We start from the raw sequence: 283,212 nt of genomic DNA, 5'->3' as shown, positions 1-283,212 counted from the left end.
ACTACAACTTACCTATACCAAATGTTGCTTCGAGAATGATGGCCAGAATGGTTAGTGTTAGAAACACAATGACCACTGTACTGAGCTTCCGACCTAAAGCATATGGAAAACTTTAACGATATAACATCGGAATGACCACTAGCTTACTTGATGTTAATCGTTCAGTAAATCTGTTCCTAATAAGCAGAGTTTCGTTTACGTGCACAGAAAATTCGAAATAGTAGATAGTATCAGAAAATATTCCAGTTATTTTGAATTGTGTATCGAGTGGAGAAACAATCATCATTGGATCCCTGTACATTGAGTCATTCGTATACAACACATTGCAACTGTCTGTATCCAGACTTCCATTTGAGAAGCATTCAAAAGTAAACAGACAATCGTTTGAGAGGAAAGTAGGTGTGAAGTAGAAGCTGCTTCGTTTCACTGAAAAAGTTTGTGCTAATAGTAAGATATAATTATGGCCTTAGAATAAATTATTTCATAGCTTTTATATGTATTAAATCGCCGGACCCTATAATAAATGTATTTTGACATAATTAATGTTGACATACCAATAATGGCTGGATATTCCACGAGTTCACTTGCCCCGATGGCATTAACAGCAAACAGTGACACCCTATACACTTCAGTAGTATCGGAAAAGTTCTGAAAGTTGACTATACACACTTCTCCACAGCTTGTGTGATTTACTGTGACAACACCGGAGTCCAACAGTGTGACTTGATAGATCAAGAAGGTCTGAAATTCTGGACATCGTGTTTCCTATGCGATATGTTTACAATTTTACATGAGCATTGATGTATAACTTACTCACCAACTTTTTCCAAGAGACAATGGCATCAGTCAAGGATCCAAATTCATAGAGAGCTGTCACATTCATTCCATTGGGACTCTCAGGCTCAGTTTGTTGGATAATCTCAACATCCACTGGAATCATTTTGAAAGTATTTGGATCCCCACATGTAATGTTTATTACACTCTCTGTTCTTAGATTTGACACGTTTACAACAAGCTCAGATGAAAAGTTAGCGAAACTCAGGAACGCTGGATCCTGTGCTACCGATAGCAGCTCCACTCTTATGAACGCTGGATCATTAGGATTAACAGAAGAAGGTGATGTGGTATCTGAGAGAAAGGCAGACACTATATCTATGTTCCCGTTGTACGTCCATCGTAAAAATGACAAATGAATTCCGTAACACAAAACCTTGGCAGTTCCAGGACAGTGTTCACCAACCAGACTCCCTCCTCCCTCAACAGTCAGTGTGACTGATGGATTTGCACCTTCAAAAACAAGCAGCAACGTAAATTACACTATACCATATAGTTATAAGAGTCCAAGGTCCCCGAGGGGTTCGAGGAGGTCTCTTATATAGTTACCGTTGTACAAGGCCTGTAACTGTTTTACTTAGTAGTTATTTCTGCACTAGAGTACTAGCTATTGGTAGCTGCTAGAGCAAGCTTAGTTTGTAATTATGCACTAGCTGTATCATTACTATAATTATGTGACTTCAACATAAATTGCTATAAGTACACATCGTACATAGTGGACCTCTGTATATATAATAAGACCTCGATCAGCATGCTGAGGTATATATAGGTCTCTAAGTGAAATAAGGAAACTAATCAGCTTGCACCATTTGTGAATAGCATTTTCTAATTATAACATACAGGAGGATCACCTTCAGACCGAGTTGTTAAAACTGAAGTGGCAGTTAGTACGATCCAGCCCAGGTGAAACATTAGTTTCTGTGTGCATGGTGTAAACAACATACTATAGTGGTTAAGACTGAAAGTTCCCTGGAATAACCCTTTACAGGATGCTTATCAATATTATGATTTTTAGGGAAATTCCCTGGGAATGACCCTCTACATGCAGCTGTCATTTAGCTTATTGTATAGAATTAGTCCACCAATGTCTATTTTTCGCATCAGTCGGTCAGTATTATACAATCATGCATGCCAGGATGAATCTTATAGCTATAGCTAGATATAATAATTATATATATACTGTCCCGTTAATCTGCATGCATGGTCACCCTTGGAACAGTGTAGTTTGGTCGGAATAGGCTGAATTTCAGAAAGTAGTTGCAGGTAAAAAGCGACTCTACCCCGACTAATTATTTTACGGCTCTTTCTCGAGGATAATGAATTATTATGCTCTCTATTTAAGTGTACAGTAAAAACTATCGCTATTTTGGCTCTCTAAAATATAGGGCCACCTCCGGCCATTTGGCGGTTTGCACGGATTGCTATAGCTAGATGTTTACGGCTGCACAAAACTCGCCCTGAAATGCGCTACTCCGTATACTAGCCAGTGCTGGCTGCCCGTACATTTTAACTTGTGACTTTAATTGAATATTATACGGTGGCCACATTTCAGGGCGAGTTTTGTGCAGAAAAGATCAAGCTAACAATCTGTGCCAAATGAAACTATACCGGTATTGAAGGTGACGCACTCAAAGACCAGATTTGCGAGACTATACTCTACTGTAGTCTATAGATCTACTTTTTGTCAAACTCCGTATATAGAGCTCGAGAGTTGTGTGTTTGACCATGCAGCTGGTTTTCATGGTGTCTGAGAAGACTACACAAACACCTAACTCACTAGCTTACTCAAAAAGTATCCTAGCGCTGTGTTAGGACGTACTATACTCGAGTTTACAACTTACATGATATGCCTATAATATCATGGTGCAGTGAGAATTCAATCAATGATCTTATCACATGCCGGGCCACTTGTTATGATAATAAATTAGTTTCAAATTGACCAGTCTACTTTTCGCGCCGTTCAAAAGCAACAGCTCGCGATTTAGTACTATAGCATGTACGTACATATATAGATATGATAATTATATATACAGAGCCTCGGCTCAAACTTTAATACAGTAGCTGAAATTCACAATGAATAATAGATCTATGATTATAATAGTCCCTGAATAGAGATCTACTATACATACAATTAAAACTCTACCTTCATTTTAGCCGTTTCCATTGTCTACTCATACATCCACCTCAGGACTACAAATATTTGCAGTGTCATCACTTTTGCCTTGGTGCGCATGCGCAAGCGAGGTTACGCCTACTACACTAGCCTCGGTCCCAGGCCGATTTTTTTTAATAGAACAAAGTTGAAGGCGACCTAGCGTTCAATTGGAGACGGATCGGCCGGGGGTCGAGGCTACCTCTACACAGGCTCTCCTTTTTCTGTTCTTTATCACAATCGTTCAATAAGATAAAATACTGTCTTAATCGTTCAATGAGATAAATTTAATATGGTATTAATTGGAGGAATAAAGAAAGAAATAGACGTAGAGTTAGAGAGCCAGTATATCGGGAAGTCGTGTGAGGGTAAAAGGGGGTGAAAATGAGCGTAGGCATGCTGAGCTAGAGATGTTGGACTGCCCACGCAGATATCTATGACCAATAAACTTTGCCTGCAGCAAGCTGGACATGGACTTGGAACTGGAAGTTTGCAAGCACTATAGCTATAGACCTTAGGCTTAGTTAGATGATCTACTAGTCTAGATTGTGTGTGTTCAGATTCTATCAGACTATTACCTTTTCTTGTGTCTTTCTACATGCTAGTATAGATCAAGTCATCATTATCATATAGCAGGTAGCTACTGCCACCAGAGCTGGCCACGCTGGTTCTCTGATCTGACTTGCAGCACAGCTTGGTGGTTGTGTCTCAGTACAGTACAGTCTTATTAACTCTGAATGCGTGGGAGAATCGTCATGATTGTGGGCTACATATCGCCCACATTCATAAAAATCCTTGTGGACCACGCGATTTCCCAAACCAGGCCTTAACCGTACGCCCATTTCTTTATTTTTTTCCATTTCACTAGCACTATGTCTTTCTTGTGATTTATGAATGAACAGTGACAACAACAAGAAAAAGTAAGGCCTGGGAACGAGGCTATGTAGACTGCTTATACAGCTGATTTTAATTCGTGGATTTGCAAAATAATGCCAGGCCGAGTTTTCGCTTTTATAACCAAAGGCGAACAAGGCATGATACTTGCGCATGCGTCAAATTTTCATTGTATTTGTGGTCGGCAAAATATTTAATAAATTGAAATTTGTACACAGAAAATGCACAGAATGAGTATACAAAAAATGCACATAGGGAGCTGCTTCACAAGGGCCTGGGGAGTTGCCAGCTGTGCTGCAGCACGATTATAGTGACCCAAGGCAACTTCAGGATGATTGAATGCCCTCAATTTACATTTCAAGAAGGTTTAGCAGGCTGCTGGACCTCTCTGATTCTAGGCCCCTACTCGAACTCGTAACTCAGGTAAATTTTGCTTGAGAAAACGTAGATTTTATTGATGCCTCTGAGCTACCCAGCAACCCTCAAACGAGCAGATCATACTCCAGTCCTGAATTAAAAAGAAACCAAAGACGGTTAAACCCTTACCTCAAACTGACCAGTCTCGTCGCTAGTATATAGCCAAGAGGCCAAGGAGCACTGTTGGGATAGCTGGATATTAATTAGCAAGGGCGTCTCTGTATATACGCCCTTGATATTAGGCATTGCTCCTGTGCAGAGAAGTAGACATTCTGAATACGTGTAGATCTTCATAAGGCCAAGCCAACTTAATAACATGTTTCACGGACTTTCATTAGCAATTTATAGACCAGCTAGATCTGTAAAAAAATGAATATGATTAAAAATGAAGGGAGAGTGGGTGTTTTTAGGCTGTTAGAGAAAATAATGGGTAGGCTTCCCAAACCACACTGGTAAGTAAGTTATGGTCACAAATAAGCCTTATAAGGGTATGGAGTGGGTGGTTGTGGGTTTTTTTAGATTTTCACAAAAAGAGACCCGCTTGCATCGGTGAAGCATGTAATTAAGTTGGCTTGGCCTGATTATTAAATGTCTCGTATTAAACAGGTTATAGTGTCATTGTCGACGAGCTGATGATGGCAGCACCAAGTTCTCTGGCTCATGCACACTCTTCACTTGATCCACCATATTAAAAGTAGATCAATGGTGAAACTATATATCTTGCCAAACATGAACAAATTTAACTTAATATGATAGCATAGGGCCCACACAAAAATATCTGACCTTAACAAGCTTGACAAAGCTTTATAGATCTACCTCTTCCCTAATTGTTGTTAAGTCTTCAGCCGTTTTCTAAGTTTCAGAGAAGATAGAAGCTTCAGCAGGCTAAGAGCCATGCATCCCAATTGATTCCAATAAAGATAAAACGGGAACTGACTTTTAGTACACAATATAGTACACGAATATAAATGCCATGAAAGTGAACGAGAATAGCCTCGAATCCACGCCGATTAAAATACGTATTTTAATCGGCGTGGATTCAAGGCTAGAACGAGAATATCCATTCGTCCAGGCCTAGCCTATAGTTGTTCGCCTAACCGTTATATAAGCGAAAACTTGGCCTAGGATCAAGGCTAGTAAAAGGCTTGCTGCTTTTATAAAGACACTTATGACTTTTTGCCTGCATGATCGAGGCAGCCAATGAAAAGTAGGATCTATAAATCAGTCAGTATAATTATACATGTGCATTCAGTATATCTATGGTTATAGTGTCAGTATTGGTGTATACATAATTAGCTACAATAAAAAAAAAAACTATGATTCTAAGAAATGCTGCTGATACCATTGTGTAGGTAGAGAATGATCCAAAATGATTTCCATGGTAACCAAACGTGGTGGGTATGTAGTGGTTAATTATAAAACAGCAACGGACTTTTCATATATAATTATAATATAATATTATAGTCATTGTGGAGAATCACTTAGCAATGGAAAAGACCAATCATTGTCGGCTAAGATCTGCACAACATTCCTGAATAATAAATTCTAATAGCATGATTTTGTATAGTTAACATAAGTACACACAGTGATTACTTCAGTTTTATTGGGTTTTTTGGGTGCCTTTTGTTTAGCGATGGATTTCAAGCAAACTTGTTGGCTAAGTTTTTCACACAATAAATTGTTATTAATATTCTGGTAGCAGAAGAGGTTAGATTGTGCTCTGTTCTGTGATGTCAAAGACAAACCATGATGGTAATGATGTTTTACACGTTTGTAATCTATGAGTTTTCTCGTGACTGCACACGACCAATACTTAAACCGCAACGTTGACGAAGCAAATTTTCAGACGTCGGTGAAACGTCACCCCAATTAAGATGGCCACTCTACACACAGTATAGATATAGGGAAAGTAGTGCTTAGCCATCCACAGCCTCATTGAAGTGTTTTCACATGCAAAGTGAAATTAATTTGCACAACAATTATTTGATAACATTTATTTATTGCGACAAGTTAACTTATGAAATGCGCATGCAATGAAAGTGAATGTCTCGTGCTATAAACAGCCTTGTGGAGGCTAAGAAGACCCAACATTTTGATTTGATTTTTACAAACTTATGACTTATTTTTTGTCAAGAGGGGGTTGCAACTGACTACTTTAGTTTACAAGACCACTTCCCTTTTAAACGATAAAGCTATAACGTTTAACAGATTGGGTTTAAGGGTGAGTACGAAACAGAACTTGAAACGAGTTTAATAGGTGGTATTATTAAAGTTGTTCCAGAGGAAATTGTGCATGCAGTCTACTTCAGGAGTGTTTCCTGTCGGTTGATGATGGATAATTTGGTGTTCCTTTTCACAGAACATACTCTAGGACCTGCTACACTAATCTATCCATGTGTATGTAGATGCATGTCAGTGACATTGAGCTACGTACTGTCGCATCATGACACACATCAAAATAATTATGATGTCTATCTATACACTGCATGCATGGGCCCTAAAATGTATACTGCGCCTTGGGCTTTGGTCAAAATGATCCATTGTGACCCTACTAGTTTCACATAATAATTATAGGCCTGATAGAAGTACTGATGGTTATACCAACCCCTATATATACTCAACCTTTATACAATCATTTCAGGTAAAAAAACTGATTTAATTGGTCAAACTCACTGTAAAAATGGCAAGGCTATAGAGATCACGTGCATGTCAGAACTATAAAACACAGTAGACAATATCACGTATAATTATTTAATGCTGGTGCACTCGGATGGCCTCTTGGTTACCTAGCTCGGCACACAGATTAAAACACTTAAGGCCACTGTTAGTTGCATACTTGTTTCAGATCAACCTCCCTCCTCGGTTTTGCTCACCTCCTCAATTAAGTCATTATTGCTGATGTCAGCCATTATTAATTTTGAGGTCAAAGTCCTTTTTTTGGGCTGACATTGCATTATTTTACCATGTGCCATGTTGCAAGTTGCATTGTGCACCAAAAAGCCATGGAGTGCGTAAAAAAATTATATATAATTATTGTTTAGACTCCGTCCTTTTGTGTATTTTCGTCAGTTAAAAAAACAGGATATGACGTCATCAAATAATGGGATAATGGGTAATGAAGGCCTCCCTCCCTCATCGGGGTTGAGCTAGTATTCTCATCTGAAACAAGCTAGTATGCAACTAACAATGGCCTAATTATATGGCTAGGTGGTGTTCTAGATATATTATGCTAAAATTATTCCGAGCATAATTTATCAGGGATTATACTTAGTCTATACTGGAATTTGATGGGCAAGCTAACGTATGACCTACTCTCCGGCAGGTGATCCTGATTATGAAATATGAAGAAAATGAGAGTTACTGAACACTATTTTTATAACCAGGTGCATAGAAAGCAATGTTTTGCAACTGACAACCTTGTTTTCAAATAGATCTAATCCACGTCAACATGTAAATTGAAGTATGAGAGACTGCACGTGAATTACGAGATAGCTACATGTAGTGATGTATATTTGTTTTTAGTAAAATAATTTGGGAGAATCATAGTAATAGCCATTATTGTTCTGCCTCAATTGCAAGTAGCTATTATATTAATAGGATGGCAGTATTTCACTTGGTAATGAGTGTTGTCTTACTGTGTTTCACTGTTGGACAAAGCGGAGCAATTAGTAAGATCCCTGCATGTTTTCATGATTTGCTATGCAACATTGAGTGCATGTAATCATGTTGCGGGTGTTTCTCTGACTGTCGAGGGAGGAGTGAGTCTGGTTGGTGAACACTGTCCTGGAACTGTCAGACTGTTTTGTGAGGGAGTGGACCTCACTAGTTTGCGTTGGAGTTACAATGTCACTAAGGAAGAAATTCATTCATTCTATCCTGACAGTATGATTTCTACTCAAACTGTATCAAATCCAGCCTTTATTTCTGTTGAGTTGAGCTCAGTTTTGCAGAGTGATCAACGAAATTTCGGGAACTTTTCTTCAACTCTTACCCTCAACATCTCAGAGCTTGAGGAGCAGCACATTAATGAAATCAGATGCGGCGATCCGGTAACGCACCAGACAATCACAATTGATGTTCAGGTAAGGCAACAGGCATTATCAGAAAACCCTCAACAAATCAATATTGTCAAATCCTTTAAATCTTCTGCTTCTGTTATGCTGACCGTTTCATGGGAACCACCAGTAAGCCATACCATTTTTACCATGCAATACTGGCCCAGGGGCTATACATTTATACCTTATCTGATCCATGCATGATTGTCAATCACAGGTTGCGGCATGCCCTGCTTCTAGACGACAAATACGCTATGAGGCCACCCTAACTGGGAATGATTATCATCACATCTCAACTACTAATAGTGGTACCTGTACAATGGTGTGCAGCGTCACATTCACTGTCCCGCTTTCCAGAGATGGTAACTACGTGTTGGAGCTCCAAGCTATCAACAACGTGGGGAGAAGTGATCCTGTCCTACATAATATTTTTTATAGGTGAGTTCTATGAATGCATGAGCCTTTACATCAGCAGCTGTGATTTCAGTGACAGACAGCAGTTCCAATGGTGTATCTATCGGAGTGACCGTAGCAACTACTGTTGTTGTATTTATATTCTCTTTGGTACTCAGTTTCGTCACGGGAGTTGGTACATATTATATTGTGCTGAAAAAATTACTCATCATAAAATTGAAAAGAGAAACGGAGACTAGAGTGCAACCGAGAGAGGATGCACCAGAAATACGAATACAAGAATCAAGGGAAATTGATCGGGAGGTTGTCTATTCAAATCCAGAAACAGCACAGCAAAATGAAGACTTGACTCACTCTTATTGTGAAGCCGATGATCCAATAATAGGCAGTAGTGTTTATACACAGTCGAGTGTAAGTTCAAAGGAACCAATTCCTAACGAGTCTTATGGAAAGCCAAAGAAGAAACGTTCCCGACCAGATAAAGAAATGAGATTAAAAGCTAACCTATCTTACTATAAAGTGGGAATTTTGAAAAGAAGTGGAGCTAGAAGAGGCAAGATGAACATGGAAGCGAATCAGTCGTATGGTTTGGCAAGAGTGGAGTACGATTACGTTGACAATGAACTGTTTCAATCTTGAAAATAGAGTCTCCCATTTAGATCTAGCACATGCAAGCATGTCAGTTTAGTGCAGTATCACAACGTTGAACCTTGTCGGATATTTTGTAACAGTATTGTGTATATCTCACACTTCCAATTATACAATCCTTCATGCACTCATACAATCAATGTAACGTAGTTGATTATCATAATTACACTCACTGCATACTATTAGTCTCTCAATAGCAAGGTGTGTGTATATAATTATAGTGTTCCAATTATGACAAACATGCACTAATTATAGTGAAGTGACAGCACATGCAAACAGTACATTGTGTCACAAGTACAGAATTTACAATCAGTATTATTATAGCTGCAATATATATATGTTTCTATCAATGGGAATACATACAACTCAACATTTCCAGCTTTATACTCTTGAATGGAAATTGACCGAGTTCTGGTGTGTACATGATATAATTATAGTATTACCTCTTCAAGTTTCCCATAAAGTCATCCTGTGTGCCACGTCTGTTTGATGGCCTTAATTAACCCCATTGACTCGATAGTCAAACATGCGTGACCTGCACTGCATCCATCAGATGTGGCATATGCAGATCGAGAGCTCACAAAGTTGCTAAATCATCACATGTATAGTAAAGTAATTTTTCTCCCACGTTTTGGCGCGCCCCTTCGCCCAAATGTGTATGGAGGAATTTTAAGAGGGCGCAAAGCCCCCCTTAACCGGGGTTCGGTTTCCTTGGTTCCACACTTTTAAGGTTTCCGGACTCCCTGGAACAATTCTGTTTGTGTGTGCAGTATAATATCGTAGAAAACGAGCATACACATGCAGTAAGATCTTGCCGATTGAAGTCGCTATTATCTTATTCCCGTATACCTCCTGATTCTATAACGTACTCAATTCTCTCTGTAATCAGTAAGGTATCATTCACCAACACTGAGAACTCAAAGTAGTACATAGCACCAGGTGTGATATATGGTAATAGGATTCATGATAGAATTTGATAGATCTCCATAATCCGGATCTGTATAAGTGTATCGAATGGTACACATTCGATTCTCTCTAAAATATCTATGAATAGGTAAACACTGAACATGAATTTGGCATCTTGACGACTGATTAACAGCAGGTCAGAAATATTGATTATAGTAATCTGTAAATAAATAAAAATGGTCGATAAATGTAATACTACTAAATTAAAGTTCCTACCTACAGATGTGGGATAGACTGCTTGCATGTTCACTCTCAATGTCATCGATCTTGGCTTTTATTTCTCTCACATACTCTGTGCAATTGCTGAAAACTGTCGAACAAATATTATCTTGACAGGTGCTTTGGTTGATCCACATCCACCCACAGCCAGTGACATTGATGAGGTATTCTTGGGAATTTTCATATTCAGGTCAATCTGGTTGCTATAGCAGCAATGCAGTGTACATGCAAACATATTGTGTCAAGTACAGTCTATATACGTACCTGGAATTTCCTCCATGATACAATATAATTGTAACATTGCAGATAAGCTTAGTAGTAGAACAGTACGAACCAGAAAGTGTGTCTTTCCATCATCCGTCATTACATTATTTTACTGACTGACATTCCTATTCCGATTGTTCACAAGTGGTATAACGTCTCTAGAATAATTATAGGTATCTAGAATTATCACATATACCTTGGCAGTAGTGTAACCAGAATAAAATCTTCCATAACATTGCATCATACCTCTTGTAAGTAATCCTCTTCTTTGCAGCAACAACTGTATGACTATTATAATCTAATGTTGTTCATTAATTTGTGCTGCAAGTTATTTTGTAGTACATGGATTCTTAAAGTAGAACAACATCTCAAGCATAAAACGGTGGCAGCTACATCATTAGGTATAGGTGCATGACCAGTCCACGTATATACCACCCGTTGACATTGCAGCCTCTCTTTTGTTTTGGGATATAATTGTTATGTTTGGGGGTACCACAAAAAGTTGAGGTGGTCGCGTCCCCAAGGTTTCTTTGCGAAATCCAAAGCACGTTAGTATGATGTGACCCTTGTGTCTAGTAATTTTTTAGGTTTGAAATCCCAATAGAAATTATTGAGCCTATTTAGGTACCCTAGGGCAGAGGTGATCTCAGCAGAAATTTTAGGATCGGTTAATTATTTTTAGTGATCTACAGGATCCACTTATAATGAACGGTTTACAAACCACCAATGTGTTCAAAGTCTCTACTGTAGCTGATTGTAGTTGGGAAGGGTCATTTGAACTTATGCTCAAATATCTCAAGTATGTATAATTGGAGATTCATATAATTATAGTCTATCGCTCTTGAGAAATGATGCTTTCAAACCTCTCAATACCTTAGTTAATAATCTTACCAGTATTTGACAAATTAGAAGAATAACTGAGTAAATTCTTAGTGCCCATCCTCTCAATGTGCACTATAACCCATGCAATAGACCGTATTTTAATCGGCCTGGTCTCGAGGCTAGGTTGAAACCTGACTAACCGGACTGGTGGCTACGGCCCTGTCTGGCATAACCATGTCAAAATGGTGAGGTCCACTCCGTGACAACAATCTGACAGTTCCAGGACAGTGTTCACCAACCAGACTCACTCCTCCCTCAACAGTCAGAGAAACACTTGTATACACTAGATCTAGCCCTAAGAATTTTGTCAGCTTATAGATTATAATAAGCTGTAACAGTATAAAAGTATAAAAATATAGTATTGCCTTAATTACCAGTATTTGAGTATTTGTGAAAATTAGAAGAAGAACGAAGTAAATTCTCAAATGTACAGTGCTCATCATCTCATAAATTTTTTGCAACCTGAGTATCTTATCAATGTTAGTGAAGTGCACACAGTTTTTTGGCAACAAAGATTCGCATAGTCAAATCTGGTGATTCATCAATTGAGTGAGTATGCTATATTAGTTTAAAAATCATCCTAAAACTGCATCACATGTAAATTTAGCCAGCCCTCTCATAGCAATGCATGTTTTCTATTGGGATACACCTCTGGCTATTGAAAGTTGGTGACAATTCTTGTAGTTGGTTGCAACAATTAGTTTCAGTGTATGTGATTGCACTGTAAACAGGTGATATTGAGATAATAGTCAATTCAGCTCACACCAGCTAGTGGATGGAACACTATCTGGCTCGTCAAAAAATACAATAACATTGGAATTTAACATGAACACTAACACAGTCATGTTTTTCACACTCTTACTGGTCCATAAGCCTGGTTAGTATTGAGTTCAATCTCTTCTTTAGGTAACACCTCCTCATAAACAGGACTAGCTGGTGCAATGTGTTCTATGTTAGCTTGTCCTTCAACTGCTGGGGAGTACACTGCCTTCTTACGAGAGCAAAGGTGCATCACAACGAGTCCAGCGAGGAATCCAAGGAGTGTTGCCATTAAGAACGTTATGCTGTAATCTCAGCAATTGATAAAGAGTCGCCATCTTTCTCTGATACACAAGAGGTATTGATATGAACTGATCCGTTAGTAATGGGTGCTTGTACATGGAGACAATTATTATATAATGTCATGTCAGAAGCTATCTTGTATAAGACACCTTCTTCACAAAGTAGGTCAGCAGGATTAGGCACCCACTCTCCTCTTCCTGAAACTTGTGAAAAACACAACGTCAATATAGGCCAAGATGTTTCACTTTGGTTCACACCTAAATAGGGGAGAACAACAATCAATCCTATTAGGAATGATATTTAATTTTACAATTGACCACTTACTTGTTTTTTCAGTGAGTAATATCGCTAGATTAACAGTATTTGCACTGAAGACAAAATCGTCGTCCATTCCTAGCACACCTACACAAGTGATACTTGGCAAAATTGAACTTATGTTTGGAATCGAAATGTCAATTATTAGCTCAAATGTTTGTGGTGTTGTATTATCCATGGTGCAACGCCGATTAGTAGTATTTGTTTGAATAAAATTTTGAATTCCATTGATATTGTAGATATTGTTACGATTAGATCTAGAATTTCCTATATTCCAAATAATCTTTGTGTAGGTACAGTTCACTGAACAATTCAATGTGAGAGATGAGTTGTTTAAGCGACTAGTCAATATAGGCCTGAAAGTTTCATCAGTGGATGAGCCTGAGAACAAATTAAAACCAATCTACAAATGCAAGCATGCATACACATTTAGTTATCATACCTGCTCAACAGAGCAAAGCAGCAAGCATAAATATTTTGGATGCAATGGGCATAATGTTCTTTTCAGACTCAGTCCTCCTTTCTTCCTTGATTGGTAAAAATTCATTTATAATAAACAGTCTGCCCTAAGACCCCAAATGTTGTAAGACAGGAAGTGCTACAAGTTGCCTCATGAATATATTAAGGAGAATTTAACAGTTTTACTTTGTTTCTGATAAAAATAAAGATTTTTAGAGCTAGAAGTTGAAATGTGTAATAAGAAGACAGTTTAACATACGATAAACACTTTAAATTATGAATTTGGGTCAAACAAGCATAGTTGTGTTAAATGATTGCAAATTTTTGAGCAAGCTGTTCACCATCGACGTAGCAAGCTAAAAATTGGTGAACAATTAATCTGAATAACAACATATTCAAGGTAAATGCCATACAAATGAATGGTATTTGCAAAGCAGTTACACAAACTTTGACATAAATACACAACTTGGCAATGGCATAGAACACATCATGAATGACTTCAAGCCTTCTAGCTTGCTGCTAAGCATGCACATGCATCAGATACACTAGTTGATACTTTAGGCAGTCACTGGTTCCTTTCACATCTGGAGATATGCAGCCATGAGTTCCACCAACCACAGAGACTATTCAGAATGAGCTACCTTTGAATTTTTACGCAAGCTGTTCACACTAGATATCTAGTCCAAACTTGCTGAGATAATTATTATCAAGATAGTTGTGAATACAGCTTAAATTGCTAGCCTCCTTCGCAGCCTCTCCTTTTTCTGTTCTTTGTCATAGTTCAATAAGATAAAATATGGGACTAATTGGAGGAACAAAGAAAGAAAGAAGGAAGAGACAAAGTTTCCTTCTTTCTTTCTTTGTTCCTCCTCTGTGACAAAGAACAGAAAAAGGAGAGGCTGCGAAGGAGGCTAGAATACAGCAATGGTATACCGTTGTCATATAGGCGCGAGTGACTCCCCCAAATAATGACTCCCGGTCACTCCTATATACCTATAGTTACCAGTGACCCCCGGTCACTCATACCTAGGAATAAATGACTCCCCCGGTCATTGACTCCTAGTCACGAATGACTCCCCCCTGAAAAAAATGACCCCCCCCCTAAATTTAACTTTGAGAGATTTCAGCGGAGGTCGAGGGCGGGGAGGTCGTGAGCTGGGAGGAGAAGATGAGCTGTGGGGTGGGGAGGTATAGGTGGGGGTTCCGTACAGAATGTCACTAAATGAAAAAAGTGCCCCAAGCATATAGGAGAGCTTTAATGCTCGTCGGCACTATATCTCTCCTATATACTATGAGGCATTTTTATAATGCATGTGCATTAAACAATTTCCCCAGGTATATAGGAGAGCTTTAATGTCCATTGGCATTAAATAGGAGAGCTTGCACACTTCGTAGGAGTGGGGATTGCCTCAACCCATTTTGTAAAATAATCACTAATGGTCAGTATAATTATATCTAGAGCCATCCTCAGAGATCGGGGTGATAGGTCCAACAAAATCTATGCTAATGTGGTAGAAAGGGCTTTTCACATGCACGAACAGGGTGCAGTTCAGGTGACGTAGTTGTCATCCTTTCGCTTGACCCGTTGACAAATGTCACATCCAGACAGCTTTGAAGTATTACTCAATAAACATTATGATAACAGTAATAAGTATAACACACACCATATGATTTCCTCTACATCCTTGGATGAGTCCATGCCATATGAACCTCTCATTGATACGATACAGGTTCTTTTGATTCCCATGTGACCAAACTGTTGGTTCGATATGTGATGCTCGAAGAATTCTTAGTTGTTCATTCCGATCTCTTATATATCTCACCTCAACTGTACTCTTATATATCTCACCTCAACTGTACTCTGTGCATAAAGTAGATACACGTGCATTGAAACATTCTAATTTACTTTCTTCAATTAGAATAGCTTTCCATTCTCTACAGCAAATTTCTTGGCCTTTCTGATCTCTTCTTGTCTGCACTTGCCTCCACTGGATACCTGACTTCATTTATGTAATTATATACTGCATCAAGCAGGTTGTCTTCAGCACTCATGCATACTCTGTGCTTCTGCATGATTCTGAACACTCTGCAGCTGCAATATCTTCCATCTTGGTCCAATGGGCTTCAGCAATCTTACTCTGTCAATCTGTGCTTCTTATATTCTGACTGTATATAGCTAGCACTCTGCAGCTGCATTATCTTCATCTCTTTGGCTACACAAATCAAGCGTGGCGGCCGGACCATTTTTGGTGCATGTGAACTAAATTTGGCAGCGGACCGATTTTGTCGTGACAGTCCAACAGTGCTTGGCTCCCCCATTGGAAAACCAGAATTTATCGTAAACTTTGTGAATAAAAAAGCGAAGGTATGGTGTGAAGAAATTGTGAAGCTTTCAGAAATTGCCGATAGCCAACCACATGCTCAATGACACATGGATTCACCAGCAAATGGGCGTACCTCACTAGAACAACTCCAAACATATCATGCTTTTAAACCCCCTAGAGCAAACCGTCAGGTGTCACCTAATCCCAAAACTCACTGGAAGAGAAGCCCCCAACGACACAGAAAGACAATTGTTCGCATTATTAACAAGACTTGGTGGGTTAAACCTCCCTGACCATGCCGCAACAGCCGGAGAACAGTTTATTATGTCTAAGTCAATTACAAAACCCCTTGTGGATCTTATAGTAGCAAAGAACATCACGTACCCGTACGACATTCTTGTGGAACAAATGGAGGAAAAAATAATTGTCAGAGAGAAAAGAGGTGAACATGCAAAACAATCTGCAATTATGGTTAGAGATTCCTTGCCTCAACCTCAACAACTAGCGATGGACCTTGGGAGCGAGAAAGGTGCCTCAAGCTGGCTATCTGCTTTACCATTGGAAGAGCATAAATTTACCCTACACAAAACTGCCTTTCGTGACGCAATAGCCCTGAGGTATGGTTGGCCCCCAGCAAACACACCATCCCACTGTGTTTGTGGACAGACGTTCTCCATTCAACACGCTCTCTCATGCCCCAGAGGAGGCTACCCCAGTATAAGGCACAATGAACTGAGAGCCTCTCTGCTGAAAGAAACCTGCCACGGTGTCGCAACAGAACCCACCCTACAACCAGTGACAAGTGAAACCTTTGAAGGCACCTCAACAAATAAACAGGATGGTGCCCGCCTTGACGTGGTGGTGGACGGATTCTGGGGAAGTACCTTTGAAACTTGAGAACGTACCTAGATGTGAGGGTATTCAACCCCCTGCCCCCCCCTCTAACCAAAAGCGCTCCATGTCCGCCACATACAGGAGCCACGAAAAAGAAAAGAAAAGGCAATACGAACAAAAAGTCCGTGAGATAGAACACTCCTCATTCTCCCCCCTCGTGTTTTCGTTGACCAGAGGACTGGCCCCAATCGCAACCACTTTCTATTAAAAGACTTGCCTCCCAATTATCAGAAAAGTGGAAACAACCCTATGGCCCCACGATGCGCTGGCTGAGATGCCGTATCTCCTTCTCCCTATTGAGATCATGCATCATGTGAGCAAGGTCATCCGCAAAGAGCTTCAACAGCCAGCTCGCAGCAACGATAGACCTGACAATTGCTGACACCAATCTTAACTAACTCCTCAAATCATTATCAACTAATCAAGGTGGCAAGGTTAATAAACTGGAGCCAAGTACTGAGCTGAAAATCGCCCAAATGTAGAAGCACACAATGGGTTGTTACTGTGACTGTCTGTGGGCTTTATTCAGCAGCAGAACAGTGGCAGCAACAGCTGTAGTTTATTTGCTATTGCCGCTGCATATACCTAGCCTCGATCCCGCACTTCACTCAGGGAAGTGGAATGAAGGCCAGTGAAGGAGGGTACTGCATACCACGAATTGCAAGGAGACAATTATTTGGATGACATCATCCCAAAATGAGGCACCACCTTGTACGTTGTTTTGATGAAGAAGATTTTTGAAGTCAAAAGAACTGAGTAGCCATGCACAAGAGATTTTCCAGCATTGTGAATACTATAATTATGCTGCCATTGTCTCCACCCAGACTCTTACGATGAAATGATACAGTGTGATACGTGCAACTTGTGCATGGTATCATTATACGTATTAAAGTATCTCCACTTGCAGAATATAATACTATAGCTAGTTGTAGATCTAAATTGAATCTAGGCTGTTTTCGTTATCTTCCACTGCTGTTTTTGTTTTTCGTGCACTGTAATAATTATTGTGATGGATGTTGTTGTTTCAAAATTATATTGCTTTACAGTGCAAGTGGATGTGAAAATGTTAACAGAGTGTTTGACTAAGTACGATAGTTAATTAAGGAACAGCTATAGCAAAAAAAAACTATCACTTGTAACAGGTCTCTCACAGATATATAACAGTCTTGAACTTGATTGTAGTGCAGTCTTTTGAGGTCTGGATGTATACTTAGTAGCCCCACAGCTCATCTCCTCCTCCCAGCTCATCTATACCTCCCCGCCCCACAGCTCATCTCCTCCTCCCAACCCACCTACCTCCCCGCCCCACAGCTCATCTCCTCCTCCCAACCCACCTACCTCCCCGCCCCACAGCTCATCTCCTCCCAACCCACCTACCTCCCCGCCACTGGAGCTATCGTATATTTCCCCATCATTGCAAACACTGAGATTGTTCCAGAGCCAAACTTAAGTTTTCTTGATGAAGATATTTTTATCTTAACGGCTCCAGCACCTGTTTTGAACTTATTATCAAGTATACAAGCAAGCAATACCCATTTCCAATATTGTCAAGCTCTCAAAAAATTGCACACTACATTTAAAACGAAGACATAATAATTATGACAAAGGAAACACCTGCTGTTCTTCCCCCATGCAAGAAATCTCGAAATGAACAAGCTTTGCTAGAGATTCAAAACGACGACAGAAAAGGAATGCTTTAAAGAGATGAAAAGCAATGCAAGATGACAAGAGCGAAGACAACTCTGAGTCAAGGCCTCTCAGTTTGGTCTCCATCACTGAAGCTAAATATTCAAGGCCGACAAAGACATCTTAGAACATCCACATCGATGCATGGCTCACTGATAATTTGATTGATGTCGGGCAACATCTACTACATTCTCAGTTTGGTCATCTAGTCTCAGTTTTACAGGATGTTTGATAAACTTGTACCCTCTCTATTGATATAGAAACTGCAGAGTTTGTGCAGGCTCTTAATGTTGCCGATAGCCACTGGATTCTGATTTCTACCATTAATTGTCTTCCTGGATTCGTGAAAGTGTATGATAGTGGTGGCAGATACACAACAAGTCGAAACAAAGAAGAAATTGTTGCTCTACTTCACACAAGCAAAGATACCATAACGATTCAGTATAATTATGAACGTACAGCATCAAATCGGTGCTTCAGATTGTGCATGGTCTGTTTGCTTTGGCTTTTGCAACTTCCTTATATGTCTCGCAATCAATCCTACTAGTATGGTTTATAACCATGCAGATACAGATGAGAAACCACTTGATCCAGTGTCTTGAGAGCGGGCAACTAGACCACTTTCCAATTAATCTCAAGAAGAGCTATTAGTCGCCCCAGCAAAACAGAGTCGTTCAATGTATGTTTTCACTGTCGTTTGACAGATTCAGGAGCTGCATGCGTCTGACAGGGTGGTATGGTGCAGTGGTATCACGACACTTGCGAGAAAATCGATGAAGAAGTACTAAACACCAATAAACGCTGGTACTGTAGAAACTGCAAAAAGTAATTTACAGTTGGCTAAGCCCTCATTTATACTGCATAGATGTAACTGATGCATTCATCTACTTTATTGTGAGTATACACTAGCCTGATTTTAATATTGCTGATGGCTCGCGATGTGTTGTTGATGAAAATTGAAATAAACAGTTGAGACACTATCTACAGTCCAAAAGAAGGAGGCTCAGAAGATTGCATCCTCACAGCATTCAGGCAGGGTATAGGACCAATTATGGCAATCCAATCAAGACCAGTCCGGGGGGACCACTTTTGCTGCCAAAATCGGTCCCCCTGGACTAATTTTAGGGGGGGACAGATTTTGCCGTGACAGGACTTCCGCCCAACTAGTATTAGGCGGTCACTTTCCTGCAACAGCACCTGAGCCACAACTATTTGCAGTGTCATCACCTTTTTTATTTTTCACAATAGTTTGTCTATAAAAAGGTTCACAAAATTTCTAACATAGTCATATACCAGGAGTGCTCTTGGTCATACCCAGTACAGAAGAGTTTATGGAAGAGTATTAGATTCCCAGCTTTTTCCCCTGGTGTTTGTCCCAGTATAAAATGTCCCTGCAAACATCCCGATAATCATATAACGTCTTTTTGTCTGTGGGCGAGGTCGACCAAGCCACCCATTTCCACTGATAATTACAGTGCCTTTAGTCTAGAGAGTAAAAAAACGCAATATTTGCTCCTCAGTATTGGTATATATAATTAATTATTAGCTACAATCACAAAATAATTTCTAAGTAATACTACTGATACCATTGTGTAAGTAGAGAACGATCCAAAAAAGATTTCCATGGTAATCAAAGGTGGTGGGTATAATTGTGTGGTGGTTAATTATAAAACAGCAACGGATTTTTCTATATAGTGGACAATCTCTTAGCAAAATGGAAAAGACCAATTGTTGTCCGCTAAGGTCTGCACAACATTCCTGAATAGTTTAGCTATTATAATTATATATGCATGAGTTCTTATAGTTTACATAAGTACACACATGCAGTGATTACTACTCGATTATCAGGTTTTTTGGGTGCCTTTTCGAGCCCTTTTCGTTTAGCGATGGATTTCAAGCGAACTTGTTGGCTAAGTTTTTGTTCACGCTCAATGCTAGGCCTGAGCTAATTATACACTTGAATAATAATTATTTTGAATAATAGGCAGCATCTTGAATAATAGGCAAAATTAACCGCAAAACACTATTGCGCATGTGCAGAATGCTCTAAATACTATAACAGCAAGATCATCTAATTTGATCGAAGTGTTCAAAGCTCCTCATGCTCATGCAAGCCTTGCCTCAAGCATCAAATCTCACAAGAGAAAGGTTGCAATCCACTGTAGGAAGAAAGAGGACAAATTTATACTGTTCATGCTATTACATTCCAGATTATTCCGAGCATAATAATTATTTATCAGGGCTTATACTTTGTCTACTGGAATCTGAAGGGCAAGCTAACGTAAGATCTATACTCTCCAGGTGACCTGATTATGAAATATGAAGTTAACTGAACACTATAACCAGGTACATAGAAAGCAATGTTTTGCAACTGATAACATTGTCTTCAAATATAGATCTAATCCACATCAACATGTGAATTGAAGTATGAGAGACTGCACGTGAACTACGAGATAGCTACATGTAGTGATGTATATTTGTTTTTAGTAAAATAATTTGGGAGAATCATAGTAATAGCCATTATTGTTCTGTCTCAAGTAGCTATTATATTAATAGGATGGCAGTATTTCACTTGGTAATGAGTGTTGTCTTACTGTGTTTCACTGTTGGACAAAGCGGAGCAATTAGTAAGATCCCTGCATGTTTTCATGATTTGCTATGCAACATTGAGTGCATGTAATCATGTTGCAGGTGTTTCTCTGACTGTAGAGGGAGGAGCGAGTCTGATTGGTGAACACTGTCCTGGAACTGTCAGACTGTTTTGTGAGGGAGTGGATCTCACTAGTTTGCGTTGGAGTTACAATGTCACTAAGGAAGAAATTCATTCATTCTATCCTGACAGTATGATTTCTACTCAAACTGTATCAAATCCAGCCTTTATTTCTGTTGAGTTGAGCTCAGTTTTGCAGAGTGATCAACGGAATTTCGGAAACTTTTCTTCAACTCTTACCCTCAACATCTCAGAGCTTGAGGAGCAGCACATTAATGAAATCAGATGCGGCGATCCGGTAACGCACCAGACAATCACAATTGATGTTCAGGTAAGGCAACAGGCATTATCAGAAGACCCTCAACAAATCAATATTGTCAAATCCTTTAAATCTTCTGCTTCTGTTATGCTGACCGTTTCATGGGAACCACCAGTAAGCCATACCATTTTTACCATGCAATACTGGCCCAGGGGCTATACATTTACACCTTATCTGATCCATGCATGATTGTCAATCACAGGTTGTGGCATGCCCTGCTTCTAGACAACAAATACGCTATGAGGCCACCCTAACTGGGAATGATTATCATCACATCTCAACTACTAATAGTGGTACCTGTACAATGGTGTGCAGCGTCACATTCACTGTCCCGCTTTCCAGAGATGGTAACTACGTGTTGGAGCTCCAAGCTATCAACAACGTGGGGAGAAGTGATCCTGTCCTACATAATATTTTTATAGGTGACTTCTATTAATGCATAAGCCTTTAACATCAGCTGTATAATTTCAGTGACAGGAAGCAGTTCCAATGGTGTATCTGTCGGAGTGACCGTAGCAACTACTGTTGGTGTATTCATATTCTCTTTGGTACTCGGTTTCGTCACGGGAGTTAGTACATACTATATTGTGCTAAAAAAATTAAAATTGAAAAGAGAAACGGAGACTAGAGTGCAACCGAGAGAGAATGCACCGGAAATACGAATACAAGAATCAAGGGAAATTGATCGGGAGGTTGTCTATTCGAATCCAGAAACAGCACAGCAAAATGAAGGCCTGACTCACTCCTATTGTGAAGCCGATGATCCAATAATAGGCAGTAGTGTTTATACAAAGTCGAGTGTAAGTTCAATTCCTAACGAGTCTTATGGAAAGCCAAAGAAAGAACGTTCCCGACCAGATGAAGAAATGAGATTAAAAGCTAACCTATCTTACGATAAAGTGGGAATTTTAAAAAGAAGTGGAGCTAGAAGAGGCAAGATGAACATGGAAGCGAATCAGTCGTATGGTTTGGCAAGAGTATCCACTGACCCAGAGGATAAAGTGGAGTACGATTACGTTGACAATGAACTGCTTCAATCTTGCAAATAGAGTCTTCCGTTTAGATCTAGCACATGCAAGCATGTCAGTTTAGTGCAGTATCACAACGTTGTACCTTATCGGATATTTTGTAACAGTATGTGTATATCACACTTCCAATTATACAACCCCTTCATGCACTCATGCATACAATCAATGTAACGTAAAATTGATTATCATAATTACTGCGTACTTTTAAATTGATCGCTAGTCTCAATAGCAAAGTGTAGATAAGTTGAGATATAATTATTATGGACAAACATGCACTAATAATAGTGAAGTGGCATCACGTACATGCACACAGCACATTGTGTCACAAGTATACTGAATTTACAATCAGTACACCCTTATAGCTGCATTGTTTCTATCAATGCGAATACATATACAACTCAACATTATCCAGCTTTATACTCTTGAAAGGAATTGACGGAGTTTTGGTGTGTACGTGATATAATAGTATTACCTCTTCAAGTTTCCCATAAAGTCATCCTGTGTGCCACATCTGTTTGATGGCCTTAATTAACCCCATTGCATGACTCGATGAGCCAAAAACGTGTGGCCCGCACTGCGTCCATCAGATGTGGCACATGCAGAGAGTGCACAAAGTTGCTAAAATCACCACGTGTAGTGAAGTGTAATTATTCTCCCGCGTTTTGTTGCCCAAACATGTATAGAGGAATTTTAAGAGGGCGCACAAAAGGCCTCCTTAACCGGGGTTCGATCTCCTTGGTTCCACACTCTTAAGGTTTCAGGACTCCCGAGACGTGATTTGGCAGGTAGCTGAGGGTGTACACTAGAGTCTGATACCAACCTCATAATGTCCTAATATATACGTGTCATCCTGCAGTTTCAAGAATACTTTGAGGACGCTGAAAACATCAAGAATCCCCTGCACATTCCGGCTATTATGTGGAAAAGGGAAGGGATTTCACTTGAGCGTTGGGTGTGGCTGGATTGGGTTACCAATAGGAAAAAAGTGACCTGAAAATTGAGGTCAGTGGGTGACAGCTAAGGCCCTGACAAATTATGCTCAATTTTTAGCATAATAGGTGTCTAGATAAAGAATAATTGGCATATGTTCATTTTTGGTAAAGATCATTACATGCATAACGACGTTTCATGGCGGCAAAAACAAGTCAGCAAGATAATTATAACACATTTAATTATGTTGTGTGTCAGTTGGGTGCTGTATTTATGTCTTTGTCTTAATTTTTATGTCACATTTTCAGAATTTTGTTATGCGGATTTTTTATGCCAAGAATAATAGGCAAGAATTAAGAAAAAAACATAATTTATCAGGGCCTAGTGACAGCTTGTTGTAGAAATCTACACATGAATCAGGCGAGGTATAGCATGCAGAGTTCGAATTTTTTCCACAATCATTCAGCTGGTAAAATTAATGGTTAAAGTCGGTGTGTGCTCCAGAGGCTATAATTAAATTATAAAAATTCCTGCCCTGGTACACATTAATGCATTTCTTTGTATCCTCGATAACACAATCTTCATGGCTAAGGCAAAAACCTCTGACGATTCTTGGATATTACATTTCTGTGATTTGCTGTTCTGATGATTGTTATATCGCAACCAGACCTATTGTATGTCACACAATTAACAGATAAACAACTGTAACCTTCCAATGTAAATGATTTACTTACCTTTTGTTTGCTCTAGTTGTTTTATAACTTTGTATCCCACTGAGACCCATTAAGATGCTACGAAGTTAATAACAGTGCATCAAGCTGTTGGGAACTTTTTAGTTTGTGAAACACACATCTATATCAAAAGAAAACATGTAAGTTGGTATATACCAATTCAACATACCAAGGTTGTCAACAGAGTGCCACATCCAATAAACAGGACCATGCAGGAGAATCAGTGTGATGATTGAGATTTGAATGCGTTTCATATAATGAACATGAAGTTAGAACACAGTATGCTCACCACCTTTATGGTGCCATTGCCAATACTGATCTGAGTGACAGAACTTAATTTGGTACATTATCATCGTATAATTATAGTGTGGACAGTAGAGTATCCTAAAATAATATTAGTGGCAAGGATGACACCTTCTCAACAGTAACGATTCTGTAGGTGTGTGGGAGTGACAATACATTTTAATACACGTCATGGATATTTGGATATAAAATAATCTTATTAACCTGAAGTAAAGTGTGGTCTGTAACGCTCACAGACATGCCCACTGTCTCGTATTTCAAAGGGAAGGAGTGTTAGAAATAGCCTTACCGATGAGATCGATCCGAGTCAATCTCTCGGTAATGGAGGGAATCTTTACCAGGAAGTTGAATGAGGGAGGCTCTTATATATAACATGCAATTGAGTCATTGCAGGTGATAAACTAAAAAACTGGTGCACTTCGATGTTTTCAACATCACCAGTTCCTGAGTCTATTCCAAACGTCCTTGCATTATGAATAGGTCTCAAGCATGCAAGCTCATGTGTCCTATAGTACGTGTGCATATACCTAAGGGCAAAAATGACCTCAAAATAGCAGGACCCTATATACATGCATTGTCAGTGAGTGGACTAACTGATACTTATGAAAGGCCAGGTCTCAACTTGCACTCGAATATCTCTCTTATTTATATAGTACTGAGAGTACAGCTCTACAGATATTTAACCAAGAATATACACAGTGCATGGGTCAATGGTATTATAGCCATAATGTGATTAGCCTCGATCCCAGGCCGCACTTCACTCAGGGAAGTGGGTAAAGCCTTCTCTGAAGAACCCATGCATGCATGCACATAGTCCAGCACAAAGTATGGCTTATAGTGCTCGTTTGAAAAAGTATATTAATTTTAGTCCTACTAGAAATGGGTGAGTCATGACATTTCTCTTGGGCATGATATGTTTCATCTTTGTTTTGCAGGACATTGGTGCCTCAGTTTCCTTGCATCCAACCCAATTAGACATGTGTGCATGCATGTTATCGTGTTCATGTGTGTGTGGTGAACGTATGACGAGGTGTGAGGGTGTGTGTACATGTGTGAGAGTGTCTGCAATGGACAAACAATGTTGGCTAAACATAGTACTGTACTGTGCATCTAAAGAATTCTAGGGGACTATTTTAAGCAGCTTAATTATTCCCAACAAATATAATTATGATAACACGCATGCAATACACTCAGATGTTACGATGACAGAATTATACTCAGTTTACTATACATTAATTGCAATTCTTTATGAAAATTAATAGTGTGTTAACTAGAGGTGCCGTCCGTATAATTATGTATGATATGCATTGTGCAGTGGTTCTTATCCCTCGTTATTAGGAGTCCACGTATATATAGTCGTACTCGTGCAGTGGTTCACATCCTCCTATCTGACCGACAGCACTTGTTAGCTGACAATACGACTGATTATACTTCAACTCTATCTGCTCCTGCTCAATAGCATTCAGCTCAGGATGCTCACTCTTCGGTTTCGCATTGATGTCACTGTACTGGTGACGTAATGACAAATCTTGCTGGATTTTGCTGGCTGGTGTTGAACATAATGGACAATCAGTCACGTTGCTCTTGGCAGTTGAAAACCTCTTGTCTGTGTGCCCGTAAGACTCGTTAGCTTTCAACTCGAATTCTGTCATATCCGAGACATTGCCTTTGACTTTTGCTAAACCAACCTCATCGTACAAAACAGTGTTGGAATGCTGACCTGACTTTCTTTGTTTGGGAAGTGTAGAGGGTGGACATTTCCTACTAGGTGTCATCATTAGCTGGCTGCCATTCAAAGGCTTATTCTGCATTGGAACCATTTCGTTAACACCTTCGGGATGCAATTGTTGGCACTCTTGAGAATCAGGTGTCTTCTGAATAGTAAAATAAATTGTCTTAATTTGAAACACAATTTAATTACCTCAGGTGACTCTTGAGCGTTATATTGAGCTCTTTGTGAAGAGGTGTTCGGACGAAGAGCATAGTCGCAATGAGACCTATATTAAAATATAATGAACTGTACTACATGTTAAAGGAAGAACATACGTCGTGTTTTCAAGCTTGTTTTTGGTTCCTATACACAAAATAAGATGCATGAAAAGATGTATACAATATTAATTACTCTCTCTAAGTTACCTTTAGTATGCTGCTTATATATTTTATATTGTCTGAAGACCCAATAGAGGAGAAGGATTCCTATCCCAACACATGAAAGTACTAACATTGCATCAAGCAATTTGTTGGGAACTTCTTCATTCAATAAACACACATCTGTATTAAAAACAATGTCACACAAAGTATTGCAAACGAGAGTTGGCACAAGTCCAATACGCACCATTTAAAATAATTGCAAAGGTTGTCAACAGAGTTCCACACGCAATAAACAACATGAAGAGGATCAGTGTCATCAAGAATTGAATGTGTTTGTTAGAAATGAACCTGGAAACTTTAGGATGACCCTCTGCAATAATTATCATAATACTATAATTATTATTATATACCAATACTGATATGAGTGACAAAAATTAACGTATATATATATACTTACTATTTAAGCACAATATGATTATAGTGTGCACAGTAAAGCATCCTAAGAAAACTGATGTAATGGCAATGATGACGCCTTAATTCTCTTGCACCCAACTGAAACAATTCTGTAGGTGCATGTGTGCAGTATAAAATGAGCATGCACACGTCTATGAGACAAGATCTTGCTGATTAAAGTGGCATTATCTCAAGAAAATTTCATTCCCGTACCTTCTGATTCTGTAATGTACTCAATTCTCTCTGTGATCAGTAAGGTATCATTCACCAACACTGAGAATTCAAAGTAGTACATAGTGCCAGGCGTGATGCGTGAAAGTAAGACAGGTGTTGTGGCAACAGAATTCATGATAGGATTTGATAGATTTCCATAATCGGGATCTGTAGTGTATCGAATGGTACACATTTAATGTATACTAACATCTCCTCTCATGGGTAAACACTGCACATGAATTTGGCACCTCGACGACTGATTAACAGCAGGTCGGAAATATTGATTATAGTAATCTGTAAATAAAAAAAACCGGTCGATAAATGTAATACTACCAAGTTAAAGCTCTCACCTACAGATGTGGGATAGGCTACTTTTTCACTCTCAATGTCAGCAACGTTGGCTTGTAGGGTAATTTCACTCAGGTTCTCCGTACAATTATTGAAAACGGACGAGCAAATAGTATCTTGACAGGTACTGTGGTTGAGCCACGTCCACCCACATCCAGTGACATTGATGAGGTATTCTTGGGAATTTTCATATTCAGGACAATCCGGTTGCTACAGGAACCATGGGTTTGCATTTGCATTTCTTTCTCTATAGTTATTATATTATATGTACCTGAAATGTTCTCCATGATACATCTACACTAGATATAAGTCCAGACTCATAACGCACCATCACAGCTGTATAAACTTGGGGGCTAACAGAAGGAAATGTTGGCTGCAAAATGCTGATATTCACTGGTACTGTCTTATCCACAAAAAAATAACCACAAGAAATAATTTCAATATTCTGTTTGTTCAGATCTGACAGATCAACAGTGAGAACTGTTGAAGCATTAATCCGAGTCCGATTCATATGATTTTTGTATACATTAAAATTTTAACTGGTAAAATGGAAATGCTGGGATTGGGTAGTGTTCTACACTATCCGAGAGAAAAATAACAATTATTTCTTTGCTGGTATTGTATGTCCATCGCAAATTAGGGAGATTCGGAACATTGCAGATAAGCTTAACAGTTGTTGGACAGTATGAACCAGAAAGTATGTCTTTTCCATCATCCGTTATTACACTTATTGAAGTTCCTATATTCATTGTCCATCCACAAGGGATTGTAATAATTTTTAGCTAACGTCTCTTGAATAATTATAATTGTTTCACAGTGGCAGTAGTGTAACCAGCTTAGAATAAAGAGTATATAGTAATATTTCACCATTATAAAGGCATCTGGATTCTGTGTGCATGCTTAACTTATGACTGTATATACTCTCGTTTTTCATAATTATGCATGTGCATGCTTTCTGTTGCATTATTTTAATAGCCATAAAATGATCATAATCTGCAGTACAAATACAAGACATTATAATAGTAAAACCAGTAGGTTTTACATAGGATTGGCAGTGGGTTTGCCTGTGTTTAGCAATATTTCAATTATTTTGACTCATGTTCAAACTGTTCTATCTCTGCAGGGAAAGGCCACATCAAGAAACTGGCTGAACAGATAGTTTATTTAGCCTTTTCTCTCTTTGTATCTCTCATTTCATAATCCATAAACATTTTAATGAATGAATATTTTCATTTTAAAAATTGCACTATTTCGACGTTTCACCGCTCTTTGTCTGACTGACTAAGTAAGTAAGTAAGTAAGTAAGTGAGTAAGTAAGTAAGTAAGTAAGTTTCTTGCCCAGCATTTACTCCAAGTACAGCCATCTCCAGGACATTCTGCACAGGGTTTCCAAACGACTACAACCTGGATTACAAAGCGCTTCTTCAGATTTGCGATTGCTTCCACAAGGCAGATGACCTCTCAGTCTCTATTTCTCTTACCTAGACAATTCCACCATCTTTAATGACTCAGCAATTGCGTTGTGGCCAATAATAATAGATAGGCGTGGCTAATAAACTGTGCGCCTAAAATCAGTGCAGCAGTGCTTTTCCAGAGCCTGAGGTGTTCCTTTTCTTCACACTGTTCAGCTCTAGCTCCCTTTCTCTGACAGGCATGCTATATGCACTGGCTAGATATCATGCTCTTAAAATGGCTGTCATTTAATACTGATTCGCAAATTCAACATAATTATCAAGTAATAAATTATTACTCATTATACTATAATTATTAGTCCAGAGATATTCTAGAAGATATCTGATTAGTCCTGTCTTCTCTTCTTGTACTGCCTCTTGACGTTCCACTTATGCATGTCATGATACGTAAACTGTACTGAAAAAGAAAGGGAATCCGACTAGAAAAACATTTGCAATGTGAAAAATTGCTAGGATTGGCCAGGGGAACCACAAAAAAGCGTGGGAACAAGAAATCAGACGAGAGCATAACTCCAATCCGTTACAACGTCATGAACATGTACAATACATAGTATATTAAATAATAGACTGTGTTCCAGATCCACCTATCAGCTTCCATCCACCACATCATTCCATGCAGTCACCAGTACGGTCCGTGCATGTTACTACGCATGGATGGACTGTGTGTACCTGTGCTCAACACTGCATGTATTAGGAACATCAATTCATCACAAATCATCATGATTATGTGCCCCACATTCTAAAATGGATGTATAATAAATATATATAGGGATTGGTCATCACTCCACCAGTAAAAATTGCGTGGCATATTGGCTGGGAAAACATGGGAAAACTACCAGTATACATGTGATTGACGTTGTAACGGATTGGAGTTATGCTCTCGTCTGATTTCTTGTTCCCACGCTTTTTTGTGGTTCCCCTGGCCAATCCTAGCAATTTTTCACATTGCAAATGTTTTTCTAGTCGGATATTATATATAATTATATAGATCAGTACATCACTATGTACATTACGTATAATAAATTATACTATAGATCATCATCTATAATTACTATACTACGTCTTGTAAAGCATGCAGTCGCTAGAACTGCTTGAATTTATATAAATATAATGTCACAATCAATAATGTACATACCGGTATAATATAAAAACAAACATGCACACACAGAGAGTCAAATTCTAGTTCATTTCCGGTGATAAATTATAACAAAAGTGTGATCTGTAGCGCTCACACACACGTCCCCTGTCTCGTGTTTCAAAGGGGAGAGTGCATCATAAATAGCCTTGGCGCGGTATAAAGGCGGAGCCAACCTCTCGGGTTCGAGTGCGCCCTCTGCTGGTAGGAGGTTAAGGAAACTCCAATAGCACTCATGGAACAAGCAGGTCATATAATTATACACACACACCCTCACCATGCCATAATTATAGGCTTTAACCCACACATGATATATGCATCACATGCAGCAGCACATGCACACATGCACCCTCAAAGGTCTACCTGAGTCGCCACAAGAACTGGTGGTTTCTATAATGCCATCAACATCCTTCAAAAGAAAACAATCGTCGAACACAACATGGTCAATTAAATTAGCATGTGCATGGCTGAGAAAAACATCGCTTATACCTTTCAGACGAGTACTATAATATAAGCTATAATTATTTTTTACTGTATTATAAATTATGTGAATGGTGGAGCGCTGTTCTTTCATTTGAAAAGAGAATATATATATATATAGGTCTTCGATTTGTCCAGAGCAAGGTAAGCTCATGACATAATCTCAGGGGAGTATAACTAGCAATGAGGAATCTTGCCTCCTGAACTTCAGGTATCCAGGGTGTCATACAGGGGGGGAATGGGGATATCCCCCTCTGGATCCGATCCCCCCCAGCAAATTTGCATTCAGGTACTAGTTGTATGACAGAGTGTCCATAGCCACATACTAACAGGGTATTGAAACAACAGTTGACCTTTTTTTACAAAAGTTTCTGGTTACTTTCAAAAGCATGCCTTATTTCCTTCCCCCTTCTACTTAAAAATCCTGCATGTAACAGTATGACACCCTGGTATCATGGACTCGCTAGCTTTTAATAACTCCAGCTACCTAGCTCTAGCTGTATATAGCCAACTAGGCGTTACTAAATACCCACTCTTTTACGCGATAATTGGCTTCCAGTGCATGACTGTGCATGTTTGTTCTGCGTATAATCATTCCTTTATCTATGTGTTAAATGAACCAAGTTGTGTGGCATGCCTTTCTATATACAGACCCAAAGCTGTATAAATAGCAGGGGCGTAGCCAGGATTTGAGATAGGGGGGTGCTTGATGAACGAATTACCAATGGGGGTGGGGGCACTCCCCCAGAAAATATTTGTTGTTACATGCTCTGAGATTAATTCTAACGCAATCTGGCTAAAGAAAAATGAGGGTACTGCTGCTTTGAGGGTACTGGTGGTTAAGCCACATCTTAATTTGAAGATGTCCTATAAAATGCATTGTTTTGAGTTGTGACAATTAAATCATGCAGCTGCTAACCAGGTTCTGCTTGTGAATTAGCAGGACAGGGTGGCAAGCCACTTGCAGTTGCAGTGCTGCTCTGTGAACTGGGCTCAACGGAAAAATACTCATGATGATGATGGTGATAGCTGCTGAACATTAACAGTCTGCAACTCTGTGGGGGACCTTGGTCTGCTCAGCATGTGGCTTTGCGCATGTGCACTGACTGGAATGAATATTTGGAGGTGGAGCTAGATAGTTAGAGGTGGAGTTTTGAGTTGATCGTGCAATTATAGAGCTCTAGTTTAACTTGTGGAGCAAAGTCTGAGGCCAGAGGGGGGTGCTGGAGCACCCTCTGCCCCCCTCTGGCTACGCCACTGAATAGCACTACAAATGGGAATGGGTGCATGGGGAATTGAAACGAAGGCGATTGAGAGTCTATAGAATAAACCTTCACCTCTTTTGACAACTTCAAAATACATCGTTTTAGTGACAGTATATAGGTCCACAAATTAAATGTACACATTAATGTATACGCGCATACATGCAATGCTTTACATCAAGGCTATAAGTTTGGGGCTATACTCAGGTGTACGCTTGTGGTAAAGTATTCTAGTCCTAATGATTTCCTAGTATAAATCTATAATAATAATTATGTATAATTTATATACCTTGTGTTTAGGAACTTGCATGCATGGTCGCCAATTTTTCAATATGACTATATATACCGTATAACTGGCGGATGAGACATTAATTTAATTTGGTGTCTCAAGCATGGTTACTGCAATGACGTTGTGTGAGCTTGTGTCCACCGGAAAACTTTAATTTGACGGTTTTTAAATTGGCGATCTTCAGTAAATCTTCCACAAATTAAAACACCCACCAAATGTTCTAGTATTATAATTATACATTAATCATTAATTTTAGCAGTATATAATTATATATACAATAATTGCTGCCTCCGATCGAGGTAAGTGGTGGCTCAGGCACTTGAATTGGTCAGTTACCAAGTAGGATTTCAGTCATGTTACTTTCCAAATACATGCATTAATGTATAATTATAATACTGATGCAAGGCTATTATGCTTCGTTCGTACTCTCTATTATAAATGCATGCATGTATACAGCTCAGTTAGGTAATAATAATAAAAAGTGATTATAGTCATTTACCAGATCTAGTTTTCTTGAAATGTCTAGTCTAGCTTCTTCAGTTCATGTTGTCTCTTTGGACTTTGTTCTTTAACATCCACATGGGAGTAGTTGGAATCAGTCATGTTTGGTACTGGCCTTGACTTCTCCCCTGGCCTTAGCTGACTATAGACACCATCACCATGGGGTTCAATGGAGGCCTATTAGATTGTGTGACAAAAATAGTCTCACTGAATGCGTGCTCGTATAGTTTTGAGTTGCATGGATATAATTTTTTATTATATAGACTTTTGCTTACCTCATCAAGATTGCCATACACCGATTCACATGGATCATGGATATCGGCACTGGTACACAAGGACATCTCATTTCTATCCAGAACATCGTAGTCATCCTGAGGTTCATCAAGGTTATATTATGCATAATTATGACATTACGTCTTACTCTCATGTTATGGATCTGCATGTTGCATAGAACGTGAGTATCAGCAGGTTCTGATTGTCTTCCAATATGGGAGTAACTTGCATTGGCTACGTTATGAACAGGTTGCGATTTTTCTCCAGCCCTCAGTGGCTCATACACACTGACGTTCATAGGGAGATACTCAAATGTCTAATTTAGGGGGGAAATTGACAGAGTAAATAATATTATTCTTCCGGCCCCCCCATTATATTCTATTTGTCTCCATACAAAATCCGAATTATTACATGCACATGCAAGTGACAAAACACATAATATGACTCTCAGTGTTATTTTGCCGACTATAAACTCTCCAGTCTCCAACCTTTATAGGATGTTGTTATGAATAATTATTTACCAAAGATGGACATTGATGCAATGCTTATTTTATTCCCTAATATTTATTCTAGAGTATATACATGATAGTAAAACCTCTTCAAGTTTCCCGTAAATTTCGTCCTGTATGTCATGTCTGTCTGATGGCCTTAAACTATGGGTGTGCTTCACAGTGTTATAGTTTTCCTGCATGTGGTATATATCCTTCGTAAATACAATCTACATCACAAACCATAAACAAATTACCTCTTGGATATTACATTCATGCGTTTTTGATTTGCTGTTCTTGTGAAGATTGTTGTTGCAACAAAACCTATAATTATTGTATGTCACATAAACAGAACATTGTTACTGGGGGAGAACATACATTGTTTGAAGCTTGGTTTTGTTTCCTGCATAAAAAAGATGAGTCTATATGTACAACTGTAATATCTTACCTTCTGTTGTACTCTGTTTATAAACTGTGTATCCCACTGAGACCCAATAAAGGAGAATGGATGCTATCCCAATGATTGAAATTACTAACAATGTATCAAGCAAACTGTTGGGAACTTGTTGGTTTGTGAAACACATATCTATATGAAGAGAAACACACTCAAACACAAAAGAAAACACTCTGATTCTTAATCAGATTAGCATACTACTCCAATATACCGTTTGAAATAATGGCAAAAGTTGTCAGCAGAGTGATACACCCAATAAACAGCACCAGGAGAATCAGTGTTATCGAGATTTTAATTTGTTTGTTAGTAATTAACTTTTTCAATCTGGAAACAGTATGATCATCACCTGTAATAATATTATCATTATATACCATCCCAGTGACAAGAATTGCTTACTGCTAAATGTTAATTGGCACAATATCATGATAGTAGTGTGCACAGTAAAACATCCTAAGAAAACTGATACAATGGCAATGATGACGCCTTCTCTTGCACCCAACTGGAATGATTCTGTAGGTGTATGGAATACGGTAAGAAAATGAACACAAGTGCATGAACTTCTTGTGCTAATTGAAGTGTATAAACCTCTTAATCACGTGCCGTACCTCCTGATTCTGTAATCATGTACTCTATTTGTTCCACAATCAACAGGGTATCATTCATCAACACGGAGAACTCAAAGTAGTATATGGTACCAGGAGTAGTAAGTGAAAGTGAGACAGGTGCTGTGCCAACTAGAGTTGTGATAGGATTTGATAGATTTCCATAATCCGGATCTGTAGTGTATCTAATGGTACACATTTGATGTATACTAACATCTCCTCTCATGGGTAAACACTGCACATGAATTTGGCACCTTGACGACTGGTTAAGAGCAGCTCTAAAGTAGCGATTATTGGAATCTGTAAAAAAAGTCGATAAATGTAAAATCTACTAGATTAATGCTCTCACCTACAGACGTGGGAAAAACTACTTGCTCACTCTCAGTGTCAGCGATCTTGGCTTGTAGGGTGATTTCACTCACGTTCTCCGTACAATTACAGAAAACAGACGAGCAAATAGTGTCTTGACAGGTGCTTTGGTTGAGCCATGTCCACCCACATCCAGTGACATTGATGAGGTATTCTTGGGAATTTTCATATTCAGGACAATCTGGTTGCTATAGCAAACATTTTGTGTTTAAGTACAGTGCTATATATAATTATACATATAACATACCTGAAATTTTCTCCATGATACATCTACACTTGATATAAGTCTAGACTCATAGCGTACAATCACAGCTGTATAAACTTGGGGGCTAACAGAAGGAAATGTTGGCTGCAAAATGCTGATATTCACTGGCACTGTCTTGTCCGTAAAAGAAGAACCACAAGAAATAATTTCAATATTCTGTTTGTTCAGATCTGACAGATCAACAGTGAGAATCGTTGAAGCATTAATCCGAGTCAGATTCATATGATTTTTGTATACATTAAACTGTGTTAACTGGTAAAATGGAAATGCTGGGATTGGGTAGTGTTGTACATCATCCGGGAGAAGAAGAACAATTATGTTTTTGCTGGCATTGTACGTCCATCGCAAATTAGGAAGATTTGTAACATTACAGATAAGCTTAACAGTAGTAGGACAGTATGAACCAGAAAGTGTGTCTTTTCCATCATCCGTAATTACACTTACTGATATTCCTATCATTGTTAACAAATATAGTGTATAACGTCTCTAGAATAATTATTTCTATCATACCTTGGCAGTAGTGTAACCAGCTTAGCAGAAAGAGTACAAAGCATCTTGCATAACATTGCATCATACCTCTTGTAAGTAATCCTCTTCTTTGCAGCAACAACTGTATGACTATTATAATCTCTCATTTTGTTCATTAATTGTTGTTGCATGTTTATAAAGTACATGCTTCCTGTTGCAATAATAATTGTTTATAATTATGTGTAACCAGATTTAATTGTTATTACTCTATTCAGAATTTAGTACATGCGAATAGATCACTTAAACACAATCATAATAACTATTACACCATCATGCAGTGAGCATTCTGAAACATAAAATTAAGTGGATAGAATTAGCTATTGACTTGTGTATAATAAATATTATAGGAACCTCAGTAAGTTTAATTACGGATTACCTATTATGCTATTCTTTTATGCTCAAGTTAATAGCCTCAAATTGCCTATTACCCTTTTCAAATCACCTATTATTATTTCTCCAAAGGCATATAGGCCCCATGTCGTTTCACAAGTAACATCAAACTATAAATAATAGCCACATGACCCTCATCTATATTAACACTAGAATGCCAAGAAGAATACTGATAATTAACCGACCAGTACTTTCGTCAGGCCTACTAATGTTTATACTATGACTTGTATTGACCTGCATGTATTTTCAAAACCTCATATTATTCTCATACATTTTATAAAGGTACCTATTATGCCAGCATAATTCTCACCAAAAAAATGTGCTTAGCTATTATGCTCAAAATTATGCCAGCATAATCTACCAACCCCTATTCACCGGCATACCTTATTCTAACGATATTATTCCCACCATAACATGCCTACAGGTGGGATAGGTTATGTCTACTACTCAGTAAGAAATTTGAGTTTTTCTGTGGACAGGAGCAAAATCAAGCATTTCCCTACTCTTGAAACCATTCCTTTCACGGCGCCCAGACCGCAGTGAAGGGAGTGGTTGTTTCCAGTCCAACCCCCGTGGTACTGACTCCTTTCTACTTATAGTTTTAGCTGATGGGAGCGAAAGTTTGAGTCTCTCTGGAATCTTTTGTTTGAGATCCTTTTGCTTCTAAAATCTGTCTTATTTATATAATTATGGACATAGTGCACTCCACAAAAACAGCCGGTGACACAGGAAATAATTTATAAGGTCCGGCCAGAATTTGGTCCGGGGGATGCGCACGCAGAAACGGTCGTGCCGGACAGGGTTTGCGTCGCATTTCCTGTTTGGTGTCGTGTATATTGTCAGGGGTTACACTGAGGTACTAAAACTGACCATAGTAGCATAATTGAGTTTGTGGGGTATGAGGACGTATTTAACTACCTTCTTTACTACACTCATGGTGGCAGTGGATCAGAGATGAGGGTACAACATAATTATTATATAGCTAGCTGCTTAAGGGTCATTCCATGTGAGATCCAACACGAAAATTGGATGACCCCCTTAGATTTCCCCGAAACTCGGTACATAGGTAGTAGTTGCTGAAATATTAAACCACAACAAAAATGTGTGGGTAAAGTTTCATGGCTTCGTGGTTATAGTGTGGTAAAAATGTGAAGTTTTTTTGCAAGTTTGATCTACACTGCATGCATCATGTAAATGCTCATTTCACATGAAGTGATTGCTGTTATAATTATGAGAAACTAATTGTACATGTATGTGGTTGTAGCATAAGTGTTAGTATAGGCTTTCATTTGATGTGCAAAAGTATGCTTTCTAGTGAGGTTGGGGTCAAAGATTAATTGGGGAATAATCGACTCCAGTTTGAGGCCTAATTCGGGATATTTTAGATTTTGATAATAATTATTCCTCTTTATCGCACTTAACTTTCGTATTGGGACGCCAATGGGTTTGGGAGATATACATAACTAGAGTAAAGAACCAATCATCGGACGTCATCATATGTCGGACACCGATATTGTCAAAACTACAAAAGATACAGACACCATTCAAAGACCATTTTAAAGCTAATGTCTTATGCTATCTATTCTCCAAATTGTGTAGCTATACTGTGAAAATTGTTTGTTTTACAGCTGAAAGAAAACGCTGTCCGGTGGTAGCGATTGCCGGACAAAAACAACGTAAGTTCGGACAGTGCTGATATTCTCACCAGTAAGGACTCCTGTGAAAATGTAAAAACTGAGGACTATAGCGGAACTCTTTAGCTAGCTGCAGACCAAAAATGAAGCTCAAACTCTTATCAGACTCTGCACTACGCTCAGTTGAACTGGTGAAGGTATCTCGATCAATAAATCGGACATTGCGGTTATGATCAATTAACCGGACAACCGTACAAAGGTCACCTTTGAATCGTTTCTCTTTACAGTGCAACAACCAAAGAGAGTAGATTTTTTTTTTTGGTACACATTTTTTACATTTTGTGGCATATCTTCTAAAGTAAAAGTGATATGATCTATTTGAGTGCAGGTACTGAAAGTTCAACTATTGGCGCTTCCATTGGACCACCACCTGTTACATCACATGACATCATCAGTATAAAATGGCTGTCTAAAGATGTGTACTTCTGAAAATATGTTAGGAATAGAAGTAGCTTATTTGTTTGAGTTAAGATCTGAAATTTGTTGTGTATGTACCTGAGTATATTGCTCATCTTTTGAGCTTCAACAGAAGTCTGGGCTACTAGTAAGTTCTGAGAAATACTGCATTTTGTTGTTTTTTGGTGGCAAATATGTTAGGAATACAACTTTCGATTTTATATTAGTTAAGGTCTGATTTTTGAGCAGCATGTACTACAATAGTGTACTTTTCATCTGTACTAACTTACAGGAGTTAGGCTAGCCTCTTCTTTGCTAGAGCGGCCCATCTTGTCAAAAACAGTGCTTTTTATGACTTTTAGGGCGATTTGGCTACGTAGTAAGCTCAATTACCACACCCCTGTGACACAGAATGACCAACACCAACTGTGTATTTGCAGGTAGACATCACATGACCTTTGGATGTAGCAAATAACAACAAGATGATTTGTGATGTCACAAATCAATGAATATCATTGCATACGTCAGCAAAAGTAGCAAAACAGAGCAAAATCACCATTTTTGACAAGAAGGGCCGCTCTAGCAAAGATGAGACTTGTCTAGCTCCTGTAAGTTAGTACAGATGAATTCTATGCTATTGTAGTACATGCTCCTCAAAAATCAGACCTTAACTAGCATAAAATCGAAAGTTGTATTCCTAACATATTTGCCACCAAAAAACAACAAAATTCAGTATTTCTCAGAACTTACTAGCAGCCCAGACTTCTGTTGAAGCTCAAAAGATGAGCAATATAGTCAGGTACATACACAATAAATTTCAGATCTTAACTCAAACAAATAAGCTACTTCTATTCCTAACATATTTTCGGAGGTACACATCTTCAGACAGCCATTTCATAGTGATGATGTCATATGATGTAACAGGTGGTGGTCCAATGGAAGCGCCAATAATTGAACTTTCAGTACCTGCACTCAAATAGATCATATCACTTTTACTTCAGAAGATATGCCACAAAATGTGAAAAAAAATAATATAAAAAAAAATCTACTCTCTTTGGTTGTTGCACTGTATACAGTACATGAAAATGGTAAGTTACTTGTATATCTAGTCTATTTATGGTTAAATTAACAGCCAAAGACGGTTGCCTATGAGCATACATATCATGTACTCACTGACAGGTAGAATCCACAACTTGCTGGTGCTCATGCATCATTTAAAACTTTTTATATAGTATACAAATAATAATCAGGACACAATGTAACAATAGCAAAATCTTTTTCCTAGGCTCGGATGATTGATTTGCACTGTAGAATATCTGGAGCAAGGTCACGTGATCACGATCTTCGTCGTGATCCAACTCCACCAGTACCCACAATACAACCACCACGTGTGTACCATGATTGGACGAACTCTAAAAGTATGGGGTTAGCATGTGAAGCTGTATCCAACCACACTCTCTCATTCAGACAAGCACAAGAGCGTTACGGAGTACCCAAGTCAACTCTCTATGATAGAGTCCGTAAGAATGTTTCCACAAATAGACCTGGCCCAGAGAAGTATCTTACGACGATGGAAGAAGAGGAACTTGCACATTTTTTGATTGGTTGTGCAGCCATTGGATATCCCAGAACTAGAACACAAGTTATCTGCATTGTACAGCAACATCTCTGGAGAAAAGGGATTGAGAAAGAGGTGTCAACTGGATGGTGGCAACGATTTAGGGAAAGACAGCCTCATATTACTCTCCGTACTCCCTCACCTTTGGCCCAACCACGAGCTCAAGCTATGAGTCGGGAAACGTTTAACAAATATTTCGATCTGCTCCGAGAAACTTTAACTCAGAATACTTTGCTTGATAAGCCAAGGTTGATTTTCAATTGTGATGAGAGCGGAATGCCTTTAGCACCCAAAGCACCCAAAGTTGTGGGCAGAAAAGGGCAGAAGAATCTATCATGTATCACCTCTGATACAAAATCTCAGGTAACTGTTATTGCCTGTGTCAATGCAACTGGTGACTGCATACCACCATTTGTGATCTTCAATCGAAAGATGAAAACTGAACTTGCTGTTGGTGAAGTTCCAAACACGTATTATGGGTATTCGAAAAATGGCTGGATGGATATGGAGCTGTTCCATGACTGGTTTGTTAACCATTTTCTATGTTACGCCCCTTCAGAGAGGCCTCTGCTACTACTCTTAGATGGGTGTTCATCACATTTTTGCCCGGACATGGTTAAACTTGCTGCCAGTGAACAAGTTGTCTTGTTTGTCCTCCCACCTCACACAACCCAGGTATCTCAGCCTTTGGACAAAGGAGTCTTCTCAGCTTTAAAGAGCAGTTGGAGAAAGGTATGCCATTCATTTCTCGTCAGAAATCCTGGGAGAGTGATTACGCTCTATGATTTCTCCTCTTTACTGTGTGAAGCGTGGGACGAGGCAATGACCATCAAAAACATAAAAAGTGGTTTTAGGGTGACCGGAGTATACCCCTTAAATGAAGCTGCATTTGTTCTTCCAGAGGAGCAATTTAAGGAATTTAAACCAGAGGCTCTTTGTTCTAACACTGGTCTTTCGTATATTCCTTTTTACAGTCCGCAGACTAAGAGAAAACCTGCCTATCGTTCTTCAATAGGTAGTGAGGATATCGAGAGTCCTATCTCCACACACATAGCAGATGGAAATCCTGTTCGTCTGCGTACCCAAGAGCCAATTATGAAACAGAAATTGAACCCAGCACACCTTGCTACACCAGCAAAGCCACTGCCCTATGTCTCACCGCTTGGGCACACGTTAGATTTTCCCAAGCCACCAAGTAACCTTCCTAAATCAAACAAATCAGGTGGTCGAGTGATTACAAGTAAGCAGTGGATTGAATCAGCAGAGAAAAAACAGAAGGAGAAAAAGGAGATTGAACGACAGAAAGAAGAGAGGAGGATTCAGCGTGAAGAGAAAAAGATTCAGCGGGAAGAACAAAAGAAAAAAACACCGATGAAGAAGAAGAAAACTACAGTGCCATCTCAGAAGACAGGTGAATATTTGTATTGTTTATTTTAAGTCTATATATCTGTCTCTCCACGGTACAATTAGATAATTCAGGCCCTTGCAATTCCACGAACTGTGGTTATGACCTCTTGAACTTGTCCCAGCTGAAAGTGATAGTAAGTATTTTAATTTAATTGATGCCTTTTACCATCTATATATTTCTCTTAGATCCATACTTGACTGAATGGATACACACATTATGTCTTACAAAGGATGATGAAGACACTCTAACGAATGGCAAATGGTTGTCTGCAAGTCATATCAGTGCAGCTCAGTACATGCTTAAGCAAAGGTACCCTCGACAAAACGGTCTTTTAGATACGTCATACCTAAGAGATAGGAAGACCTGGCTGTCAGTTCCAGATGAATTTGTGCAGATTTTATGTGTTAACGACTGTCACTGGGCTTGTGTTTCGAATGTATTTTCTGAACAAGGAAGTGTTGATTTATACGACTCCCTGCATACCATCCCCACCGCATCAGGATCAATAGCTCAGCAAGTTTGCACAATTCTGAAGTCTCAACAGCATTCTGTGACCATCAACGTGGTTAATGTTCAAAAACAGATAGGATGTAATGATTGTGGACTGTATGCGATCGCTATGGCTGCAGATTTGTGTTCAAGAATCGATCCTTTCAAAAGCAGTTATGATCAATCAAGTATGCGAATTCACCTGAAAGAATGTTTCGAGAGCGAACCACCAACTCTCACCGTATTTTCAACTAGAAGAGATAGCAAGGAGAAAAGGCGGCTTGTCCACAGAAAATCGGTTGAGTTGTTTTGCTTATGTCGAAGAACGGAGGTTTTGCCGATGGCTTCCTGCGACACGTGTAACATGTGGTATCATGAAGGCTGCGTTCCGATTCCTGATGATGTGCTGTTAGATGAAGATGATTCCATCCTCTGGATATGCTGCCAGTGTAAGTATACAAGTTTATTTTCGCACATACATAATTAAAAATTATTTGTAGGTTCTGGTTGTACTGTTTCAGATGAGCATACGACGTGTTCTAAGTCTGGTAAGTTTAGATATGCTCATGCATTTGGTATTTATATTGATAAGACTGCAGCTTCTCTGGGCTATCTCACTGAGCAGCAAGAAGCTAGCACCAGTCTAAGCGGTATAATTAACAATTAACTTTTACACCCTATGTTCAATTTGAGTCACTCGTTATGTAGCCACGACTATGTCTGATGGTGAGGATGACGTGTCTGGGATAGAAGTCAAAGGTATTTGATGTGCATATTTTTAAGCGAAATTCACACCCGGAATTTTCAGAGTCTAAGAGGACACCCAGAAGAGGGGATACACCAGCGCCCAAGATTGTAGGAGTCAAAGGTTAGTTTTTTGCCCAGTCCCTTCCCGTGTTGTGTTTATGTAGCAAATTTTCCAGCTACTGCTGACAAGACAAGATCTACCTCTACGTCTACACCAGCGCCCAAGATTGTAGGAGTCAATGGTTAGTTTTTTGCCCAGTCCCTTCCCGTGTTGTGTTTATGTAGCAAATTTTCCAGCTACTGCTGACAAGACAAGATCTACCTCTACGTCTACAAAGGGAATCACAGGTATCTGATTTCGAAATGTGCATTATTGTGTACATAATATATATATGTGGCATGAACGTCTTACAATTGTGCAGAGCCCAAGAGAACGCTAAGAAGAAGGTGTCAAGCAATGCCCAAGGCTGCAGGTACACTGGGAGTCAAAGGTTTGTTTAATGACTACCTAATACCTCTTAGTGTTACGTCTGCGAAGGGTATTACTATTAATGTCCCAATAATTATTTTACGTACATATATACGTGGCATACTGATACATGAAAGTCATACCATTTCCAGAGCCCAATATGACAATCGGAAGAGGGGGTACACCAGCGCCCAAGACTGTAGGAGTCAAAGGTTCATTGCCCAGTCCCATTCCAGCTACTCTTGACGAGACTAGAGGTGTTACGTCTGTTAAGAGCGTCAAAGGTATCAGTGACGTGTATGCCAATACACGTGGCATAAAAGTCTTACAAATTTTCAGAACCCAAGAGGACTCTCAGAAGAGCAGTGCCCAAGGCTGTAGGCACACTGGGAGTCAAATGTTTGTTTATGTTGCTCAATCACAGTATTGTGTTTTAATTAATGTATCTCATTATTCCAGCTACTCTTGACGAGACTAGAGGTGTTACGTCTGTTAAGAGCATCAAAGGTATCAGTGACGTGTATGCCAATACACGTGGCATAAAAGTCTTACAATTTTCAGAACCCAAGAGGACTCTCAGAAGAGCAGTGCCCAAGGCTGTAGGCACACTGGGAGTCAAATGTTTGTTTATGTTGCTCAATCACAGTGTTGTGTTTTAATTAATGTATCTCATTATTCCAGCTACTTCTGCCGAGACGACCACCAATGGCACAGATCTTACATCTGCAAAAGGTATCGAATATGCCCATACGTATTGGTGTGAAGGTCATACAAATGTTCAGGGTCTAAAAGGCCAGCGCCCAAGGTTGAAGACACTCTGGGAGTCAAAAGAGGTTAGTTAAATTTCCAGTCACGTGCAGTGTTGTGGTTTTAATTAATCTATTTTAGCTACTTCTGACGAGACTACCTCCGCTGTCCAAGGCATTAATGAATGTGCTTATAATTATGTGGCATAAAAATCATCCAATCTTTCAGGGTTCAAAATGAAACTCAGAGGAGAGAGTAAACCAGCGAGTAAACCAGTACCCAAGGCTGTAAGCACTCTGGAAGTCAAAGGTTATAGTTTAAATTCCAGTCACAGTGTTGTGTTTTAATTTATTTATTCTAGCTGCTTCTGACGAGACTATTTCCGCTGTCCACGGCATCAAAGGTATTATTGAACGTGGCTTGCACCCAGAACAGTTTCGGGGTATACAAAAAGACACTGATTTTTATTATACACTCTACTCCGTTCACAATTATACAAAATAATGGTACGTAACTAGAGTTACTTTGTATCGTACATGCAGAGCCAAAAAAGAGTGTGGATGAAGGAAAAAAGGTATTTCTGTCAATGTGTTATTCTCAGCAACATTTCTAGTATGATATATTTGTTTTTACAGTGTGGTTTCCGTTTGTATGAAGTCACAAGATCTGTTTGGTAGTCAGGTAGATCTAGATCAGAGTAAAACACAAAACATTGAACATTGGTCATCATGATTGGTGTATACATTTTGTTTTATATATATAGAGTTAGACAGTTGAAGAAAAGTATGATGTGCAAAGTCTGATAGTATCTAGACATCCCTTTGAGCCCAGCAGCACTGGAAAAGTACAGTGTCCGGTTAATTGATCATAACCACAATGTCCGATTTATTGATCGAGATACCTTTACCAGTTCAACTGAGCGTAGTGCAGAGCCTGATAGGAGTTTGAGCTTCATTTTTGGTCTGCAGCTAGCTAAAGAGTTCCGCTATAGTCCTCAATTTTTACATTTTCACAGGAGTCCTTACTGGTGAGAATATCAGCACTGTCCGAACTTACGTTGTTTTTGTCTGGCAATCGCTACCACCGGACAGCGTTTTCTTTCAGCTGTAAAACAAACAATTTTCACAGTATAGCTACACAATTTGGAGAATAGATAGCATAAGACATTAGCTTTAAAATAGTCTTTGAATGGTGTCTGTATCTTTTGTAGTTTTGACAATATCGGTGTCCGACATATGATGACGTCCGGTGATTGATACTTTACTCTAGTGGTTGCACTATAAGTACACACAATCCGAAGTTTTTTATAGCTTTTACTGGCATTTATTAATGAATATGTTAGAATGACTGATTGTTACACAGGGAAAATATTTAAATTTCCTGCTACAGTGCTGCTACAGTGCAGCCCATAAAATCTGCACATTTCCTGAAAAATGGCAGGTGTCCTGCAACCTACTTACAAAGGATAGTGCAACGTTTCCTGTATAGTTTCCTTTACTATTCCTGAAGAAGTTCAGGACATGTGTAAGATTCATACAGGAAAGTCTACAGGAAATTTTGTACTATCCTGAAAGTATAGGAAATTTCGATATTTTTCCTGTGTTAATTAAGAGGTAATTACACAAAAAAGAGTTTATTTTAGTCTCAAAATCATAATAATTGTGGCAGCTTTGTTCTTAAGTATACTGGCGACTAGTTGTGGTTCTGGGTCCTACAAGAGTTAAACATTTCAGTAATACTGGTATACAACAATGTCTGGTGGCAAGTGTACTTGAAAGATTGACTTGGGCCATGTAGGTGAAGCAACATTAGCTTTTTACAAATCTTGTATTTCTGGAATTATAATGCTTCCTTTCATGCCCGATTCCTGGAACTGTTGAGTTTCTCACTGTATGAACAAGAGTTAGTGCTCTACTCCAGGTAACGTAAGCTGAAAGAGTAAAAAAGAGATTCAATGATGTACAGTATCTATTTCAGTTAGCTTTATCTGCCAATAACTAATTGATAGGTTGTTTTAGACTGGTATAAGTCTAGAAACACTGAATACCTGGGTTATTTTATCCAGATAGACAATACGTTAATTTAAAATAACCACAAAGAACGTAATTATATTTACTATATATATAGCACAAATGTATCTTTAACCTGTTGTTTATTAAAACAATCGCAAGTAGTAATTTGGCTTAATGACATTTAATTTAACCCCACTTAGTTATTTCACCTTGGAATAAAATAATTATTACTTTAACAACACAGAAATATGACCGCTTGCAGTTATATTCACCACACATTATTTTTTTAACTAGTTCATTACATTAAAAGTGTCTTCAGCAATGCTCACACATGGCACACGCACTGTCCCGTGTTTCTGTGCGCCAGAAATAGCCTCGGCAATAAGCTCGGACCCAAAATGTCCAAGTTTGAGGGTATCCTTTACCGGAGGAGAGTTGAACGGAGGCTTCAATCGCTTACGGAACAGGGCATCCCAGTTGATGGACTTGAAAAATGAGTGAACCTTGATGTCGTTATGATCACCATTCTCTCCTAATCGATGATTTTTGTCTTTTTGCAGCAAACCTTCGAGTAGGCCTCGAGCACTGGGAGTGATGTTAGGCAGATTCCGAAGTTGTAATGACTTACGACAAATATTGTTGTGCCATTCAGTAACATCTTCAGAATAAAACGGTGGCAGCCCGTACATCATTTCATAGATTACCACGCCCAGACACCACCAGTCGACGCTGTAACCGTACTCTTGCTTTCTGAGCACCTCAGGGGCTAGGCATTTGGGGCTGCCAGAAGTTGTTACTGTCTCTCCAAATTTGACCTCTTCTTTGCAGAGTCCAAGGTCTGTTAGCATGATATGGCCGTTAGCGTCTAGTAGAATGTTTTCAAGTTTGAGATCCCAATAGATAATATTGAGACTGTGCAGGTACCCGAGGGCAGAGGTGATCTCGGCAGCATAGAATCTGTAACGGGTAAATAATAACACGTTTGAGCATGGCAGTAGTGCATGACCTTATTTTAATAGCTGCAATTGTATGAGTGTTTTTGTAAGAGTGTTTTTAAGGGCCTGTCGGCCACTTTAAAACTTATACAGCAAGTCGCCGAACTCCGTTAGACATCAAAGTGCGCCTGTTAAAAGGTCGTGTAATGCACGAACAAATTATGAAACTAATTTTCCTACTTTATAATGGTGGCCATGCATGTAACAATTAACAAGCGAACATTTGGATAGGCCAGGTCACTTCCAGTTGGAACAGTAATCATTTGAAAAATACTGTCCAATAATTCGATTTTTGCCATAACGAACCGATCACTGACCAAACGAACGAGTGGTGCAAGCTGTGCTGTGCTAATGCCTCTCGCTGTTGTTTTGCTTTCGCTCAAAAACTATTAGAAGAGGTGAAGAGATATATGTTACGTTGATTGCAATTGTTGATTGCAATTGTTGACAATTGTTGACAGAATTGAATTCCACACAGTCATTATAGGAGAGGAGCTGAATGGAAACAGAAGCCTATCTGATGGCTTAATGAATAATCTTAGAGGCCTTCAATGTGAGTCAAACTAGCCATAACTTGAGAAAGAAGCTTTAGTTTACTAATCCACGAATCAAAATCCAAGAGAACGTGGCTAGAAGCCTATAGAAGCTGTTTGTTTTCGTCGCATTGCAACCGTTGAGCAGTTACAGCTGGAACAGACACACACCCACCCACCCACCCACCCACAGACAGACACACACACACACTTTACCGTATCCCTCGTGCGGCTACACCTCGAGGCATAATTAACAAATACGCGGGCGTAAGGTCAGGAATTGATTACATTCCATTGGTCTGGCACATTCCATTGGGAAATGACCTCAAGACAAGAGTGCTCAGACCCCTTCTTAGGAGGGGGCTGATCCATGAGACTACCCCGCTGCTCAAGGATCAATGAAGTGCAAGTATATAGGCTTCTAGTCATGTTTTTTTGGATTTAATTCGTGGATTTGCAAAATAATGCTTTGTTCTCGAGTTATGCCTAGTTTTGCTTACTTGGAATGCCATTGTAGCCTTTTCAGAAGAGCACGTAGCCAAACTTGTTTACCGAGTATTGCTACTCTACTTAGTAGTTAGCTCTGCACTAGAACACTAGCTATTGATAGCTGCAAGAAAGAGTGAGAAGAGAGCTGCAAGGCTCTGATGATACAACCCGATTAATTATAGACTTGAACGTTTGGCATCGATCGTTTTTAACAACAATCATGTTCGATTATTACCCACACTTTGAGTTCATGCAGCAAAATTGCAAAAAATTAATGTGAATTGTGTATAAAAGCGGGTGCATGGAAAAGAAGGAAACGGAAAATGAAAACGGAAAAAACGGAAATATCTCAGCTGTGTAAAGTTAACGACCATTACCATTCTGTATTTTTTCACATGAATACTGCATGCTGATGAACATGGAAAGTTAGTTGAGAGCAGAGTTGTAGGAAGATGTATTTGTGAAGGGGTGCTGTGCATGGGGAAACCTATCTAGGTAAGGTAGCTTGAGACAAGGGGGTGCTCCAGAGCATGCTTCCCACGCTCCTGGTCGATCAGAGTGAATGAAGTGAACCTATTTGAATTTGAAAGTTGAGTACATGGAAAAGCAGGTATATATAGGAGAGAATCTGAGAACTTGAATACATCCAGCTTTAGCAAGTACTAAACAGATGACGTCAGGCAGCATTGTAATTATGTTGGAGAAGTAAGACCCTTGCAAACATCGACTGTGAGATAAAGCTGCAATGGCTGAACCTAGCCATCTAAACAGTACTGGTAGTCTTCATCGGACTTGTCCGGTTTTTGGTTTTACTCTTCTGCACGTTTATTTATTCATTGATTTATGTATCTATGGTTATAGTGTCCCTCATCCCTCGGGCTATGCCATTTTCGTTTTCGTTTCCTTCCCTTCTTTCCATACACCCTATACTAATAGCAAAGCTATTAGCAGGCTAGCTTTATGTTATGTAGCTTTGGCATCTCCACCGAGGCATCAGCACCTGCGGTACTTTCATTGCTATAATCGCTAGGCTTATTTGCTGATTCAGCATTTTTTAACCCTTTTGCCGTCAGATAAATTTTCACTTGCACGCCATTATGTACTAAGAATACTATAATGTTAGACGATGTGGCAAAAATTAAAGCCATTATTCATTCATGGTAAGGTTTTATATTGAACGTGTTTTGGTTGCCTAGGTTGCTAAATTGAAGTGAAGAGATGTTTCTAAAGCTGAGCAAAGAGATTCCAGACAAGAGCCATTTTACAATATCAAGGGCGTATAAAAGAAGAGAGGGCATGCAACTCCAAATGCATGAGCAGAGTTCAAACGTGGGCGGATGAATGTGCATGACTGTGCATGATTTGCTAAAAATAGAAATTTCTATTTTTAGCACTTCATGCAAATGCACACATTCCTCCGCACACGTTTGAACTCTGCTATATAGCTATACGTGTACTGATAGTGGAGTTGCATGCTCTCTCTTCTTTTATACGCCCTTGACAATATCTAGTAGTGTCTACAAAATATTCAGTATATGAATGAGTGCATGTGGTCAAATCAGAGTAGTGATGAAGAGTTTAAGTTCGACACATGGGATATCTTCCTCATGCAGCAGCCTCAACAAGATAATTTATGAAGCATGCAAGCATGGGTGCATGGAAAAGAAGGAAACGGAAAACAGAAACGGAAGTATCTCAGCTGTCTAAAGTTAACGACCATTATACTATTCTGACTGATGAATAAAATGAACATGAAAGCATGAGAGAAAATTTGTAGGCGCAGTCGTATTTGTAAAGCGATGCTGTGGGGAAGCCTATCTAATCTATCTAGCTTCAAGGAGCAACTATAGGTAAGGTAGCTTGAGACAAGGTGCTTTCATGTTTACTTCATTCACTTTCATGTTTATATTCATTGGTTTAATGAAAACACCGCAGGTGCTGATGCCTCGGTGGAGCTTTGCAACTACTAGAGAGTATTATTAAGCTCAGCATGATCCTCTACATATAACTGCGTCTATATGCAAGTGTATCAGACGGTGCGTATCCATCATACCACACCCCCTAATGCCCCACCCTCCTCTGCTACAGGGCTCCCAAATGAGCAACACTGTACTGGCACTGGCATCGATCGTTTTTAACAACAATCATGGTCGATCATGATTTCTTGTTCCCACGTTCGGGGCCCTAATTTGTTATTTTTTGGCCTTGGACCATATAATTATACGTCACAAAATTACAAGTTATTGTAAAATACAGAGTTCGCTTATGCGTGTTCGCCCCAAAATTAAACGTTACCTCCTCCTTCCGTAAGGCTCTTTCATCACGGGGCATTGACAGTTCACTGTACGCAGGCCACAGTTTTAGAACCAGTTCTTGACAATCGTTGACTGTGAAGTCAATGAGAAATCCTCGAGAAAGCTGGAAAAGCTCAGCCTGAGCCCAAGCCCTCTCCCAGAGTGTCTCTAAAGCAGCTCTTCATGTTTTCATTTATGACATTTTGTTTCTCATGCAAGATAGCAATTATAATATGAAATCCTAGGTGCCAAAGCTATACACACATTATAATTATCATAATGATGAATTTTTGCATTGCTGCATGCATGCAAACTCAAGGAGTGGGTAATGATCGACCATGATTGTTGTTAAAAACGATCGATGCCAAAAGTCCAAGTCTCTCAAATTAATGGCTGCACACACACACGCACGCACTCACACACACATACACACGCACCACGCGCACGCACACCTATAGGCATAATTACCATTCTGTGTTTTTTGCTCACCATGCATTACCATGAATTCTGTGTAAAAAAAAACACAGAATGGTGATGGTTGTTAACTTTAGACAGCTAAGATATTTCCGTTTCCGCTTTTCGTGTCCGCATTCCGCATTCCTTTTCCATGCACCCTACAAGCATTAACCCTTTCCCGGCTTTAGACGACATATGTCGTCCTTGCTACCGAGATTTTTCAAAATTTCGTTGTGCGGGCTGTGTTGGAGCTATGCGCACGCTGTAGGTACCGGCACATGCGCATTGAGCTGCTCTTTTACGTGGTATTTTCAATATCTTGCCTTGAGGTGCGCTTTGCCCAGTACTGTCAAAAGAAAAGTGACCGTTTGATGATGACTTAGTCTTCAAGATCTTCGTAGTACAACCTCAGTGAAGTTTTAGAGCTGCTAGACAGTGAAAATGTCAATGTTTATGTCCTTGTTGAGTGAGAGGACAGTGACTGGGATCATAGCTAGGTAGGAAGCTACCTCAAGCTAGAAAATAAAGAGCATGAGGAGCCTGCATGAAGGTGCATGTCGGACCAAGTTTATGGATCTGGTAAGTCTAAAGTAGCATCTGTACAACAGACTGTATTGTGATAGCTTCAGTATAGGTTTGCTTAGACTAGTTAGTACAGTAGTGGACATCATGAGCCACCATTGAACTTGTAAGCCTGTGTGTAGGCCGGTGAAGAAAACGTTTCCTGGGAAAAGGGCGTCTGCTGATACGACCTGGCAGAGAAGTTTCGGCAGATCCTGATCGAACCATGTCACCGTGAGAACATTGAGAACACTTACTTAGTGTCTATAGTCACTTTGTGCTTTCATACAATATTGTTTGTGTACATAATTGTGAATGTTTGGAAACAATTGCTAATTAGTTGGGGGTGGTCAGTTGCTAGGTAACGATGATGATGTCATGGTGTCTGGGCTACCTGTAGGAAATAGTTACGAGTCATTTCAATGTATGGTTCATGAGATATGGATTTTTAAAGAAAAACGTGTATTTATTCTGTATTTTCTTGTTTTAATTAAAGCCAGGAAAGGGTTTATCTATAATATTATATGTACTAGAGTACCTAAGAACAGTATATAGCTGAAGTAACAGTGTACATCTATGTTGTTTACTTTGTGTGATTACTTTGTGTGATTCAGAAGTTCAAGTCTTTGCTGACTTGCTATGAGTATCTATAGCACTTGCTACACATGCAGATCTCGTATACAAGCTGAAATCCGAAATATTCCATGAAATGTCGAACCAAATCTGTGAAATGAAATCTTATAGACACCACACCTTTTTAAAAGAAAAGGGTGTGGTTCTAGTGTTGCGTAGGTGCGTAAGAGACCACACCCTTTATTTGAACCAGCTCGAATCCAGGCCGCTTTTTGAGAAAAAGGAATCTGAGTTATGCTCTTGCTGAATTTCTTTGTCCATTCCTTAGCAACGTTTCAGACATGACACTGTACGACACTCAGGAATTCAAAAACCAACACATAATAGTAACTTGCTAGAAGGCTATATATACTACACTTCATGTATGTATAGAGTTGATCATTATTATGTCAGGAGCAGCAACAGACTGATCAAGCTGTAGTTTAAACTATGCAGCTAACTAAAATATTAATAAGCCGCTTAGCATTTAATAATAACTGGTGTCTGACTATACTCACCTTGCAATAGGCTCGTCGAACACATTATTTTTCTGCCTTTGCAGATGAAAGAACAACTTCACACCATTCACATAGTCCAACAAAAAGTATAGCTTGGTCCTCGTCTGAAAGGAGCACTGTAGGCCTACTAGAAATGGGTGGATTGCGACGCTTCTCCTGGCCATGATGAGTTTAAACTCGCTGCGTTCGACTGCTTCCTTTTGCAGGACTTTGATGGCATAGAAAGCACCAGTTTTCTTGTGTCGACCCAGGTAGACCTGTGAAAGCATGGGGAGGGTATGTGCATGTGGTTAGAGTGTGTGGTACGTGTGACAGGGTACACTATTATGTACAGTAAAAACACATTCGTTACAGTAACATAAAACATGTTAACATCTTTTGAAATTTAATGTAGAAATGACATATATTTCTGTCATTTTAGTGTTAAAATACGATGATGTATCTCATATAACATAATTCTGTGTTTTTGCTGTGTGATGCATGGTGATATAGCATTAAAGAGTACATAATACGATTATAAAGCAATCTGTTGAATAAATGTCCGGCACGACTTAATTATTCCGAGCGAAGCGAGGCTATATATCCGGGTTGAATCGAAAATCAATCATTTGATAGTGGTATATATATAGTGGTGTTGAATAGTCGATCACATACAGGTTTAAATTTGCTGTACGTCAACACAAGAATCTTTAAACCATCATGCATGCACTTATCATTCCACATGCAGCGAAGCCAAACTTTCTTTAACTATATGCCTCTTACTAGCCTTGATTCAAGGCCGATTAAAATACGGCCTGGTACTTATTGCAAGGGTGATAGTGCGCATGCGTTAGTTTATTCACCAGAATATGGGGAATCCCCTTTTTCTTTCTCTTCTTCTATGTACAGTGCAACAACCAAAGAGAGTAGATTTTTTTGGTACACATTTTTTACATTTTGTGGCATATCTTCCAAAGTAAAAGTGATAATTATGATCTATTTGAGTGCATGCAGGTACTGAAAGTTCAACAATTGCATGGCGCTTCCATTGGACCACCACCTGTTACAATACATGACATCATCAATATAAAATGGCTGTCTGAAGATGTGTACTTCCAAAAATATGTTAGGAATAGAAGTAGCTTATTTCTTTGAGTTAAGATCTGAAATTTGTTGAGCATGTACCTAATTGTTCAAACTTTTAAGCTTCAACGGAAGTCTGGGCTACTAGTAAGTTCTGAGAAATACTGCATTTTGTTGTTTTTTGGTGGAAAATAATTATGTTAGGAATACAACTTTCGATTTTATATTTGTTAAGTTCTGATTTTTGAGCAGCATGTACTAAGTGTACTTTTCATCTGTACTAACTTACAGGATCGAGTTAGGCTAGAGCGGCCCATCTTGTCACTTTTATGACTTTGCGCTATGTAGTAAGCTCAATTGCCATGCTGCCCCTGTGACACAGAATGACCCAACTGTGTAGTTGCAGGTAGACATCACATGACCTTTGGATGTAGCAAATAACAACAAGATGATTTGTGATGTCATAAATCAATTGCTACGTCAGTAAAAAGTAGCAAAACGGAGCAAAATCACCATTTTTGACAAGAAGGGCCGCTCTAGCAAAGAAGAAACTTGTCTAGCTCCTGTAAGTTAGTGCAAATGAATTTTACGCTATTGTAGTAAATGCTTCTCAAAAATCAGACCTTAACTAGCATAAAATGAAAGTTGCATGTATTCCTAACGTAATTATTTACCACTAAAAAGTGCAGAACTTACTACTAGCCCAGACTTCCGTTGAAGGAGCAATAATTATAATCAGGTATACATGCACAATAAACTCAAACAAATAAGCTACTTCTATTTCTAACATAATTATTTTCAGAGGTACACATCTTCAGACAGCCATTTTATATTAATGATGTCATAATAATTATGATGTAACAGATGGTGGTCCAATGGAAGCGCCAATAGTTGAACTTTCAGTACCTACACTCAAATAGATCATCACAGTAAAAACATGTTCGTTACAGTAACATAAAACATGTTAAATGAAACGCATCTTTTGAAATTTCGTGTAGAAATGACATAAATTTCTGTCATTTTAACACTAAAATACGATGATGCATCTCATATAACATAATTATGTGTTTTTGCTGTGTATCACCTAAACTTCAAAAGATATGCAGCAAACTGTGAAAAAGTTGTAAAAAAAATATATCTATACTCTAAATTAACTTTTCTTTGGTTGTTGCACTGTACATCAGCTTAGCTCTCTGTTGCGTTGTTCCAGAAGGCTTTCACACTAGTCTGAAGCCAGAAGAGGCTCTCGTCTACCTCTATGATGGCTGTATGGTCAGGATGTCTTTTAGCTTGGATGTGTACAGTCTATGGGAAGTGTATGGTGCCTCTTATAACTGCTATTTGCGAACAAAACCTGGCTATAGGACGATCGTAGACGTAGACGAGAGCCTCTTTTGTCTTTAGACTAGTGTTCAAGCCTTCTACACCAATGCAATAGATTGCATAAGTCACAGCTTCACGGAACTCAGTCATAGAGATAAAGTATTACGGTCTTAGTAAATGAACTAACTACGTTCGTAGTACGATTACCCATATTCTGGGTAATTTGAAGTGCATGCTCACTATCACCCTTGCAATGGTATACCAGGCCGTATTTTAATCGGCCTTGAATCGAGGCTAGCCTCTTACATGCAGTGACTATAAACCCGCCACAAGAACAATCATTTATTAAATAAGGCCTCCAGCTATTCGTAGCGTATACATCAACCCTTGCAAGACTCTCTGGACCGAGGGACACTATGACCAGGTATAGGACTCTGACCAGAAGGTCACGATTTTTAATTAATCTTCTAATTTTCTAATTCTAAGTGCAAACTTTATGTGTCTCTCTGGCTTCTTTGGATATAAATCTTTCATTAACCAACCCGATCCCCTCTATTCTGGCGAGTTAACAGTGCATACAGTGTTTACTAGATTCTTGCCAGTCACTATAGTGCAAGCTGCATACATGCAGCATCGCTAAACTATGCTCTACCCTATAATTATAGCTATATAATCTTGGTCCAGCCAATCTAAGACAGGAGGAAAAAAAACAAGGAAAGTGCAGCAACAACTGGAACTTTGTGACTAATAGTATTAGTTTCTGGCTCGAGTATGACTATGCTACTCACTTTCTAGGGTCACTGAGTATTGTTAGCATCATTTCCTACTGGTATAAAAGGCTATGATCGTTTGCAGCCTTTTAGCTTAGCTAGGATAGCTACTTTCTCTGCAAGTTTCCACGGAATTGGAGGTTACAAAGAAAATTAGAAGATTAATTAACAATCGTGACCAACCTCCTTTGGTCCCAGTCCTTAATATACCCGAGTATACTAGCCCACTTAATGGGCTAGAGATACATGTATATACCCTACAGTTACTGCAAATGATTTTTGTGAAACTATACATGCCGTGATAAAAGTTTGAAGCATATACATGATAAATATATTGGTGTATCATCCTGTATGACAAGTATTAGTCTTCAAAACATTTTCCAGTGGAAGCTCTGAGCAATCTTCAAGTTACTAGAAACAACACAAACTAGTAGCCATTTTAAGCTTCCAAAAACACTTCTAGCTCTGTGTTCTTTCTCTTATATGATGCTTCTTACCATTCTGGAGGGCGGGTCAAAGCGTTTTTTCTTTCCAGGCCAAGAAACTCTCACAAAAATTAATAATAATATGTAGACTAACTTCACTTAAAATTGCGGCCAGAGCCAAGGAAAACAGCCTCTTGTGAGCTTTCAGTAGCCTTTTTTCGAAATATCTCTTCGACCCGCCCTGCATATAGTGAAGCTACAGTAGACTGTACCTAAGTTTTATAGTAAAAATGTGTATTCGAACCATGAAATGACTACTGCATTTCAGCTGGACTTCCAGCTCATTCTAGCTGGAAAAGATCACTAGATCTAGCTCATGAATAATTAATGAGCAAAACGATTGACCGTAACCTTAAGAGTTTAACCTGTGCTATATATATATATATAATTATATGTGTGCCTGTACATCAAAGATCCGGGCTGGGCCAAAATATGCTAAACCTGACCGTGGCAATAGGCAGGGCTCGCAATTAAAATATTTGCATGCCTGTCAAATGTCAGTCCAATTAATGTTTTGATTTGACAACATGTTCAGACATGCATTCAACATAATAATTATTAAAGTTGGTCATACAATTTCTACAAAATCAGGCATACACACACAAAATCATTAGTTTTGTGTATGAGGCTGGTTGGACGCTCAAAGATTTCTTGAGCCATCAAAAAGTTTCTTAGGCGGGATAGCTTATCTTGAAACTTCGTATAGAGAGAAAACTCACCAGCCAGAAAGAGAGAGAGAGCAAACTACATTCTATGTACTTGAACCATGAGGCAGTTTGTAGTTCTTTACTGATGCATTTATCCACACTTAATATTTTCGTAGGTTCTTCTGAGCACTTTTGACAAGGCCTCTTAGAGCTAGACTGAACAGCTAGCTCTCTGGCTATAGCTAGCTTTACATGTATTCTATGTGTGACTAACACGTGAAATGATCGGTCACGTGCACATGATAACCGGGTTTGTCTGTTAATTGTCAGACTGTAATTTCGAGCCCTGATAGGTGATTTAAATTGTAGCAACATTTTGCATGGGAGGTCAGGCTTTAATAATTTCTGTAAACTAACTCTCACAAGCTATACTTACTTTCACGAAGGTTCCCTTCCCAATAACTTTGAGCAAGTCTAGGTCAGTGATCTTGGCAGTGGTGTCCTCTTTCTTACCAAGCTCCACCCTGTCCGCCTCTTTCACTTTCTGTTCGGCTGCCGGCATGTCGTTGATGGGGAGTGCTGAACGTGGGTCATCGATGGCCAAGAATTCACGAACCGGGAGATATTCTAGAATGTTGGGGATCTGCAGGTGTGTTTGATTAAAATTATACTTCATCACTGTCTATTTTACATTGAAGCATACATTCATAAGGTTGATAATGAAATCACGTAGCCCGATGCGACGTTCTTCGATAAAATTCGGATCGAATTTTTTCTTCAAGACTTTCTTCCCTGGAAATGTCAGTTTATCCAAGGATGGGTACTCCTTTTTAATTTCGCCAAAAAAGAATTCAAATTCACTGTATCTGCAATGCCGATATATCTAACATCATGATCTAACAAAGGACAGCATTAATCACCTTCTGAACACAAAGTATGACCTATCCTCAAGAGTGACTACAACTTTGTAGACAGTGAATTTCTTAGACGCAGATGATGGGCCTTTCTTTGGACTAGACTCCAGCTCTCCGTCTATATTCTCTGAAGGTGCTACTACATCTTTGGGCACTGAAGCGGTGTTCGTCTTCTTGGGATTTGCTTTGGAATTGCTAGTCAAATCCTATATATGCAACGCATGCACAATATGTTTGATAGAAAAGCAACTATATACTAACCTCAGCTGTTGTGTCTGCTTGTCCTGAGAATATGGTGTTACTGAGGAAATCAAAAATATTAATTGTACGGCTATATATACTATGATTATATACCTACCTATGCATGTTGATCTGGGAACCGTTTTGGCTACGCTGTAAATTCATCTGGCCAAACTCTGACAACAGGCACAGGCACGAATTAAATTTATTGCCATTAATTTAAAAATTAAAGATGCCTTACTTTTCTGTTGGTAAGAAGCAAGCAGGAAACAGACCAGAAGAGCATTTCCAAATAGAGCAAACAGAAAGGCCACAATGACCAATGCATCATGTGCTCTGATCCAATCCAGACTGCATGTGTCTACAGAGAGACGTCTTATAAAATAAAATCAACTCAGTAAAAACTTACCTTGTTGAACACCAGTGACAATAGAGAAAACAATAAGAAAAATCAAGCTCAACATTCCCAAGAGACATACCATAAACAAAACAATATTTGCTAGAACCCCTTGCAATTGCAATTGCTTAGCAACACAGATAACTGCAAAAATGTGCAAGGTAGTTTAGGCAACTTTACATTATAATGTACCTATAATACCAAATGCTGTTCCGACAGTGATAAGCAAAATAGTTAGAGCAAGGAAAACAATAGCCACTGCACTGAACCTCGGACCTGAAACAGTGAAGATTCAGTAGTTAACGTCTATAATTGTGTGTTACTCACTTGATATCGCTTTTTCAGTAAGTCTGTTCCTAACAAGCAGAGTGCCATTCACAGACACGGAGAATTCAAAATAATAGACTGTGTTAGAAGTTATTTCAGCTATTTCAAATTGTGTATCGAGTGGAGAAACAATTATCGTTGGATCCCTGTACATCGAGTCAGTCGTGTACAACACATTGCAACTGTCTGTATCAAGACTTCTATTTGAGAAGCACTCGCAAACAAACAGACAGTCGTTTGAGAGGAAGGTAGGTGTGAAGTAGAAGCTGCTTTGTTTCACTGAAATAGAATAGTAACCTGCTTAATTATATATGCACAAGGAAATGTGGGTCATACATGATTGAGTTTGTGTTAATGTATTTAGCGTTAAACACACCGATGAGGGTTGGATGTTCCACAACTTTACTGGCCCCGATTACATTCACAGCAGATAGTGATACCCTATACCCCTCAGAAGCATCAGAAAAATTCTGAAAATTGACGATACACACTTCTCCACAGCTTGTGTGATTTATTGCAACAACACTAGAGCCAAACTGAACTTGATAAACTAAATAAGACTGAAATACTGGACAACGTGCTTCCTGCAGCGAAAAAACATTATTTCATTTAAAACTTTTCTCTTGTTAATAGCTCACCAGTTTTTCCCAAGAAACAGTGACATCTGTCAATGATCCATCTTCATAGAGAATTTTCACATTAGTTCCATTGGGACTCTCAGGCTCAGTTTGTTGTATAATTTCAATATCCACTGGAATCATTTTGAAAGTATCTGGCTCACCGCAAGTAATACTTGTTATACTCTCCGTCTTTAGTTTTGACACATCTACAACAAGTTCTGAAGAAAAGTTAGCAAAGTTTGGATCTAGTTGATCTGGTGCTGTAGACAGTAGCTCGGCACTTATAAATGCTGGATTATTTGTGAATGGAGAACGTGCCACATTGTCGGAGAAAAATGTTACTACATCTGTGCTCCCATTGAATCTCCACCTTAAAATCGACAAGTCGACTCCAATGCATGAGATCTTGACAGTTCCAGGACAGTGTTCACCAACCAGACTCTCTCCTCCTTCAACAATCAGTGTGACTGATGGATTTGTACCTTCAAAAGGAAACAACAAGATCAACTATTCATGCACGAGTGACGCTTTGATTTCCCACCTTGAGACTGAGCTGTCAAGTGTGCAGTTACAACCAGGACAATGTAACCCAGATGAATAAGATGTTTCTGTGGTGATTAGTACGTAGTTACATGCGGGCCGGGGAATTTTCCTTAGGAAAACCCCTATCAGTCTGCCCTAAGACCCCAAATAGCCTCATGAAAATATAAATGAGAACACTTTTTCTGATAAAAGTAAAGGTTTTTAGAGCTATCTAAGTTGAAATATGTAAAAAGACAGTTTAACATACGATAAACACTTTAAATATGAATTTGGGTCAAACTGGCATAAATTTGTGTAAAACGATTGCGGAAAGTTTAAGTTTTTGAGCAAACTGTTCACCATCAACGTAGCAAGCTAAAAATTGGTCGAACAAATAAACTAAATAACAACATATTCAAGGTAAATGCCATACAAATGAATGGTGTTTGCAAAGCAGATACACAAACTTTTATATAAATACACAACTCGGCAATAGCATAGAACACTTCATGAATGGCTTCAAGCCTTCTTGTTTGGTGCAAAGCATGCACATGCATCAGATGCACTAGTTAGGCAGTCGCTGGTTCCATTAATATCTGGAGATATGCAGCCATGAGTTCCACCAACCACAGAGATTATTGAAAATGAGCTAACTTTGAGTTTTTGCCAAGCTGTTCTCACTATCTCAATCCAGTCCAAACTTGCTGAGTCAATACATTCCATATTGAACTAATTAATTTTATTTCCTAGTATAACAGGTTCTAGTTCAGTAAATGGTCTGTGTTATGAGCTTTGGAAATCCAGAAATATCACTAGAGTTTTTGGGTGTCATCATTATGAATCTCATTATATAATTAAAAAATTTTGTATGTCATCCTTATGAAACCATTAAAATACTTGTGGTATGTATTTCCTGTCTTGTCTTGCAAATCCTGAAAACTTGGGGGTCTGTATTGTAACACTACAATTAGCACCAGGAGTACATGAATAGAACTACTACCATACCCTCGCGAAAATAAGCCCATCTTGAATAAACGCCCAACTAGCCCATCCCCTCTTTTGCTTCGAAGTTCTTGCACGCGAGGGTATTTTCACTCGATTATAAGCCCACCCAGAATAAGAAGTTGAGCATGCGCAGTAGCTGAATGCCACATGTTCACTATTAATTTTAGTAGCTAGTGAGACTATACTCCTTGCTGGACCAAGATCAGACATGTAACTTTCTCTGTATGGATCTGTTTGCCCCTGAAGATGTATATGCAGGGAACAAGTAGTCCTATATGCTGAGAAAGGAAAACACAAAGTCCAAGAAAGTTATCACACAGGCTAATTTTGCAGATTATCTTGCCTTGGTTTTCTGAAACAAAGTACCTGATAGCTGCTCTGTAGGAGTATGACCTACCATCCTTCGAGCTACATCTAACATCAACAAGCAACGAATAGAGTCAGTGTCCACTTCTTCATGTTCATTCTCTTGTCATGCTTTAATCATACTCATGCATTAGTTTATAACATTGTTGTCAATAAAATGTTCATACTATGTATTAAAATGAAAATACAATAAATTTATTAATAAAGAATTGGCATAGAGCAAAGTGTAAACCTCGATTTGAGGCCGCGGGTGGGCGTATATTCGAATGAAAACTCGCTGTTCGCGATTAAACGCCCAGTCCCCTAATAAACCTAGACTTCTTGCAAAAAAAGGGTGGGCGTATTTTCGCGAGGGTACGGTATGTACACCATATAAATTCGTTATTATCTCACTACGTCACAAACACATGTAGTAGTGTAAATTGTGGTTACTTTGTGTACAGTACACATGACCATGTATGGCTGCATGGTAGGCTCACTTAGAACAAGAGTGAAAGTGCATGTGCAGGCTTAGCCTCCTTCACTGGCCTTTGAAAGAAGGCCTGCTATCGACTGCTTGCGCATGCGCCAAATTATTGGATTTTCTTCCCGTAAATATTCCTATAATACTGGATACATCAGAGAAAATATCTTAAAAGTCATACACAGAGCTATATAGCTAGCTAGCTAGAGACAGAGCTGTGTAGGTTTGTTGTACTGCTATTTTCTTCTGATAGAATCAGTAGCAGTATAGTAGACTTTCACCACAGTTAGTGTTAAATGGGCGTGGCCTGTCTGTCCATATAGGCTCTTATCAGCCGTCACTCCTTTCAGACGATCGTCATCCACACTGTTGCAGGCTGTGAGTCTTTTGTTAACATAGCAGGCTAAGGGTAGCTATCAGAGAATGCTATCCGATGGGCTAGAAACCTTCAATCGAACTTTCTATCTACTTCCTTCAATCCACTTCCTTTCGTTGTGATGTCATAGTTTTACTGAGCATAAACGATGTTATCCAAAGCCCCCAGATACCGGGGGGATATTAGCGCATGCGCAAGCAGTCGATACCAGGCCCACTTCCCTAGTGGGAAGTGCGGCCTGGGATTGAGGCTAGTGCAGGCTAGGCTGAAACTATATACAAGACTTAGAGAATAGCATAGATCTAGATCTACTCAGCATCTAGAGAATGCTTAACCTTAGAAAAAGACGGAATTGGCTGTTCACCATGAAATTGGTAACTAATCTTTGCTGAATAACATGTTTGATGCAATGCAAAGCAGTTAGCATTGTGTGTGGTGCCGGGTTACCGTGTATAGAGAGAACTAAACTAGAGGTGCGACAAGCTGCTAAAGTTGCTCCATCTCTTACTTGCAATGTCATGGAATATTGCAAGTTGTGTGTCTGAGGAAACAACGTCAACCTTGAGAGACACAGCAGTAACAAGGGATGCCCATGCACTAAAAGTAGGAGTTTCTTCATAGTCTGAGTCGATTACTTGTGAGTCTATGAGAGCTTTATTTCTACCCCAGATGCAATGCAACGTAGGAAATCGTACCACTGAATTTGAAAATTTAAGTATGCATTTAAATTTGCCTTTACACTTGATGTAAAATTAATTGCACAGGCAGCCTGCAAGCTTCACCAAGCCATCATCCTGTTCCTTAGAGATTATATTAAAAACCTGTTTTCTCTCAGGGTACATCTCTAGTTGTGGTAGCTTCTCTACTTCTTCAGTTAATTTTCTCACCAATGCTAGATTATTTTATTCAGTATAGCAAGCTTTTGGCAACTTCTATCACAGTTGCTTTGCTGTGTTCATGTTTCTTTGCTTTTCTTCCTTTTGTGCAAGAGCTAGCCACCTGGACCTATTCTACCAAGTGTGCTTGCACAATGCATGTATTAACCACACAGTGGTTGTACGTAGGCCACTTGAGATGTGGGCATTTTACACATGCATAGTATGACGTGGCATGACACAGTGAGATATTAACAACACGTTTGTATGGGCTGTATAGTAGTTGCTTACTCCTATTCATGTACTCCTGTTAGCACCTATAGACTATTAAGGCAAGCCCCACCTATACTCTAGTACGGGCTGACTTGACATAATTATTGCTCATGCATGTGCTGATCATTGCACTTGCAGTATGGACAGGGATTTGATATAGCAGTTGAATTATGTATGTTCAAATCCCCCCCATCTGGGCTACAAACTACAATCAACTTAAATTATTTATTTTACAAGGATATAATTATATACACAGTCATGTAATTATTATAACTAAAAATTATTATAAAAAACGTAATAGACAGCTTGCTTTGTTCGAGTAGGAGCCAGTCGTTTCTTGGGCAGTGTGCTGAGCTTGCTTGCATGTTTGCTGCAATACTAGGGGGTAGGAACTGGATGTAGCGCTGGGATTTTACTTTGGTTTCTTCTTTTCGTGAGTAAATAGAAGCCGCTCGTTAAAATCCCAGCACTTCCCTACATCCAGCTCCTCCCCCGTGCAGCCTTACAGCAAACAAGCACAGCAAGAAACAAACGGCTCTCGAATGAAGCCAAAAGAAGAAACTAGACCTTCTCTCTTCCAACCTAGTTAAGTTATTATGTTATTAGACTAAGCATCTAGCTATGTTTTACATGTGTATCTCCTTGTAAATGACAATACAACGGTCAAGGGCGTATGTATTTCTGTTCGTTTATCTATGTTATAGTTAGAACATCCATGGGCATGAGGTATCTATGTGTTATAGTGTCCCAAAGCTCGAGGGCTTTAGCCCGAGGGATGAGGGACACTATAACCATAGATACCGAATGCACATGTTCTAACTGATTTAGATCCCAAAACCTATTGGCTACTAGAAATGCAACCTATATAAACAGCCAACCTAGCAACTGCATTATTATTCTTTTGAAAACTAAAAATCTGAAGTTGGCATCTCTGTGTCTACTAAATCTGTGGTCTCTATTCAAGTCAACCCTGTTCCTCCACCTTAGTTTGATGGACAAAATTATAGTCTTAGCTCCACCCACAAAACGGAAACATCCAGCTCCTTCTCCAGTTTTGCAGCAAACAAGCCCAGCATACTTCCCAAGAAACGAGCGGCTCGTACTACTCTCACAAAGCGAAAGGAAGACACCTAAGCTATAATTTGCACCCAGCAAACGAGCAGCTCCTATACTATACTCTTGAACAAAGCGAAAGGAACTTTATATAGGAAGAAGCCAAAGCTAGAATCCCAGCACTTCCATACATCCAGCTCCTCCCCTATGCAGCCTTGCAGCAAAAAAGCACAGCACACTGCCCAAAAAATGAGCGTCTCCTACTACTCTCGAACAAAGCCAAAAAAAAGAAACTAGAGCTTCTCTCTTTCATTCTACTTCTGTTATTATAATTATTACTAGACAAAGCATCTAGCTACAATAATTTTTATGTGTATCTTCTTGTAAATCACAATACAATGTACAATGTTGTAGTTTGTAGCCCAGAGCAATCTATAGTACCGGTACTATAGCTCATAGTTCCCTGCTAAATACACTCAAATGCATGGGATCTAAGGTATTATAATGACTTCATATCACAATTTATATAGGCCCTTATGGGCGTTAATGATATTCATAGTCAACGGTAGTAACACAAAATGGTAGTCTCTTTATGAAGAATTACTATGCAACAATAATAATTATAACAAGAAGAAATGAATGATATAGAGTTGATGCTCAATAAATAAGCTACTGATCAGAAATCAAGCTCTAAAAATGATCATTATAGAATAGAGAGAAACAAAATAAATGATTTCTTTGTTTACAGCAACTTTGAGCAAAATAGTTCTGAGGGTGCTGGACAGGTATAGACAGGCTAGACTATAAGACAACACTTGCATAGCAACCATATATTGCACTGCAATAGCTAGCTATAATTATGGCATGGTGCACTGAGTACGTGTGTGTATAACTAGTATATAGAGCTCTTAAAAACATGCACCAATGACTCAGGCTTACATCAGATAAAACACAGTAAACATTGACATTGACAAAAATAAGTGACTTAAATTCTTGCCTGCCTGCCACTTGAGTATCCAAAGTTTCTTGAAAGTAAATAGATAGCTAATAGCATACTTGAAGTTAAGAACTAAGCAGCCAGCACTTGCTAATCCTTTTTCATAGATAGTCTTGTGCACTTACATCAGTACTTTTATGGGATATTGTCTGTTTGGTCCAACTTTGATTTCTGGGAAAATTAGTTGTCTGTTCTGGTTGCTGTGGTCAGCTCATGATCACTATAGCTACTAGTATACAGTGACTCTGGAACCTGGGATGCACTCTGGGTACATATGCTGAAAAACTTGCTTCTTTATCCAGTAAACAGTGACATCACATAAACCATAATTAAGTTTACGGAGCATTTCTGTACACTATAGTGAACAATCACAAACATGATTGTTACATAACAAGTACTCACTATAAAAATTATGACACATAACCACAAATACATGATTTTAAGCCAAATTTGGAGTCTTAGTGTAGACTGCGGTACTATAAGCTATAAATACATTCAAATGGGATCTAACTATAACATAGCGACCTGCACATGAATGAATAGCATTACTAACATGAACACCTGCATGCCAACAGTCACATGCATAATGAATATTTCGCAATAAACAAGCCAAAACTTATGAAAGCGCACCATAATAGTCAAGCAAAATAACTGAAATTCAACAGCTATATATATACACCCCACATAGAACTGCTCTAGGGTACAAAACGTAATTATTTAAAAGTGTCGCCTTAAATCGAGGTTTTACGGTACACATTTATAGATATAAGGTGACCAAAATTATACATGATCACGGGGTAATTAAAAAGACCAGAGATAAAGAAAAGAGAGGAATTGAAAACGGATGTACCCTCGAATGAACAACCGCTGTGCTGCCTTATCTGTAAAGGGCGTGGCTTGAAAGGTAGCCAAGCTAATGCCTATATTTCTACACACTGTGGAGAAGAAACCACTTAGTCTAGTAAATGTGCTCATATACCTATTTTAGAACCAGGACGCTTACATGTTAAAGACCAATAGCACTATGAAGCTTCTTTCATGTCATGGGTGTGGTCAGTTGAGCCACGTGTTATAACGTACTAGTCTCATGAATCAGCCGCACCTTTGGTGTCCGTCTGAGCACTCTTTACATGAACTCATGGGCCACGGTGGATTTCCAACGTGACCAATGAGATTGCTCACAAGCATCAGGTGGCTTGAATAGGAGGCAGCAAATAATAGTGAAACTTTACATGCGGTTGAGCAGCAAGCAGTGATGTGGCTGAGCAGAGATAGCGGATGTGGTTGCATTTTTATGGTTTTGTTAGCTTTTACAGTGACGTAATACATTCCATTGTGAAACGACTTCACGTAAAGAGTGCTCAGACTGATACCAAAGGTACGGCTGATTCATGAGACTATTAACATACTACACGTGGCTCATTGAATAAGCGTGTTAAAAATTGCTAAAAGATAATAATATCTACTTTCTTATTTCGAGTGAGTTTATTACTCGGCAAAAAATAGGACGAAAAGCAGATAGTTTTCGAGGCCTTTGTGTATAACTATTAATGTTAAATGGTCACGTGCACCAATTCCATTTCCAACCCCTTTCTTTCTTCATATATCTATGAAAGGACAAAGCTAGATTATTGTTCTTCATGTAACAAAATCTAGATCTCTAGACCAGGCACTTTGGACTTATTATTAGAGCCAAGCTAGCTAGCTACATTTAGACCTGGCATTATCATGTCTATGAGCCATCCTCTCAACTCACCTTCATTTTTAGACGGCCTGGCTCAGATCGAGGTACAATTATATCTGGGACAGTGCAACATATAGTGACTCTGATATAATTATCCACTCTACCAAGGGCGTATACAGCTAAGAGAAGAGGGCATGCAAATTACTATGTACCGTACGTACTCATCCGACTTTGTATCAAGAGACTAAAAATAGAATCCAGTATACGGAGATGAACAAGTGGGCGGTGTTATTTACGGAGTTATAATTATAGGCGTGTACATCAGAGCTGCCCCGCCTTTGTGGGGTGGTGATAAAACAGGGAATGAGAAAGGAAATCATTAGCACGGTAGTGCTAATAGTAGGGTTGGGTCGAAAACAGCAAAAAGGCCCCCTCTGGATGTCACCCAAGAAGCAAGACAAAGTTATTTTGAGTTTATATATCTGTTGCCAATATCATTTGTGACATTTGTGTGAAATATGAACTGAATTGAACATTGTATGAAAAAGTTATAAAAACAGCAAAAGTAAAAAAACAACAACTTTTTGTCATTCTTCTCCTCACGTTCTTCCGCGAGATAATCTAGAGAACTGTAGCTCCACAGCACAAACTAGACACATATTAGTGTCCTCTGTCGCCTTGGGTACGTCCAGAACTAATCGCTTTCCTTCGAAGTTAAATTTGCTAGGGTGTATGATATGGCTTCTTTATTAGGTGCAGAGGTCAGTTCGCCTATCGCTGGCTATACCTTAATTAATGCTCGCAAGTAAAGCTCTTCATTGCATTCTGAGCGCGCCTGCTCTGAGCTAGCTTGTGATAATAAATTATTGAAGACCAAAAAACTTCATGAAAATTATCATAACAGACACAAACTGCAACAGTGCAAATAAAAATTCAGTACAGTTAGCTAGATCTAGCTCTTTTTATCATAGTAAAGGTGGATTGCCACCTTCTGAAGATATTTGATCTAGCTAGCACCATAGATAAATGGTACCTGTGAAGAAAAAAGTGTAGATACAAACAAGTGTAAAAAAACATTTGTGAAAAAATAATGGTGAGAAGTAGGGTTGCATGTTGGATGAGCCGCTCAAAAGGATGTGAACAAGATGGGTAACCCTAAAAGGAACGCCCATTAGAATAGACACAACAAAACGTAATTACTTAAAATATTGTACGTGGTTTCCCAGGACTATTTATAAAATAACGCATGCATGCAGTGAACAAATTTTACAAACAAGTGCAAAAAACATTTTGTGAAAAAATGGGAAAGAGTAGGGTTGGAAGAGCATGTGCACTGAAATAACAAAAAGTTCGAAAACAAGATTGTGGGTTGGTATAGTCTTGCATGCTCCAACTAGTTGAGGGTGGGGCACGATCTTTAACAGTTGGGTCCAGCACTACTTTGAGTTTTGGGTGGGCAGGGCTCATCTGTAGAGTCTCAAATTTAATATTAATTTATTAATTTTACACCTAGTGTTTCGGTGCTGTAACAGAAAGAAACGTTAGTTTGAAAAAGCCTCATTCAAAGCGTCATTATGTAGAAACACATACAAGTTGATGGTAAAATAGGTGATCGAGCGTCTCAAATAAAGAAAGAGGTGTAACGAGAAGTAGTGCTGGACCCAACTGTTAAAGATCGTGCCCCACCCTCAACTAGTTGGAGCATGCAAGACTATACCAACCCACAATCTTGTTTTCGAACTTTTTGTTATTTCAGTGCACATGCTCTTCCAACCCTACTCTTCCCATTTTTTCACAAAATGTTTTTTGCACTTGTGAAATGAGGAAATGAAGAAATAGGAAATGAGGAAATGAATAATTTATGGTTATGATAATCACCATGGTAATTATGACATCGTTTAAATAATATTATATAGATGTACAAAAGTAATGACTGGTATCAGCCAAGAAGCTAGTAGGTGACTAAGTATTTAGTTATCAAGTATATAATTATAGTGGCACCTCCACACACTATACCGAGGGGTCCGACACTTAGGATTATGGTGTACAAGATCCGAAAATTTATCAAAGATCTAAGATTTAGCGGGATTTACCCAGATTTAGCAAGATTTACAGATTTACTGCGGATTTTGCCCAGATTTACCTAGATTTTGGAGATTTGCTCGAGATTTAGCAAGATTTGCAGAGATTTAGCAAGATTTACAGAGATTTAGCAAGATTTGCAGAGATTTACTCGAGATTTAGTGCTGTAAATCTAGCTAACTTGTAGTATAGTCTATACAAGGTTTACATAGCAAGTATAATAGACAACATACAGTCAAGCATAATCACTATAACTATATAACATTATTTTCATAAAAAACAGATACCTCTAGCTATATAATAATTATACATACTTCAGTGCACGATGCATCGTTTGCAATACCACAACTCGGGAATTTTAGTGTTCACTTCAAGGCATTTTCTGTGAAACCAACCCCCAAGTGGGCAACTTGTCCCATCACAAGCTATCATTTTGGTTCCATCATCTGGGCAGCGACAATAGCAATAGATCAATGTTAATAATAATTTGCTTTGAAGCCCCTCTCTTCCTCCTCTCAGGTCCCACTGGAAATGGTTTCATCTTTTCATCTTCAATGCAATGAAGAAAATGGTTTCTCATAGAAGGTTGTATGAATGTGACGCCACTTGGGTCCTTCCCAAATGCCAGGTGTGTGGCATAGGCTATCGAAAACAACCCACAATCTGATGCCCCCCACTGCTTTGGCATTTGTGGAACACACAGTCTAATGAAATGTTCACTTGATTTCAGCAACTTTGCAAGTAGAATCTTGGTGGTCAAACTAATCTCTGTATGAGAGTACAATGAGTCATATAGGAAGACGTCAGTGTCTTGCAGTTGTCCCACTCCTATCGTGGAGACTGTGGCCCAATGATTTCTATTAATGTGTACAACTTGGAGAGAATCTGGAGGTAGAGGCTCTAGAGGTTTGGTTTGGGTTAGTGTACTTCGTAGCCCTCCATATTGAGGGAATTGGCTATGAATTAGTTTTTGTGCACAGTTCAAGTGGTTGTCATTGAGCCACTTTTTACTGCTTAGGAGTACATCCTTATCAGCCTTGTACAAATGAAATTGCTCAATTTTTTTTCCAAATGCTTGTACCCTTTAAACAAGGTTCGGTGTCTTCATCATGCACTACTGCTGGATATCGTTATCTTAGTCGAGCCAGTTTTTAGGTTACTGCTGATGAATGATTCACTCTCAGCTTTAAGATGAAATTCCTGGGCCAAGGCGAGTCTGCGTTCATGAGAGTTACTCTCCCCGATAGTATGGCTTACTACATTCTGAAGTAAGGTAGGATCAGCTACGGACTGTTTAATATCAACACACTGCAATGTTATTGTGCACACATACTTTGAAAGGGGAATGTATGTGTGTGTTACACCTGGATTATGAAACAGTTTAAACACTCTCGTTGAGTCTTCTTGAGCCAGAAACCACGAGCAGAGAACACCCATCCCTTTAGCAAGAGACAAATCGATACACATATCTTTGTATGGGTGATGGGTGATTAGCTTAGCAAACTGCAATACTCTTCCAATGGACCACTTGCCTTCTTCCGTTTCAAACACACACAAATCTCCTACACTCACCATGTCAGTTATCCGTGGTAGTGTGCTCTCAGTTCCATCGATGGTGCTTTTAGGTTTTTTGATAAAAGAAGAAAAGGCTGCTTGTTTCTTACTCGAAACAGCCTGTCTGATGAAACACGTTCACCTTCTTGAAAAAGCCAAACTGCTGTTGTTTTTCTAATAAATACGGACTTGCCATCTTCACCTGATACTTTCAGAAATGGAGTAGCAGCATAAGTATATTTCTTGGGTCTTTTCTCTAAAGGTAGAGTAAAAGCATGGAAATTCAAGCTACATGAAAAATCCGGACGATTTAGCACGACGGCTAGCAAAATCAGAAAGAGCTATGCAGAAAACTAACTTGACACATAAAGAGAAACATACCTTGTAATCGATCTGGTGCGGTATCAGCTTCACAGCTTTCTTCATAATGAGGTAATGAGCATGCAAAATAAACGTGCGGATAATTGCATTTTCGGAGAATGTGATGCAATTTCGAGTTGAGCTACTTAGAGCATCAATTAGCTAAATCTGAGTTTGCCATCAGCTTTTTTCATGTCCACTTTTAGCCTCGATCCCAGGCCGATCCGTCTCTAATTGAACGCTAGGTCGCCTCCTCGGCCTGGTATTGATTGTATCTGGGCGTGTATCTGGGCATGTGCTGTGGTTGCTGTGGTTGCTCAGGTATTCGCTAAAAAAGAGCGAATACCTGAGCAAGGTGGAGCGAATAGAACACTAATAGTGTATGTAAGCATACTTACTCCGTAAAATCACCGTTAAATCACAAAGAACTCCGTGTCATAGGTCTATTCATTTAGTTTGTCATAGATATAGGCTTAGCTAGCTAGAGTGTGAGGAGCTGTCTTGTGCGAAGGAAGAAGGAGCATCACTCTTGTGAAAGAACAGACCTAGGTTCTCAAGTTTCTGCTATCAGTGGCTACCTTTGATTGACTACACAATTTAATACAAGCGCTTGATTAGACCATTGATTGCCAGATACACTTGGTAGAGTCTATCCTCAGACTCTGGCCATCGATCTCTTGTATACTATGCTCAGGGGTGTCCACAAGTGGCTGGGCCTGGGATGTATTGTCAAGGTGAGCGATATAAATCAATAATCCCCTTTCATCATTGGAAATTGTACACTATAGCCTATAGCCCAATCCTTGGTATCTGGATCAAGATATGACATTACGGCACTGACACTGGTGTTGTGTTAGCCTCCTTCACCGACCTTCAAGGAAGTGCGGCCTGGGATCGTGGCTAGTTTGTGTGGACCATCACTGTGAGTTACAAAATGTATAGTGGAATGGTGAATTTAAGTTCATACTAATTTGTATACAGGAGCAAAATGGAACCTTCCCCTCCAACCCCCGTCGTACTCCTCCTAGCTGATGGGTGTCAACTAATTGAAAGAGGATGCCCCAGTGCCACTCGTGTCCTTCCCAAGGGTCCGATCTTATAGAACTACCTGCACTAAAACTACGGACGTGGAATGGCTCTTTCAACACTTGTGGTTGCTATCCTGACCAGTGACGTCAGGATTCTACTGTCTCTTGATGCACTGTGAACACACAATCTTTGTTATGCCACCTGAAGGCTTAGCAGGCATATCCAACGCAGTATTTATTAAGTCTTTCTGGAAGCTCTTGTTTGAGATCTTCGCTTCTAAACATCTGCATTTTATTATGGACGCAGTACTGCTGTGCACAGTATTAATTTCTAGTGTCATTATGTCATTATATCATTATATCGCTGTATTTTTAGCCAACTGTGATAAACTGAAGATTTTACAGTCATAGCTGATACTTACCAGTTTCCGGTCACGCCCAGATACAATCAATACCAGGCCGAGGAGGCGACCTAGCGTTCAATTAGAGACGGATCGGCCTGGGATCGAGGCTAGTCCACTTTACTCTGGATCAACCTTTAGCTGAGCAGAAACAGCTGCACTGCTGCACAAAACTTGCTGAGAAGTATTCACACAAAACTGCTAGGTCAGCATTAATACCTACAAGTCAATTATCGAGGGCTAGCCGCACCCTTGCTGTTGCTATGGTATTAATGCTGACCTAGCACTTTTTGTGCGAATACTTCTCAGCAAGTTTTGTGCAGCAGTGCAGCTGTTTCTGCTCAGCTAAAGGTTGATCCAGAGTAAAGTGGACATGAAAAAGCTGATGGCAAACTCAGATTTAGCTAATTGATGTTCTAAGTAGCTCAACTCGAAATTGCATCGCATTCTCCGAAAATGCAATTATCCGCACGTTTATTTTGCATGCTCATTACCTCATTATGAAGAAAGCTGTGAAGCTGATACCGCACCAGATCGATTACAAGGTATGTTTCTCTTTATGTGTCAAGTTAGTTTCTGCATAGCTCTTTCTGTTTTTGCTAGCCGTCATGCTAAATCGTCCGGATTTTCATGTAGCTTGAATTTCCATGCTTTACTCTACCAAGCTGACAGGCTCATACACAGGCAATGAATCAGCTGTTGACACTTTTATCAGTCTTGGGAGGGACTGCTGTATATGGTTTAGTTTACATTCTAAATCTGTCGATATCAATTTGTTTTTGGACAGAATATCGATGTCTCTTGCAACGTCTACTTCCGATATATTTGTGTCTTCTTCTGGAATCAAAAAGTCAGTATTGTCTTCATAATCGCTGTCATCAGAGGAGTCTCCAAAAATATCTGTTTTATCACAGTCTATTGTTGGAATGTTTTCATCCCACTCATTTCTTGTCTTCAAAAGGTCAGCCATGCCCAGCTCCTTGACAGTTATTTGTGCCCTTTGTTTAGCTCTCTGTACAGCTAAAACAATAGCATCATCGGTCGTTTTTTCTAGCTCTGCAGGGACAAACAAATTGCTACCCTCTTTAGCTAGATGCTTCTGCAATTGCGGGAAGATTATGTTAGTCTTTGCTGACTCAGCCTGTAGTTGACTCTGAATTTGCAGTCGATGCACACGTCTCACCAGGCCTAGCCTCGATTCCAGGCCGATTAAAATACGGCCTGGTATATACCTATTGCAGGGGTGATAGTGCGCATGCGTTAGTTTATTCACCAAAATCTGGGGAATCCCCTTTTCTTCCCTCATCTATTTTCGTAAACATCAGGTTAGCTCTCTATTGCGTTGTTCCAGAAGGCTTTCACACTAGTCTGAAGCCAGGAGAGGCTCTCATCTACCTATATGACGGTTGTATGGTCAGGATGTCTTACCATGGATCTGTACAGGCTATGGGAAGTGTATGGTGCCTCAAACTGCTACTCGCGAAGACAACCCAGCTATAGGACAGTCCTAGACGTAGATGAGAGCATCTTTTATTTTAGTAAACGGACTAATTTCCGGTATAATTTACTAAGGTTTTACGTTCGTAGTACGATTACCCATATTCTGGGTAATTTGAAGCGCATGCGCACTATCACCCCTGCAATAGGTACCAGGCCGTATTTTAATCGGCCTTGAATCGAGGCTACACCAGGCCAAGCATGCCAAAGCTGATAACAGTAGAGAAAATACTAGTCATACTGCGAGCTGCTCTGAACAATCCTTCGCATGTTTGTGACCCAAAGACCCATGGTTGAAAGGCAGAGCTGTGCTTGTTTAACTTGTTTCGAATTGTTAGAATAAGAGTTATGAGTGAGTGTGCATTGAGTTCAATGCACATGTACGCATTTGATGTGATAAAGTTATTCGTGAGGTTATAGTGAGGGTGAAGTTGGATCCATTTGCGCCAATAGCGGACAAAAAATGTCGCATACCAAATGCACTCAATACGCTCAACAGGAGTTAGAGATTTGTTTAGATAGCTGTCTATAACGCATTGCATTACTTGAATGTAAATTCTTGTGCCTGTTGCATCAGGAAAACTGGCAAGTAGTTTCGCAGCCTTTATAAGGTTAAGCACAGCATCATAGTTTTGCTTATCCTTATGGTCCACATCCTTCTCCCTCAACCCATGTAAGTCTTTACCAACTGCAGCTTGCAATAGTCTAAAATGTTGAACACTTGCAACAAAGGAGCCCATAGGCAAAACAATTGATGGTTTTAGTAGCCTGCATTTCAATTTTACAGCGATATGGACAATATCCTGAATGTATGCTACTGAGCATGGTCTTTCTAAGCAAAACCATGTCCATTTTGACGGGATCTTTGGGCTGCTTAAAGGATACTTAGGAATCAGTTTAATCTCTTCCTTGTATCTAGAGTCACTCACATGTAGGCCTGCACATATCTGCATACCAGATAAGAGACGAGAATCGCCGTCTGAGCCAAAACTTAGCACTACAATACTCCTTTTGTGACATTCCGTTATAATATGTTGCCACCAAGTCATTATGGTAGATGTCTTAAACAAGTAATCGCTACCAAAACATGCCATGCAAGCAGAATGCAGGCACACCAAGTGCTAGAGGTTTAGCCATATACACGTAAGCGTACTTCGCCATTTTGTGTTTGCTGAACATTTTTTCAATTGCTTCAAACAAAACAGCTAGAAATGAGTCAACTTCAGGTAGACCAAAATCATTAAGAGGTAGTACAAAACCAACGCCACCTGTCAGTTTCATGGTCATATTCAACTCTTGAAATGACTCTTGTGGCATCTTCTCCTACAGATATCAATCTCGGTGCATTGTGAAGATCAATGTATTCAGCAAGTTCATCGAAACGAAATTGACCTTCATTGATAGTCTTGTATTCTGAGTGAACAATTCGCTGTACACTTCGCAGAGAAGGCATAACTTGGGAAAGGTTTTTCTGGAGGAAGTCATATGCTAAGGAACGCGCATATATAAACAGAGAAGTTGCAAACTTCTTCAACATTTCTGAGTGTCTCCTACCATGTGGTAACCTGGATACATTCCTTTCAGCATTTGCCACAATCTGTCGTAGAATAGGAGTACATGACTGCAGAGTAGATTGAGAGTCGCTGGTGTCACGTAGTCGAAGCATATCAAGTAGCTTCTTATTATCATTTGTCAATCTGTCAATCTCATCAATGACAAAGAAGAAATCAGTAATCGCTGTTTGATCAGGGTCACTTTGGGCTGCTTCAAGTTTGCGCTTTCGTCGAGCATCACGGGAATAGTCGAAGAGAGAAAAGTTAGCCCCTCTCCTATCTTGTTTCTGCTGATCACTGTGGAGAGGGACTCCTTGAAAACCCTGCTTAGTATTGGCCTGCTCAATTACTGGAGTTGGTTGCTCTGTGACAAAAGTTGGCTCTACAATTGACAATTCCTCCGACATACTCACTTCTTGTGTCATGTTATTTTCAGTCATATTGACTGCTTGTGCTTTGATCGAGTCGGGCTCAACTGCAGCAGTTACTGTCTCATTGTTATGGCTATCAGGTCCAGCCAAATCAATGTTGGGGTGATCTGTGAGAGTTTGCTCCTCATAGTTAGATACGCTTGGCGCAAGATCATTCGCATGCACATTAGCTCTAGAGAGTGTACCAGCTTCACATGAAGAAGATGAGGGAGGCGACAACATAATTATTTAGCATAGACGTTTGCTGTGATCTGCTACCAGACAGCTGGTTTGCGAGGAATGCACATGTTTTGGCATGTCTGGTCCAATTTGATACTGAATAAGTGGTGGATTTAGGATGAGTTTGTAGTTTAATTTTTACTTTGCATGCACGGCACTCAAGGAAAGCAGACAACAAGTGACTCTTTGCTACATGTGATACTTTTACAGAAAAATGGACGCTCTCTCTTATTTTGTGGTAAGGACAGGTCGACTGCTGCTTTCGTACCCACTTTGCAATGGCACGCCTAATTTAGCTGGAAGCATGATTTATGGAGTTGGTGCTGTCACTATCACTGCTGTCAGTCATGGCTGGTTTTCTTGCTGGTCGGGCAGGTACTACTAGTGCCTTAGTATTTTCAGCCTTAGATCGGACACTTTTAGCGCTGCCTTTTTGGTGGTTTCAACCTGCCTTTGTATATCTGACAAAAAAGTACATAATCGTATCCGGTGACCAGGTGGGAAAACAAAAGGTTTTAGAGATAGTGTGTACTCATTGTTACCAGAAAAATGTTGGTTTATAAATTTCTCAATTATGTTAATTGAATTCCCAGGCTTGTCACTGAGATCCATTGATGTAACCACCTCAACAACATCGAATCCAGCAGCAAGCATACACTTTACAACATACGGTGGAAGTTTATCATGCATGAGAGCGAGAAAATCTTCGTCGCTGAGTAAAGCTGGGTCCAGGTGAACATCACATGTAGCCATCTTTCCTATAGATCATATAATTATTATACATGTCATGTGGCTTTACACTATAAACTATTATTGGCAGCTACAATGACAGACTATGCAATGAGTATGATAAGACTTACTGCAGAGCCTATAGTATTAAGATAATAATATCTATGTCAGTAGCAATAGATCTGCCAGTCAGAATTCCACAATAGACACTTGTGAAATGATGAAATGTTACAGTATTATAAACAGTGCTATACAAGGCTCTAAAAGCAATGGTTCACCTTGATTCAGTCACTCAGTACAGTCTTTGTATAGCTATAAAGTGATGCACAATGCATAGATACTAGTATCTATGCATAATGTAATAGATAGTGCATGCAGATAGTGCATGCACCTCGATGCAAGGTTCATGGAGAAGGTTCATAGGTCAGATAAAGATTCATAGAGATTTAGAGATTTACCCAAGACTTAAAAGATTTAAAGAGATTTACCAAAGATTTAGGCGAAGGGTGTACAAGATTTAAAGGAGTGTCTGACCCCTCGACACACTACAGGTTGTCAAACACACAGATGGCACAGTGAGCTTTCTTCGTTAAAGGTAGCATCAGCTTTCACTAGGCATTGCTTGTGAGAATGGTAATGGGAATTGCTTTCTTCACCCTGTAGCAAGATTGGATATGATACCAGTACAGTGTACTAATGTCATTACTTCCTGCAGCTTTACGACAGGACTGGCAGATTAGAATTTGCTTGGTTTGACAAAACAGTTTTGGAAGTTTCTTTGCTGTTACTTACATGTAGATGTTGACACATTGAGTCCAGTCCATTGAGTCAATGACTATCACTTGCCCACCCGATTGTGAAATCGGTGAATGTATTGCCAGTGTAGCCACGCATGTTTGAGACCACTTTTCTCGCGTTCACTTATTTATTTGGTAACGGTCGTTAACATTAAAAATGAAAAATTAATCAGTTTGGTAATAATCGTTACTGACATAATAATAATAATAATAATCGTTATATAACAGCTTACTCTACAACAGCCCTAGCCTCGATTCCAAGCCGCTGAGAAAGGCGGCCTGGTATACTGTTAGTCTCATGAATCAGCCGCCGTTCTTTTGGAACCACCGTCTGAGCACTCTTGTCATGAAGTCATTTCAAAATGGAATGTTGATTGCTCACAAAACCAATGGAATGTAATTAAATCGTGATCTTACGCCCACACATATTTCCTAATTGTTATACAAATCGCCAAGCGAAGGCATCTCTCTCTACTTGTGTTTTGCTGTGGTGCTAAATCTGTGCCCAAGGACCCCTGCTTGCCTTGCTTATGCTTCGTAGCAGCTTCTATGTATGAAGTGTTTACCATGCGTAATGCATGCGTAATGATTATCCAAATGCGTTGAGCAAAGTGCAGTTCTTTGCTGCCTCCAAGTTCATCACCTGACTGGACTTCTGCAATTTTATTGGTCAAGACGGAATACCGTCTTGGCACATAAAACGATGACAAGAGTGCTCAGACGGTGGTTCCAAAAGAACGGCGGCTGATTCATGAGACTAGTATACCGTATAGCGGGTATATTTCGAGGGTATACATTTTCGCGGATGGACCATTACAAAGGATTTCGCGGATTTTATTTTCGTGGTCTGAGTTCCAGCCTTCTGGCGCATGCGCACATCAACATGCAGGTACCTCCACACCGTTAGCCTCGAATCCATCATAAATTTTCGTGGGTATAAATTTTCGCGGTACAGGCTCAATCCGCAAAAACCGCGAACATTTCTACCCTCGAAATATACCCGCTATACGGTACACTGTTTACGCATGCGCCAGAATTACCCAGAATCTGGGTAATCGTAAATTGCAGTATATTTATCAGTATCTTGTAAAACATTGATATCCGTTTCATTTATAATGATGTCATTGAAAAAAGAAATCTAGTCCAAGTTGTGTAATGGCTGCTACCATAGATACTGTACACTCCGTGGATGTGAAACGTAGGTAGTATACGGGTAGATTACGGAGTATTTGTGTTCACTCACTGCAACGGCACCCAGCTGCAGAAATGGCCACTTTTAGTGTTGTTTTTCTTGTACAGCTGCGCACTTGTGGCTTCAGTTGAGGAGAAGGTCTGCTGTACTCGTAGGTGGGAGGTAAGTCTATCATAGAGCATGTATATTGAGCCTGCATTAGTGGATAGCCTTTTGGAGCTCATTTTTTTCTGTAACTTACTAGGTGACAAGTTTGTGGTTAGGCAATCTTTGGTTGGGTTTATAGTTGGAACATTTCGCTTTGCTTTTCTGTTAGTCTATGAAGTGAAGTACCGGGAGAATGTGTTCAGCACTTAAGGAAATGTATACGGCTAGCAGTAAACTGAATGATAGGTCAAAATTAGGTGTTCAACAGTACCTATCTTGTGGTTAGGCGATCTTGCCAACAAAAAGCTCCATCACTTAAATGATGTGGTCATTCAATAATATAGATGTCCTTATACCGGGAGAATCTATTTTGACCCTCAGTAAATGTTTTGTTATTTCAGGAAAGCGTGTCTTTTTGTGGTGAACATGTTTATTCATACAAATATACTGTATGATGATAATGCATACATGATCGTACAGCGGCCGGAGTAAATTATTATGTGCATTCTAACATACTTTTTTAATTTAGGTAATGCTCTATCACCAAAGGAAGCGGAAAGGAGCATAATTATTCCCTGATGCAAGACTAACAAACAAGTGTACGAGCACAAGTAGCGATAAGACAAAGAAGAATCCTCCTTCAACTTTAAATCAGTTTTAGTTGTCCATTTAGTTGTCTATTAAAGGTCTATCTCCATGCATGGATGCCTGCCTATATAATATTCTGTGTGCATACATGCTGTGCTATATACAATGTCATCACAAAAATTAAGTCAGCAGTGTACATGTAGCTAGATCTAGAGTTGTCAGGTTCCAATATGATTTCTGCATTTCCACTTTCATTCATGAACATCTCTCTTGGCTCTCCCTGCGCAGAGAATCAGTTAGCACTGGAAGAACTTGGACTGGGAGCTTCAGTTATCCAATCACTCACACGTAGTTACTGTTATTATTGTATCCATGCAGTAGATTCCGTATACTATACGGAATTCCGGATACTTCGTCCGTGTCATCCGTTGCAATGAGTGTTTCAAGACTTTTGGTAGTGGGCGAAAGTGTTTCACATCCACGGAGTGTACAGTATCTATGCTGCTACCTTCTCTTCTGCTCTCGCGTACGCGTTATCCTGTGTTGGAAAACCAGGTCTAGTCTTGAAAGACAAGCAGCTGGAGGCGTTGAAGTGTCTGTACGCTGGTGTTTATGTGGGTACCGTACCGACCTGCTATGGCAAGTCCCAGAGAAAGTCCATCTGCTTTCCAGACGGCTCCCTTTCTTGATTGATGTGAAGCTTGACAGGACCAGTGCACCTCTCTCTGAAAGAAGTGTTGTGATGGTGATTTCTCCTCTTGTTTCTCTGAGTGAAGCCATCTTTAAAGTGTTGGTGTGTCTGTTCGACGTTCAGTGCCATTCTCTCTGGAAGGAAGTATTGTTGTGACATTTGCCGAAAATTGGTCACATGCAGAGTAAGTACGTGGTATCTGATCCGAGAACTGTGTGGCCTGAATGTGTTTACAATCCGAGGGACTTGTTGCTTGAGTGTGTATTAATGGATAGTGCTTTCAATGGTAAATCTATTGTGTAAATCAATAAGTAGTCCTCACATTATGTTACGTCACAGCCACTGTACTTATCCACATTTATTTTTTACCCACAGGTTTAACTAATTTCTTATGAGATTAACTTGTCGCCTGAGTGTGTATCCGATCCGAGCCTCAAGTTAATGAATAAATCTACAGAGCTGATGTTTTACTTAGCTGTCTCTGTCTACAGTATATACAGAGAGGTAGCCTATGGTGAGCCTTTTGTTTCAAAATGGCGATACAAAATACCATCTGTTGGTGTCCCAAACTGGAAGGATAAATCGACTCGATGTGTTTTATCAACTCGATTTTATCGACTTCATCTGGTAAGGATCGACTCGATGTGTTTTATCAACTCGATTTGGCGACTGCTTCTGGTAAGGATCGACTCGATTCCAGGTCGGGGAAAACGCGAGTTTCGAGGGCGGCCTGATATGGCTGTAGTCGCTGCACTCTAGTGTGCAACGAAGGCGCTAGGCTCAGACAAGACACTGAGACTCTTGAGGCCACAGGCACGCCTACAGCAGCTCAGAGTAGCTCAGATGGGGACCTTCTGAGCCTGAGATCACACAGCAGCTACTTGCTATGTGTCATGAACTCAAGAGTCAAGTAGACAAGCATTTAGTGATTTAATTTACTGTGATCCAGCACAAGTAAGCTGCTGTGACCTTCTGCAGGCGTGCCTGGAAGGTCAGCTACTCTGACCTGCTGTAGGCCTGCCTGTGGCCTCAAGAGTCTCAGTGCCTTGTCTGAGCTTAGCAGTAGCGCCTTTGTTGCAAGAGTACAGCCATAGATAGCCTCGATATCAAGCCGCCCTCGAAACTCGCCTTTTCCTCCAGCGGCCTGGAATCGAGTCGATCCTCTCACCAGAAGAAATCGAGTGGATAAAGCACATCGAGTCGATCCTTACCAGATGAAATGGATAAAATCTGAAATCGAGTTGATATAACACATCGAGTCGATCCCTACCAGATAAAGTCGATAAAATCGAGTTGATAAAACAAATCGAGTTGATTTTTGGGACACCAACACATGGTATTTTGTAGCCTCGATCCCAGGCAGAGTTTTCGCTTTTATAACGGTTAGGCGAAAAACTTGTATCGCCATTTTGAAACAAAAGGCTCACCATAGTAGCCTCTTCTTTTTCTTTTTTCTGTTCTTTATCACTTTAACGTTCAATGAGATAAAATACGGTAAATAATAAATTAATTTTCCACCCACGCGCCAACAGTAAATACCAGGCCCACTATTCAAGGGGCTGGAGTCGGGGCTATAACAGCCCTAGCACTATACTGTTCTGTCCTAACCAGTATGACCTAATGCCACGGTGGTTTGGCTTTTGGGAGCAAGCTGGCTCTGCAGACGCCCGCCCTAGCGTTCAAACCGATCTCTGCCTATAAATGTTTGATTTACAGGTGAAATAGTTGAGACGAGCCGAGGCGAAAGCCTAACCAGCTGCCCCCGTCACAGTGCCCTCCGCCAGGGAAGGGCACTGGAGAAAATTAAAGTAAAATGTTTAACGAAAAATATATTAAAAATAAGAGGTAAACTAAACATAAGAGATGGGCCAAGCTGTGGCGCTAATGCATGGGTGGGAGCTCATGGGTTGGGGAAAGAGATAGCACACTCGTCCTGGTTGCTGCTGACTTAAGCCACGAGGTAACGAATGTTACTGCGCATGTGTCTAAGTTCCCATGTGAGCGCAAGCCACAAGGTAACTGACTGCCCATTTCTGCGCATGTGCAAGCCCCTTTGACCTGCTCCGCCCTGTTAACCCCATTTAATATACCATTAAATTCCAGTAATAGCTAGATACAGTAATAGACGTAATAGACTAGTAGTACTGCAGGATCAGTGTCAGATCTAGCTGCAACCCAGAAGAAAATGTCTCTCTCCAAACTGCAATCGAGTTTCTTTCAGTGTCCTCACATTGATGCGCCTCTCCAAACCAGCAGAAGAACATCTCCTTCCCTAAGGTATCATTCACCGTCTCAGGAAAGTTTTAGGTGCAACCTCATATACCTGTACCAATATCAATTTTTGTGATTGTCTCAATTAAAATGTCAATTTTCAAATTCATTAAATAATTACTCAAAATGCACCAGAATGCACCAGCAAGCACCATTCAAAAAAATTTGAATTTTTGTTTGCCTTTTCCCTTTTGCAAGTGGACCAGGTCTGACGATTTGACGGCATAAATTTTTCTGCTACCCACCTTGATGTGAGTTCCAGAACTTGAGCCCTACATATTATCGAAAACAATACAGAAACCATTATTATAATTTCCACAAATATGGAGATTTGTGTATCAGTAATAATAATTGTATGATGTAATAATTAGTGCACTAGAATTGTACAGTGAAGCAGTGCAATTAATAACGTATGTTTTCAAATAATTAACGGCCACAGCTAAAAATACTAATAAAACTGTCGTAACAATTAGTATCATTACTCCTGCAACAAGAGATTAATAGTGCATGAGGCAAATTAAAAGCCTTGCCATTGCTTTTTGCTATTAATCCCATAATTATATTGAATGCACTCTTAACCATTAACGTTAACCAAAACCACCCGGTGCTGATGCCTCGGTGGAGGCGCCAAAGCTTTATGACAGGAAACAGGAGTCCACGCACGTGATTTTTCCATTGGGGGGCGGGTCCCTAAACAATAGATAGAAGAGAAAGGGATTGGCAACGGAGTGCACTTCCAGTACCATCCACGTGGGAGTCTAAACATGAATAATTCATGAGAATTGTTTTTGCCGGCTGTAAAAAATTCTACAAGCAGTTCTACTGCTAAACATCAACTTCACCTCATTTGTGTGGCGATTTGGGACATAGCACACTACTTAGTAACACAACCTTAGCTAATTATCATAATTATGTGCTATAGGAACACAAGCATGAAAAAGCCTCTGACAGAGGCTCAATCTGTGTACCTCTAGTAGCGATGTCAGACCGATTTTCATTTTTGCTATTTCTAACTCCTATGTATTACTATCTCTTTTGAACACTCAAGGCAAACCAGAAAAACTTTACTGCACTGGATTTGGTCAAGCGAATGCAGAGATACAGCGTTGTGAAGAACATTAGCCAGGGAAAAATTCGTACAAAAATTTACCGCATTTTAATGTACTTGGGCGGGACTTATGAAATTTGTTGTTAATACCGGAAATGGTCTTAAAGTTAGCATATCTGCTGAACCGCTTGGTCTATTCTCTTTTAAAAAAGTATGAAATGGACACTCAGGACTCAGGAGTTAACATTGTAACCATTTGATATCTATTATGAAGTTTATAATGTTTCTGTAATGTATATCTTTATGATGTCCCTATAATAGTATGATGTCTCCTGCTTCAGAGAGTTCTTTTGGATTTAAAGTAACAATGCTATCTTTTCAGTATATTATTGTATCATGTTTCAGAACTCTCATCAATGTCCACCTTACGCTATCTGTTTCTTGATCTTTATAAGCAACTTTTCTGTCAATTTCATTTGGTCTAAATAATTCGTTTTTAGTGTGATGTAGATTTAAGGCTATACAACTATAAATCTATGATATACAACTCTGTTGACAGCTTCTAATTAATACAGTAGATTACTCTTGTCTTTTTTTGTGTGCAAATTGAATCAGTTCTTGCAATTTAATAGTTTTGGTAGATTACATTGTTGTCCCTGGAATTCTCTCCAATCTTTCTTGTTTCTTTTCAACAGAGGCTTTCAGATTGCTTCAATAATTACTTTCAGTAACTTCTAAGAACTTCTAAGAAATAAATACAGCTATTGGTACACTTGGCTTGATTTTACTGCATTTCTATTCTCAGCTCCACCCATCTATCCATGCAATATGTGATTCCGCAAGAAATAAAAGCTTATTGTAGCAACTTTTTGCATAATCTGGAGAGAGTTAGAGATGAAAGACATGCTCACTTGTGTTTTTGTTCATTTTCATGTTTGGTTGCCAAAATGATGATCACCTTTGAGAAAAAATCACACACAAAACAAGCATCAAATGCTAAAATCATAAAAAACTGTTATAAAAATCAAATTCTACGCTATTTTTTACCCCTGGGAACAGCTGTTGTTTGCTAGACTCTTCCAGGGCTTGCGGAAAGCCCTTCTTGTTCACTCACTTTCTGGTCCCGTTTTTTACCATTGAATTACTGTACGAAAATACGCCCACGCACTACTTCCGGTCTGACATCTCTACCTCTAGCTACTTCACGAAAATCAAGATTATTTTTTAGTCATTTCTAAATGATATACCTACCATGAAGGGGAATGTGTTTAAGTGTTGGAGGGGTCTTTGAGAAGTAGGCATTAGACACAATAAGCTTGTTTGAGGCCTTATGCAGACCTTCCTGAGGTCCCCCAAAACTTGATTTCCATACCCCTTGATTGGTGGATCATGTGAAAAACACACACAAAAATTCTCAGTTGTTGGGAAAGAGCTAGAGGTACATAGCATTTTTTTCACCGTTTGAGATGGACTGCCATATAGGCTATGTACCAATAACATTTGTTACATATAGCTAACTGCCTAGCTAAGTAGACTCCTGGATCATATATGTCCTAAAGTATGGAAATAAAGTGTAAGTTTAGCATCAGTTTTTTTTTTTAATAGACAGTAAGACAATCGTTTGTCTCCTCAACCGTTTTCAGCCTGGATTTTCTTTCCACGTTGGAGTAGACAGCCTCGAGTAAGCAGACCTCTTTCTCTCTTCCCTCTGAGAAAAAGGTCTGGCCCCCAGTCTATGTGTTTCATGTTGCAAACTCTATAAGCATCATTATCTAATTATGTATAGCTAGACATGATTGTGTCAGAGGACCGTTGTCAGAGGAATGAATGACTCCCCGGTCATTCCTGCCTAAGGTGTGGCGGACTCCCCCAGGAGTGAATGACTCCCTACGCACATGCTTGTTTGTTCCGGCCAATGTGACCTGCATGTTTCTATCTAATAACAATTTAGTATTATTATAGGTCTAGTAGAATAAAGAGCCAGGATAAAGAGCAAGGTTATAATAGCAAGGTAGTAGAAGTAGTAGACAGCAAGTGACAGCTGGAATGTATACTAGACATATGCATGTGAATGAAGAGCAAGGTTGCAAGGTTAATATGGGAAAGAACTGGAGCTAAATGCTGAGCTGCAAATCGCCCAAATATAATATACAAGCACACAATGGGTTGTACTGTCTGTGGCCTGTATTCAGCAGCAGAACATGCAGTGGCAGCAACAACTGTGGTTTATTTGCTGTTGCCGCTGCAGTAGTAGGAACAGTTAAAAGGTTGGAGGGGCCACTTGGGTGGTGGTGCGGCGAAGCACTACCCAAGTGGCGCTCCCTGCGCTGGAAATTTTAAGACAGGAAACTACACCCTCATTATGACATCATAATTAGCTGCAGCCTAATAATAATACAGCAGAATTGCTAAAACATGTTACTGTAAAACAAGAGTATTATCATTCAGAAGCGTAAAAAAAGCGGTTCTTCATTTCTGCTTACAAATTCATGCTTTATCCTTGTCAATTGGTTGGTTAAAACACCTATCCAACTCAGGAAGGGTGGGCTGATTCAATGTTGTTGGGGGCCACTGGCCCCCTGGCCCCCCCCTGTTCCTACTCCACTGCGCTGCATACCACGAATTGCAAAGAGACAATTCGAATCACATCATCCTAAATGCAAAATGAGGCACCACCTTGTACGTTATTTTGAAATGAGAAACTGAAGAAGATTTTCGAAGTCAAAAGAACTGAATAGTCGCAAGAGAACAGAGAGATTTTCCAGCATTGTGATTAATATAATTATACTGCCCCTTGTCTCCACCCTGACTCCTACGATGAAATGATACAGTGTGATACGTGCAACTCGTGGTATCATTATAGTATCTCACTCAGTTGGAGAATATATATAGCTAGTTGTAGCATTTTTAGGTTTTCGTTATCTTCCACTACTGTTTTTGTTTTTCATGCACTATAATTATTTGCACTGTGTTATTTTTTGTTTTTCATGCTAATTATTGTGATGGATGTTGTTGTTTCAAAATTATATTGCTGACTAAGTGAAGTAACGATAGTTTAATAAGGAACAGCTATAGACAAAAAAACTACCACTTGTATAACAGGCCTCTCATAGATAACAGTGATGAACTTGATTGTATATAGACTAGTATATAGTCACTGCATGGGCAGCAGTCTTTTGAGGATATACTTAGTAGCCCTCGATCTGCTGAAATCTCAATTTGTGGGGGGAGTTAGGGGGAGTCATTCGTGACTAGGAGTCAGTGACCTAGGCATGAGCGACCGGGGGTCACTGGTGACTAGGTAGGAGTGACCGGTGTCATAAAATTTTGGGCCCCCCCATGTTAGGCCCCCCCAGGGCCTAGACTGAATTTTAAAATTTTGAGACCCCCGGGCCTAGAATGTTAACAGTTTAGGCCCCCCAGGGGGTCCAATCTGTTAAAATTCTAGGCCCCCCTCTTCTGCTATCCTTTTCTGCACGATGAACGAAGTCAAAGAGATATAATAATATGGTAAGGTTAGCTCTATTAGTTGACAAAGCATCAAAGAGACTGCATGCATGCAAAGACTCTGTATCAAAGTAGCAAAAATGTTTGCATTATTATTCTATCATGGAATTCAAAGTGAAGGAAGATTTACCTTTCAAGTTATACTCTAGCCTCGAGTTACTCATGCTTATAGCTATAAGAGTTAAATGCTTTGATGCAGCTCTGCAATTTTGGATCTGCCTGTAAGATAATCAATGTTGTGCATAGCTATCGCCATATTGGCAACTTCGTGCTTACTTTCTCTGCCAAATTTCAGGACAAAACATGGCGGCGTTATCCCCAAGCGGCTGGCCGCCAAAGGAGGCAAAATTTGTGAATTCATAATTATTATAAAGTATAAAGCACACAATTTTCAGTGCAAAGACAACAATTCATATCTTCCTCCATGTTTGCCTACATAGAAGATGTAAATTGTTGTGGGGATCCGATGCTCCAATAGCATCACTGGCTCAGATCTCAAGTATAATGTGGAATCATAGATAGAAGTCAAGAGAGAAACTGTTGTATCTATGGTAGAATCACAAGCAGTTTCCTTTCAAGACAAGGGTAATCTTGGACAGTCCAGACTTCTGACCAATTCGGGACAGTTGGCACCTATATGTGCTTTGTGCTGCATGAGGCCTGATTCATAGAATGACATGGTCCAGTGTGATGGCTGTGAGACCAGTGCCCTGTGGTATACTACTGTACATGCATGAAATGTGTGTGTGTGAGGAGAGCTGCATTCAGTAACTGGCACTGCATAGACTGTGAAGACCATAGAAGACTGTATTGTGTATTTTGAGAATGCACTGTCACATAATGTTACCGCTGTTGCGCTGTTAATTTGTCACATAATGTTGCGCCTAAAATTTTAAGAGGGGGCCTAAAATGTTAAAATTCTAGGCCCGGGGGGCCCAATCTCATGGGGGGCCTAAAATTTTATGACACCGGGAGTCATTTTTTTGGGGGAGTCACTCGCGCCTATGACACCGTGCGCCTGGAATTAATAATTATTTGCTGAATCAGCATTCAACTCAAAACTCCACCTCCAACTAGCTAGCTCCACCTCCAAATTTCATTCCAGCCAGTGCACATTTTTTTTTTTTTTCTTTATAAAATTTTATGCAGAGCATAGGTGCGTACCAACTAGCAACTGAGAGCTAATATTAAGGTAGCCCTAACAAAAACAGCAAAAGGCAAAACAAAAAAACAACAAAAAAACAAAACAAGTAACTAAAAAGTGCAGGCAGTGACAAGGACAGTGAAGTACAAATTAATTAACAGGCACAAGACTGTAAGTAAGGGCAAGCAGACAATTAGTTATAAGTAAGTAATTAATTGAAACAATTCCGCACATGAGCCTTAAAACTAATTAAACTACTTGCAGAGACAGCACTGCTTGGTAGGGAATTCCAGAGTGGAACCACATTTACGAAGAATGATGATTGATATGACAGTGTTTTGGCAAAGGGGATAAGTAGAGGTTGGTCATGATGGTAATGCCGAGGGTTAGGTTTCGGATTGAGAGTGTGAACCTTGACGAGTGGAGAATTGATTCCCCCCTGATGATCCTGCGGCACAGAGTTACTTTCTGTTGAGACCGTCTTGTGCTCAGAGAGGGCCAAGATAAACTAGCTAGCAGAGGTAAGTATTGATCTGACCAGCGTTTGGTACAGAGTCGCGCTCCAAACTTCTGAACCGACTCCAACTGATTGATGGCACAAGAAGAAGAGGGGTCCCACACACTGCTGCAGTAATCAAGGAGTGGGAGCACCAGTGATTTGTACAGGGAGGAAAGTGTGGACTGATCTGCTTGGTTGAAGTGCCTGTATAACAAGCCAAGTTTAGATTTTGCCTTAGCGCAGGTGTTGGAGATGTGGCTATTCCATTTTAGGTCTTTTGTGATGGTAACTCCAAGGTAGGACAAGGAGTCCACTTGTGTAATTTGACCTGAGTTTGTAGAGAGTATGATGGACGGGGGCTGTCTCTTTCTAGAGAGGAGTAGCAGTTTGGTTTTTGACTGATTGAGAGTGAGATCCGCAGTGTTGACCCAGTTGGCGATGGCATCAATATCTTCTTGAAGATCCAAGACGTCAAATTCATTTCTAATGGGGCTGTACAGGAGTATGTCATCCGCATACAATAACAGCTGAGAGCCCGGAGAAAGAGGAATTCTTGTTAGGGGATCAATGTATAGGCTGAACAGAAGGGGGCCTAAGTTGGACCCCTGTGGTACTCCAGAAGTGTCATTGGCGGTCGACGAAGAGTGACCATCTAGGACTACCTTCTGCTTCCTGTTTGTGAGGTAGCTAGTAAACCACTTATGTAGGCTGCCCGAGATGCCTGCTGACCAGAGAGTTTTCAGGAGGCCTTGGTGAGGGACTCTGTCGAAGGCTTTGCTCAGGTCAAAGAAAACAGCAGCTACACTAGAGCCATTGTCCAATGAGCGGTGCCAGCCATGAGTAGCATGGAGGATTGCCTCCTGGGTAAAACTGCCCCGCCTGAAGCCAAATTGAAGTGTTGAAAGAAGGTTGTTGGAAGTAAGATACTCCACTACCTCATTATGAACAATGCGTTCCAGCACCTTTGATAGTAACGATAGAAATGAGATCGGACGGTAGTTTGACGCTAGTTTGAAAAGAAATGAGGGTACATGCGCAAAGCCACGTGGGCTGAGCAGACCAAGGTCCCGGATCCCACAGAGTTGCAGACTGTTCAGCAGCTATCACCATCATCATCATGTCACTCTTTCAGTTGAGCCCAGTTCACAGAGCATGCAGCACTGCAAAACTGCAAGTGGCTTGCCACCCTGTCCTGCTAATTCACAAGCAGAACGTGGTTAGCAGCTGCATGATTTAATTGTCACAACTCAAAACAATGCATTTTATAGGACATATTCAGATGAAGATGTGGCTTAACCACCAGTACCCTCAAAGCAGCAGTACCCTCATTTCTTTAGCCAGATTGCTTTAGAATCAATCTCAGAGCATGTAACAACAAAAATTTTCTGGGGGGAGTGCCCCCAGACCCCCACCCCCCGTTGGGGCACATTTTGCATCGCCGGAGCGCACTGGTAATTCAGAAATCCATTCATCCAGCACCCCCCTCTCTCAAATCCTGGCTACGCCCCTGAGCTCCTATTACTAAAACTAGACCTAACAATACAATACAGAGGGTTGCAAGAACTCTACAAAGGTCTGTAGAGGGATAGGAAACGAAGTGGTGCACGTGATGATTTTACACAGTGGAGCCTCGAAAATTATCCGCATTACGAGGCTATTAAGCACATTTTTGCCGGCCAAAGCTGTGTTTCCTTGAGACATCATCTCTTTCAGCAATTTATAACACGCCTAGTCCATGAGCCACGTGTAATACTTGCTAAGACTGACCACACCCAGTAAAAAGATACTTTCCAATAAAGTTATATGTTCCCAAGGCTGTTTTAGAAGTATTGGAACATACAGTAGACTCTCGTTAATCCGGCCACCCTTGGGACCATGCAGCTTGGCCGGAATAGCGAGGTGGCCGTACTTCAGATAATTAGCCGCGGCTTAAAAACGACCTTACCTCGAATCTAATCACTGATTTCAGTTCTTGTCTTGAGGATAATGAATCATTCTGCTCTCTATTTAAGTGTAATCCAATTTTATTTACTAAACCACACCCAAAACATCATATCCGGCCGTAATACACATAAAATTACATTGAAAACGTTATTTGGGACAGCCAGCACTGGCCGGTAAACGGAATAGCGAATGGCCGTACTTCAGGGTGAGTTTTGTGCAGTAAACCATGAGTAAACATAGAGGTAGCATTCCGTGCCAAACCAAATGGCCGGTATATCGAGGTGGCCGTACTTCAGAGAGCCGGAATAGCGAGAGTCTACTGTATAACGTGTAAGCGTGCTGGTTATGACTACTACAATAGGTATAGACCTTGAAATATAAGTGAGTTGCACGGACTAAGCACAGTTACTTGTAGTTTATTATGCACTGAGTGTAGAAATAGATATTGTTGTGATGGCCTCGATTAAACCGCAGCGTAGCGCGGATGTTACTCGAGATACCAACCGTTTCCTATCCCTCTAACTCTTCAATCTATGCATGCATGCAGTGAATGAAATTTGAAAAAGGTTTCTGCCTATTCAATGCTAATATTTTATAACAGCATAATAAACTAAAACAAAATATAAAATATTATAATGAATTCAAGACAAATATTCAATATTCAATTTGCATGGTTACCGAATCAAACTATGTTTTTCTTTCAAAATTACTCCCTCAATATTGAAAGAAAAATGTTTGGCTAAAATGTACACTGACCAATGCCCCCTGATGGTGAGTATCATTTGGAAACGAAGAAAATACAATCTTGATTGTCGTGAAGTAGCTAGTCTAACACAGAGCGATTCTTCATGCTTGTGTTAGTTTAGCTGATATAGCTAAGGTTGTGTCACTAAGTAGTACACTGTGTCCCAAATGGCCACAAGTATTTGATGAAGTTGATGTTTAGCAGCAGAACTGCTCGTCATGGACTTTTTACAGACAGCAAAAACAATTCTCATGAATTATTCATGTTTAGACCCCACGTTGGAAGTAAGCCTCGATTAAAACCGCGGGGAAACACGGATGGTACTTCGAGGGTACCTCGTTTCCATCTACTTTAAAAACTGAAGGATTCAGCACCATCCGCATGAGAGATATAATTTGCACCGTGGTCAAGCGATAATATTACTAGGGTGACACAAGGTGTCATGGGGCGAGCGTGTTAGCAGTACAGGTGGTTCACATCTATGTGTTGTGAATATTATCTTGTTCCAAGCGTGCCTGTCTGGCCTCAGGAGTCTCTGTAGAAAAAAAACACTGGCTTATCATCATGAACGCCACTTGTCAGTGGCACTTACCCGAGGCTCTGCTGGTTTGAGTTAAAGCAGCCATTTGCTGTAGGCGTGCCTGTCTGGCCTCAGGAGTATCTGTAATGAAAATTACACTGACTTATATCACCTGTACGCGGCCTGTACTTACCTGAAGCTCTGCTGGTTTGGGTGGAAGCAGCCATTTGCTGTAGGCGTGCCTGCCTGGCCTCAGGAGTCTCTGTGTCCCGTCTCAGTTGCTGGGATGCTCTATTGGCATCCAGTGCAATGGTTACCTTGAATCTTGAGTGCCCTGTGCTTTTCTCTGCGTTTGGCTAGCCTGACTTCTTTCTCTTCAGGTGTTTCTTGGGCTCTTGCTTGTCTGTTTCGATCCCTCCTTATTCGAAGTCTTTCTTGTTTGCGTTCGTTGTCAGGATTCGCAACTTTTTCTTATGCCTCCAAGTTGTGCAAAATACACGAATACACGAAATTGGTAAGGACCGCGTGCATGTGTAAAAACCGGCTATCAGGCCGTACCGTACGTACCATTACACATACATACATACAGAGAAATTGTCTACCGAGGTCACTAAGATAGGGCTCGCTACGCTCGCCCCAATTATATCTAGCCATGAATCCTTGACTCCTGGTGTAAGAAGAGGAAAGTTTCAGGTAAGGGAGAGTGTGACACTGCAATATTGATTCTTGAATGACACTGCATACTTACATGTATAATTGCTATAATCGTTAATATAGATCTATTGATGGTCAAGTTCTACAAGTCTCCTCTTCACCAGCCACCACCGTCTGTCTTTCCACTGGAGACCACTACTATTCTCTCCTCCAGTCACAACCATCTCCTGTTTATAAATCATGAGGGAGAACTAGCCTCGATCCCAGGTCGAGTTTTCTCTTTTATAACGGTTAGGTGAACAACTGGGCCCGGTACTAGTTGCGTCAACCAATTAGCCCATTTCTGGCTATTAGTGTATTCTCGTTCACTTTTGTGACATTTATATTCGTGTACTATCGTGTACGAAGTCAGTTCCCGTTTTATCATTATTGGAATCGATTGGAATGGCTCTTAGCTGAAGCTTCTGTCTTCTCTGAAGCTTAGAAAACACATTATTCTGAAGACTGAACAACAAGGGAAGAGGTATAAAGCTTTGTCAAGCTTATTAAGGTCAGATATTTTTGTGTGCCCTATGCATGCTATCAAGTCTTGTTCATGTTTGGCAAGATCTAGGTAGACTATATATAGTTTAATTATTAATATGGTGGATCAAGTGAAGGGTGTGAGCTAGAGAACTTGGTGCTGCCATCATCAGCTTGTTGACAATGGCACTATAACCTGTTTAATACGAGAAATTTAATATGTATATAGATCTACACGTATTTAGAATGTCAACTTCTCTGTGCAGGAGCAATGGCTACTATCCAGCTATCCCAACGGTGCTCCTCTTGGCTATACTAACGGACGAGACTGGACAGTTTGAGGTAAGGGTTTAACCGTCTTTGGTTTCTTTTAATATTGTCCTATACTCACAGGACTGAGTATGACCTGCTCGTTCGAGCGTTACTGGGTATCTCAGAGGCATCAAGAGAATCTACGTTTTCTCAAGCAAAATTTAATTGAGTCACGAGTTGGCTAGAATCAGAGAAGTCCAGCAGCCTGCTAAATCTTTTTGAAACGTAATTTGAAGGCATTCAATCATCCTGAAGTTGCCCTGGGTCACTGTAATTGTGCTGCAGCACAACTGGCAACTGGCCTTTGTGAAGCAGCTCCCTATGTGCATCTTTTGTGTACTCACTCTGTGCATTTTCATTTCAAATATTTTTGCCGACCACAAATACAATTAAAATTTTGACGCATGCGCAGACAACTAGTACCAGGCCCAGTTGTTCGCCTAACCGCTATAAAAGCGAAAACTCGGCCTGGGATCGAGGCTAGAGGGAGAACATGAGGGTTAATTAGTGGGCGTGGTACTTTTAAAGGGGCGTGGCCAAAAATTCGGCGCTGCGCGCCAAGAAGTACTATAAGAACCCCCTTCCTTAAATCCTGGATCCGCCCCTGGTGTACAAGTAGTGTACAAATGTATACACTACACTATAGCTTCAAGCCTGTATGGATAAATTGAAGCCATGCATGTAAATATTAATCTTTATAGGTCATTGTCGATAGGAAAGTATTAAAACTCTGTCATTGGGGTCATGGAAGGCATTCTCTACAGTCATAGATTTTTCATTACATAATATTATAATGTCTGAAATGTCGTTCTTTGAACTTTTGTGATTCTTTATATACTCACTATTTCTGCAGCTATACCATTTTATCTATTCTCTTACCCCTGTATAGGACGACCAGTGTGGCATTCTTCTGTCGGCAGTGAAACAAAATAGAGGGTACACGTTGTTACACACTGTCAGTTTCCATCAAACATTTTCTTGTCGCGAATCGTACACTTGAGTTACCGCTCAACTTTATACTCGAAGTTGCATTTTTTGATTGTAATCTGTGCATAGCATGTACACGTATACCCTAATTCCTACTACCATGTAGTGTTTTTCTCTTTGTAGTATATGACCAAACTGACAATTCAACTGCCAAGTTTCAGCAATGCATAATAGTGATGTTATTCCGTTCCATCTGTCCACGATTCTAGTGGGCGACTGTCATCTGTATATATCTGTGTTATTGTGTACACAAATAACTAACTTCCCTCAACCCTTTTCTAAGGGTTCTATTTGATTTATAGTGCTCATAATTATTGTCTTGCTGCATTAATTGCACTTACCAGAAGCTTTTGAATATCTACGTGTACCAAGTAACAGTGCATGGCCTTTGACTTTGCTTGAGATGAGACTCTGATGATAGGAGACTATTAAGGTCTTCAACCTATCCCTCAAGTCATAGTAGATTTAATTCCTCTAGGCCTTGTGCTTGTCTATAATCCTTTGTCTGCCATGCATGCAACTCGGTCTCAGATGCAGAGTATAGCTTAGCTAATGGAGGGGTAGATAATTATCACAGCATGCATGTGCAAACATGATCACTGCACACGCAGAGACTAATGGTTGCATGCATGTGCAGACATGATCACTGTGATCATTGTATGTGCATGCTATCTCGGTATATTCACACCAGGACACGCCTATGTACATGCAGACATTGTTATTAAAACACACGGCACGCTATACGCATGCGCACTATCACCCTTGCAATAGGTACCAGGCCGTATTTTAATCTAGTCTCGAGGCCAGATTCCTCCCGCACATGTCAGATCTTCTTCTTTGTATTTCTTGCCTCCACTGATAGGAGAGTATTCTTGTTTGGCAACATGGTGGTTATGTCATTATTGCATAATCAGGTCTGCACAGGGGCTTTTCTGAGCCCGTGTATATGTAATTCACTGCGAATTTTTGGGTTGGGAGGTCATCAAGCCAGGATGTGCCGAGAAAGTAGCTTATTAGCAGGTTTGGAGAGGAGGTGTAGGCAGACAGCATGGGGCGGGGGGCCCTTGATAGTAGCATTTCCCTGGTACTCTGGAGAGCTGGGCAGACCCAGCAGACTAGTAGGAAGTCAGATCACGTGCATGGGAGTGGTCTGGGGCCAGACTAATTTTAATCGGCCTTGAATCATGGCTATATATTAGCCTAGATTCCAGGCCGCTTGAAAAAGGCGGCCTGGTATACCTTGTATGCGCATGCGTGTACATTACCCCAAAAAGGGGGTAATCCGTGTATTTGTGGATACTGTCAGTAAAATAAACCGTATACTATTTGTATTCTGATTTTACAGTCCGTTACATAGAAGTATTGTGCAAAGATGACTGAGTTCTTACGCCCTTTATTGTATCAAGCCAAGCTCTACTTAACGATACCCTACACTGTAAGGCTACAGATGTTATAGGAAAGGCATGATGTGTTCCTGTGGGTCCCCTGATGTATGGGGTGCCGTTTGTGTCCTGATGAGGCTGTGGTAATATAGACCAGGCAAGTGTTCTGTTACTAAATCTTGCCTTTATGTTCGACAAGAAGTCATTGCTGAAGATAAAGAAGCTAATGATTACTCCTGAAAGCTTTTAATAAGCTTTAACTCGACACTCAGGAAGTTATTCACTCAAGATCTACTGATGTATTAAAGAGTCCACCACTCTTCCTAGCTGGCAGCTCTAGCTGTCTGGGAGGCTTTCTTGAACTGTCTCTTTGATAAACAGAGCTAGAAGAAGCAACACTGCTGCAGCATAATTATTCTACTGTCTACTTTGATTAGTGTCTCTGAAACTGAGCTGCCAATGATCAGTGGTCACATTGTCATACGTATTATTCCTTTTTGTAACTTTGTCCGGTTTTTTACAATTTGTATGATGAAATTGTTGTCATTATTTCGCGCATGCGCATACAAGGTATACCGTGGAATCGAGGCTAGCTATATATAGATGGGCGGGCCACGCCCATCTAAGCTATATACCGTATAGCGCGAAATTTTCGAGGCACTTATATTTCGTGGATTGGCCTCTAAAAGCCATTTCGTTGCACAATGTTCGCGGAATGACTGCTTACCGGAAGCCACGCCTTTAGATCTTGCACGTTATAGCAGGTAAAGAACGATTTTCGTGGACTTAATTTTCGTGTAGGATTGCTAACCCACGAAATCCACGAAAATTAAGCCCCTCGAAAATTTCGCGCTATACGGTATACGATGTTTCTAGCTTGTAGATCTATATTATGTCTAGATTTAAAAAATGAAAAATCTGTACCTTTTTCTTTTCATTATTGAATGTAAGCTGTCTAGACTTAGCTCATGGCATGAGTGATCTCATGATTATGGAAACCCTCCAGGTGGCTGCAACATTTTGGCATTACAGAATTCATCAGTCTCTCTGACTGTTGAAGGAGGAGTGAGTCTGGTTGGTGAACACTGTCCTGGAACTGTCAGACTGTTCTGTGAAGGAGTGAACCTTGTCCAGCTTCGATGGATATACAACGGGAATAATTTTATTTGTAGTTTTGTATCTGATTCAGATATATCTTCTACACCTATCCAGTTATCATCCTACCCTGCATTTCTGTCTGTGCAGCTCACAAATGTTTCTTCTCAGTTTTTAGCTCGAGGGCAGACACATTTTTCTTCAGTCCTAACAGTAGATGTGGAGCAACTGCAGACACAAGGGATTATTGACATCTCATGCGGAGATGTTATCACCTTTGAGACTATACAAGTGGACCCTATAATTACCCAAGAAACAACTCCTGACAATCCTAAAGTATCTTCGATCAGTGCTTGCTACCATTCTGGTCTACTAAACAGCTTGCAAATATCATGGATCAAACTGGTAATTCAAAGTTGTATACATGCATGTAGATATCACTCATCAGCATTATTCGTGCCCCACAGCAACCTGCTTGTCCTGAACACATGCTAGAATCAATAGTATATATAGTTGGCTTAACAGGATCTCAATCCATTCAAGTCAATTACAGCACATGTGGGAGTCTGTTTTGCATAGGAATCTTTGAAAACATTGCACGTAATATTGAGGATCGTGAACACAACTTAACGCTCGTGCTCACAAATACACATCCATCAGGTGATTCACAAATCATAGATTCGTACAAAACAGTGAAATATATAGGTGAGTTTAAAATTTCATATGTAAATTGGTCATCACGCATGCACACTGTATATATAGCTCGTAACAGTGACTACTACTTCTCTATTACACATACATACGATGGTTGCAAATTGAGAGGATTTTGTACATCACCACTGAGCGCATCAACAATCGCCTTTTGTTCCGTTGTTTATCTAAACAGTTTATACGAAATTTTACTTCGGATAAATGCTAGTCTTGATGAGCAATACACCTTAACATCAACAAATATTAATTTTTACGAAGCCTGGGTAGAAATCAATGATTCAGAAGTTGATCAAGTTAGTAATAGGAGAAATTTCACTATTGGTAAGCCCATGCATGCATGCATGCAATTTAATTTGTGTCAACCTAACTCTACAGAACCTAGTTATCCCGAGATTTTGAGTGTTGTTGTCTTGTACTCAAACAGAGGAGAGTTGAAAGTAATTCAAGTTGATTGGGTGAGAGTTTTATAACCAGTGTAACTTAGCATTTATAACTAATAACACAATGCAGGTTAACGTTGCCTCTGTGTGTGGTTACAGCCCAATACAATATGATCTGAGTATCAGATACAATGAGATGGAAATACTATTGACAGCTGAAATCCAATCAAATGAGTGCATGTCAGCAATATGCACTGCAAAGATTGTTATTGCTACAGAATTCTTAACTACCAGTCTCAGGATTTTCCTAACAGCAACTAACAGTGGAGGCACAAGTACACATGAATTCATCAGTCCTATTCGTAAGTCCATAATTATTATGTATAATCATTGAAATTGTACACACTCATAGATCAATTCAGTGCACTGTACTATCGACCCAGTATTAAGTTTCTAAACTGTGCAGCTTTGCAAATTAACTGCTTTAGCTCAATAAGAGTACGAAATGATACACACTGTGTAAGCAACTACTATGGAGGAGATCCATTGTACCAGCAAATTCAGTCAACTCAGGACCTCATTTCTAATAATGTTTTAACATTGCAAGAGACCACCACATCACACTATTTCCTTCTGAAATGGAACGTTAGTGACACACTGCAGTTGCAAGAAGAATTCGTGTACAACACCCGTCATATATGCTCACAAGGTATACATATATAGGTACAATTATGGTGAATTGCTTATAACTATTTTTATATATTTTTAGGAATGGACGAATTTGTTACTACAACTATGAATGGAATTGTCTTTAGTAAAGAAATAATTATTGGTATTTCAATTGGGTTAACAAGCTTGGTCTGTCTTTTGTTGACAGCCATAATTGTGGTTATTGCTGTGGTACTTAAACGACAGAAGATAAGTGGAAACAAGACAATCAGCAACGATACTGGTATCTCCATGGTGATCAATAATTCAGAGAGGAGTCCGAGCCCTGTGTATGAAGAGATTGACGAGTTACGTTTCAAACAAATCGAAGTGAATAGAAATGAAGCATATGCACGCTATACTCAAGAGGCTGTGTACTACAATACTCGCTCCTAATTTAATTAGTGTAGTAACAGTAAACAATCAACTTATAACTCTCACTAACTTTCGATGCTATTATAATCAAATTATATTGACTGTGTGGATCCAGTTTACACAACATTATTTAGTCCCAAATTATCTGTGCTATAGCCCTCTGATTGTTTCCACAAACAGCTACATTTAACACCATGCATAGTTCAGCATTGTATATACAACTTATCTCACACAACGAGACAAAACTGAATTATTATACAATCCTAGAGATTGACACAGTATTTACTGTGGCCAGTCAGAATACAATACAAATTACGTTACAGTATTATGAGTATATATACACTATTATAAACAGGTACTACAGATCTGCGATTGTTTAACACTAAATTATGTCTGCGCTAATAATAAACTGCATTTAATTGCTTTGAGAGTTAAGCCGAGAAGTCTGCACTAGTGAATAATAGTGAATTAATACTGTATGCTCACATGCAGGCATGTGACAATTGTATATATTGTTCCCCTCCGAAACAGAAAATTTGTCCCAAATTATATAAACAATTCTCATGTGGTATATATATCCCATGAATCGATCAGGGAGCTGTCGTGATCGGTGAGGGTAACGTCGGTGATGAGCTATCGGCTATAGGCTGTAGCATCATATCGTCCTCAAGCAACTGTATAAGTGAGTGCCGGCAGGTGTATTGCTGGGAGGATTGGCTGGTCGATCTACTTTTACAGACATGTTCAAGTCAAATGGTTGGGGGACATCGTTTAAGTCGATCAAAGTGAATGATCGGACATTGACGAGGTAAACGTGCATGGGTTCTGCAATCGATGAGAACTGAGTCAGAAAGCTGTTTCGGAGGATACTGTACGGTCTTGCATGGTCCATGGAGTTTTCTGCTGACACCCTGAGGAATTACCTTGGACTGTACCCAGACAAGATCGTCCTGGGCATATACGGTTTCCATGTGCTTTCTCTTCGTAGAGTCTGTCCTGGAGGTTGGATTGTGATTTAGTTTCTGTAGTTGCACAATCCGGACACGTCTTGCACCATTTGCAAATATTGTTGGGATAGCCAGGCTAGTAGAAACGATCACGTACTCTTGAGAACATATTCTCCCCAGATGTCTACTTTGTACACCTGCGTGTGCTTCTTTGAGCTCGTTTGATGCTAGTTGGAATGACTAGGTGAACAATCCAAGGTCTCTTTTAGATATTGTTGCATCCATATCTAAAAAAAAAGTATTGTCGATTTGCTCAGTGACTTAATAGTTGATTTCTTGTTTAGCCCGTAATACAGGTCCAATATAATGGGGTCCTGAAGCTGCTCTTGGTTATAGGGCTTGGCAACTTATGCTTTTTAATTTCTTTCTCAAAAAGTCAGCCTATATTATTCCAGTTTGATGTACCCATTATATTCCAGTGTAAAGACATCAATTTATTTGTAGTTGTATTGATAGCACTATACACCTGACGGTTCCCAGCCTCGTTGTCTCTAGCTAGTATTTTTCAACTTCGTTCTATTAAAAAAAAAATCGGCCTAGGACCAAGGCTATACCTGAGGTAGCATTACAGAATTCAAAGTGAAATATAATCCTCTAGTGCCGAAAGATAAAATACTCCTCCATGCCTGCCTATAGTGGCTAGTGCTTACAGCACAGTAATAGATGTCTATCTAGCTATACATTATAATTATAAGATGTGAAATTAGGTCTATCAGACTCTGAGGGTCAAATAATGCTAATTTAGTGCCCTATTATTCTCAATTATTCTAGTTGCTAGAAGTCTCCCTATTATTCTTGATTATACTTGTTGCTAGAAGTCTCCCTATTATTCTTGATTATACTTGTTGCTAGAAGTCTCCCTATTATTCCAAAAATTATGCTAGCATAATTTGCCAAGCCCTACTCTTGGCTTACATCAATTAACAAGAGTGGCTCGAGATGTATAATAGTGTAACTGCAGTTCTCGTCATTAATTTCGCATGGCTTTCCTATTGCTTGTGGTTTTCCAAAGGAATTGCGTGCATGGGGTTGTTGACAGATGCCTTCTCAAAATCGATGCTTACCTTATACATTCTTGCAAAAATTGAGACCCAAAAATGGTTTCTGTGTTAGTAGACTTACCAAAACAACTCTTGTTGGATAACTGTGCCCGTGCCCATGCACTGTCAACGGGCTCCCATCGACTCCTACCTGTCGTACTTCAGCCCATGGCTCCAATTGTCCGTATTGCATGTCATCTCAGGCGTCCCGTGAATCAGGGTGACTGTTGTACCTGTGTCGATAAGAAAGAATATATAGTGCTTTTTCCTTCACCTCGCCTCCGACACAAAACCCGCCTGTAGGTGTTTATATAGTTTATCAATTGAGTGTTTTGTAAATGTACAACTCACATTTATGCATGTGAGTAGTATTTTCAGTACATCTACTCTCCTGCGTGCGAGCCATCACACAGGGGGTAGAAAATTTCCTGAGCTGTCTTTTGGGGGGGCACTACATACTCTATAGACACATGGCCTGTCTTTCCACAGTTCCAACTGACAATTTCACGATTAGGGACATCTCTTTGCTGTTCTCTCCCACCAAACATGGGAATCTTATGTGGTTCCAGAACCCTGCATCCGGCTATATTTGCTTCCAGTTTTTTCACTCAGTCAATAAGCTTTTCTACCAGAGTAATCAATTTTGGGTCAGACATAATTATTAGGACTCATATAGCTCCAACTTGACCCATGGTTGCTTCCTCCTCCAGCTCTGCTCCAGTGATCGCGGCCCTGGGACTCAGGTGGGACTCCAGCTCAAGGGTTGCAGAAACAGAGGCGTTCAGGTTTGCAGGTGTCCTCTGTTGCACGCCAAAAGCGATCTGCGGGTTGTCCAGCTGAGTCAAGTATAAGCATTCAGGGCAAGCGTCTCTCAGGTTGTTGTCCAGATCGAGGTAAGCCTTGTATGCTTCTCAAGGTTAGTAAATGGGGTTTATTTTATGGAGTCATGTACTCAAGTAAAGGAATACATCGACAACAAAATTATATAGGAATGTCTGTAAGTGCAATTACAGATGATGAAAAAGACACAATTCCTGGTCCATACTGTCCTACTGTTAAACTAATCTGCAATGTTACCAAAGTCTTTCTTTTTGTGATGAACGGTGCCGATCAGTGCATGTACATTTCGATTTGATCATGATATCTTTAATTAAGGCATTTTCACTTAATTTCCAGCTAACACAGGTCAATGCACACAAAAACAGTGGCGGATTAATGCTTCAACAATTCTCACTACTGATCTCTGTCCCTGGGCTGTCGACATAAATTATTTTTCGATGTCAAAAAAGCTTTTGACTCTGTCCCACATGTTGCTCTTTCGCCGGAAGCACCTTCAGTATCTGCACGTCAATGAGTACATTGTAAAGTGGATAAAAAGTTATCTACTGGGCAGAGAGCAATTGTTGGAATACACTAGTCTACGAGTCCTTTCTGGAGTTCCTCAGGGCTCGGTCTTAGGCCCCGGGCCCCTACTATTCATCTCTTATATCAACCAAGTAACAGAAGTTATTTCACAGGACAACATAATTATGTTTGCCGATGATATGGCCCTGTATAGAGTCATTAAGCCTAATAATGACTAGCTATATATATACATGCTATACTTCAGAACGATGAAAATGCTGTTTCAACCTTCATGAACTCTAGGCTCAATGAGCAAGTTTATATGTTCGTACATATAAATGTTCCAATACTATAATTTAAACTTGGCCTTCCTGGAGAGGGTGGGGTTCATCATAAGGGTATATTCACCACATACATCACTCCAGAAACTGGTCTCAGCTAGCTATAGTCACACTCAATAATTATAAGCAAGTAAAATGTTAGTACCAACACACACTAGCTATACTGTAAGCTGCTGTTTAGTTCATGCATTGTCCAGTCTTCTTCAAGGAAAACCTTTTAGGTTTCACTTGCGGCTCTTCTACTTCAGGTTCGATATGCCCATGTGAGTAGGTAGGATCGTCCATACTGGGCACTGGCTTTGACTTCTCACCATGGTACAGATGTAGGTAGAGTCCAGCTCCAAGAGGCTCAATGGATGCCTGTAAAAATTGTTAGCTATACTGCGCGATGATGCAACGTAGTTTTATTACTATATACCTCACTGATGTCTTCATAACAGGAGTGAAACCTGCTGCCATTTGTTGCATCTTGAAAGTTAATGCTCTGCTGACTAAGAACATCATAATTATCCTATATAAAAGAACACAAAACCCAATGGTACAACAGCACAAAGCCTATATTTACCCTCGTGTTTTCACTTTTACTTCTGAAAACAACATCAGGTACAGTTGAAATTGACTGTGAATTTCTCTTTGCAATATGAGTGTAACTGGGATCTGTCAGGTTTGGCACAGATCTTGATTCGTGTTTGTAGGGAGCATCTCTTAACTTCAGCTCTATCAATGTTCCCTATAAAATTATACAGCATGAATTAAGGTAGCAATAATGTCATTACCAGCACAAATGCATGCAAGCGTAACAATAAAATTACCTCATTAACGGTCGAATAACAATCATTCCGTACATCGCAACTATGTGAAAATCTAGTTGTCAATGGGCGCTCCAGCATATTATACTGACTTTTCTACAATGCAAAGGGATAGAAATGATATGGAGTCACTAAAAGTATAGTACTGTAGTTTGTTTCAATGATAATTATTATACCTTTTGACCATCTCTAGATCTCATATTCACCCCAGGAACTTCACTTGAAGAGTTGGCTGCCGTCTGTAAAATCACATGCAGGCTTGTATATCAATGATAAATATGAAATTTAACCTGACGGAGATGCACATTCTTGTGTTGTGTTTCGCAATAGGCGTCCTTAAGATCATGGTTGGGCTCAGTGTTCCTATAAAAACATAGAATTAGATGGCAAAATTAACTACCACATTAAGGCAAGTGAAAACATTTGCAAATTGAGCCAAATCAGTAGAAAATTAATTTTGACACTTGGTGATTTAACTTTGCGATCAGGCAAAGGATCATGATGCCATACAAGTACTGCATGGTATAGGTCTTTTCAATCTTATTTTGCAAAGCCATTATACCATGCACTCACTAGCTTGCAAAAACATTATACAGTGGAACCTTACCCCTCTATAACGGTCACCTTTGGGGAACAATGTTTTGGCCTTTATACAGAGGTGGCCTTTGTTGAGGGGTTGTTTTATACACAACCTGTTCATTTGGGACCTGGGTGCCCTGGCCGTTATATAGCAGCCTTTATTCGGAGATGGTTATTAACAGAGGTTCCACTGTAGTATTACGGTATAGGTATGTACAAAAGTTGCATTATTAAAGAATGCATGCATGCAGAATGCTAGCCTCGATCTCAGGCCGCATTTCTTCATTAGAGGCATGTGTGAAGGAGGCTAGCAGAATGCATATCTCAGGACTTACCTAATATCTGATCGCAATGTGAATTCTGAAGGGTAATACAAGGTGTGTATGTTCGGGATAATAAACATTTTCCAAGGCTATAATAAAAGTGAAACTTACTGCGATTTTTATACACTCCGTATCCGATAAAGCTCCAAATAGTAATCAAAATTGTTATTCCCAAACATGAAATGACCAACATTGTATCAAGCATACTGTCGTGAAGTGTCATCCTAACCTGACTGCATTGTGTACCTAAATAAAGAAGTTTGTAAGAATAACTTTACTATGAAAAGAATAAATTATCTGATCTGTTTACCATACGAAATGATCCCAAAGGCAAATAATGAAGAAATGCAAATGACAAGCAGTACGAGTAGAATCACCATAGAAACAACAAGAGATTTCTTTCTATAGACCAACACCTTCACCTTACAAAAAGCTGTATTTCCATTATTATCAGAGAAGAATTGGTCATTATTTTGAGTTGACGGTATATAACTTACCTCCTATAAGTAGTAGTAAGAAGTGAATGACCATAAAGATAAGGTACAGTGAAGTTGTGCTAAGAATAGCAGTTGACCTTAAACCAAAAAGAATTTCATCTGCATAAGAACGGATACAACATTATTGATTAGTGCATGAATCAAACCTAACCTGTAAATGAGGTATTGTCTCTGATATGGAAATTTCTATTTTCCATCGCTGAAAACTTAAATTTATGAACAGTACCAGGAATTGAATGTGGAATTTTTAGCATTTCCATGCCATTTATAGGCTGCTCACTAGGGACTGTATGTTGTATAGAGCATGTAGAATCTTCTTGTATGACTGTACAACCAACCGAGTAGACACAGTTAGTTGAATTAACTTGAGTAAAAATGTAGTTGTCACTTCTGAGACCTATAATAGTAGTAGTAGAATGGAATACCATGCATGTGTTAACTAGGGATCCTATATAATTATATACCTATTGGAAATGTGCGGGATATTATTTTATTTCCAGTGATAGTAGTAAGCAAAGTTAACTCAGTGTATTCTTTCGTAGAGATTCTTATGGAGGAAAATCTGGCTTCACAGAATGGACCGACACAATTCCTCATAGTTTTGACCTCTTCTAGTCCACTGATTATTAGTGTGTACATGATAATTGAAGAGCACGTCAGCTAAAAGAAAATACCATAGTGCTAATAATAAGGCATGGGTTTAAAAACTCACTAAATTCCTCAGTTGTACGTCTATGCTAGTCAGAGCCCCAATATGGTAATTGGCAGTGATCTTCGTGTTGACAAGATCCATTATTATATCAGTTACCTGTTTTTCTTCAAAGGTACTAACATAACCACATGTTATGCTAGTAATGCCTTGATTATCTAGCTCCAACAGATCAAAGGTGAGAATAGAGGAAAAATTTGCGGAATCATTTGAATCAGGGTAACGAGAAACAGCGATCAATTGAACAGTCAAGAAAGCAGGATTGTTATCAATGCTATAATGTTCTGGAGAATCATCTGCAAGGAACGACTTCAAATCCATATCTTTAGTAGAGTTGGGACTACTGTAACTCCACCGTAATACTTCGAGATCCACTCCTTCACAAACGAGCATCACACTGGAACTATCCGAGCAAACCGTGTTTGCTTCAGTTTTGACAGTGAGGTAAACTTCTGCTGCTACAAAAAATAGTATAGCTAGAGCTATAATCTGCAAAATACTCTTAATAAGACTAGCTTACCTTTAATATAAAGGGCAATGGATAATATATATATAAAAGTAGCAAACATTATTTAACTAGTCTAAAATAGAACATAATAAATCTCCAAAATATTGATCAAAACTGCAAATATATATAGCCCAGCAAAAGACAGGAAATTTGTGTTCAAATTGTTGTTACTGTTTTTTTGCCTCTATGTCATAAACGAAGTAAAGTTTTACATTCGCATGCAGGGTATAATTATAATTATGCTTGGAAACGATCAACCATGCATGCATGCATGATTGTTGCTAAAAAGGATTCAAAGTCTATGCGTGCATAATTAATGGGTGTGTTACAATACTATAGTCTTATAATTTGTGCTATGGATGTATAATATGCTCATTGTGAAAGCCACCAATAGGCTTTAACCAGAGGAGGAAAGCCAAGGTCAACAGGGCTACGAAAACATTAATCATCTTGTCCTGGTTTCTTGCCTTTGCTTGGATTATAGCAGCTATCGTTACCCTAGCTACAGAAGGCTAATTTTCCGTATAATTATTGTAGTTTCGAAGAATGCAATCAAAGGTCAAAGTAAATCTGGGATCTCTTCTCTCAAACTGGTTCGTCTGGGGCACGTGTGAATGATGTTGTAACGGATTGGAGTTATTCTCTCGCCGGATTTCTTGTTTCTACCCTTTTTGGCGTTTCCCCCAGACAATCCTAGCAACATTTCACATTGCATTACCATGCAGGTATCATCAAATTTTAGATGTGCATGACTCGAAGTATATTATTATTTACCTGGAAATATGTAATCTATACGTAATTATCTATAATTATAATCCAGTGCACCCCCCCTGCCCTAAATCATTTACAGTTTAATGGCTGCTATATAATGGATATAATTATTATTAGAAGGTCTACAATTTAAATATTATTTACACGGCACATTCGCTAGTGTCTCTACAAAAATAATTGTACAGAAAACACGAATAAGTCTTAATTGTCCTTTTCTCTTTAAAATTCCGTCTGTATAGGGGCAACATTATTTTGACAGTGAAAGTGAACATTGTCAATGACCGATATAATTACAATCTGGCCTATTATAATTATAAGACACTATAGCTGCTAGCAACATTTATATGCACGAAGTCAAGCCATGAATTAACTACGGCAGGTATATTCAATTTGTTCAGGCAAGAATTGTGCAATTCTGCATGATGGTAAATACTGAATTATCCACTGATTATGATCACGCAGAGCAAGTATATATGTAAGAAAATAATTATAACCATACCTCTTCCCTTGCTTCTTTTATAGTCATATCGTTTGCTAGGTTGTGATTTCTCGTAATACAACGTGTTACAAGCTGAAAATTAAAGGTATAATGAACGTCTTTCATTGGAAACAATGGTGTACAATTCAAGTTACTGCATGACTAAATTCATTATACCTGATCAGGTTCAAGGTCAACTTCTTCGGTATTACATGAACGACGAGCAGGGTCATCATTGAAGAGTACATCTGTACATTTCTGAGAAATTAAGATATACCAGCTAGTATATAGAAAGACACTTTTATCTGCAAATAGTCAGTGCACTATAATTATACTAACTTCAGATTCATCCTGCTGACTATCCTTGCATCTGCAGTTAAGAGAGAATGATATCATGAATATAATTATACGATCTATACCGTATAGTTGGCTACATACCCATTATTATTATCCGTAGAGTGTATGTTTCCTGTGTAAATTAACAAACTGCAGGAACTGATTTAAACAAGTATATACTCACCTTTACGTTTTTTTCTGACGGCATGGAGGACACATATTGAAAAGATTATGACAGTAGAAATGCCAAAAAAAATCACTACAATTGCAATGAGGGCGATTCCCCAGCCTGGTAGCCCAGTGCCTACAATAATGTAATAACAACAACACTATCGTAATTTACATACTTGTTTGAGCAATAAAGCTGATACGGTCCACGATTTGGAGGCTGCTATTGACCAGCAGAGAGAACTTAAAGTAGTATATAGTATCAGCACTAAGTCCTGGTATGCTAAATGGTGTGTCAAGCATTGATGTAATCTCATCCGACAATCCAGTAAATAGTGGGTTAGTTGTATAACGTACACTGCAGGACTGCCCACTAGCGCTTAGAACTGTAGATATGCACTCAACCTCGAACTGATCATTGGTAAAGGACACCTGAGGTGTGAAGTATTGTTGTGCCGAAGAATCTGTAGAATACAGATGAGCCATCAGAATTACAGTTGTTAGTAAACTTACCAATAGTATAGGGGTAACAAATGAGTGCACTAGATCCCAACTCATTTGCTGCCAAAACGGAAAGTTTTATTGTTCCAATTTCTCCGTCCATCTCCACAAAAGTTGCTTTGCAAAAATTGTTTGAACAGTTATCATGGTTTATTGAAATTGACCTTTCAGCCGTAAGGTTAACACGATAAACAAAGGTTAAACCGTAATCAGGGCAAAAGTTTTCCTGCAAGAAATTAATAATTGCAAATACGGCATCAAAATCAACTTACAGATTTTCTCCATTGTACTTGAACACTGTTTAATCTCTTAGATTGATATTCGGTTGTCACCATAGAGAATCTTGGATCCCTGGGTCTACTTCGATCAATAATTTGCACATTAACTGATTCGATTTGAAATATAGCCGCATCACCACATTCAATATTCATTACATTATCAGATTGGAGTCGAGACAAATCTGCAGTGAGAATTGAAGTGAAATTCGCTCGATCTGGATCCACCGTGTTCTGTGATATTGCAACCAATTCGACTGATAAAAATGTTTGTGAAGGCTGACTTTGGGATGGGGAACTATCAGAAGAGTACATGAAAATGTTAGTATCTCCATTGTATCTCCAGCGCAGTTGATTAATGTCCACCCCCTCACAGAACAGTGTTACAATTCCAGGGCAAATCTCATCCACTAGATCAACACCTCCCTCAACAGTTAGGTTGACACTGGCTCCTGTAATCATTTGGAAATCAGTGAAATTAATTGCTGACAAACCACTACAGTAAAGCGAATGCAATATTAGTAGTACTGCTCGAGTATGTAACGTACCTTGAGATAACTGCAACCAGAAGGTGACCACAATGAGCGAGGCCAGCTATCAGGATACAAGAAGAATGTATATTATACTTTAACCAAAAACCGCAACAATAAAATAAAAGCGTGTATACGTGCGTGTATAGCTATACCTACGTGTAAGTGTAGAAAACCCTGGGATAAGTCCCTGCATGGCTTCATAATTATAGTATAATACAGTGGCATATCTAAAATAAGAAAGGGGGTTTCAAAAATGTGTGGCATATCTAAAATAAGAAAGGGAGTTTAAAAAATGTGTTTACATCCACGCACAGTGGCAAGAACTTGAGTGTGTGTAAATCCTGTTTCTTTGCTAACTCAGCGTTTTAATATGTAGCACTGTCACAAGTGCTGTGTGGTTTTGACGCAGAGTGCTTGAGATTGTGGCAAAATGTGTGTTTTTTATTGATATTTGCCACAATAGTCACGCATCTGCGTTAAAACCACACATCAGCAGGCTATAGCAGTGACTAGTAAGTTGCTGATTAGATCTCTTAAGGGGGTTCATTTGAAACCACTGAAACTCCCCTGGATCCACCACTGGTATATTATAGTACATTTACTTTCAATATAAGTATTTACATAATTATGACTGTATACGTGCATGTGATCGATGGCAGGTAGACGCAGCTAGCTATATAAGAATCCACTTTCACTACCCAGTATATATAATTATCTATATTATTATAGCTCCATTAAAGTATATACATCAACCTAGAACAGTTACTTATAATTATGGTACACATTAATATTAGGTCTGTACGTGATGATCGCTCAGTTTCATCTATAATAGTTGGAGTATAAGTTTGTAAAGTAGAATACTCTGTAATTATAGCAGGAGAAGTGCATGACAACAGCCATGGAGTCAGCATATACATGCATGCATGCATGTATGATACTTACAATCCTTTTAGTGGGACATTGGTGGGACATAGGGCACTTGACCATCTTTTGAGCCAGTGACACAGTACAGAGGCACTATATGCAGTAGAGAGATCTACTAGATGGGTGTGTCATAATGATAGTATTGTGACTCTATAATTATGATTATGTATTCATGGGTGGGTAGGAGGATGCATGACTAGATCATATCTACTATATGTACTTCCATGCATTCATGAATATTCATAGCTAGCTAGCAGATTGTAGTCTATAACATCTGGTTGAGGGAAATGTTGCGTTTGCAATTGACTATTGAATTCATGAGTTCATGACTATTAATGTATAATGTGCTACAAACCTATAGCTACTGTCAAGAGTAAAATGTTGTAAACGATAATAATTACTTGTTTGATTTGCATGCCTGCATGCACATTAAATCTCGAAAGTGTATAATTATTATCCATCCAGTTACCGTATAGCGCGAAATTTTCGAGGGGCTTAATTTTCGCGGATTTCGTGGGTTAGAATTCTACATGAAAATAAGTCCACGAAAATTGTTAAATTACCTGCTATAACGTGCAAAGATTTAAGGCGTGGCTTCCGGTTATAGCAGTCATTCCGCGAACATTGTGCAACGAAATGGCTTTTAGAGGCCAATCCACGAAATATAAGTGCCTCGAAAATTTCGCGCTATACGGTATTACTTTTGCTACACTTTTATAGTCCCAAAAAGATTCATGGTCATCACACCAAGGAGGGTGTTGTATTGTTAGGATGGGTTAACCATTAATTTTATCTGCCGAATGATTCTGGCAAAAATTTCAATATCTGCTACCTCGCCCGATTAATTCATGTGCAGATATTCACTTTTTCCCATTGGTAACCCAATCCAGCCACATCAAATGCCCCCGTGAAACCTATCCCCTTTTCCCACATAATGGCCGGAATGTGCTGCTGTGCAGGGGATTCTTGGTGTTTTCGGTGGCCTCAAAGTACTCCTGGAACTGCAGGATGACATTTATACAGCAGAACATGATGAGGTTCGTATACCAACGTGTACAGTAGCATACACCCTGGCCTCGGCTACCCACCAAATGACGTCTCGAGCTGCTTAAAAGGACCGAATCAATTAAGGCGAGGGGCCCGTGAACCCCGGTTAAGGGGGCTTTTGTTCCATGCATATACGTATACTTGGGCGAGGGAGGGGGAACGCCCCAAATAATTATGCTTACTATACATGGGTCGATTATAGTTGTTGACAGTGTGCTCTCTCTGTGACATTATTTTCTGGTGTATGTAGTGCAGGGCACCGTGTTTGACCCAATATTAGTCAATGGCAGATAAAAAGTTAAAGGCCAGTGACATCTATAGATCAATATTGTGTGGTGCATATAATTATAGCACCATTACAACTGTATATTAACTCGTACACAATAATGCTAATTATCAAATATTGTGTTAGTATAATAATCCAACCATGATCCAACACTTCAAACTCAATCGTTAAGCAGTTATACCGACCGTATAGCGCGAAACTTTCGAGGGGCTTAATTTTTCGCGGATTTCGTGGGTTAGCAATCCTACACGAAAATAAAGTCTACGAAAATTGTTCTTTAATTAGAATTACCTGCTATAACGTGCAAAGATTTTAATTTAAAGGCGTGGCTTCCGGTAAGCAGTCATTCCGCGAACATTGTGCAACAAAATGCTTTTAGAGGCTAATCCACGAAATATAAGTGCCTCGAAAATTTCGCGCTATACGGTATGTAATAATTTATTTCTAATTTACGAACTTGGAAATGAAAGTTTCTATAGCTATTTCAAATGATGTAAGCTGTGTTTTCAAAGAATTATGACAATTTTGGAAGCACTGCATGGAGCTCAAAGCAAAAATGCCAGCCCCCACACCACACCCACCTAACAAAGAGAATATGCAAGTTCAGTGTATAAGCATCAGAGTTCCGTAGTTACTGTAACAGTGTTTTACCCCTTAGTACACAATCATGCATGTGAAAGCAATTATTAATATTCACCTATATAATTATAGAAGTATAGCAAACTAATTCACATCATTCAATGCCGTAATTGTTTGTAGATATAATATATGGATAGATGTACATGACATTGGATGCCCATGCATGAAACACACGTACAAAGCACATGCAAGTGACAACGATATTCACCTATAGCAGTATAGCTCTAGGGAATTTTGATGAGCTCAAACACATGATTTGTTTTCCTAGAAAAGGGTGGTACTCATATGAATTCATGAGGGTTCACCAGAATCCCCACAAGAATGATCCACGCATGCAAGACCCATTATGAAAGTCATTACTCAACTATGCATGCAGCAAAATTCTACATGGGGTTGATCATTTCATCGCAGCAGGGTCATGGGTTATTTGACAGACTAAGTATAACTATATACAAGACATAATAGCTATACATAACGAAAACTATACACTGTGAGTACAATAATAGTCTTAACAAAACTAATGTTGTGCAGTCTTTGTTGTCTTGGATCTCTTAATTAGGTTTCGCTTGCGACCCTTCTACTTCAGGTTCGATATGCACATGTGAGTAGGTAGGATCGTCCATATTGGGCACTGGCTTTGACTTCTCACCATGGCGCAGCTGGAGATAGAGTCCAGCTCCAGAAGGCTCAATGGATGCCTGTAATTGTTACAGCGCATGCATGATGATGCGATTGAAATTTACAACACAATGTTTGTGCTTACCTGACTGAGCTCTCCATAAAAGGAGTGAAGTCTGCTGCCGTTGGTTGCATCTTGAAAGTTAATGCTTTGCCGACTAAGAACATCATATTCATCCTAAAAGAAAGAAATTTCACAAAACCCAATGGCACAATAAGACTAACTATTTACCTCACTTCTACTTCTGAAAACAACATCAGGTGCTGCAGTTAAAATTTGTTTGGACTTTCTCTTTGGATTGTGGGAGTAGCTAGTGTCTGTCAGGTTTGGCACGGGTCTTGACTTTTCACCAGGTCTCAGCTGTTCATAGGGATCACCTCCCAACTTCAGCTCAATCAATGCTTCCTGCAAATATATAAAGCTATATATAGCAATAATGCACATTAACAACACAAGTGCATGCATGCCATGCTCAATTGCTTACGCATGCAATAATTACCTCATTTAGGGTCCCATAAAAGTCGTTCTTTACATCACAACTATAGGATGAAAATCTGTTTGTCAACGGGTGCTCCAGCATATCATACTGACTTTTCTATAACACAAAGGAATTAAAACATTAGTAGCAGTTTGAGTATTTTACCTTTTGACAGTCTCTAGACTTCACATCCCTTCCAGGGTATTTAGAGCTGGCTGCCGTCTGTTAAATCACAAGCTTGTATAAAAAATGGCGTAAAATATCAGTAAGACATTGAACCTGATTAAGATAGGCATTCCTGCCTTGTGTTGTGCAATAAGCATCCGTTTTAGAGTCATGATCCAGCTGTGTGTTCCTATACAAGTTTGGTATATACAATTACTAAGTAGTTTTGAAAAAATAATGAAGCACCAAAACGTTTCCTTTGAGCATACCTAAGATCTCTGTTTTCTGATCGTAATGTGGATTCTGAATAAGAAATCACATACATGGGATAAAGTTATACCATGATATCCAGTCGTAATAGGTATTATAGTCAAGTTAGGAAAAAGAAAGTGAAACTTACTGCAATGTTTGTACACCCCGTGTCCAATAAAACTCCAAATAGTAATCAAAATTGTTATTCCCAAACACGATATTATCAGCATTGTAACAAGCATACTGTTGTGAAGTGTCAACCTAATCTGACTGCATTGTGTACCTATGGGAAAATGTGTAAGGACAACTGGCTATATAGCATAAAAGTATTCTACATAATAGTTAGACACTGTTTAGGAAGTTTCCATATGATTTAGAAGCCCAAAGGGCTGGTTGTAGTATCCCGAACGCAGTGAGGGTTCTACTAGCCCTGAGGACTTCCAAATCATGTGGAAACTTCCTAAACAGTGTCTAAGCATTTTAGACCATAGCAACTGTGAGTATTTAGCCAATCAGATTTGAAAGTTCTTATCTAATCTTTGCTACATGATTTTCTAAGTGGAGTACATGATTTTCTATTGAAGTACATGATTTTCTAAATTGGATAGAACATTTCCTCTAACCAATCAGATTGCAGTATTTATGACAAACATGATCTAATAAGACGTATTCTACTAAGACTATCTACATTTACCATACGAAATGATTCCAAAGGCAAATAATGAAGAAATGCAAATGAAAAGCAGCACAAGTAGGATCACCAAGGAAGCAACAAGATATTTCTTCCTATAGACAAATGCCTTCACCTTACAACAAGCTGCACGGGCAATTATATTAGAGATGAATTGGTCATGTGTAGTCAATGGTAACTCACCTCCTATAAGTAGTAACAAGAAATGAATGGCTGTCAAAAGGAGGAACAGTGAAGTTGTGATAACAATGGCAATTGGTTTTGTCCCAAAAGGGATTCCATCTGTAAATAACATGATAATTATAGAACAATTAAATGAACCAAACCTATAATTATACCTGTAACAGATATGTTTTCTTTGATACGTAAATTTTTGTTTGCCTCCATTGAAAACGCAAATGTGTGGACTGTACCAGGATTTGAATGTGGAATTTTCAACATTCCCGTGCTATTAATAGGCTGATTACTCAGTGTTGTGTGTCGTATAGTACAAGTAGAGTCGTTTTGAATAACTGCACAACTGACTGAATAGAGACAGTTAGTTGAATTAACTTGATTATGAAAGTAATCTGCACTTTTGAGCCCTATATATAAATAGCTGTATTATAAGAGAGTACGATGTAATAATAATTTATGTCTCACCTATTAGAAATGTGTACAGGTTTGTATTATTCCTAGACAATCTAGTAGTAAACAAACTCAGTTCAATGTTGTACTCTCTCACAATGGTTCTTATGGAGGAAAATCTGACCTCACAGAACGGACCGACACAACTCTTCACAATTTTGATCTCATCTGATCCATTAATCGACATGGTGTACACAAGAACTGAAGAACACATTAACTAAAGAGATTACATAAATTGTATGCATTCAGTATTTATGAACAACTTACTAAACTCCTCAGATGTACTTCTACACTAGTCAGAGCCCCTAGCCAGTACATGGCAGTAATCTTCGTATTAACAAGATCCCACACTATAATATCAGATACCAACTTTTCCTCATAGGTACTAACATCACCACATATTATGCTAGTAATTTCCTGATTTTCTAGTTTCAACAGATCAACAAAAAGAAGGGATGAAAAATTTGCACGTGATTGATCAGCATATTTAGAAACAGTGACTAGTTGAACTGCCAAAACAGCAGGATTATTGATAGCCTCAACAGCAGTAATATTAGCACGATAATCAGGAAGGAACGGAATACCGAGTTTAATCATTTCAGGAGAATTAGAGCTCCTATAGCTCCATTGCAATTGTGCAAGATTCACTCCTTCACAAATCAGCATCACACTGACATTAACCGAACAAGCCATGTTCACTTTATTGTTGACAAATAGGCTCACGTTAGCCCCTGAAAATAACTAGCTGTACATAAGCATGTCTATATAGAGCCTCACAGAAAAATTACACAACTTACCTTTAACAGGAAGACTGTAAACAGCAGAACAAATGAAGAAAAGACAGATAAGAATCATAGCTATATAGTTATTAGTATTTTGCAGGCTGCTTTTTTCCTTTGCAATAATTATATAATACTAACAACATGCATGCAGTTAGGCCACTCCAAGTTATACTCTGGTTTCTGGTCCACCGCCCGCATCATATTTATTCTTGGATTTCTATTGGATTTCTATTGGATTTCTATCTACTACACATGCGCAGAATGTTCCATGTGGCACAAAATAGTGTGATAATGATATTCATTTCCAAAAATTAATAATGAGATTCATAAGGTGAAATGATAATGACATAAATAAAAAAAGCCGCCCACCCGCATGCAATTAGAAAAACTTCAGGACCAGAAACCAGAGTGTCACTTGGAGTGGCCTTATAATAATGTATTGCTGATCATGTGAGCTATGTACAGTCATCAATCATCAAAATTAATGCATGCAGTCACTTGACTACTTCACCATAGATAGTAGAGGGGAGGGATTGGAAACATCGATCTCAGGTGACCAATGTATTGCCCTAGAGAATTCTGACACCATCTCTAAGAATCTGTCCTGATCTCAGCACATTACCAACACTGTGAGGACATCCAAACAACAATTGGGATTGCTCCACAGGAAGTTAAAAGATGCATCACATGCAGCAATCAAAGCATACAATTTACAGGTCCTGGAGCACTTTACTGCCCAAACTTGAATACTGCGCTGCAGTATGGGACCCCCATCAATCAACACTCACCAAGAAACTGGAGAACACCCAATCATTTGCCTGCAAAATCATAACCAAAGAATGGAAATCTGACTAGACTTCTCTACTTTACAAACTCCAACTCAAATCACTTAAAGACCGCAGGAATATCCAAAAACTTAAAGTATGATTCAAAATCATCAACAACAAATCCTGTATTCCTCCCACTGTCTTCTAAAACTTAAAGTATGATTTAAAATCATCAACAACAAATCCTGTATTCCTCCCACTGTCTTCTCACCCCACCCATCCCCTTCCCCCCGTCATCCGCACAGCCAAATACTCTTTATACTACATGTGGGCACCTCATCCCACAAACATTCCTTTTTCCTGGATGTAATACCAAAATGGAATTCTTTACCACCAGAAGTTATCAACAGCTCCTCTGATTCATCATTTAAATCGAACCTCAGTAGCTTTTTGTGTAATAATTATTATAATTAGCCGTAGCTCCTGTTTTATTTCTCTGTTTTTGTGTTGTCCAGGGGAAGTCTTCACACTAGCCATCTGAGCTACCTGACCTACCCTTATGCATACCCTGGTTTTGCATAAAAATTTCTTAAATAAAAAATAAAATAAAAAAAAATCATGCGTGTTGCATTCCGCAAGTATTGATTGCGATTGATTGCGAGCCAGATGCAAAAACAAAAGAGAAGAAAGTGAAGAAAACTGCAGTAAGCACTGGCAGAGCTAGTCTGTATGTACATTATCCATAGTAAATGTATGGTTTACATCATTTACCTAAATTTATTTGATCATCAGAGCTCCATGTTACACTGTTTTACATGTATTTAGCTAAGAATTGGTAAGTAAGAAACTTTGTGGGGGGATATCTTGAGCTAGGAAGTAGTCATGGTTGCTTGAGAGTGATCAGAGTGTAGAGGGAGCATTGAAATATGCAGTAGGCATAGCCAAGTTGAGCATTATGCTGTTTAATGTTCAATATTAAATTTTGCTTTTAAGTGTGAAAACAAGGATTCAAAAGTAACTTGTTTTGCGGGGGAGCTACTGGTTAACAATAAATTGTACATCACTATTGTTTAGTTCTACATGTTGCTTAATGATCCCGATGTGCAGTAAGAAAAGATTTTCCTTGCTAACGTTTATCGTTTTGGAAATAATTATACTAATTCAAACTTACCCATACTTTTTCCCAGGGGTACTCAGAAAATCTGAAAATCTGCCAAGACCCTTTTGTATTTTGTATGCCAACGGCAGAGGGGAGGGACACATGATAACCCCACTGTTATGTATTATGATTAGTAAATTCTTTTGCAAGAGCTAAACATGCAGTGACCGATGACAAGAATACACCATTGCCTAAAAGGGCGTCAGGCTCATAAAAATTATGTTTTGTGTTTGTAAACATTTTTATGTAAACATCAAAATTGTGTGATTGTGTGAAAGCCATAATGTTATGAAGCAGTCTATAATAATAAACAGTGCCTAGTACTAGTACCATAAGTATAAATAATTATCGAGTTCCTAGATTTAATTTCTTTTGTAAATGCATGCCTTGTTATTTTCAAGGTTTGTTGAGAATGTGTAATCTCCACTCAAGTATTTGCAAAGAGAAAAGTGTCAGTCATTCGGATGTACAACCAGAGCAACTACAGTAGCTATAAGTAGTTGATCAGCATCCAGCTTTTCCCCCAATCTCTTCCCATTAAATTAACTTCCTGTCAATTTCCGGTGCGACACGCATGGGCCGCGTGAAATCCCTGTGTTTCCAATCCCTCCCCTCTACTATCTATGACTTCACTGTACGTACAGTGGAACCTCTGTTAACAACCACCTCTGAATAAAGGCGGGTTGCTATATAATGGCCAGACACCCAGGTCTCAAATGAACAGTTTGTGTACAAAACAACCTCTCAACAAAGGCCACCTCTGTATAAAGACCAAAACATTGTTCCCCAAAGGTGTCCGTTATATAGAGGGGTTCCACTGTAATAGGCACTGTGAAAATTGTTTAATTACCTATAGTCTAGTTCTTAGACTACAGCTTTAGCTCTTCCGTATGAAGTTTACAAGCTGATTCATCGTGTCGCCCTCTGAAAGGTATATTTATCTACATCTCCAAGCCTAGAAAGAGAGCTGCAAGACCGCACACAAAATACCGACTACCGTAGGTAGGTCTATAGCGGGTAATTTTCGTGGGGTAAAATATTCGTTATTTTCGTGGGCAGGCTGACCTCCACGAAATTTTATCGTAGGCGTGGCTTATCTGAACGTAGGAATGCCGTGCAGCCACGAGACTAAACGAAATTTTTACACACGAAAACTACAATTTCTCGAGTTGAACGAATTTTTTACCCCACGAAACTTACCCGCTATACGGTAGTGTACTGTAGCGGGCACTATTTCTCTTTGTGTCGCCCTACCCATTCATTCGTATAAATAGATAGAAATTTCAGTTTAACATTTTCCTGGCCCATGCACTGACGCTAAAATTTGCCGACAGAGCTAGCTTTGTGATTTTTAACTGCATGTACACAATATGCCAATATGCACAAAATAATGATATTCATGCATAGAGCATTTAATGAGTGGGTGGAAACACTATATCGTAACCATAAAACACTTGTATCTAGCGTGAGTGTGATTATTTTATAATTATGCAGCAATTAAGATTATTTATGGCAATAATAAAAATAAAAATAGGTCATTCGATACAGGTATTTTCTTTTTTACGTCTATATAGGGGAAAATTAACTTATTAAAAGCCCGATCATAATGATAACATGCAGGCAACGTAAGTTTTGCAGTTCATCTGCTGATCTAACAACAAACTTAAAATTCTCAAATGTATATATAATTATATAATTATAACAATTAACAGGAACAAGTTTTTTGGATATGCATGTATATCTGTAATACCTGAGGCTTATATCAATTACTTTGTACGTCTTCATTAGATTTAATTTCATCCAGGGAGTGTCCTGTGAAGATAGCTTATAATTATCAGTGTACAAACATTCGGTTTTTGATCGATACATTGTCATTACACAAGTGAAAACCACCAAAAGCAAGGCTACATATTTAATTTACCTTCAGAATAGTAGTACTATATAAGGTATCGTGAATATCTACATACCTTTCTGATCAGGTAGCCTGCACAAATAAAAGCAATACAGTGCTTGTATATATACAGAAAGTAAGTATAGCATGCATGGTTATAGCAAAATTACCTCATATGTAAATTGCCAAAATCTGTTGTACCTGAAATGTTATTACAAAGCAGTATAATTATACAGTTATTTCACTCACCTTTTTTTGTCTTAATCAAAAGCACAACAACAACAACGATTATTATAATAACTAAAGCAACCAGAAATATCGCAAATAGCACAATCAGTGCGATCCCCCAGTCTGGTAGTCCAGTGCCTGAAAAAAATACGTAAACAATGTGAGGACATAAATTTTTAATTACTTGTTTGAGCAGTGAAACCGATACGGTCCACAACTTGCAGGCTACCATTAACCAGCAGTGTAAACTCAAAGAAGTACGTGGTATCAGCACTAAGTCCTGGTAGGTGGAATGGTTTGTCCAACATTGGTGTAATCTCATCTGACAGTTCTCTAAAAAGTGGATCAGTCGTATAACGCACCCCGCAGTTCTGACTACTAGTGGTTAGAGCTGTAGATATGCACTGGACTTGGAACTGATTATTAATAAAGGAAACCTGGGGTACAAAATACTGTTGAGCCGAAGAATCTGTGAAAATAGATGAGACATCGATCAGAATTACAGTTGTTATAATTATAGACAGTAGAATGAACTTACCAATACTATAGGGGTAACAAATAAGTTCACTAGGCCCCAGCTCGCTTGTTGCCAAAATAGAAACTTTTATTGTTCTATTATCTTCGGTAATACCCTCACTGAAAGTAACATTGCAGAAATTGTTTGGGCAGTCATTGTGATTTACTGACTCAGAAATTGACCTCTCAGCCGTAAGGTTAACTTGATAAAAAAAGATCAAACCGTAATCAGGACAAAAGTTTTCCTGGAAGAACATAATTTATGAGCAGTAAGACCTTAACAGTTACTGCATGCATCAAAATCGAGTCAACTTACAGATTTTCTCCATTGTACTTGCACACTGTTTAATCTCTCAGATTGATATTCTGTTGTCACCATAGAGAATCTTGGATCCCTGGGTCTGCTTCGATCAATAATTTGCACATTAACTGGTTCGATTTGAAATGTAGCCGCATCACCACATTCAATATTCATTACATTATCAGATTGGAGTCGAGATAAATTTGCAGTGAGAATGGAAGTGAAATTCGCTCGATTTGTATCCACTGTGTTCTGTGATATTGCAACCAATTCGACAGATAAAAATGCAGTTTGTGAAGGCTGACTTTGAGACGGGGAACTGTCGGAAGAATATATGACGATATTAATAACTTCATTGTATCTCCAGCGCAGTTGATTAATATCCACCCCCTCACAGAACAGTGTGACAATTCCAGGACAGTTCTCATCCAGTAGATTGATACCTCCCTCAACAGTTAGGTTGACACTGGCTTCTAAAATAAATTATGTTGGAAATCAGTGAAAAACAATTATAGCAATAAATTATTGTGAAAATGTGTCTGTTATTACACGTATACTCTGTATACGTTATACTTTATTGCCAGTAGGCACAACAATTAAAGATAATTATTGCTTATTAGTGTAATTTATGTATCTTGTCTTTTTCTATACAGATAACGTGCCTTGAGATAGGTGCAACCAGAAGATGGCAATTATGAGTGAGGGCAGCTATAGGAAACAAGAACACACATAAATTATACAGATTTGTATAGCGAATATCATGCATGCATGCATATGGGATTAATAGCGCGAGTAACAAGCAATGGCAAGGATACTAATTGCACGAGGCGTAGCCGAGTGCTATTAACCTTGCCAGTGCTTGTTATGATTATACTAATTATAGCTAAGTGGGGAAATACTACACTGGTAGGAAGCTACAACAACATTAACTTTCACCATTTGTCAAGTTACATAATAATACATGTACATGTATAATAATTATAATTATATGTACTAAGTATCAAGCAGATTTTGAATTGTTAATCAATGACTCCTGTATATAATTATATATGTTCGATTCATATAGGGCTAGGATTGAGTTTCATGTTGGGACAAATTAATGTTGAATTTTCTTGAGCAAGCTAGTAGGTCTATGGAACATAAACAGCCCAATATTCTTTTGCATACAGTACACTAGCTGCCATCACACTGTGATTTATATCTCATCTCAAAAAGAAATATTGTTTATAAAAACAGTTAGATTTATAATACCCTTAGACTATTATAAATTACATGCAGCTCATTAATCAATGTAGATCTATCATAATTATAGCACACACAACAGAATGAATGCATGAGACTTACAATCCTTCTCTTGGGACATTGGTGGTACTTGACCATCTTCAGAGACAGTGTCAGTTATAGTAGTTATAGATCTAGCTACACAGCTACAGTTTCACAACGATTCACTTGTGTGTGGCCTATTAAGCATTGACTGTCTATTATTCGATATTCATGGTGTGGGAGGATGTACATACATGTGCACACAAATATTATGTTACCACTGGCTGCCAAAGATAATCATGCATGCTAGAAATGCAAGTAGTCTGTTTGTAATTGTATGGATCATCTGCATGGTATATATGATGTGCTGCAAAAAAATTAGCAGTTCTTCCAGTAAGTGCATAAGCATGCAACTTTAAGAATTAACCTAATGGAATTCCACAAGTGGAAAAAATTATTTTCGTGTCACACTATAAGAGATGTAATAATCTAATCTGCATGTATGTCTGTAGTATAAACAGTCTTAGAAGCGTAAGCTTTCAGCTTTAGTTTTTACTTCAGTCTTTTAGTCCCAAATAGATTAAGATCAACACCAAGGTCAGAGGAGAATCGTCAGGGTCAAAAGGTCTTATAAAGCTGCTTCAATTGAATTCCACTCATCTACTCTTCCTTTAGTATCTCCAATTCACATGCATGCAGCTATATATAGCTTCGTGGAATTCAATTAATAATTAGAAGAAAACACGCCACACTAAGTGCCACCAGCAGACAACACAATGCATAGAAAATGAAACTCCTTAATAATTATAATCATAACCTTATCAACTTCGTGATATTTATATAATACATCAACACTTCAAAATGCATGCACTCAGTGTAGTACTTGCTATTTTCGAGCGCTTGGTTACTCAATTGCAAGACCTATAATCCGGAAAGAATATGTACTCTACTACAAATTATACTAACTATACTAACTGCATTTGTGGAGAGACTTTTGGAAGCACAGAGGTTGCAATTACTGCCGTCACCTGCTTCGTAGTGACATTGATACTCTCATGTCCGCTCGGAATGATAATAGGAGCATGTCTGCATCAAAAGAAATGCTGCAAAGAACATCCGAAGCAGTCATCTCCAGAGAGTAATGAAAAAGCGAGAGCTGATACAATTCAGCAACAACTCAAACATCGAGCGAGCAAGAATTTAAAACCAGCACTCTCTGAAACATTTGCTGAAACAGCTCAAATGCAAAATTTAATACAGATTGAGAAAAACTTATCCCACGGCGGTCAGCTAACGAGAACGCACAGCAGAAAGAGTCTACCACCTACACCCACTAAACGAACGGAACCAGTTCAGCGCAGCAACAGTGTCTCCTATGATGTGGTGGATCTAGCGAAAGTCAAAGGCAATGTCTCGGGTATGACAGAAGTTGAGTTGAAAGCTAACGAGTCTTACGGGCACACAGACAAGAGGTCTTCAACTGCCAAGAGCAATATGACTGCTTGCCCGCTATATTCTACTCCAGAGAGCAAAAGCCAACAAGATTTGTTAACTCGTCAGTACAGTAACATCAAACTGAAACCGAAAGCAAAGAGAATGAGCGAGCACCCTGCTATCGACCATGATAAAGTACTGCTAGAGTCTAACCAGTCGTATGGTCAGCTAACGGCTAGTATGGGTCAGCTAGGGGCACAAGAACCACTACACGAATATGACTACGTCGACACTCAAAAATTATAAACTTATCACGTAACAATTAATCCCTTAGGGACTGCAGTTTACAAAAAAACTTAGTATCAGCGTAAAATCTCGAAGTGTATCACAGTACCAATTTTTCCCAGTAGTTTTCTATTTGTGCATGTATACGTATACTTTCATTATATCATCACATTAATTATTATCACAAGTTTTATTGAAAGCATTTTTTACTTTGCCTAAGACGAAAGTACTCGTTTGCACAAAACACCACACAGAAACAGGACAGAGGTCCTAACAGAGAAAAAAATGATATTGTCCTCAAGAAAAATCCCACTGCGAATACAAATAGCCCCAATACAATATAGCTTAGACTAATAAAACGAGTTACGCTAACACAACAGGATCTGCATGTTCTGTTTGTCTCACTTAGTTCTCTCTTACTGGCGTTGATTTGGTGGTCAAGCATCATATCCGATACTCTGTCTTTGAGAAGTTTGGTGCTTTCATCGGTGGACGATTCACCACTCGTTTTAACAGAGGTGAGTGGGTGATTGGAAAACCAGCTGTCTTGACCGTACCATACCACCTGTAAATATTATGAAACGTTACCATGGTGGCATCAAAACATGTGTAGTTGACCACAGGCTAATGAGTACAGTGCACAGTACATACCCCAGTACATGTACACACCATGAAAGCTTTCATAGCTACCCACGGTGAAATCATACATCTAACCAGATACCGTATAGCGGGTAATTTTCGTGGGGCAAAATATTCGTGGTTTTCGTGGTTGGAGGTCTGACCACGAATATTTTACCCACGAATGAAGCGACCTTGCCATACCTTTACCTACAATCCAAGCAACAACCACGAAAATATTACCCACGAAATGTCTCAATATTGCTGAACCACGAATATTTTGTCCCCGAAAATTACCCGCTATACGGTATGATTTTTACGTAAACAACTTTACCTTGTGTTTTCCTAGGCAACGTTATCAAAAGATAGTCACCAAAGGTCTAGCTATAGATTACCATGGCAAACCATTAAGGTAGCAAACATAAGGTGAGGCACATGTACACATCTTCACATATCTTAGAGCCACTCCTTTTGTAAAGTTCTGGTGAGATTATCCCGATTAAAATGTAGAAAATGCTCCAGTACTCAAATCACTGATTCAATTTTACGGCTCATTTGCTTACTTGGAATCCGTTAATGAAAGCAACAGAGCTAGAATAGTAGCGCATGACAACGTAAGGAAGAGGCATGTTGAGTCCATACGTAACCAGAAAGTCTGTCGTCTTCCCAAAAACTGTGATAATGACCGAAATCGTCGACTGGCCTTCGGTTGACTGCAATTTCATGTTCAGTATCACCTATAGATTGGATGACAGCTAGTATACATGCAGTGTCATAGTGAGTAGTGATTACCTACTAGGTGAGTGTATAGTTGGTTCACTCAATTCCCATCTTATATTGGGAATCAACATCCTTATCAACATTCAATGTTACAAGTAATAATTATTACTGTTACAGTGGAACCTCCATAAAATGTACACCACAATGTGGGAACAGCTGTTTGGAGTAGTGATGGTCTGAGGTTTCAGCCAACCCACATGCATGCTCTAATCACATGCAGTCAATTCTAAAAGCTTTCCAAACCGAGGTATTCAAAAGCTTTTAGTGATCAAATGAGGCAGAACCACAGAATCTTTATGTATACATATGTACCTGAGGAAACGTCTCAATAGACCACAGGGAGATAGCTATCCATTGAATCTTTTCTTTAGACTCAGGTAGGTTCAACTCCAGCTCGATAATCCCTCCCCATATCAATAAACACACCAACAATGCAAGCAACCTCGTCGTGAAAGGTTTCTGGGAATACATCATGAACTGCCCGAGGATAATCAACTCTAGTACAGGCATGTACACAGCAGACACCCTGACATAGAGAGGCAGCTCAATGGAGAAAGCAAAGAATATGTTCACAAGAGAAGCGGTGAAGTTAGCGACTGCCCAAAGAAAGCTCAGACCCGACACAGAGCGACGGACAAAGTTTTTGAGTACTTGTGGAAGGAGTACCGTAAACCAGAGAACTGTGCTGACAAGACCGGCAATGTTGGCTATAACACACTCCCACACAGGCCAGGACACCCAGCAATTAACCTCCAACCATTCGAGCTCATTGTTTGTCGTGTTACTGCTCATTATGGCTTCTTGTTCAACAGAGATCTAGATCTAGTGGAGTCAAACCAGGCCGCATAGTCGAGCTTGTCTACAGGTCTACAAGTCTAGCAGTCACCGAGAAAACATACTGTATGTGGTGTGTGAGGGGAGGGTATATATATTCTACATTGAAACACACAGTAGTTACGTTACCTAGATGAAGATGCCAAAATCAAAACACTCTTTAGCTCTTTTCGGTCATGTGTTAGAAAAAGGGGAGGGGCTAGGCTTAAAATTGCATTGTCTGCAGAGCTCATTCACAAGCCGCGGTGTGCATTGTCAGCTCTCAAAAGCAGCATGGCTACCTCAAGCTCAGAGGAGAGCAGGCAAGAATGGACCGTCCTTCTGTCCAGCAAGAGAAGACTAGACAGAGAGAAAGGCCTAACAGCCCTAAAGACTCTACTAGCTTCTTCAAACCTCCAGCCAGAAGACAAGGAAAAGATAGAAGCACATGTTCTCACACTCATCACCTCCCTTGTGGGGCCATGGGAGGACAGACACGGTGGACTAATGGCGACTGGGCTTATACTAGAGAGTGGAGTGGCTACGAGTAGTTTCAGTCGACAGGTGACAAGTTCCGTACCGCTACTGCTGGAGGAGACAGAGTCGAGGGTGCGCATTGCCACTGGTATGTACATGTACTAACATTGTACATGTGGGGGAGGGAATGTATAGTCATTGATAATAGATAGCGTTTCTGTGGCAAAATAAGATACAGTATAGTATGAAGCTATTTAATATGTCCAGGTAATAGTAGTATCAATTTATTTATTGAAATTGATCCTCACTTGCCATTGGTTTGTGGATTTGTTTCAATGACTTCTTCTTTTCCTCAATACTGTTATCCCCCCCCCCCACCACATATTCGATTGAACTCAATGTGAATACAGTGTATTGTATCCTCCAGTACAATTAATTAATGTACCGTATCACCACAGTATTGTACATGTACCTCTCCCTCACACACACACAGGAGAGGTTATCGGCAAGCTGTGTGAGGTGTGTGGTGTGAGTGTGTACCGTGAGCTGGAGGGTATCCTAGTGACGGGGGTGAGGGTGAATCTGGACAGAGACAGAGAGGTGGTCAATGAGCAGCAGACAGAGATGGTCGGTGGTGATGGACGACTAAGCTCTCCACCAGCCTTCACCGAGGGCAGCAGAGTAAGTGTTGTGCATGGAGTAAGAGAGTAGTCCACTAAATGGAGGAGAGGAGTGCTGGTTTAATTAATTATTCGTATCGGCAGACACTATTTTCCCAGGAAATTTGTTCTTGACCTACACACGGTTTACAAGTCAACGGTGGCTTATGATGCCCACTGCTGAAGTAAGTAGCCTAAAAAAACTGATACTGAAGCTACAAATGTAAAGACTACAGATGCTACTCTATAGCTACTTACCAGGTCTAGGAACTTGGTCCATCTCAACAGCTTCTTCCTCTGGTTCTTCAGGCTCTTTATATTTTAGCTTGAACTCTGAATGGTAGCTTTCTATCTGGCTATGATCCCAGTCACTATCCTCTGACTCAACAAGGCCATAGGCATCGATATCCTCACTGTCGAGCTGCACTAGAACCTTGCTAAGATTATCGTACGAATATCTTCAAGCATTATCAAACGGTCACTTTTATTTCGACAATACTGTACGAAGCGTACCTCAAGGCAGCACAATAAATATACCACGTGAAAGAGCAGCTCAATGCGCATATGCTGGTACCTATAGCGTCTGCATAACTCTAACACATCGTGCACAATAATTTGTCAGTAGCCACTAACCTTTGCTTTAGTGGGGAAAGAGTTTTGTAGTCGGACTTGTAGTTATTAAGGATGTACTTGTGGCCTTACTTTGTACACATTCTTAAGTTGGCTAGGACCTCACACAAAACTTATTTGCAGCTGAAGTGATCCCATACCAAGAAGAATGGAAAAGGGTCACTAAAGTAGAAAGCTATAATTGTGATTGTAGTTTGTTGTTGATCCCTCCCAGACAGTCAAGTTTTTTGCTGTGATATCCCACATGCATGTCTATTAATGATGTCAACAAACAACGAAGAGTGTAGACTCTTAGTTGTCTTGGAAGTATTTTTTGCTGTGATCCTACATGGACAGTGCACGTCTCATACACCACTAAAGTTAATGTTTAGCTCCTGCTATAAATCATTGTAGCCATGACATACTGCATTTGAGATAATTATAGTATAGATCTATAGTCTATATTTAATTCATGTCAACAGCCGAGGGTTAGTACTTCAGTGCTCTAGTTTGTGTGTTGTCTGTGTATTTAGGAATCTGCTCACCTGGCTGCCATATGTATGTATTACTGTATTTACAGCATAGATACAGGTACAATGTAGCCTCCACACAATGTGACAGATGTTCACGTTAAAGCTTCTTTGCAAAAGATACGTTGCCTGGCTAGCTAGCTATATGCATCCTTTATTCGATACGTATTTGCAGCTAGAATTACTGTATGAATCGGGTTTGTTGCTTCTTTGCTGATCCTAGCCCCAGAACATATCAGGAGCCATATTTCTAAGACTCCCGACTTTTTTTGCTGTGATCCTAGGCACAGTGCATGTCTCATACACTACTAAAACTCTGTTGTCACGAGTTTCAGCAATCCTCGATCTAGTCTTTCACTGCTCCTAGCTGTCACTGGCTGCTTAGCCAGCTTCCATGCTCATGCGTATATACATGTGCTACTTCGTTAATATTGCTGTATACACTCCCATGGTTTCTATAGATCTACGTGTATATCATGTCAACAGTCGGCCGGGTTTTTAGCACTTCAGTGCTCTAGTTGTAAGTAGATTCAGGATTGGTGTGAAGTATGGTGGTGTAGTATACAGTGGAACCCCTCTATAACAGACAACTTTGGGGAACAATGTTTTGGCCTTTATACAGAGGTGGCCAAGTTGCTTTGTACACAAACTGTTCATTTGGGACCTGGGTTCCTGACCGTTATGGCTTTTGTTGAGAGGTTGTTTTGTACACAAACTGTTCATTTGGGACCTGGGTGCCTGGCCGTTATGGCCTTTATTCGGAGGTTGTTGTTAACAGAGGTTCCACTGTAATAACAAATTGTAAATGTGTGAGTGATGTTACATGTACTAGTCAGTAAGGCAATAAGACTTGTTCAATGAATTGTGATGGTGTTGTTGAAATATCCCCAACCCACACACACACACACAGCCGAGCTCCCCCAGTGCTGCTCAGATCTTCCATGACACTGCTGGATGGAAGGCCCTCGAGACTTACATGCTGTGAGTTCAATTATACAGAGAACAATGCTCCTTAGGTGCTAGTTGAATTTCTGTGAACTAAACTGAAACCTGAAGTGCGTTGAAAATGATGACCTTTACCGTACCGTTTTTTTTTGTAATGACCTTAATATGTAGTCTGACATTCCCTCTTACTCCAGGGCGCTGAAGCATGCAGTGCGTGGGTGTGGTCCATCGTTCCAACCGTTCATCACCAGCGAGCTTCTGGAGCTCATCTTCACCACACTGGAACACACCAACAGGTTTGTGAGGGAGACTGCCTTCAAACTCATAGCAGCCATCGTCAAAGTACCAGGTTAGTAGAAATCACGGAAATGTTGTATCCTAAATATCTTAAGTAACTTTTCCATTGTTAAACTTTAAGTCCTCAAGAATCCTTCTCCATTGAACGAATATCTCGACAACAATTTTAACTAAATAATTTTCCGTGCAGATTTGCAATATTTTCATTTCAATGAGATACAGTCCGTCCATGTTGACCAAATTCAATAGCACACCTGTATACTTATGTGTACAGTATTATTGTGAGCGTATTTCTTCAGATCTCTCTCCCTCCACTACTGCAACTCACTGGCCAATGGTGGCCCAAGCTCTGGCAAGTGGACTGGCAGACAATTGGAGTCAGGTCAGCTACAACATGTACCGTATTTACTTGATTAAACGCCCATGGTAAAAGCTCTGTCTTTATCAATAAACGCCCATCTTAAATAATCGCCCATGTATGGGCGTGGCACTGTGGGTGGAGCTGAACTAGCACGTGGAACCAGTTGCAAGCACGGTAGCATAGAATATAGATACTTTTTATGATGGCAGAGAGCTATAGAGAGAGAGATACCAGCACAGGGGGAGAAGCACCACTCCTATGACTTAAGATTGAAGCTGAGAGCTGTTGCAGCAGCCAAAAAGAGCATGACAACTGCTGCTGTGCAAGAGTTTGGAGTAGACATGACCAATAAACGCCTGTTTCAAATAAAGCACCCATCTCGTTTAAATGCCCCCTTTACAGATTTCGATATGAAATAAACACCCGGGTGTTTAATGAAGTAAATACGGTATGTCTCTCCTTTATCCTAGCTAGTATCTGCCTATCACACAAAGTGAGCAAGTCACCCTCTATAATATTTATAACCCTCTATATTTAATTCTACCGTAACCTGTAGAGCACAATTATTTTTCACTTGTGTTAGTAGGCCACCTCTTTATATAACCATTGTTGGTCTGCCCAATGGACACTGCTATAAGCATGTTCATGAACTCGATATCTGTCTTAACTCCTCCCCTCCAGGTGCGTATGTCAGCCTCCGTGGCTACGAGGGAGTTCCTGGTCCACCTCCCCCCAGAGGAGAGACAACCACACCTACCCACACTGCTGCCAGCCATGTGTCTTAACCGGTAATAATGGTGTCTGTTACATGTACATTAGTACCCACCTCACTTAATGTTTATTGTGTAGTGGATCTTTACCGGCTGTGTTTTAGCTGAGTGTGATTATTACTTATCTATTAGAAGGTCTTTACCAACTTTCCCACCCCAGTGTAAGTTGAGTGTATTGGTTGGCTGATGCTTACCATCTACCAGCCATTGTATGTTTTTTGCTTCAGAAAGTATTGATCTTTACCACATACTCTTTTAAATTACATGTAGGTGTTGTTAGATATCACTTGACGTGAATTATGAGCCATATAATTATACAGATTTATACAATGGGAAGATTATTGACCAACTCTTAATTCTTAATTATATTGAGGATACAAATGACGTAATATTGGTCAGTGAAAGTTAGGATCTAGGTTAGTTAGGTCACGTGTTTTCGGTTTATTTTTCCGCTATGGATTATTTGGAGCTAAAATTATGTTTATATTGTATGTGTGGCCACAGTAAATAGGGATCCTGTGTATATAACTCTGTGATGTTTGTCCTTTTGTGGAGAGTTAGAATACATTTGGTGGTGGAAGCCTTTATTCATTCGTTGTGGAAGCTTCACTATTTCTCCTTCTCTCTCTCCCAGGTACTATGTGGCTGAGGGTGTGAGGATATACTCTCAGGAGACCTGGAGGGTGGTCACACAGACCAGAGGAGTGCAGCTGGTCGAGCAGCACATTGATAAAGTGGTGAGTGGGTGCTGTCTCCCTAGTACAGTACATGTGCAGTGACACTTCAGGATAAATATGCAATTCTTTAGCTACTTTTGAGTGCCTATAATTTTATCTATAAGAATGTATATTTCCTGTAGATAGTGTGATGCACATGTACAGTGTGATGCACATGTATATATACCGTATTACTAGAATATTTTGCGTGTGAAAACCCTTTGCAAATGAGCCAAATCAGCAGAACATTTTTTTTTGCGATCTACCTAGTGCGTTCTGGCAAGCATCGTGTGTATTACTTACAGTGTAGGTTTTGCGATTTTATTGTTGCAAATTGATCAACCCTCGCAAAGTTCGCATAATTAATTTATTATGTTTGATGCTCGCAAAACATTCTAGTAATGCGATACATGTAATTTACAGTTTCGTAACCTATTATTAGCAGACTCAATTGTTGTGATGTGTGTGTGTGTGCAGGTGGACTTCTACATCTCCCAGAGCCAGGCGGCCAACCATGCAGTGAGAGAGGCAGCCTGCATCTGTACGGCAGAGCTGGGCACTAAGGTGGGTAACCTACTGGCTGGATAACAAGCTGTTTGATTGATTGGAGATTTGCATATCCAGGGTTTCATAGGATTAAGTGTTTTAGGGGGGAGGGAAGGTTTGGGCGCACGTAAACACGTTGCAAAATGTTTGATCACACTCCCTATTACATGCTAGTGCATCTAGTTACATATTGCACATCATAGACAGTACTAATGTGATGATGTCAAACATTTTGTCGGGGAAGGCCCCCCCTCCCATTCGATGAAACCCTGATATCCCCTGAACTCGAACTACCTCATCATAAATTATTTCTTCACTTAATTATACACATATTCAAAACCCCCCTTCCCCCTCACACACACAGGTGAACAAGGATTGTCTGAGACCGTATGTTGGGCGACTGGTGAGTGTACTGTTGGAGTGTTTCCATGACGATAGCTGGCCCGTGAGAGATGGTGAGTGTTAGTCTACTTAATCATCTAATCTACTCACTCCTTTAGCCGCTTGCCTGGCCTGTGGTAACTTCTTGGGATGCTTCCCAGATGAGTGCAGGTGAGAATTACGTACCTTAACTAATTTGCAGTTTCATTAAGTACAGTGACAGTGAGCATATACAATATCATCTGTTTTAATTGGATTAAGTACTTAGCCCTCCTCTGCAAGTACCCATTAGAATGTTTGTTTTATAAGTACGTACATATTCAATGATTCGGAAGTGTACATAAATTGTGACAATCTGGCTAGAATATGGTAATTGGATTAGGCACTCCCGTGTTTACAGGTCACTATTGCATAGTTTGTTAAGTACATGTTATCAATGAACTGGACATAAGTTGTGACAACTACATGTACCATCAGTTGTAATTGGATTATAAGCACTCCCTCTCACTCCCTCTGTTTACAAATGGAATTTTCTGAATTCTGATCAGTTGTACTTTGCTTCCCCTCTCCTCAGATCGTGGCTGGATGAACTGTTCCTACTGTTCCTTACCAATCTTGAGGACAGCATACCCTCAGTTAGACAAGGGGCGGCTGCTGCTCTCACCAGCGTCACCAAGGCCTATGGTGAGACCGTGGGATACACATACATGTACATACATCATATACATTGTACAGTAGAGCGTAGTAGTAACCTATTATGACTTTTAATCTGACCTGTGCAGGATATCTTGCCACATTAGCCTTTCTTTGATTCACTGCCACAGCAGGGCGTTAATCTCGCGTGCAATGTCTCACTAAATAATGATTACACCGTAACGCGCCTGGATTCAACCACGCCTATTGTTTCCAATCCTTTCTCTGCCTTAATCTATGGTTTGTCTGTTGCATATATTCAGCCTCTGGAACCAAGGGGTCCATAAAAAGGACGTTCTGCTGTACCATACATGTACATGCACCACAGATGTAAACTGATAGTTTAAGTACCCCATAATTATAAGTGGATTATCAAGGTAGCCCACAGTTCCACTAGTCCAAACTTCAAAATGCTTCAGATGAGATCACAGTTGATGTTGGTGACTGATAGGTCTAGACTGATAGTACTGTAAGTACAAAAATGTACCTCATAAGTGGATTAGCAAGGTAGCCCACAGTTCCACTTGTACTTGTCCAAACTTCAAAATGCCAGCAGATGAGATCACAGGTGATGTTGCATGACTGATAGGTCTAGAGTAGACTGATAGTAAGTACAAAAATGTACCTCATAAGTGGATTAGCAAGGTAGCCCACAGTTCCACTTGTACTTGTCCAAACTTCAAAATGCCCCAGGTGAGATCACAGGTTATGTTGTGTGACTGACAGATCTAGACTGATAGTTTAAGTACAAAACTGTACCCCATAAGTGGATTAGCGAGGTAGCCCACCCAGTTCAAGCTTCAAATGCCTCATGCCCACACAACCAAAGCAGATCCTATGTACACTATATACTTGTTCCCTACTATTCATCCAATGTGTGCCCCATCAATTTTCCTCCAGGCTCAGAGGTCGAGGAGAGGGTGTTTGTTGTGATCAAAGAGAGACTGCCTCTAGCAGCTCAACAACCAGCCTCTCAGAGGTGAGACTCACCAACTAACCTGTGTAGTAGTAGACCTTTCTATTACCAGGCTGCAATATTCAATTTGTATGTTATATTCAAACTGTGTGCGAGGGTTGATCAATTCGCAACAATAAAATCGCAAAACCTAAATAATTATTACTAGTAAATCCTTGCCAGAACGCAATACATGTACATGTAGTTAGATCACAAAGGGTCATATTTTTTGCTGATTTTGCTGATTCGCAAAGGTTTTTCACCAGCATATACGTAATCACGAACATTGGATCAGTCAATGTTCAATAGCACAGGCAGCTATAAAATAGCCCAGTGCTTGTGTATGGCAGGTAACACGCAATTGAACTTTGACCTGGATATAATAAGGAATGTGAGTCTCAAACACTTCCTACGACTCGCGGATGTCGTACCTCCTCTGGTGATGTAATGCACTTTTTGATACATCAAAGTGCATTACATACAACACAATCCGTTTGCTGTTAATGTTAATTCTTTCCTCTTTCCTCAGTTCCTCTGGTATTGATCCAAGACCGGCTGTATTTGGGGTGGTGCATCGTATCCATGACGACCCGACTCACACAGACCAGCAGATGTACTCATGTGGTTCACTGGCTCCCAAAATGAGGAGGGGAGGATGTATGGACTCACACTATCACAAGCCAGGAGAGCCGTGGGAGAAGAGTGAGGGGTGAGGGTGTGTGCATGGATATGCTATGTGATTGAGGGTGTAGTGGCATGGGGTATGGGATAAAGGTATATACCAGGGTGTCATACAAGGGGGGAAAGGGGACCAAAAACATGCATTCAGGTACTAGTGAGTACCCATAAATGTAGCTGGCAATGTTACATATACTAACAGGGCATTGAAAACAGTTGACCCCCTTTTTTAGTAAAATTGTTTCCCCCCCTAAAATTTGCATTTACATGTAAGTACTAGTACTAACAGGGTATTGATATAACAGTTGACCTTTTTAGCAAAATGTTTTTACTTTATTTCCCCCCTCTACTTCCAGATCCTGTATGACACCCTGATATACATGTAGAAACTCTTACTTCATGCACACACGTACTATACTGATTACCTCGCTTGCGCATGTGCTAATTATTGAATTATTGTGTGGAAAACTACCAGTAAATAAAACATTCGTGAAAATGTACATGTGTATGACGTTGTAGCGGATTGGAGTTATGCTCTCGCCGGATTCCTTGTTTTCACGCTTTTTGGTGTTTTTCCCGGCCAACCTTTCATTCCATTCTAGTATTAACTTTCTCTCCAATAGAGTGGGTCTTGTGAGCTCTCTTAGTTTTCTTTTCAGTGCATGGCCATTGTACTGACAGCACGTTTAATATATTGAGTGCGCGCATGCACCAGTAGTCATCTTCTTTTTTATTGCCTCCTATTCTACTGACATGCCCCGGCCTCCTCTTTTCATTTTACCACTTTGTCCAGATTTGCGATGTTTCAGACTCAAGGGGTTCGGATTAGGTCTACTGTGTAAGCCATTAATGATGGTTGGATTAATAACTATAATTATAATTATTGATCGTGTTGTGTTCCGGGTCCATCTAACAGCTAAGTTGTAATGCTGTTGTAACAGATTACGTATGGCTCTCTTCTGTTTGCTTTTTTGGAATTCCCAGCCAATCCTAACAAATTTTCACATTGCATTTTGAAATTGCAAAATTAACGGTTTTGAAAAGTCCTTCTACATGTAGTCTTTAATGGTTGTGGTGTGTAAAATTGTATAGACACAGTACATTTTAATCCTGCTGCCTTCCCTCCAGTGCCCTTCTCCTGCTCGGAGAGCTGAGTGGTGTGAGTGGGTGTGGTGACCGAGTGTCCTCCCTCCTCCCCCTCTGTGCTGAGACACTACGACACAGACACTACCCTCAACACCTCAACCTCCTGGAGACACTGCTCAAACTGGTGAGATGGGTAATGGCATGATCGAGGTATGAAAGTACCAGTATAATTATTAGTACATGTTATGTATATACGACTGTACATGTATACATATTATAATTTGGTAGTTAGGTATACAGTACAGGTCAACTGAAAATTATAATGTTTAACTTTCAAGACATTTTGAAAGTAGAGATTACACACAGTGTGGTACGTGTACATGTATACTATACTACGCTATCTTGAAGGTGTTGAATGTTCTCTCTCTCTCTGTGTCTACAGTTGCCAGTGTTTGCCAAGTCTCTGGGTAAAAGAGTGTTCAAGAGGCACCTCGAGCTGTTCCTAGACTCCATCTTCTATGGACTGGTGAGTTATCAGTGGGAATGCCATTCTTTATAATAATTAATGGAGTGTTTGCTTCAAAACACTTGATCAATATTTACCCATTAAGTATAGGTATATACACTGCATGTACGTGTAATTGAGAGGACAGTGACTGGGATCATACCCTATAATGATTGTGCACACTCCATGCAGTTAGTTAATTACATGTACATGTATACCCCCATCTCTCAGAGCAGTGACAATGCCCTGGTGCAGTCTGCTGGAGTGGACTGTCTCACCTCACTCTGTCAGCTGCTGGGGAGAATGATCCTCAGAGGGAGAATAGAACAACACAATCCAACGTGAGTCAGTGTGTAATGTCTAGTTTCTGTTTCTAGCATTGCATAAACTATATAATTATATTACCATACACATAAACTCGCAGCCAAACCCATTTTAAATTTAGGCCAAGCTTCCTTAGGACGACTGTACCCATTGTGTCACTTTATCACTCGTTACAATTATATGTAGCCCCATAATAATTGTAAAGTCATGAACCTCCATAAACCGACACTATTGGGGAATAGCTTTTTGGCCGTTATAGAGAGGTGGTCTTCGTTGAGAGGTTTCGATTTCCCAATCACAATCATGTATGCTCTATATAGGAGTCAATCCCTGCTGCAAATGAATCTTGGAGCTTTGCTAACTGCTTCTCTAGCTCACGAGCTACAGTTAGGTTTCTCGATAGTGCAACAAATGCTATCTCAGCAATAGTGTTCTGCTAGTTCTAGGTGTGGCTGTTTGTTTTGGGAAGTTATTTTCCATTGCTAAAGCTGATTGGGGACTAGAAAGCTGCTGATTATGTGGAGTATAGACAGGTGACTGGCCGTTCCTAAGAAATTGCTTTACATTAAAGTCGTTCAGATTGACTGTATATAGTTTCAATCCGAACCTGCCGTTTTATATAGCGTGTGGTTGCTCTTATATAGAGGTGGTCGTTAATGGAGGTTCCACTGTATGATGCTTTCATAATTTTACATGCTGTGAATGTATTACCTTTATGGTTGCAGGTATCTGGACAAGTTTGACAGAACAGTAACTGTTGCATAGCTTCTAGCTCTTAATGGTTATTTTGTAGCGGATATATAAAATTCGCTACATTGTATTTCAATATAATAATTATAACTCAATATATATATATATATAGATTCCACTTCAGTGTGTTTAGCAGAGAACTATAAGCTGTTCCCATGAATAACTAATATAGATTGCTTGAGGATACAAATAACGTAATGTTGCTATATCGCTAAGCATTGACCAAATTTGCTTTTTGTTACCTATTTTGCTTCCTATAATTATTGTACCTATATATATTTTGCTTCTTATAAATAGCCAGGCAGTGTTAATCGTTAGTACGTACAACTCGATGAATTTACAAGTACGTGCATGCATAGATACCACAGACACGATAAACTAATATCATCAGCACATCATTATCATCTAGCTATACTGCCGCCAGAGCTAACCACGGCTGGTTTCCTGACTTACAGTAGCTTGGTACCTAGCTGGGCTTGGCGGCCAGGCAAAGTAAATTAGTAAAATAGCCAGGCCTGGTAATTTCGGGAAAAATGGGTGACAACAAAAGAATACTAGTAGACTCTCTTAGCATAAAATAATAATTGTTCTATGGGAAAGGCCTACTGGTCGATCCACCATAGCAAGTTACTGTAATCGTATTACCCGAGGCGCGTGGGCGGCCACGGGTATAGTAGTCTGTTGGTTTGTTACCCGAGGCGCGCGTGGGCGGCCACGGGTATAGTAGTCTGTTGGTTTGTTAACCCGAGGCGCGTGGGCGGCCACGGGCTATAGTAGTCTGTCTGTTTGTCTGTTTGTTACCCGAGGCGCGCGTGGGCGGCCACGGGTATAGTAGTCTGTTGGTTTGTTACCCGAGGCGTGTGGGCGGCCACGGGTATAGTAGTCTGTTGGTTTGTTACCCGAGGCGCGTGGGCGGCCACGGGTATAGTAGTCTGTTGTTACCCGAGGCGCGTGGGCGGCCACGGGTATAGTAGTCTGTTGGTTTGTTACCCGAGGCGCGCGTGGGCGGCCACGGGTATAGTAGTATGTTGGTCTGTTTGTTTGTTTGTTTGTCACAGGTATATCTACTCACCTGGATGCCACATCACTGCGTTTACAGCATGGATAGCCTTCACACAACAATATCTTGATTTAAATAGTGGCAGATTTTGCTGTTAAAGCTTCTTTGTCGAGCAAAAGCTAAGAAGCTTGAATAAGCTTGTGACTAGGTCTGCTTACCTGGATGCTCTAGCACTGCGTTTACAGCATGAGTAGCCTCCACACAACAAGTTAGTACTTTTGATAGTGACATCTTTCGGTGTTAAAGCTCCTTTGTCTAATAAAAGCGAGCAAAATGTAGCTTGAACAGAACTTGCACATGCGTTACTTATAACTGAAGTGATCCTGTACCAAGAAAACGATGGAACAGGGTCACTAAAGTAGAAAGCTGTATTATACCAGGAACAATGGAACAGGGTCACTAAAGTAGAAGCTTGAAATATAGCTCCTGCTGCTGACTGGGATCCTACTCCATGCAGAACCTGGAGCCATACTTCTCTGAGACTCTAGGCTTCTTTACTGTGATCCTAATCCATAGTGCATATATCTATAGTACCAGTACCACTACCTGTTCTCAAATGTTTCAGCATGCCTCCAGTCTGGTTTAGTTTTATTGCTCCTGAGTTGCTGTGCAAGTCATACATGAATACAACATCACTATATGCACTGCATTATATTTCTGGTTTCTTTTTAATCATGTCACCATGTACCAGCCGAGGGTTTGCACTTTAGTGCTCTAGTTACCCTAGGCGCGCGTGGGCGGCCACGGGTATAGTAGTCCGTTGGTCTGTTTGTTTGTTTGTTTGTAATGTGTGAGTCTACTCACCTGCATGCCATGGCACTGCGTTTACAGCATGGATAGCCTTCATACAACAAGTTATTAATTTTAATAGTGGCAGAATTTCATGTTAAACCTTCGTTGTCAAATAAAAACGAGCAAAAGCTAAGAAGCTTGTGACTGGGTCTGCTTACCTGGATGCTCTAGCACTGCGTTTACTGCATGGGTAGCCTCCACACAACAAGTCCGTACTTCTAATAGTGGCAGCTTTCGGTGTTAAAGCTTCGTTGTCTAATAAAAGCGAGCAAAATGTAGCTTGAACAGAACTTGCACATGCGTTACTTATAACTGAAGTGATCCTGTACCAGGTCCAGAAACAATGGAACAGGGTCACTAAAGTAGAAAGCTGTATATACCAGGAACAATATTGGAACAGGGTCACTAAACCAGAAAGCTTGCTTTAGCTGACTGGGATCCATGCAGGACCTGGAGCCATACTTCTCTGAGACTTCATGCTTCTTTGCTGTGATCCTAATCCACAGTGCATATATTTATAGTACTACTACCTGTTCTCAAATGTTTCAGCATGCCTCCAGTCTGGTTTAGTTTTATTGCTATTTGAGTTGCTGTGCAAGTCATGCATGATGATGATAACAACATCACTATATGCACTGCATTATATCAGTCTTCTGGTTTCTTTATAATCATGTCACCAGCCGAGGGTTTGCACTTTAGTGCTCTAGTTTGTTACCCGAGGCGCGCGTGGGCGGCCACGGGTATAGTAGTATGTTGGTCTGTTTGTTTGTTTGTTTGTTTGTTTGTCACAGGTATATCTACTCACCTGGATGCCACAGCGCTGCGTTTACAGCATAGATAGCCTTCACAGAACAATATCTTGATTTAAATAGTGGCAGATTTTGATGTTAAAGCTTCTTTGTCGAGCAAAAGCTAAGAAGCTTGAATAAGCTTGTGACTAGGTCTGCTTACCTGGATGTTCTAGCACTGCGTTTACAGCATAAGTAGCCTCCACACAACAAGTTAGTACTTTTGATAGTGGCAGCTTTCGGTGTTAAAGCTTCTTTGTCTAATAAAAGCGAGCAAAATGTAGCTTGAACAGAACTTGCACATGCGTTACTTATAACTGAAGTGATCCTGTACCAAGAACGATGGAACAGGGTCACTAAAGTAGAAAGCTGTATATACCAGGAACAATGGAACAGGGTCACTAAAGTAGAGAAGCTTCTCCTGCTGCTGACTGGGATCCTACTCCATGCAGAACCTGGAGCCATACTTCTCTGAGACTCCAGGCTTCTTTACTGTGATCCTAATCCACAGTGCATATATCTATAGTACCACTACCTGTTCTCAAATGTTTCAGCATGCCTCCAGTCTGGTTTAGTTTTATTGCTCCTGAGTTGCTGTGCAAGTCATACATGATAACAACATCACTATATGCACTGCATTATATTTCTGGTTTCTTTTTAATCATGTCACCATGTACCAGCCGAGGGTTTGCACTTTAGTGCTCTAGTTTGTTTGTTTGTCTGTTTGTGATGGGATTTTCTACTCACCTGGATGCCACAGCACTGCGTTTACAGCATGGATAGCCTTCACACAACAGTATCTTGATTTAAATAGTGGCAGATTTTGATGTTAAAGCTTCTTTGTCGAGCAAAAGCTAAGAAGCTTGAACAAGCTTGTGACTAGGTCTGCTTACCTGGATGTTCTAGCACTGCGTTTACAGCATGAGTAGCCTCCACACAACAAGTTAGTACTTTGGATAGTGGCAGCTTTCGGTGCTAAAGCTTCGTTGTCTAATAAAAGCGAGCAAAATGTAGCTTGAACAGAACTTGCACATGCGTTACTTATAACTGAAGTGATCCTGTACCAAGAACGATGGAACAGGGTCACTAAAGTAGAAAGCTGTATATACCAAGAACAATGGAACAGGGTCACTAAAGCAGAAAGCTTGAATTATAGCTCCTGCTTTTAGCTCTGGGATCTAGGACCTGGAGCCATACTTCTCTGAGACTCTAGGCTTCTTTGCTGTGATCCTAATCCACAGTGCATATAGTACCACTACCTGTTCTCAAATGTTTCAGCATGCCTCCAGTCTGGTTTAGTTTTATTGTTCCTTAGTTGCTGTGCAAGTCATATGTGATAACAACATCACTATATGCACTGCATTATATTTCTGGTTTCTTTATAATCATGTCACCAGCCGAGGGTTTGCACTTTAGTGCTCTAGGTTTGTTTGTTTGTTTGTTTGTTTGTTTGTCTGTTTGTCACGAGTATATCTACTCACCTGGATGCCATAGCGCTGCGTTTGCAGCATAGGTAGCCTTCACATAACAATATCTTGGTTTAAATAGTGGCAGATTTTGATGTTAAAGCTTCTTTGTCGAGCAAAAGCTAAGAAGCTTAAATAAGCTTGTGACTAGGTCTGCTTACCTGGATGTTCTAGCACTGCGTTTACAGCATGAGTAGCCTCCACACAACAAGTTAGTACTTTTGATAGTGGCAGCTTTCGGTGTTAAAGCTTCTTTGTCTAATAAAAGCGAGCAAAATGTAGCTTGAACAGAACTTGCACATGCGTTACTTATAACTGAAGTGATCCTGTACCAAGAACGATGGAACAGGGTCACTAAAGTAGAAAGCTGTATTATACCAGGAACAATGGAACAGGGTCACTAAAGTAGAAGCTTAAATTATAGCTCCTGCTGCTGACTGGGATCCTACTCCACAGTGAATATATCTATAGTACCACTACCTGTTCTCAAATGTTTCAGCATGCCTCCAGTCTGGTTTAGTTTTATTGCTCCTGAGTTGCTGTGCAAGTAATACATGATAACAACATCACTATAATTATGCACTGCATTATATTTTTAGTTTCTTTATAATCATGTCACCAGCCGAGGGTTTGCACTTTAGTGCTCTAGTTTGTTTGTTTGTTTGTTTGTCTGTTTGTCACGAGTATATCTACTCACCTTGATGCCATAGCGCTGCGTTTGCAGCATAGGTAGCCTTCACAGAACAATATCTTGATTTAAATAGTGGCAGATTTTGATGTTAAAGCTTCTTTGTCGAGCAAAAGCTAAGAAGCTTGAATAAGCTTGTGACTAGGTCTGCTTACCTGGATGTTCTAGCACTGCGTTTACAGCATGAGTAGCCTCCACACAACAAGTTAGTACTTTTGATAGTGGCAGCTTTCGGTGTTAAAGCTCCTTTGTCTAATAAAAGCGAGCAAAATGTAGCTTGAACAGAACTTGCACATGCGTTACTTATAACTGAAGTGATCCTGTACCAAGAACGATGGAACAGGGTCACTAAAGTAGAAAACTGTATATACCAGGAACATGAAGCTTGAATTATAGCTCCTGCTGCTGACTAGGATCCTACTCCATGCAGAACCTGGAGCCATACTTCTCTGAGACTCCAGGCTTCTTTACTGTGATCCTAATCCACAGTGCATATATCTCAAATGTTTCAGCATGCCTCCAGTCTGGTTTAGTTTTATTGCTCCTGAGTTGCTGTGCAAGTCATACATGATAACAACATCACTACATGCACTGCATTATATTTCTGGTTTCTTTATAATCATGTCACCAGCCGAGGGTTTGCACTTTAGTGCTCTAGTTTGTTTGTTTGTTTGTTTGTCTGTTTGTCACTAGTATATCTACTCACCTGGATGCCATAGCGCTGCGTTTGCAGCATAGGTAGCCTTCACATAACAATATCCAGGGGCGGATCCAGGAAAAACAAAAGGGGGGGGCTAGCTAGAAAGTGGCGAAGCCCCGTACGAGGGCAGCCTCGCCAGAGGCGAATTTTTTTGCAAGATTTGACCTTTGAACTTTTATATTAATACGTTGACCTCTGCACTTACTTTTAATACTATGGTGATACTGTACTGATCAGATGTACGTACGTACAGCTAGCTAGCTAGCTAGGTACGTCCAGCTAGCTACCCTAGATCCTTTATACTCCTAGTAGCTGTTGTCTAGCATCTCTCAAGTGATTTCAAGTGAGTCTACAGATGCATAATTGGTGGCAAAATTGTTGTAGAGTCAGACTACAACACATGGTAGTTTTTTCAAAAGGGGGGGGCTTCAGCCCCTCAAAATCACCCCTGGATCCGCCCCTGATATCTTGGTTTAAATAGTGGCAGATTTTGATGTTAAAGCTTCTTTGTCGAGCAAAAGCTAAGAAGCTTGAATAAGCTTGTGACTAGGTCTGCTTACCTGGATGTTCTAGCACTGCGTTTACAGCATGAGTAGCCTCCACACAACAAGTTAGTACTTTTGATAGTGGCAGCTTTCGGTGTTAAAGCTTCTTTGTCTAATAAAAGCGAGCAAAATGTAGCTTGAACAGAACTTGCACATGCGTTACTTATAACTGAAGTGATCCTGTACCAAGAACGATGGAACAGGGTCACTACAGTAGAAAGCTGTATATACCAGGAACAATGGAACAGGGTCACTAAAGTAGAAGCTTGAATATAGCTGCTGCTGACTGGGATCCTGCTCCATGCAGAACCTGGAGCCATACTTCTCTGAGACTCCAGGCTTCTTTACTGTGATCCTAATCCACAGTGCATATATCTATAGTACCACTACCTGTTCTCAAATGTTTCAGCATGCCTCCAGTCTGGTTTAGTTTTATTGCTCCTGAGTTGCTGTGCAAGTCATACATGATAACAACATCACTATATGCACTGCATTATATTTCTGGTTTCTTTATAATCATGTCACCAGCCGAGGGTTTGCACTTTAGTGCTCTAGTTCTTGGATTCTATCTCATTATTTGCAAAATAATGAGATTCATAAGGTGAAATTGATAATGACATAATGAGAAAAACCGCCCGCCCGCATGTAATTAGAAAAACTTCAGGACCAGAAACCAGAGTGTCACTTGGAGTGGCCTTATAAGGAAGGGCCACCTGCAAATCTTCATTACTTCTGTGCAAACCAGACTGAGTTCTAGCGAGTAAAGAGCTTCTGTTGTATTGCATTTTAGGTGAGTATACATGCATAGACAAAGCATAATTATAGCCACATGTATAAGTTACTGTATTTACAGTAGGAAGTGTAGATCTAGCTCTCTCAATTTAAATGTGTTTTGGTGAAAAATGTTCCTATCTTTGCTCTTTCCTTTGCAGATTGATCTCAATAGCCTGTTGTGAGAATGAAGCTGCTTATCTGTGTCTCCTTGGTGATGTCCTCCATAGGACTGCTTGTGGAGGGTAACATGATTGGTGCACCTGCTGGTGCCTGTGATACCCTCTCCCCCAACCCAACTGCACATGGAGCCCAGCCACAGACCAGTGATGTCCCCTACACCATTAGTCTCATGCCCTTCTATAATGCTAGTGACAGCTCTTTTACGTTCTACCCTGGAAGGACCTACACCTGTAAGTTGAGAATTATATATATGCACTGAAAGTTTTGTTCTACTTGTGAAGTGCATGTATTAAATAAGTTTGTATTGCAGTATTGTGCAACGCTGCATGTTCTGCTTAATCAATTCTGCCTGTAGGCTCTTGTTAGGTACCTGGAAAAAGCTTCCACTTTTGCTTTTTTTTGTAGTGGGGATCGCTAACGCTACTAATGGAACAGCCGCTTTCAGAGGATTTTTTGTGCAAGCAAGGCTGGTGAGCGATGATACCACTCGTGTTGGAATCTTCGGTCCAACAGGGCCAGTGGCAAACCTAAGCAGACTCAGCAGCTGTCCTATTGTGACGGTAAGTGGATCAGCAGTTTAGCTAACCGCTGATGCATGGCCTAGCTTATATCGGTAGGAGCTTTGTTCTAATAAGCTGTAAGTTTCATTATTATGATCCTTGGATCTGAGACCAAATGTATTTTGCACTCTTCAGGATGGAATCACCCACAACTCACCTGTTGATAAAGACGCCATGTATTTCACTTGGACAGCTCCTATGGGTTACACTGGAGATATCAGATTTGGGTGAGTTTGGAACCTATTACGCTTGAGAAAACTTTAAATATGCATAGTACCGTACAGCAGCTGATTATTTTTGAGGCACTAAGGTTTGACCTCAAACCTCGAAAATTGGTTTACTTCCGGTTGAAAAACTTCTCTACTGTAGGGGTGTGGTCATTTGAACCTCTACCCTCGCTATAATTATGGCTATAGTCCCCCTACACCTAAAACACCTTCAATATAGTGTGTTAGTTTTCAGTAGCTGTTATCTGTTATTTATTATGTCACATTGTTTACACACTGCAGATTTGCTATAGTTCAAACACAGAATAACTACTGGGCCAATCAGCGAACGGGAGTAGTTCAGCAGGCTCCAAGTACAATAGTTACTACTACTGCTGCTGCTACTACTGGAAATAGTTCAGGTGAGATACTTCTTACTTGTACTATGGTAGGAGTAGATAGAACCGTATAGCAGGTAATTTCGTGGGGTAAATATTCGTTAATTTCGTGGCGCAAGCTGACCTCCACGAAAACGTAGGCGTGGTATACTGGAATGCTTGCAATGCAGTCAAACGAACATTTGTTTCGAGAAAATCACCGTGTGTGTTCGACTTGAACGAATTTTTTACCTCACGAGAATTACCCGCTATACGGTAACTCTTATCTACTCTTGCATGGCTGCATGATGTGCCTATAGTTAATTTATAGTGCATTTACTCCAAGACAATCACTCATAAAAATGTTAACATATACGGTAGCAAGAGTTCATTAGGAAGAGTATGCAACTCCACTTACCAGTCACAACCACGTGCTGTTGTATAAACTGTGAAATCCAATTTGCAATGAATGAACATAGTGACGATTGTGATAATTATCGCTAATGTTGTTCGTTTACAATGCCAGTAGGAAAGGCAATGAATAACATAGTTATCATTGCCTTTCCTGCGTTGCGGTTACAACAGCTAGTATCTGTGGGTCTGGAGGAATGCCTTTTGTGCACAGTCTATTGGAGTTGCGTACTCTTCCTAATGAACTCTTGACAGTAGATATTTTGCTCTCAATTAAGTACTACACCTGGAAAGAGATATGTGGTTTGTCAAGTGCGAGCACACGCACACAAAATGTGCACAGCATGCACGGCAGGGAGCAAAGAGTACCGTATAGCGCGAAATTTTCGAGGGGCTTAATTTTCGTGGATTTCGTGGGTTAGCAATCCTACACGAAAATTAAGTCCACGAAAATCGTTCTTTACCTGCTATAACGTGCAAGATTTAAAGGCGTGGCTTCCGGTAAGCAGTCATTCCGCGAACATTGTGCAACGAAAATACTTTTAGAGGCCAATCCACGAAATATAAGTGCCTCGAAAATTTCGCGCTATACGGTATTTACTACTCTGGTCTCAGTTGTAAATGGGTTGGATAACAGCTTCTAATTGCTTCTAGGTGTTCATGTACCGTGGATATCTGCGTGTGTCCTTGTTATTGTACTACCGAGGGCAGTTCTATGTATTTCCTCGGGGAATACATAGAACTGCCCTCGGTAGTACAAATCCAATACCGTACCCTCGCGAAAATACGCTCACCCTTTTCTGCAAGAAGAGAAGTTTAGGCTTATTAGGGGACTGGACGTTTAATCGTGAACCGCGAGTTTTTACCTCCCCACACCCACACCCACACACAGCTGGCCTCACTGCTTCAGTGACCATCTGGGCCATTGGACTCGCACTCATTGCTGCACTCAAGCCGTTCTGAACTGGAGTAGTACGTATACTGCAACTGAGTAGTTGAACATTCCATTAGTGTGATCATTATGTATATATACTGAAGCTAAGTATAGTTGAACATTCAAATTAGTTGATCATTATTGTGTATATAGTCGTGCAATCATGTAATGTACGCCATGTTGTAATTATTCCCAACAAATTTTAAAACTTTTATTCACATTGTACGCTATGTATACGGTAAATTAATGATAGCTATATATAGTTATGTAGATTCTACCATCTTTCTGAACACCCTTACTGCCTCTTCCGAATGAGTAGCAACTTTATAATATTTGGCCTTCTGTTTTTCAAATGCATTTTATTGCCCTTATATAACCTGGCATGTCTTCATGCACAGAGTTCTGTATATATTCGTACAGCTGACGACGTTGAACCTATTGCGATAGAATTTTCATATGATGCTCGCGCTCTACAATACGAAATAATTATACAAAAATTTCCAATACATGTATATACCCAGCTCCAGGTCCCTGTGGTAACAACTCAGCCAAGTAAATGTTGGATTCTTCTTGCAACAAGGCTAGACTGACTACAATTATTATATAAACTCAGAATGATTGACAATTACTTCGATAGTACCGAGGGATATGGATAGTATACAATACATTCAGCAAATTAAAGAACTGCAAACTAGAACTACAGAAAACAATTAATTAAGGTTATACATGGTGGAAACTTAGTAGGCCATTGAAGTTTAGCATCAGAGTTCTGTTGTTTCTCCATGTAACCAATAGATATGTAATGTCAATTTTTGGTAAAGATCATTACATTAAGTTATGCATAACATGTGTTCCTGCATGGTGATCAGTTCAAGTCAGCAAGAGAATCATGATTATGTACATGTCTTGTGTCAGTTGTGTGCTTTAAATAATTATTGTCTGTTATGTCACATTTTGGGGGAAACGAGAATAATATAATTTTTCAAAGAATTAGAATAGTGAATTCAGAACAAATTCCACCATACAAAAATAACCTGCTGTATACGGTATAGCCTATACATGTAGACCTATAGCACGTTGTCACAGCAGTACATGCCGCCAACACGTTTTCATTTTATCACACTTCAGTATGAAGTTATCCAGCGATCTCAAAGTGTATTGAAGCTGGTGCTTTTTTCTAATCTGGCTTGAACAGGGTTTTCAGCTTCATGATCAGCAATAAAACCTTTATAACACACTTAGCTAGCTAATGTGTTTTAATTCTGTAATAGAGGCACACATTAAAGCACTTAGTGCATATATACAGCTCCGGGTTCCTGTGGTAACAATATTTCAGACACATACTGTACCCAAACCGTTCAAGGTAATATATTGAAGGGTCATTGAATAAAAAGTGCATAATATGATTAGTTTGTGCTCAATAATGCTCAGTTCAAATCACAACAAATTGACAATCACATTGCTTATTATATTTACAAATATACACACAAATATCGTGGTTGCTGTGGCAATAATGGCAACACCTGTAACTAATTCAGGTAAATGTTATGTTGCAAAGATGTTGGTCAATGAAGTGAGTCATTGCTATAATTATATAGAGAGCTAGTTTTTGATGGCATGCCCACGAGGGTTGTTTAACTTGTTTTATATAGGTTGAAACTTACTTGTGTGAACAGGTTCACTTGATAGTTGTAGATAAATGATATTGGAATACAAGACTGCTATGCACAACTAGTGTTCAAGCTGGCGCTGTGCTAATGCCTCTCGCCATGATTTGCTTTCGCTCAAAAGTATAGAAGAAAAAGTATAGAAGAGGAAAAAGTGTATAAAATAATCTGTCTAAAACTGACTTGCAATTGTATAATTATGGTATCATTGTTGTGTTTTGTGGCTGCTTATACCAGGACCTCAAGGATCTAGGAAGCAACAAAGAAGAAGATTTTGTTTTCAATTAATTATAAGCGGAAGTGCATAATTATTTCATAAAGTTAGCTTATCTATATAAAGTCACTGAGAAGAAAAGACTTATTACATGCATCTATTGTTGTATTATGTGGCTTTAATACCAGGACCTCAAGAAAGAAGAAAATTGGATCTGTAGTTCATGCAGTGTATAATTATAATATTTAAGAAGAAAAGACTTGTGTACATGCATATTGTTATCTATAGTAGTGTTTTGTGGCTTACCAGGCCCTCAAGAAAAATATGATTCTGCCAGGAGGATCTGGATCTGGGGAATGAGCGCGCATGCGCATTACATCCATAGGAATAATTAAAGGGTGTGTCCAAAGAGATCAATTTCACAAATGGCTACTGCTAGCTAGCTGTTTTAACAGGTATTTTCTGAGTCTTGTAGCTAACAAAAAGCTAGCGCTTTAGTGCAAGGCTAACTCATATGTTGAATAGAAAGTTTGTGCGGACAGATGATGCTATGAAAGATTCTGAAGAGACTGCAACAGCCTTCAATGTGAGTCAAACTAGCCATAACTCGAGAAAGAAGCTTTAGTTTGCTAATCCACGAATCAAAATCCAAGAGAACGTGGCTAGAAGCCTATAGAAGCTGTTAGTTTTCGTCGCATTGCAACCGTTGAGCAGTTACAGCTGGAACAGACACACAGACACACACACACACACAGTCAGCTTTACCGTATCCCTCGTGCGGCTACGCCTCGAGGCATAATTAACAACCAGTTTATATACTAATGCCTGCACTAATTGCATTCTATGGTTAGTCCTGATGAGTCTTGGTGGATCTTGAAGAGGCATGCTCGATCTTGAAGATGCATGATGATCTTGAAGATGCATGATGAGAGGCATGCTCATCTTGCCAGGTCTATGTGTGTGTTCTACTAAGAGTAACAATAATGTGCTAACATAATAATAAACAACATCCATTATTACATTATTACACTTGGTGCAAAAAGGCGTATACGTTCATCATATAATCCTTCTATATATAGATCGACCAATACGGAGTGCAGACTCTGCAGAGTTGCTCATGAAAATGGCGGAGACAAAGGCAAAAGAAGATCAGTTAGGAAATGTGTCTATAATTATAGACCAAAATGGCGAGCATTAATTTTGTAGCCTTGTTCCCAGGCCGAGTTGTCTCTAATAACGATAGGTCGCCTTCGTTAATTCTTTAAAGAAAAATCGGCCTGGGAATGAGGCTAGCATGTTTTTTAACTGGCTGTGCTGATTATATTAACGCACAGATTGCTTTAATTTGCAGATGGAGTGGAGTGCACTTAATTGCATTTGTTTCAAGGGCAAGAAGCACCCACATTGTGCGTGGGATCTAACTGTCGAGTTAGTGTATACAATGGTTTGAGGGGTGGTGGTTGGTGTAGTGTATTGGAGGGGCGTTCCGTAATCAATAAACTATGAACTATGAACATGTATGAGTAGTGTGTTAGTACATCCGGTACGGTAGCTTCAGTTGTAGTCGTTTGGTTTGTCTGTTTGTCTGTTTGCAATTTCTGGGTCTGCTCACCTGGCTGCCACAGCACTGCGTTTATAGCATGGATAGCCTTCACACAGTAAGTTATTAGTTTTAACAATGGTAGATTTCTATGTTAGAGCTTTGTTGTCGAATAAAAGCGAGCATAAACTAAGAAGCTTGAACTTGCACGTTTGCAGCTAGCTAGCTAACACTATACACGCGGCCTTTATTCGAGGCACCCTCCTTATTTACAGCTGAAGTGATCCCGTACCAAAAACAGTGGAAAAGGGTCACTACAATAGAAAGCTAGAATTGTGACTCGTTTGTTGCTCTTCTGTTAGCCTAGACTATACTAGGAGACCTAGTTCACCTCATGTACCACTAAAACTCTGTTCTCAATGTTTCAGCATGTCTCCAGTCTGGTTTAGTTTTATTGCTCCTGAGTTGCTGTGCTAGACAGCTCAGTCTGATACATCACTACATGCACTGCATTATAATTATCACTCTTTTGGTTTCATGTCACCAGCCGAGGGTTTGCACTTCAGTGCTCTAGTTTGTTTGTTTGTTTGTAACGAGTATATCTACTCACCTGGATGCCATAGCACTGCGTTTGCAGCATAGGTAGTCTTCACACAACAATATCTTGGTTTAAATAGTGGCAGATTTTGATGTTAAAGCTTCTTTGTCGAGTAAAAGCGAGCAAAAGCTAAGAAGCTTAAACTTGCCATGTGGCATTGAGTCAAGGTACGGGATCGCTTCAGCTGAAAATACGTAGTCAAGGCTTGATTATGTATTTTCAGCTGAAGTGATCCCGTACCAGGAACAATTGTCAAGAAAGTAGAATTGTGACTGGTGGCTGACTCTGGATCCTATACTTACTCCAGCCTGGAAGGAGCCATACTTCTCTTAGTTTAAGACTCCAGGCTTCTTTGCTGTGATCCCAGTCCATAGTGCATGTCTCATGCATGTATGTTGTTAGTTTAGTTTTATTGCTCTTGAGTTGCTGTGCTAGCGCATTGTACATGCACTGCATTATTACTCTTCTGGTTTCTTTATTATCACGTCACCAGCCGAGGGTTTGCACTTTAGTGCTCTAGTTTGTTTGTTTGTCTGTTTGTTTGTCACAGGTATATCTACTCACCTGGATGCCACAGCACTGCGTTTACAGCATGGATAGCCTTCACACAACAGTATCTTGATTTAATTAAGTAGTGGCAGATTTTGATGTTAAAGCTTCTTTGTCGAGAAAAAGCTAAGAAGCTTGAACAAGCTTGTGACTAGGTCTGCTTACCTGGATGTTCTAGCACTGCGTTTACAGCATGAGTAGCCTCCACACAACAAGTTAGTACTTTGGATAGTGGCAGCTTTCGGTGTTAAAGCTTCGTTGTCTAATAAAAGCGAGCAAAATGTAGCTTGAACAGAACTTGCACATGCGTTACTTATAACTGAAGTGATCCTGTACCAAGAACGATGGAACAGGGTCAATAAAGTAGAAAGCTGAATGTACCAAGAACAATGGAACAGGGTCACTAAAGCAGAAAGCTTGAATTATAGCTCCTGCTTTTAGCTCTGGGATCTAGGACCTGGAGCCATACTTCTCTGAGACTCCAGGCTTCTTTACTGTGATCCTAATCCACAGTGCATATAGTACCACTACCTGTTCTCAAATGTTTCAGCATGCCTCCAGTCTGGTTTGTTCCTTAGTTGCTGTGCAAGTCATACGTGATAACAACATCACTATATGCACTGCATTATATTTCTGGTTTCTTTATAATCATGTCACCAGCCGAGGGTTTGCACTTTAGTGCTCTAGTTTGTTTGTCTGTTTGTTTGTTTGTCACAGGTATATCTACTCACCTGGATGTCACAGCACTGCGTTTACAGCATGGATAGCCTTCACAGAACAATATCTTGATTTAAATAGTGGCAGATTTTGCTGTTAAAGCTTCTTTGTCGAGCAAAAGCTAAGAAGCTTGAATAAGCTTGTGACTAGGTCTGCTTACCTGGATGCTCTAGCACTGCGTTTACAGCATGAGTAGCCTCCACACAACAAGTTAGTACTTTTGAAAGTGGCAGCTTTTGGTGTTAAAGCTCCTTTGTCTAATAAAAGCGAGCAAAATGTAGCTTGAACAGAACTTGCACATGTGTTACTTATAACTGAAGTGATCCTGTACCAAGAACGATGGAACAGGGTCACTAAAGTAGAAAGCTGTATTATACCAGGAACAATGGAACAGGGTCACTAAAGTAGAAGCTTGAATTATAGCTCCTGCTGCTGACTGGGATCCTACTCCATGCAGAACCTGTGGAGCCATACTTCTCTGAGACTCCAGGCTTCTTTACTGTGATCCTAATCCACAGTGCATATATCTATAGTACCACTACCTGTTCTCAAATGTTTCAGCATGCCTCCAGTCTGGTTTAGTTTTATTGCTCCTGAGTTGCTGTGCAAGTCATACATGATAACAACATCACTATATGCACTGCATTATATTTCTGGTTTCTTTTTAATCATGTTACCATGTACCAGCCGAGGGTTTGCACTTTAGTGCTCTAGTTTGTCTGTTTGTTAGTGGCAGATTTTGCTGTTAAAGCTTCTTTGTTGAGCAAAAGCTAAGAAGCTTGAATAAGCTTGTGACTAGGTCTGCTTACCTGGATGCTCTAGCACTGCGTTTACAGCATGAGTAGCCTCCACACAACAAGTTAGTACTTTTGATAGTGGCAGCTTTCGGTGTTAAAGCTCCTTTGTCTAATAAAAGCGAGCAAAATGTAGCTTGAACAGAACTTGCACATGTGTTACTTATAACTGAAGTGATCCTGTACCAAGAACGATGGAACAGGGTCACTAAACTCTGCGCACTTAAGGTCCGGTGTCATAAAATTTTAGGCCCCCCATGAGATTGGGCCCCCCCGGGCCTAGAATTTTAAAATTCTGGGCCCCCTCTTAAAAGTTTAGGCCCCCCTATTAAAAGTATCTCAGCGGTTATTATGATGCATCTCAAAACTTGAACAAGTACAACAACAGAAAAACTAGCTATCTATTTGCAGTCTATTTTCAGTCTTTACAGTGCCAGTCACTGAATGGAGCTTTCTTTATACGTGCACACTTCATGTGGTACCACCTGTCGCAGCCATCACACTGCACCATGTCGTTCCACGAGTCAGGCCTTATGCACTGGTAGCACGAAGCTACTACAGATACCCACACTATCTCACTTCGAGGGGTCTCCTGCCTTGATTTTGGGAACCTTGATAGTTTCTTCTTTTCAAAGCACCTTACCAAATGCCGTCTGAGTTTTTGCTGGTACAGTGTCAGCGTGTTTAAAGAGTCTCCAACTAAGAGGTGGTATGCCCATGCAATAGCAAATAAGCCACAGTCATATGACTTTGTTGTTGTTGGACAGGCGGACACTCTGCCAGTAAACCAATTTCTTGACGTTGTGGTGGACTAAGTGTGGGATGGTAGAGCTGTAGTAGTTGATTTTCTACAGATCTAGGAAATTCCTTAGGTGCCTGTCTGCAGGCTGTCATACACATAGACACTGCCTTCAATACAACTTGTCAGGATCCAGTGATGACGTTCTGGCACAAACAGTATCTGCACTCCTAATATATAATAAAAAGAATTGTTTCATAATCTTGAGACAGTTACATAACTCACCTTGAACCCTCGTGCGCTTGTCCAAATCAATTGGGCGAAAACCAAGACGAAACTGCACTTTAAGTGACGATTGCAACCCAGATGTTTTGAAGAATTGGCCACTTAAAAGCATCATTGCAGCATCCACATGCTTGTCAGACAGCATGCCTGTTGGGGCGAGTAGTATTTGTTTGACCAGGCCAGTAATACTTGGCTGTGATCATGCCCAATGTTCTGTTGACTCCCATATGACTTGGATCATGGATTGCTCCTATAATCCTTTTCCTCTGCTCCTTGTCTTCCACAACAAGCCTCTTCTCATCACCTTTTTTGAAAATGTAATACTGCATGTAACAGTATGTAGACACAAATATATAGTGATAACTATATGTATAATATCTAGGTAATTTATGGCTGGCAACTGTCTCTTATGGGTAGATCCAACATAGTACAATTCTCCATCCACTGCATCAAAGCATTTAACTCTCCGCCTCAGGGAACGCTTGTCTTCTTTACTAAAGGATGAAGGGTACTCGTTCCTGCTTATGAGAGCATGAATAACTTCAAAGGTAAATCTTCCTTCACTTTTGGATTCCATGGTAGATTTAGTAACATGCCTGCTAACATATTTGCTACTTTTATACACTCTCTGACAGGATCTGAGGTGAGGGTTCACAGATAACTAATAGCTAGAAGTCATAGTGTCATAACACTCCCTTTGCTTTGTCCATTAGTATCATGCATAGATAAGTCAGCTAATAGCCAGAAGTCCTAGTGTCATAGCACTCCCTTTGCTTTGTCCATTAGTATCATGCAGCATAGATAAGTCAGCTAATAAGCGCTTTTTGTTCCTGCAGAAAAGAGGGGGGCCTAATCTCACAGTGGGGGGCCTAGAATGTTAAAAGTTTGGACCCCTGGGGGGCCTAAACTGTTAACATTCTAGGCCCGGGGGGCCCAAAATTTTAAAATTCTAGGCCCGGGGGGGGCCTAAACATGGGGGGGCCCAAAATTTTATGACACCGGGTCCAGATTTCAACACCAAAATGTACACTATGTTCATACTGCTGTATTATTTGCAATATACAGTGTATGCTGCATCAAAATGATCCAAAATGAAGCTCAATGTTTTCTTTTTCCAAAAAACTAATTAGCTTAATTCAATTATGCTAATTAGTCCCATAAATGGTGATGACGTCATGCCACTTTCAGAAAGAGAAGTGCAAATACGGCGTTGAAGATGCCAAGATCAAGCTTCAAAAACAAGGCTAGATGAACATCTCATAGCTAGGTACTAGTATCCTTGATGGGAAGAGTAGGAGTTATTGTATTCTTGATATACACAAAATAGCCTACCTCTAGGGTGGCTGTCAGAGCTAAAGAAGCTAGCATAGCTAAGAAAGTTTTGGACATTTTTACTTCCCATCAAGGAAACATAATCATAACAACATACTCTATCTTTTGAGAGCCTAAACAGCTACTCTTACCTTGTTTAAGTCCGCCGTATTTGTTGCCAAAGATAATCTATAATAGTTCTAGCAGCTAGCTAAGCAAATACATTGACCTTATGACGTCACATGCAATGAATAACATTAATAAACATTATGAATCTCATTAACACTACATGATCTACATGATCTACATAAAATGTTGGCAATGAATAAAATTAATCTTATCAGTGCCTGACCCAGGCCTTAACTGCGCAGAGAAGTAGAAAGCTGTATATACCAGGAACAATGGAACAGGGTCACTAAAGTAGAAGCTTGAATTATAGCTCCTGCTGCTGACTGGGATCCTACTCCATGCAGAACCTGGAGCCATACTTCTCTGAGACTCCAGGCTTCTTTACTGTGATCCTAATCCACTAATCCACAGTGCATATATCTATAGTACCACTACCTGTTCTCAAATGTTTCAGCATGCCTCCAGTCTGGTTTAGTTTTATTGCTCCTGAGTTGCTGTGCAAGTCATACGTACAACATCACTATATGCACTGCATTATATTTTTGGTTTCTTTTTAATCATGTCACCAGCCGAGGGTTTGCACTTTAGTGCTCTAGTAATTATAGAACCATGCATAATAATATTATAAAACCATAGTTAAGATACAGTAGAACCTGGCTAATCCGGACCCCTTTAATCCGAAACCTCGCAAATTCGGATAAAATTGCAAACTGAAAAGAGGAGGGGCAGTCAGTAGAATAGACTATACTGCGCATGCCTCCTGCTCTATAGATGGACTCACTTAGTCATTTTTAATTCTTAATTTATTTTTATCTACATGTAATTTTTATTCTGCCCCCACTTTGCCCTCACTCACTTTGTCATCACTTGTTTCAAAAAAAAACTTGCTTTGCTGAATCAGCAATAATTTTATCGCCCAAAACATTAACACAATGGCCACTTCAAAGAAAACGAAGAGAGAGCTCACAAGACTCACTGTATTGGAGAAAGTTGAGATAAAAGACTATTCTAGCTAGATCTAGCAGCTTCCCTTCTGGCCACAGTAATATCATAATACATGTACAAAAGTGTCTTCGTTAATGATCATAATCAATTACGGAAATTTCATCTTCGAAACATTTAGTATAGCCGCGGCTCCTGATTAAGCATAATATTATACGGTATTCGGATGGGGTCTGGTTTGGCTTTATTCGGATTAGCGAGGTTCTACTGTAATATAACTATATAGTGTTCAAGCTGGCGCTGTGCTAATGCCTCTCGCCATATTTTTGCTTTCGCTCAAAAGTATTAGAGTGTTATCTATAATGAATTTTATATTAAAGTTAGCTTATCTATATAAATTCACTGAGAAGAAAAGACTTATTTACATGCATCTATTGTTGTTATTTATTGTATTATGTGGCTTACCAGGACCTCAAGAAAGAAGAAAATTGATTCTTCCAGAATCTGTAGTCCAGTGTATATAATATCTAAGAAGAAAAGACCTGTGTACATGCATATTGTTATCTATAATTATGGTAGTGTTTTGTGGCTTACCAGGCCCTCCAAGACAAAGATGATTCTGCCGGCCAGGAGGATCTGGATCTTGGATATTATTTTCTCACACATGGGGAATGAGCGCGCATGCGCATTACATCCACAGGAATAATTAAAGGGTGTGTCCAAAGAGATCAATTTCACAAATGGCTACTGTACTGCTAGCTAGCTAGCTATAGCTGTTTTAACAGATATTTTCTGAGTCTTGTAGCTAACAAAAAGCTAGCGCTTTAGTGCAAGGCTAACTCATATGTTGAATAGAAAGTTTGTGCGAACAGATGATGCTATGAAAGATTCTGAAGAGACTGCAACAGCCTTCAATGTGAGTCAAACTAGCCATAACTCGAGAAAGAAGCTTTAGTTTGCTAATCCACGAATCAAAATCCAAGAGAACGTGGCTAGAAGCTGTTAGTTTTCGTCGCATTGCAACCGTTGAGCAGTTACTGCTGGAATACACACCAGTCAGCTTTACCATATCCCTCCTGCGGCTACGCCTCAAGGCATAATTATTATTATAAATTATACGGTTAGGCCATAGATGTAGGAGAGAGGGATTGGAAACGGAAGTAGATTTCAATGTACTTCACATATGACCTCGATAAACATCCTTGCCTCGCTTAATGAGGGCTAATTTATTCCCCAGTAACCTCGCGGGTAACTGAGATTATTGCAAATCTTGGATTTTATGAGTTGTCACTAGTATTCTGTCAAGTTTTCCAGTATCCAGTGCAACTGTGCTTTATATAGATAGTGAATAACCATTATTCAAGCTCTATTTACCGTTGCAACTATCTTCTTCATTGAATTTAGGTAAGTTTAATCTTGTATTGTACACATTTATCCCTTTTTCTCTGAAATGATTAATGTTTAGGTCATATACTTCAATATGCTTGTTGGTAAATCATGTGGTATCACCCCAAGCCAAAGAAAATTAGTCATACATCAGCTGGTAGAATTTAGTGCTAGAAAAAAGTTGAATTAAAGAGCACCACTAAAGATCCCTTTTTTGGGAATATGCTAAGCGTTACAGAAATTTTAATTTTAGGCATACATTCCCTTATGATTGGTGATCACCCCAAGAGCATTAGTTTTGGATCAGGTGGATGTATAGCTTTTGTGTGCATGAATGTGTAGTCACCTATTTTTACCTCACAATTGTTATTGGCCCGGTAGTAGATTGTGGTGAAGGGCCTGTATTTAACTACTACAAATGCTGTTTCATCTATATTTTATATAGCAATACCTCGCAAGCCAAAACTTACTGAGTACGCTGAAGAAAAGAAGACAGAAGAATACCGAAGAATACCCCTCCTCTCTACACCCCTACACGTCACCGCCCTCGTAAATGTTATTGGCTGTTCCGGCTATATATACACTCTTGTATGCCTCACCAGCTTCTCTCCATCTAAGACTGTCTGATTAGAGTGCTAAACTAATCATAATTATAGCTGTAATAATCATTTTTATCGTGTAAGTTTTTGTTAATGTTGTTCGGTTTGATCCCACTCGTTTTACACTTAGAAAGCAACTGGCAGTGCTGTGGAGTGTTTTGCTGTCTCCAAGTGTATGTAATTATACTTAATGAATTGGAAATTGAAATGTATACACGCTCACCAGCCTAGTATATATAGAAACTTCGTACAACTGATTCATCAAAAGTGAAAACAATTAAGAAAGTTACATGGTGTATTATGTATCTTGTCGTGTGAATGATCATGGTTATTGCCTCAAACTAGTGGACTTCTTGATGGTTTTCTTTTTCATTTAATTTTAAGTTGGCAGCAAAAGAGAAGCCTCTGACAGTCACAAATACATTCACAATTTCAGGGAACTAAGCATCCTCTGATGATTTTATATCTACTGTGAAACAAGTATCCAATACCACTATAGCTCTGCACATTCTCCTTACTATTACCATGTACCAATGCACTGTTGATTGTGTCTCTTTCCCTCTTCTTTCACCGCTTACAATGAGTTTTCCTCATTTGAGGCAAGAAAAGAAGACAAGAAAGCGAGGCGCGGATGTTTTCCGAGGCCCACTTCCGTTTCCAATCCCTCTCTCCTACATCAGTTTCTCAGCAAGTTCCAGTCGATTAAAGTAACCTCAGAATTGTAAACTTGAGTATATATCAACATACTGGCTGATATCTGAGAAACTTTTCTGAATTTCTGAGAGCAGTGGTTCGTTAACGGGAACCCAGAAAAATAATATATTCAGTGCTGGTCTAGACATGCATGCAGATATCAGCCAGTATGTTGATATATACTCAAGTTTACAATTCTGAGGTTACTTTAATCGACTGGAACTTGCTGAGAAACTTTTCTGACTTTTCGAGAGCAGTGGTTCGTTAACGGGAACCCAGAAAAATAACATATTCAGTGCTGGTCTAGACATGCATGCAGATATCAGCCAGTATGTTGATATATATACTCAAGTTTACAATTCTGAGGTTACTTTAATCGACTGGAACTTGCATGTCTAGACCAGCACTGAATATGTTATTTTTCTGGGTTCCCGTTAACGAACCACTGCTCTCGGAAAGTCAGAAAAGTTTCTCAGCAAGTTCCAGTCGATTAAAGTAACCTCAGAATTGTAAACTTGAGTATAATTATATCAACATACTGGCTGATATCTGCATGCATGTCTAGACCAGCACTGAATATATTATTTTTCTGGGTTCCCGTTAACGAACCACTGCTCTCGGAAAGTCAGAAAAGTTTCTCAGCAAGTTCCAGTCGATTAAAGTAACCTCAGAATTGTAAACTTGAGTATATATCAACATATACTGGCTGATATATCTGCATGCATGTCTAGACCAGCACTGAATATATTATTTTTCTGGATTCCCGTTAACGAACCACTGCTCTCGGAAAGTCAGAAAAGTTTCTCAGCAAGTTCCAGTCGATTGAGTATATCAACATAACTTATTGGCTGATATACTTAATTGCTTGTATATAGACCAGGATTGAACATAATTATTCCAGTTCCCGTTCTATAATCATGGCTCTCAGAAAGTCAGAAAAGTGGCTCGGCGTGTTTCAGTATAGAGCCAAATAACCTCTGGACAATAAATTGGGGAGTATAAGTAGGAGTATAGTAAGTTAATTTCACTGGCACAACTGCCTGAGCAAAAACTCTGAAGTTGTATATCATTGTAGACTCTTTGTTCTCGAGCTCGTAGCTAATGCATGGTAATATAAATGTAAAAGGTTAATGCTATATATTCTAGCTATAATTATATGCTGTGTGACTCACCGGGAGGACGTCACTGAAGTTCTGCCTACAGGCCTCGGTGAATTGGCCCCGCACCTCGAATAAGAAACAAGAGAATTGGGATGCAGGCTGACCCATAGCACCTGCCAAGCATAGTCCCAGGGCGAGAACAATTCCAATCACCTTCATCTTAAATTTGCATGTAAAATAAAATTTACAGGATAAAACTGATTCACAACCTAGAAGTCAGAGCAGTTAAATAGTTTTGAATTGTGTCGTTAAAGAATTTGGTCCCAGGAGGTAGAGGCCCCCCCCCACATTCCTTATTATATCCAGGTCAAAGTTCAATAGCACACAGTTGGCAAAACTATGCCAGTAGGCAATGGCTAACTTAAATTCCTGTATACATCAACTAAAAATGTTATTTCAAGTACAGAGAATCTTTAAAATCTCACTAAATCTGTATAGGAGTAGAGATAATAGCCAGCCAGTTTTAGCATCGTCACCACGCCCATTTCCGACACGCCCACTTTTGACTGTCTGAAAACCAAGAAAATGACTCTGACCCTCTCCCCGGGAGGAGTCTGGCCTCGAGACTAGAGCTGTACCGCGCCTGTCGTACCTCCTTAGTTGGGCGGAGCCCGACCGTCCCTGGCAGGAGGTAGGGTTTCAAGCCTATGTCTAGCCTCCGTCACCGGCCTTTGAAACCTAGTGCTTGCATTGTATAATTATAGGTTTGTATACCTGTATACCGTACGGGTAAAAAATTTTGAGGTGTTTTTAATTTCGCGTTTTTCGTGGGTGGCTGCAGAACACGAAAATTAAAACCCGCGAAAGGCTTTGTTTACGCATGCGAGATAGTGACACACCCTAATCCACGAAATTTACTACCTGCGAAATTTTCCAAATAAGACAAAATATTGAATTGTACGAAAATTTACACCCTCGAAATTTTCTACCCGTACGGTAGCATGAAATTTCACTGTCTTCGAGGGTATAATTAGCACGCAGTCCTCCATGGGCTAACAGAAGACATAACGTCATTTGACCAAACGACAACAAAATACTGTTAGAGGCCATTCCACAATTATATAAATGCCTCGAACAGTCTTTTATTAATAACTCATTCATTTAATGCAGATATCGTGCTGTCTCAATGGCCTGTCACTAGTCTCTGAGTTTGTTGATTATTTTGATTTTGAATTAAACTATGGCGGTGTAGTGTTGCCCTCCGGATGTACGTCTGCAGTGTGTGATACCACAGTGGGAGGAGCTGCCCTAATAATTGCCATGCCTCTGGCTGTTGTGATGTCTCTGTTCCTAGCACTAGTTGCTGTCCTGTAGAAACAGTGAACAACTGTACTGTTCATGAAACTATAATTATGAAGAACAATACGTCAATATAGCTTGCAATTGAATAATAATATTATTATATAGAACCTGTGAAACTTTAGTAGTGTATAATTATATATTAATTTGTGATCTTGCATTTCAATCTCTGCATGTATACTCTCGCTATTCCGGTGTCATAAAATTTTGGGCCCCCCCTATGATTCATAGAATGACATGGTGCAGTGTGATGGCCAGTGGTATACTACTGTACATGCATGCATGAAATGTGTGGTGTGAGGAGAGCTGCATTCAGTAACTGGCACTGCATAGACTGTGAAGACCATAGAAGACTGTATTGGTGTATTTTGAGAATGCACTGTCACATAATGTTAGCGCTGTTGCGCTGTTAATGGGGGGCCAAAAATTTTAAGAGGGGGCCTAAAATGTTAAAATTCTAGGCCCGGGGGGGCCCAATCTCATGGGGGGCCTAAAATTTTATGACACCGGCTCTCTGAAGTACGACCACCTCGATATACCGGCCATTTGGTTTGGCACAGATTGCTAGCTATTATGAAAGCACCGCGGGTGCATGCTGATGCCTCGGTGGAGGTGCCAAGGCTACATAACATAAAGCTACTATAATAGCTTTTATACACACATTATTAATGAAAGCACCGCAGGTGCTGATGCCTCGGTGGAGATGCCAAAGCTACATAACATAAAGCTACTAATAACTGCAATAATTATTTTGCTGCATGCAAACTCAAAGAGTGGGTAATGATCGACCATGATTGTTGTTACAAACGATCGATGCCAAAAATTCAAGTCTAAAATTAATGGCTGCCATCAGCAGAGCCTTGCAGCTCTTTTCTCACTCTTGCAGCTACCAATAGTTAGCGTTCTAGTGCAGAGCTAACTACTAAGTAGTAACACTCGGTAAACAAGTTTGGCTACGTGCTCTTCTGAAAAGGCTGCAATGGCATTCCAAGTAAGCAAAACTAGGCATAACTCGAGAACGAAGCATTATTTTGCAAATCCACGAATTAAAATCCAAGAAAACATGACTAGAAGCTTATAGAAACTCTTACTTGCACTTGATTCATCCTTGAGCAGCTGTAGCAGTCTACACACACAGACAGACAGACACACACAAACACACTACCGTATACCTCGCTTGCGCATGCGCACCGAGGCATAATTATCATGGTGAACAACATTAATGCATTCACTCGAAGAGTGGGTAATCATCGACCATGATTAATTGTTGTTAAAAACGATCGATTCCAATGGCATTCGACAAGTAAGCAAAACTGTGTCGAAAACGAAGCATTATTTTTGCAAATCTACGAATTAAAATCCAAGAAAACATGACTAGAAGCCTATATGCTATTCTTTTATGCTCAAGTTAACAGCCTATTATTCTTACCTACAAATATATATGCACTGCTGCGAATCAATGCACTCGATTCGATTTGATAACCAAGAAGTATCAAAATTGCTCCCTTTTGCCCAAAGATATCCGTGTATGCCGACGGACTCAAGTTCCAAGATATTTAAAGCTAGCTTGCTACTGTTCCTGCTCATTTCCCTCTTCATGCTGGTACTCTAAGATTACTTATCAACTGCATAATTATGTGAAAATAGCCTCGATCCCAGGCCGAGTTTTCGCTTTTATAACGGTTAGTACTTCGCCTAACCGTTATAAAAGCGAAAACTCGGCCTGGGATCGAGGCTAGTGTGAACACACTGAGAACCCCCCAAAAGTGTATTACCTGTCACCTTTTTGTTCCTTGTCTATATAGAGTTAGCACTATAATTATTATATGCAGTGCTATATACCAACATTTATAGTTAAGTAGATTTGCTTATTCCATATGTTTTGTTTGCATGTATGATGTGTCTTCCCCTATAGCTATCCTGCATGAGCCTCGATCCATCAAATATCCGGCCTTCTAATTACCGTATAATAGCAGTGGGTTATTTTGAGGCACAAAATTTCTGCGGATTTTATTTTCAAAATTACCACATCCCTACAATAGAGAAGTCTTTCACTACTGGAAGTAAACCATGATCCCCAAATTTTCGAGATTCGAGGGTTAATCCGCAAAAACCGCGAAAATTTAGTGCCTTGAACATAATTATTGGTAGGCCCTGATAAATTATGCTCGGAATAATTTTAGCATAATAGGTGACGGTGTCTAAAGAATAAAATAATAGGCATCAATGTCCATTTTTGGTAAAGATCATTACATTAAGTTTTGCATAAAGATGTTTTCATGGCAAAAAAATGCTAAAGTTGGACCAGTCAAGTCAGCAAGATAACACTGAGAGAATCTTGATTATATTATTATGTCGTGTGTCAGTTGTGTGCTATATTTATGTCTAAATTTTGTCTATAATTTAGCATTTTTTGGACTTTTTATGACGTATTTTTAGAAGAATAATGGGTGAAAAAAATAGCATAATTATAATCAGGGCCTAATTATTGGGCGTGTTCTTTAATTACAATGTGCCAGGCATGTTTATCTTCTGCATGCGCAGACGCCCACATACACTGCATGCTGTTTATTGGATCGAGGTGTGGTTTATCCATTCACATACCGTAATAATTATAGCGGTAATTTTCATAGGAAAATGTTTGTATAAACTGCATATATATTTTTTAAATACATGAAGTGATGGATATGATGTAAATTTGTAATCAGGCATGGTTAACATAATAATGTCCAATAACATTATGCATGCAGCTACAGCATACAGTAGAACATAATTTTTTTTATATATATACCATAATTATAACTGTTCACCTCGTTGTGACAGATCGATCACGGTATTATTATATCTGTATAGTACAGCCATGCAGGAGCACCTATATGCCCCATGCAACAAAACTGTGCACAAATCAAGCAGTGTGCATGTCTATCAATATAAAGTTTGTGCTGGAAAGAATGGCTGCTTGAAAATGCATTAATTTTTGGAAATGTGGTTGAATTAATTGCAGACATGAGGATTAATTGCGGACATAACTTTGAAAAAATTGATAGAAGAAATAAGCACATTCTACAATCGTAAACAAACACAAAAACTCAAATTATGATACATGAGCTAAAAGAATTAAGAGATCAAGCATTACATTTTATATAATTGCTACAATTAAACTTTGCCTGCAACAATCCATTTCATTATGGTGCAGTTAGTACTACAATTATATAAGTAAAGTGAAGCTAAATTGCTTATAATTATACTTTGTATTGACTAATGTGGCGAGTATAATAGCAATATTTATTATTATTAATGTGTTGCTTGTTTAGCCATGCAGCTGCTGTGATCATATAGGATATAGCTACATTGTTTGAAAGCAAACTGTTGGCATTTATAAATACACATGTCAATCGTATATACCATCATAAGGGCTTGACAAATAGCATAATTGAGAATAATTAGGGCACTAAACTTGACCCTCATGCAGAGGTAATTTCGCGTGTTCCTATATCTGAATGTACATTGTAGCTATAGACATGACGGTATTACAGTAACTGTAGATCTGTACTGTACTGTAAGCACTGCCACTATAGGCAGGCATGCACTTTGCCCTCTGCATGACCTGTTAAACAGAATAGCTCTTAGTATCTTTTGTTGGTTTTGTGGCCATTTGTGGGATTTTAGCTTTCTGTAATGCTACGTATTACAACTTTCAGAATGAGAGTGATGTCTTTAAACTGGAATAATGGCCTGGGTATACACCAAACTGGAATAATAGGCAAAAAAAAGCATAATTTGTCAATGCCTATTGATAAAGCAAACAGCAGTATAAAAGCAGCTATCAACTTATGCATGTGTTTGATTTCTTGTTCGACTGGGTAGGATAATCATACTAAAAGGATAGATTTGGTAGCAGATAGACTTATCTGCATGATCTATATTAATGACTTGGCTTGACACAAGAAAGGGCGTAAGCCAAAGCAGGACTGAGTCGTCTTTGCACAATACTTAGAACATGCGGAGTACTTATTAATTTTATTACAACTTTAGAATACAAAGTAAAATACCAGCTGCTTTAAACCATTTATTACAATATCTGGCCTACTTTTAATGTAATCATAGGCTTCAATAAGCCACTGTGCATGTATAGGTTTGATAATACTGAGACGAAGATCAATAGGAGAGATGGATTTACTAGGATTTTGTCGAATCTGGTTTTCAACCTGATGAGCATACCACGTTTGAAACAAACGCTTAAGGTGATCTTTCACAGGCTTATTCACTGACAAATCCATTGGTTGAAACCTATCTGTGCATGTCCTGGACGTAGAAAATGTGATGTTTCTCCAGCAAATCGAAGTTGATCAAATAGGACTACGGCCGGATAATCAGAGGGAATATTCAATTTTTTTCTTTTAGTATCAATAAATGGAACAATCACTTTATCGATATAATGTTTCATTGTCTCTTCGTTTGACCAATGGGTAGATGCTGTTGTTAGATGCCAATCACTTGGAAATTTCACATTTTTGGGTAGGCTTTTTGACGTTAAGCCAGAGTAAATTAATTGAGGGGGAAGAAATTCTCCACTAGCAGTTCCTGCCAATACCATTGTCATTTGACCCTTATCATTCAAACCAGCTATTTCTACCCTACGAGCTCCTTTCACATCCATTGTCCGTTGAGAAACTGGAACAAAGTGAGTCGCAGTTTGGTCCCAGTTGATTATCAATGAAGAGAGATTTCTTCCATAACAACAATGGACGAAACGTAAATTTCCTGAACTTTATCAAAAGTAGATTTTGTAGTGGCCTTACGCTTACTAAAACCCATTCGTTTCATCAAGTATTTAGCCCAATCTTTTGTTATGTCAAGAGAACCACCATTACTCGACAAAAGACTAGCATCATGACCCTAGCTATGCCTTCTCCAGCAGAAATAACTATTGCTGTGTTAACGGCAGCATGGCTTTTCCTTAAATCTTTTATATATGCTTGTACCTTTATCGAGGTCGTCTCCAATCAACAGTGGCCTTTCTTTTCTTGCTTATTTCTCTCAAATACAAATCTTTCCAGTCGCATATAGTGTTGTTCCAGTTTTCGGAAGCTTTTGAAACCATATCTTGAAATTTGTTAACTGCGGCTTTTATCCCATTTTCAACAGCAAATTTCAATATTTTAGTCGTCATCTCCACCATAATTCTCTTAGCGTTTTGTTTTGCAATAACTTTACTTACAGCATCGTTAGCCTCTTTAATGGAAGATGTATAGCACTACCTTCGTCAGGTCTCCATGTGGGTCAGGTAGATCTATTCCATCTTTGATTCCATGGACCATCTCTGTGCAGTTAAGGCCTGGGTCAGGCACTGATAAGATTAATTTTATTCATTGCCTACATTTTATGTAGATGATGTAGATCGTGTAGTGTTAATGAGATTCATAATGTTTATTAATGTTATTCATTGCACATGACGTCATAAGGTCAATGTATTTGCTTAGCTAGCTACTAGAACTATTATAGATTATCTTTGGCAACAAATACGGCGGACTTAAACAAGGTAAGAGTAGCTGTTTAGGCCCTCAAAAGATAGAGTATGTTGTTATGATTATGTTTCCTTGATGGGAAGTAAAAATGTCCAAAACTTTCTTAGCTATGCTAGCTTCTTTAGCTCTGACAGCCAACCTAGAGGTAGGCTATTTTGTGTATCTCAAGAATACAATAACTCTTACTCTTCCCATCAAGGATACTAGTACCTAGCTATGAGATGTTCATCTAGCCTTGTTTTTGAAGCTTAATCTTGGCATCTTCAACGCCGTATTTGCAGTTCTCTTTCTGAAAGTGGCATGACGTCATCACCATTTATGGGACTAATTAGCATAATTGAATTAAGCTAATTAGTTTTTTGGAAAAAGAAAACATTGAGCTTCATTTTGGATCATTTTGATGCAGCATACACTGTATATTGCAAATAATACATCAGTATAAACATAGTGTAAATTTTGGTGTTGAAATCTGGACCCGGGCCTTAAGTGCGCAGAGATGGTATGGTTGAGAGGTTTAAAATAACGTTCCATGTCAGCAGTAGCAGTCTCTAGCCCTAGTTAGCTGTTACTCGAGCAATGGCACAGCTGTTCTGGTCTCTCTGTACTTTAATAGTAGCGCTGCGTATATCGCGCATGCGTTTTGGGAAACCACGCCCACTGAGGCTGATTTTTTGTGGGGGTAAATTTTCGTGGAGGTCAGCTATAGCTCACGAAAATAACGAAATTTATACCCCACGAAAATTACCCTCTATATACGGTACCAGGTTACTTTTCCGAGTTTCGAAGGCTGCCTGGAATCTTCCTATACGCCTCTATAATTATAGTTATAATTATAATACTATTAATGTAGAAGTCAAGCTTAAGCATATCTATATATAGGTCACTCAAACTATAAAATTAAAACACTAAGCGATATAGGTTCAATATAGGTCTTTAAAAGCTATAATGATTTCATTTGTCTTGCCACTTACTTGTTTAATAATAATGGATAATGTTAACGAGTTTCACAATGCTAATGGTCCATATGCCTTGTTAGTGTTTAGCTCAATCTCCTCTTTGGGTGACACCTCCTCATAAACTGGACCAGCTGGTACAGTGGGTGTTAAGTTAGCTTGTCCTTCAGCTGCCGGGGAGTACACTGCCTTCTTACGACAGCAAAAGTGGGTCACTAGGAGCCGAGCGAGGAATTCAATGACGATAGTCACAATGAAAGTGATGACCACGCTGATAGATATTGCTGCACCAGTAGATAGGGGGACGGCAGGAGACACTATGAGATGGAAGAGTATATGCATTAGATCCCATTCGAGCAAGGAACTATCAGCTGCAAACTGATTGCTTGATTATACTGATGTAATGTTGCTAGCTTTAGAAATGTGGGATCGATCATAGTGCATTTGGTGTGTCATACTATGGTAAAGCCCTTCACCTTCATTCATTCTAAGTACACACATGATGGTGTCAGGCTCAGTGCTCCAGACTCCAGCATTAGTGCAAGTGATGTTGTTGGGTCCAGTCAGTGAGAGTCTATTGTCACACTGGTAAGTCAGCACTGTTCCCTCCAACACTGTCTCATTCAACAACTCATAGTCCACTATAGCACCATTGCAGGGCTCAACAGGTAGAGCGCAGTTAACTAATAATATATATATAGGAACGGTCAGACAGTGATTCAGTGTACACGACTGTATATATAACAATTATTTTTGCACCCAGTGAAAAGTAAATCCTTGATAATCCATGCAATAGAATTGTGTATACAAGAAGTCCTTCATTTTGCGTACATTCACAGAAAATAATCAACAGCTACATTTCACCTGGCCTCTCCCTGCACACCAAGCTCCCAGGATTCTCCACCCACTCTCCCCTACCCCGCACATCAGTGCATGTGCTGGTCCTCACATCAAGGGGGAACAGTGCCTCATCACAACGGTAGGTGACCTCTGAACCCAGTGAGAAGGGTGGTGTCCCAACACGGACGTCCACACTGCCTCTAGACGGTGCAGCAGGAGAACCACAAGCGACTTGGGGAGGTCAGCCATAAAATTATAGAAACAATAATTATAATTAACTCACTTGTAATCAGACTGCCACAGTCAAAGGTCCCAGGGTCAGGAGACCACCCACTACTGCCACAGGTTGAGGTCCTCACTTCATTGTCTCCACTACAAGTGAAGGTGAGCACGGATCTACCAATAGTGACTGAAGGTGTGTTGGTGATGGTCACCATAGCAGCAGTAGATGGTGTGGGGCACACCACTGTGTTAAAGAGAAGGACATGACTATCTGTGTGTTGTATGTACAACCACAAAATAGCTTACTCAAATGTACAATTTGACTTTCTTGACTCATTCCAATACAGTTGTCAGCTCTGATGGTCACATTGTAGGGAGTGTTATAGGAGACAGTTATCTGTACTGAGGTGGTCTCCACGGTGGCTGGTGACCCGGAGAGAGGTGTTGGGGAGATGGTGAGGACATAGCTAACAGACACACCACCAGTAGAGGAGGGAGGGTCCCAGTCCAGAGTGATATTAGAGGAGCTGAGTTGGTTAGAGTGGAGGATACTCTTGGGTTCAGTGGAGGGGAGGGTGGATCTGTTTTTTGAGAAATACTACCCCTGTTAGTATTAGTTTTGTTCTGACAATTCTGTATTACTCACCAGCCACGCTGATGGGTATTTGATCTTCCCCTGCTCCTCCTAACACTCTACAGCCTACCATAGCTCCAGCCAGCGCTGTCACCATGGTGAGAGTGGTAAGGGTAGATGTTACCATACCTCCATTGAATCCGGAGTAATCAGCCCGGAACATAAACCCATCAGAGCCAATAGTAAATGTTCCAACATTGTTACTCACTAATCCAGATGCACTACCCACATTCAGTCCAGGTGGTGGAGTTACTGTCCAGCGAATGGATACACCCATAGTACCAGGCAGAGTGCAGGTGAAGGTAACAGTTTCATCAGGACAGGCCACAGTGGGAGTGGATGTCAGAGTGGCTGAAACAAATATAATATTGATTGATCTAGACCTATAGGAGTACATAATTATAGCTAGATATTTTAGGCTATAGTGATGGTTCCAGTGAACACTGATAGACCTTACCTGCAGCAAGAGTAAACAACTGAATGATGATAATAACTGCTTGTATTTGCATTGCTGGAGGAGTTTTGCTCAAACAAAGGTCAATCCATACAGGAAGTCAGAAAAAAACACATTTATGTGTGATAATAATTATGGATCTACATTATACTTAATGGTGAAAGTAAAGTGTTGACGATAATTATAAAGGATATCTAATGTTTACACATTTGTGATTATAATTCTGACAGAGCTGTTTGGACTGTCTTATCAAAGTGTTGCCGAGAATCTTCAAATTGACCCATCAACCGGTTGACATGATGCTGTCTAGATCTACACTTTATGGTTGACCACAGATAACCATATAAGGAACGCCCAACGCTCGACGCTTTTTGTGGGATATTGCTGAAAACCCAGTATCATAGTAAGGTGTAGCCTCGATTCCAGGCCGCTCTTCAGGGGAAGCTAGTGAAGGAGGTGTAGTATATCCTATACATAATTATAGCTGCAAATAGAGCTAATCATAAGTTATATTATAATGGAATCTCAAGCCAATTAGGACAGTGGATATATTATCACCTTACGTATATAATAATACCAGCCGGTTCTCATTAAAGTGCACGTGTGCATGTAAAGATCGTGAAATAGTTACTAAATTGCTATACTATATACCTCTCCTCACATATAATTTGCATGTGCAAGGAGAATGCAAATGAAAGTAGAAGCATGTCTGGAAATGAAATGTGCTTGGAAACACACACTTGCATGGTCATTGTCTTATTGTCTTTTAATGAGTGTGGGTGTTTGTTTAGCCAGCTGCTGTGATCATGCATAAAGGAATTGAAAGTGATGAATAAAATTGAATATTTCAGAACCATTATGAAAAGCAAACAAACATTTCAGTGTAATCAATTCTCAACCATGCAGTTTCGACTGTAACTCAACGTTTGTTTTGACCTCTATAGGGTATGATCATGCACCTTCATTTTCTCGGTTATCCATTAAGTGACAAAATGCAAGATATGAAGTGTCACAACAAACAGACTGCCACCAAAAAACATCAGCTATAGGCACAAAAGCAGCAGCACCTGCATGCCACCTAACAGTATAGTGAATCAAGGTCCCAGGGTCAGGGGACCACTTGCTACTGCTACATACTTCCTGTCAGGCTCAGTGAGCCTGGATCGATTAGTAGATATGTATAGAGGAGATGTATATTGCATGTTGATGGTAACACTGGCATCAGTATAGATGGTGTGAGGCACACAACAGCATTAAAGAGGAAGAATACTGTATATAATTATGTTGTATAAAATGGCTTACTCAGATCCAAAATTTGCTTCCATCATTCCAGCACAATTGAGCTCTGATATCGATAGTAATTATGTTGTAGGGAGTGTTGTAGGAGATGGTTATCTGTACCGAGGTAGTCTCCACGGTGACTGGTGACCCGGAGAGAGGTGTTGGGGACAGATGGTAAGGACATAGCTAGGTGACACACACCACCAGACTGAGTATATAGAGTGTGGAGTCAAATAATTATACATGTAGAAGTTATGCAGAGTATGCATGGCTATATAGGCCAAGAAACAAAAAGACAGGCCTAATAGACTGTTCCCACTGTTCACTGCTGTTAGACAAGGGGCAACTACTGCTCTCACTAGCGTCATCAAGGTCTGGTGAGAGAATGTAATTATATACAGACTGATTTTGTTTTTGTATAATTATATAGATGTGCACTATAATATTATGCATGCATTCCTTGTCTTATCTATACCCATACAATAACAGTAAGCAGATTTTACCTGTGTATACACTCTACTCCCCATCTCAATGTGCCCCATCAAGCTCGGAGAGAGCATTTTGTGGTGATCAAGGAGACTGTTTCTAGCAGCTCAGCCTCTCAGAGGTGAGGCTCACAAACTAACCTGTGTACGTAGATCTATATAGTATAGTAGACCACTAAGTCCTTTTACTTCAATAATGTATACCACATCAAATAAAACTATAATATAATTATACCTCCTCTCAAATCAGTGAAATTTTGTTAAGAGAAGCCTGCATGTGGAAAGGCCATATTTCCGTAGAATACACAAGGCGTTTCTGATTTTTGTGTCACTTTCCATATTACTTAGAACATCATCCCACACACACTATTATCATTATATAAATGACTTAACGTATTTTACTACAGGTATATATCTCCATGCATGGAAAACTTCACCAGAACATTCATCATAATCTTTGTTGTTTGGTATACAAGGTAAAACATGCATGTACTCCATGCAGCTATAACTGATAATATAATACTGGCTGGAACGTATACATAGTTATAGTGCAACAGGTCCGTACGCCTGGTTAGTATTCAGTTCAATCTCATCTTTGGGTGACACCTCCTCATAAACAGGACCAACTGGTGCAGTGGGTCCTATATTAGCTTGTTCTTTAGTTGCTGGAGAGTATACTGCCTTCTTACAAGAGCCTGAGCACAAGTGCATCACTAGGAGTCCAAGAATTGCAGCCACAATGAAAGTTATGACAAAACTTATAGCGATAGCTTCACCAGTAGATAGGATGGCGACTGTAGAACCTGTAAAACAGATAGTCATAATTATTCATTATGGAATAAATAACTCCTAAACCTTCAGTCCTAAGTACACACTTGATTGCCTCAGGCTCAATGCTCCAGAGTCCAGCATTAGTACAATTGATGTTGTTGGGTCCAGTCAATGAGAATTCATTGTCACACTGGTAAGTCAGCACTGTTCCCTCCACCACTGTCTCGTTCAACCTATCATAGTCCACTATAGCACCATTGCACAGCTCAGGAGGAAGAGAGCAGTGCACTATAAAATATGGAAGGCCAAAAAGTACGATCTCAATCAGCGCTGCACATGCACGAGCATTCAACTAATTGGCTACTGAATACTATAGGAATCGTGGAAGGAGACTATAGTCTCATGCATGATATACATGCACCTTACCTGAGGGACAGTCATATGTGGTGGGGTCATGTGACCATCGTCCATCACTCTCACAGGTTGCTAGTAGCGTCTGTCCATTGCAAGTGAAACTAAGAGTTGATCCTACTAGTGCAGGCAGTGGAGGAGCACCATTGATGGTCACTCGGTTGGCAGGTGGTGGGTTAGAGGGGCATGTAACTGCAGTAGACAAAAGTTAGGGTTAAGGTTAGTACAAAGAATTATATACCAATAGCATGAATCATTGGCATGACATCACTGCTCGATCCAGCACAGTTGACAGCTCTGATGGTCACATTGTAGGGAGTGTTATAGGAGATGATTATCTGTGCCGAGGTGGTCTCCACAGTGACTGGTGATCCGGAGAGAGGTGTTGGGGAGATGATGAGGACATAGCTGACAGACACACCACCAGTAGAGGAGGGAGGGTCCCAGTCCAGAGTGATAATGGAGGAGCTGAGTTGGTTTTGAATGAAGGATATGCTTGGATTGAGTGGACGTGTTGGGATAACTGAAAGTTCAATATATAAAATATCAACAGGCTTAGCTATGAAGTATAAATACTCACCAGCAACCATGATGGTTTGCTGTTGCTGTGACGCAGAACTATTGTTAGTAATAGTACAGGTGACATTGCTATCATCCAGTACAGACACTTCACTGAGGTTGATGAGAGTGGACGTCAGAGTTCCACCATCATTGCTTACAAGAACAGCCTCAAACATGATCACTCCAAATTCAAGTGTCCTTGGAACACCAACAACTTGTGAGGGAAGGAAGAAACTTTGCAGTGACGTCCCTGCTGGTGATCGTAGATCCACTTGCCATATCAATGTACCAGGCGAAGAGCATGTGAACAAAACAGCCTCACCAGGACACGCTACACTCGTGTTGGACATTAGAGACGCCTCTTTTTTTGGTAGAGAAAATGACAGCAAATTAAATTTAATAGCTAATGTATAGCAGTACTATCCCCACATAAAAATGATGCGTTAACTTTACCTGCAACAACTAGAGCTGATATTGTGGAGAGACAAAGCAGGAGACGTCTTTGGGCAGGAAATTTCATCCATAGACTAGACGACATGGCCTATCGCCTATATGGTGGAGTGAATACCATAGTCATTCAGTAATGCCTTTTACATAGGATGTATTATAGTGGAACTGACGACTCGACTACTGTTGCTATAAAGTGGTAGATTTAGTGCCTCGAAAATACCACGCCTATGGTGGGTGGTAGAGTAAGCAACCAATTTCCGAACGACACCAGTTTTCGTGTGCCCGTTTGAAGAGACAGTAAGAGCTATCTTCTAGTTTTTTGCATGCACTAATAGACAATGATCAGATCTCGTGCCTACCACAATTAGAAGTAATCCGGTTACTTTACTCTTGCACAGCAGCAGCTCAAAGTCGGTGGTTCGAACATTCAATAAGCGACGTTTGCAACCTATTGGCGACTATAGACTCTTGCGATAGTTTCAAAGCTATGCTACGACTTCAAGAACGACAGAGACTTCTGGTACCTGCCAGGCCTCATACAAACGATCAAAACTCGATCAGAACTGATAAAACCGTGCATGGCAAGGGCAAAAAAACCCTTTTAAGGCTGAGTCAGCATAATTATAGTTTACTTGCGCATGCGCGTGATAGGGTAATATTACAGCCAAAATAATAATCAACACATAAAAATAATCATCAACACTTTATAATTTTCCACATCCACGTTTTGTTCTGCCGCGGGAAGAACCTGTCTTATTCCTGAAGACCTTGTTTGTAACACCTGTACATCGTGAATAAATTTAGTATAATATGTATGTCTGTTCTTTTTTGGCATACTGTGCGACATTACCTTTATCCTCTTCAACATCCGTGCTTGCTGAACTTGCTGAATCAGCTGTGGTGTAGTAAGCACACAAGCACACAACCACACATACATACATTTCAACTGACCTGGGGAGGAAACTGTGTAGGCCTCATGACCATCCCTAGTGTTTAGGTCCGGTGGGTTTGTCACACGAGCTAAATAAGGAAATATCCACTCACATAATTACATTCATTACCATAATTAACAGATCCATGCAAATCGCGCTCAAAATATATACCTCTTGTGGTCGCACCACTACTACCACCACGTCCACGTCCACGCTTCGCTCTGCCGCGGGAAGAACCTGTCTTATTCCTGAGGGCCTTGTTTGTAACACCACCTGTACAATATTATGACATGCAGTACGTTTTTTGCATACTGTGCGACGTTACCTTTATTCTGTTCAACATCCATGCTTGCTGAATCAGCTGTGGGGTAAAGATAATACTGGTGAGCACATACGGAACACAATCACACATACATGTACATGTGCAGACGTTTCAACTGACCTGGGGAGGAAACTGTGTAGGCCTCAAGACCATCCCTAGTGTTTAGGTCCGGTGGGTTTGTCACACGAGCTAAATAAGGAAATATCCACTCACATAATTACAACACAAATATTCATTATCATAATTAACAGATCCATGCAAATAGCGCTCAAAATGTGTACCTCTTGTGGTCGCACCACTACTACGTCCACGTCTACGTTTTGCTCTGCCGCGGGAAGAACCTGTCTTATTCCTGAGGGCCTTGTTTGTAGCACCACCTGTACAATATCGTTGTTTACGGATAAATTTAGTATTATTTTTTGGGGCATACTGTGCGACATTACCCTTATCGTCTTCAACATCCGTGCTTGCTGAACTTGCTGAATCAGCTGTGGTGTAAAGATAATACATGTAGTGAGCACACAACCACACATACATACATTTCAACTGACCTGGGGAGGAAACTGTGTAGGCCTCAAGACCATCCCTAGTGTTTAGGTCGGGTGGGTTTGTCACACGAGCTAAATAAGGAAACACCACAACGATTAACAGATCCATGCAAATAAAAATTATAGCGCTCAAAATGTGTACCTCTTGTGTTTACACCACTACTACGTCCACGTCCACGTTTCGCTTTGCCGCGGGAAGAACCTGTCTTATTCCTGAGGGCCTTGTTTGTAGCACCACCTGTACAATAGTGATATGTAGTACGTTTTTTGCATACTGTACGACGTTACCTTTATTCTGTTCAACATCCATGCTTGCTAAATCAGCTGTGGGGTAAAGATAATACTAGTGAGCACATACGGAACACAATCACACATACATGTACATGTGCAGACGTTTCAACTGACCTGGGAAGGAAACTGTGTAGGCCTCAAGACCATCCCTAGTGTTTAGGTCCGATGGGTTTGTCACACGAGCTAAATAAGGAAATATCCACTCACATAATTACATTCATTACCATAATTAACAGATCCATGCAAATAGCACTCAAAATATATACCTCTTGTGGTCGCACCACTACCACGTCCACGTTTCGCTCTGCCGCAGAAAGAACCTGCCTTATTCCTGAGGGCCTTGTTTGTAGCACCACCTGTACAATATCGTTGTTTACAGGTAAATTATTTTTTGGGGCATACTGTGTGACATTACCCTTATCCCCTTCAACATCCGTGCTTGCTGAATCAGCTGTGGTGTAAAGATAATACATGTAGTAAGCACACAAGCACACAACCACACATACATACATTTCAACTGACCTGGGGAGGAAACTGTGTAGGCCTCATGACCATCCCTAGTGTTTAGGTCCGGTGGGTTTGTCACACGAGCTAAATAAGGAAACACCACAACGATTAACAGATCCATGCAAATAAAAATTATAGCGCTCAAAATGTGTACCTCTTGTGTTCACACCACTACCACCACCACGTTTCACTCTGCCGCGGGAAGAACCTGTCTTATTTCTGAGGGCCTTGTTTGTAGCACCACCTATACAATATTGTGACATGTAGTACGTTTTTTGCATAGTGTGTGACGTTACCAAAAGTACAAAAATATTCGGAGAGTGTCTCAGCGGAAGATGCCTTGACTCTAGCCACTGACAGACAAGAGGATGTCTTTAAAGAGACTTCAGGATGTCGCTTACAAAATCTAGCCCACCAACCATGCGTAACAGAAGAGGCACCAGTCTTTTCTTTGTTTTTTCGGATCAACATTGTTTCAACTAGAGACAAAACCTGTAATCTGGTGAAAGGATACCCAATTTCGGCTGACTTGATGAGGAAACACACTAACAGAGCCTCTTCTTCGACCGTGAAATATGTCTTTGGTCCACTCCTGCTCCCTGGCAAAACTCTTCCTGTGGCATTGTCATATAGAGTTGTCTTTGGTATACCATAGTCAGCGGCAGCTCTGGAGACAGCAACCCCTTTGTGAATAACCGCATCGAGAGCTCGTTCCATGCTTCGCTTGCTCCAGGGGCGATATTTTTCCGGCCTGCATGCTCGTACTTTCTTATACTGAGGCGTACGCATGGGATCAGAATCAAACGAAAACACTCTATCGCGGAGAGGGGAACATCTCTTTCCGAGGCCAGGTAAACAGAACCTAGATATATAAAGGAAAAATGTATGCACCCTTGCAGATCTTGATATCTCACAGTCACTGACCTATTTAGGCTATTAGTTTCCATTCTCAAGCATCTCAAGTGCAGTGAAGGTGAGCTTCTTCTTCCTGTGAGCACGTGGCTGGATCTCATGTGCAGGCATGCTGACTCAGCACTATACTAGTCCTTACGAGGCCTGGCAGGTACCAGAAGTCTCTCTGTCGTTCTAGAAGTCGTAGCATAGCTTTGAAACTATCGCAAGAGTCTATAGTCGCCAATAGGTTGCAAACGTCGCTTATTGAATGTTCGAACCACCGACTTTGAGCTGCTGCTGTGCAAGAGTAAAGTAACCGGATTACTTCTAATTGTGGTAGGCACGAGATCTGATCATTGTCTATTAGTGCATGCAAAAAACTAGAAGATAGCTCTTACTGTCTCTTCAAACGGGCACACGAAAACTGGTGTCGTTCGGAAATTGGTTGCTTACTCTACTCCGTGGATCCATTCCGTACGCCGTACGTACGTATACTGGCAGTGGCGGATCCAGAGGAGGGTCCATGGGGTCCCTTGACCCCCCCTTTTGAAGTTAACTTTAGAAGGCTTAATGACACCAGCTAGCTATTTATCAGTTTTTTGTAGCTATTGTAATTTGATTCAATGATTGTACCTGTTGTTTTGATGTATCAACTTCCAAATGAGTGTTCAGGTTAGCCTAGGCTAGCTAGTTGACTGTTTGTGGCAGCTAGCTAGCTAGCTAGCTCTATGCAAGTCTATTATGGGACTTCCCCTGGCTGAGTATGGGATTTCCCTAGTCACGTGTGACCGGAAGTGGGCGTAACCCTAACAAATTCGTGCTGCGCGCGACTTTCACTACTCGCGCTGCGAGCTAGTTAGTTTGGAACCCCCCCTTTCATTTTTCCTTGATCCGCCACTGACTGGATACTGGATTCCTGGATTAAATAATTATCTGCTGCGTGGTCTGTTACGTTTAGCATGGCTGTGTTCTTCATCTTTTGTGTAAGTCAATATATCTAATGACCACTGCTCTTTATGAGATGAATGGTGAAATTGAAATTAATTACACATTATATACATGGCATGACAGTAAATGTGTTTATACTGCAATTACAGCGCCACTCAAAATTCGGCCATAATCATAGCACCATTTAAATTTATAATCATGTTTCGCAATTATAATAATTTTTTCTTGCGCTGTAATTACACCAATTACGGTATGTGCCTATAGTCTTTATGAGTTTCTACAGATTTCTGCAATCGCTAACTTGGTAACAAACAGTGATGGTAAGAGTGCATACAGTATACATTATTATTCAAGCAACACTTCTGGTTCAACTGCAGGTCAGTTAGTCACACTAACGCCACCTCCTGGATCATTCTATTGTGATCAGGTACTCCTCCCCTTCTTACTTAGAAATTGATATCTCTGAGGTGAATGTGACGTGCCAAACTGATGTCCCTGGCTCTCTTAATGAAGAAACATTGATCCGTTCTGGTAAGTTGTATACCACATGTATAAGTACTGTATTTACTTGATTAAACGCCCGGGCGTTTATTTCCTAGCAACATCTGTATCAACATCCCATCTCGTTTAAACGAGATGGGCGTTTATTCGAAACGGGCATTTATTGTTATGTCTACTTCAAACTTCAAGCAATTATTATGCTATTCTTGGCTGCTGCCACAGCTCTCAGCTTAAATCTTAAGTCGTAGGAGTGTTTTCCCTCTGTGTTGGTATCTCTCTCTTAACTATTATCAGGTGCTGCCATGCTTGCAACTGGGTCCACGTGCTACTTCAGTGAGGATTATAACGGTCGGACATCGGTCAAAACTGATCAGTATATAGCTAGATGACAGACCAGAGACTCCAATGTTCGGTCACAAATTGACCAGGCAGAATTATCACGTGGCTTATGTTCAATAAGAAAAAAACGGAAAATGTCATGTTCAATAAGATAAAAATGGAAAATATCACGTGATTGATTGAAATACCGTATACTGTATTAATTTATCGGATAGCAAAAAATAATCATTTTGGAAATATCGTCCGGGTATAATTGGAACAGATTTTTATAGAGCATGCATGCGAAGTGTCCGGAATAATTAGAACAAGCAAGCAGCTGCATGCGAGCTAGCTAAGTTTAATAGAACAGGGTATATATAGGACTGAATAGTTGCACTAGCTATCTAAAACTAGCTACTCAAAGCTATCTAACTGCAGCACTCTAAGTCTTACTTGCCGTCTATGAATGGTAACTCAACTTTTCAAGGTAGATGTCCGGATATTTAGAACAAATGTAATATTAAAGTAGTGGAGTGTCCGTTGTATTAGAACAACGAAAATTTCCCAAAAGAGTGTTCGGGGTAATTAGAAGTGTCCGATAAATTAGAAGATATACGGTAATTATGTTCTATTTATCGGACAGCAAAAAAATACTTATTTTGGAAATTGTCTAGAACAGAGCATGCATGCCGTAGTGTCCGGAATCATTAGAACAAGCAAGCAGCTACATGCAACACTATAGCTATTTAAAACTAGCTACTCAAAGCTACAGCACTCAAAGTTTTGCTTGCCGTCTATGAATGTAACTCAACTTTTCAAGGTATTGTCCGGATATTTAGAGCACTGGAGTGTCCGCTGTATTAGAACAACGAAAATTACCAAAAGAGTGTCCCATGCATGATATACAGTAGCCATTTTTTTTGCTATTTTTTTATTTTATGTACATGCTATGATATAGCTAGCTGTGCATGGCTACTTTTAGAAACAGCCTCAAACATGATCACTCCTGATCCAAATGTGTCCCTTCGACCAACTTGAAAACCAAGGAAGATTGTACTTTGTACTGACATCAACCCAGACTCTGCTGGATGATCCACTTGCCATCTCACTATAGTACCAGACACAGAGCATGTGAACAGAACTGCCTCTCCAGGACACGCCACACTCGTGTTGGACACTAAAGAGCCTCTGTTTAAATGGTACAGGTTCAATCACACATGTAGCACAATCCTTACTCTCATTTTATACCTCCTGTCTGAGAGTTAATCATAAATGCTATTAACAGAAGATACTTGATCTGAATTGAATTGTGTATGAAGAAAATTGACATCAGTGTGTCTCTCAGCATCACTTTCTCTATAAATCCTTTGTTACCACCATAAAGTTCACCACTTTTTTTTATAAAGCCCAAAAGCAAAATGTATTGTCTTGTGTATAGATCTAGATATCTAGTTTCAGATAGAGCTAATCATGAGCTAATATGGACTCGCAAGCAATCGCCTTCTAGTCTCGTGATACCACCAGCCAGTTCTCATTAGTGTGGTAGGAAGCTAGTGTATGTAAAGATCATTAATGAAACAGTTGCTAAATTGCTATATGTTGAGTACATAATGTTATAATTGTACATTATACTTTTATGTACCTCTCCTAGCATAATTATGCATGTAGTAAAGAGAATGCAAATGGAGTAGAAGCATGTCTGGAAATGAAATGTGCTTGGAAACACACTGTCTTGTCTTTTAATGAGTGTGGGTGTTTGTTTAGCCAGCTGCTGTGATCATGCATAAAGGAATTGAAAGCAATTAATACAATCGTAACCATTTTGATAAACAAACAAACACTTAATTCAGTGCAATCAATTCAATATAGCTACTCATGTTTTGGCCTCTAAGATAATTATGATAGTCATTTAATCACCTTGATTTTCTCAGTTGTGTCCATAAGCCAAAATTAATTAATGTGACAAAATTCAAGGAATTATTTAAGTTGTTCATGCACTTTTTCTTTTTGGTGATATATTATAACACTATAAACTATGACTCTATACGACAAATCAGTGTCACCATAAACAGACTGCCAACAAAAGTTTCAGCTATATACCGTATATAGCGGAAAATTTTTGTGGGGTGCAAAATTTTGCGTTTTTCGAGGGCAGAGTAGTTAATGCGAAAATTAAAACTAGGATAAACTCCCACGCACCGGTATTTCACATGCAAAGCTATTGGTGGGTGTGGTTTCCTGGCATTGAAACGCGAATATTAGAACCCACACACATTTCTGCTGAGGGCTCTGGAGCCAAATAACGAAAATTTGCACCCGCGAAAATTTCTCGCTATACGGTATATAGGTCCAAAACCAGCAGTACCTGCTACCTATACAGTAGTCTGTAGATGTAGTAGTGAATCAAAGGTCCCAGCTAGGGTCAGGGGACTGAGCTTGGGTCCGATACAGGAGATGTATAATTGCATAGTGATGGTAACACCGGCAGCAGTATATTATAGATCGATTGTGTGGGGCATGCACACAACAGCATTAGGAGGAGGAATACATTTATAATTATGTTGTCTTACCCGATACAAAATTTGCATCATCTTTCAATTAGCACGGATGTCAGCTCTGATAGTCACATTCATTGCAGAGAGTGTTGTATATATAGGAGATAATTATCTCTGCCAAGGTAATCAGGTTCCACAGGGACAATAACTTGGAGATATATATAGATGGTAAATAATGACATAGCTATAGCTGATAGAAACACTATACTATAAACTTAGTCTTGTGAAGCCACTATCGGAGTTGATGGAGAAGTTGGAGACTCTATTATACAGCATTATTAATTTTGTTTTGGCTCACTCACCAGCAACTGTGATTGATTGTGACTCAGGCTGCTAATGTTCCTCTGCTAGAAAAGGTGACAACACTGCCATTCAGAAAGGGCACCTCAGTGATGGTGGTGAAGGTGGAGGTATATATACGAGTACCATTACTGGTGTCAGCCACTGCAGCTTGAAATGGAGATGACAGATAAAATATAGATAAAGAAGACCTATTCTGAACCGTTCTATCCTGTATGCTGTCCATGGTACCCACCCAGGGCTTTGTCTAAGAGAGTGCAGACCCTAAGAACAGAAAATGGAGATGTTTTCGTCGAAAAGAGCCTATTAGAAGCTGATCTGAGATGACCAGGAGAGCAGATATTATGATCAAACTGAACGATTCGTTTGGTACGTATACGTATGGCTGTGCCATGTAAATGGTATAGCTGAGGGCACTTAAAAAAAATGCTTGGTAGATCTCCTACCGACAAACTGCCGACAAGTGAATCGTCAGCAAGCATTGAGTAGCTATATAGGACTTTGATTTTATCCAATCAAGTTAATTTTTTCACGTTGAACTGTATAATTATAATGTTAAAGTTGCTGACTCACAAGTAATAACCTTCATATTGCCAGGGCTTAATTGCAATTGGGCACACTCCCTTTTGATATTGTCAAACAAAAACGTCATCCCCCAAGATGTGAAGCCTGATGAGGATCTAATATCACAAAAAAATTCCGGCATAACTTACATGGCTTCCATTCCAAACCCTGTTTTGTTATCGTTACTTAGAACGCAACCTGAATCAGCCGACTTTAAAAATTCCTCTCCAAATTCAGAATCCTTTTGAATTGTGGAAGGCTGCTTTGGTTATGATCCGGATGATAAGACAAAGCATTAGACGGTATAATGGCTCACCTGCGGCTTGCTCCGGCATTGGATTAGGTGATGCGTGGTGAAGGAACATATTGACTTCAGAGTCTGTCTCAAATGCAAGTCTTTCACTGGCGGAGAATACAGGGAATATTGGGGGGCCTTCTGCAGCACAATTATTTTGTCAGCTCTATCGATTTCGTCAGTGCCGTCGACTTCTTCAATAAGTTTTTTCAGCCAATGTTCGCTTCAGTTTAGGTAGATAGACAATTTACTAACATACTATAACTGCTGATTCATTAGCCCCTTTCTAGGGAGGTAATGACTTCGCCTGCATGCACTGAATGCAACTCAAGATTTGATGTTGCGGCCAATGTTTTTTGGGGTGGTCGATTTGAAAGAGCATTTTTTAATGTAAGGGTTTTCAACCCATGCGCTCGATCAAATACAGGCCACTCTGCAAGCAACCTATACAGGCGCCACAAACAAAAGAACGGGAATAATACGACCAGAGAATGAAAGAAATTGAACACTCAACATTCACTCCGGCGGTCCCCTGGTATTATCAGTCTCGGGAGGAAAGGGAAGATCGGCTACTATACCTTCTACAAGTGATTAGCAGGACACCCCCTACATGCAAAGCGTTATTAAGATGTAAGCTAAGTTCTCTCTGTTAAGATCCACCATCTTGGCGATCAGGTGGGCCAGGTCCATTAAACACGGAGCACTCCATGAGCCCATTTTTTTCCAGTCCGCAGAAAGACACCTACAAGCTACTGATGTTTAGGTCTAGTAGCATATCCATGCATAGCCTCGATCCCAGGCCGAGTTTTCGCTTTTATAACGGTTAGGCGAACAACTAGAACCAGAGGATGGATCACAATGATCTGAGATAATAATTTCCGAGAAAGAATTTCTGTGTCCGGAGGTTGTGTCTATAATTTATAGTAGCTGCATTAATATAATAGTACCCTGAAGTGGAGTAAATGTAACATACTGGTTATTTGAATGACTATAATAACCGTATATAGTTGTAGTATAAACCATGTTTTGATACAAGTATAATTATGTCATACTACATCACATTTTAAGTGGGTGCATAGGTGTAGTGGTCAATTATGCTATTAGCACACACTGACACAGCATGTGTTGTGGTTTGTACTGATACCTATAACAGTGCACAACTAGTGCTAGTGACGTTTTTAGTAGAATGGAATGTGCGTGGGAGTTGGTGTACTCCTCTTTATGAACTCTGCCTTGATAAGAATCTATAGGGGGTGTATTGGGTTTCTTGTCTCACGCATCCCACTAAGGAATGAAGGAAAAGAAGCATACTGATCCACCATAACAGCAAGTGACAATTAAGTGGAAATTGCGATTATTTTTCCCGTATACTCCTTCCCATGCATTGGCATGCAATCAGCTCCAAATCTGATATTTGGCAGGATTTATATTTTCGAGGGCAGCCTGGAATCGAGGCAAGACATCACTATAGCCCACTCAATTTCACAGGATGTTGACAGTGCATGAGAGTTAATAGCTAACTTGCAAAGGTGCATTAATAACTATCATAGAATATCTAGTCCCAGATGAACTTGGTTAGAGTTCTCCTCCTGGCTGGCTTTAGCACTGCCAGTGCCACTGGTAAGAACGACTCCATCATTAGAATGTCCGCATTGAATGCTTTGTAAAGCCCAATATTCAGTGAGTGTGGAGAGACCATGTCCAATGGATACAGTCACTTTCACCTGCACTGCTGCTGGAGATGCCTTGAGATGGGAGCCGTCAGATGTGACTAGCATCACTATCCTCTCCACCTCTGATCTCAATGTACCCATCGGTGTATCAGGTTACACTGTGACACTGATTGCAGCTGATGACACTATATTAACATCTAATCTGTCAAGAACAGCAAAGAATGGGATCACTGTGTCCTGTGTGGGGTTTGTGCCTACTCTAACTACCATAGGATCTTCAACAATTAATTTGGTTGGTGAGTTGCATGCATACATGTAGTTATAAATAATGAATTGGCCGCACTTTAGCCCGGAGGTCTTTGCGCAATGGGTCATCCCCCTTATAGATTTTCCAGTACCACCTTCCACCATAAGACACTCCACTCTGAGCAGCTCAGCCAATGAAGTTAGTGTTCCTGTACAGTGGGACCCTACTGATACTGGTGATAGAGATGACCTCACCTACACAGTGACCGTCTCACCTCCGGCCCAACTCTCTGCTACTGTCCTCACATCCACCTCTGTTACTGTGACTGCTCAATACAATGTGGACTACACTGTCAGTTTAATGGCTATCAATTGTGCTGGGAACAGTACAACTGTTGAGTACAACTTCAGGATTGGTACTATATAATGTAATCTTTTCCCTATCAATTAGTACGCACCATTTTCCTCTCAGAAATCTGTCCTGTGTTAACTACTGACCCCATGAACGGAGCCTTTGAAACAGTCACTAGCAGATTGCCAGGATCTGAAGTAATTGTCCAATGTGATGCTGGGTTTGGGTCTCCTAATACTATGGTGACATGTAATGGTCAAACACTGATGTGGAGTCCTGACCCTGAAGCTATTGTGTGTTCACCAATAATCCAGCCTCCTCCTTCAACTCGTGAGTTATAAGAATCTTCTAAGAAGCTAATCTAGCTAGCTCTCTCTTCGCTTATAATTTCATGCAGGTCCTCCAATGAGGTGCACTGTTCAACTAGGCCCACCACAGAACGGTACCATTAGTGATCATTCTGTACCAGCTGTTCCCGCTACACAAGTTACATTCCAGTGTGACAATGGACTGTTCCCTGAAGGGATACTGACTGCCACCTGTCTAGCTACAGGAGAATGGGACAAGAATCCGGGGGAGATTATCTGCAGAGGCAAGTTTATATTCATCACTTGTATTCATGTATCTACATTGATCTGGATCCACTTACACAGCTCAACCTCTCACCTTATTCACTCGTACTGACCTTGGTACTGCTGTTTCCGTTAGTGTGGTTGTCACGACAGCTCTGTTCACGATCATTGGATTTGGTCTTGGACTCCTGATAATGTATTTGTTCATGCGGAAGAAAATTGTGTATCTCCTAGCTAAGAAGCAAACTAACGTTGGACCCACTGTACCAGCTGGTCCTATTTATGAGGAGGTGTTACCCAAAGAGGAGATTAAACTGAACTCTAATCAAGCATATGGACCAGTGGGACTGTGAACAGTCAGTTTGATCATGTGACTTAAGGTAGCTATAACTGTGCATTAATTGCTATTCGCTGCAGTTATTTTGAGAATAATAATTATTACAAGCAATAGAACATGCATGCAGCATTGGAAACTCTGGTCATTAGAAAAACCAGCACGTGTTTTGTGGTATATCTATAGATATTATCAAGAGTTGTAGTGAACTCTTGATATTATTAAATAATTGGAAGCCATGAACTAAAACTAATTGAACCATGGTCTAATTGCATAGCAGATAGGAAAAGTGTATGGTGTAGTAATCAGGCCACAAGGTATTTGCAATGTGAGAAATTGGTAGAATTGGGGGAAACACCAAAAATGCTGAAACAAAAACTTGGGCTTACAAATCATTCACATGTATTTTTTGTGATGATTTTCCCCAGAGTATGGCATTTCAAACTTGTGATAATGTTCTTATGGAATTTCAAGCAACATGGATTTTCAAACGATTTAGCACGCAACGGCTAGCAAAACGGACAGGGCCAGAAACTATACATATAACTTGCACACAAAAAGAGTATATATACTATCAGGAGCACATAAAGGGAAGGAGCATCTAACTCCCTATATACAGTTACTCATAGCTGTTGTCTAAGCAGTGTATATAGTACAAGCTGACAAAACCACAACACAGCAACATTTCTCTTACAAGTGCTGCATGGTAATGATATTCACATATTTCACAACTACCGTAGTGCTCCTTCCCTTTATGTACTCCTGATACTATGCAGCGGAATCGCGCCTCTGTATTGGAAGTAATAAAGAGAACTGAATGTTGAAAAAATTACGAAGAGAATAAATTTGTCAATAATTGGAACTAATTAACTATAAACTCAGCTTAGTCAGCTACCTTGAGTTCAGACTTTTCCAGCTCTCATCTCAACATCTCTAAAAGAGAAAGTACGTACCCAAAAGCAAACATCGCCTCGATACGAAATACACCGCCCGTGCACTTTTCTCCTAATGCTGAGAAACATCAATATAAGCACTGGCTCTGGCCTTTCTACAAACATTATTAAACTATCAGGCGTACGGTGTTTCTGATAACAGAATAAATTGAGGAATCAAACCCGTGGTCACAAGTTGTGGTGGTGTTAGTGCATGCATGTGATCTGGAAGAAATCGCTTCAAATAAATCAAACAGTCCACGACTATCATGAACTGAATTTCTCTGACCATCTTCCAAACTCGATGGTATATAATTATACTTAAAGTATAGATCACCTGTCCGAGACCATGACTCAGTACTGCGGGCCCAAAGTTAATTGGAATCTAACAATTAAGGCAGTAGCTATAGGACTACCAATATTACCCCTGTACTTCCAGAAAGCATCCATGCAATGCTGTCCTTCCTCTACTCACCTTTCAATCTGCAAGGAACTAAACAATGAAATTATCACTGTATGCATCATTCACAAACTCTGCCTCTCGAAAGGTTAAACCTTTATCAAGGTCCAAGGATCCCAAATTAATTTGAGTAAACGTATAGTTGAACAACCTGGGAGCAATGGAAACTCATGCATCGTCAACTGCACGTGTGAGGATTGAGGAAGAATGTGAAGCAAAGAAAGCTGTCCATCCATGATCACTTCCAAGTGAGCATGATTGGAAAGAGCAAAAATCCAATCTCGTGATCTGCTTTTCAAAGAAATCATCATCCTCCAAAGCATGTGGCAGAGATCTTAAATTGACAATAACAGTCATGTGCATGCACATGCAGATTTTCTCAAATTACTTCAGTGTTAACTTCACAATTTTGCAATGTCATCCTGCATATCTAACATATCACACATTGAAGTACTAAGCTGTGATGACGACATGATGATGTCATCTTATACACCGAAATCCTGGTGGAAGATATTGACTACAACTCTCAGACTTGGAAAATCAAGGGCATCAACTCGCTGAATCCAGGTTAATGGTGATGAAATCTTCAAGCTATGCAATCTGTCTCCCTAATTCCCTATAGAGAATATGGCCACACCAAATTGATCTTATGTTTCACGGACTTTTTTAATCCCCAAAAACAGACCAGGGTGGCAGGCAAAAAAAGAAAAAATGCATTATAAACCACAAACGGAGTCACAAAACACCACAAAAAGTCACTTTAGTTACAACGTTTTGCTAGATCACGTGGCTATTCTGACCTCTGACCTGGACCACTAATTTGTTTATTTTTGCAAAAATATAGCCCGGAAAATCCGTGAAACATAATTGGTGTGGCCTATATAGAGGAAATTCCTAAATGAAGGGCTATATAAATTATCCCAATTCCCAAAGGAAAGAGTATGAAGATCCTTAATTTCTTGCCCAGAAGCAGGTGTTCCTCAGACAGTTTTTATTAACTGGAACATTTAGAGCCTTTCCAATAAATCTCTCTCCATTCCTTTGCAACTGCACCAAGACTCGATGATCAATTATATAGATTATAGCTGAGCAGATGGTTTTGGCATTGTTCGCCAGCAGTTGAAAAGCCACTAAGGCAAAAGGGATACTTCACTATTTTGTGGTCAAGCGAATAAGCGTTGTTGTGACTGACTGCAATGGGAAATGGTAACTTTAGCATAAACTGGACCTTGTTCCCTATGCAATGTTTCCATGCAGTGACACATTGACTAAAACACTAAAACTGCTGGTTGATGATTTGCTCTGTAAGAACAACTGGTAAAAGATTCCCTATCATTTATCCGAATCATAACTGAGAAATTGACTCCGAGTTTATCGCTACAGCTAACCCTGACATCTAAACACGGGACAATGAGCATTTCTATGCACCACAATAATTATATAGCTTTTGCTGGTTTCTCATAATTATTTGCCTCACCACCAAGTTACTAAACTCCCTGCATGTGTGTTCGTTCTGATAGAGTAAATTATTTGTGTGTATAATTTGATTGTGATTGATGAGAATCAGTTCTAACGAAAATGTAGACTATAGCTATCCGCTTAATTTTGTTTTTCAGAATTCTCACTGTTGGTGTAATATCTAGTACCAAAAAGGCTGAATAGAGTTGGTTACACTATACATAAGCAATACCAATAATTATTGCAACAGGAAGCATGTACTTATATAAACATGCACCAACAATTAATGAGAGATTATGATAGTCATACAGTTGTTGCTGTAAAGAAGAGGATTACTTACAAGAGATATGATGCAATGTTATGCAAGATGCTTTGTACTCTTTCTGCTAAGCTGGTTACACTACTGCCAAGGTATGTGATAGAGATATTCTAGAGACGTTATACCATTTGTGAACAATGATATAGGAACCTCAGTAAGTGTAATTACAGATGATGGAAAAGACACACTTTCTGGTTCGTACTGTCCTACTACTGTTAAACTTATCTGCAATGTTACAAATGCTCCTTATTTGCGATGGACGTACAATACCAGCAAAAACATAATTATTGTTCTTCCCTCGGATAGTGTAGTACACTACGTATACCAACCAATCCCAGCATTTCCATTTTACCAGTTAACAAACTTTAATGTATACAAAAATCATATGAATTGGACTCTGATTAATGCTTCAACGATTCTCACTGTTGATCTGTCAGATCTGAAAAAACAGAATATTGAAATTATTTCTTGCGATTCTCTTTTTACGAATAAGATAGTGCCAGTGAATATCAGCATTTTGCAGCCAACATTTCCATCTGTTAGCCCCCAAGTTTATTCAGCTGTGATTGTACGTTATGAGTCTGGACTTGTATCTAGTGTAGATGTATCATGGAGAACATTTCAGGTACGTATAAATATATATAGTACTGTACTTGACCCAAAATGTTTGAATGCACACTGCATTGCTGCTATAGCAACCAGATTGTCCTGAATATGAAAATTCCCAAGAATACCTCATCAATGTCACTGGATGTGGATGGACATGGCTCAACCAAAGTACCTGTCAAGATACTATTTGCTCGTCCGTTTTCAGTAATTGTACAGAAAAAGTGAGTGAAATTACCCTACAAGCCAAGATCGCTGACATTGAGAGTGAACAAGTAGAGTATCCCACATCTGTAGGTGAGGGAATTAATCTGGTATAGTTATTATATTTATCGACTTTTTTTTACAGATTACAATAATCACTATACTTTAGAGTTGCTGTTAATCAGTCATCGAGATGCCAAATTTATGTGCAGTGTTTACCCATGAGAGGAGATGTTAGTGAGCATCAAATGTGTACCATTCGATACACTACAGATCCGGATTATGGAAATCTATCAAATCCTATCACAACTCCTGTCTCACTTTCACTTACTACTCTTGATACCATGTACTACTTTGAGTTCTCTGTGTTGATGAATGATACCTTGTTGATTGTGGAACGAATAGAGTACATGATTACAGAATCAGGAGGTATGTGAATATAAAGTAACAACTGCTTTTGTGAGCAAGAGTCGTATAATTATAATGAACTCATATACACTAAACTTGGATTACTATTGAGAATTCTCACCTACAGAGTTGTTCCAGCTGGGTGTAAGAGAGGGCGCTATCCTTATTATTGTATCATCATTCTTAGGATGCTTTATTGTGCACACTACAATGATACTGTGCCTGTTAATAGCTTGGAATGCTAACGGTGAGTATATTATCGTCACTACATGAAGCTAAGGCCACCCACTTCATGCATGCACAGGTGTTCATACAATATCCCGATTGAATGTGTTCATCGTTACTAACAAATGCATTCAAATCTCGATAACACTGATCCTCTTCATGCTGTTTATTGGATGTAGCACTCTGTTGACAACCTTTGCGATTATTTCAAATGGTTTGAAGATTTAACTCTTATTTGCGATACTTTCTGTGGCATTGTTTATTTCATTACAGATGTGTGTTTCACAAACCAACAAGTTCCCAACAGTTTGCTTGATGCAATGTTAGTACTTTCATGCGTTGGGATAGGAATCCTTCTCCTCTATTGGGTATTCATAATATACAAAGTATATAAACAGCGCACTAAAGGTAATTTTAAGAGTGAACAAATCAAGATTTCCTTTTTCAAACTTTCTTATTTTGTATAGGAACCAAAAACAAGCTTGATATCAATTCAAAAACAGTTCAATATGACGCTCAAGAGTCATCTGAGGTGATAAATTGTTTTAAGAATTATACATTTGCATTTGCTATTCAAAAGCCACCCAATTCTCAAGAATGCCAGCATTTGGAAGATATGCATCCTGATGGCGTTGAGGAAATGGTTCCAATGCATAAGAAGCTATCGAACGGCAGCCAGCTAATGACAACACCTAGTAGGAAATGTCCACCCTCTACAATTCCCAAACAAAGAAAGTCAGGTCAGCATTCCAACACTGTTTTGTACGATGAGGTTGGTTTAGCGAAAATCAAAGGCAATGTCTCGGATATGACAGAAGTTGAGTTGAAAGCTAACGAGTCTTACAGACACACAGACAAGAGGTGTTCAACTGCCAGGAGCAATGTGGCTGCTTGTTCACTATGTTTGTCTCCAGGCAGCAAAATCCGTCATCAGTACAGCGAGATCAAAGTGACACCAAAGAACGAGCATCCTGAACTAAATACAATTGAGCAAGAGCAGATTGAGTTGAAGTCTAATCAGTCATATGGTCAGCTAACAAGTGTTGTTGGTCAGATAGGGGGATGTGAACCACTGCACGAGTACGACTATATATACGTGGACCCCTAGTATAACGAGTTCATCACAAGACATTCCCTAAAGAACTGCAATGTAGCAAACTGTAACATTTGAGTGTATTGCGTTTCATCATTATTATAGGTATTATAGTTCCGATCATGCATGTTGGTACAAGTTTTAGAATAAGAATACGCCACATAAAATAACCCCTTAGAATAGAATTCTCTAGATATACAGTATACTGTTGTATTACCTTACCATTGCATTATTTGTTGGTTTCAGACACCTAAATGCACCATATACCCTCACCCCCGTCATACGTCAAAGTTTTGCGAAAGAAAGGTCAAATACATCATGGACATGCAACTTCAGGCAAGAGAAATGTCACACCCCATCATTTCCCACTCTTTTGCCATTCCCTGCGTAAAAGTAAAAAATATTATAATTGTCTGCTAGTTAGTCTGAGTATAAAGCTTATCAATATTCAGCCCTCAGTTGCTCACATTGCAGCTGGGCCCTGATAAATATTATGCCATTTTATCTATGAAAAATGTGCCTATTATTCTCATAACAAAAATCCGATTATTCTCGTAAAATCTGATAATTCCCCAAAAATGTGAAATAACAAAATTAAGACATGCATGCATGGAGTGGAGTCATAGACACAAGAACTGACACAATAATTATATAAATGCAGATGGTGCATCTGTAAAAATGCATATAGCAAATGAAGTGGTTGCATATACAAATGCAGCACATACACTTGTATATATGTTAGTACCTGATATATTAATGCAGCAGTCTCATAATAAATTATAATAAATACTGCATTTACGTATCATTATGATTGGGACATCTGCATATCATATGCACCATCTGCATTTAATATATATATTATGTATTCTGATGTACGTGCAATTTGTATTAATTTTGATACCATGGCACCCCATATACTTGAATTGATCCCCTTTAGCCATTTTTTGCCAGAGAATTAACCTCGTTATGCAAAACTTAATGTAATGATCTTTACCAAAAATGGAGATAGTTGCCCTTTAAACACCTATTACGCTAAAATTATTCCGAGCATAATTTATCAGGGCCTAGCTGCAGAAAGAGGTTTGACCAATAATCTGGAATGTCGGCCATTTACCTTGACTCAATAATTATTGATGAAGGGTCACTTTTCTGCTACCAGCTAGAGCGATATAATTATACTGCATGCATGGCGTCTATATGATTGTCCGATGTCTGTCTGACAATTGAGGTAAATGGCCGACATTCTGCATTACCGTTAAACATCGTTTAGTATATAGCTGTATATATCTCTGTTGCAGCTGGGTTTTTTTGTGTGTATAGCTGTAGGAGAAATATATAAGGCAATTTTGCAGCGCATTCTATGCGTATTAAGCTCAGATCACTCAACTGTAATTAAAGGTAATCCTAGAAAAACTGCAAACCTCTCTAGCTGTATAATTATATCATTAATCCACTGTAGGCTTAGGGAACTACCATGCATGCATGCATGTAAATTTCTAAATCACCTCTTCCCTCGGGTATATCTACATGCACAGGCTCAATTGGGATCTCGAACTAGAAAATCTGCTGGACGCTAACCGGTCACATCATACTTTTGGGTATTTCAAGGCTTCATAAAAATAACAGGGAGCATAATTTTGCTTTTTCTTTATTTTTATTTCTTCTGTGAATAATAATGATGCTGGAATTTCAAAGTGTGTCTGCGACCAATTCAAGAGCTGGCATTGAAGAAGATTGACTTATTGTTTACTGAATTAAACCATTAAAAGAGAAGTGTGACTATAACTTTGTGTATGAGATTTGCATTCAGTGAATCTAGCGTTGTTACTATTAGCAAATCATTAATGTATACATGTGTATCGTAATCAAAACTGACAAAGCGTGAGATATTTTTACTGTTAACTTGGAGAGTTTGTGATACTGCATGTGCTGATACGTGTAAAAAAGTTTAATTATGAGACTCTATTTGCAATATCCGAACAGCTAGTTCATTGTCAACGTAATCATACTCCACTCTCTTATCCAAGTCAATGGTTTCTCTTAATTACCAAACCATACGAATGATTCGCTTCCATGTTCACTTTTGTAGCTCCACTACTTCTCACTTCACCATACGACAAGTTAGCTTTCAATCTCATTTCCTCATCTGGTCATGAACATTGCTTCTTTGACTCTCCGTAAGACTCGTTAGGAATCATGGTTCTTTTGAGTTTCCACTGGCTTTGTATAGTTCCTTTATTTTTGGGCATACCAAAACCTACAAGGAAATATATAAATGCATGTGTATAGTGCCCTGCAAGGCATTTCCTGAGCTGATATAATTTTTGCCATACAAGAAGCTTTGCTATAATTATAACTCATGTTTTTGACTGGGAAAGCTTTTCTTGTGTAGAAAAGTTTGCCCCCGTCAAAAACATTGAGTTGACTCAGTTGAGTTGCCCATTCTGCTTTAACAGTTTCGCATGCGCATAAATAAAAAATTCTAGGGCTTGTTGAAACACTAGTACTAGTGTAATTATATACTCTACATCTGTCAGAGTAAACGGTCGTTCGACATCTTTGGGGTGTTAATAGGGCTCTGTCCTTTTACCAACACTATAATATCTAAGACTCGACTATAATATATAAGACTATAATCTGATTGTAATGGATCAAATGACTCCATGCAGATAGGGCCATTATAATTATGGGTGCGATGATCTCCACACCACTGCACCTTCTGCAGAAGCTGTTTAACAACAAAATGCATGCAGTCAAATCTGTTCGCTAAAGACTCCTGTTTAGGGTTGGACTCACCAAAACAGAAGATATCTCCATTTTCCCAACAGGAAACGTATTCAGCATGAAATTGACTGTCGTATTTTATGGTGTACCAAAGTTCTATTCAAAAGCATTTGTTACATTCACTCTCCACTGGCCTAATGTCGCCCACTATTACCCTCATCAGGAAATTGAACAAATTTCTCTATAATCAGCCGGAGCTAAGCCTGAGCTAATTATTCAATCAATTTTGCCTATAATTATAATTATTCAAGTCTTTTATTTTCACTTTCATCCCCTGTTATTCAATTAGAAGCTCTCACCTATTATTCAAGCATTGTTTGACAAATTAATGATCAGTTGGAATATGAACGATATAAAACTGCAGTATAAACAGTATAAGTTTGTCCTCTAGATCTCTTTCTTCCTACAGCTCCCGGGCTATAGGTGGGTGCAACTCCAGTATAGATTTGATGCTTTACAGTTTAAGGACTTTCAAAATCTTTTTTAGATGATGTGTGTGTCCACTTCGCTCATGTGCAAAAGTGTCTTGGATTTGAAATTTTCCATAATTATTTTCAGATGCTGCCTATTATAAAAATATACCAAATAATTAGCTCAGGCCTAGCTGGATAGGTTTTTCTCATCACTCGCTATATAGAATAATTTATGAGTACATTTTTAGATGTAATTATGAAAATCTGCTGATACCATGCATTGTGTAGGTGAATGCAACATATCCAAATATTTTGAAAATTGAAGTGGTGGGTTTGTGGTGATTAATAAAACAGTAAAAAATCGGAACATTCATTATCTAACAGGTACATTGTAGTCTAGTGTAGAATGTTTGAATCTATGCTGGACACGTGTGTCCTAGCTATATCATTGTCTCTCAGACCCTGAAATTACTATTGTCATTGTCAAAAAGAAGTAAAAAGAATAATTATGATGATCTTAATAATTATCTTATCCTTTAACCTCTATAACCGTACGACATCTGCAGCTAGGGGTTGGTAGATTATGCTAGCATAATTTTGAGTATAATAGGTAAATTTTTTTGGTGAGAATTATGCTGGCATAATAGGCACATTTATAACAATTACGAGAATAATAGGCAGATTTCACAGAAATACAGGTCAGTACGACATTTTGGAAGTATATTATACTGGTGGTTAATTATCTCCTGACCTTGCAATTCTATTATAGTGTTAATAATTTTTATAGATAGAGTCTCGGCAATTATTTATAGTTTGATGTTACTTGTGCAACGACATGGGATCTATGTTGTGCTTTGGAGGAATGATGTGGGAATAATAGGCGATTTGAAATGAATAATAGGCTGTTTACTTGAGCATAAAAGAATAGCATAATAGGAAATATCTCGAGCATAATCTACCAACCCCTATCTACAGGCTGAGCTAGGCCTGTGCCAAATATTCCGGAATAATTTTTTGAATAATAGGCAGCCTTTTTTACAACTTGAATAATAGGCACTGTGAAAATAGTTCATTGAGTTGCACATGTGCAGTAGCTCAGAACACACCCACATTTTACGTGCAGTAAATCTAATTTTTATGATTGTCAATGTTGAAACCACATTTTTTGTGCTAAAGTTTGTTATTTCGCTGCTGAAATTAGAAAATAATGACGTAATCCCATTTTTTAGTGCTACATAATTTATAGGTGTTTTATTTCGCTGCTGTGTGTGTTGAATAATTTGAATAATAGGTGTCATCAATTTGAATAATAGGCTGATGAAGTTGAATATATAATAGGCTGTTCAAGTGCAAATAAATAATTTGAATAATAGGTGAACAAATTTGAATATTTGGCACAGGCCTATGATTGCAGCCCCATTCATGCATGCAGCTGCACTAATTGCATCCGTAATAATTATCATGACATTCATTGGCTATAGGATGTTGCCTTAGATAAAGCATTCAAATGATGCCTTCAATGAGTGCATGAGCTCTGTCGTCCGAGCTCATGTTTCAAGTGCTCTCTATATTATTTATGTGATCAAGAAATCCCCTCTAACATCTCATGTCCACAACTAGCTCGGCATGCCTGTGAAATCCACCCAAACTTACTATCCCTCCTTGTTGCCTGACTCTATTCTCAACTCCAGTAAAACTTTTGAAGGCCTTCCATATTACCTTTAAATGCAAAATATACACCACATAATCCGGACATTGTCACACATTTGTGGTATTCTTGTTATTCTTGGATGCACTGTAACGTATAGAGAGTATATTTCGAGGGTAGAAATTTTAGCGGATTTAATTTTCACGGAATAATAGCCTTTTTCTGCAATCGGCCTGGAATCGAGGCTACATGCATGCATGCATGTGATATTGGGTATAAATGCTCATGGTACATGCTTGATCAGCGAAAACCGCTATAGTAATACCACCCTCGAAATATACACGCTAACGTTACGTATGTATATACCGTGTTGTTGTGCGCATGCGCATTAATTCCCGTAGAAGTTGATGAGTACAAAAACAAAATTTACATAATTTTTTTAATCTAGCGATGTCCAAGATTCTATGTGTTCGACAGCTATAATTATTAGAATCACAGAAATTTAGTTCCTGTATAAAAAACATCAGTGAATTTATTAACAGCTATAGTACAATAATTTTTCTACACTAAAAGTATTATAGTCTCTTAATAGCATACATTCAAATTTTGGTTCACAGCAAAGTGCAGGCATAATAATACACCTAGATTATTGTTAGGACAATTGTTGCAGCTGAAAGGAGTACCCAGAACACGTATGCTGTCTTTATACCTGCAAAATAGAATTGATAGCATTAATAATAATTATTATGGTTCAAGATTTTTTAAAAAAGATACGAATGTTCCTTGGAAAATTTTAGGATAATCTTGACTAGAAATCAAGAAATTTATGAAAACGAAGAATGCATGCCATCATTGCCATATAACTGCATGGAATTGTACAAGTTACATTATTATATGTATATTGATTTCCGGGTAATAATTATTACACCATTGGACTTTAGTTGCGAGGGTTTGCCTAAACACTTCCTATAGGAATTCGTGTCTGAATGCATGGTATATTCGACAGAAAAGTTAGTTATTACTCTATTATATATATATAGCCACTAACTTTCATTTATCTGAATAGTGTTGGTAATAACTCCATTGGTTGTCTGGCTACACTTGGACGTCACTGTTATACGTGCATAGACTTTCATGGGAGCACTGAAGGGTACAGCAAGTATTGCTTCGAAACTATTGCTTTCTGCAGAAATAGCGATGGATTTAATTGCAGTGTTAGTATCACTCTCAAACACCTGGATTGTGAAGTGACTAGGGTCATAATTTCCATCGTTATGTGTCCAATTAACTCGCACACCAGCCGTGTTAACCTCGTTTGGTGGAAAAAAAGATCTGATCATAGGAGAAGTCACTTCTAAAGGAGGACCTATATAATAAAAATAATAAAATGATTTGTGTGACCATGGTATAATTACATGTATTACCACATTTATCAATGTAGGTCTATGTCATATATTCCGTGACTGAGTGCATGGATGGTGAGTAATTTTACCAGGAGCAGATTACTCCAAAGACTGTATTTACTGACTGCATCTTACAGTACCTGAAGGTTTGTGCTGATGGGGTACAGCATCTGATGTAGAATTCTGAGGTATAAGAACAGTGCAACGAACAGAAAACTCCGGCAGTGAAGAATTTTGCACTATCAAGTCTGCTACCATCAATGATGAATCAGTTGATATAAGATTTGATGCAATAGGGCCATCTCCTAGATATCCTCTTCCGGGAGTGTCTTCACGCACATACGTCAAAGGAACGTCCGAAGGAATGTGTGGTGGTGCTGATAGCCTAATTTGGGTTCCAACTCCACTGCAGACATAGGTAACAATCTCTCCTGGACAAACATACGTTCTGTTTGTTGATTGCAGAGAAGATACAATGGTCGTCTGACCAGACACATCCACTCCTAGAAGCATAACTACACCCTGTATACCATGCATGCAGAGAGTTGGAAGTAAGTATAATTATAATTACAACTATAATTATATAGGACACACAATTATTATACTTACCAGTACCACTGGAATTAATATTGGAGTCATGCTTTTTAGATTATAGAAGATCTGTGAAATATAGTGTCTTTCTATACTGCATGCACTACAAAATAGCCTTGCAAATGGGCTTTATAAAAAGGGGCAACAATTTTGTCTGGATCCGTGCAGTGGCTATATACATGTACGTGTAGATCGATGACGTGACATTTTTGAAACTCTCTAGAGAGCAGTCTATGAATCTTGTATATACATTCATACTATGGTCTCGCAATATGAAGGGGCGTGGCTTGCAAGACTAACAATCAAGTGATAACCATAATAATATTAATGATATCTCAAGACGTCGTTTACATTCGGTTCACGTTGCTTTACATTGAAGCCTATATACGTATATTAATTATAGTGGCTCTGAAGCCATCCGTGTTTTGCTCCAGTGAAAACCCGAGAAACTTGTTGGGTGGTCCAATTAATATGCTTCTCTAATAACTTAACCATAATAATAATAATTATGATCACTTGTAATGAAGATGGTCCAATGCTGCATGCTTCTCAACCATATAATAATAATAATTATGATTACTTGTATCATTTTGAAATGAATAATCAGGAGTAGATAAAGTGTCGAACTATATACCACACAAAAACTGTGCACAATTAAAGTAACGTGACATCCTGTGAATGTCCATTGGCACGTGAGCAACTGCACAGAATTGAAAATAGTGGAAGCGAAGAGGATCAACCCGATTGTCTCTATAATTATGATTATTGTGAAGAGATTGAAGCATAATCTTCTCTCAGTGTGAGCAGCTCTGAGTGTTGATATATATACTGTTGAATGCAAACAATTAGCTAGTCTAAGAATCTGCATGCATTTCCATTTGCATGGTTTCCTGTTTCATATTATTTGCTATGAACTTTCCAGCACATTTCTAACCAACACTTCAGCACTTCGTGGAAAAAAACTTGTAATTATAATGTATATACTAACTGGTGAAGTATAGGTTTGAGTGCAGGAGTATTGATCTGTGAATGTTGGCCCTAATAATTAGTATAGCTATAGTATAGTATATCTAGTATATAATATAGTGACATGACTAAAGGCCTGCATGGAGTTGAGGCTAATAATTATTTGTGCACACATGCATCTCTATAATTTTATAGTACATTGAAATGTTCATGTCTTGTTAATTTAGCTGCATGGAAAATGGGAAGATAATTATTGTGTGTGTATAAATTCAGTGAATTAACAGTGCAACAAAAGGGCATATGCATACGCCCTTTTGCAGTTTTGCAGTAAACACTTTAAATATATTTATTGGCCCTTGAGACTGGGGGGGGAGTAACTTGTATATGTAATGACATTCATATAATAGTATAATTAGGCTATGTCACAATCATGCAGTACTGCATGATTATTGAAAAACACTGTGATTGTAATGAAGTACTTATAGGTTTGAGCTCAGGAGCTGCATGGCCGCAAAGAAGTATAAATTATATAAACGGCCTGCAAAGCACTCACTCTGTGCATGCGTCGTTATTATTATAATATATAATTATATACCGCCACGAATCTGGGAAGTTGAGATTATACTGTCTTTACTTTGTATTTGGTTTTGTATAAATTATGAACACTTACATTGTGTCAATCTGCTTCCAGACGCTGCCCTTCTTGTTTTGATGCCAAGATCAGTAGATCGAATTAGTGCTTCCTGTATGAGTGTAGTGTTAATTGTGATAGTGATTTCCCACTCTTGACCATTATATGAGTTGACTGTGTATACTACATGCATGGCTGTATATACCAGCTCCGTATATAGCTCATTCCCGTGTAAGTACGAGTGTAATTGATTGCAAAGAGTTTTACCAACATATTCAATCCACCCATGCACGTACAAACATTGAACACCAAGCATGCATGGCAGTGCCCTAAAGGCCTTGCTAGTATTATAATAATTATGTGCTAATTAGGATTTTCCCAATTATGCTGGCATAATTTTGGAATAATAGGGACCATTTTGAGCTCCATTAGCATTGAGCATTATTCCAGAATGATAGGTGAACAAAATAAATTTGGAGGTGTGGTTTTACTTAAAGAGGCGTGGTTTAACATAAAGGGCCGTTAAGTGCAAAGACCAAATGGCCAAAACCAGAGGAGTGAAGTCTGGGCCAAAAAACTAGTCAGTGTATACAGTTAGCCTCGATCCCAGGCCGAGTTTTCGCTTTTATAACGGTTAGGCGAACAACTAGGCCTGGTACTAGTTGTCTGCGCATGCGTCAGTCGTTTAACTTACTATATGTTTGTTCTTCATATCTTTACCTTACTTAGATTTCGATTTATATCTGTCTACCCGTTTGTACTTACCCCCGTACTACTCGTTTCATAAAGGCTAAAAAAAAAAAAAAATTTGTCAGATTCTGACAAATGGATATTCTCGTTCACTTTTGTGACATTTATATTCGTGTACTATCGTGTACTAGAAGTCAGTTCCCTTTTTATCATTATTGGAATGGCTCTTTATAGCTGAAGCTTCTCTCTTCTCTGAAGCTTAGAAAACATTATTCTGAAGACTGAACAACAAGGGAAGAGGTATAAAGCTTTGTCAGATATTTTTGTGTGGGCCCTATGCTATCAAGTCTTGTTCATGTTTGGTATTAAAGATCTAGGTAGACTATAGTATCATCATTAATGTGTTGGATCAAGTGAAGAGTGTGAGCTATAGAGAACTTGGTGCTGCCATCATCAGCTCGTCGACAATGACACTATAACCTGTTTAATACGAGAAATTTAATATGTATAGATCTACATGTATTTTGAATGTCTACTTCTCTGTACAGGAGCAATGGCTACTATCCAGCTATCCCAACATTGTTCCTCTTGGCTATACTAACGGACGAGACTGGACAGTTTAAGGTAAGGGTTTAACCGTGTTTGGTTTCTTTAATATTGTCCTATACTTACAGGACTGGAGTATGACCTGAGCGTTGCTGGGTAGCTCAGAGGCATCAAGAGAATCTACGTTTTCTCAAGCAAAGTTTAACTGAGTTATGAGTTGGGGCCTAGAATCAGAGAAGTCCAGCAGCCTGCTAAATCGTTGAAACGTAATTTGAAGGCATTCAATCATCTTGAAGTTGCCCTGGATCACTGTAATCGTGCTGCAGCACAACTGGCAACTCCCCAGGCCCTTGTGAAGCAGCTCCCTATGTGCATCTTTTGTGTACTCACACTCTGTGCATTTTCTGTGTACAAATTTCGATTATTGATTTATTAAATATCTTTGCCGACCACAAATACAATGAAAATTTGACGCATGCGCAGACAACTAGTACCTAGTTGTTTGCCTAACCGTTATAAAAGCGAAAACTCGGCCTAGGATCGAGGCTACGTATACAGTATGGCTGCCTGTTTATCACCCGATCAATCTGGAAGTGGAGAAGAGTGTAGAACTATAATAACAGAAAATAGCTTTTTCTTTTTGTAAACACTGTCTCACACACTTTTTTAATGATTCATTTTCCGAAAAATCTATTGGAATAATAGGTGACAGTCAAAGAATAATAGGTAACATACTAACAGTCGAAGAATAATAGGTGGACCTTCCTGGCATAAAAGAATAGCATAATAGGCAAATTTTTTAGCATAATTGGGAAAAGCCTACTCCTAATATCTGAATTAGTCATTGAAATGTTGATGTGTATAGTTGTTTCCGTTTCTCTGCGATAGTATTATAGGAAGATACATGTCTAATAATTGTGCAGAGGTCAACAGAAAATGTAAGCTAATACTAATCTGAGACCTGATACTATAATATACATGAATATGCTAAACTGAGTGTTTATACATGCAGGCACTCCTTAGTTACACTGTTATTATTAGAAACTTAACACTATACTAACCCTATAACTATACGGGTAATGTATATACGACAAACAATCCATATTGTACATGCATCTTGTCCTAATAACTGCAGAGAAACGGAACATCAACATTTCAATGACTGATTTAGATATTATAGGGGTCAGTGAATTATGTGTGTCAGTGCATGCACATAATTATACTAGTCTAGCGTAGACTCTATAATTATATAATTATAGGCCCTTTGTATATTAGGGCACTGGTATTCACTGTTTGCATGTTTGAATTCGGGTCTGTGCGGGTATATTGGTGGTATACTTGCTCGAATGGTGGAGATTCAAAGAGCACATGCATCCCCTGAAATTATCTTAAAGAGTATTATATTAAAAAGATGCATGTATATAGTATATGGATTGTTTGTCGTATATACATTACCCGTATAGTTATAGGGTTAGTGTATAAAGTTTCTACAGTGCAACTAAGGAGTGCCTGCATGCTTATAAACACTTCATTGGCCCGTGAAAGGGGGAGTAATTAACTCACATAATAATAATGACATACGTAAGGAAAAATATTGGTTTCCTACTTTCTTTCACATTTCTAATCGGCACTGCATGGTTATGAACTCTTTGTGTATTGAAGTAGCATTAATTAGGCCGGCCAGCTCCGTGATGTTCCTAATGAATAATGATGCACATGTGCATACGCTGCATGGAGGCACACAATATTGTGTATGTGATGTGTGTAACTGTAATGCAAGTGCAAGAATAGCTTCTATATAATTATACTAACAGTTTTTGGCTCTATATCAATAGTCTTGTTTACTACCGTCGTGCGTTATACATGCATGTCTAAACAAAGCTATATAAAAGCTAACAAAACTAAGTATGCATATACGTGTCTTATTACAAACGCAACGTGACATGTATAATTATGTAAGAGAGGCTGAAGAGGAATTACCTAAAACACACACTTTGTCTTGACCACCACTGCAGTAAGATAATTAAATTTTGGAGCTTGTGATTGTTGCTTGTGATTGTAGCTATTTCGTTGGAAAGTCTTTACCAAATCTATATCACCATGTACAGGATGTGTTTATTAGTCGACTGATGTTTACTATTTACAAACCTTGATTGTTTGCTGTCCGATCATCTATACCTGTTTCACCTCATTTTTGGGCAAAATGTGGCGATGGAGCACTATAGTCCTTAATTTTTCATTGTCTTTTTTCTCTGAAGGTTGTTCCATGTACAGTATAACTAGACTGATCTAGTATTGCATATTGGGGGTAATTTTCGTTGGTGCACATTTGTGTGAACTAGTATTCATTAAATATTCGTACAGCTCAGGATAGTGACGTATAGAACCTATTATTAAGATCAATACAAACATTTTCACCATACTATATATAATTATCGTATGAGAATAACCTGCTATACGGTGCGTGGCTGAGGGTGTGCATGATGGGCTCTATACTCTCACCAGAGTTAATCGGGAATCCTTATTTTCTAGGAGTCAGTCCATCAATTCATTATACTGATATAGCTGCCCAGAATAAACTAAAACATGTACTAATGGACTCTTGTCAGTGTATATATATGGCTTTTTAAATGGTGCTATGAAATTCTACAGAAATTGCGTTGTGTTTATACCTGCAGCACGTAAAGATTGTTAATGAAACAGTTGCTAATTATTATTGCTCACTAGTTGTGAATAGTGTATAGTGTTGTTGATGTTTATTTATCTAGCTGCTGTGATCCGTGACCATAAAGGATATAGACATTCAATTGTTCACAATATAGAGATGAATGCAATCGTGCATGTTAAGCAAACAAACAGTTCAAATAGCGGCTAATGTATGATAACAAGCCACGGCCATGCAACTCAATGTTTGTTTTGGCTTCTACATAGGGTATGATAGTCATTACCACAATCTCGATCACTTTCATAACCTTTGCCCTTGTAACCTGTTAAAAATTAATGCTATTGCAATGAGTAACAGTTCTATAATGGTCCATACGCTTGGTTAGTGTTCAGTTCAATCTCTTCTTTGGGAGACACCTCCTCATACACAGGGCCAACGGGTGCAGTGGATCTTGCATTACCTTGTCCTTCAGCTGCCGGAAAATGCGCTGCTTTCTTATGATAGCGAAGATATATCACTAAGAGTCCAGTGAGGAATCCAATGATTATAAACAGAGCTGCCGTGATAATCACACTAACGGAAACAGCAATACCAAGGTCAGTACCAGTGAAAATACTTGGGGATTGAACTGCATATAATAGGTGGCTGCTCAATTGAATACAGTATACAGGTAATGTAGCACTTGCCTCTACAGACAATCTCTCCTGGGTTCCTGTCCCAATCTCCTGTAGCGAGACAGGTGGAAGTCGATATCCCCTCGGGGAACAGTCCATTATCACACTGAAAGGACACTTGTGTACCGGGAATAGCTGGTAAAAAATGATCACTGATAATGGTACCATTCCGTGGTGGGTCCAGTTGAGCAGTGCATCTCATTAGAAGAGCTAAAGTTACGTAAATTAAGCAAAGGTATAGCTATATATAATTATACCAACAGCTGATTCGTAAAACTCACCAGTTGTTGGAGGAGCCTGGGTTTGTTGCAATTGACCACACATGATAGTTTCAGAGCTTGGGCTCCACAATAGTGTACCGTCATCACATGTCACCATCGTAACAGGAGACACATACCCTTTATCACACTGGATTGTTACAGTGGATCCTGGCAATCTGCTGGACACTGGTCCAAATGTTCTATTTGTGGGATTGGTCAACTCAGGACAGCCGCCTGCAAAGGAATCGGAAATGTGACTGCGTAATGCTGCCAGCTTACCAATCCTAAAGCTGTACTCAGCAGTTGTACTGTTCCCAGCACAGTTGGTATCCACAACACTGACAGTGTAGTTCACATTGTATTGAGCAGTCATAGTGACAGAGGTGGATGTGAGGACAGTAGCAGAGAGCTGGGCCGGAGGTGAGATAGTCACTGTGTAGGTAAGGTCATCTCTACCACCAGTCTCAGTAGGAGGGTCCCACTGTACAGTCACACTGACTCCATCGGCTGAACTGTTATCAACAGAGTGACCGACTCTTTGAGGAGGAGAAGGAGGAACTGTGTTGGAAGTGTGGCCCGGGCATGAGTTACTCAATAAGTGATGGAGTATACCGATTTAATGTCGCGTCCTAAATAGAAGTCAATTAAACCATTATGGCCTTAATTCCAGGCCGCTAGTAATTTAAGCGGCCTGTATTCGAAGATAGTAGAGTAACCTCCAATTAGATGCGACCCTCTAAATTAAATCAGGACTTCAACATAATTTTTCAACCTCCAAAAGAAACGACCTTTGGCTTCGTAATTATTTTAAGTGTCGCCTTAAATCGAGTAAGTACGGTACCTCACCAGCCAACTGAATGGTCGCTGATCCAATCTCATTTGAAGGGTTTGGGTTTAGACAAGTCACCATGACTCCATCCTCGGCTATTCTTGAGAGGGTGGATGCTATGCCAGCATTGTTGAGAGCAATCCGTGTCACAGTGTAACCTTGTACTGGCATCAGAGGTGTGTTGAGGGGAGTGAACTCAGAGTGAACATCGATATTTGAAGCAACATCAGATAGTGACCATCTCAGGTTAGCTCCAGGAGCAGTGCAGGTGAATGTGACTCTCTCCATTGGACACGGCCTCTCATCACTCACCAGGAAGGTTGCTGATAGAACTAGAAGTGCAAACAAAAAAGTAAAATTAATGCTAGCTAGCTGCCAAATATACATGTATACCATTTATCTGAAGAGTTAAACTTAATGCCAACCAGTAAATAGCAGCTCCTAATCTTGTCATGATTAAATTTTAATACTAGCTAGCTGCTGCAACTAGTGCTTGTTGTGCCACAAATCCTAAAAAATAGGAAATGAAGAGCATTATGGGTGTGGCCATACATTCCATAGTTAAAATGCGCAAAGGTAAAATTATTGCGCACTTGCACAAAAACTGTAGTAGTACAACCAGAGATACAAAAGAAAGGGGATTGGAAACGAAATTTTTACGAAATTTTTGCGTGAAGCATTCCGCGTTATAGGGCGTGGCTAACTACAAAGGATTATATTTATAGTCAGCATGCTCATTACCTGTCTTGACTGCTCTACAATGTGCTGTACATAGAAACAGTGAAATTGATCATTTTTAATGTTGATTTTTCTAAAAAGTAAAGAGAATTTAGCTCTAAAAAGTCGACTAAGCAACGCAGCCACTATATTACTAGACAAATAAATGCTATGCAAGAAGAAATAGCCTTTACTATGAAGTCGTAGGAGGGACAGGCCCGTGGTGTGTCTAAAAGTATACTAAAGCAGTTTAAAGGACTATACTGCAAACGTTTATGAACAGTACAGCTTATTTATAGCATAAAGCCATTCTATGTAGCACTTAGATACATAATAACCAAGTCAAGCAATGTCCTTTGCTGTTTTGACTTCACAGGAGGGACAGAGAAAAGTTGACATAGAGTAATTCAAGCTAAACTCAAAAAAATTGGAAGCAGAGTAAAGACAACGGACTTAGAGCTTGTCAGTGGTATAAGCTTACTTCTCTCAAGTATCTCCCAGGCCCTGAGTGATCTCTAGTGGATAGGAGAGCTAGAAACCAGGGATACAAAACCGTAGCGCAGTCCTCCATGTAATTATTTGCGAGCGCAATAATTACACGGAGTGCTTCACCGGATGTCAGTCCTTTTACATAGGGCGTGGGCGGTCGTTTCCAATCCCCTTTCTTTTGTATCTCTGTAGCCTCGACTCCAGCCCCTTGAATAGTGGGCCTGGTATTTACTGTTGGCGCGTGGGTGGACAATTAATTTATTATTTACCGTATTTTATCTCATTGAACGTTAAAACAGTATTTTATCTTATTGTGATAAAGAACAGAAAAAAGAAAAAGGAGAGGCTACCTCTCTTAGCTAGCTGTATATACTGTAGACAGAGACAGCTAAGTAAAATATCAGCTCTGTAGATTTATTCATTAACTTGAGGCTCGGATCGGATACACACTCAGGCGACAAGTTAATCTCATAAGAAATTAGTTAAACCTGTGGGTAAAAAATAAATGTGGATAAGTACAGTGGCTGTGACGTAACATAATGTCAGGACTACTTATTGATTTACAAAATAGATTTACCATTGAAAGCACTATCCATTAATACACACTCAAGCAACAAGTCCGGATACACACTCAAGCAACAAGTCCCTCGGATCGGATACACACAAGTCCCTCGGATTGTAAACACATTCAGGCCACACAGTTCTCGGATCAGATACCACGTACTTACTCTGTGACCAATTTTCGGCAAATGTCACAACAATACTTCCTTCCAGGGAGAATGGTACTGAACGTCAAACAGACACACCAACACTTTGAAGATGGCTTCACTCAGAGAAACAAGAGGAGAAATCACTATCACAACACTTCTTTCAGAGAGAGGTGCACTGGTCCTGTCAAGCTTCACATCAATCCAAGAAAGGGAGTGTCTGGAAAGCAGATGGACTTGCTCTGGGACTTGCCATAGCCGGTCGGTACGGTACCCACATAAACACCAGTGTACAGACACTTCAACGCCTCCAGCTGCTTGTCTTTCAAGACTAGACCTGGTTTTCCAACACAGGATAACGCGTACGCGAGAGCAGAAGAGAAGGTAGCAGCCATTACACAACTTGGACTAGATTTCTTTTTTCAATGACATCATTATAAATGAAACTGGATATCAATGTTTTACAAACTAATGCGGAATAAGAATACTGATAAATATACTGCAATTTACGATTACCCAGATTCTGGGTAATTCTGGCGCATGCGTAAACAGTGTATACCAGGCCGTCTTTCTCAGCGGCTTGGAATCGAGGCTAGTATCTCTGGTACAACCTAGCCTCGATCCCAGGCCGAGTTTTCGCTTTTATAACGGTTAGGCGAACAACTGGGCCTGGTACTAGTTGTCTGCGCATGTGTCAAATTTTCATTGTATATTTGTGGTCGGCAAAAATATTTAATAAATCAATAATGGAAATTTGTACACAGAAAATGCACAGAGTGAGTACACAAAAGATGCACATAGGGAGCTGCTTCACAAAGGCCTGGGGAGTTGCCAGTTGTGCTGCAGCACAATTACAGTGACCCAGGGCAACTTCAGGATGATTGAATGCCTTCAAATTACGTTTCAAAAAGATTTAGCAGGCTGCTGGACTTCTCTGATTCTAGGCCCCAACTCGTAACTCATTGCTTGAGAAAACGTAGATTCTCTTGATGTCTCTGAGCTACCCAGCAACGCTCGAATGAGCAGGTCATACTCCAGTCCTGTGTCTGTGAGTATAGGTCAATATTAAAAGAAACCAAAGACGGTTAAACCCTTACCTCAAACTGTCCAGTCTCGTCCGTTAGTATAGCCAAGAGGAGCACTGTTGGGATAGCTGGATATTAGCCATTGCTCATGTACAGAGAAGTAGACATTTTAAATACGTGTAGATCTATACATATTAAATTTCTCGGTTATAGTGTCATTGTCGACGAGCTGATGATGGCAGCACCAAGTTCTCTAGCTCACACTCTTCACTTGATCCACCATATTAATGATGAAACTATAGTCTACCTACATTCTTGCCAAACATGAACAAGACTTGATAGCATAGCCGGCCATAGGGCCCACACAAAAATATCTGACCTTAACAAGCTTGACAAAGCTTTATACCTCTTCCCTTGTTGTTCAGTCTTCAGAATAAGCTTCAGAGAAGAGAGAAGCTTCAGCTAAGAGCCATTCCAATCGATTCCAATAATGATAAAACGGGAACTGACTTCTAGTACACGATAGTACACGAATATAAATGTCACGAAAGTGAACGAGAATATCCATTCGTCAGAATCTGACGAACGACTGACGCATGCGCAGACAACTAGTACCAGGCCCAGTTGTTCGCCTAACCGTTATAAAAGCGAAAACTCGGCCTGGGATCGAGGCTATAGTACAACCATAGATAGTAAAGGAAAGGGATTGGAAACGCATCACGTGCACCAATGTTTTCAACAGAAGTTGGATGGTACAATCCTACTTACGATTTTTTATGTTATTCATTGTTAGTCAAAAGATCATTTGTTGTTTTTTGAGCTATATTTTTGGACTTCAAGATCATTCTTTCAGCTTTCAAGCCAATCAAGTAAGCTGTTTGGGTACATAAAAACATAAGCTTTCCAATGGTAGTGGTCCCATAAAGTTTGGATGGTGTATTGCACCCCAAAAAGTGTTTTTAAACTGATATTTCAAGTGAGGTGAAAAAGGTTGTACACTCTGTTTTAAGTAAAAAAATGTGTACTATAGTGATAATTTTGTGGAAGCTATTTCTCAAATAAACTTTTGCAGATTAGCTGTATTGTTTTATATTATTGTAGTACTCATGCTAGAATGTAGTATGCAACTTATTTTGGAGTGATCAGGGCTTCCAATCGTGATTTACAACAACTTTTATATCATGTTTTTTAAAGTGATTAATTAATTATTGTCTTTTTAGGATGTGAAGCAAAAAGCTCGTAAGAAAAGGTGCAAGTCCTCCTCAACCAGATCCCACTCTCTCTCAACAAAACAAAAGCATCTAGGAAGACATGAATTCAACAATGTCATCCATAAGACACGTAGTAACCTCACCTCATATTAAGTACAATAATTATATAAATCTACATGTTTATTTTTGCTTGTGTACGTGTGTATACACTGCTGTTTTTGTTTTTAAATCTCTCTGCAACCACTCTAAACATTACATGCAATATATAACAACATTTGGCATCCCTTAGAGTACAGTACACTAGTGTCAAGACTCACAAAGAGATTTCAGTAAGACATTTTTGTCGTGTTTATGGTAAATAAAATAATTATGATAGATCTCTAGCTTTTTTTACTGATATGGATGCCACCATGAAGACCTTATCCTTTAACTACACTGTCATAATCTTCGTTGTTTGGTATACAAGGTAAAACATGCATGTACTCCATGCAGCTATAACTGATAATATAATACTGGCTGGAACGTATACATAGTTATAGTGCAACAGGTCCGTACGCCTGGTTAGTATTCAGTTCAATCTCATCTTTGGGTGACACCTCCTCATAAACAGGACCAACTGGTGCAGTGGGTCCTATATTAGCTTGTTCTTTAGTTGCTGGAGAGTATACTGCCTTCTTACAAGAGCCTGAGCACAAGTGCATCACTAGGAGTCCAGCAAGGAATCCAAGAATTGCAGCCACAATGAAAGTTATGACAAAACTTATAGCGATAGCTTCACCAGTAGATAGGATGGCGACTGTAGAACCTGTAAAACAGATAGTCATAATTATTCATTATGGAATAAATAACTCCTAAACCTTCAGTCCTAAGTACACACTTGATTGCCTCAGGCTCAATGCTCCAGAGTCCAGCATTAGTACAATTGATGTTGTTGGGTCCAGTCAATGAGAATTCATTGTCACACTGGTAAGTCAGCACTGTTCCCTCCAACACTGTCTCGTTCAACCTCTCATAGTCCACTATACCACCATTGCACAGCTCAGGAGGAAGAGAGCAGTGCACTATAAAATATGGAAGGCCAAAAAGTACGATCTCAATCAGCGCTGCACATGCATGCACGAGCATTCAACTAATTGACTACTGAATACTATAGGAATCGTGGAAGGAGACTAGTATAGTCTCATGATAATATACATGCATCTTACCTGAGGGACAGTCGTATGTGGTGGGGTCATGTGACCATCGTCCATTACTCTCACAGGTTGCTAGTACCGTCTGTCCATTGCAAGTGAAACTAAGAGTTGATCCTACTAGTGCAGGCAGTGGAGGAGCACCATTGATGGTCACTCGGTTGGTAGGCGTTGGGTTAGAGGGGCATGTAACTGTAGTAGACAAAAGTTAGGGTTAAAGTTAGTACCAAATAATTATACCAATAGCAGGAATCATTGGCATCATATCACTGCTCGATCCAACACAGTTGATAGCTCTGATGTTCACATTGTAGGGAGTGTTATAGGAGATGATTATCTGTGCCGAGGTGGTCTCCACGGTGACTGGTGACCCGGAGAGAGGTGTTGGGGAGATGATGAGGACATAGCTGACAGACACACCACCAGTAGAGGAGGGAGAATCCCATAATACAGTGACAATGGACGAACTGATTTGATTTTGAGCGGCAGACAGTCTTGGGTTGAGTGGAGCGGTTGGAGCAACTGCAAGTTCAAGATTTGTCTCAACAGAATATTGGATAAGTACTTACCAGCAACTATGACTGTCTGTTGTAACTCTATTACACCACCATCAGTAACAGTACTAGTACAGGTGACATTGCTACCATCCAGTACAGACACTTCACTGAGGTTGATGAGAGTGGACGTTACAGTTCCACCATCACTGCTCACAAGAACAGCCTCAAACATGATCACTCCTGATCCAAATGTGTCCCTTTGACCAACATTAGAACCAAGGAAAATTGCACTTTGTACTGACGTCAACCCAAACTCTGCTGGAAGATCCACTTGCCATCTTAATGCAGTGGCAGGCTTAGAGCATGTGAACAGAACTGCCTCTCCAGGACACGCCACACTCGTGTTGGACACTAAAGAGGCCTCTGTTTAAATGGTACAGGTTCAATCACACATGTAGCACAATCCTTACTCTCATTTTATACCTCCTGTCTGAGAGTTAATCATAAATGCTATTAACAGAAGATACTTGATCTGAATTGAATTGTGTAAGAAGAAAATTGACATCAGTGTGTCTCTCAGCATCGCTTTCTCTATAAATCCTTTGTTACCACCATGAAGTTCACTACTTTTTTTTATAAAGCCCAAAAAAGCAAAATGTATTGTCTTGTGTAGATCTAGATATCTATAGTTGCAGATAGAGCTAATCATGAGCTAATGGACTTGCAAGCCAGGACAGTAGGTTTATTATCGCCTTATAGTCTTGTGATACCAGTCAGTTCACGTGTAGGAAGCTAGTGCAGGTAAAGATTGTTAATGAAACAGTTGCTAAATTGCTACACATGTTCATTAATTATGTACCTCTCCTAACATAATTATGCATGTAGTAAAGGAGAATGTAAATGGAAGTAGAAGCATGTCTGGAAAGGAATGGAAACACACTGCCTTGTCTTTTAATGAGTGTGGGTGTTTGTTTAGCCAGCTGCTGTGATCATGCATAAAGGAATTGAAAGTGATGAATACAATCGTAACCATTTTGATAAACAAACAAACACTTCTGAATCAGTGCAATCAATATATAGCTACTCATGTTTTGGCCTCGATGATAGTCATATAATCATCTTGATTTTCTCAGTTGTCCATAAGCCAAAATTAATTTGACAAAATTCTAGGTATAAATAATTATTTAAGTCGTTTACTTTTATTGTTATAATTATAACACTATAAACTATACGATAAATCAGTGTCACCACAAACAGACTGCCAACAAAACTTTCAGCTACTGTATACAGCGGGAAATTTTCGTGGGGTGCAACATTTAGCATTTTTTTATGGCAGAGTATATTATAGTTAACGCAAAAATTAAAACTCAGTCCCATGCACCGGTATTTCACATGCAAAGCTATTGGTGGGTGTGGTTTCCTGGCATTGAACCGCAAATACTAGAACCCACAACAATTTCTGCTGAGGGCTCTGGAGCCAAAGAGAGAAAATTTGCACCTGCAAAAATTTCCTGCTATACGATATATAGATCCAAAACCAGCAGCACCTGCTACCTATAATCTATACAGATGTATTATATTTATAGTAATTATAGTGAATTAAAAGTCCTAGGGTCAGGGGACTGAGCTTGGATCCATTTTAGTAGATACCGGATATGTATATTGCATGGTGATGGTAACACGTATAGATCGATGGTGTGAGATTAAGAGGAGGAATACATGATTGTATATAATTATGTTGTCTTACTCAATACAAAATTTGCTTCATCATTCCAGCACTGATGTCAGCTCTGATAGTCACATTCAATGTAGAGCGTGTTGTATAGAAGATGCATGGTTATCTCTGCCTATAATAGAGGTAAAAATCAGGTTCCACAGGGACAGTAACTTAGAGAGAAGTGTTTGGGATTATAGATGGTAAATAATGACATAGCTAGCTGGTAGAAACACTATATACTATTTAGTATAGAGTGTTGTAAAGCCACTATCGGAGTTGATGGAGAAGTTGGAGACTCGATCTATTAATTTTGTTTTGGCTCACTCACCAGCAATTAACTGTGATTGATTGTGACTCAAGTTGTTCCTCTGCTAGAAAAGGTGACAACACTGCCATTCAGAAAGGGCACCTCAGTGATGGTGGTGAAGGTGGAGGTATATAAGAGTACCATTACTGGTGTCAGCCACTGCTGAGCTTGAAATGGAGATGACGTAGATAAAGAAGGCCTATTCTGGACCGTGTGTTCTATCCTGTATGCTGTCCATGGTATCCACCCAGGGCTTTGTCTAAAACAAAAAGAGAGTGCCCTAAAAATAGAAAATGGAGATGTTTTCGTCGAAAAGAGCCTATTAGAAGCTGATCTGAGACGACCAGGAGAGCAGATATTATGATCAAACTGAACGATTCGTTTGGTATACGTACGTGCATGGCTGTGCCATGCCATAGATGGTAGCTGAGGGCGCTTAAAAAATGCTTAGTATATAGACCTCCTACCGACAAACTTCCGATAAGTGAATCGTCAGCAAGCATTGAGTAGGACTTTGATTTTATCCAAGTTCGTTTTTTCACGTTGAATGTTAAAGTTGCTGACTCACAAGCAATGACCTTCATATCGCCAGGGCTTGCAATTGGGCACACTCCCTTTCGATATTGTCATACAAAAAGTCATCCCAATTAAGATGTGAAACCTGATGAGGATCTAATATCACAAAGAATTCCGACATAACTAACATGGTTTCCATTCCAAACCCTGTTTTGTTATCGTTCCTTAGAATGCAACCTGAATCAGCCGACTTTAAAAATTTCCCCTGCAAATTCAGAATCATTTTGAATTGTGGAAGGCTGCTTTGGTCATGATCCGGATGGTAAGACGAAACATTAGACGGTATAATGCCTCACCTGCATGCGGCTTGCTCATTGGATCAGGTGATTTAAATGGAACCTAAGCAAGCATATGCGTAGTGAAGGAACATAATATTATTGACTTCAGAGTTTGTCAAGTCTTTCACTGCATGGTGGATAATACAGGGAATTGGGAGGCCTTCTGCAGCATAATTATTTTGTCAGCTCTATTGATTTCGTCAGTGCCGTCGACTTCTTCTTCAGCCAATGTTTGCTTCAGTTTAGGAAGATAGATAATTTTCTATAACTGTTGATTCATTATTGAATCACACTTACAGCCCTTTTCTAGGAGGTAATGACTTCGCTCTGCACTGAATGCAACTCAAGACTTGATGTTGCGCGCGGCCAATGGTTTTTGGGGTGGTCGATTTGAAAGAGCATTCTTTGGATAAGGGTTTTCAACCCATGCACTCAATCAAATAGACAGGCCACTCTGCAAGCAACCTACAGGCGCCACGAATAGGAGAACGAGAATAATATGACCAGAGAATGAAAGAAATTAAACACTCAACATTTACTTCGGCAGTCACAGGGCCAGAAGTGGTAGTTTACAGCTTGTAAACTATGTTTGTACTTGTGAGTGTACATCATAGTTTACAATGTTGTTGAATTTTAGTTCATCTACAATAGTTTCCTTCATAGTTTACAAAGAAAGTTGATAGTGTACAACGTTGTATACTTCTGTAAATGAACTGTTTTGGCCCTGTGAGTCCCCTGGTATTATCATGCAGTCTCAGGAGGAATAGGAAGATCGGCTACTATACCTTCTACAAGTGATTAGCAGGAGAATGATATGCAAAAAGAAAAACACCCCCTACGGCAAAACGTTAATAAGATGTAAGCTAAGTTCTCTCTGTTAAGATCCACCATCATGGTGATCAGGTGGGCCAGGTCCATTAAACACGGAGCACTCCATGAGCCCATTTCCTTCCAGTCAGCAGAAGGACACCTACAAGCTACTGACGTTTAGGTCTAGTACATGCATATCCATAATTTGTTTTTGTACTACACACAGTCTTTTTTATGGAATAAAAAAATAAATTGCTGTAATGACATGTAACACACATAATTACTTTCGCATCGCATGGTGTACCAGAGGATAGATCACGATGATCTGATATGATAATTTCCGAGAAAGAATTTCTGTGTCCGGAGATTGTGTCTATATAATTTATAGCAGCTGCATTAATAATAGTACCCTGAAGTGGAGTAAATGTAACCAGGAGCCCATAAAGAGAAGGAGCGGCTAACTGCAACGTATACTCGGGGATCACATCTCGTAATTACCGGTGAAACCGCACTTCCTTGTTTGGAAGTGACTAAGTGCTTACAAACTGCAGCCCTGCATTGCGTATAACACGTGTAGGGATTCAACCACTTAAGTGACCCTGCATATATGGAAATGCGGTCATAACCACTTACGAGATGTGATCCCCGTAGTCAGCCGCTCCTTCTCTTATTTATGGGCTCCTGATGTAATGTACTATGGTTGTTAATTTTAGTGACTGACTAAATAATAACCATATAGTTGTAGTACAAACCATGTTTCGGTACAAATTATGTCATACTACATCTTTTCAAGTCACATTTTAAGTGGGTGCATAGGTGTAGTGGTCAATTATAGTATTAGTTAAAAATGATTGTTTGGCACTGACACAGCACATGGTGACATGTGTTGTGGTTTGTACGTTATAGTTGTGACACATGCACGAGTGCCACATGGGATATATTGGCTCAGTAGTGACTTAGGCCCGAGGGCCGCAGGCCTCGAGGGCAAAGGCACTACTGAGCCAATAATTATATCCAATGTGCGCACGAGTCGAGTGAGCTGTGTAACAACTGATTTGTTGCATTCCTTGTGCATTCCTTGTGCATTCCTTTCCATGTACACATACTCCTTTTATAGGACAACTAGTTTCAACTACTTGTAGTGGCTGTGAGATGCACCAGACGCATGAAAAACGTTTTCTGCCTACCACTGAATCTGTTTAACAGTGATATACTATAAAAGGGACGTGGTGGGCTTTAGGTAACTTCAGCCATACTATGCCAGTATCTAGATAGTGGCACAGTTCAAGGCTTGACCTGTCATATGGCAGATATTGGCACAGTGTTTCCTTTGATCTGCCCACTCAAAATGCAACAATGATACCTAACAGTGCACAACTACAATGGAATGTGCGTGGGAGTTGGTGTACTCCTCTTTATGAACTCTGCCTTGATAAGAATCTATAGGGTGTGTATTGGGTTTCTTGTCTCACGCATTCCCACTAATTATAAGGAATGAAACATACTGATCCACCATAACAGCAAGTGACAAAGTGGAAATTCCGATTATTTTTCCTATACTCCTTCCCATGCATTGGCATGCAATCAGCTCCAAATCAAGCAGACTGATATTTGGCAGGGTTTATAATTATTTTCGAGGGCAGCCTGGAATCGAGGCAAAACATCACTATAGCCCACTCAATTTCACAGGATGTTGACAGTGCATGAGAGTTAATAACTTGCAAAGGTGCATTATTAACTGCATAGAATCACTGTATACATATCTATAGTCCCAGATGAACTTGGTTAGAGTTCTCCTCCTGGCTGGCTTTAGCACTGCCAGCAGTGCCACTGGTAAGAACGACTCTATATATCATTAGAATGTCCGCATTGAATGCTTTGTAAAGCACAATATTCAGTGAGTGTGGAGAGACCATGTCCAATGGATACAGTCACTTTCACTTGCACTGCTGCTGGAGATGCCTTGAGATGGGAGCCGTCAGATGTTACTAGCATCACTATCCTCTCCACTTCTGATCTCAATGTGCCCATCGGTGTATCAGGTTATACTGTGACACTGATTGCAGCCAATGACACTATATTAACATCTAATCTGTCAAGAACAGCAAAGAATGGGATCACTGTGTCCTGTGTGGGGTTTGTGCCTACTTTATATACTATAGGATCTTCAACAATTAATTTGGTTGGTGAGTTGCATGCATATACACAGTTATAAATAATGAATCGACTGCACTTTATCTGGAGAGCGTCTGAGCACTTTAGTCTGAAGGTCTTTGCACAATGGGTCATCATCCCATTATAGATTTTCCAGCACCACCTTCCACCATAAGACACTCCACTCTGAGCAGCTCAGCCAATGAAGTTAGTGTTCCAGTACAGTGGAAACCTCCTACTGATACTGGTGGTAGAGATGACCTCACCTACACAGTGACCGTCTCACCTCCGGCCCAGCTCTCTGCTACTGTCCTCACATCCACCTCTGTCACTGTGACTGCTCAATACAATGTGGACTACACCGTCAGTTTTATGGCTATCAATTGTGCTGGGAACAGTACAACTGTTGAGTACAACTTCAGGATTGGTACTATTATAATGTAATCTTTTCCCTATCAATTAGTACGCACCATTTTCCTCTCAGAAATCTGTCCTGTGTTAACTACTGACCCCATGAATGGAGCCTTTGAAACAGTCACTAGCAGATTGCCAGGATCTGAAGTAATTGTCCAATGTGATGCTGGGTTTGGGTCTCCTAATACTATGGTGACATGTAATGGTCAAACACTGATGTGGAGTCCTGACCCTGAAGCTATTGTGTGTTTACCAATAATCCAGCCTCCTCCTTCAACTCGTGAGTTATAAGAATCTTCTAAGAAGCTAATCTAGCTAGCTCTCTCTTCGCTTATAATTCCATGCAGGTCCTCCAATGAGGTGCACTGTTCAACTAGGCCCACCACAGAACGGTACCATTAGTGATCATTCTGTACCAGCTGTTCCCGCTACACAAGTTACATTCCAGTGTGACAATGGACTGTTCCCTGAAGGGATACTGACTGCCACCTGTCTAGCTACAGGAGAATGGGACAAGAATCCGGGAGAGATTATCTGCAGAGGCAAGTTTATATTCATCACTTGTATTCATGTATCTACATTAATCTGGATCCACTTATACAGCTCAACCTCTCACCTTATTCACTCGTACTGACCTTGGTACTGCTGTTTCCGTTAGTGTGGTTGTCACGACAGCTCTGTTCACGATCATTGGATTTGGTCTTGGACTCCTGATAATGTATTTGTTCATGCGGAAGAAAATTGTGTATCTCTTAGCTAAGACGCAAACTAATGTTGGACCCACTGTACCAGCTGGTCCTATTTATGAGGAGGTGCGGGTGTTACCCACAGAGGAGATTGAACTCAACATTAACCAAGCATATGGACCAGTGGGACTGTGAACAGTCAGTTTGATCATGTGCATGACAATAACAATTAAGGTATAGCTATAATTGTGCATTGTTATTAGTTAATTATTATTCGCTGCAGTTATTTTGAGAATGTAAGCAATAGAACATGCAGCATTAGAAACATGTGGTCATTAGTAAAAACCAGCACGTGTTTTGTGGTATATCTATAGATCTATTATCAAGAGTTCTAATGAACTCTTGATAATTACTTGGAAGCCATGAAAAAACTAATTGAACTGTGGTCTAATAATTGTTGTACAGCAGATAGGAAGAGTGCATGGTGCATTAGTAATCAGGCCACAAAGTATTTGCAATGTGAGAAATTGGTAGAATTGGGGGAAACACCACAAAAACGCTGAAAAAAAACTTGGGCTTCTTACAAATCATTCACATGTATTTTTTGTGATGATGTTCCCTATAATAGAGTATGGAATTTCTTGTAATAATGTTCTTATGAAATTTCAAGCAACTGTGCATGAGGGCACTGGCCTCACAGGGCATTACTTGATATTAGGAAACCACAACAGTACTGTATAAACATCACTTCTAGTTATAAATTGCAAGAACATTCTAGATGATGTAGTTTGTTAGTAGAACGCTCTAGAAACAGGGTTTAGTAGTTTATAAAGTATTGCGTTTTAAGTACCATCCAATTGACTGTGAAAACTGAATATCAACCGTCTCTCATCTATGTCTCCAATACTCCAAATCTCCGGTCCCTTACAGTAACATGAATTTTCGAACGATTTAGCACGTGATGATTAGCAAAAACAGACAGAGCTATATGCAGAACTATATAACTTGGACACAGAAAGAGTATAATAATTATGTAGTGGAAATCGCCTCTGTACCAGGAACAGAAAATTGAATAAAATTACGAATAATTTATTGTGTTGTCAATTAATGATTGAAACTAATTATTGTCTAAAATCCACAAACTAAGCCTCAGCTTAGTCAACTTATACCTTTGAGTTTAGACTTTTCCCACTCTCATCTCACATCTCTGAAAGAGAAAATATGTACCACGAAAGCAAACATCGCCGGCCTCAACACAAAATAGACCGCCCGTGCAATTCTCCTAATGCTGAAAGCTGGCTCTGGCCTTTCTATTTAAACTATCAGGGGTGAGGTATTTCTGATAACAGAATAAATTGAGGAATCAAACCCGTGGTTGTGATGGTGTTAGTGTGATCTGGAAAAAATCGCTTCAAAAGAATCTTCCCCCTCACAAACAGTCCACGACCACCATGCATGAACTGAATTTCTCCGACAATCTTCAATCTCGATGGTACTTCAATTGATTCAGAAGTAGATTACCTGTCTGACACCATGACTCAGTATACTGCGAGCCCAAAAGTTAACTGGAACAACAATAAAGGCAAAACAGGCAGTAGCTATAATAGGACAACCAATATTACCCCTGTACTCTCAGAAAGTGTCGGTGCGATGCTGTCCTTCCTCTACTCTCACCCACCCATCTTTTAATCTATACTATAGTGAACTAAACAATGAGATCATCACTGTATCATTCTAACAAACTCTGCCTCCATGCATGCATGCACCTCCCCTCTATCCTCGATTATCAAGGTCTACAAGGATCGCAAATTAAGTAAACGTATAGTCAAACAACCTGGGAGCAATGGAAACCCATGCATCGTCAGCTGAATGTGAGGATGGAGGAAGAATGTGAAGCAGAGAAAGCTGTTCGTCCATTTGTTATACTTCCAAGTAAGCAAGATTGGAAAGAGCAGTCTCGTGATCTGCTTTTCAAAGAAAACACTTTCAGTTCAAACCCATAGTTCAAACCATCAACCTCCAAAGCATGTGCCACTGGCAAAGGTCTTAAATTGATAATGACATGTGCATGCACATAAAATTATAGTTTTCTCAAAAATTTGAAATTACTTCAGTGTCATGCAACTTCGCAATTTTGGCAATCTCATCCTGCATCTGACATATCACACATTAAAGTTACTAAACTGTGATGACATGATGTCATCTTAGACACGGAAATCCTGGTGGAGGATATTGGCTATACAACTCTCAGAATTGCATGGAAAATCAGGAGCATCGATTCACTGGATCCAGGGCATATTATTTTGTAACGGTGATGAAATCTTCAAGCTATATGGAATAGGGGATCTTTAACTGTCTCCCTATATATATATATATATATAGAGGAACTTCTAACTTCCTTAAATGAAGGGCTATAATTATCACAGTTCCCAGAGTATAAAGATCCTTTCTCTTGCCCGAGAGTTACAGAGGTATCACTCTATACCTTCGTTATCCCTTCCAACGCCTATATAATTATATATCCTGTTCTTGAAGAAACAGGTGTTCCTCAAACAGTTAATGAGAAAGGCATTTCCTGAGCTGATACGCCACACAAGAAGCTTTGCTGTTCTTGACGCGGGAAGCTTTTCCTGTGTAGAAAAGTTTCCCCCGTCAAAAACATTGAGTTAACTCCATTGATGAGTTGCCCATTCTGCTCAAACAGATTCGCATGCACATAAATAGAAAATTCTGGGGCTTGTTGAAACACTAGTATATATACTCTACATCTGTCAGAGTGAACGGTCGTTCGACATCTCTGGGGTGTCAATTTAAGTAGGGCTCTGTTCTATCATCAACACTATAATATCTGACTGTAATGGATCTGCTTCTCAAACGACTCCATGCAGATAAGGCCATTGATTATAATTATGGGTGGGATGATCTCGCACACTGCACTTTCTGCGAAAGTTGTTTCACAACAGAATGCATGCAGTCAAATCAGTTCGCTAAAGACTCCTGTTTAGGGTTGAACTCACCAAAAACAGAAAGAGTTAAGATATCTCCATTTTCCCAACAGGAAACGTATTCAACACGATATTGGGCTGTTGGCTGTCGTATTTTATGGTGTACCAAAGTTTTACTCAAAAGCATTTGTTAGAATCGCTCTCCACTGGCCTAATGTTGCCCACTATTACCATAGATTGAAAAGGAAGGGGATTGGAAACGACCAGGCCTCCCTGTGTAAATAGTTGAAACACTCCGCGTTATGATTTCGCGCTCGCGATTATTTTTGTTTTGACCGTACTCTGGTTGTATTTCAACTGTTTCTAGCTCTCCTATCCACTAGCGATCACTCAGAGGCTGGGAGGTTACTCTAGAGAAGTAAGTTTACACCACTGACAAGCTTTAACTTGTCTAAATCCGCTGTCTTTACTCTGTTTTTAGTTTTTGTTGAGTATAGCTTGAATTACTCCATGTCAACTTTTTTCTTTCCCTGCTGCGAAGCCTAAACAGCAAAAGACATTGCTTGACTTGGTTATTATGTATCTAAGTGCTATATAGAATGGTTTCATGCCATGGATAAGCTTTACTGTTCATAAACGCTTGCATGCAGTATAGTCCTTCAAACTGCTTTAGTATACGTTTAGACACACCACGGGCCTTGACCTCTCACGACTTCATAATAAGGGCTATTCCTTCTTTTATAGCATTTATTTGTTTAGTGATAGTGGTTGCGTTGCTTAGTCGACCTTTTAGAGCTTTACTTTTTAGAATATTCAACATCAAAAGTGATCAATTTCACCATTTCTATGTACAGCACATTGTATGGCAGCCAAGACAGGTAATGAGCATGCTCACTATAACCTTTTGTAGTTTTAGCCACGCCCTATAACGCGGAGTGTTTCATGCAAAAATTTTCATTTCCAATCCCCTTCCTTTGCTATTACCCTCATCGGGAAATTGAAAAAATTTCTCTAAATATATAATCAGCCAGAGCTAGGTTTTTCTCATCACTTGCTACAGTACATTTTCAAGGAGCTCTGTCGTCCAAACTCATGTTTCAAGTGCTCTTTAAATCTCCTCTAACATCTCATGCCTGTGAAATCTACCCAAATGAAATCGAAAACACATCATATGAAAACTTACTATCCCTCCTTGTTGCACCCGACTTTATATTCTCAACTCCAGTAAAACTTTTGAAGGCCTATACATGCACATTATGGATTGATTTTCTTACCTTTACATGCACAATATATACAACATAATCTGGACATTGTCACACATTTGTGGTATTCTGCTCTCTCTAGTGTCTAGATTGGATGCACTGTACCGTATAGATGGTATATTTCGAGGTTATAAACTTTTGCGGATTAACCATTAGAAAGGTTTTCGTGGATTTAATTTTCACGGAATAGCAGCCTTTTTCTGTAGCATGCATGCATGCAATATTAAATTTGTGGGTATAATTATAATTGTTGAGCTCTTGCTTATAACCAAATTCTTAGATTGAGAAGCAAAACATCAACTGACAATACAGGTAAAGTGCATGAGGGTAAAGCGAAATTGAGGCAATAAAGGTAAACAAAACCTTAAATACGTGGAGCGGGGCCCCAGAGGCTCGCACAACAACAAAGGGAGAAGTGGAGCATTAACAATGAGAATTGTTAGAAAAGAGTATGATATCAACATCAACCATCAAATCATGGTTAAGGTAATAATAGTAAATATTACATAACGTAAGGTGCTAATAAATTTAATGTTAATTTAAAGTAAGGTACATTAATGAGCGTGAACAATAAATGTTCTTGGTACATGCTTGATCAGCCGAAAACCACCCATGTATCACGTTGTTTGTGTCCATGCGCATTATAATTCACGTATAGAAGTTGGTAAAGGGTCATGAGTACAAAAACAAAATTTAATATCATAATCTAGCCTAACAACTACAGCTAGAACTTGGAATCACAGAAATTTAGTTCCTGCATAAAAACATCAGCAACTCAACTCACTAACATGCAGGTGAATTTATTTACAGCTATAATAATTTTAGTACAATAATTTTTCTACACTAAAAGTATAAGTCTTGATAGCATATACCTGCAAATTTTGATTCACAGGATGCATATATACACCTAGATTATTGTTAGGACAATTGTTGCAGCTGAAAGGAGTACCCAGAACACGTATGCTGTTTTTATACCTGTATGAATAGAATTGATGGCATGAAAATTAGAAACAGATATAATTAATATAATTATACGCTTCAGAAAAAATATACAAAATAATGTTCCCTGGCAACTTTTAGGAGATCATTAATTTTAAGAAATTGATGAATATACGAAGAGTGCATGCCATCATTGCCATGTGACTGCATGGAATTGTACAAGATATATATATAATATCTTTTGATTTCTGGGGAAATTATACAGCAACTTTTACACCTATAAGAAAACATTTTTGGGCTTTTGTTGCGAGAGTTTGCCTGAACACTTCCTAGGAATTAGTGCCTGAATGCATGATAATATTCGACAGAAAAGTTAGTTATTACTCTAGCCACTAACTTTTATTTATCGGAATTGTGTTGGTCCAAACTCCATCGGTTGTCTGGCTACACTTGGACGTCACTGTTACACGTGCGCGGACATCCATGGGAGCACTAAAGGGTACAGCAAGTATTGCTTCAAAACTATTGCTTTCTGCAGAAATAGCGATAGATTTAATTGCAGTGCTAGTGTTAGGCTCAAACACCTGTATCGTGAAGTGACTAGGGTCATAACTTCCATTATTATGTGTCCAGGTAACTCGCACACCAGCCATGTTAACTTCGTTTGGTGGGGAAAAATATTCAATCATAGGAGAAATCACTTCTAAAGGAGGACCTATATAAAAATAAATCAGATTTGTGTAACCATTAATAGTATATGTATTCCAACACTTATAATTATCAATGTATAGGCCTATAATGTCATACGTATATATCCCGTGACTGAGTGGATGGTGAGTAATTTTACCAGGAGCAGATTACACTCCAAAGGCTTTGTTTACTGACTGCATGCATCTGACATGCAGTATTACCTGAAGGTTTGTGCTGGGCTTCAGCATCAGAATCTATAGAATTCGAAGATGGACGAACAGTGCAAAGAACAGTAAACTCCGGCAATGAAGAATTTTGCACTATCAAGTCTGCTACCATCATAGGTAAAGTAGTCGAAATAAGATTTGATACAATAGGACCATTTCCTATATTTCCTGTTCCAAGACTGTCTCCACGCGCATACAAAAAAGGAGAGGTCGAATTAGTAACATGTGGTGGTGCTGATAGCCTAATTTGATTTCCAGTTCCACTGCAGACATAGGTAACAATCTCTCCTGGACATACATACGTTCTGTTTGTTGATTGCAGAGAAGATACAATGGTCGTCTGGCCAGACACATCCACTCCTAGAAGTATAACTGCACCCTGTATACCATGCATGCAGAGAGTTGGAAGCAAGTATAATTATAATTACAACTATAAGGACTATATATAATTATACTTACCAGTACCACTGGAATTAATATTGGAGTCATGCTTTTTAGTTTATAGAAGATCTGTGAAATATAGTGTCTTTCTATACTGCATGCACTATACAAAATAGCCTTGCAAATGTGCTTTTTATAAAAAGGGGCAACAATTTTGTCTGGATCCATGCAGTGGCTATACATATACGTGTAGATCGATGGCGTGACATTTTTGAAACTCTCTAGAGAGCAGTCTATGAATCTTATATATACATTCATACTATGGTCTCGCAATATGAAGGGGCGTGGCTTGCAAGGCTAACAATCAAGTGATAACCATAATAATATTAATGATATCTCAAGACGTCGTTTACATTCGGTTCACGTTGCTTTACATTGAAGTCTATATATACGTATATTAATTTTATAGTGGCTCTGAAGCCATCTATGTTTTGCTCCAGTGAAAACCCGAGAAACTTGTTGGGTGGTCCAATGCTGCATGCTCTCAACCATAATAATAATAATTATGATCACTTGTATCATTTTGAAATGAATAATCAAGAGTAGATATAAAGTGTCGAACTATATACCACACAAAAACTGTGCACAGTAACGTGACATCTTGTGAATGTCCATTGGCACATACATGAGCAACTCTCAATAGATGAGGTTTGCGCGTAAATTTGCACATTCATCACTATGCACAGAATTGAAATAGTGGAAGCGAAGAGGATCAACCCGACTATTGTCTCTATAATTATGATTTTTGTGAAGAGATTGAAGCATAATCTTCTCTCAGTGTGAGCATGCAGCTCTGAGTGTTGATTATTATATATACTGTTGAATGCGAACAATTAGCTAGTCTAAGAATCTGCATTTCCATTTGTATGGTTTCCTGTTTCATATTATTTGCTATGAACTTTCCAGCACATTTCTAACCAACACTTCAGCACTTCGTTGAAAAAAACATAATATAATTATGTAATTGGTGAAGTATAGGTTTGAGCGCAAGAGTATTGATCTGTGAATGTCGGCCCTAACAATTTTATAGCTATAGTATATAGTATAGTACGTATAGCTAGACAAAGTAATAGTATATAGCTAGTATATATAGTGACATGACTAAAGGCCTGGAGTTGAGGCTAATAATTATTTGTGCACACATGCATCTCTATAGTACATTGAAATGTTCATGTGTCTTGTTAATTTCTCTGCATGGGAAATGGGAAGATAATTATTGTGTGTGTATAATTATTCAGTGAATTAACAGTGCAACAAAAGGGCGTATATGCAGCTGCAGTAAACACTTTAAATATATTTATTGGCCCTTGAGACTGGGGGGAGTAACTTGTATATGTAATGACATTCATATAGAGTATAATTATAGGCTATAGTGTCACATGCAATCAGTACTGCATGATTATTGAAAAACACTGTGATTGTAGTGAAGTATATACCTATAGGTTTAAGCTCAGGAGCTGCATGGCCGCAAAGAAGTATAAATTATATAAAACGGCCTGCAATGCACTCACTCTGTGCATGCGTCGTTATATATAATTATATACCACCACGAATCTGGGAAGTTGAGATTATACAGTCTTTACTTTGTATTTGGTTTTGTATAAATATAATTATGAACACTTACATTGTGTCAATCTGCTTCCAGACGCTGCCCTTCTTGTTTGATGGCCAAGATCAGTAGATCGAATTAGTGCTCCCGTATGAGTGTATAGGCTAAGTGTTAATTGTGATAGTGATTTCCCACTCTTGACCATTAAAATCAATCTAATGTATGACTGTGTATACTACATGCATGGCTGTATATACCAGCTCCATATATATAGCTCATTCTCGTGTAAGCAAGAGTGTAATTGATTACAAAGAGTTTTACCAATAAATTCAGTCCACCCATGCATGCATGCACATGCATGCAAACATTGAATACCATATATGGCAGTGCCCTAATATACAAAGGCCTATATAAAGCCGGTCTATATACTAGTAATTATATACACACTCATGCACTCCTAATATCTAAATCAGTCATTGGAACGTTGATGTGTACTTGTTTCCGTTTCACTGCGATAGTTATTATAGGAAGATACATGACTTGCATGTATAATAATTATGGATTGTATGTCGTATATATATATTACCCGTATATTTATATTTATATAGGGTTAGTATAGTGTTAAGTTTCTATAATAACAGTGCAACTAAGGAAGTGCCTGTAAAGAATGAATTATGTGCACACACACTGACCCCTAATATCAATATTAAATACAATTTCTCTGCAATAGTTTTTTTATCAACAAATTAATTGTGCAGAGATCAACAGAAAATAGCCATAAAATGTAAGCTAATACAATTCTGAGACCTGATACTATAATATACCATGAATATGCTAAACTGAGTGTTTATACATGCAGGCACTCCTTAGTTGCACTGTTAGAAACTTAACACTATCCTAACCCTATAACTATACGGGTAATGTATATACGACATACAATCCATATAGTACATGCATCTTGTCCTAATAACTGCAGAGAAACGGAACATCAACATTTCAATGACTGATTTAGATATTATAGGGATCAGTGAATTATGTGTGTCAGCTAGTGCACATAATTATACTAGTCTAGCGTAGACTCTATAATTATATAAGTATAGGCCCTTTGTATATTAGGGCACTGGTATTCACTGTTTGCATGTTCGGGTGCATGTCTGTGCGGGTATTGGTGGTATACTTGCTCGAATGGTGGAGAATCAAAGAGCACATGCATCCCCTGAAAGAGTATTATAATTATAGTTTTATTAGGAAGATGCATGTATGACATGGATTGTTTGTCGTATATATACATTACCCGTATAGTTATAGGGTTAGTGTAGTGTTAAGTTTCTATAATAATAACAGTGCAACTAAGGTAAGGAGTGCCTGCATGCATGTAAACACTTCATTGGCCCGTGAAAGTGGGAGTAATTAACTCGCATAATAATAATGACATTCATAAGGGAAAATATTGGTTTCCTACTTTCTTTCACATTTCTAATCAGCACTGCATAGTTATGAACTCTTTGTGTATTGACGTAGTATTAATTAGGCCGCCCAGCTCCGTGATGTTCCTAATGACCATTGTAATGCAAGTGCAAGTAATAGCTTCTATAATTATATAAACAGTGTTTTGTCTCTATCCATACTGGAATAGTTTGAAGGCCATATTGCAATCTCTCTTCAGACTGTTGTGCGTTATACATGTCTAAACAAAGCTATATATAAAACAAAGCATAATTATATAGATGTGTCTTATTACAATCGCAACAAGATATGCATGTAACAATTAAAAGATGTATACTTCCATTGTTTACGTCAACTATAGTATACACTCCTGCCAGAGTGTCCTTCACAGGAAAAGGTGCTCGAGAAAACGTGGTTTATAATAATGTTGGCTCAATGTGATTGTTGCTTATTAATTTTGTTAGACACTCTTTACCAAATCTATATATCACCTGTACAGGATGTGTTTAGTAATCACTGATTTACCACCATTAATTTTACAAACTGTGGTAACCTAAGATGTTATGTTACCACAATATGGACTAATAACTATCTTATAGAGCTTATGATTGATTGTAAACAGTAACTGTCACCCTCTGTGTTAGTTCTAGCGGTTATTTTAGTTGCATGTTTTTATTTAGTAGTGTTCTAGAAAATTCTCCTGTGGTTTTGCTTTTGTATAAATAGCCTGTGTGTATTTTGTGCATCAGAGTTCTTAATAATATTTCCACGACATCACAATTGGTGACGAGGCTTGTGGATTCCAGCTCACAGATCATGGCAACTCAACTAGGAACTCTCAACGAATTCAACTCATCTGCAGAACCAATCACTGTATATCTTGAAAGAGTGGAACTATACTTCTCTGCAAATTCAGTGGCAGTAAACAAGCAAGTAGCCACTTTCTTGAGTGTGGTAGGAGCCACAGTATACTCTACATTGCGAGACCTGTTTGCACCAGACTCTGTAAAGGACAAGACTCTCAACGAAATTTTTGATCACCTCAAGTCCCATTTCGAACCGAAGCGAACAACAATAGTGGAACAATATCACTTCCATAACGTGATCAGGCTGCAGGGAAGATTATCGCTGACTACGAAGCTGCCCTCCGAAATTTGGCAAAATATTGCGACTATTTAGAACAAGCCCTCTGGGACCGTTTTGTGTGTGGGATATGCAATGAAGCAATCCGACGACGACTACTCACCGAAAAGACACTGACGCTAACGAAAGCTATAGAGCAAGCCCTCTCCATGGAAGCTGCTGAGAGAAATGCTAAATCGTTCAGTGGAAATGAGTCAAGCATTAAGAAACTCCAAATTCGTTCCAAACAAAGGACCTCACAAATTGCTTGCACTAGATGTGGAAAAACTAACAATGCTGCAAAAGATTGCAAATGTAAAGATGCCACCTGCCATGCATGCGGGAAAAAGGGCCATATTGCCCCTGTCTGCAGCCAAGACCCGCATCCTCAACGCACTAACAGGGTGATACAACAAGAAGAAATTTCGTCAAGCTCCGACTCTGAAGAATTTTACACTCTCAAGCTCACAACTCCAGCTACTACCACAATCGAAGTTACAGTTCAAATTGAAGAAAAAAACTTAACGTTGGAAATCGATACAGGAGCGGCTGTTTCTATCACGTCAGCTATGGTGACCAACGTGCTCAACTACCTCTGATCGTAGTCGCTGGAAATGGACCCAACCTCATGGGAAGAAATTGGCTGAAACAAATCCAGCTCAACTGGCAAAGCATAGCCACTGTCAGAAACGATTCCTCTAGTCTCAAGACATTACCGAAACAACATGATGCCCTTTTCAAAGAAGAACTAGGCACGATTCAACCACACAAAGCTACCCTGCACATACAAGCAGATGTTACTCCCTAGTTTTTCAAGCCAAGACTAATCCCATTTGCTCTCAAAGATGTTGTGGGGCAAGAATTGGATCGACTCGAGAAACAAGGGGTAATCAAGAAAGTTAATTCCAGTGACTGGGCTGCACCTATTGTTACTGTTCCTAAACCTGAAGGAAAAATTCACCTTTGTGGAGACTACAAGGTCACTGTGAATCAAGCTTTGACTGTAGACCAGTACCCGATGCCTAAACCTGAAGAGCTGTTTGCTACGTTGGCCAATGGACACAAATTCACAAAACTCGATCTCCAACAAGCGTACCTGCAAATGGAGCTCAAACAACTCCAGCAAAAGAAGAATCATGACAAGCATTCTAAACTTAGAACATTTGAAGAAGGACAATCTGTGCTAGCTAGAGGCTATCTGTCTTCAAAGAAATGGATGTCTGGAGAAATTGTTAGTGTATTAGGACCAGCGATATTTAAGGTTAAACTCACTAATGGAAATGTCATCACTAGACACATTGATCAGATTCAAGATCTCCAGTTCGCAGACCACAAACAACAAGAACAATTCGAGTTTTTCACAAGTGAAATAGACACTCCAGAAGTACTGGAGGCACCTCCTAATAACTCACCTCCTATAAGGAAAACGTACCCACAACGAGACCGACGACCTGTTGAAAGACATGTATGGTCAAACTTAAGCAGGAAGAAATGTGGTAACAAGATGTTATGCTACCACAATATGGACTAAGAACTATATCTTATAGAACTAGATAGCTTATGATTTATTGTAAACAGTAACTGTCACCCTCTGTGTTAGTTCTAGCGGTTATTTTAGTTGCATGTTCTTATTAGTAGTGTTCTAGAAACTTCTCCTGTGATTTCGTTTTTATATAAATAGCCTGTGTGTATTGTGTGTATTTTGTGCATCATAGTTATTATTTCCACGACATCACACAAACCTTGTATAAATGACTTTTGTATTGGATCTGTCCCGATCACATATCTATATACCTGTTTCACCATGCAATTTTAACACATTTGGGGGAAATTTGGTGATGGAAGCATGCATGCAATGTCCTTTAATTTCATTGTCTTTTTTCTCTGAAGGTTGTTCCATGCACCGTATTAAATTCTATATATAATTATACTCCTCTCTCTCCAGGTATACTATGTTATGGTTAGAACATGGGCATGAGGTATCTATGTGTTATAGTGTCCCAAAGCTCGAGGGCTTTAGCCCGAGGGATGAGGGACACTATAACCATAGATACCGAATGCACATGTTCTAACTGATTTAGATCCCAAAACCTATTGGCTACTAGAAATGCACTAGCTTAGCAACAGTCAACCTATATAAACAGCCAACCTAGCAACTGCATCATTATTCTTTTGAAAACTAATATCTGAAGTTGGCATCTCTGTGTCTCTACTAAATCTGTGGTCTCTATTCAAGTCAACCCTGTTCCTCCACCTCAGTTTTGATGGACAAAATTATAGTCCTAACTCCACCCACAAAACGGAAACATCCAGCTCCTCCCCCAGTTTTGCAGCAAACAAGCCCAGCACACTTTCCAATTAAGAAACAAGCGGCTCTTACTACTCTCACAAAGCGAAAGGAAGACACCTATAAGCTATAATTATTTTGCAGCAAACAAGCCCAGCAAATGAGCGGCTCCTATACTACTCTTGAACAAAGCGAAAGGAACTTTATGAAGAAGCCAAAGCTAGAATCCATACATCCAGCTCCTCCCCCATGCAGCCTTGCAGCAAAAAAGCACAGCACACTGCCCAAAAAACGAGCGTCTCCTACTACTTTCGAACAAAGCCAAAAAAAGAAACTAGAGCTTCTCTCTTTCATTCTAGTTCTGTTATTATATTACTAGACAAAGCATCTAGCTACAATATGTTATTACATGTGTATCTTCTTGTAAATCACAATACAATTTATGTACAATGTTGTAGTTTGTAGCCCAGAGCAATCTATAGTACCGGTACTATAGCTCATAGTTCCCTGCTAAATACACTCAAATGGGATCTAAACATGTACTGCATATCGGGGGTAATTTTTGTTGGTGCAAATTTGTGGGAACTATATACCCATTAAATATTTGTACAGCTCAGGATATAGTGACATAGAACCTATTAATTTTCGGCTGATGCTCTATACAATGCAAAATACGAACATTTTCACCATACTATATATTGTACGAGAATAACCTGCTATAGCGGTGTGTGGCTGAGGGTGTGCATGATGGGCTCTATACTCTCGCCAGAAAGGATCGGGAATCCTTATTTTTAGTGTAATCAATTTTATTAATCTGCCATTAATTTGTGGGAGCATGTTCCATTTTCCATTTCAACAGAGGCCTCTCTATATAGTGTCCAACACCAGTATGTATCCCGCTGCTTCTCGCTATGCCTGCTTTAATGCCATTTCAATGGCGGCGAGTGGATCCTTTAATTAGTACTATTACAAACTGCCATATTCTTTTCCGACTCACTGCTTTAAGGATCATTTTGGATCTGAGATATTCATGTTGATGCTGTTCTTATGTGAGTGAAATCAGATCACTGATAATAATAATGAATTTACTCTGAATGCCAGACTGACTATATATATGCATAGTCACTAGTACTTTAAAACCAACTCAACAGTAACAAAATGCATGCTGTTTGGCTCACTTGCTAGTGGCTGAAGCTGAGCTGTGCAACTAAGCTCTTGCAACACCCTGTACCTGCAGTGGTATTTTGCTGAATTGCCAAGCATTCTGTTTGCTTTTTTTTTGCTCACTTGCTAGTGACTGGAGCTGAGCTGTGCATGCAATGCTTCAAGGTGACGGAGATGTATAGGTCGGGCCAGCATGACTAGATTGCTGTAATGATATGTAACACACATACATGCAGTAGACTCTCGCTATTCCGGCTCCCTGAAGTACGGTCACCTCGATATACCGGCCATTTGGCTTGGCACGGAATGCTAGCTATATGTTTACTGCACAAAACTCACCCTGAAGTACGGCCACTCGCTATTCCGGTAGCCGGCCAGTGCTGGCTGTCCCAAACAGGGTTTTCAGATCCCAGGCCGAGTTTTCGCTTTTATAACGGTAGAAAACTCGGCCTGGGATCGAGGCTAGGTTTTCAATGTGTGTATTACGGCCGGATATGACGTTTTGGGTGTGGTTAGCAAATAAAATTGAATTACACTTAAATAGAGAACAAAATGATTCATTATCCTACATTATCCTCGAGACAACAACCGCAAAAATAGTCATTAGATTAGAGGTAAGGTCGTTTTTAAGCCGCGGCTATTTCCTGAGCTGCAGCCACCTCGCTATTCCGGCCAAGCTGCATGGTCCCAAGGGTGACCGGATTAATGAGAGTCTACTGTAGTTATACTTTGATAAACTGACATAATAATTTCTATAACGAAGCTTTATTTTGCAAATTCACAAATACGAATCCAAGAAAACATGACTAGAAGCCTATAGAAACTCTTACTTGCACTTTATTGATCCTTGAGCAGCTATAACAGTCTATACACACACAGACACAGACTGAGACACACACACTATTGTATACCTCGCTTGCGCATGCGCACGCACCGAGGCATAATTAGGATTCGTAAGTATGCATCTCTCTCTTGATCCAGGTTATCTACTCTTACAACTCATCAGGAGACTATGGTACACTCTACCAGATCCGCAACAAGCTGAATCGCACAAATGTGGTGAAGAGTCCATGTCAATGCCTGTGAAGACTTCATTGAGATATATATAGTGACTGACAGTCTAATTATTGTCGCTGCCGCTCTTGCTACCTTTCAATTAATTGCAAATGACACCCCTGCAGAGTCCTTCCTCAATTCCGAAGGATATTTGGACTGTCACTCTGTCTGACAGTGAGAGATGTGAGCAACATTAATTAATTAATTGATTAGTTGTTGAATAACACGAAGGAATGAAGATTTACTTTACAACAACCACGAACACAAGAACGTGTACATATAATATATCACCACAGCACATACACTTAAAGACAATAAATTATTAATGGGATTGTAGTTATCTATAATTTTATTTCCAAAAAAGGCATCTCGTCTACACAGAGTCATGTTGGACACATACGCCTTAATTTTATTCAACAGGGTGGTATATGTTCTTGACTTCAACAGGGTGGCCATTGATGTCTGACCAGTCTCTTTCAAATAGCTACTAATAATTTTTATCATCACATAGCCCCACATGAACAATTTGCCTAACATCCGGACAATCAACACCCATCCCAAAGGCCACAGTTGCAACAACAATTCTCAGAATTGTAAATGTACATATGCGACTTATGATCGGAGTCTGTCACACTGGTAAACATGTCAACCAAACGGAATTCTGGGATATCAGGTGCATCTTCTGGAATGGTAAAAACGCTGATCCTAGATGATACTTCAAAAAAATGTATATGTCTGCACACATTTCAAATGACTGTCCATAGATAATGGTCTTTGGGAATTTAGACCTTAGTACCTTGAGTTTGTCAGCCAATGCTCGGAATGTTTTTTCCACACTCTTAAATGACCCCACTGAATAGGTTTAGTTGGGCACCTCGTGAGAACGTATGTGTGAAAGACTGGAACTGAACTGTTATTATGTTAAGTTGTGTAGTGTGTGTTTTTGTCATTTTTGTGGTTAGGGACTACAGAGGTCACGATTTTGACCTTGTGGAGTGTAAGAGACTGAGTGTTAGTTCTTTTTGTGAGCATTAGTTTTCGTGTTCTTATGACTGTTCTATTTACATATAATTATATGAGCTGATTTTAAAGTAGGCTTACTACCAGTATTGGATAACTCGGTTACAGTATGCATGGGTTCCTTAACCCTATTGCATGACTCACTGATAAACTGTCACTTCGAGTGGCAGTCGCTGTGCAGAGCCATCACACGTACAGCTGGTGGAATTAGGCTGCGTACTTCACCAATTCGTTTCAGTACATGACGGAAAGTGTCACCCTTAATGAAAAAGAAAGGGTTATGTTACACAGCACAGGGGCGTAGGCAGGAATTTGAGGAAGGGGGGGCTGAGCTGTTCGCGCCAGAAACTACTTGGCGCGGAGCGCCGAAAATTCTAGCCTCGATCCCAGGCCGAGTTTTCGCTTTTATAACGGTTAGGCGAACAACTGGGCCTGGTACTAGTTGTCTGCGCATGCGTCAAATTTTCATTGTATATTTGTGGTCGGCAAAAATATTTAATAAATCAATAATGGAAATTTGTACACAGAAAATGCACAGAGTGAGTACACAAAAGATGCACATAGGGAGCTGCTTCACAAAGGCCTGGGGAGTTGCCAGTTGTGCTGCAGCACAATTACAGTGACCCAGGGCAACTTCAGGATGATTGAATGCCTTCAAATTACGTTTCAAAAAGATTTAGCAGGCTGCTGGACTTCTCTGATTCTAGGCCCCAACTCGTAACTCATTGCTTGAGAAAACGTAGATTCTCTTGATGTCTCTGAGCTACCCAGCAACGCTCGAATGAGCAGGTCATACTCCAGTCCTGTGTCTGTGAGTATAGGACAATATTAAAAGAAACCAAAGACGGTTAAACCCTTACCTCAAACTGTCCAGTCTCGTCCGTTAGTATAGCCAAGAGGAGCACTGTTGGGATAGCTGGATATTAGCCATTGCTCCTGTACAGAGAAGTAGACATTTTAAATACGTGTAGATCTATACATATTAAATTTCTCGGTTATAGTGTCATTGTCGACGAGCTGATGATGGCAGCACCAAGTTCTCTAGCTCACACTCTTCACTTGATCCACCATATTAATGATGAAACTATAGTCTACCTACATTCTTGCCAAACATGAACAAGACTTGATAGCATAGCCGGCCATAGGGCCCACACAAAAATATCTGACCTTAACAAGCTTGACAAAGCTTTATACCTCTTCCCTTGTTGTTCAGTCTTCAGAATAAGCTTCAGAGAAGAGAGAAGCTTCAGCTAAGAGCCATTCCAATCGATTCCAATAATGATAAAACGGGAACTGACTTCTAGTACACGATAGTACACGAATATAAATGTCACAAAAGTGAACAAGAATATCCATTTGTCAGAATCTGACAAACGATTGACGCATGCGCAGACAACTAGTACCAGGCCCAGTTGTTCGCCTAACCGTTATAAAAGCGAAAACTCGGCCTGGGATCGAGGCTACGAAAATTCCGGTGACCAGGAGCCACACCCCCTAATTAATGACTCATTGCGCATGTGCAAGAAATAGCCACACCTTGCTTCAATTAATAATACTGCTAAAGCTAGCTAGCTAGCCGTAGCTAGCTAGCTTAGTTCTGTTGCACTAAAGAATCAAAGTTACTAGTATAGTATAGCTAGCTCTTGGACATGCTGTTTGTCTGCCACTAATCTATACCAGTAATTCCCAGGCTGAAGACTCATCAGAGAAGGTGGGGCTCTTAGTGTAGTTTTTGCAGAGAAAGGGGGGCTCCAGCCCCCAAAGCCCTCCCCCTCCCTACGCCCCTGCCTGAGCACATGCATGAACGTGAAGTACCATAAACCTTACCATTTCTTAACACAATGAGCCCCATCAATCACGTTTGAGCCTATTTACGTACACCTTTGCTTGTATGACTGTTTTCCACCTCTTATAATAATTATCATCTCAGATGTGAAGAATACCAACTGGTACTCTCCCCGCTCAACTCCAGACTGAATTCTGCTGTCAGTAATTTCACCAGAGATGTATAGGTACTGGAGATACCTTTACTCCAATACGTTGCTACTTGCATGCATGTATAATATGCATTGTAATTTAAAACTGTTCATCACACTAATTTTAAGTACTATACAATCAACAACAACCTATACATATAGAATCTAACTGGTCTTTCATGATGGCTAAAAGAGGAGACACAACCATCACAATTGAATGCCCTGCTTCCTTCTTCAAGATCTTGTAAAGGGCTACTGGCGAGCAGGAACACAAGCTCTCTCCAAAGCCGGTTGGAAGAACAGCAAACACATCTCTACCTTCAACAAAACTATTAAAGCTAGAACTATATCAACTTGTTCAGGCTTCATGACAGGGTAGCCCAACTCTTTGGAAGCCTCAATAACACACTCCCTAATAAACTTTGATCTCTCCATGATCAACTCTGGTCTATTACTGCATTGCGGTTGAACTGTGCTTGCATTATGGTGTTGCACTTAAGAGAGTAATTATCTGGGTGTGGCAATGGTCTAGAATCTGCAATCTGATTGGAACAAATCCCAGATAGGCTTGTAACCCGACAACCCCGTCCAACTAGACTTAAGCCACGAGGTAACGAATGTTACTGCGCATGTATGTGCGTAAGTTTTCTCATGTGAGTGCACGTGCAAGCCACGAAGTAATGAATGTTTCTGCACATGTGCGTGCCCTTTGACCCACTCCGAGCTAGCTCTTAACCCCATATAATGAACCACTAAATTCCATATTTAGTAGCCGCGGCCTCTGATCAGGTATTTATTCGCTATTATTGACTCAGAGGAAGCTGGAACCACTTGACCTTAGCATTTCTCCAATTCTCTTCCATTTTGCTCAGAAGCAGAGATACAAGTCTCGAGGTCAGCTATGCGTTGACCTCGAGAACAAGCCGGCAGCTCGATGGTATTGAGGCTATAACACAAGAGCACTGCATGTATATTATCTCTGCTTCTAAGAAAAATTGGCGAAAATAAAATGTTACTCCCTCTGCAAAATAACGTTTTACAGAAACAACGTATTATGTAGAGAACTTCATCTTATATCACACTTACGCCACTAATGGTAAACAGCTGCAATGCATCTATGATCAGGAGCTAGTGCACTCCTGATGGTATGACATGATATACATAACACACAGCCCTATCAGGCATGCACAGTTTTCAAGGTGTTTTTCAGAAAGTAAGCAAAACAAAAAGGAGCCATGCATCTTGTGCTAAGACTCCAAAGCGACGGTATAGGAGAACTGACCGTAGTTTACATACATTTTAGCCAAGAAGAGCTTGCAACGGCGTCGAATGCACAACGCTTGGATGTAGGAAGCTCTTGAGCATCGGAGGAAACGAATTGTTCTATGGGGTGCTGTTTGTGCCGACATTATTGTTTTTTGCTTTAACTATGCATTGTGCACTGAATTATTGCTAGGGGGAGGTCTTTTTACACTGCTGCGGTCGCGTGGTATAAGTCAGATACCACATGCACACTGCACCTCGTATATCCTCCGCTAGGCCTCGGAATAACCACGATAGCAGAGGATGCATATCCTCTTTGTATATAGGTTTAGTTACTCGTGCAATAAGGGATTACCGAGACATAAAATATTATTTTGCTGGTATTAAAGTTGTGAAATTAATTTTATTCATAGCGTTTCTAATTACTTGCAAGTGGTTTTAATGCATTTCCAATTATCTGCGAGTACAAACATTTTTGCAATTTTACTCTATTCGCAGAAATGAATACTCTCGAAAAATATGTCACCTTAAGGTACGTAATAGCTAGTGCCTGAATTGTTTTCGACAGAAAAATTACTAATAGCCACTAACTTTTATTTATCCGAATTGTGTCCGTCATAACTCCACCGGTTGTCTGGCTACACTTGGACGTCACTGTTATACGTGCATAGACATCCATGGGAGCACTAAAGGGTACAGTAAGTATTGCTTCAAAACTATTGCTTTCTGCAGAAATAGCAATGGATTTAATTTCAGTGTTAGTGTTACTGTCAAACACTTGGATCGTGAAGTGACTAGGGTCATGATTTGAATCATTATGCGCCCAATTAACTCCCACACCAGCCACGTTCAATGCGTTTGGTGTGAAAAAGATCCGATCGTAGAAGAAATCACATCTAAAGGAGGACCTATGGTAAAGATAATAATTACTATAAAATTATGTGATCATTTAATAGCTTGGTATATGCACTACACTTATATCAATCATCTCCGAGAGGATGGTGAGTATTAAATGCTTTATTCACTGACTATAAGTATCATAATTTATACCTAGTACCTGAAGGTTTGTGCTGGGCTACAGCTTCTGTAGAATTCGAAGGTGGACTAACAGTGTAACGAACAGAAAACTCCGGCAATAAAGAATTTTGCACTATCAAGTCTGCTACCATCGAAGGTAAATCAGTTGATACAAGATTTGATACAATAGGGCCATTTCTTAGATGTCCTGTTCCGAGAGGTTCTCCACGCTCATATAACAAAGGAGCGCCCAAAGGAATATATGGTGGTGCTGATAGCCTAATTTGCCCTCCGACACCACTGCAGACATAGGTAACGATCTCTCCTGGACAAACATATGTTCTGTTCGTTGCTTGTAGAGAAGATATTACGGTCGTCTGACCAGACACATCTACAATCAGACATCCTTTTAGAAGTAAAACCAACCAAATGACTGATCCCTGAACAGAAACAAGCATGGCATTAATATTATACTAGATAGACTGAGGTGACTACTTACTATTGGAATTAGAGCCATGCTTTGTAATATATCCAGTCTCTTTATAACTAGCTAGTTACCAGTACAGTACAGTACAGTAAGTGCTCTGGCGAACCGATGAACGTGACACGCTACCTCATATTGGAATGGGATTGGCCAAGCAAATGCAGTCGATACCAGGAACGAAAGTTAAATTTAACCACACCCCGCGAATTCTTACAGGGATCTTGGAGAGAGGAGTACTTGAGGTGCTTCTAATCTTATAGGGGTCCTATTACCTTCAATTCCTGACAACTTGGCCATAGGGGTATCTCCAGTAGGAGAAAAGGCTTACTTTGCTCTAGCTCTTGTGTCCAATATGTAGAGGTTATAAAGAAAGAAATATGTTAAAAGATCGCAGCCTTCAGCTAGGTCCAGAGGAGGGAGGACACGATTAACCTTTAGCTCTAATTAGCTAATTATCGCGATCTTTTAATGATGAACGATTCATCTTTTCTTTCTTTATAACCTCTACATATTGGGACACACAGAACAGTACTGTAGTATGAGTGACAGGCAATTCTTGCAGGCACAGAGCAAACTATAAAAATAAAGGGGTGCTAGAAGCTGAGACTGTTAGTGTCATTGATGTTCTTCATGTTGGAGACACTCTAAACTACCTGAATCTAAACAGTGCAACATGGAATTGCTTTATCACAGAGACAGGAGTGCCTGGGGTGCTTCTCACAGGGATCTTGGAGACAGGAGTGCTCCTCATAGGGATCCTGGAGACAGGATCAAGAGTGCTTCTCACAGAGCCGGACAAGATCAGAGTGCCTGGGATGCTTCTCACAGGGATCTTAGAGATAGGAGTACTTGAAGTGCTTCTTATAGGGGTCCTATTACCTTCAGGTCCTGACAACTTGGCCATAGGGGCACCTCCAGTGGTCGCGATAATTAGCTAATTAGAGCTAAGGTTAATCGTGTCCTCCCTCCTCTGCTTCAGTTCTATTTGTATAGACTCTAACCCAAGTTCTCCAATTACACGTAGTCCACTCAAGCACCTGTTAATATTTGCAAGTGTCAGTTAAGAAGCCTCTATCATACTCTTGCTTTGTATCATGTATATATAGTTATACCATTTGCATGTGTATAGGAAGCTTCTAGATATTATACAAGTTGACTTTATACTGTCTAACATGTATATGACACTGCATGTGTATTATGTGTGTTATGCACATTATACTGGTATTGAATGAATGCTGACTATCAAAATAGTGACATTATAACTGAAACAATACAACTTGAAGACTGAACTGAGTCATATTATACTAAATTTGTGACTTTATACATCACTCTATGCAATATAACATGTGTATAATGTGTATATAGAACCATGTAAAACCTCTATGTGTATAACATCCTAAAGAATAAATAGTATAAATAGCCAATCCTGCACTGCTCTCAAGTTTAGGTTCTAATACATGCATAATTTATTATATTTTTATTTCTGTACATCTACACAATTCATAATCTTAAACAGTGGCGCCGGTAGGAAGTGGGGTGGCTCCAGGGGCTGGAGCCCCCCCTTGTTGGAGAGCAATGTTTAGCTTGAACTGTTGAGTATTTCAATGATGGGCTAGGTTTCAAAAGTCTAAAGTGCAAAGTGATACCGTATAGCGGGTATATTTCGAGGGTATAAAAATGTTCGCGGTTTTCGCGATTGAGCCTGTACCACGAAAATTTATACCCACGAAAATTTATATATTTATTGAATAGTAGGCGTGTTTAGTATTATTGACCACACCTATCGACAATAAGAGGTGCCTCACACAGGCAATAGGCCTGGATTCGAGGCTAACGGTGTGGAAGTACAGCTGCATGTTGATGTGCGCATGCGCCAAAAGGCTGGAACTCAGACCACGAAAATAAAATCCGCGAAATCCTTTGTAATGGTCCATCCGCGAAAATTTATACCCTCGAAATATACCCGCTATACGGTAGATCTACCTGATTGATCTATGAGCCTAGCCTCGAATTCCAGCCTCTTTCACTCGATCCCAGACCGATCCGTCTCCAATTGAATGCTACCTAGCATTCAATTGGAGACGGCTAGCGTTCAATTGGAGACGGATCGGCCTGGGGTCGAGGCTATGCAAGTTAGAGAGGGCGTGGCCAGACTTCTGGGGGTGTCCCAATATGTAGAGGTATAAAGAAAGAAAAGATGAATCGTTCAAGAACTTCATTAAAAGGTCGCGATAATTAGCTAATTAGAGCTAAAGGTTAATCGTGTCCTCCCTCCTCTGGAGCCCCCATTGCAAAAAATCCAGAGGAGGTACGACATAGGTTGACCTTTTTGCTAATGAGTTAATCCCGTATATATTGCATTAATTCCTGCAGCATGACAGGATGTAACGCCCACATTTACCTGGAGGAGGTGTGGCCACGCGTCATAATTTATCATCAAGTTTCACGGAGGAATTGTAAGTGTACGGAGAAAGAAGAGAATATACGGAAGCATAACACCAAAACTTGTTCTCCTAGCTAGCTAAAAGACTATAAACGATCATAGTACTCCACAGTAGTTACAAAATTAATAATGCCTAGGTACCGTATAGCATGTAATTTTCGTGGGGCAAAATATCCGTGGTTTTCGTGGTTGGAGGTCTGACCACGAATATTTTACCCACGAATGAAGCGACCTTGCCTACCTTTACCTGCAGTGCAAGCTCCAACCACGAAAATATTACCTACAAAATGTCTCAATATTGCTGAACCACGAATATTTTGTCCCCCAAAAATTACCCGCTATACGGTATATCCTGTGACATAATAGGATAGTCATAGTTGAATAAAATAATGAGCTATAAACTTACAGTGTAAGAGTTTGTTGCGCTTTCTATGGCTCCTGTGTTAATGTAACATTTATAGTGGATACTAAGATTGATAGACTAGTAGAAAATGCCTCTTCAGTGGAGAGACTCCAGAAGAGATAAACACAATGAACAGTAAAATAGCGCTGACGGTGCATAAAATACCTGCTGAGTCCAGAGGAGGTACAACATCCGCGTGTCATCCTTACACACATTCTCTACATTATATTCCTAAGGAGTGTGTGTAAAACATTTCCTTTGACATGTACTTTTTGTCGTTGTCGTACCTCCTCTGTGCTGAGTCAACACAAATAATATGTGGGCGTGACATCCTGTCATGCTGCAGGTAACTCATTAGCAAAAGGTCAACCTATGTCGTGTCGTACGTACCTCAACCTCCTCCGGTAAACAGTTTGCTCATGAATATTCATGATTTTCTTATAATAATTTTTGTGAAACTATAAATGCCATGAGAGAAGTTTGAAGCACATACATGATAAATATATTGGTGTATCATCCTGTATGACAAGTATCAGTCTTCAAAACGTTTTCCGGTGGAAGCTCTGAGCGATCGATCATCAAGTTACTAGGAACAACATAAACTAGTAGTCCGGCATTTTAAACTTCCAAAAACACTTCTAGTTTGCTCTTATATGATGCTTCTTACCATTCTGGAGGGCGGGTCGAAGCGTTTTTTTCTTTCCAGGCCAAGAAACTCTCACAAAATAATAATATGTAGACTAACTCCACTTAAAATGGCGGCCCAAGCCAAGGAAAACAGCCTCTAGTGAGCTTTCAGCAGCCTTTTTTCGAAATATCTCTTCGACTCGCCCTGCATATCGCATATAGTGAAGCTACAGTAGACTGTACCTAAGCTTTATAGTAAAAATGTCTATTCGAGCCATGAAATGACTACTGTGTTTCTATACTTCTAGCCTCGATCCCAGGCCGATCTGTCTCTAATTGAACGCTAGGTCGCCTCCTCGGCCTGGTATTGATTGTATCTGGGCGTGTATCTGGGCGTGACTTCGTTATTATTATTAGTCCATGTGGTCAAATGAAAATTGAATAAAATTAATGATGGCTTCTAAGTTTGTTCTTTGTAGGTTATGTTGCAGCACTGATGCCATACAAAACAGAAGATATAAACATTTGTTCAGCAGTAAGGCTCTCAAAGAAGATATTCCAGGGAGGCTCAGTCTTGCATTGGATCTGCCTGTTAGTGATTCAGATGGCCTGTCAAAGATTGTCTGTCTTTCTTGTATCAAGAAGATAGAGTCCATAGAGGTGTTCAGGCTCCTGGCCAGACGTAGCTACCAGAAACAAGTGTCCAAAGAGCAGCTCCCTAGTAGTCCAGTAAGATCAGCCCCTAAGAAAAGGACTAAGGACACGAGTGGTTCCGATGCATCTCCTTTCACTGTGAGCTCGCGTCCATCAGCAAAGAGGAGTACCATCGGGGTTCGAGGAAAAAGGCTTGCTTTTACTCCTGCACAAAGTAGGAAATTTTTAATGTGATAGTGTTGTAAATAAAATTATTTTTTTAGCTCACATTGATGGTCCACATAATGCCAGTGCCTCGACATCATCTGCAATCGCTGTGGAGCTAGAGGGTAGGTCAGAAACTATCCAGTTTGCAGCCAACATTGGAGCACCAGGAGGAGCAAATGCTCTAAGCTCACCTAGGTGTGCATAGGCAGGACAAAAGTCAGAGCTCCTACAGAACATACATAATAATCACAACGGGAGTTATTAATAACTTACCACTTGTAAACACAGTGTGCTTCGTCCACAGCTATTGCCACTAAAGAGGAATTGAGTGGAGGCTCTAGTAATAGCATCCTCCAACGATAGTCTTCAACAACAGCCTCTGGGGCAGTGAACACAGCAGACGGTACTTTCCATCCGACACATCTTTGTTAGTGGCAACAAGACTTCTGTCGATTCCCTTATTACTACTGAGGATGGCAGCAGAAACACCTCTAGTGTTCAGACTCCTGGTCAATCATGAGAGACACAAGGGGAGAGATGACAAGAACTACACTTCTGGCGACAAGAGGACCCTTAGTCCTACCAAGCTTGTAGTCCATCAAGAAGGGTAGCAATTGATAGCACAGAGACTTGCCATACCCAGTTGGGAACCACACAAAAACGTCCCTTCCTTCTGACAGGAGCTTGAGAGCACGGACCTGCTGTTCCTTGAGGATCAGTCCTTCTTGCTTCACACAAGACAGTGCATATGCTAATGCTTCTTGGATATCAAAAGACGTTGAAATTGCCATAGTAGTAGCTAGCTAGCTTTACGGAGCTATTCATGAGATTACAATTACTTTTACGGAGTAGGTGCTCATACATACACCATTAGTGTTAAGTTGCTCAGGAATTCGCTCTTTTTTAGCGAATACCTGAGCGAGGTGGAGCCAATAAGAGCACGCCCAGATACACGCCCAGATACAATCAATACCAGGCCGAGGAGGCGACCTAGCGCTCAATTAGAGACGGATCGGCCTGGGATCGAGGCTACTATACTTCCAGCTCATTCTAGCTGGAAAAGAATGATCACTAGATCTAGCTCATGAATAATTAATGAGCAAACGGTTGACCGGCCGTAACCTCGTTATCAAAACGTGACGTCAGGACGTCAGAACCACACCCACCGAATTGGTAAATTACATCTTTGGACAGTATAAATTATAATAACTCTCAGAAATGACTCTTCTACGATCTCTCAACTTCTATATTGACCTTACGGTCATGTTCTATTTAACTTCTCGGTGTACGATCACAGGTAAAACATGTAGAACAGGCTAGATAGTCAATATGAGCCGGAGTCGTCTAGCAAACACAGCTTTTAGATCTATTTCTTTACAGCCCAATATTCAGTGAGTGTGGAGAGACCATGTCCAATGGAAACAGTCACTTACACCTGCACTGCTCCTGGAAATTCCTTGAGATGGGTACTGTCAGATGTTACTGACATCGATATCCTCTCCACCCCATCGGGTCTCAATGTACCACTAATGCAGTCAGGTTACACTGTGACACTGATTGCATTCAATGACACTACATTAACATCAACTCTGTCAAGAACAGCAGAGAATGGGATCACTGTGTCGTGTCTGGACTTGCCTACAACTATAGGATCTTCAATGATCCAATTGGTTGGTGAGTTGCAGTTAGTGTCTCGTCCGTTATCTCACAAAAAGTTACATAATTATTATAGATCTACCAGGACCACCTTCCACCATAAGACACTCCACTCTGAGCAGCTCAGCCGATGAAGTCCGTGTATCTGTGCAGTGGAACCCTCCTACTGAGACTGGTGGTAGAGATAACCTAACCTACACAGTAACCATCTCACCTCCAGCCCAGCTCTCTGCTACTGTCCTCACATCCACCTCTGTCACTGTGACTGCTCAATACAATGTGGACTATGCTGTCAGTGTTGTGGCTACCAACTGTGCTGAGAACAGTACGACAGCTGAGTACAACTTTACAATTGGTGAGTCGACATCGTAGCACACTATATTATTATGCTGACTCCCTGTAGTGCAGGCAACTGTCCTGTGTTGACCAACCCCATGAATGGAGCCTTTGTACCAGTCTCAAGCAGTTTACCAGGATCCACAGTAACCATCCAGTGTGACGCTGGATATGTTTCTGCTGTTACAATGGTGATATGTGAGGGTACACTAATGTGGAGTCCAGACCCTGAGGCTATTGAGTGTACATCACTACCCACACTCCCTCCCACAACTCGTGAGTTGAGTTCTTGGTTGTACAAAAACTTATTATGTTCACCTCATAGCTCCAATGAACTGCGCAGTTCGACTATCCTCACCACAGAATGGCACCATCAGTGATCATTCAGTACCAGCTATTCCTGGTACTCGTGTGTCCTTTCAGTGTGACGCTGGACTGTTCCCTGAGGGAATGATGAATGCCACCTGTCTAGCTACAAGAGAGTGGGACAAAAATCCAGGGGAGATTGTCTGCAGAAATGAGTCTAGTAAGTGACTTCATTAATAATCATGTGCATCCTCCATCTCGTGTACTCAGTTTCCTGTGTCCTGCCTGCCCCTCCACTCAATGGAGCATTACTCAACACCAACTCTCAGAACACCAACCTAACCGAGAGCTCAGTCATTACCTTCCAATGTGATCCTGAGTTCTCACTGATGGGTGCAGTGACTGCCACTTGTAACAACTCTGGTCTCTGGGATCCTGACCCGGCTTTGTTGGATTGTGTATCTAGAAGTTGTACGTATACACAAGTACTATAATTATATAAGCTGATACAAGATCATAATACCGTACATATATAGAGGGGAATTTTCGTGGGGACAAAATATTTGTTGTTTTCGTGGTTGATGGTCTGACCACGAATATTTTACCCACGAAGGAAGCGACCTTGCCTACCTTGCCTACCTTTACCTGTAGTGCAAACTCCAACCTCGAAAAATTTACCCACGAAATGTCTCGAGATTGCTGAACCACGAACATTTTGTCCCCCAAAAATTACCCGCTATATACGGTAGTCTTATATACTTTACTCTTGTGATGCACGCTCTCCCATTCTCTATTGGAACTGCTGATATTTTTCGCTCTTAATTTGGCCTCCTCCCATGCACAGTTCAATCACCCACCCTATCTACTGATGCAGCTGTTTCTATCAGCGTGGTTGTCACAGCAGTTGCTTTCACAGTCATTGGATTCCTCGCTGGACTCTTAGTGATGCACCTTTGCTCTCGTAAGAAGGCAGTGTACTTTCCAGCAGCTGAAGGACAAACTAACTTAAGACCCACTGTACTAGCTGGCCCTGTTTATGAGGAAGTGTCACCCAAAGAGGAGATTGAACTGAACACTAACCAGGCGTATGGACCAGTAGGACTGTAAAACTTCTGTTAATGTGCATCAACTGCATGCTCATGTTTTTCAATTAATGTATATATGTAAATATAGTTACATAGCATGTAAACAATTAAATAGCATTGCGTCTGCATGTTCATTATAGAGAACAATGTAAACACAACATCTGCATTTTCAGTAAAATCCCCCATACATGTTTTGTATCAACTAAAAGAAGCTATAATAATTATAAAGCATGCAGTATAACGTGGCATAAAGAATAATTAGGCAGCTGCATAACTAAAATATAGTTATGCCTCGAGGTGTAGCCGCACCAGGGATACGGTAAAGCTGACTGTGTGTGTGTGTGTGTGTGTGTGTGTGTGTGTGTGTGTGTGTGTGTGCGTGTGTGCGTCTGTTCCAGCTGTAACTGCTCAACGGTTGCAATGCGACGAAAGCTAACAGTTTCTATAGGCTTCTAGCCACGTTCTCTTGGATTTTGATTTGTGGATTAGCAAACTAAAGCTTCTTTCTCGAGTTATGGCTAGTTTGACTCACATTGAAGGCTGTTGCAGTCTCTTCAGAATCTTTCATATATAGCATCATCTGTCCGCACAAACTTTCTATTCAACATATGAGTTAGCCTTGCACTAAAGCGCTAGCTTTTTGTTAGCTACAATACTCAGAAAATATATGTTAAAACAGCTAGCTAGCAGTATCCATTTGTGAAATTGATCTCTTTGCTTTAATTATTCCTGTGGATGTAATGCGCATGCTCGCTCATTCCCCATGTATGAGAAAATAATATCCAAGATCCAGATCCAGATCCTCCTGGCAGAATCATCTTTTGTCTTGAGGGCCTGGTAAGCCACAAAACACTACCAATATAACAATAATTATAGATAACAATATGTATGTACATAAGTCTTTTCTTCTTAGATATTATATACACTGAACTACGGATCCTGGAAGAATCAATTTTCTTCTTTCTTGAGGTCCTGGTAAGCCACATAATACAATAAATAATAACAATAGATGCATGTAAATAAGTCTTTTCTTCTCAGTGACTTTATATAGATAAGCTAACTTTAATATGAAATTCATTATAGAAACTAATATAACACTCTAATACTTTTGAGCGAAAGCAAAAACATGGTGAGAGGCATTAGCACAGCGCCAGCTTAAACACTAGTTATGCCTCGGTGCGCATGCGCAAGCGAGGTATACGGTAGCGTGTTTGTGTGTCTGTGTGTGTGTCTGTGTGTGTAGACTGTTTCAGCTGCTCAAGGATCAATGAAGTGCAAGTAAGAGTTTCTATAGGCTTCTAGTCATGTTTTCTTGGCTTGGTATTTGTGGATTTGCAAAATAAAGCTTTGTTCTCGAGTTATGCCTAGTTTTGCTTACTTGGAATGCCATTGCAGCCTTTTCAGAAGAGTCCGTAGCAAAACTTGTTCACCGAGTGTTGCTACTCTACTTAGTAGTTAGCTCTGCACTAGAACGCTAGCTATTGATAGCTGCAAGAGTGAGAAGAGAGCTGCAAGGCTCTGCTGACTTGATTGCAGCCATTAGACTTGAACTTTTGGCGTCGATCGCTATTAACAACAATCATCATCGATCATTACCCACTCTTTGAGTTTCCCTGTGATTCTGGATTCTGCATGCAGCAAAATTCATCATGATAATTATAATCAATGTGTGTATAAAAGCTAGCTATAGCTATATAGTAGCTTTATGTTATGTAGCTTTGGCACCTCCACCGAGGCATCAGCACCCGCGGTGCTTTTATTATATATAGCAGACTCTCTCTAATCCAGGTCACCTCAATATGCAGCCACACGCTATTCCGCATACTGGTCAGTTCTGGCTTCCCCAAACCTGATTTTTAATGTAAGTGTATTACTGACATTTTGGGTGTGGTTTGGCAGATGAAAAAATGTTTACACAAAATGCAACTACTCCCACCCTCTATATTATGCAGTACATGATTACCACCTCTGAGGCACTTCTCACAATGGTGACACGTAGATCATATAAAAGTTATACACTCATATTTTGGAGGTGTCTATGGGATTTAGAAAGATGCCCAAGGGCACTGTTTTAGCCTCCCGATCGTAGCGAGGGTACTATAAGTGGCTGAGGGCTTCTAAATCACACAGACACCGACAAACAGCTAGTGTCTAACTCATTTAGATACTACAGTGCGCAGTGCGCACACACAAACCTAGCTTGCCTCGATGCTTGACTAGGATACTAAGTAAGTTGTATAGGTACACCATAGATAATAGAGACAGGGATTGGAAACGTTCACGTGACCCAGTATACAACCCACGTAGTGACATCTTGCAGCTGTGTCATATGCGTGTCTCGCGGTTACAAGTGTTAATTGTTTGTTTACTATTCTACTCTTTTGACAATTGGATGGCTATGAATCTGCTTTAGACCACAAAACTGTGTAGCCACCCCCGCAATCATCTTATGTGTGCTATACCAGTGTTAAATCTCTGTTTTCTGCAGCAAAACCTCTATGAAGAAAGGTTAGTAGAGAGTCAAAGTGTTACAATAATATTATACTTGTGGAGTTTTTAGAACTTTATTAAAGTTTTTTGTACATTTTTAGAAACAAGAGTAGGTTCATTTGACAGCACTGTGTTGCACTGTCTTGTTGATTAGTCCAAATACATGTTTAAGGACCAGTTGTAACAGTAAATCAGTGCAGAATCATTGGTTGCTGTGTGGAGTTTTCCTGACCTTGCAAATGATTAAGAACAAGTGTTAAGGAGTCTCATTTGCTAAGAAGTGGTTGTAGAAATGCATGGTTAATAAAGATTAACATATAAATACTCTGAGAGATCACAACATTAAAATGTCCTGCATGTACATGTACGTATGTATGTGTAGGTAATACTGATGGAACATAGACAGTTTACGTTTGGTAAATTAAATGTAATAATGCTGAAAGGCACCGACTAGGGTCTTGAAGGCTCAAAACCAGCCCAACAGTGCACACATACACAATGATCACAATGATTCCTTATCAGAAAAGGTAAACTTAATGGTAACAATTTTGTTATTGCTATTGTTCACAGGTTCCATCTCTTGCTGACATCCAGTCTAGATATTTATTAGTGCCGTCATACATCGAACAAAGTAGTAATGGTGTTCTTCTCATTTATTTCAATCTTGGCCAACTCCTGAGCTGCACCTTGAAACATCGATCACAGTTTGAGATAAGTCTCCCTGGCCCTGAGCAAGCACTGCCACAATTTTTTTCCACAGATATTGGTAATCAAGCTCACTTGCTGCAGTACTACCAGTGACTGTTTCTGCCTAGCCTGCGCCTGGAGACTAGCTTGCTGCTTGCCATAGGAATATTAAACCATTGCCACCTGTCATGTAACTCTATTAAATCCCCACCATTAATTGGTCACGTGATGGAGACACGCATATGAACCAAGAATGCTATGAATATCATTACGTTTCCAATCCCTTTCTGTGCTCTATTATCTATGGGTACACTAAGTCCCATAGTATACCGTCTCCGAGGCATTTTCCCATGTACTTAACAATTAGGTCTTAATTATCAACTAGTGGCAAACGTCGATCTGATATGCATACACATAGTACAAAGGAATCCTGAATGACACTACCGTATTCACCCGAATTACCGGGACACAAAAAAATAATTACGGCTTGCAGTGTCCCTTGGAATAGAGCAAGAAAAATTACGTTAAAGTCGAAGTGTCCCTTGTATTAGGGTGTCCCGTAGTAATTAGAACGAATATTTCCCCATTTAAGGTATGTACAAGGCCTCGATTCCAGGCCGAGGCTAGCTCTGCAGCTAAAATGTCTTTCGTGCAGTTTAGAAGCTGTGTACGCGGGTTCCATGTCTACAAAGGTGTCTTCAACCGTCAGTGACATATTACGGTGCCAGAGAGTAGAATCCAGAGAGTTTCTAAGAGTTTTGAGTCTCTATCGAGCTAACATACTCTTTTTCGTTCTAATTAGATCGGGACGTCTAAAAATATTTACATTTCCCGTTGTTCCTTAATATAGAATGAAAAAAATTACGTAAGTCCGAAGTGTCCCTTAGAATAGAGTGTCCCGGTAATTCGGGTGAATACGGTATATATGATTTGACAGTTGTCTTATAGGCTTTGAGTTGTTGGCTTAAGTCATGTACGTAGCTACGTATATAGACATTATTCAAAGACTCACATTGGATTGTGCTGTTCTATTCTCCCTCTGAGGATCATTCTCCCAGCAGCTGACAGAGTGAAGTGAGACAGTCCACTCCAGCATATTGCACCACCAGGGCATTGTCACTGCTCTGTGGGTGGGGGGGGGGGGGGTACATGTAATAAGTAGAGTATGTAGATTCATTATCATTCTATTGAAATAGCTTAAATTAGGAAACACACTCAAATAAGTTATGTATAGTCACAGTAAAATTACACAAATACAAGTATAATAATTATTATGGAGAAAGTTTCTTACGTCAGCTTTTAAGGAAATTTAGGTGATCTAGCTGTCCAAGAAATTTCAACCCATGCTATCGATAATACAACATGCATCACACTAAAGTAAATTTATAGACATAGAGAGCACAGGGTCATCACCAGAGGACGTCCGACATGCATACAAGTGCTAGTGTATTTTTTGGTCTGGATGTTATCACGCAATGACGTCAATGCACTGAACTTATAGCTATAGTGATTCCTACACGCATGTCAGACCTCCTCTGTGGTCATACTGAATCTTTTTATGTATCACCAATCTCACCAGTTTGAGCAGTGTCTCCAGGAGGTTGAGGTGTTGAGGGTAGTGATTGTGTTGTAGTGTCTCAGCACAGAGGAGGAGGAGGGAGGACACTCGGTCACCACACCCACTCACACCACTCAGCTCTCCAAGCAGGAGAAGGAAACTGGAGGGGGAGCATAAGCTAGATTAGATTTGGTTTAAATTGCTATTGTGCATAATTATTATAGCTCTATTTACAATACACAACAATAGGCCCTGGCAAATTATGCTGGCATAATAGGGTTAAAATTTTGAATTTGGTGAATTCGGTACAAATAGGACGGTCCTCTGCTGCTGCTGAATGTGTTTTTTCTCTTTTAAATGACTCTTTCATATCAAGAAGATTATGTTGAATCTTCAGTTATGTTACAAATGTACAATACAACAAGAAATAATTTTTTGCTACTACCATTCTGAAAAAAGGACGTCAATGTGGGGCATATTGATGCTATTACACCTTTGTCACCTTTATCCCACTATACACCATAAAGCTCCACACATCGTCATAGAAACACTACAACAACAACAGCACGCTCACAGGCTCACCTGTCCCCACGTAAGGTTTCAGACAATCCTTCACCTGTGTGTGTGTGTGTGTGTGTGTGTGTGTGTGTGTGTGTGTGTGTGTGTGTGTGTGTGTTGGGGGTGGGTTGAATTGTTGAGCTGTAATGTGTGAACATAATTATTATGTGTGCTACTGAACACATGATATCGGACTTTAGGGGATATACATGTAGGTTATTATCACATGACCATCCACTCACCTTAGTGCCCAGCTCTGCAGTACAGATGCAGGCTGCCTCTCTCCCTGCATGGTTGGCTGCCCGGCTCTGGGAGATGTAGAAGTCCACCTGCACACACATTAACATCACATCAAAGATTGAGTAGAAATGTACGTTGAAACAGTAACCTGGCGTAAATACATGTACAAAGGAATTCTGAACGACACAATATAATGCGTATAATTATACATGCAGTCGTCCTAGGCTTTGAGTTGTTGGCCCAAGTCATGTGGCTACGTAGATAATATTCAAAGACTCACATTGGACTATATTCTCCCTCTGAGGATAATTCTCCCCAGCAGCTGACAGAGTGTATGCAGAAACAAACAGTGTCAAGAATACCTTTCCGTTACATATCTGTACAATGTGAAGCGGTAAAGCATTGTATTAATGCACCACACAGGACACATCTACACAAACAGTTCTTTGAGTGATTTGTTTAACTTGAAAGTAGTAGTTACAATACCAACCTAAACCAATACCATTAGTCACAATACTCTCACTAATGACTGTACACACACACACTCACCAAATTGCCAAGCTGGCCACACGCACGCGCGCACGCACACACACACTCACACATTGCCGAGCTGGTCATAGCCGGGTAGCCTCTGAGCACTCTATAGAAGGGAGTGAAAAGGATTGAGTCAAGACAAGTTTCCCGTACCTGCCTGGTGTTGCACATGCACAATACATCATACCCACCAAAATATTTAATCATGGCTGATTCTGGTTGTAGCCTTCTTTGTCTGCTGATACTGCAATAACAACATGTAGGAAGTGAGTAAACATTTTCTTAGGCAGTGGCGGATCACAGAGGGGGATCCCAGAGTGCCATGGAACCCAGCTAGCTATTATGCTTTAGTACAGCTCCCAGCTAGCTATTTTATCAGTAATTTGATTCAAAGTCAATCGTTAGACTAGGATAGCTATAGTTGACTGTTTGGTTGAGTGTTCAACCACGAAAACTTTACCACAACTAGCACACCCTTATCCCATACCCCACTATACATCACAGCTCTACACATCGCAATGGAAACACTCCACCAGTACACTCACCAGTCGTCCCCACATACGGTCTTAGACAATCCTTTCATCTGTGTGTGTGTGTGTGTGGGGGGGGGGGGTTGCTGAGCTGTAATGTGTAAACATACTTATGTGTGCTAGCTACTAAGCTAGAAAAGTTATGAGACCCCAAAAATTATGATACCCCAAAATGAGTTTAGGTTACACAGGCACTATCACATGACCATCCATCAATCTTAGTGCCCAGCTCTGCAGTACAGATGCAGACTGCATGCCTCTCTCACTGCATGGTTGGCCGCCTGGCTCTGCATGGGAGATGTAAAAGTCCACCTACACACACACACACACACACACACATGCACAGCAAGATTGAGACTGCTAAAATTATTAGGATATGTACATGCATGTATCTTAATCTTAAAGTAGTCCATTTGAAAGGTTTGAAAGGTTTGTAAACGGTAAGCATCTGTCAACCAATATGCACATTCTGCTAGGGTGGGTAGATTTGGTAAAGACTTCTGAATGGATAAGCAATAATCACACAAGCCATAACAGACGGTAAAGACCCACTACACTAAGCATGAAGCATCAATTATAGCTCTAATAACTGTACAGTGTGTAGGGGAGGGGGGGGTAGCTCCAATAAAAGGGAACAACTAAAATAAGAACCGATTAAGGATGATTCATGCATACTGTGGTTGCGCTGTAGGTACACGTATGTATACGTGCATGCACCGTAAAACCTCGATTTAATTTAAAGCGACACTTTTAAAAATAATAATTACATTTCGCAAAAGTAGAGTTTTAATGTACACAACAAAAATGAATACATGTATAAGCTTTGTGCTATAATTATGGGAGAAATGTCCAAGTGTCGCTTATTTAGAGAATCTTACTGAGCATGAGATGATCTCTCAGCTCCCTCCACGTGGGGGCCTCATCGACAAAAACAGCAGGTAAAGACCTACTACACAATAAACATCAAGTGAGACAAGGTCGGATAAAGGGTCATGCAATCTATAACCATCATTTGATAAAGGGTCGTCTCTTCTCTGTGGGGAGGTGGACCAGGAACTCGATCTCTCGTAACCACAGAGGCTGATAATTGGAAAGGAACCGGATCGAGAGGAGTTACAAACGAAAAATGTCTCATGCAGGGAACCTGTATGAGGCTAACTGTCCTCTAGTCTCGATTTCAAGTTAGTGTACTGATGTATTGCCTTGGAAATGAGGCTAGAGAACTTTTAGATTTTAAGAAAGCTTTTGACACTGATCCTAAAGCTATTGCAGTGGAACATGGGAATTACAGTCTCTTTGTGGTACTGGCTTACTAAGTTATAGATAGTACATGGGCATGAGGTATCTATGTGTTATAGTGTCCTATATCACGAGGGCTTTGCCCGAGGGATGAGGGACACTATAACCATAGATACCGAATGCACATGTGCTAACTGATTTAGATCCCACTTTTCATTGGCTGCCTCAGGCAAGAAGTGTATCTATAAAAGCAGCAAGCCTTAGCAACAGCTTTATTTTTGAAAATGTCCTGCTCTGACAAGCTAGTCTAGATGATTTCTGCTAAAAAAACCTTTGCATTGGCCTTGCTTCAACATTGAAATGGACAAACTAGTGACTCCACCTTGTGTAGGAAGCGCTCTGCAACAAATGAGCCCAGCCTCCTCTTTATCTGCACTCAAGCCCCACCCCAGCTCAAGCTTCTCAGTAAACTGTTCTGATATGTACGGCTAGCTAGCAAGGAATAGCTTGCAGCAATGCTACAGTGCACTATCGTTCCCAAAAAGACACAGGAGTCTACTGCAATTTAAAACATGGCTGCAGGATAGAAACAGAAGTCAGGAGGACGAAGTTGACAAATGCTACAAGTTGAAGACATGCTTTCATGCTTGTGACAATGGACCCAGAACTGTTAAAATCATTGGCTCTTAGTGTTCCTCGACAAGAAAAGATACTGGTGAACCCTACCATCAACTCAGCAAATGCTATAGAAACTGCATGGTAGTGAAAAAACTGAACAGCCATAGCTAATTATCATGCAGCTACAGCTTTATTATCATTTCTGTACATTCAAAAATAGTACTTGTACTTTATACCCTCAAGCTTATAATTCCCTGGGAAACTATGAGATTATGGCTCATAATTCCCTGCTAAACACACACAAGTGGGATCTAAATATCGAACAGATATCACGTTTGTATCAATAATTATTATTGATGGCACCAAGTCATAATAACTAATTGGTACATACCTATATCATACCAACTCTCAGGGAGATCTATGTTATAGTTAGAACATGGGCATGAGGTATCTATGTGTTATAGTGTCCCAAAGCTCGAGGGCTTTAGCCCGAGGGATGAGGGACACTATAACCATAGATATCGAATGCACATGTTCTAACTGATTTAGATCCCAAAACCTATTGGCTACTAGAAATGCACTAGCTTAGCAACAGTCAACCTATATAAACAGCCAACCTATAGCAACTGCATCATTATTCTTTTGAAAACTAATATCTGAAGTTGGCATCTCTGTGTCTCTACTAAATCTGTGGTCTCTATATATTCAAGTCAACCCTGTTCCTCCACCTCAGTTGATGGACAAAATTATAGTCCTAGCTCCACCCACAAAACGGAAACATCCAGCTCCTCCCCCAGTTTTGCAGCAAACAAGCCCAGCACACTTCCCAAGAAACAAGCGGCTCGTACTACTCTCACAAAGCGAAAGGAAGACACCTAAGCTATAATTTGCAGCAAACAAGCCCTATACTACTACTCTTGAACAAAGCGAAAGGAACTTTAGGAAGAAGCCAAAGCTAGAATCCCAGCACTTCCATACATCCAGCCTTGCAGCAAAAAAGCACAGCACACTGCCGCCCAAAAAACGAGCGTCTCCTACTACTCTCGAACAAAGCCAAAAAAAGAAACTAGAGCTTCTCTCTTTCATTCTAGTTCTGTTATTATATTACTAGACAAAGCATCTAGCTACAATAATTTTTATGTTATTACATGTGTATCTTCTTGTAAATCACAATACAATGTACAATCTTGTAGTTTGTAGCCCAGAGCAATCTATAGTACCGGTACTATAGCTCATAGTTCCCTGCTAAATACACTCAAATGGGATCTAAAGGAGTTCTATCATCACAAGTGACAATAATAATCATGGAAAGATCACCTCAACAAAATTTGAGTATGCATGTATATATAATTATATATATCGATAAAAAAATCACTTCCATCTTGATGCACCAGTTTCACCTAAAGAGACGGTTGTACTTATTTTTTTGTTGTAGTCTTGCACCAAGCCAATAATTATTTTTTGTACAATTGCTGTAAAGTTCAAAATAATGATGGTGCCGGTATGAGCACAGCTATTCATCTTGTGTATGTTCACGAGTGAATATGTACTACATATACTTTAGATCCCACTTGTGTGTGTTTAGCAGGGAATTATGAGCCATAATCTCATAGTTTCCCAGGGAATTATAAGCTTGAGGGTATAAAGTACAAGTACTATTTTTGAATGTACAGAAATGATAATAAAGCTGTAGCTGCATGATAATTAGCTATGGCTGTTCAGTTTTTTCACTACCATGCAGTTTCTATAGCATTTGCTGAGTTGATGGTAGGGTTCACCAGTATCTTTTCTTGTCGAGGAACACTAAGAGCCAATGATTTTAACAGTTCTGGGTCCATTGTCACAAGCATGAAAGCATGTCTTCAACTTGTAGCATTTGTCAACTTCGTCCTCCTGACTTCTGTTTCTATCCTGCAGCCATGTTTTAAATTGCAGTAGACTCCTGTGTCTTTTTGGGAACGATAGTGCACTGTAGCATTGCTGCAAGCTATTCCTTGCTAGCTAGCCGTACATATCAGAACAGTTTACTGAGAAGCTTGAGCTGGGGTGGGGCTTGAGTGCAGATAAAGAGGAGGCTGGGCTCATTTGTTGCAGAGCGCTTCCTACACAAGGTGGAGTCACTAGTTTGTCCATTTCAATGTTGAAGCAAGGCCAATGCAAAGGTTTTTTTAGCAGAAATCATCTAGACTAGCTTGTCAGAGCAGGACATTTTCAAAAATAAAGCTGTTGCTAAGGCTTGCTGCTTTTATAGATACACTTCTTGCCTGAGGCAGCCAATGAAAAGTGGGATCTAAATCAGTTAGCACATGTGCATTCGGTATCTATGGTTATAGTGTCCCTCATCCCTCGGGCAAAGCCCTCGTGATATAGGACACTATAACACATAGATACCTCATGCCCATGTACTATCTATAACTTAGACACTATTGAAGCTGATTAGGTAAAGAGTGAAGCCTATCTTACGTCTATTATAAGAAGTAACGTAACAACTGACACAATTATTGTCTTGCTGAATTGATCATGCACCTTCAGAATTAGGACGTCGTTATGCAAAACTTAATGAAATGATCTTTACCAAGAGTCAACATTGATGCCTTTGGACATAATTATTATGCTAAAATTATTCCCAGCAGAATTTATCAGGGCCTAAGCTCTCACTTAACTACTAGTGACTCTTACCACAGGCAAATATAGGTCAACATGCAGCCATGCATGAGCATACTGTGTACGTTTAAGGGGACTTAATGCACAATGCTCCATAATCATAGTCAGGGTAGTCAAAACAAATTGCGTGTTTAATATTTATTTCCCGTCCCTCCCTATAGCTTTGTTATCACAGTCTCTCACTTTGCTAAATGACCCTTTTAATTGTTAGGCACCGTTGGCCCCTAGGTATTTGAAAGATTGTGGCTGGACATCTGGAGAGCTGCCCTAGAAATATGAAAATTCATAGAAAGGAGGAAGACTAATGAATGTCCTTAGATGCAGTTACTCTCCTTCACATAGGCAAATGAATGCACTTAAAGTGTTTACAGCATTCAAAGAGGGTAAACCACCAGCCATTAAAATTGATGTTATTATAGAAACTATTTTCTGAAATAAGTATACCCCAACTACCACAAACAGACAATAATCTTCCTATAATAACTATCCCAGAGAATGACAACAACTATTGTATTGAACATCAACATTTCTATGCAAATAGCTATAATGTACGTGTGAACATGTGCAATACATTATTATATACACCTATACACAGCTGCTGGCAACACATGCATAAACAACCATGCAGGAAAGTAAACGGACTTTACGTTCACTTTATAACCTAACATGGTCATACTAACTGCTTTCATAGCAGGGAAAACCAACATGCATTAGTGCATGCCTGCCCACCTATAGATACATGCTATGTACAGCACTTAATGTAGAGAACATCGGTATATAGACAGTTGGCATTGTGTCAAGTGTGTTGATTGTCATGTGCTGAAAGCCTTGTCATGTACGTGTACATATAAAGAATAATTAGAGGTTATAATTATATAGCATTCTATTATTAAGTTTCTGTGTAGAGTCCAACGATGCATTACGGAAACATTAAAAGTACGCCATAAAAGCAACCAAGCTTCCCACCAATGCAGGGGCTCCCCAGTGAATTCCAGACACACCCAATAATAAGAGGAAGTGACATAGGCAGACAGGAAATGACAAGCAAATCTCAGGCCAATAAAGCTACTATAATAGGATATTGGCTACACGATTAACCCATAATAATTATTATATTAAACTGGGTATACAGTATAGCAAACAGGAATTCCTATACAATTTATATCTATAGAAACAAACCAGAGTTAGAAATAATAATATGATAACGCCATGATCATGAACTGTGCGTCTTACATGTATAGTGGATACATATATACACATGCATCACACAAGAACAGAGGACACTTATCAATGGAGGCATATGAAACACAGTAATCAATGGTTATACTACATGTATATCATCATAGGGTATGTTGACTGCTCAGCAATATTATGTCCATCAACCAACAGACAGCAGACATGTACAGTACACTATAATTGTATGTACACAAAATAATGTTCTTGATATAAGCAGTGATCGATTAAAAAATGTTTGTGAATTGAGAGAAATAACCTAAAACTTTCTTAACATGTTAAACATGTAAGCTGACAATTAAGTGATTGTGACTAAACTATGGGGGATAATAAGCTTGTCAATGAGTTCATGTATTGAGTTGATTCTTATACTAGCACTAAAATGTTTGTTGTATTCTACCACACACCTAGCAGCTACTACCTATGAAAATATGTCACCTAAAGGATATGAGTTGATTCTTGCACTAACAAGTTATGACCCAGTACCTCCAGTACCTAATGCTTCGCATATTGCTTGGACGGGCGTGCAGGTACCGGAGGTTCATTGTTATGGGCTGGTTTAGGGGGACGGGCTGGAACCATTACCGCACCAGCTCTGTATAGGGGAAGGAATAATGTTTAAGTAGCTAAGCTAATTAAAAGTGTGTTGTTTGATGCACATTATATAGTTGTAGCTAGCACTCGACACGGGAGTGTACTTGATGCACAATGATATTAACCTAACCTACTGACACCACCATCCCTTCGTTGGATTAAGGTTTGCCCACAATTAACAACTTTGTAATAATTATTGTAGTGGTAAGTTACATGGGAGAATGTTTGTGCATTCAATCAACTTACGCTTTAGGAGGACGTGAGGGAAGCTTTGGTAGTCCGGGGTCGTCATCTGTCGTTGTGGGTGCTCGAGAGGGGAGGGGAGGGGGAGGGGCTCGGTCGTACTTGTACACGGTACTTGGTACTGCCTTCATGTTCAACTCCACTGGGAGACGACCTGTGAGTGTGTAAGTGTGTGTGTGTGTGTGTGTGTGTGTGTGTGTGTGTGTGTGTGTGAGTGTGTGTGTGTGAGTGTGAGTGTGTGTGAGTGTGAGTGTGTGTGAGTGTGAGTGTGTGTGAGTGTGAGTGTGTGTGTGTGTGTGTATGTGTGTGTCACTACATGTATGTCATTTTTAAATTGTAGTTAGAGCCAGTATGCATGGAGTAAATAAACCTTGTTGTAGAACTATAATCCTTTAGCAAAGATCTCTGTTCTAAGCACACCATACACACACCATATACAGCTCTCTAATTAATACAACAACATTATTTTATTAGTGAAAGCTATTATGTTACTGTCTATGAATATTCTCATGCATTACTATAGCCTCGGTCCCAAGCCGATTTTTTTTTAATAGAACGAAGTTGAAAAATACGGCCTGGTATTGATTGTATCTGGGCGTGGCAGGAACCGGAAACGAAAGCAGTGATTCTTTACATTTTGTTTCCTGCTTTTTTTCTGTAATACTAAAGGTGTACGTAGAGGCATTTTACTCCCGTAAAAGTTACAGTAATTTAGCTCCGTGTCATGTTCTCAATTTATAGCTAGCTAGCTATGGCATGCAACTCGTTGTCTTGTTTGAAGCAAGATGGCCTCACTCTCATGGCAGAACAGGCCCATGCAGGCTCTCAAGCTCCTGTTTGAGGGAAGGGACGTGTTTATCTGGTTCCCAACGGGGTATGGCAAGTCTCTCTGCTATATCAGTTGCTACCCTTTTTAATGGACTACAAGCTAGGTAGGACCAAGGCTCCTCCTGTTGACAAAAGTGTTGTTCTTGTTAATTGTCTCTCCCCTTGTATCTCTCATCATGAGACTCATGATTGACCAGATCAGGAGTCTTAAACAATAGAGGTGTTTCTGCTGCCATCCTCAGTGCAGTAGCAATAAAGGAATTGACAAAGATTTGGTTGCCACTGCCAAAGAAGTGTCTTTTGGGAAGTATTTCCTGCTGTATACTGCCCCAGAGGCTGTTGTTGAAGACCACTGTTGGAGGATTCATTTTTTGTTGTACCACGAGTCAATTTGTTTTATGTATTAAAAAACCACGCCCAGATCACGCCCAAATACAATCAATACCAGGCCTAGTAGGCGACCTAGCGTTCAATTGGAGACGGATCGGCCAGGGGTCGAGGCTAGTTACTGTCAGGAGCAAACCATAATCTATCAGACAGCAAACAATAATCATTATGACTTCATATACATGTAGCAGGGTCACACTTCAAGCAACACACGTGAAACCACTACTCACCAGTATCGTAGATAGTCATGAGTTCTTGTGACAATTGCTCCTCTCCAATATTATGGAGATGATCAGCCAGCTCCCTCCAGGTTGGTCGCCCAGAGCAACTCCTCATCCACTGGTCGATCACCTCCGTTAGACAGCCACCATGGTTGATTCCACATGAATCCTCGATCTAAAATGAGTGAGTAGCAGATCAACAATAGATTGCACTTCTACTTTATCTATGTAAACAACACATTCCTTCACACCACGTAGTCATGTATGTATGTACACTACATGTACTGTACATGTGCATGTCATGTACTCCTGACTTGACCCTTGATGGATTCGAGTACGTACCTGTTCAATCATTGTTTCTGGCACCCTCATAGTCTCAGCCAGCTCCCTCCATTTGTGTTTCATTGACCTGATCTGCACCAAGGCCTGGTCAATGTCCAGGAGCTTGTCCACATCAGCCGGGGCTGAGGCTGTGTGTGTGCGTGTGCGTGTGCGTGTGTAAGTGTGTGTGAGTGTGTGTGTGTGTGAGTGTGTGTGTGTGTGTGAGAGTGTGTGTGTGTGTTGAGAGAGAGAGAGTGAGAGTGAGAATGAAACAAAAACTCATAAGCTGAACACTAATGAAAACTATAAATGATAATTATTAAAATAGTATCTGCACTAACTGTTAAAACAGCAGTAGGCAATGCTACAGCTTCAGGGCAGCACTACTGCCCTTTGCAGCTCACTTGGAAGTTTGGAGCAAATAGTAAATTGCAAAACACCACTTGAGATAAGTGTAACAGTTTACACAAGTAAACCACAATACTATAGAACAAGGGACAAAGTTAAAATGTTGGATTCAGATCTTTATGTGGATATATAGATCTCTAGCTATACCTAGTACAGTATTCAGCATAAACTACTGGTTGGGTAACCATGAAAAACTAATCCTTATCAAGAGGAGTTAAGTGGCGTACTATGTCATTGTGGCAGAGAATTGGAGACTGGTTCAGCAGCAGGCTGTTTCTCAGTCAACAATAGCTAGACGAACAGGCAGTTTATTTCGTAATCAAGCTACTCCTACAGCCCAAACTGAGTACTTGTAGATAGAGATTTGGCCAAGTTGTGGTTTAGCTGTAAACTGTTACATTGAAAGTGGTTTTTTGCATTTTACAGTAATACTGTTTGCCAAAACTTCACGTAAGCTTATGTGAGCTACAACAAATAGCGTGAAAAACTACAACAACAAAACGTAAAGATCTGGTCTATATAGTATTGTGGTTTACTTATGTAAACTGTTACACTTATCTCAAGTGGTTTTTTGCAATTGATCATTTGCCCTACACTTCCAAGTGAGCTGCAAAGGGCAGTACAAGCCAGAACCAATGAAAGCTACATGTACAACTCACAACACTCCAACCATAAGGGTAAAACCAGAAGCCATACAGCTGACAGCTTATCAAGGATCATGCACTTGTGTTTTTCCCACTGTCTCCTAATCAGCTGATGAAATGAGGTGATGTACAACACCCAGGAACAGACAGACAAAACAAACACTAGGGAAGACAAGATAGGAACTTCCTAAGTTCCTAATCAAAACTACCAGGAACAGACAACATATAAATATTTAAGCACACTTCTTCTTAATCATACAATATGGGAAGAACTCATAACTCACTAGGGACATCACTACCAGGAACAGACAACACTAGATTTCAAAATGGGAAAACTCATGACTCGATCACTATAGATATTTCTAAATCAAAACTACCAGGAACGGACGCATCATAGTACACAAATAAACATACTCTTTGTGCATGCAATTATCTATCAAAATGAAAGCACCACGGGTGCTGGTGCCTGCGCCAAAGCTTAACGCTCTTTCAGCTATCAATAGCTAGCGTTCTAGTGCAGAGAACAAGTAAGTAGAGTAGCAACACTTCATGGACAAGTTTTGCTACGCAGTATTCTGAAAAGACTGCAATCGCGCTTTAAATAGGTACAACTCGAGAACGAAGTATTATTTGCGCAAGTCCACCAATTTAAATACAAAGAAGTGCTTGTACTGGAATATGGGTTTAGGTGATCACTAATGTTTATTCCTTCTTTAGAACGGTACCTAATTTCCATCACAACTCATTGACTATTGAGCAGCTATAATTAATAGCAGTCTACACAGACAGACACACAAAGTGACACACAAAGTGAAACACACACCAGCAGATAACATATAATTATGCTGCTGTGCACATGTCCAATGATGAACAATGAATCATAAAATTACGCAAGCATACTCACCTCTTGGGAGGATGGCAGCCTTAGCTTCCTGTTGCATGGTAGCATCACTATCCACAGTGGCGTAGGTCACCTGATGATGGTCCACAGCGGCAGCCCCTTTCTTGCGGGGTTGGCTAGTGCTAAGGGCAGCATAGATTACCGGCTCCACTGTTGCCTGGGGTGTCGGGAAACGAAAGAGTAAAGAATAGCCTTACTTGTAATTATAGAGTGTACAGTTTTTGTTACAGATCTGTACAATGCAAAGCAGCTAGGATATTGCAGTAAAGCAATGTATATATTAATGCACCACACAGGCCACATCTAATAACACTACACAAACAGTTTCTTTGTTACCAAGATGATTTGTTTAACTTTAAAATAGTAGTTATAATGCCACTGAACGAACAACACCCATTAGTCACAATAGTCTCACTAACGGCTGTACACACACACACACACACTCACCACATTGCCGAGCTGGCCATAGCCGGGCATCTTCTGAGCACCCTATACAAACAGTGGAGTTAAATGATTAAGTCAAGACGAGTTTCATATACCTGTCCAGTGTCCATCACGCTGTATCCCTCTTCATTGACCGCTATTTTCTGTATTAATTATAAGAATGGTCATCATTGCAGCATCATAATGTGTGTGCTGATGAGGTTATACTATACACCTTATCACTATTGATGGTGACCTCATCATAGGTGAGGGAAGCAGGATTCTGTGAGGTGATGCAATACTTAGCTAATGCACACAATACGTTGATACTCACCACATTATGAGTGATTCTATTGTAACCTTCTTCGTCCGCTGCTGGAGGCTGGTACTGCATTAAAGAGTTAGTGAGTGAAAAACGAGTCAAGAAAACTAACCTTCTTTGTAGGCCCATTGTGTCGTAGTGCACTGTATTCCACCTGTATAATAAAAGGCATGGCTCATAACAATACACAGAGACTACACACGTTACGCTTACATCAAACTTATGATCCATTTCTATACTGTCATTTGATTTATGCCTCACAATCTCTGAGAAAAACAACTATCAGTTTTTGTACCAGAGAATTAGTCAACTCACCTTTTTTCTTTCTGAGAACCACCAATAAGATAATTATTATCAACAAAATGACAAGTAAAGCGACCATTATGCCACCAGCAACACCTCCAGCTATAGCAGCATCATTCCCACCAGTAACAGTTGGAGCTGCCACACCTATAGGCCATTATACATCACTGTTACATGTACATGCATGCATACACAGAACTTACACTCCAACAGAGTCGGGTCAGGATCCCAGAGACCAGAGTTGTTACAAGTGACAGTCACTGCACCCACCGGTGAGAACCCAGGATCACACTGGAAGGTAATGACCGAGCCCTCGACTGGGTTAGTGTTCAGAGAGTTGGTGTTGAGTAATGTTCCATTGAGTGGAGGGACAGGCAGGACACACGAAACTGAGTACAAGGAATATACAATTGTAGTAAAATGGAACGAATAAATTTAAGCTTTGAGCTCAAAGCAAAAAGGTTAATTAAATTACTAGACTCATTTCTGCAGACGATCTCCGCCGGGATCTTGTCCCACCCTCCTGTAGCTAGACAGGTGGCAGTCATTATGCCCTCAGGGAACAGTCCATCGTCACACTGAAAGGTCACTTTTGTACCAGGAGTAGCTGGTACTGAATGATTACTGATAGTGCCATTCTGTGGTGAGGATAGTGAAGCTGTGCAGTTCATTGGAGCTGTGAGGTGAAAAAATAATTAATTTTTTTGTATAACCAAGAGCTTAACTCACGAGTTGTGGGAGAGAGCGTGGGTAGTGATGTACACTCAATAGCCTCAGGGTCTGGACTCCACATCAGTGAACCCTCACATGTCACACTAGTAACAACAGATACATACCCAACATCACACTGGATGGTTACTGTGGATCCTAGTAATCTGCTGGAGACTGATCCAAAGGCTCCATTCATGGGGTTGGTCAACACAGGACAGCCTCCTGCAAAGGAATCAGAAACAGTATAATAATGTAGTTTACTGCATGTTTAAAGACGATGTCGACTCACCAATTGTAAAGCTGTACTCAGCGGTTGTACTGTTCCCAGCACAATTGGTAGCCACAACACTGACAGTGTAGTTCACATTGTATTGAGCAATCACAGTGATAGAGGTGGATGTGAGGACAGTATCAGAGAGCTGGGCTGGAGTTGAGATGGTCACTGTGTATGTGAGGTCATCTCTACCACTAGTCTCAGTAGGAGGGTTCCACTGTACAGATACACTGACTTCAATGGATGAGCTGCTCGGAATGGAGTGTCTGATGGTGGAAGGTGGTCCTGGTAGATCTATGTAACTTATTGTATACAGACAATAGACGAGACACTAACTGCAACTCACCAACCAATCGGATTGTTGAAGATCCTATAGTGGTTAGAGTAGGCACAATACCCACACAGGACACAGTGGTCCCATTCTTTGCTGTTCTTGACAGAGTAGACGTTAAAGTAGTGTCGTTGAATGCAATCAGTGTCACAGTGTAACCTGATACAACACTGGCTACATTGAGATCAGAGGTGGAGCGGACAGCGATCGTGCGAGTCACATCTGACGGTTCCCATCTCAAGAAATCTCCAGCAGCAGTGCAGGTGAAAGTGACTGTTTCCATTGGACATGGTCTCTCCACACTCACTGAATATTGGGCTGAAGAAATACAAATAATTATGTGATTATAATAGAGATTAGACTAGCTGTTTTATGTATACTATACTGTAAGTACTAGAAGGCACTGAGATATGAAAACAAAGTCGAGAAAAGCTTTTTGGATTCTATATGCTTAGTAGACTTACCATAGACAACACTATGGAAACACAATAAAACCATGAACAAGGTTAAAAACATCTTTAACTTTAAGAGCTAAATTTGCAGATCATTAATTAAAAAGCGAAAACTCGGCCATGACGCGGGCCACGCCTCTTCTAGGTAAATATGATGGGCGTGACATCCTGCATGCTGGAGTAGTGTTTTTATACCGGTGTCATAGGCGTGAGTGACTCCCCTAAATAATGACTCCCGGTCTAGTCACCAGTGACCCCCGGTCACTCATGCCTAGGAATAAATGACCTCCCCGGTCACTGACTCCTAGTCACAAATGACTCCCCCCCCAAATTTAACTTGGAGAGATTTCAGCGGAGGTCCAGGGCTACTAAGTACATCCAGACCTCAAAAGACTGCACCATACAGCTATAATTATACATATTACAATAAGTTCAAGACTGTTATATATCTGTGAGAGACCTGTTACAAGTGATAGTTTTTTTTGTCTATAGCTGTTCCTTAATTAACTATTGTACTTCACTTAGTCAAACACTCCGTTAACATTTTCACATCAACTGTAAAGTAATATAATTTTGAAACAACAACATCCACCACAATAATTATTACAGTGCACGAAAAACAAAAACAATACAGTGCAAATAATAATTTTTATTATGAAAACAAAAACAGCAGTGGAAGATAACGAAAGCCTAAAATTCTATTTATATCTACAACTAGCTATAGCTGCTAGTGGAGATACTTTAATACGTATAATGATACCACGAGTTGCACGTATCACACTGTATCATTTCATTGTAAGAGTCAGGGTGGAGACAAGGGCAGTATAATTATAGTAATCACAATGCTAGAAAATCTCTCTGGTCTCTTGTGGCTATTTAGTTCTTTTGACTTCAAAAATCTTCTTCAGTTTTTCATTCAAAACAACGTACAAGGTGGTGCCTCATTTTGGGATGATGTGATCCAAATAATTGTCTCCTTGCAATTTGTGGTAGGGCAATAGCAAATAAACTACCAGGGGCGTAGGGAGGGGGAGGGCTTTGGGGGCTGGAGCCCCCCCTTTCTCTGCAAAAACTACACTAAGAGCCCCACCTTCTCTGATGAATCTTTAGCCTGGGAATTACTGGTATAGATTAGTGGCAGACAAACAGCATGTCCAAGAGCTAGCTATACTATACTAGTAACTTTGATTCTTTAGTGCAACTAAGCTAGCTATAGCTACGGCTAGCTAGCTAGCTTTAGCAGTATTTTAATTGAAGCAAGGTGTGGCTATTTCTTGCACATGCGCAATGAGTCATTAATTAGGGTGTGTGGCTTCCGGTCACCGAAAAATTTCGCGCACCCTAACAGCTCAGCCCCCCCTTCCTCAAATTCCTGCCTACGCCCCTGACTACAGTTGTTGCTGCCACTGTATATGCTGCTGAATAAAGGCCACAGACAGACAGTCATAGTAACAACTTATTGTGTGTTTGTACATTTGGGCGATTTGCAGCTCAGCACTTGGCCCCAGTTCTTTCCCATATTAACCTTGCCACCTTGCTCTTCATTCACATGCATAGGTCTACATTCCAGCTGTCACCTTGCTACTAACCTTGCTCTTTATCCTGGCTCTTTATTCTACAATATACTAGTCACATTGGCGGGCATGTGCATAGGGAGTCATTCACTCCTAGATCCTGGGGGAGTCCTTCACACCTGTACCTTAGGCAGGAATGACCGGGGGGTCACTCACACCGGGGAGTCATTCATTCCTCTGACACCGGGCCTTTTTATAGTACCGTACCGTACCGCCGCGCCCAGATTAGCTAGCTAGCTAGAGCCCAAGTACCATACCAAAGCAAAGCGGATATGTCTAGATCTAGATCTTTGTTGGTAAGTGGTCCGCGTTTTCTATACGGAGTTGATATTATTTTAAATGATCATTTTCCACTCCCAGATTTCATTGACTGGATCAGTGGTACTTTTAGGATGGTGCTTCATTGTTGATGTGTCTAGTCAAGAGATCACTTTAGTATCGTCTCTTCAGGCAACAAACAGGACATATGTTTGTCCTGATGAGATTGCTACGTATGTTTGCAGAGGTGGTGGAAATGCGATTGACCTATTTGCAACACTATTTATTTCTTCAAACAATCCTATATCATACGTGTTAGGAGACGTTCTAGGAACTGAATTTGTCACAGGCCCAATTTTGACCAACCTTACTTCGACGGCAGATTCCATAATGATAGCGAACATTATAGTGCAAAATTCTACTTTGCAACAGTTTTCAATTATAACTATGCAGTACGCTCACCTCTCCAAGAAATTGAAACCCTGTACAGACTTTCAGGTAACAGTCCTCACTCGGTACTTATAAGGCTAGTGATAAAGAGGAGTAGTAGAATCAGTCTTTCCGCTATTATTATTATTCCGCTATTTTATTATTATGTACCGTAATTGATGTAATTACAGCACCAACGTGAGCATCAGCATAATTTTAGGTCCTAAAAGAAGCACATACCGTTGCTGGAATTATTTTTTCTGGCGCTTATAAAAAGTGCTTCCTTCACACTTCTAACCCATATCTATATACCATAATTTAAGCGCCACTTGGGCTGAACGCAATTTTTTAGTACTCTAAAAGATGTGGCACTCAGAAGTGGAATTATTTAGCAGAAAGGGGGGCAACCTAGCTGGGCTTTGCCCAAAATTTTTGGTGAAAGCCACACCTCTTTAATTAGTCGCGGTTGAATTTCACTTCCTGTCATCAGCAATCAGTGGAGGCTAGATTCTAGAAGTTATTGTGAGTTTAAGCAGAAATTGAAGAGTATAATCTCTGGTTTAATGATTCTTGGTCTTGCCACATGGACCCAATATTGCATACTTGTGGCCAAAATTAATGTGAGCATGCAATCACACCCACTCATTCTCAGATTCTGCAATGCCCCACCCATATTTGTTTACACATGCGTGTAACTGTTATTACCCAGAGACACAAAGAACTTAGCTAGCTGAGACAGATTGGTAAGTAGAGATCCAGAAAAAGGGGAGGCATTTGCCCCCTTTGCCACCCCCTGGCTACGCCACTGATCAATATAGCTTTTCGAGGGTATAAATGTTTATTGTTTTCGCTGATTAAGCATGCATGTACCGCGAACATTTATACACTGTTAAAACAGGGGTGTATATGTACACCCCAAAATGGGTACTACATACGCTTTAAAAACTACCCCCTAGGGTGTAAACTACATGCTCAATATTTACACCTTGAAGGTGTATATATCTCTGTATAAGGTGTACTCAATTACACCTCTATAGGGTGTATAGTATGCATAAAACATGCATTCACCATTCAAATTGATCACAGCTTAAAACACATCCACAAAAGTATAGCAGCAAAGAAACAAAACATCATAGCAGCACTAAAATGAGATTATAATTATACATGTGCCAAAGGGTTCAATTTTGTTCGTTGAGTCCAAAGAATACACTTAGCTCGCACGTTGGATCTTGTTCAACATCACACAGAAAATACAGTCTGTACTGGTCTGGCACAAAGATCGTCTGAATTCTGCACAGAAAACAAAACACCAAGTCACAAGCATGGAGAATGTTAATTTTTACCGAACAAACGTTTGACACATTCACATAATTATTATAAGAGCAACACACAACCTTAAGGATTTACCTTATATGCATTCGTACATGTACAAAATAGATAAGTCTTCAAAAACTCTTTAATTATTTGAATTGACGGAATACCTACATGCGCATACATAGAAAAGTACAGTCAGCTATTTTGTAAAAGCCAAATCGAAGCTAACCTTGATATCATCTGAAGAACCTCGCTATCAATTTTTACCTTGTCGCCATCTCCAACTTAGAATATGCAATAATCCATGAGTCCCAGTTCTCCATTAATGATCGATTGGACACTCACATCTTTTTTCAATACTGACGATTCTCTTGAACTCGGTTCATGAATAGGCCTGCATAGAGGAATCAGATGTGTGATAAACTTGCTAACGACAGGTAAGAATAGTCGAAGTCATAGAAGTTTAGAACCTACCACTTCGTGAAGTTTCAAAGAAGGAACATTTATTTAAGATCTGAGACCGAGGGCTGTGCTGTCTTCCTTCTTTCAAAATATGTCAGTTCTGTAATGATATTATGATATAGATTTAAACAATTGTAGCAACATAGATCTATTAACATACTTTGTCTGGTGATGAGCTCTATTGAAGTTTCTTGAGCTTGACTCGGTCTCTTATCTTTCCCGATCCCATCAATATCAATGTCCCATTCTCTAGGAAGTTGATTAGCAACTTGTTTACTAAAGCTGTTGTCGATAAAAGGGATGTTACTGGATACTTGAGAACCCAGGGATGAATAGCTAGCTAGCTAGCTACCAGTCAAGTATTAATACACGTGCACAGAGGTGTGAATCACACCTTATGTGTCTCCTAAAAAACGCACACCTCAATTAATAATTATGGGTGGGGCCTGTAAATTCTATATAATAGTTAGACACTGTTTAGGAAGTTTCTACATGATTTAGAAGCCCAAAGGGCTGGTTGTAGTATCCCGAACACAGTGAGGGTTCTACTAGCCCTGAGGACTTCTAAATCATGTGGAAACTTCCTAAACAGTGTCTAAGCATTTTAGATCATAGCAACCATGAGTATTTAGCCAATCAGATTTGAATGTTCTTATCTAAGGCCACTCCAAGTGATATTCTGGTTTCTGGTCCACCGCCCGCATCAGATTTTATTCTTGGATTTCTATCTCATTATTGGATTTCTATCTCATTATTTCTACTACGCATGCGCAGAATGGTCCATGCGGTACAAAATAGTGTGATAATGATATTCATTTGAAAAATAATGAGATTCATAAGGTGAAATTGATAATGACATAATGAGAAAAGCCGCCCGCCCGCATGCAATTAGAAAAACTTCAGGACCAGAAACCAGAGTATCACTTGGAGTGGCCTAATCTTTGCTACATGATTTTCTAAGTGAAGTACATGATTTTCTATTGAAGTACATGATTTTCTAAATTGGATAGAACATTTCCTCTAACCAATCAGATTGCAGTATTTATGATAAACATGATCTAAATAATAGTTAGACACTGTTTAGGAAGTTTCTACATGATTTAGAAGCCCAAAGGGCTGTTTGTAGTATCCCGAACGCAGTGAGGGTTCTACTAGCCCTGAGGACTTCTAAATCATGTGGAAACTTCCTAAACAGTGTCTAAGCATTTTAGATCATAGCAACCATGAGTATTTAGCCAATCAGATTTGAATGTTCTTATCTAATCTTTGCTACATGATTTTCTAAGTGAAGTACATGATTTTCTATTGAAGTACATGATTTTCTATTGAAGTACATGATTTTCTAAATTGGATAGAACATTTCCTCTAACCAATCAGATTGCAGTATTTATGACAAACATGATCTAAGTGACTGAAGTTGATGAAGCCCGGACACACAGTCAGCTTTACCGTATCCCTCGTGCAGCTACGCCTCGAGGCATAATGATTGTACTTTCAGAAATCGATCCTAAAATACAACATTTGACCCGCCAAAGAGTGTCGTTTTAACTAAACACACCGTCCATGGAAACACTCTACCGTATAGCCGGTAATTTACGGGGTTCAAAACATTCGTAGCTGAGCAATAATTTATTAACAATTCGTGGGATGCATTTTCGTGGCTCTGGGATACGTAAGTCTACCTGCACAGACACATCAACATCACAACAAGATACAGTTATTGCAATAATGATAGAGCTAATTTAACCAATTTTTGCTGCAGAAATACATCGTCCACATTTGTGTTCTAATCAACCACTCACCACTTTATCGACGTGCTGCTCGACCAGCTGCACTCCCCTGGTCTGTGTGACCACCCTCCAGGTCTCCTGAGAGTAGAGCCTCACACCCTCAGCCACATAGTACCTGAGGGGGAGGGAGAGATAGTGAAATACAGTGGAACAATGAACAAAGAACCTTCAGAGAAAAGGGATACTGTACTGTACTGAGGACAGTGCTTCCGTCCCTGAATTTTCCTACTCAAACTATACAACCTCCAAACAAAAGGAAAACCTCTCTTAGACTATCATAATTATCATATCAAGCGCCAATAAACAATAGGCAGTACGAAAGGTTTGTAAATAGTAAGCATCAGTCAACTAATATACACATTCTGTACTACGGTGGGTAGATTTGGTAACGGCTTCAGAATGGATAAGCAACAATCACACCGAGCCCAAACAGACGGTAAAGATCCACTTTACAATAAGTGATATATAGCTTTGGTAAAGGTCACACAACCTACAACGGTTATTAGATGGGTATATATAATTATTTAACGGATGAGAGTGTTTCAAGCTTTTATAGCACTAATTCACGTACTAATTCACGTACTTACTTCCAATCTAGCTCGTAGCTAGTCAAGACCAGATCTTACTGAGATGATCGGTCAGCTCCTTCCATGTTGATCATTCATCCATTGGTCAATCACTCCCATTAAGCATCCAGCATTGTTATTGAAACACGCATCTTCAATCTAGTGGTCTAGAAGAAAAAGAGATTAAAGTGGGTAGTATGATTAATTACTAGCACCTATACTCATACTTTGCAACTATAAAGTTTATGGTGTGACCAAACAATGGTAATCACATCAGCACAATGTAACAGGATTACAAAGTAAAACCACATGCAGCCAGTTAGGTCCCATAATACAGTCAAAGGTGTCTTAATAGGTATGTGTAGTGTAAGTTGTTTTCACAACGTAAGAATAATGAGCACGACTTTTCTCCACATACAGAGGAAACAATGAGCAAACAAGTAACAATCTTGACAACATCAACAGCTAGTACACCTCACATGATCAGTACAGGCCGGGGGGGTTGGATTACTGAATTATACTGAGCTATACCACTAATTAATCATGAGCAGTGCTGTTAGTCATGAGACTCTACGATGAGGAATTGGTCAGTTTAGAGGAAACCACTCTTTGAGCTACTGAAGGTACATGAAAGTAAACAAGGAAATAAATGTAGCAAGATCTAAGAATCAGTCCCCACTTTTGGTAAAGACTCTAGAGTGGACAAGTAATAATCACACTGAGCCAAAAAACAGACGGTAAAGATCTGCTATACAATAAACATTACGTGAGACAACAATTTAGGGTCATAATTTTGATAAAGGGTCATACAACCTACAGCCATTATATTACCTCATGGCTGGCAGCAGTGTGGATAGGTGTGGTTGTCTCTCCTCTGAGGGGAGGTGGACCAGGAACTCCCTCGTAGCTGCAGGGGGGAGGGGATATAACAGGTGGGTATATAATAGCTTGACACAGTGGAACCTCTAGACTAACAGTGATCGTAATAAAGAGGTGATTTAAGTACATGTTTTGGGGGCTTTGGGCTGGTCAAACTGCCTGTATGAAAATGGGTGACCACAAAGCTTTTTTTAAATGCTGTAACCTCATCTTCTTCAGAGCATGAAATACACCTCAGCATGGAAATGCTAGATATACACCAACAATAATTATAGTGTTAATGGATATGATGGTACACCTATGAAACATTGCAAGGTGTGTGTAGGGGGGGGTTAGTAACTCAGTCAATAAATAAAAGATAACGACAACTTATAAAGAAATCAAGGATGATTCATGCATGCAGGTGAATCAATAAGATTCAAGGGCATGTACTCTACTGTGGTGCCAGGGTGTCATACAGGGGGGAAAGGGGGGATATCCCCCCCCTTTCAATGATGACTGGAGTGTCCATAGCTGGGTATTGAAATAACAGTTGACCTTTTTTTAGCAACATTTTCTGGTTACTTTTCTTATTTCCCCCCCTCTACTTCAAAATCCTGTATGACACCCTGGGTGCTTACCATGTACAAGTATGTACAGTCATGTATGTTAGCTTGTATCAGACTCTAATATAAGCGCCAAACTGGAATTATAGTTTTTTCTTGTTCTATTAAATTTGTGCGCCACTGAAAAATCATAATTTTTAGTAGGCACTGTAATTAGAAGAAAAATAGTAGGTGTGACAAAACAATGGTAATTACATCAGCATACAATGTAACAGACTAAATTACAAAATAAAACCACAGCCGGCTAGCTAGGTCCCATAATACTGTCACAGTTTCTTACTGGGTACATGTATGTTTAGTGTACACTGCTTGGCCTCACAGATAGTCAGGAGTTCCTTTGCCAGTTGCTCCTCTCTGATCTTACTGTGGTCTGCCAACTCCCTCCAGAGCAACTCTTTGTTATCCATTAGCCAATCATTTCAGCCAAGCAGCTGAAAAAAACAAAGGGTAAAGGTTCACTACACAATCAACATCAAGTGAGACAAGTGTACTAGCTCTGATAAAGGGGTTATATTAGCACAATTTACACAGCATGCTTAGGCCAAAAAAATAAATAGCAAGTGTAAATAAGGTATGTAAGGCCGCCCACCGGAGTACTCGTTTGATTGAGTATTATTCATGTTTACGAAAACAGGAAGTGTAATTATAAAAGAAGCTATGATATCATAGATAATAGAGCCTATATGATAAATAAAGGAAGTGAACAAAGAGAAGTTGTCTAGTCATTAATCACATTGAAATGCAACCTTCTGAGAGACCATCAGGAATTAAATAAGAGATGACACTAATAGAGATAAAGCTCATTAGAGTTCTTCTGATTTGCGTTCTGGCTGGCTTCAGCACTGGTAAGACTGAGTATTCAATTATAGATTTCCTTACAATGCTGCACGCTTCATAAAGCACAATATTCAGTGAGTGTGGAGAGACCATGTCCAATGGAAACAGTCACTTTCACCTGCACTGCTGCTGGAGATTCCTTGAGATGGGAACCGTCAGATGCAACTCGCACAATCGCTGTTCGCTCCACCTCTGATCTCAATGTAGCCAATGTTGTATCAGGTTACACTGTGACACTGATTGCATTCAACAACACTACTTTAACGTCTACTCTGTCAAGAACAGCAGAGAATGGGACCACTGTGTCCTGTGTGGGTATTGTGCCTACTCTAATCACTATAGGATCTTCAACAATCCGATTGGTTGGTGAGTTGCAGTTAGTGTCTCATCTATTGTCTGTATAATAGTGTATATACACTAAGTTATACCTCAGGAGACCATAAAATAAGAGAAGGAGCATCTAACTTCAACGTATACTTGAGGTTCATGTTTCGTAATTGCCGGTGATTCCTTTATGGAAGTAACTATATAAGTGACTTGCAAACCGCAGCGCTGTATTGCGTATAACACGTGCATGTATAGTGATTTAACCACTTATAGTGAGTCTGCATATCGCGCATATATGGAAATGCGGTGTTTACGAAATGTGATCCCCGTAGATAGACGTATTTTTTATGTGCTCCTTGTTACGTAGATCCACCAGGACCACCAGGACCACCGTCCACCATTAAACACTCCCCTTCAAGCAGCTCAGCCCATGAAGTCAGTGTGTCTGTACAGTGGGGCCCTCCTACTGAGACTGGTGGTAGAGATGACCTCACCTACACAGTGACCATCTCACCTCCGGCCCAGCTCTCTGCTACTGTCCTCACATCCACCTCTGTCACTGTGACTGCTCAATACAATGTGGACTACACTATCAGTGTTGTGGCCAGCAACTGTGCTGGGAGCAGTACAACAGCTGATTACAACTTTAGGATCAGTGAGTCAACAATCGTTCATATTATTTTGACATACAGTGCTGATTCCCTCTCAGGCAATTGTCCTGTGTTAATCGACCCCATGAATGGAGCGTTTGGACCTGTTTCAAGCAGATTGCCAGGATCCATAGTAACCATCCAATGTAACGTTGGGTATGTATCTCCTGTTGCTATGGTGACATGTCAGGGTACACTAATGTGGAGTCCCAACCCTGAGGCTATTGAGTGTACATCACTACCCACACTCCCTCCCACAACTCGTGAGTTGAGTTCTTGAAACTTAATATTATTTTTCCCCTCACATGCAGCTCCAATGAAGTGCATGGTTCCACTATCGCCACCCCAGAATGGCACCATCAGTGGTCATTCAATACCAGCTATTCCCGGTACACGTGTGACCTTCCAGTGTGACGATGGACTGTTCCCTGAGGGCATTATGATTGTCACCTGTCTAGCTACAGGAGAGTGGGACAAGATCCCGGGGAAGATCGTCTGCAGAAATGAGTCTAGTAAGTTACCTGGTTTATGGTTTACTCAATTTACATGAATTTCTAAAAATTCAAATGAGCGTAACTTTCCATTTTTACTACGATCATATTCCAGTTTCTTGTGCCTTACCTGCCCCTCCACTCAATGGAGCTTTACTCAACACCAACTCTCAGAACACTAACCTAATTGAGGGTTCAGTCATTGCCTTTCAATGTGATCCTGGGTTCTCACTGGTGGGTGCAGCGACTGCCACTTGTAACAACTCCGGTCTCTGGGATCCTGACCCAGCTCTGTTGGAGTGTATATCTAGAAGTTGTACGTACATGCACATGAGTATATTATACTGTAGTAACTAGCTGATACAAGAACCTTCTATGATCATGACAATTAAGCTATATAGTCTCTTGTGATGCATGCCCTACCATTGTTGAATGGATTTCACTGTTTGCTTTTAATTTTCCTCCTCCCACCCACAGTTCAGTCACTCATCCTATTTACCAGAGAGATTCTTTCTATCAGTGTGGTTGTCACTGCAGTTGCTTTCACAGTCATTGGGTTTCTCGCTGGACTCTTAGTGATGCACCTTTGCTCTCGTAAAAAGACGGCAGTGTACTCCCCTGCAGCTAAAGAGCAAGCTAACGTAAGACCCACTGCACAGCCAGCTGGTCCTGTTTATGAGGAGGTGTCACCCAAAGAGGAGATTGAACTCAACACTAACCAGGCGTATGGACCAGTGGGACTGTAAAACTTATAAGACTATAATACAGTGATTCCCACAGGCATAACTAACGGTTAAAATATAACTTCTGTATGATTTATTATTACTGTGGAAAGTTGGTATAGAATTGGCCTCACCAAAAAGTGTGGAAACAAGAAAACAGGCGAAAGCATAACGGCAATGTGACCCGGGCCATCCGTATATAGGCATACTGCTGGGGTGGACACTCTGGTACTATCAGTGTGGTTGTCACAGCAGTTCGATTTCCAATCATTGGATTGCTGATAGGACTCTTGATAATGTATTTGTTCATGCGTAAAAAGGCAATGTACTCCCCGGCAGCTGATGGACAAGCTAATGTAGGACCCACTGTACCAGCTGGTCCTGTTTATGAGGAGGTGTCTCCCAAAGAAGAGATTGAACTCAATACAAACCAGGCGTATGGACCATTAGGACTGTGAAACTTCTGGTAATTTTCATCAACAGTTATAATTAATGTAGATGTACATGTATACAATTATTATAGCACTACATCCGTTCATTAGGAACAATGTAAACAGTAACATATGTTCATTAAAAAGCCACCATACATGTTTGTATCAAAATAAGTAAATTCAAAGAAGCTAAAATAATAATAATTATGCAGTTCAATATATGTACCTGCAGCCAATATGTAAATGATAAAAGCATGTGGCATAGAGTTAAAATAATTAGGCAGCTGTATAGAACTAAATAACAGACACTGTTTTGGAGGTGTCTATGGGATTTAGAAAGAAGCCCAAAGGCACTGTTTTAGTACTACAAGTGGCTGAGGGCTTCTAAATCATATGGAACCGACAAAACAATGTCTAACTCATTTAGATACTAGTGCGCATGCGCAAACCTTGCCTTGAGGCTTGACTACAATACAACAAGTTTACTTTGCTTGACATGCAACAGGATACTAAGTAAGTTGCATGTACACTAAGTCCCACAGTATACCTCATCTGAGGTACTTTTCCCATGTACTTTCCATGTACAGTTATAGATTATCAACTAGTGTCTAACGTCTAATATGCATACATGTACAAAGGAATCCTGAATGACACTATATATGATTTGAAAGTTGACTTAATAGGCTTTGAGTTGTTAGTCATAACATTATTGGTTATACAAGCCTAGTCATGTAGCTACGTATACAGATATTATTCAAAGACTCACATTGGATTGTGTTATTCTATTCTCCCGCTAAAGATCAATCTCCGCAGCAGCTGACAGAGTGAGGTGAGACAGTCCACTCCAGCATATTGCACCAGGCATTGTCACTGCTCTGTGGGGGGGAGATACAACGAGTATGTACATTTGCATTATCACAATATTGAAACAGCACACTCAAAGAAGTTAGATACGTGCAGTCATGCACAGTACAATTACACAAATACAAGAAAATGTTATGTGGAATATACTTCAAAAGTTTCTGACAGTGTCAGCTTTTGAGGAAATTTAGGTGATCTAGCTGTCTAAGAAATTTCAACCCACGCTATCGATAATACAACAATACATCACTAAATTAACTTTATAACTTACAGAGCATAGGGTCACCACCAGAGGAGGCCCGACATACATGCACGAATAATTACAAGTGCTAGTGTATACTTTGGCCTGGACGTTATCACACAATGACATTAATGCACTGAAGTTTTAGTGATTCTTGCACGCATGTATTACTGAATGACACAATGAGTATCCTTTTATCACCCATCTCACCAGTTTGAGCAGTGTCTCCAGGAGGTTGATGTGTTGAGGGTAGTGTCTGTGTCGTAGTGTCTCAGCACAGAGGGAGAGGAGGGAGGACACTCGGTCACTACACCCACTCACACCACTCAGCTCTCCCAGCAGGAGAATGAAACTGGAGGGGGATACAAGATTAGATTTAGTTAAAACTGCTATTACGTATAATTATTATACTCTGCAGTGCCTTTATTTACATCACAACACATTCATAAGCTCACTTGAGAATTCTCTTGTGTACACTGGCCCACATTTATCTACCACAACATCTACAAAACACATACCCTTATCACGAACATGCACCTTGTACATTAGCCTCGATTCCAAGCCGCTGAGAAAGGCGGCCTGGTATACACTGTTTACGCATGCACCAGAATTACCCAGAATCTGGGTAATCGTAAATTGCAGTATATTTATCAGTATTCTTATTCCGCATTAGTTTGTAAAACATTGATATCCGTTTCATTTATAATGATGTCATTGAAAAAAAGAAATTTAGTCCAAGTTGTGTATTGGCTGCTACCTTCTCTTCTGCTCTCGCGTACGCGTTATCCTGTGTTGGAAAACCAGGTCTAGTCTTGAAAGACAAGCAGCTGGAGGCGTTGAAGTGTCTGTACGCTGGTGTTTATGTGGGTACCGTACCGACCGGCTATGGCAAGTCCCAGAGCAAGTCCATCTGCTTTCCAGACACTCCCTTTCTTGATTGATGTGAAGCTTGACAGGACCAGTGCACCTCTCTCTGAAAGAAGTGTTGTGATGGTGATTTCTCCTCTTGTTTCTCTGAGTGAAGCCATCTTCAAAGTGTTGGTGTGTCTGTTCGACGTTCAGTGCCATTCTCTCTGGAAGGAAGTATTGTTGTGACATTTGCCGAAAATTGGTCACAGAGTAAGTACGTGGTATCTGATCCGAGAACTGTGTGGCCTGAATGTGTTTACAATCCGAGGGACTTGTGTGTATCCGATCCGAGGGACTTGTTGCTTGAGTGTGTATCCGGACTTGTTGCTTGAGTGTGTATTAATGAATAGTGCTTTCAATGGTAAATCTATTGTGTAAATCAATAAGTAGTCCTCACATTATGTTACGTCACAGCCACTGTACTTATCAACATTTATTTTTTACCCACAGGTTTAACTAATTTCTTATGAGATTAACTTGTCGCCTGAGTGTGTATCCGATCCGAGCCTCAAGTTAATGAATAAATCTACAGAGCTGATGTTTTACTTAGCTGTTTCTGTCTACAGTATATACAGAGAGGTATAGCCTCTTCTTTTTCTTTTTTCTGTTCTTTATCACAATAAGATAAAATACCGTTTTAACGTTCAATGAGATAAAATACGGTAAATAATAAATTAATTGTCCACCCACGCACCAACAGTAAATACCAGGCCCACTATTCAAGGGGCTGGAGTCGAGGCTACTTGTACATGACATAATTATAAGCTAGCATACCTTTATCCCATACCCCACTACACCATAAAGCTCCACACATCATCATGGAAACACTACAACAGTACCACTCACCAGTCATTTTCAGACAATCCTTCACCTGTGTGTGTGTGTGTGCGTGTGTGTGCGTGTGTGTGTGTGTGTGTGTGTGCGTGTGTGTGTGTGTGTGTGTGTGTGTGTGTGTGTGTGTGTGTGTGTGTGTGTGTGTGTGTGTGCGTGTGTGTGTGTGTGTGTGTGTGTGTGAGTGTGTGGGGGGGGTTGAATTGTTGAGCTGTAATGTGTAAACATAATTATGTATGCTACTGAACACATGATATCGGACTTTAGGGGATATAGATTACACAGGCACTATCACATGACCACCCACCCACCTTAGTGCCTAGCTCTGCAGTACAGATGCAGACTGCCTCCCTCACTGCATGATTGGCCCCCTGACTCTGGAAGATGTAGAAGTCCACCTGCACATACATCAACATCACAACAAGATTGAGACTGTTGCAATAACATACTACGATACATAGCATTGTTCTACTTAATAACTATAATTATATTGAAAATTGTGAGCTAACCTACTGCTAATTAAACGATTGCACCGTCAGAATCGATTAAAATACAGCTATTTGACTCGCCAAAAAGTGTCGTTTTAACTAAACACGCTGTCCATGGAAACAATCTACCATAATTATAGCTGGTCACACATTCATAGTTGAGCAATATTTAGTCAGTTTGTGGGATGCATTTTCGTGGCTCTGAGATATGTAAGCTTACCTGCACAGACACATCACCTTAACAAACAAGATACCGTATATGCTCGATCAGAGGCCGCTCTTGTATAAAGGCCGCACTCAAATACCGTATGGGTAGAAAATTTCGAGGTGTTTTTAATTTCGCGTTTTTCATGGGTGGCTGCAGAACACGAAAATTAAAACCCGTGAAAGGCTTTGTTTACGCATGCGAGATAGTGACACCACCCTAACTCCACGAAATTTACTACCCGCGAAATTTTCCAAATATTGAATTGCACGAAAATTTACACCCTCAATTTTCTACCCGTACGGTAGTAGCTTCCCTTGCTAGCAAAATGTAACATTTAGTAGCCGCTCTCAAATAGTAGCCTCAGTGAACTTTTACTCTAGCATTTCTGCACGTGGTAGCCAAAAATTATTAATACTAGCAGCTAGCTATATGTATGTAGCTACTAGGTACAGGTAGCAGCTTGTTAGTGCTTCACAAAGACTTTCTCATGGCAGAGTTCAAGTTTATGCAGGTGAAAAGAACTTTTGATGACAAACTAAGGTTTTTGAATTAATAAACGCTGCTCACAGTGGCCTCTCTCGAATTGTAGCCTATAGTTCCTCTTCCAGCAAAATGAAACATTTAGTAGCCGCGGCTCCTGATCAAGCATATAATTATGGTACTTTAATTTAGCTATTGCAATAATGATAGAGATCTCAACTAACAAATTTGTACTGCTGGATTTGGCTAGGTCCACATTTGTGTTCCAATCACCCACTCACCACTTTGTGGATGTGCTGCTCTACCAGCTGCACCCTCCAGGTCTTCTGAGAGTAGAGCCTCACACCCTCAGCCACATAGTACCTGAGGGGGGGGGGGGGAGAGATAGTGAAGTACAGTGGAACAATGAACAAAAAACCTTCAGAGAAAGGGACACTGTAATAATAAGGACAGTGCTTCCGTCCCTGAATTCTCCTACTCAAACTACAGTACTTTTCAAGTAGGTTGAATATCATTCCAAGTTGAATGTTGAAGTGAGTACTCACACCACTAAACCACAAAGCTGATACAACTGTATAGGTGGCTGTCACAGCCTGTCAGTGTGATGATGTCCATCATGATAATACACAGCACTGACTACATGTGTGGGTGTTCATCTAGATGCATATTCAAATGACTTGAGGTGCAGAGTGTTGCTACACTACTTAAGCAAACCAAGTAAGAGAATTAATGTACATCAGCAAAAGTACTGTAAAAGAATAGAGCATTTGTTCGGGAGAAGTGGAGATGTCGAGCCAAAGTAGCAAAGGCATGGTCCTCATCCTATGTTGAATCCGTAACAGTGCTACAGATACTCTTTGAAAATCTAGGCACTTACTTAGGAGAAGTTCAAGCAAAGATACACATACATTTGTACATAATTATGAAGCTTGTGGGTAGATCATAATCATGATCAGCTTTGTTTTGTGGTTTAGTGGTGTGAGTACTCACTTCAACATTCAACTTTGAATGATTCAACCTACTTGAAAAGTACTGTATACAACCTCCAAACAAAAGGAAAACCTCTCTTAGACTATCATAATTATCATATCAAGCGCCAATAAACAATAGGCAGTACGAAAGGTTTGTAAATGGTAAGCATCAGTCAACTAATATACACATTCTGTACTACGGTGGGTAGATTTAGTAACCGCTTCAGAATGGATAAGCAACAATCACACCGCAGAGGAGGTGCGAAGCACTTAACCTTTGCTAATCAGGTCTCTAATTGCCGTTGTGTTAATTGCATGCCAGTCTCATGAATTAGCCGCCCTTCCTACCTGGGGGGATTCAAGAGCCTAACCTAGTTGGGCGGAGC

At 39.8% G+C, this 283,212-nt stretch overlaps 26 protein-coding genes and 8 long non-coding RNA genes across 81 annotated transcripts in view; 11 read left to right on the top strand and 23 right to left on the bottom strand.

The window, feature by feature from the left end:
- LOC135352440 (uncharacterized) overlaps positions 1-3,079 on the bottom strand; it is a 6,152-nt gene extending 3,073 nt beyond the window's left edge. Inside the window, exons 1-6 of the mRNA XM_064551623.1 lie at positions 2,978-3,079; positions 1,686-1,752; positions 818-1,287; positions 555-765; positions 148-426; positions 13-93 (exon numbers count right to left, since the gene is read on the bottom strand). Of these exons, the coding sequence (XP_064407693.1) occupies positions 13-93; positions 148-426; positions 555-765; positions 818-1,287; positions 1,686-1,752; positions 2,978-2,998 (1,129 nt within the window). The 5' untranslated portion in view covers positions 2,999-3,079. The remainder of the gene's footprint in view (positions 1-12; positions 94-147; positions 427-554; positions 766-817; positions 1,288-1,685; positions 1,753-2,977) is intronic.
- A 17,919-nt stretch (positions 3,080-20,998) lies between these two features.
- On the top strand, positions 20,999-22,735 carry LOC135338655 (uncharacterized). Its single transcript, XM_064534740.1, has 4 exons — positions 20,999-21,112; positions 21,177-21,628; positions 21,717-21,936; positions 21,986-22,735. The coding sequence occupies exons 1-4, from the start codon at positions 21,043-21,045 to the stop codon at positions 22,561-22,563; spliced, it is 1,320 nt and encodes a 439-aa protein (XP_064390810.1). The 5' UTR covers positions 20,999-21,042; the 3' UTR covers positions 22,564-22,735.
- Positions 22,736-25,829: 3,094 nt separating this feature from the next.
- On the bottom strand, positions 25,830-27,160 carry LOC135339647 (uncharacterized). Of its 3 annotated transcripts, none has more exons than XM_064539353.1 (5): positions 27,055-27,160; positions 26,643-26,967; positions 26,553-26,580; positions 26,428-26,503; positions 25,830-26,380 (listed from the first exon to the last, which is right to left on the bottom strand). In XM_064539353.1, exons 2-5 carry the CDS (start codon positions 26,842-26,844, stop codon positions 25,841-25,843), a joined length of 846 nt encoding a protein of 281 aa, XP_064395423.1. In that variant the 5' UTR covers positions 26,845-26,967; positions 27,055-27,160; the 3' UTR covers positions 25,830-25,840. The 3 variants fall into 3 exon arrangements, with proteins under 3 accessions (XP_064395423.1, XP_064407444.1, XP_064402511.1); XM_064551374.1 differs by having other exon boundaries at positions 25,830-26,377; XM_064546441.1 differs by having other exon boundaries at positions 26,643-27,072.
- Positions 27,161-32,654: 5,494 nt separating this feature from the next.
- On the bottom strand, positions 32,655-35,851 carry LOC135352464 (uncharacterized). The gene is made up of 13 exons (XM_064551642.1): positions 35,712-35,851; positions 35,184-35,653; positions 34,917-35,124; positions 34,571-34,867; positions 34,362-34,475; positions 34,177-34,311; positions 33,960-34,097; positions 33,890-33,914; positions 33,769-33,835; positions 33,619-33,708; positions 33,172-33,339; positions 33,026-33,121; positions 32,655-32,927 (listed from the first exon to the last, which is right to left on the bottom strand). The coding sequence occupies exons 1-13, from the start codon at positions 35,773-35,775 to the stop codon at positions 32,772-32,774; spliced, it is 2,028 nt and encodes a 675-aa protein (XP_064407712.1). The 5' UTR covers positions 35,776-35,851; the 3' UTR covers positions 32,655-32,771.
- A 5,679-nt stretch (positions 35,852-41,530) lies between these two features.
- On the top strand, positions 41,531-44,456 carry LOC135351311 (uncharacterized). Of its 9 annotated transcripts, XM_064550304.1 has the most exons (18): positions 41,531-42,173; positions 42,225-42,272; positions 42,324-42,374; positions 42,433-42,483; positions 42,533-42,592; positions 42,648-42,713; positions 42,769-42,819; positions 42,894-42,962; positions 43,093-43,224; positions 43,280-43,339; positions 43,400-43,447; positions 43,502-43,561; positions 43,622-43,672; positions 43,723-43,773; positions 43,916-43,996; positions 44,049-44,090; positions 44,230-44,261; positions 44,323-44,456. In XM_064550304.1, the coding sequence occupies exons 1-18, from the start codon at positions 41,531-41,533 to the stop codon at positions 44,362-44,364; spliced, it is 1,638 nt and encodes a 545-aa protein (XP_064406374.1). In that variant the 3' UTR covers positions 44,365-44,456. The 9 variants fall into 9 exon arrangements, with proteins under 9 accessions (XP_064406374.1, XP_064406367.1, XP_064406360.1 ...); XM_064550297.1 differs by lacking the exons at positions 44,230-44,261; positions 44,323-44,456 and having other exon boundaries at positions 42,894-42,944; positions 44,049-44,209; XM_064550290.1 differs by lacking the exons at positions 44,230-44,261; positions 44,323-44,456 and having other exon boundaries at positions 44,049-44,209.
- Positions 44,457-45,908: 1,452 nt separating this feature from the next.
- LOC135351103 (uncharacterized) lies at positions 45,909-66,774 on the bottom strand. 2 transcript variants are annotated; one of them, XM_064550034.1, is made up of 15 exons: positions 66,629-66,774; positions 59,484-59,550; positions 58,961-59,424; positions 58,699-58,906; positions 58,323-58,601; positions 58,188-58,271; positions 58,008-58,139; positions 57,840-57,959; positions 57,717-57,774; positions 57,620-57,659; positions 57,365-57,564; positions 57,148-57,310; positions 56,881-57,087; positions 52,158-52,414; positions 45,909-46,656 (listed from the first exon to the last, which is right to left on the bottom strand). In XM_064550034.1, exons 1-15 carry the CDS (start codon positions 66,632-66,634, stop codon positions 45,990-45,992), a joined length of 2,952 nt encoding a protein of 983 aa, XP_064406104.1. In that variant the 5' UTR covers positions 66,635-66,774; the 3' UTR covers positions 45,909-45,989. The 2 variants fall into 2 exon arrangements, with proteins under 2 accessions (XP_064406104.1, XP_064406113.1); XM_064550043.1 differs by having other exon boundaries at positions 58,197-58,271.
- A 3,986-nt stretch (positions 66,775-70,760) lies between these two features.
- Positions 70,761-71,914, top strand: LOC135343065 (uncharacterized). Its single transcript, XR_010397054.1, has 3 exons — positions 70,761-71,286; positions 71,341-71,474; positions 71,534-71,914. It is a non-coding gene; the product is annotated as an uncharacterized LOC135343065 (long non-coding RNA).
- A 19,565-nt stretch (positions 71,915-91,479) lies between these two features.
- Positions 91,480-91,966, bottom strand: LOC135338889 (uncharacterized). The gene is made up of 3 exons (XR_010395808.1): positions 91,697-91,966; positions 91,576-91,644; positions 91,480-91,518 (listed from the first exon to the last, which is right to left on the bottom strand). It is a non-coding gene; the product is annotated as an uncharacterized LOC135338889 (long non-coding RNA).
- Positions 91,967-92,414: 448 nt separating this feature from the next.
- On the top strand, positions 92,415-93,447 carry LOC135339648 (uncharacterized). The gene is made up of 3 exons (XR_010396030.1): positions 92,415-92,707; positions 92,946-93,021; positions 93,073-93,447. It is a non-coding gene; the product is annotated as an uncharacterized LOC135339648 (long non-coding RNA).
- Positions 93,448-96,253: 2,806 nt separating this feature from the next.
- LOC135351275 (uncharacterized) lies at positions 96,254-98,847 on the top strand. The gene is made up of 8 exons (XM_064550249.1): positions 96,254-96,306; positions 96,367-96,860; positions 96,923-97,160; positions 97,218-97,487; positions 97,542-97,621; positions 97,677-97,908; positions 97,959-98,255; positions 98,316-98,847. Exons 1-8 carry the CDS (start codon positions 96,270-96,272, stop codon positions 98,648-98,650), a joined length of 1,983 nt encoding a protein of 660 aa, XP_064406319.1. The 5' UTR covers positions 96,254-96,269; the 3' UTR covers positions 98,651-98,847.
- Positions 98,848-102,408: 3,561 nt separating this feature from the next.
- On the bottom strand, positions 102,409-105,876 carry LOC135351244 (uncharacterized). 2 transcript variants are annotated; one of them, XM_064550211.1, is made up of 14 exons: positions 105,799-105,876; positions 105,282-105,736; positions 105,034-105,229; positions 104,721-104,966; positions 104,570-104,668; positions 104,383-104,505; positions 104,184-104,318; positions 104,085-104,109; positions 103,461-103,533; positions 103,347-103,409; positions 103,174-103,266; positions 102,927-103,091; positions 102,780-102,872; positions 102,409-102,721 (listed from the first exon to the last, which is right to left on the bottom strand). In XM_064550211.1, exons 1-14 carry the CDS (start codon positions 105,845-105,847, stop codon positions 102,539-102,541), a joined length of 1,998 nt encoding a protein of 665 aa, XP_064406281.1. In that variant the 5' UTR covers positions 105,848-105,876; the 3' UTR covers positions 102,409-102,538. The 2 variants fall into 2 exon arrangements, with proteins under 2 accessions (XP_064406281.1, XP_064406290.1); XM_064550220.1 differs by having other exon boundaries at positions 102,578-102,737.
- A 772-nt stretch (positions 105,877-106,648) lies between these two features.
- On the bottom strand, positions 106,649-109,936 carry LOC135351036 (uncharacterized). Its single transcript, XM_064549938.1, has 11 exons — positions 109,791-109,936; positions 108,864-108,909; positions 108,313-108,767; positions 108,053-108,266; positions 107,719-108,003; positions 107,556-107,675; positions 107,474-107,504; positions 107,375-107,405; positions 107,213-107,293; positions 107,057-107,128; positions 106,649-106,788 (listed from the first exon to the last, which is right to left on the bottom strand). Exons 1-11 carry the CDS (start codon positions 109,833-109,835, stop codon positions 106,777-106,779), a joined length of 1,392 nt encoding a protein of 463 aa, XP_064406008.1. The 5' UTR covers positions 109,836-109,936; the 3' UTR covers positions 106,649-106,776.
- A 2,242-nt stretch (positions 109,937-112,178) lies between these two features.
- On the bottom strand, positions 112,179-115,632 carry LOC135351027 (uncharacterized). Its single transcript, XM_064549926.1, has 14 exons — positions 115,434-115,632; positions 114,904-115,367; positions 114,652-114,853; positions 114,348-114,593; positions 114,193-114,291; positions 114,013-114,135; positions 113,467-113,601; positions 113,336-113,369; positions 113,181-113,256; positions 113,067-113,123; positions 112,923-113,018; positions 112,655-112,828; positions 112,508-112,600; positions 112,179-112,442 (listed from the first exon to the last, which is right to left on the bottom strand). Exons 1-14 carry the CDS (start codon positions 115,489-115,491, stop codon positions 112,296-112,298), a joined length of 2,004 nt encoding a protein of 667 aa, XP_064405996.1. The 5' UTR covers positions 115,492-115,632; the 3' UTR covers positions 112,179-112,295.
- A 3,362-nt stretch (positions 115,633-118,994) lies between these two features.
- Positions 118,995-121,790, bottom strand: LOC135351045 (uncharacterized). 2 transcript variants are annotated; one of them, XM_064549948.1, is made up of 9 exons: positions 121,625-121,790; positions 120,943-120,988; positions 120,296-120,753; positions 120,002-120,224; positions 119,648-119,932; positions 119,485-119,601; positions 119,406-119,436; positions 119,312-119,328; positions 118,995-119,156 (listed from the first exon to the last, which is right to left on the bottom strand). In XM_064549948.1, exons 1-9 carry the CDS (start codon positions 121,658-121,660, stop codon positions 119,107-119,109), a joined length of 1,263 nt encoding a protein of 420 aa, XP_064406018.1. In that variant the 5' UTR covers positions 121,661-121,790; the 3' UTR covers positions 118,995-119,106. The 2 variants fall into 2 exon arrangements, with proteins under 2 accessions (XP_064406018.1, XP_064406026.1); XM_064549956.1 differs by having other exon boundaries at positions 119,406-119,427.
- Positions 121,791-123,437: 1,647 nt separating this feature from the next.
- On the bottom strand, positions 123,438-125,700 carry LOC135351017 (cystinosin-like). The gene is made up of 4 exons (XM_064549915.1): positions 125,624-125,700; positions 124,973-125,558; positions 124,444-124,617; positions 123,438-123,827 (listed from the first exon to the last, which is right to left on the bottom strand). The coding sequence occupies exons 2-4, from the start codon at positions 125,450-125,452 to the stop codon at positions 123,453-123,455; spliced, it is 1,029 nt and encodes a 342-aa protein (XP_064405985.1). The 5' UTR covers positions 125,453-125,558; positions 125,624-125,700; the 3' UTR covers positions 123,438-123,452.
- A 19-nt stretch (positions 125,701-125,719) lies between these two features.
- On the top strand, positions 125,720-137,029 carry LOC135351009 (uncharacterized). The gene is made up of 17 exons (XM_064549902.1): positions 125,720-126,098; positions 126,444-126,631; positions 128,659-128,729; positions 128,888-129,042; positions 129,290-129,372; positions 130,033-130,139; positions 130,756-130,858; positions 131,315-131,401; positions 131,748-131,838; positions 131,884-131,935; positions 132,339-132,448; positions 133,358-133,436; positions 133,942-134,121; positions 135,219-135,360; positions 135,619-135,702; positions 135,913-136,022; positions 136,731-137,029. The coding sequence occupies exons 1-17, from the start codon at positions 125,768-125,770 to the stop codon at positions 136,768-136,770; spliced, it is 2,013 nt and encodes a 670-aa protein (XP_064405972.1). The 5' UTR covers positions 125,720-125,767; the 3' UTR covers positions 136,771-137,029.
- Positions 137,030-143,424: 6,395 nt separating this feature from the next.
- On the top strand, positions 143,425-146,454 carry LOC135330746 (defense protein l(2)34Fc-like). Its single transcript, XM_064528891.1, has 6 exons — positions 143,425-143,584; positions 143,727-143,978; positions 144,154-144,308; positions 144,444-144,535; positions 144,818-144,936; positions 146,195-146,454. Exons 2-6 carry the CDS (start codon positions 143,753-143,755, stop codon positions 146,263-146,265), a joined length of 663 nt encoding a protein of 220 aa, XP_064384961.1. The 5' UTR covers positions 143,425-143,584; positions 143,727-143,752; the 3' UTR covers positions 146,266-146,454.
- A 7,818-nt stretch (positions 146,455-154,272) lies between these two features.
- LOC135348976 (uncharacterized) lies at positions 154,273-218,516 on the top strand. Of its 5 annotated transcripts, none has more exons than XM_064547445.1 (7): positions 154,273-155,025; positions 216,194-216,762; positions 216,828-217,115; positions 217,232-217,510; positions 217,568-217,777; positions 217,845-218,039; positions 218,101-218,512. In XM_064547445.1, exons 2-7 carry the CDS (start codon positions 216,705-216,707, stop codon positions 218,376-218,378), a joined length of 1,308 nt encoding a protein of 435 aa, XP_064403515.1. In that variant the 5' UTR covers positions 154,273-155,025; positions 216,194-216,704; the 3' UTR covers positions 218,379-218,512. The 5 variants fall into 5 exon arrangements, with proteins under 5 accessions (XP_064403515.1, XP_064403483.1, XP_064403497.1 ...); XM_064547413.1 differs by having other exon boundaries at positions 154,278-155,025; positions 216,816-217,115; positions 218,101-218,509; XM_064547427.1 differs by lacking the exons at positions 154,273-155,025; positions 216,194-216,762; positions 216,828-217,115 and adding exons at positions 180,593-184,043; positions 184,093-184,392 and having other exon boundaries at positions 218,101-218,516.
- Positions 167,273-168,975, bottom strand: LOC135343794 (complement factor H-like). Its single transcript, XM_064540841.1, has 5 exons — positions 168,708-168,975; positions 168,463-168,645; positions 168,204-168,410; positions 167,816-168,022; positions 167,273-167,656 (listed from the first exon to the last, which is right to left on the bottom strand). The coding sequence occupies exons 1-5, from the start codon at positions 168,736-168,738 to the stop codon at positions 167,391-167,393; spliced, it is 894 nt and encodes a 297-aa protein (XP_064396911.1). The 5' UTR covers positions 168,739-168,975; the 3' UTR covers positions 167,273-167,390.
- Positions 168,742-169,565, bottom strand: LOC135343701 (uncharacterized). The gene is made up of 3 exons (XM_064540730.1): positions 169,493-169,565; positions 169,048-169,386; positions 168,742-168,982 (listed from the first exon to the last, which is right to left on the bottom strand). The coding sequence occupies exons 1-3, from the start codon at positions 169,542-169,544 to the stop codon at positions 168,795-168,797; spliced, it is 579 nt and encodes a 192-aa protein (XP_064396800.1). The 5' UTR covers positions 169,545-169,565; the 3' UTR covers positions 168,742-168,794.
- Positions 171,677-173,148, bottom strand: LOC135349565 (beta-2-glycoprotein 1-like). Its single transcript, XM_064548102.1, has 5 exons — positions 173,018-173,148; positions 172,679-172,905; positions 172,453-172,629; positions 172,111-172,314; positions 171,677-172,058 (listed from the first exon to the last, which is right to left on the bottom strand). Exons 2-5 carry the CDS (start codon positions 172,698-172,700, stop codon positions 171,799-171,801), a joined length of 663 nt encoding a protein of 220 aa, XP_064404172.1. The 5' UTR covers positions 172,701-172,905; positions 173,018-173,148; the 3' UTR covers positions 171,677-171,798.
- LOC135348079 (ankyrin repeat domain-containing protein 36A-like) lies at positions 173,220-177,411 on the bottom strand. Of its 22 annotated transcripts, XM_064546291.1 has the most exons (20): positions 176,973-177,402; positions 176,345-176,910; positions 176,203-176,292; positions 176,064-176,132; positions 175,957-175,992; positions 175,808-175,897; positions 175,656-175,724; positions 175,539-175,574; positions 175,393-175,488; positions 175,254-175,322; positions 175,146-175,190; positions 174,984-175,079; positions 174,823-174,891; positions 174,706-174,741; positions 174,552-174,653; positions 174,400-174,468; positions 174,299-174,343; positions 174,197-174,229; positions 173,452-173,546; positions 173,220-173,359 (listed from the first exon to the last, which is right to left on the bottom strand). In XM_064546291.1, the coding sequence occupies exons 1-19, from the start codon at positions 177,059-177,061 to the stop codon at positions 173,515-173,517; spliced, it is 1,737 nt and encodes a 578-aa protein (XP_064402361.1). In that variant the 5' UTR covers positions 177,062-177,402; the 3' UTR covers positions 173,220-173,359; positions 173,452-173,514. The 22 variants fall into 22 exon arrangements, with proteins under 22 accessions (XP_064402361.1, XP_064402322.1, XP_064402346.1 ...); XM_064546252.1 differs by having other exon boundaries at positions 174,152-174,229; positions 174,299-174,468; positions 176,973-177,404; XM_064546276.1 differs by having other exon boundaries at positions 174,299-174,468; positions 176,973-177,403.
- Positions 188,739-191,668, top strand: LOC135343511 (uncharacterized). The gene is made up of 8 exons (XM_064540506.1): positions 188,739-188,861; positions 188,916-189,394; positions 189,465-189,672; positions 189,725-190,008; positions 190,115-190,234; positions 190,292-190,426; positions 190,486-190,620; positions 190,680-191,668. The coding sequence occupies exons 4-8, from the start codon at positions 189,801-189,803 to the stop codon at positions 191,318-191,320; spliced, it is 1,239 nt and encodes a 412-aa protein (XP_064396576.1). The 5' UTR covers positions 188,739-188,861; positions 188,916-189,394; positions 189,465-189,672; positions 189,725-189,800; the 3' UTR covers positions 191,321-191,668.
- Positions 196,549-239,163, bottom strand: LOC135349463 (uncharacterized). Of its 2 annotated transcripts, none has more exons than XR_010398922.1 (4): positions 239,087-239,163; positions 238,628-239,027; positions 238,162-238,478; positions 196,549-196,859 (listed from the first exon to the last, which is right to left on the bottom strand). XR_010398922.1 is itself a non-coding variant. In XM_064547987.1 (4 exons), exons 1-4 carry the CDS (start codon positions 198,190-198,192, stop codon positions 196,792-196,794), a joined length of 798 nt encoding a protein of 265 aa, XP_064404057.1. In that variant the 5' UTR covers positions 198,193-198,323; the 3' UTR covers positions 196,549-196,791. The 2 variants fall into 2 exon arrangements, 1 of the variants encoding a protein (XP_064404057.1); XM_064547987.1 differs by lacking the exons at positions 238,162-238,478; positions 238,628-239,027; positions 239,087-239,163 and adding exons at positions 197,199-197,516; positions 197,694-198,075; positions 198,163-198,323.
- Positions 203,843-205,920, bottom strand: LOC135352442 (uncharacterized). 3 transcript variants are annotated; one of them, XM_064551627.1, is made up of 6 exons: positions 205,799-205,920; positions 205,423-205,737; positions 204,856-205,134; positions 204,598-204,810; positions 204,329-204,526; positions 203,844-204,270 (listed from the first exon to the last, which is right to left on the bottom strand). In XM_064551627.1, the coding sequence occupies exons 1-6, from the start codon at positions 205,857-205,859 to the stop codon at positions 204,002-204,004; spliced, it is 1,335 nt and encodes a 444-aa protein (XP_064407697.1). In that variant the 5' UTR covers positions 205,860-205,920; the 3' UTR covers positions 203,844-204,001. The 3 variants fall into 3 exon arrangements, with proteins under 3 accessions (XP_064407698.1, XP_064407697.1, XP_064407696.1); XM_064551628.1 differs by having other exon boundaries at positions 203,843-204,270; positions 204,329-204,451; positions 204,598-205,134; XM_064551626.1 differs by having other exon boundaries at positions 204,598-205,134.
- On the bottom strand, positions 209,993-213,408 carry LOC135348723 (uncharacterized). Of its 2 annotated transcripts, none has more exons than XM_064547026.1 (6): positions 211,725-213,400; positions 211,314-211,664; positions 210,985-211,266; positions 210,760-210,936; positions 210,412-210,615; positions 209,993-210,359 (listed from the first exon to the last, which is right to left on the bottom strand). In XM_064547026.1, the coding sequence occupies exons 1-6, from the start codon at positions 211,948-211,950 to the stop codon at positions 210,088-210,090; spliced, it is 1,512 nt and encodes a 503-aa protein (XP_064403096.1). In that variant the 5' UTR covers positions 211,951-213,400; the 3' UTR covers positions 209,993-210,087. The 2 variants fall into 2 exon arrangements, with proteins under 2 accessions (XP_064403096.1, XP_064403103.1); XM_064547033.1 differs by having other exon boundaries at positions 210,195-210,359; positions 210,432-210,615; positions 211,725-213,408.
- LOC135350264 (uncharacterized) lies at positions 223,048-224,869 on the bottom strand. Its single transcript, XR_010399098.1, has 4 exons — positions 224,706-224,869; positions 224,241-224,625; positions 223,727-224,044; positions 223,048-223,365 (listed from the first exon to the last, which is right to left on the bottom strand). It is a non-coding gene; the product is annotated as an uncharacterized LOC135350264 (long non-coding RNA).
- LOC135339551 (uncharacterized) lies at positions 234,807-236,112 on the bottom strand. The gene is made up of 2 exons (XR_010396021.1): positions 235,192-236,112; positions 234,807-235,140 (listed from the first exon to the last, which is right to left on the bottom strand). It is a non-coding gene; the product is annotated as an uncharacterized LOC135339551 (long non-coding RNA).
- Positions 239,164-242,965: 3,802 nt separating the features above from the next.
- LOC135350491 (uncharacterized) lies at positions 242,966-273,826 on the bottom strand. 4 transcript variants are annotated; one of them, XR_010399166.1, is made up of 11 exons: positions 254,264-254,361; positions 253,401-253,672; positions 253,047-253,099; positions 252,921-252,961; positions 252,602-252,698; positions 252,324-252,410; positions 252,106-252,139; positions 251,542-251,683; positions 250,978-251,089; positions 243,467-246,165; positions 242,966-243,403 (listed from the first exon to the last, which is right to left on the bottom strand). It is a non-coding gene; the product is annotated as an uncharacterized LOC135350491 (long non-coding RNA). The 4 variants fall into 4 exon arrangements; XR_010399165.1 differs by lacking the exon at positions 254,264-254,361 and having other exon boundaries at positions 252,871-252,961; positions 253,401-253,691; XR_010399164.1 differs by lacking the exon at positions 254,264-254,361 and having other exon boundaries at positions 253,401-253,691.
- On the top strand, positions 244,579-247,000 carry LOC135348597 (sushi, von Willebrand factor type A, EGF and pentraxin domain-containing protein 1-like). 2 transcript variants are annotated; one of them, XM_064546877.1, is made up of 7 exons: positions 244,579-244,702; positions 244,786-245,079; positions 245,138-245,416; positions 245,470-245,673; positions 245,723-245,923; positions 245,974-246,174; positions 246,578-247,000. In XM_064546877.1, the coding sequence occupies exons 1-7, from the start codon at positions 244,624-244,626 to the stop codon at positions 246,808-246,810; spliced, it is 1,491 nt and encodes a 496-aa protein (XP_064402947.1). In that variant the 5' UTR covers positions 244,579-244,623; the 3' UTR covers positions 246,811-247,000. The 2 variants fall into 2 exon arrangements, with proteins under 2 accessions (XP_064402947.1, XP_064402938.1); XM_064546868.1 differs by having other exon boundaries at positions 246,548-246,999.
- Positions 259,267-266,591, bottom strand: LOC135348048 (uncharacterized). 2 transcript variants are annotated; one of them, XM_064546190.1, is made up of 18 exons: positions 266,515-266,591; positions 266,066-266,368; positions 265,735-266,013; positions 265,464-265,667; positions 265,210-265,410; positions 264,938-265,123; positions 264,747-264,881; positions 264,645-264,697; positions 264,544-264,585; positions 264,444-264,497; positions 264,345-264,392; positions 264,226-264,273; positions 264,134-264,175; positions 263,690-263,843; positions 261,755-261,882; positions 261,422-261,587; positions 259,980-260,130; positions 259,267-259,734 (listed from the first exon to the last, which is right to left on the bottom strand). In XM_064546190.1, the coding sequence occupies exons 1-18, from the start codon at positions 266,564-266,566 to the stop codon at positions 259,635-259,637; spliced, it is 2,346 nt and encodes a 781-aa protein (XP_064402260.1). In that variant the 5' UTR covers positions 266,567-266,591; the 3' UTR covers positions 259,267-259,634. The 2 variants fall into 2 exon arrangements, with proteins under 2 accessions (XP_064402260.1, XP_064402268.1); XM_064546198.1 differs by having other exon boundaries at positions 264,447-264,497.
- Positions 269,840-271,003, bottom strand: LOC135350391 (uncharacterized). The gene is made up of 4 exons (XR_010399141.1): positions 270,700-271,003; positions 270,552-270,639; positions 270,345-270,471; positions 269,840-270,053 (listed from the first exon to the last, which is right to left on the bottom strand). It is a non-coding gene; the product is annotated as an uncharacterized LOC135350391 (long non-coding RNA).
- On the top strand, positions 273,694-277,979 carry LOC135348547 (uncharacterized). Its single transcript, XM_064546801.1, has 8 exons — positions 273,694-273,827; positions 274,701-275,224; positions 275,280-275,582; positions 275,911-276,198; positions 276,253-276,456; positions 276,505-276,705; positions 276,800-277,000; positions 277,162-277,979. Exons 2-8 carry the CDS (start codon positions 275,158-275,160, stop codon positions 277,428-277,430), a joined length of 1,533 nt encoding a protein of 510 aa, XP_064402871.1. The 5' UTR covers positions 273,694-273,827; positions 274,701-275,157; the 3' UTR covers positions 277,431-277,979.
- Positions 277,980-279,152: 1,173 nt separating this feature from the next.
- Positions 279,153-281,229, bottom strand: LOC135350840 (uncharacterized). The gene is made up of 3 exons (XR_010399299.1): positions 280,991-281,229; positions 280,623-280,719; positions 279,153-279,291 (listed from the first exon to the last, which is right to left on the bottom strand). It is a non-coding gene; the product is annotated as an uncharacterized LOC135350840 (long non-coding RNA).
- Between the last annotated feature and the right edge of the window lie 1,983 nt (positions 281,230-283,212).

Source organism: Halichondria panicea, chromosome 1 (genome assembly GCF_963675165.1).
Source record: "Halichondria panicea chromosome 1, odHalPani1.1, whole genome shotgun sequence".
Taxonomy (NCBI): Eukaryota; Metazoa; Porifera; class Demospongiae; order Suberitida; family Halichondriidae; genus Halichondria; species Halichondria panicea.
This window is presented reverse-complemented; position numbering and strand designations above follow the sequence as displayed.

Coding starts and splice junctions, on each gene's coding strand:
- LOC135351244 (XM_064550211.1), bottom strand. CDS start 105,847: ATGTTTGCTACTTTTATATATATATTATCCATTGCCCTTTATATTAAA. Junction 105,737..105,798: donor CATTGCCCTTTATATTAAAG/GTAAGCTAGTCT, acceptor TATTTTTTGTAG/CAGCAGAAGTTTACCTCACT. Junction 104,669..104,720: donor AGACAATACCTCATTTACAG/GTTAGGTTTGAT, acceptor GTTCTTATGCAG/ATGAAATTCTTTTTGGTTTA.
- LOC135339647 (XM_064539353.1), bottom strand. CDS start 26,844: ATGGTGCGTATTGGACTTGTGCCAACTCTCGTTTGCAATACTTTGTGT. Junction 26,581..26,642: donor ATATAAGCAGCATACTAAAG/GTAACTTAGAGA, acceptor TTTTGTGTATAG/GAACCAAAAACAAGCTTGAA. Junction 26,381..26,427: donor ACGCTCAAGAGTCACCTGAG/GTAATTAAATTG, acceptor TTTACTATTCAG/AAGACACCTGATTCTCAAGA.
- LOC135348079 (XM_064546245.1), bottom strand. CDS start 177,061: ATGAGATCCAGCCACGTGCTCACAGGAAGAAGAAGCTCACCTTCACTG. Junction 175,993..176,063: donor CTACACAGTTTCCTCCCCAG/GTCAGTTGAAAT, acceptor TTTACACCACAG/CTGATTCAGCAAGCACGGAT. Junction 175,725..175,807: donor TAGTGGTGCGACCACAAGAG/GTATATATTTTG, acceptor TTCCTTATTTAG/CTCGTGTGACAAACCCATCG.
- LOC135351045 (XM_064549948.1), bottom strand. CDS start 121,660: ATGGTCAAGTACCACCAATGTCCCAAGAGAAGGATT. Junction 120,754..120,942: donor CTGGTTGCACCTATCTCAAG/GCACGTTATCTG, acceptor AATTTATTTTAG/AAGCCAGTGTCAACCTAACT. Junction 119,602..119,647: donor CGGTTTCACTGCTCAAACAA/GTAATTAAAAAT, acceptor TATTTTTTTCAG/GCACTGGACTACCAGACTGG.
- LOC135352442 (XM_064551626.1), bottom strand. CDS start 205,859: ATGACAAGATTAGGAGCTGCTATTTACTGGTTGGCATTAAGTTTAACT. Junction 205,135..205,422: donor AGCGACCATTCAGTTGGCTG/GTGAGGTACCGT, acceptor CTTCCAACACAG/TTCCTCCTTCTCCTCCTCAA. Junction 204,527..204,597: donor CCAGGCTCCTCCAACAACTG/GTGAGTTTTACG, acceptor ACGTAACTTTAG/CTCTTCTAATGAGATGCACT.
- LOC135352464 (XM_064551642.1), bottom strand. CDS start 35,775: ATGATGCAATGTTATGCAAGATGCTTTGTACTCTTTCTGCTAAGCTGG. Junction 34,098..34,176: donor TTTTGCCATTATTTCAAACG/GTATATTGGAGT, acceptor CTCTTCATATAG/ATATGTGTTTCACAAACCAA. Junction 33,915..33,959: donor TAAACAGAGTACAACAGAAG/GTAAGATATTAC, acceptor TTTTTTATGCAG/GAAACAAAACCAAGCTTCAA.
- LOC135348547 (XM_064546801.1), top strand. CDS start 275,158: ATGACACTAATAGAGATAAAGCTCATTAGAGTTCTTCTGATTTGCGTT. Junction 275,225..275,279: donor TCTGGCTGGCTTCAGCACTG/GTAAGACTGAGT, acceptor CGCTTCATAAAG/CACAATATTCAGTGAGTGTG. Junction 276,457..276,504: donor CACACTCCCTCCCACAACTC/GTGAGTTGAGTT, acceptor CCTCACATGCAG/CTCCAATGAAGTGCATGGTT.
- LOC135351311 (XM_064550290.1), top strand. CDS start 41,531: ATGCTTAAGCAAAGGTACCCTCGACAAAACGGTCTTTTAGATACGTCA. Junction 42,273..42,323: donor TACGACGTGTTCTAAGTCTG/GTAAGTTTAGAT, acceptor ATAAGACTGCAG/CTTCTCTGGGCTATCTCACT. Junction 42,820..42,893: donor GTCTACAAAGGGAATCACAG/GTATCTGATTTC, acceptor ACAATTGTGCAG/AGCCCAAGAGAACGCTAAGA.
- LOC135351017 (XM_064549915.1), bottom strand. CDS start 125,452: ATGAGCAGTAACACGACAAACAATGAGCTCGAATGGTTGGAGGTTAAT. Junction 124,618..124,972: donor CTATTGAGACGTTTCCTCAG/GTACATATGTAT, acceptor TCCAATCTATAG/GTGATACTGAACATGAAATT. Junction 123,828..124,443: donor CTTTCATTAACGGATTCCAA/GTAAGCAAATGA, acceptor TAATATTTACAG/GTGGTATGGTACGGTCAAGA.
- LOC135330746 (XM_064528891.1), top strand. CDS start 143,753: ATGAAGCTGCTTATCTGTGTCTCCTTGGTGATGTCCTCCATAGGACTG. Junction 143,979..144,153: donor CCCTGGAAGGACCTACACCT/GTAAGTTGAGAA, acceptor TTTTTTTTGTAG/TGGGGATCGCTAACGCTACT. Junction 144,536..144,817: donor ACTGGAGATATCAGATTTGG/GTGAGTTTGGAA, acceptor TACACACTGCAG/ATTTGCTATAGTTCAAACAC.
- LOC135338655 (XM_064534740.1), top strand. CDS start 21,043: ATGGCAGTATTTCACTTGGTAATGAGTGTTGTCTTACTGTGTTTCACT. Junction 21,113..21,176: donor TGGACAAAGCGGAGCAATTA/GTAAGATCCCTG, acceptor ATCATGTTGCAG/GTGTTTCTCTGACTGTAGAG. Junction 21,937..21,985: donor CCTACATAATATTTTTATAG/GTGACTTCTATT, acceptor GTATAATTTCAG/TGACAGGAAGCAGTTCCAAT.
- LOC135349463 (XM_064547987.1), bottom strand. CDS start 198,192: ATGACTCCAATATTAATTCCAGTGGTACTG. Junction 197,517..197,693: donor CCATCAGCACAAACCTTCAG/GTACTGTAAGAT, acceptor TTTATTATATAG/GTCCTCCTTTAGAAGTGACT. Junction 196,860..197,198: donor CACTATTCAGATAAATGAAA/GTTAGTGGCTAT, acceptor TCTATTTTGCAG/GTATAAAGACAGCATACGTG.
- LOC135351027 (XM_064549926.1), bottom strand. CDS start 115,491: ATGATTCTTATCTGTCTTTTCTTCATTTGTTCTGCTGTTTACAGTCTT. Junction 113,124..113,180: donor GGAATGCCTATCTTAATCAG/GTTCAATGTCTT, acceptor GTGATTTAACAG/ACGGCAGCCAGCTCTAAATA. Junction 112,443..112,507: donor TTTATGGAGAGCTCAGTCAG/GTAAGCACAAAC, acceptor TAACAATTACAG/GCATCCATTGAGCCTTCTGG.
- LOC135349565 (XM_064548102.1), bottom strand. CDS start 172,700: ATGCCAATGATTCATGCTATTG. Junction 172,315..172,452: donor CACATATGACTGTCCCTCAG/GTAAGGTGCATG, acceptor CATATTTTATAG/TGCACTGCTCTCTTCCTCCT. Junction 172,059..172,110: donor GTGTGTACTTAGGACTGAAG/GTTTAGGAGTTA, acceptor TCTGTTTTACAG/GTTCTACAGTCGCCATCCTA.
- LOC135348048 (XM_064546190.1), bottom strand. CDS start 266,566: ATGTTTTTAACCTTGTTCATGGTTTTATTGTGTTTCCATAGTGTTGTC. Junction 266,014..266,065: donor TTCAACAATCCGATTGGTTG/GTGAGTTGCAGT, acceptor TAAGTTACATAG/ATCTACCAGGACCACCTTCC. Junction 265,124..265,209: donor CGTCTGCAGAAATGAGTCTA/GTAATTTAATTA, acceptor CCTTGTACTCAG/TTTCGTGTGTCCTGCCTGTC.
- LOC135343701 (XM_064540730.1), bottom strand. CDS start 169,544: ATGCAAATACAAGCAGTTATTATCATCATTCAGTTGTTTACTCTTGCT. Junction 169,387..169,492: donor GTTGTTTACTCTTGCTGCAG/GTAAGGTCTATC, acceptor TATTTGTTTCAG/CCACTCTGACATCCACTCCC. Junction 168,983..169,047: donor AATACCCATCAGCGTGGCTG/GTGAGTAATACA, acceptor CTCAAAAAACAG/ATCCACCCTCCCCTCCACTG.
- LOC135348723 (XM_064547026.1), bottom strand. CDS start 211,950: ATGATTAGCTCTATCTGCAACTATAGATATCTAGATCTACACAAGACA. Junction 210,937..210,984: donor GCCAATGATTCCTGCTATTG/GTATAATTATTT, acceptor TGTCTACTACAG/TTACATGCCCCTCTAACCCA. Junction 210,616..210,759: donor CACATACGACTGTCCCTCAG/GTAAGATGCATG, acceptor CATATTTTATAG/TGCACTGCTCTCTTCCTCCT.
- LOC135343511 (XM_064540506.1), top strand. CDS start 189,801: ATGAGAGGAGATGTTAGTGAGCATCAAATGTGTACCATTCGATACACT. Junction 190,009..190,114: donor CATGATTACAGAATCAGGAG/GTATGTGAATAT, acceptor TCTCACCTACAG/AGTTGTTCCAGCTGGGTGTA. Junction 190,427..190,485: donor CTTTGCGATTATTTCAAATG/GTTTGAAGATTT, acceptor ATTTCATTACAG/ATGTGTGTTTCACAAACCAA.
- LOC135351103 (XM_064550034.1), bottom strand. Junction 59,425..59,483: donor CTTGACAGCTCAGTCTCAAG/GTGGGAAATCAA, acceptor TTCCTTTTGAAG/GTACAAATCCATCAGTCACA. Junction 57,960..58,007: donor TGTCACTGGTGTTCAACAAG/GTAAGTTTTTAC, acceptor GTCTCTCTGTAG/ACACATGCAGTCTGGATTGG.
- LOC135343794 (XM_064540841.1), bottom strand. CDS start 168,738: ATGAGTCAAGAAAGTCAAATTGTACATTTGA. Junction 168,646..168,707: donor AAGTCAAATTGTACATTTGA/GTAAGCTATTTT, acceptor TCTTTAACACAG/TGGTGTGCCCCACACCATCT. Junction 168,411..168,462: donor CTGTGGCAGTCTGATTACAA/GTGAGTTAATTA, acceptor GACCTCCCCAAG/TCGCTTGTGGTTCTCCTGCT.
- LOC135351009 (XM_064549902.1), top strand. CDS start 125,768: ATGGCTACCTCAAGCTCAGAGGAGAGCAGGCAAGAATGGACCGTCCTT. Junction 126,632..128,658: donor CCTTCACCGAGGGCAGCAGA/GTAAGTGTTGTG, acceptor ACACACACACAG/CCGAGCTCCCCCAGTGCTGC. Junction 131,839..131,883: donor TAGCTGGCCCGTGAGAGATG/GTGAGTGTTAGT, acceptor TCACTCCTTTAG/CCGCTTGCCTGGCCTGTGGT.
- LOC135351036 (XM_064549938.1), bottom strand. CDS start 109,835: ATGGTCAAGTGCCCTATGTCCCACCAATGTCCCACTAAAAGGATT. Junction 108,267..108,312: donor AAGTACAATGGAGAAAATCT/GTAAGTTGATTT, acceptor AATTTCTTGCAG/GAAAACTTTTGCCCTGATTA. Junction 107,294..107,374: donor GTCAGCAGGATGAATCTGAA/GTTAGTATAATT, acceptor TTAATTTCTCAG/AAATGTACAGATGTACTCTT.
- LOC135351275 (XM_064550249.1), top strand. CDS start 96,270: ATGAAAAATCTGTACCTTTTTCTTTTCATTATTGAAT. Junction 97,161..97,217: donor CAAAACAGTGAAATATATAG/GTGAGTTTAAAA, acceptor CTGTATATATAG/CTCGTAACAGTGACTACTAC. Junction 97,488..97,541: donor TAGGAGAAATTTCACTATTG/GTAAGCCCATGC, acceptor CTAACTCTACAG/AACCTAGTTATCCCGAGATT.
- LOC135348976 (XM_064547413.1), top strand. CDS start 216,705: ATGAACTTGGTTAGAGTTCTCCTCCTGGCTGGCTTTAGCACTGCCAGC. Junction 216,763..216,815: donor CACTGCCAGCAGTGCCACTG/GTAAGAACGACT, acceptor TGCTTTGTAAAG/CACAATATTCAGTGAGTGTG. Junction 217,116..217,231: donor TTCAACAATTAATTTGGTTG/GTGAGTTGCATG, acceptor ATCCCATTATAG/ATTTTCCAGCACCACCTTCC.
- LOC135348597 (XM_064546868.1), top strand. CDS start 244,624: ATGACTCTTCTACGATCTCTCAACTTCTATATTGACCTTACGGTCATG. Junction 245,417..245,469: donor TGAGTACAACTTTACAATTG/GTGAGTCGACAT, acceptor CCTGTAGTGCAG/GCAACTGTCCTGTGTTGACC. Junction 245,924..245,973: donor TGTCTGCAGAAATGAGTCTA/GTAAGTGACTTC, acceptor TCGTGTACTCAG/TTTCCTGTGTCCTGCCTGCC.